The sequence below is a fragment of the Ochotona princeps genome, chromosome 12, assembly GCF_030435755.1.
Source record: "Ochotona princeps isolate mOchPri1 chromosome 12, mOchPri1.hap1, whole genome shotgun sequence".
In the NCBI taxonomy this organism is placed as follows: Eukaryota; Metazoa; Chordata; class Mammalia; order Lagomorpha; family Ochotonidae; genus Ochotona; species Ochotona princeps.
In genome coordinates, this window is record NC_080843.1 from 67,752,743 (window position 1) to 68,040,430 (window position 287,688).

Sequence of the window (287,688 nt, forward strand, 5' to 3'; positions counted from 1 at the left end):
CACATGTGTCAGCAGGTGCTAGGCCCCTGCCTAGCATGGTCTGCCTCGTCCTAGCCTTTGTGTGTGCTGGCAGTACTGCAGCCCAGCCCATCCTGCCCCCAGCCTCGGTTCTCAGGTATGCCAATGGGTGCTGCAGCCCGAGCCAGGCTGGTCTGCTCCCAAACCCAGCTCCCATGGGTGTTAGTTCTGTGGTCATGCCTACCTCTGCTTATCAACACCCCCAGCTCTGCAGCCCCACAAGAGTTATGGTTTTGCTTTGTTTTGTTTTGTGAAAGATTTATTTGAAAGGCAGATTTACAGAGAGATAAAGAATGACAGAGAAAGCTTCTGTCTGCTAGTTCACGCCCCCAAACTGGCTGCACAACTACAACTGGACTGGTCTCAAGCAAGGAGCAGCTTCTGGATTTCCCATGTGGTGCAGGAGCCTGAGGACCCGGGCCATCTTCTGCTGCTTTACCGTTAGCAGAGAGCTGGATGAGAAGTGGGACAGCAGGGACTTGACTTTGTGCCTATCCGGGTCACAGGTGCTGCAGGTGGAAGCTGAACCCACTACGTCAGCGCACCAGCCCCAGGTTTTTTTTTTAAGATTCATTTTTTATTTTTATTGCAAAGTCAGATACACAAAGAGGAGGAGAGACAGAGAGGAAGATCTTCAATCCGATTATCACTCCCCAAGTGAGCGCAATGGCTGGTGCTGCGCCAGTCCGAAGTCAAGAGCCAGGTCTCCCACACGGGTGCAGGGTCCCAAGGCTCAGGGTCATCCTCGACTGCTTTCCCAGGCCACAAGCAGGGAGCTGGATGGGAAGTGGAGCTGCTGGGATTAGAACTGGCGTCCATATGGGATCCTGGGGCACATTCAGGACGAGGACTTTAGCCGCTAGGACACCACGCTGGGACCCAAGTTCTTTTTAATTGGAGAAATATACATCACATTAACGTTATCTACAATGCCTTGCTCTGTGATAAGACTCCACGACTTCCAGCTCCTATTTAGCTTTCACTTGACGCATAAATGTTCCCGTCCTTGCTCCGTTCCCATGTGTGCACTTTACCATCTAGTCAATTAAGGTAAGTCATTCATGTTTCCTACCCAGAGTTTTATCCATGGGAAAACTGAAACCAACGGAGGTTAGACAGGAATGTGCTGCTGCTTTTTATTTCTATAGTAAGTCGTTTGGCTCTTGATGTTTCGATGATACTCACTTATGCCTACTTTGCTGAGTTAGGCTTCAAATACTCATTCCATAAGCTGAGATGTCTTGAGAAGTGAAACTTTCCACTTGTACATGTACTTAAAACTTTATTGCTGTGGGGCCCAGCGTGGTAGCCTAGTGACTGAAGTCTTCACCTTGTACATGCCAGGATCCCATATGGGCATCCCATGTAGGATGCCACTGCAGGCAGCAGCTGTTAACCTGCCACGTCACACCACCAGCCCCTGGATGACCCTTCTGAGAACTGAAATGGTAAAGCCTTTTGAACTGCTAGAGTGTAAAACAGAGGTATAAGCAGTTGGGTTCAGTTCTTCTGTAAATCTATAAGGCTTGTATTTTCTTTCTTTTTTTTTTTTTTTTTAAGATTTACTTATTTTTATTGGAAAGGCGGATATATAGAGAGGAGGAGAGACAGAGGGAAAGATCTTCCATCCAATGGTTCACTTCCCAAGTGACCGCAATGGCCGGTACTGCGCCAATCTGAAGCCAGGAGCTCTTCTGGGTCTCCCAAATGGGTGCAGGGTCCCAAGGCTTTGGGCCATCCTCGACTGCTTTCCCAGGCCACAAGAAGGGGGCTGGCTGGAAATCAGGGCTGCAGGGATTAGAACCGGCAACCATATGGGATCCAGGCATGTGCAAGGTGAGGACTTTAACCACTGCGCTATTGTGTGGGGATCCAGGCTTGTGTTTTCAAAGCGCTGTCATCTGTACCATAAACTGTAAATAAAGGTTATTTTCTAAGAATCCATTTTCTTGCATCAAATAACCATATCCCAACACAAATATCAGATGATCGTTAACCATGTTTAAATGCTGTTAAATCTACATTGTTACCTTGTGGTCATTTTCTAGGCAGAACCATCATAGTGGTACTGTGATAGAGTTCATGCTGGTTCCTGTATGGCTTTATGTCTGAACTTTTTTATATTTGAGAGACTGAGATGTGTCTTGATCCATGTGCTGGTCCAGCTGTCTTGCAACAGTTGGAGCTGGACCAACTGATGCTGGGCACCCAGAATGCCAACCTGGTCTCCTGTGTGATGTGGCTGCTCTCCAAGTGCTTTAGTGGGGAGCTGGGTGTGTGGAGTAGCTGGTTTGTGTCCCAAATGCAACACTCCCCATCCAGCTCCCTGCTTGTGGCCTGGGAAAGCAGTGGAGGACGGCCCAAAGCCTTGGGACCCTGCACCCACGTGGGAGACCTGGAGGAGGTTCCTGGCTCCTGGCTTTGGATTGGCTCAGCTCTGGCCACTGCCGCTGCTTGGGGAGTGAAACAGTAGATAGCTTTTTCTGTCTCTCCTCCTCTCTGTGAACTTGTTTTCCAATATAAATAAATCTTTTAAAAATTTTTAAAAACTATTTTTCAGATCAAAAGGAATTTGCTGTAACAATCTTTGCTGTTAAGCTATAATAGACAGTCATCTTGTGGGCAGGAAATGCTGCTTCCAAAAAATAGTATCCTAAAAGTTTATTTCTTGATTAATTGTTTTTTTTTAAAAGATTTATTTAGTTTTATTGGAAAGTCAGATACACAAAGAGGAGGAGAGACAGAGAAGAAGATCTTCCGTCCGATGATTCACTCCCCAAGTGACTCCCATGGCCGGTGCTGAGCCAATCTGAAGCCAGGAACCAGGAGCTTCTTCCGGGTCTCCCATGTGGGTGCAGGGTCCCAAAGCTTTGGGCCGTCGTCTACTGATTTCTTAGGCCACGGGCAGGGAGCTGGATGGGAAGTGGAGCTGCCAGGATTCGAACTGGCACCCTTGTAGGATCCTGGCACGTGCAAGGCGAGGACTTCAGCCGCTAGACCATGGCACCGGGCCCAGTTGGTTTCTTTTAGTTCGATTTTTTAAAATACTTTTTTTTGCAAGTTACATCTGAGCTTGAACTGTTTCATAGCCTTGAAACATTTAAAAGCAATCCATGTCCAAAGGAAGGCTATGGACTGGAAGCAGTACTTAAAATGGAAATTATGCTATACTGAAAGTCACAAGCCTGCCTCGTGAGCTACTTGAATGGCATCATTTTGGCAAGTTAACTATTCAAATATCATCTCACCTTTAGGTACACACCAAGGGTTTACACCTTCTCAGCAGAATATGTAAAACTTAGCAAGATCATGAAACTGTCTACGATCGGCAGGTAGGAGCGTGAAAGACTGCCTGCCTGGGGGGATGGAGCACCCATCTGTCAATTGGGCCGCCATAGCTGCCAAGGTGAAGGAATGGCTTTAATAAACCCCTGTGTGGGACAAGTGTGCCCAAGTGTTCCAGGTGTGCGACTTCTCATTGAAGTATGGGTAACACGGTGCTACGTGTTTTATTATACACTGAGCCGTGCACTAAAAGCTGAAGGCTGGGAAAGCCGACTTCTGAAGTCTTTTCTAATCCTATAAATTTTATTAAGCCTCAGTTTAACACGTTTGGTCAATGTTACTGTAAAACTGCAGACAAATGAAACTTTGACTCAAAACCTACATCTCCAGTGTAAAACAATGGTTTTCACGTAAATGTCATTAAGCTTTTGCTTCCAAAAAAATATTTATTTTGCTTTCTTTATGAGACCACTCCAGCGGGGAGCAGACGCCTCCGGGAAGCTGTCTGCCTGGCGGAAGTGGCCGCGGCGGACGTCTGCGCCTGCGCGAGCCCTGCGGGTGTGATTGCGCACGCGCGGCGGGTGAGTGGACGGCGGCCCCACCGAGCGTCCTGGCGGGGATTCCTTGAGCAGGGTTGGAGTCGGTGGTCCGGGCGGGTTTATTCCTAAGACCCTGCCTAGTGCAATGGCGGTGAAGGGGGAATTCGTGTTCGATGTTTGGTCGGCGGCTCGCGGACCTGAGGCGGCTCACGTGCCGGGGCGGGAGATTGAACCCCCGACCGGGGCAGCGCGCAAGTGGCCAGCTCCGAGCTGCCACAGCCCTGGGCCTCTGCACCCTAAATGTTTGACTCCAGACGTGCGGATGAATAGTGGCTGAGAAAAATGCCCTGCAGGATTAGTCGGCTGTGCCTGGGCCGTTCCGCGGATGGCTGAGGACTGCCGCTGGGGCAGGGGCTGCAAGTAGAAGCGACCAGGACTCGAACCCCGGATGCAGGCGGCGCGAGGCTCCTCACGGAGCAGTATGTGGGAGCCCAGAGTGTCTTGATGGGGGGGGTATCGTCTCCTGCGGGTGTGCAAATTGAAACTCAGTGAATTGGATCAGGCAAGAATCCTAGAGTCTTAGGTTAGGCTGTGCCCGTTGGATCACACCGTCTTGACCTCTGTTTCTTGAGAAGGCAGTGTGATGACCTGTAAAATGATGCGGGCTAGGGCTTTGGTGTATCTAGCCATGCACCCTGAGGAGCCTGTCCATGCCTTTGTCCATGCTGTTCCACATCTTAAGTCTTAAGAGGCAAGCGAGATGCCTCTTCCTCTTGGGCTCATTCTCTCCACTCTGACCCTTGGGGAACAGTTGGCCTCTGATGGGAGACGCAACACGTGACCTTGGGATGCTGCTGGGCCTGTCCAGTAGGGCTTCTCGGCTTCTGGCTTCTTGCAGAAGGCTGTTCTGTGCGTTGGAGGAAGTGCAGCAGCAGCCTGGGCCTCTCCCCCTTGGGTGCCTGTAGCATCTTAGCACAGAGTGGTAAGGGCACAAGTCAGAAGGGTCTCATGTCTAGCATAGGAGTACTTAAAAAAAATTTCCCCCAACTCTTGCATAAACCCACTTGGGAAAATTAGGAATGACTTAGGGTTTTTAAAAGTATATTTAATAGGACCCAGCCTGATGGCTAATCCTCCCCTTGCAAGCGCTGGGATCCCATGTGGGAGTTGGTTCATGTCCCAGCTGCTCCACTTTCCATCCAGCTCCCTGCTTATGGCCTGGGAAAGCAGCGGAGGACAGCCCAAAGCCTTGGGACCCTGCACCTGCATGGGAGACCCGGAAGAGGCTCCTGGCTCCTGGCTTCAGATCAAATCCGCTCTGGCTGCAGTGGCCATCTGGTGAGTGAACCAGCAGATTCGTAGTCGGTTTGGAGAGAATTCACACCTTAATAATACTGATTCTCCCGGTTTATAAACATGGTGTATCTGTCCTTTATTTAGATTTTCTTTCAGCAGGTCTTTGTAGCTTTCAGTATAGTGATCATTCAGAATCCTTGTTAAATATGTGATTAGGGGCCAGCGCTGTGACTCAGCAGGCTAATCCTTCACCTGCAAGTGCCAGCAGCCCACATGAGCTCTGCTGTGTGCCCCAGTTGCTCCATTTCCAATCCAGCTCCCTGCTTATGGATTGAGAAAGTAACAGAGGATAGCCTAGAGCCTTCAACCCCTGCACCCACATGGGAGACCGAGAAGATGCTCCTGGCTTCACATCACTCAGTGCAACCTTTGTGACTGGAGAGGAGAGTAGCAGGTGGAAGAGCTTTCTCTGTTTTTATTTATCTCTATAAATCTGCTTCTCCAGTAAAAATAAGCAAATCTTTAAATACATATGTGCACTCTAGTATATTTTTGTGTAATCGCCTTTATATTTCATTTCCATTTATTTGGTGCTAAATACAGAAATGTAAATTTTTAAAAATACTTTTAAGGGATTTATATAAGTTTTATTGGAAAAGCAAATTTACAGAGAGGAGAGACAGATCGTCTATCCAGTGGTTCACTCATCAAATGGCATAATGACCAGAGCTGTGACAGTTCAGAGCCAGGAGCTTCTGCGTGTCCTAAGAGGGTGCAGTGGCCCAGACACTTGGGCTGTTCTCTGCTGGATTGGAAGTGGAGCAGCCAGGACATGAACCTGTGACCATATGGGTGGTCAACACTTGCAGGTGGAGGATCAGCCTGTTGAGCCATGGCATTAGCCTAAAATGATTTGTATTGATTGTATTCCTTAGAACTTTGCTAACCTGTTAGTTCAAGTAGTTTTTGTGCTTCCCTAGGATTTGTTTTAAAAGTAAGCTTAAAGATTCGTTTTCTTTTTATTTGTTTGAAAAGTAGATTAAGGTCCCAGCATGGTTGTCTGCAGGCTAAATCCTCACCTTGAACTTCCTGCTATCCCATGTGGGCACCGGTTCTAATGCCGGTGGCCCCACTTCCCATCCAGCTCCCTGCTGGTGGCCTGGGACAGCAGTCAAGCACGGCCCAAAGCCTTGGGACTCTGCACCCACGTGGGAGACCCGGAAGAAGCTCCTGGCTCCCGGCTTCAGATTGGTGCAGCACCAGCCATGGGAGTCACTTGGGGAGTGAATCATCGGACGGAAGATCTTCCTCTCTGTCTCTCGTCCCCTCTGTATATCTGACTTTGCAATAAAAATAAATAAATATTAAAAAAGAAAAAAGTAGAGTGACGGGGAAGAAGAGAGATGGATCTTCCATCTGCTGGCTCATCCCCCCCAATGCCTGTAAGATCTGAGGCTGAGCCAGAACAACTAGGGACAAGCACTCCCCTGGCGGCTCCTGGCGGGAGGCAGTAGTAGCACAAACACTGGGTTCCTCATTCCCTCTGCCAGGCCATCACCAGGAGCTGGGTGGAACGGGTATTCCTGCAGGAGATGGGGCATCCAAAATCACAGTGTAACCCACAGCAGCACCCATCCCCCAAAGAAACTTACTCTCGGAACGCCATAGCTTTCCAGAGGAAAGAGATTCCAATAGATTCCAATATCCCCACATCCAAGTTCCCCTGTTACTGCCGACTTATGTCAGTATGACACATGTGTCCCAATTAATGAAGCCACATCGCTACATGGTCAGCCCAAGTGAGTGTTTTATTCACATCTCCCAGGTCCTTAGCAACACCATTTTCTATTCCAGGATCCAATCCGAGATCCTGTGTTACATTTAATGTTCGTGTCTCCCTGGGTTCTTGCTGTCCTTGTTTTTGATGACCTACCAGATTTGAGAGGGACTGGTCAGTTATTTTGTAGCATGGCTTTCAGTTGGAATCTGTCTAAGGTCTTTCTCATGATTAGACCAGGGTGGTGGGTTTTTGTGGAAGGAGACCAGGGTGGTGGGTTTTTGTGGAAGGAGACCCAGGGGAATGCATGCAGGACTGAACACAAGCAGCGTTGGCCTTGGTCACCTAGATGTCAACAGTATTTTTCTTTGTGAGGGCTGGCTCTGTGGCACCAGCATCCCCTTTGGGCACCAGTTTGTGTCCTGACTGCCCCACTTCCGATCCAGCCCGCCGCTAATGTGCCTGGGAAGGCAGCGGCAGATGGTCTAAGTGCTTGGGCCCCCGCATCCATGCAGGAGATCCAGAAGAAACTCTGAGCTTTGGACTGGCCCAGCCTGGCACTGCAGCCACTTGGGGAGTGAACAGCACATGAAAGCTCTCTCTGTATCTCTCCTTCGTCTGTAACTCTGCCTTTGAAATAAAAATAAATAAATCTTTTATATTTATTTTTAAAAGATTTATTTATTGTTTATTTATTTTTACTGGAAAGTCAGATATACAGAGAGGAGGAGAGACAGAGAGGAAGATCTTCCATCCAATGATTCACTCCCCAAGTGACTGCAACAGCTGATGCTGTGCCGATCCGAAGCCGGGAACCAGGAGCTCTTCCGGGTCTCCCACGTGGGTGCAGGGTCCCAAGGCTTTGGGCTGTCCAAGGCTTTGGACTGCTTTCCCAGGCCACAGGCAGGGAGGTGGATGGAAAGTGGAGCTGCCAGGATTAGAACCGGCACCCATATGGGATCCCAGTGGGCGTGCAAATGAGGACTTTAGCTGCTAGGCCAGCATGCCGGGCACAATAATTCTTTAAAAATTTTTTTTGTAAAAAGTCATGCTCATGAATATGGACATTTCTGTCTTCCTAGTCTTTTTTCTTGTGTTTGCTCTTGTCCAAAAGCACGGGGCCAGAGGTAAACCATTTTTTGCAGTTGTCCTTTTTCCGAGTGGGAATGTTTCCTTTATACCTGCCTTGTATGGCTTTTAACAAGAGTGTTGAGTGTTTTCAAATGCCTTTGTAGTAACCAGAACCAAACAATCATATGCTTTTCTGTTTATGCTTTTAAAACAGGAGTCAGCTAGCTTTCCTGTAAAGAACCAGATAGTGTTTTTGGCTTCTCCTGAAAGCACCATAAAGAGTACTTAGACGGTATACTTCATCTACAGAGACAAGCTGCAGGCCGATTTGGCCCAGGGACTACAGTTTTTTTGACTGTCGCATTAAATCACTTTTGTGTTCCTGAAATAAACCATACTTGGTCAAGACATGTTATCCTTTTTTTTTGCATAATATCAGATTCAACTTACTAATGTATTATAAAAAGCTTTTTTGCTTCTGTTTTCATATGGAATATTCTAACAATAGCTGACAAAAATTTACATTTCTGTTATTTTTTTTAAAAAGATTTATTTTATTTTTATTGCAAAATCAGATATACAGAAACGAGAGACAGAGAGGATGATCTTCCATCCGATGATTCACTCCCCAAGTAACCACAATGGCTGGTACTGTGCTGATCCGAAGCCAGGAGCCAGGAACTTCCTCCAGGTCTCCCACACGGGTGCAGGGTCCCAAGGCTTTGGGCCATCCTCAACTGTTTTCCCAGGCCACAAGCAGGGAGCTGGATGGGAAGTGGAGCTGCCGGGATTAGAACCGGTGCCCATGTAGGATCCTGGTATGTTCAAAGTGAGGACTTTAGCTGCTAAGCCACCTCGCCGGGCCCAATAATTCTGTTACTCTATGCTAGTTTTATAAAACAAGTTAGGAAGTTTTTTTTTTTTTTTTTTTTTTTTTTTTGCCTAAAAGAGTTTCCATGGAGTCACTGCGTAAATGTTTGATAGAATTCACCACTCCATCTTTCAGTACGATCCGTCTGTTTTTGATAGGTGGAGGCCGCCCTCTTCAGTTTTTCCTGTTTGTGTGTGCTTTCTCTAGATTGATTTTTTTTTAAAGAATATTTATTTGGATGGTAAAGCTACAAGGAATGACAGAGAATCCTGATGTCCCCAAAGAGAAGGGTGGAGCAGGTGGAAGCCAGGAGCCGGGAGCTCCAGCCGTACCTCCCATGTGAGCACGTGGGTCATCGTGTGTTCCTTCCAGGAGCATTAGCAGGGAGCTTAACGGGCAGTGCGGCTCATGTGGGATTCTGGCACCAGGCAGTAGCTTAACTCACTGCACCAGGATGCCAGAGAAATTTAGCCTATAGTACAGGCCTTGCATTTTGCTGTTTCCCATCCCACAGGAGAAAGGCTAGCCCATACAGAGCTTGTCTGTATGTTATTTGCGTAGGGACCAGGTGAGCAGGGAAGAGAGAGGGACCAGGAAGCACCCCCGGAGAGGAAGCCGGGAGGTGGGGTGCCTCTCGAAGGGGGAGGGAGAGAGAGAGACCTTATTTGTATTTTTTAAAGATTTATTTTATTTCTATCGGGAAGGCAGATTTACTGAGAAAAGCAGAGACAAAGGAAAAGTCTTTCATCTGCTGGTTCACTCCCCAAGTGGCCAGAACAGCTGGAGCTGAGCCAATCAGGAGCCAGGAGCCTCTTCTGGGTCTCCCATGTGGGTGCAGGGTCCCAAGGCTTTGGGCCGTCCTCGACTGCTTTCCCAGGCCATGGGCAGGGAGCTGGATGGGAAGTGGAGCTGCTGGGACATGAACTGGTGTCCGTATAGGATCGCAGAGGATGCAGGGCAAGGATTTAGCCACTGTCCTATCACACCAGGCCCTCTTATTTTTATTTCTTTTTTTTTTTTCTAATTTTATTTTTTTAAATAATGATTACATGGTTGATCAGAGTGGGAAGGATCGAGGTTTAGGGAAAATTGGGTTAACTCATTGCTTCCAAATTTGTTACTTCTTCTTGTTCCTGGGGGAAAGGGAGAGGCGAAGGGGGAAACCTCTCACGACTTCCCACACGTCCCAGTCTCCAGGGATGAGGAACCGCCACCTCATACCAACCCAGAGTCTCAGAGTGTGCTTATGCCGAGGGTTCTGTCCAGGTGGCTTGGATAGTTCTGAAATGCTGTGGGTTTCACCATTGTTTGTATTTCTTAAGTGAATATATGTGAGCAAGCGTTTAAACTCATAAGTCTTTGGAGATGGGAAGAAAGAAACCAACAAGCTGCTTGTAGTTAGTGAAAATACAGTTGGTACACGCAGGGTTTTTGTTGTTTTAAGGACTTCAAGTAGAATGACTGTCTTTGATTTTGGAAAAAGGAGCACAAAAGCAATGTCCAGCAGACATCTCTCACCGTAAGTGACGGCTCAGCGTATTTTGATTTTTTGGGTGATTTTTCTTTTTTTGTCTAATGTAAGACTTTAAAAAATTATTTTACTTGGGTGTATTAATTCTTTTAAATTTCAGTTTGGAAGGCAGAGACAGGCAGGGAGATGATTTTCCATGTGCTGGTTCACTGGCTCATTCCTCCCACAGGTGGAGAGCTGTCCAGCTCCATCTGGGTCTCCAAGGTGCGTGGTAGAGACCCCAGTGCTTGGCTCGTCACCTGCCACCTCCCAGATTCCACAATAGCAGGATGCTGTTACCAGGAGGGAACGTGAGGCGCCCACGCAGGCACTCCAGCATGGGACTTGGGGGTGCCAAGCAACGCCCTAATTCCTGCACGAAGTACCCATTCCTCTCAGTGCCTTTTGAGCTCTCTTGCTAAGCTTGGGGAATTTCTGAAGTTCAGAGTCCTGCCTGTAAGCCTCCCTTGCCTGTGCCCTAAACTCCTGCCCGTCACAGACACCCACCCAAGCCGCCCCCAGCGGGAAGAGCGTGCGTAATGCAGGAGTTGATCCTCCTCTGCTCTCCTTTGCCACCTTAATCTTTGGGTCACACTGCTGCTACTCAGCCCCCCGTGTAGATTGTTAGTGGCTGGAGGACTTCTGCTTGCAGTTCGAGTTTTCCAGAAATGGGGCCCCTACGCAGAGCTTTCCCGCCCGTCAAGAGGTGATGAGGTCCGCACAGAAACGACGAGTGTTTTGTGCAGGATTCACCAGCGCAGCCGAACCGTGTCTCCAGCGGGAACGGACCAGTGCCAGACCCGTTCACAGTGCTTCCCGGGCCTTCTGGTGCCCAGGAACAGCACGAATCATGACTTGGGTCACCTACGCTCCTGCTGCTCTCTGTCTTAACAGTCTTAGGAGGCCCAGGCAAGACGGCCGTCTACACGGTGTCAAGTCGCTTTCTTTGCTTTCGGGCTCACCCTTGGGGTAGTGGTGGACAGATGGGCTCGGGCTCTGAAGAAAGTTCTGGAATCAGTTTTGCTGGTTTTCAACACAACACTTGACTGTAAAGCAACACGGCATTTTAGGAAGCAAACAGGGCGCTGTTTTTTGTCCTTAGGTAACTTTTGGCTTAGAAGTGTGGTACTTGGGTGGAAAGGAATTGCCCCTTCTCCCCCTCAGTGTGGTGTGGCCTTTGCCCTAACTCCTGTGATTGTCCTTGTGGCTGATGAGGTGACCCCGTCTGCTGCATCATAGCCTCCGTAAGCAGCACCCTGAAGCTTGGCTGGGCTTCCCGGGCTGGCAGCTCTGCGTGCCGGTTGTCACACGTCTGTCCCAGGAAGGGGCTACATCCCCAGGAGGCTGGGCACAGAGCTCTCACAGCGCCTCCTTCGGCTGCCTCTAATTTGAGTCCTTGCCTTGCAGTAAACGTAATCACTTAGAATGATTGCTTTCAGGGAGTCCCATGAGTCTTTGTAGCAAGTTCTGGAACATGAGTGTGGTTTTGGGAAAGCCACATGTTGCCAGGTTATCAGAAGTGTGCGCAGACTTGGCCGGCTGGTGGACCATACCCAAAGGCTGCAGCCCGGCCGGTTCTGGTTCTGGGTGGTGCCTGGAAGGAATCATTGTGCCTGGCTGTCAGTTTCTTAAAAATATCTGCCTTTTCCCTCCTCATGTTTTTTTTTTTTTCTTTTTTGGTCTTCCCTTTTACTTTTCCTGTCTCTTATACCTTTCAGTTTTCTGTATATCCTTCCCATCCCCTAGCGACACCTGTGAGTGACGCTTAAACTGAATGGTGACCCCATAGCACATTGCCTGATCCCGAGAGGCCGCTGTGGGCTGTGTGGACCTAACCACGCAGAGGCCAGAAGGAAGCGGAGCATCGTTAGATAGCTACAGTGCAGTGCGTATGGCCCCGCGAGAGGAATCTTAGAAGTGTGGAAGTGTGACTGTAAAAACCAAACACGTTGAAAAGAAAATCCTGCGTTGGTATGACTGTGGTTCCATAGAAGCCCTCTGTTGGAGCTGATCCTGTGCTTGGGTCCTTGCTGCGACAGAACATGTCTTGTCATTTGGTGAGAAGCACCTCTCGTTTCAGACCTAGCTCCTGCAGCTGACGCCATGAGTGACTCCGAGGACGACGGGCCGCCGCAGCTTTCCTCGCATGCCTTGGCGGCTCTGCAGGAGTTTTATGCTGAGCAGAGGCTGCGAACTGAGCCAGGCGCAGATGAGAAGTATAACATTGGAATAATAGAAGAGAATTGGGTACGTAAATGCATGCCACGTTCCTCCAGAAATGTCGCTGTGGAACCCAGTGTGTGCTGAATTCAGTGTTTGCCTCTTCTCCCCAATTCCAAAGGCTCTGTCGCCTGTCCTTGGGAACGCGTGTTCTTCCCAGGGAGTATTCAGGATGCTGCCGAATGCAGCTTGCCTGGCGATCAGAGGTTTTCAGACAGGGGATGATATGTCAGTGTGTCCAACACCAATCTGTCTTGCATAGAGATACATCCCATTAGTTTATGTGGAGCTCAACACTTCTGGTAGAAAGAAAAAAAAAATGTGTCACTACAGCAAATCGGGTAAGGAACCTTATGATAATAAGCAGATTAGTGGGCTGCGCTTTGGGTGTAACTGTGGCGACCTCACTCGGGAGACCTGCGTCGTGTGTGACAGGATGCAACCGGAAAGGCAGATATTTGGAGAGATCTTCCATCTGCTGGTTCACGCCCCAAAGACTACTACAGCCATTGGAGCAGCCCAAAGCTGGGAGCCAGGAGCTTCTTCTGGGTCTCCCATGTGGGTGCAGGGGCCCAGGGGCCTGAGCCACCCTCTGCTTCTTTCCAAGCATATTAGCAGGGAGCTGGTTTGGCGACTGGGACTCCAATCAGCACCCATTGTGGGATGACACCACTGTAGGTGGTGCCTTTACCCACAAGCCACGGCAGTGGCTGCTGGGGTCTCCCTTCCTGCTTCGTGGTAATGTGCACCCTGGGAGGCGGCGGGTGCTGGCTCAGGTGTTTAAGTCCCTCTGCCACTCACACGGGAGGTCTGCATTGCGCTCCAAGCACCTGGCTCAGCTCTGGCTTTTATGGGCATTTGGGGAATGAAGCAACAGATGCAAGATTCTCCTCTCTCTCTGCGTGTCTCTCCTGCTCTCTTTCTGCCTTTGAAATAAATATATATTTATTTAAAAATTTAGAACGTTTTATAAAAGGTCAGCTTTGAGTGGGAAAGGCAAGCTGCAGCTAGGGAAGGGTGCAGTGTGTGTGTTACACAGAGGACTCGTATCCAGAATACATGAGCTGCTTCCGCACATCTTCATCATTTTAGAATGTATTGCAAATACATTTTTCATATGTATTGTTTATGTCTTCTTACTCTGTGTTTGTCTAAAGATTTATTTATTCAAAAGGCAGTGTTACAGAGAGCAATCCTCCACCCCCTAGTCCATTCCCCAAATGGCCAAAGCCAGGTGTCCATGCGGGTACAGGAGCCCAAGCACACGGCCATCCTTTACCCTGGCGCATTTAGGGAGCTGGATTAGAAATGGAGCAGCCAGGACTCAAACCAACACCCGTTTGGGTTGCAGGTACTGCAGAGGGAGGATTAGCTTGCTACACCACTGTGCCAACTCCAAGGATCATTTTTTTTTTTTTTTAAGAGAGAGAAACTCATAATGTTTGTTAAGTTTTAGGATTTAGGGGTCTGAAGAAGGTGCACAGACTAGCAGTTGAGGCAGAAAACACTGCTACTGTAGGAATCCCGGTGTAGCGGAGTCTGAGGTAGGGTTGCAGCCCATCGGCTTGTGTGCTCTGGGGTGGCATTAGTAGAAGTTGGTGCCTGTCTGATAGAAAGCGAGGCCATACAGTTCTGCCGGGTCATGAGGATCGTGTTTGCCACTGATTTTGCGAGGCTTTTGGAATTAGCTGTGCCCCAGGACCCAGCAGATGTAACATCTGTGTTACCTCAGGAAGCTCCTGAGCTGCTTTTTGCCCCTGTAAATTCATCTGTTCTGATCACAGTAAAATTGCACATGGGAACTTTTGTATCTGATTTCTTCCACTTTGTTTCCCAGGCTCATTCATGTTGTAGCATGTCATAAGTCCCACGTTCCTTTTCATGGCTGAATACTGTTTCTCTGGATATACCATATTTATCCCTTCATCAGTAGGTGTGTTTGGGGTTGTTTCCGCACTGCACAGAATGCCCCATTTGCCTGTGTCCAGGCCTGCTGCAACCCTCACATTCAGGGGAGCAAGAATTCTGTTAGCAAAGTGAGCCTGTGTTCTCACAGACGAAAACTATGTTACCTTCTCCGTTAAAAGCATTCTTAGTTTATAAATGTGATTGGGTAGAAGTGTGAAGAAGATCTTTGTAGTCAGTATGAAATAGAAGATCCAAGATGAAAAGCAAACAGCTTCTCCCTGAAGGACAACAGGTGGTTCAGGAAGCAGGCACAGCGACGGCCCTAACAGAACAGGTGCCTGTCCCGACATGTGGCTGCGTCCTCAGCGTGTCGCTGAACACGTTCCTCCGCTGTCGACTGCATTTCTGATTGTGTCCATGGAAGTTGAATCTAGAAGCTTATTTAGATTTAGGTGCTTTTTTTTTTTTTTTTTTTTTGCTGAGGGTCAACACAGTGAGCTGTGCGCTCCTCCGTAAGGAGAAATCCTGGCAGGTGGTCTCCTTGGGTGACAGCAGCTACCGTTGATATTCAGTACTTACATTCCGTGGATTCACCAGGGACTTGTATGAATGCGAAACGATTTCAAAGAATGTGGAATTACAAATATTTAAGGATTAAATGTATGCACACTGACTTGGTAGGCCTCCATAACCAGGTCTGTGCCAAGCCTCACGTGCTGCCGATGCGTTCCTCTGTTCCAGCAGCTGAGCCAGTTCTGGTACTGTCAGGAAACCGCTCTGCGACTGGCGCAGGAGGCGATGAGAGCTGCCGGAGACGGGGGCAGGTGAGGGCAGCTTTGCTTGTCTTTTCCCCTGAGCTGATGATTTCAATGTCCTTCCGAGCTGAGACGTGGTTTGCAGGAAGTCCGGACTGTGTGCTGCAAGCATTGTGCCTCACACATGAACACACGTGATGCCTCAAACCTGCTTCAACATGCGGTGTGGGGACATCCTCGGAAATCTAGTCATCGTAGCATCTCTTATCTCTATTCTGCTCTTCCTGTACCTACACACCTAATGCCCAGTGTGTCAGTGAGGCACAATAGATGAATACATTATAAAAACCAAGTAAAACATTGTAAGAACCACGATAAAATTATTTTTATTTCTATCGCGATTATGTATATAAGTCAAATATGAATTAAGATTTATAAGTTGTTTATTTCTGGAATTTCCTATCTGCTCCTTCTGGACAGTGGCTGACCGTAGGTGCCTGAACCCGCAGTGGGGTGGGAGCCACGGTCATTTCTTGCCTTCTCACCGTGGACAGGACGTGGGCGTTCATACTCCACGACTCCCTGGGCACCCATGCTTACCGCCCCTGCACCTTATTTTGCGTAGAAGATGATTTATGTTGTTCTGAGGATTTTTTAAATAGTTTTTTTCTCTTAATTTTTCCTTTTTTTTATGCAATTTTCTTCTACCCCATTCTTCCTTTCTTTTGTTTTTAAAGATTTATTTTTATCTGAAAGGTAGGTTTACTGAAAGAAAGGAGAGCCAGAGAGAAAGGTCTTCCATCCACTAGTTCACTCTGCAAATGGCCGCAACAGCCAGAGCTGGACCATTCCAAATCCAGGAGCTTCTTCCGGGTCTCCCGCATGGGTGCAGGGCCCAGGACCCGAGCCCTGCTCCACTGCTCCCCCAGGCTGTAGACAGGAAGCTGGATCCAAGTGGAGGCACCAGGAAACAAACTGGTGCCCATATAGGGTGCCGGCCCCAAAGGCAGAGGATTAGCTGGCTATGCCACCATGCCAGCCCGGCTTATTTATTTTAAGCAGGCTTACTTCACTTCCTTTTCCTGTGTAAGAACCTGTGTGGTAGTCTCAGCTAGAGTCCAGGTCCTCTGGGCAGACACTGTGGCATGTCTTATCCAGCTGGTCTGTGATTTCCAGCTAGGGAGACATGGAGAACACAGTCTCTTCCCAGAGGTCAGTTGGCTGTAGGTCTTGGAGATGGCATCAAAGGTAGCCATGACAGAGTTGCCCAGGGTGGCAGTGCACTCCCTGGCTGAGGTGTCGCATCCATCGGTGCCAGGCATGCAGCAGCTTCCTGGGAACAGGGAGCGAGATGGTGGGAGTGAGAAAGAGGCAGACCGGCACTGAGCCACAGTGTCCCCATGCAAGGCACGGTGTGGGTGTGCCAGCCCAACAGGTGCAATGGCGCCTTCGCTGGAGCGCGTGATAACCAGGCCAGCCTGAGATGGGGGAGGGAGACACTTGGTGCTGCCCGGGTGTCGTCAGGGCTGCATGAGGCTCCTGTCTTGGGGCCGTTGCTACACGTTCAAGACAGATGCTGCTGCCAGAGTAGCAGGCTCTTGCAGAAGGTCGCTCAGTGGGAAGGGGCCAGGCTGGCACCAGGTTGGGATTCCTGGTAGGCCCTCCAAGGCCACTGCCACCTGCTGCCCTGCCCTACCCTGCCCGACCTGCATATGGGACCACTGTCCTGCCACAGTTGCCACCTTCACAGCTTCTCAGTGCCCCTCACAGGCCTGGTGTGAAACCATCCGTGTCACCTGGTAGCATGCCCCTCGGTGACTGCCAAGGACCATGCGGTGCACCGTCGCCAGGCACCATCTGTCCTGTGCAGGGGGAGCCATGCCCTGCCAGCCCTAACTAGGGCATATGCCCTTCCCTGCGAGCTTTGTTTGATCTCACCAGGCTCCCTTGTGAGCTCCAAGTGTGTGGGGGGGTGGGGGACACAGACACACTTTTATTTACCTACAGAATGTGTCAGATTGTGACTGCTAAAAAAATGCAGCTCAGGGCCCGGTGGCATGGCCTAGCGGCTAAAGTCCTCGCCTTGAAAGCCCCGGGATCCCATATGGGCGCCGGTTCTAATCCCGGCAGCTCCACTTCCCATCCAGCTCCCTGCTTGTGGCCTGGGAAAGCAGTGGAGGACGGCCCAATGCATTGGGACACTGCACCCGCGTGGGAGACCTGGAAGAGGTTCCTGGTTCCCGACTTCAGATCTGTGCAGCACTGGCCGTTGCGCTCACTTGGGGAGTGAATCATCGGATGGAAGATCTTCCTCTCTGTCTCTCCTGCTCTCTGTATATCTGACTTTGTAATAAAATAAATAAATCTTTTTTAAAAAAATGCAGCTCACACTTAAAAGCTGAGTTTAATGCTAAAAGTCGGTCATTTTTTGAATGATGATACATGCACATACTGGAATTTAAAGCAAAGTTTTGTCTTTCTTGCCCATTTTCTCCCCAGGCAACCCTGATCCCTGCCTCTGGGAACCTTCCAGAAGGCAGCTGTGCACCCTGTGGGCACATGTTCCCACACCCCTTGCAGCATGTGTGACTCACTGTGCCTCTAGTGGAGCATGGAATCATTTGGCCCGACCCTGGCAGGCCAGCTGCAGGCAGGCCTCAAACCTCAGGCTGTCTACGGCAGGCTGATTTTCAAGCTGATAATTTTATGTGGTCTGTGAATGATGTTGCAAACTACCCAAATGGCTTTTGGCAGAAAAAAGGTTCCCCGCCCCTGCTTTAATAAAGTCTCAGGCATCATGGAGGTATTTGCTCTTCGTACAAACAGCCTATTCAAACACCAGTCCCATGGCCAACTCCGTAATTTAATATTTAGGTTACTTTTAGATTTTTCAACAGCTGGTTTTAAAAGCCAGCCATTCATAAACTGTGGGCTGGCTGTCATGAAATAGTTTCTTTTAAGAGTCAAGGTTGCTTGTCTAGCGAGAATTCGTTTCTTATTAAACTGCACTTCCTTAGTTTGTGACTTTGGGTTTTTCTTCCTTTCAAGGTCATGAAAGTTACAAAATGATTTCAAAATATTTAGCCAGGATTAAAAGCATTTGCAGTAGTTCTTAAAGGTCCAACATGAAAATAAAATGTGATGCTCGGCTTTGGGCTAGCATCTAACTTTGTCATATTGTATTCCTGGGCTTTTTTTTTTTAATTGTTTAAACATTCTTTTCTATTAAAAATATTTATTCTTTCATATAAAAATTATGAGTTGTGGATGTTTAAGTACCGAATTTCTTCAAAATGAGGCGATGTAAAGGTTTTCTCCCCTCGTCACAATCTGTTGCCTAGGATAGCCTGCGTGAGCGCTCCCAGCGTCTTCCAGAAGCTGCGCGAGCTGCAGGGAGAAGGCGCTTCAGCTTGCATCTTCGAGTATGACAAGAGGTTTGCCATTTACGGGGACCAGTTCGTCTTCTATGATTACAACAAGCCCTTGGATCTGCCGGACAGCATCACCGCACACAGCTTCGACATCGTGGTGGCCGACCCTCCCTACCTCTCTGAGGAGTGTCTCCAGAAAACGTCGGAAACCATCAGGTTCCTGACCCGGGCCAAGGTGCTGCTGTGCACGGGTAGGCGCCGGCTTTGTGCCAACACCCGTGGCCCTGGACGGTCTCCTCCTGGTGTTTCAGGAGCACGCGGCCGGCCGCACTAGCGACAGGAGTTCCCTGAACCCCACTCTCGCTATCTGTGAAATGGAGCAGAGGCCAGCACTGACGGGAACTAAGGGGCGCAGCGTGCACTGGGGGCGCGCCCGTGAGCCACCCCCACCAGTAGCTGCTGCCTGTTCTGCACCGTCAGGCGGGCAGCACTGCGAAGCCACCCAGCCTGGACAGCTGGTGAAGCCAGGGCCCAGGGGTCTACGTGTGGCCTCACGCTCCAGGCGGGCACTCCAGGGTCGCTCACTGTGGAGCAGAGCTTCAGCAAAAGTCACAGATTAAAAAAATGTTGGGTTGTACCTGTGGCCCCAGTGTCCGCACAAGGCTCTGAGAAGCTGACTATTTTCTATACATTTTATACTCGTTTTACATTCTTTTCTATTTGTTTTCTCTTTATTCTTTCATATAAATATTAAGAGAAGCATTTTCTCTCTGTTTTTCTTTTTTAAGATTTGTTTTTTATTGGAAAGGCAGATTTTACAGAGAGGGAGAGGCAAAGATCTTCCGTTCGCTGTCTTACTCCCCAAGTGGCTGCAAAAGCCGGAGCTGTGCTGATCAGGAGCCAGGAGCTTCTTCCAGGTCTCCCACACGGGTGCAGGGCCCCAAGGCTTTGAGCCGTCCTCAACTGCCTTCCCAGGCCACAAGCAGGGAGCTGGATGGGAAGTGGAGCTGCCGGGATTAGAACCGGTGCCCATATGGGATCCCGGGGCGCATTCAAGGTGAGGACTTTAGCCACTAGGCCACCGCACCAGACCTGTCAGAAGCATTTTCTAACTGGTGAGACTGCTATGCTTTCCTCAGGTGAACATGGTAAAAATTTTTTTTGTTTTGTTTTAGATTTATTCATTTTATTACAGCCGGATATACACAGAGGAGGAGAGACAGAGAGGAAGATCTTCCATCCGATGATTCACTCCCCAAGTGAGCCACAACGGCCGATGCTGCACCGATCCGAAGCTGGGAACCAGGAACCTCCTCCGGGTCTCCCACGCGGGTGCAGTGTCCCAATGCATTGGGCCGTCCTCTCCTGCTTTCCCAGGCCACAAGCAGGGAGCTGGATGGGAAGTGGAGCTGCCAGGATTAGAACCAGGGCCCATATGGGATCCTGGGGCTTTCAAGGCGAGGACTTTAGCCGCTAGGCCACGCCGCCGGGCCCGAACATGGTAAAATTTGAGGCTCAAACTTTTTTTTTTTTTTTATTGTTATTGGAAAGCCAGATATACAGAGAGGAGGAGAGACAGAGAGGAAGATCTTCCATCCGATGTTTCACTCCCCAAGTGAGCTGCAACGGGCCGGTACTGCGCCAATCCGATGCCGGGAACCTGGAGCCTCTTCCGGGTCTCCCACGCGGGTGCAGGGTCCCAAAGCCTTGGGCCGTCCTCTCCTGCTTTTCCCAGGCCACAAGCAGGGAGCTGGACGGGAAGTGGAGCTGCCGGGATTAGAACCGGCGCCAATATGGGATCCCGGGGCTTTCAAGGCGAGGACTTTAGAGGCTCAAACTTGATGCACCCTTGGCAGCTCTGCTGGGGCCAGGTGCCTGGGAGCCACTGCCCATTCCCAGCACCTCCTCACCCCTGGGCCAGCGCGGCGCCCTCCAGAGCACCCCCCTCTGGGCCCTGAAGCCTCAGGGCGTCTGTTCTTTGGTATTGAGGAATTGTTCCTCTGGTCACAGCTGCTGCTCTTGGTTCATACAGACATATCACCCCAAGTTTGTTAACTCAGCCATTGGGTGCTAACAGATGTTGTCACCTCAGTGTGTGTTTGGGGTGTGTTAAGGGGCAAATTTCAAAAGTGTAGAGAAACGAAGCACCACTTTTGACAGCGTGTAGTCAGGAGATTTGCTTGCAGAAAGGCCCCTGGGAAGCTTCAGCAGGGTTACTGGGGAGCTGCGGCCAGCCGCCTGCTCCCCAGGGGCTGAGCGGTCTCCACCCTCACGGGCGGAGCGGGCAGCAGGGACACAGCACTGCCCACAAGGCTGCCACAGTGGGCAGAAGTTAGTCTCCTGGGTCGGGCTATAGGGAAGGAACTGTTCACTGTGCCCCAGGTGCAGGGCAGAGGGCCCCCCGAGGTGCCAAGGATGAGCCGGCAAAGCCGAGGCAGTGGGAGCGTGTTCTTGACATTGGTCGTGACTCCAGCCTGGATCCCAGCAGTGACCGGCAGGCTGGCCTGTGCCTGTGTCTGAGGGCCCGGCCTTGAGGAGGTGGAGTACCTGCTCACTACAAGGAGGTGGAAAGTGAGGCACTTTGCCAAAGTACTGGAGAAGGAGAAAAGGGATTGGCTGCAGCCAGGGCTGGTTCCGGAAGTGCCGCGCGTCTGGTGGTCCCGGCCGGGGCTCCAGGCTGGCCTCGGGCCCACTGCGCTCACCCCTGCTGTCTGTCCTCCCCAGGGGCTGTCATGGAAGAGGAGGCCGCACGGCTCCTGGGCGTGAGGATGTGCAAGTTCATCCCGCAGCACACACGCAACTTGGCCAACGAGTTTCGCTGCTACGTGAATTACGACTCTGGGCTGGACTGACTCGGGGCCCCGAAGGCACAGACCTCACAATAAAGGACCCGGGCGACATTTTCACATCTCTCTGTCTTCTGAGTGTGTTTAATCAGAGCCCTGCCCTCTGCCCTTCTTCCAGCCAGCTGCCCTGTGAGGCTCCACTGAGCGAAGAGCTCATGCATGCACGGCAGGTGGGTGTCTTGTGCGAGGTGGTAGTTTCACCGATCCACATGCGCTCCCACGTCCTAGAGGCTGCATACAGAGGCGTGCGAGTGTGCATGGCTGGTGAACTTGCGTGGGTGTGCCAGTGCCAGCTCCCTGCTCTGTCAGCTCCAAGCTGCACCACTGGGCAGAACGTGGCTGAGGGCACACCAGCCCGCCCTGCAAACATACCAGCAATTCCTTGGGAATCTACAACCACTTTGCGGTCGTCTGTAAAAACTTCACATTCTGGGATCGGCACCGAGGCGTAATGGGGTTAAGCCATACTGGTTCGGATCCCTGCTGCTCCACTTCTGCTCCAGCTCCCCGCTGATGGCCTGGGAAAGCAGCAAAGCCTGGCTCACGTCCTTTCCATTCACATGGAAGACTTGGAAAAACCTCCTGGCTCCTGGCTTGGACCTGGCCATTGGTGTCATCTGGAACCAGCAGGTGTAGGCACTCTTTGTCCTCTCTCTGTAATTCTGACTTTGAAACAAATGAATCTTTAACACACACATGTTACTAGCCTTTCTCTGGAAAGGGCTGCCCTTCGCCCCCTCCTGGGATGCTTCAGCCACGGAATGTGAGGTGACATGTTGCCTCCCACCAGGACACGGCAACCTGTGGCGCTGCCATCAGGGCTGTGTGGTCCTCGATTTGGACACAGCCACAGCTGGTGTGCAGGGGACACAGGCCAAAGAGAGACAGAGACCTTGTGCGCAGCAGACGCCACCCGTCGTGATGTGTGCCAGGAACAGGGCTGTGACTCCAGCCAGCGCTGGGCACCCGGAGAGCTGTTCTTAACAGACACCGCAGGCCTTGGCTGCCATCCAGCCACCCATCTGTACTAACACACACATTTTTATCATTGTATCAGCACTCAGGTTAGATGTTCAGTAAAAACATATTCAAGTATTGATTAATTATTTGGAAGGCAAAATGACAGAGCCATGAGAAAGAGGGCTCTTCCGTCTGCTGGTTCACTCTCCAAAAGGCCATAGTAGGGGGGGAGTTGGGCCAGGTCAGAGCCAGGAGCCAGGCATGTCATTCAGAACTCCAATGACTGAAGCTGAGCTGATCTGAAGCCAGGAGCCAGGAACCTCCTCTGGGTTTGCCATGTGGGCGCAGGGTCCCAAGGCTTTGGACCGTGCTTGACTGTTTTCCCAGGCCACAGGCAGGGAGCTGGAAAGCAGCACCCGCATGGAATCTGGGCACATGCAAGGTGAGGCCTTTAGCCACTAGGCTACTGCACACTTTAGTTAGCATACAAGGGGGACTTCAAAAAGCTCCTGGAAAAATGGAATTAACAAGTTTGTTTTGATATAAATTTTTCTGAATATATGCATACATAGTTTTTCCATATTTTTCACAAATTTTTCCCTTCCCGATATTTATTCATTTAGAGATGGGGAGAGAGTGCTTCCATTCACTGGTTGACCCCAAATAGCCCTCAAGGCCAGGGCTGGGCCAAGCTGTAGCCACAAGCAGGGACCTGGATCGGAAGTTCGGCAGCTGGGGTCGAACCAGACACGGGCATTCAAGAGCATAAGGTGCTGTACTGAGCTAGCCTCTTCCACTAATTTTTTGAAGATTTTTTTTAAGCACCCAACTAAGCTTATTTTAAAATGCCATTTTCCATAAACTTTTCAAAGTGCCTTTGTGCTGTTTGCCTGAAAAACCACGCGAAACCCACCCAAGTGGAATCCAGAGAAGGTCGCAAGGCCAGGAAACCTCTCGCTCAGCTGCTCGAATGACTTAAAAGAACGTCCAGCTTTTACACTTGGTGGTGCGACACACAGCTCCACCTGGAGAACGGGCCGCGGGCTTGGAACCCGGACTCACGCACAGGGTACTGCTCCCAGCCCATTCTCCTCTGGCCCACTTTCCCCACGCGGCTGTCCTGAGCCCACCCTCCTTAACATGAAGCCAGTGCTGGCCCAGACTTCTGGGAACTGGCAACAAGGTCCCCTTCCACGCCTCTCCTGACCTCAACACCATTCCCTGCCCACAAAATGGCCCCAGGAGCTTCCGAAGGTGAAAAGAAACCCCCAAAAGTTCCCACCGGGCCCCGCTTAGGTCTGTTAGAAGGCCAGGTTTGGGATGCGTGGCATCTTAGCCATCCTGGGGTCTGGTGAGCCTCGTGGTTTCACCCTGTTCCCCGGTGGAGGACCTTGGGCTGGAGAAGATCAAGGCCAACCCTGCCCATCTTCGAGCCAGCCATGGGGCACCTGCTCAGCCCCAGCGCTGGCTAACGAGGGTGTATCCGAGGATTCCAACCAATAGTGCCCCTAAAGTACCTTCCAGGAGCAAGTGACTGTTTACAAAACGTTTATACATCAGGTAAACAAACAAACAAACGAAAACAAAACTATTTTAATGCAGTTTTTCTAAATCTCTAATATAGAAAATGTTCCGCCCCTATTCAAAACTGTTGCATAAAAAAGTATTTAGTCTCTACTTTTTCAAACAAGAAGCGAATATAAGTCTACTTCCCAGCGTTGAGCGCCTACCCATATCCACACAGCCTCCCAGCAGGCTGCCCCATGCCGCCCTGTGCAACTGGAGCCCCCGGGGAGCGGGGCCCCTCGGGGTTGCCTCTGCTGCCCTCAGGGACCGGCCGGTTGGTCGTTAGGGCCCAGCAGTAGTTTGGCGCCCTGTTTATCCATGCTGGAGTTGAGGCTGTCGGCGTCCTTCTCCTGTTCGGGGACGCAGGTGCAGCCCACGGGGATGGTGACATAGCTCTCGGTGTAGACGGCGCGCCCACCAGCGCAGGCTGCTGTGCGGCGCAGCACGACCGTGGGCACATACACAGGCGTGCTGCGGAAGCGGAAGTCCTCCTCCCCGAAGGGCCCCGTCAGGCAGCCCCGGCACAGGCAGTAGGCTTCGGGCAGGTACTTAGGGTACCTGGCCGGGTCGTAGGAGATCCTGCAGGGAGAGAGCGAGGGCAGGAGGGGGCAGGTCAGAGCAGGTACAGAGCAGAGGGTGAGCCACTGCGAGGGGCGAGCTCCTGGGCAGGTGCAAAGTGTGCCATCGCATGCTGACCGCAGGGAATGCCCTCAGATAAACCACAGAGGAGCGTGGGGTTTGAACCGTTAACGACAACAACTTAAAGGGACCTGGGTCTGTTCCTAAAATGACTCAAAATACAGACAAATGAAATTTTGGCAGCACCTGCGTGTCGGCCACCCCATGACCTCTCGCTCGTCCAGCAGGCTCTGGAGCCCCAGGGAGGGCCAGGCTGGCCCTGGGCACCTGACAGACATTAGCTGCCCGTCCCCGAGCGCAGAGGCAGCTGTGCAGACAGTGGTGTGCAAGGACTCCTCCAGCGGTTCCGCCTCCTCTGGGGAGGCGGCCCAGGTTGCGACAGGCGAGCTCAGGCCTGGTGGGCCTGGGATTCCAGGAACGTGAAGAACAGCTTCAACCCCTGTCGTGCCATCCTCCAGCGTGCACAGGGTCTGGGCAGATGCCAAGCACCTCTGGTCAGCCTGTGGTCATCCTGCCAGGGCAGCCCAAACTTGGCTGGGCTGGGGGCTGTCAGCACCCACACACTTCAGGGGTGGGGGGATTAACTGGAGCCCAAGGGGGTGTGCCCAAACACATCTTGGCGGAAGGAAGCAGCGACATTCTCATCTCGGTGACCTTCCCGCCCTGTGGTACTCCCACTGGCCTGCTGCTTGCTTTCTGGAGGCCCAAAGATCTCAGACTCACAGCCTTGACTTCTCAGTTGGTCCAGCCACGGGGCACCTTTGCAGACGTACAGGGTGTCGGCCGGAAAAGGCTCCATGGGGGTGTGGGCTCAGCCCCCTAACGGGGCTCACAGCACTCCAGCCACAGAGGCCTGATGTTGCCACTACGGCCCGCTCACAGGTGTTCAGGTCTCCCACACAACAGAAAGGGAGGCTGGGCCTGCAGGCAGAAGTTGCTGGAAGGAGGGCAGGGAAGGCAGAAGTCTGAATAAGGGGCTCCTGGGAGTGTAGAGTAGAAAGCCCAGTCCCCTCTCCAGGGGCCTTGAAAGAAGTATGGCCCCCCCAGGACCAGATGGGTTGTGAGGGCCTGGTGGGTGATGAAGGGACCTGGTTTTCTTATTCCCTTTGGATCCGAGGGCTTTAGATCGGGGTGGACTGTCGCAGCACAGCACATCCAGGAGTCCAAACACGCTTCTCTCTACAAGAACATTCCCCAGTGCCCACAGGGTGCCAGGTGTGTGTCAGAACAGCTAGCATGGCTCCTGCAGAAGAGGCCCAGGCAGAGCCAGGATAAACTGAGGCCTGGGTTCCCTGGCATATCCCTATTGCTGTAGTATTATCACCAGAAAAAACCCCACTGCCTCGCCTGTGTGCCCCTCACGGCCACCCCCTTGTGCCACCTCTGCTGCAGGCGGCCCCGTGGGACATGTTCCTTGCAAATCCACAGCTGCACTCTGCTCCCTGCGGCGGCGTAAGGTCTCTCAGTGGCTGGCACGAAGATCTCCAGTTTCTTCAGTCAGTTTAGCTTCTCCTCTCCCCACCTGAGGCGCCTCCACCACTACCTCCATGTCATGGTCTCTCCCAGCCTTCCCACAGAGCCAGGGACCCCAGGCCATGTCAACCTCTTGTCGTCAGCATTAGACCCTACCTGACCACCGGAACGGAGGTAGTGCACACAGTCTGTGGTCACCATCAGTGTTTATCCTGCAGGTGCAGCGCCAAGGCGCACCTGTCGGGGAGGTACAGCCACGGGCTGGTCTTGAGCCCCGGCTACGTCACAAGACTGTACCACTTGGGAATGCCTGCTAAAGGGTACACAGGACTTCCAAGTCCTGATTACATGACGGCTTTGTTTGAAATTACTTCAGAAAAAGAGAAGATAAAACAACAGAAGAGAAAAAGCTGCTAGAGCTCGCCAACCGCTGAGGTAACAGGGAAGTGGGGCGCCACCTGAGCAAGTGAAGGTAGGGGTGCTTCAGCACCAAGGTCAAGCTCAACTGAGCCCTTGGGAAACATGCCTGTGGGGGGCGGGTGCTGGGAGGCAACAAGCGCCATCTGGAACTGGTGGATGGCAGGTGGGGCTGCGAGGGAACCTGGCCCTGCCCTGCCAGAGCGCACAGGCTGTGGGTATGCCAGGCCAGTGCCATGTCACTCCGGGGGTGCCAGAAGAGAGGTCCCTAAACAAAGAGGCTGAGGGAGCCCCAGAGAGAGTGATGGTCCTGCGGGGGCATGGGGGCACCATCAGGCCTCTGTGGCTGGAGTGCTGTGGCGGACCCGTGTGGGCAGCGGTGTTTAAGCATGCGCATGTGTGTGTGAGGGTGTGGGAGCGCGGCTGAGCAGCGTATGACTCTGCATGAGCACGGCTCGGGAATGTGTGTGTGTGTGCCTCTGCAAGTGTGTACAGCATGTGTAGGTGTGTGAGTGCTGTGTGCTTGTGTGTGCATGTGCCTGTCCAGCTGTGTGGTGCCCAAGGCCGTTCCTGTCCCCATCTGTTCTCCTGCTGGGCTGGGTGTGCAGGTGACCCAGAGGACAAGTAGCCACATGGCACTCAGCCTGGTGCTTGGGTGCAGTGATGGGCAGAGGTCTGTTCCAGCCCTCTGTGGGTCCCCGACACGTTCAGGGGACATCATTGCTGTCCTGGAGTGATGAGAGCAGGAGTGGGGGACTGGGGGTGCTCCCACACCGTGGTGTTGGGGGAGTGGGCGGGGTCCGTCACATTGCAGAGGCACCTCCAAGGTGAGGAACATTGCCAGCAGGCCATTGCCAGACGGGCGCTGCGTTTGCTGGCAGAGGGACCTGAGCCAGAGACGTGGCTTTGGACATTACCCTGAGGAGCCCCGCAGCATCAGCAGGGCACCAGGGAACACCAGCTGGACCCCCCATCTCTCACCAAACATGGAGGTGGCAAGGAGGAGCAGCATCCATAGGACCTGGGCCCTCACAACTCCCACAGAGCCTGCAGCTCTGCCTGAGACACACCAGGGTCTCCGCCCCCCCCCATCCCTCGACCATGAGGCTCGGCCCCAGTGAGTGACAGCTGGCCCAGCTTGATCCCGGAACAAAGGCTGAGTCCTCCAGGGATGAGTTAGAGGTGAAACTGAGCTGGGAGTGGAGGCCGGTGACAGCAGAGGCAGAAAAAGGTGCTGCCCCCCGGGGCCCGGATGATGGAGTCGGAAACAATGCAGAGCGGTTCCGGACACCCAGAGCTCAGAAAACAATGAGTACATTCCCGGGCGGGCAGCCACCCCACGCGCTCCCCACCTGATGCCAAGCATGGCAGAAGATGTTTGAGGCACCGATCTGCCAGCTGGCTCGGGCCCCGCTTTGCCAAAGCTAAGGCAGTTTTCATTTCAGAGCAGCCTCTCTGCCGAGTGTGACTGTGTCACTCACAACCATCACAAGCTCCATTCCTGGCCGTCACCCCCAGGAACCACAGCACACAGGTGGAGACCAGATGGCCCCAAAGACAGCTCGTGCAGCCGGCACGCCTGTGCAAGAGAGCCCTGGGCCCCAGCATTTGGTCCATGGCGGTGGGCCACCAGGCAGTGGCTTTGGACAAACGGGTCTTTGTAGTGGGAAAGTGTTGGGTCGGACCCTCTGGCCGCTTCCTCCAGCATCCTGGAGGTGGGACTGAGAAAGGGGCCCTTCAAAAAAAAAACCAATGTTTTCTGCTTAGGATAGGACCCTTACAGTACATGGAGTCTCTAAGTCTTGGGAAATTCTCCCTCCAATTCATCTGTGAAGTCAGAGCAATTCTATCCAAAATTCCAGTAACATGTCTCTGGGAACTTGGCGAGGTGATGCTAAGATTCATTGAGAGAAGAGCCAGGAATGGTCCAGAGCACAGCATGAGGCGTGGATCACTGCACTGTTGGTGGGGGGAACCCTCCCGATGGCAGGGTCCCCCTGAAGGGAGCTGGGTCACACAGCCTCCTTCTACTGTCAACAGGGCTGCCCTGTAGGTCTCAGGCCCCCTGCACCAGGACCGTGTTGGTCCCAGCATGCAGGCTTGGGCAGCAGTAACCTCCCTGGGTGAGTAAGCCCTGTGCGGGGTGCCTGGCCCCTGGTGCCCTCAGCTGACAGCCGCATCTTCCCAAGGATACATCCCACTCGGCTCCCCAGCCTAATTCAGGCAGTCACTAGTCGTCGAGGAGCAATTAGCATTGCCGACTGGGTGGCTCTGGGAACGCTTTGTTCTACACTGGAGACACCAGAAAATGGGGATGCTGTTCCCGCCCCCAGATTCCAAATTCCTTGCTCTGGAGTAGGGCCAGGATGTTGGCTTTAAATGAAAAGCTTCTCAGACGTTGCTCACAGACAGCCCTGGCGGAGGCCACTTGGTTCCTGTGTTTAAGGGACTTTACTGCTTCTCCCTCTGCCACCAAGCCGGGCAGCTGGTGGGGGAGGGTGTGGAACACAAAGTAGGGCCGACGCCTGGGGCCTGGGCTGCAGCTGCAGACCCCTGCAGGATGACCCGGGGGGCAAGTGAGGCCACAGGAGGCCACAGCAGCACGTCCGGGAGGGGTGGGGGAGCTGTGGTGGCAGGGCCTGCCCTTCCCCAAGGACCTGAGGGACCTGAAAGGACCCAGGCTGCCTGTTGTCCAGGAGCTCTGCAAAGTGCTCTCTGACTCCTACAAGCCGACAGCAGTGTGCACTGCTCAGCGAAGGCACGGGGAACAGTCGGCCTGAGGCTGCAGCCAGGCCTGGGCCAGGCACAGGGTCCCGTGGCTCTACCAGGCCAAGGCGAGAGAAGGGCTTGGTCCTGCCTTCATAGACTTTGCTGTGAGCCTGCATTTGGCCCGCAGGCCAGGTCCGAAGCCCACGGGACAAGCTCTGGAGCATCTCAGACTTCTGACAAAGGAGCCGGCTCTGGGACACAGGGACATGGCTCAGCCTGCCCCACTCCCCTCTCCTGAGGGGCCAAGGCAGGGCGCTTGCCCACTGAGCTTAGATGTGTGTGTGTGTGTGTGTGTGTGTGTGTGTGTGTGTGTGTTGGGGCGGGGGGTGTTTGAGGATAGGAAGCAGCCAGCAAGCTGCCCCAGGAAGTCCTGTAGGAACAGAGCAGAGAGCCCAGAAGATTCGCTGGCGTGGGTATGGGTGGAGAGGGGAAGGGCGGGAGGAGGGAAGGGACATTTGCAGCAGAGGGCGGGAGCCAGCGCCCACATTGCTCGCAGGGTTTTATCCTTTTGTCATGGCAAATGCCACAGCTGGTAAGCCTGTCTTCAAAGGAAAAATCAGAGTCATGCCCAGTGGACAACTTAGCCCTGTCCTGGGGTCAGGGCCATCTTCGCGGGGAGCCCGGGGAGGAGGGCAGCTCAGGGTGGGCCGCCCGCAGGGGGCTGAGGGACCACCGTGGCTGGTGCTCCCTGGGCTGCCAGTCACAGTCCTGGGATCCCTCCCCACCTGACATCCCCAGGCGTGTTCCCTCCCTCCGACCCTGGGTAGGTCATGGACAGAGGCAGCATGAGGAATGTCACCTCCTGACCCCTCCAAATCCTGCGGGGCTGGCTGAGGGCGCCCCACAAGGCATTCAGGTGCGGGGGTGGACAGGGACCATCAAAGCCGCGGCAAGGGTGGACTTTAATCCCAGGACAATGCTGGCTGCAAAGCTTTTATTTTTACCCACAGGGGACAGCGATAGGTACAGCACAGCCCGCTGCATTTGGAGCAGCTCAGAGGAAGGGCTGGGAGGCTTCCAAAAGTTCACAGAACACAAAATGAGCAGATGCCCTTATGTGGGTGCAAAAAAAAAACAGTGCTAAAGTTCACACACACACACACACACACACACACACGCCAGAACAGTCATGGGAAAGTGTGTACGAAGAAGAAACTCTAGGCACAGATTTCCAAACAAAATTTTTTTTTTCACCAACATAAACCCGTTGTTGAACTCCACATTCCACGAACTCTTGCACTTGGCTGACCCACAGTGGCTGACTTATCAAAGCATGTTTGTGGGTGGTGGGGAGTGGGGTGGGCGGGGGCTGCCTTGGACGGGCACACTGCTCCCTCCCACCCGGGCTGGGCCCGCACACATCCCGAATTTTCTCAGCTCTCCCTTTTTCTCCCCCAGCATAGGAAATGTTAATGTTGCTCTGAAGTGTTATCGGAGTAACAAGGAACCCTGGAAGAGGGTCACGTGTTTTGAAAGCTTTGGAATGACCCACAGATGTGCAGAAGGGAGCTAGAGAAAAGCGAACTCTTTGAGCAAAACCATAAAAAAAGGGGCAGGGGGAGACCTGGCCTCAGATTGCCACTGCCCGGGCGGCCAGTCCGTGGTGGACGGGACGCTGGCACGGTGCTGCCCCCTGTCGGCCACGCCCGCCAGAGACGGTCAGGGCCAGGGCTCAGGCGAAGGGGCGCCCCGGTTCTCAGTGCCTTGACAGAAATTTCAAGGGTGCAAAAGAGGGATGACGCACCGGGGGAGAAGTTGAACCGGCGCAGGCTGAGCACAAGAGGGGTGCAGAGGTTTGTCCTGGGGTCAGAGCTAAACTGTCCACTGGGCACTGTCCTGTTTCCCAGCCAACGGCGCAGCAGAGCTGTTCCCCGCATTGACTTCCTACTGTGCATTACAAGTCACCTGCTGGGGAACTTGCGCATCCATGGATCTGGGGACTTGATGGTTGGAACCAAATTCCCAGGGGATACTGTTTTTTTCCATACATATATTTAATATTTCTTATTTGAAAGAATTACAGAGTGTGAGCCCCCACCTCCTGGTTCACTCCCCGCAAATGGCCCCAACAGCCAGGGCGGGACCAGGCCAAAGCCAGGAGCAGGGAGATAGAGCTCCAGGCACCTAGGCACCTAGGTCCTGGCCTCTCACGTGGGTAGAGCTCCAGGCACCTAGGCCATCGTCTCCTCTGCTTTCCCAGGGACGTTAGCAGGGAACTTGCTAAGAAGCGGAGCAGCCAAGTCCTGACAGGCAAAAGCTTAACGTGCCAGGCCGCAACATAGGCCCCCTCTCCTAACACTTTGTGTTCATTCTATTCACTCGCATGCACGGAGCCAGGCATCTGGCAGGGCTTTGGTGACTCTGCTGGAGGTCTCAGAGGAAGCTGTGTGCAGGCACCTGGTGAGCACTGCGCTGCCCGACAACCCGGGACTCCTCGGCCGCTGATGAATGAATGTTACTGCGGCTTCCATTGCTGTCATCGTGGCTGGCCCTTACCTCCGCGGGAAACGGGACGCTTGCTCACATCAACTTCATAGGTAGTGGAGAGGGAAACAAAGGTATCTTTTTTAGAACTGCCAACTTTCCTGGGAAAACACCTCTGGAACGCAGCCCTGATCAGCACACAGGATGGACTCAGAGGCCCTCGGGGGCCTGTCGGCTGCCCGCTCCCCTCACGGTCCTCTGTTCCTTGTCTAATCCACACCAGCCTGCTGACAGACACCTGGGGGACTCCCAACTTGTTGCTATTACAGATTTCAGTCAGGGCACCAGCGCCATATGGTACTTAGGTACTACAGTGGCCTAAGCCTCAGCCAGTGGTACTGGCATCCCATATGGGTACCAGTTTGTATCCCAACTGCTCCACTTGAATCCAGCTCCCTTCTAGTGTCACTGGGAAAGCAGCAAAAGATGGCCCAAGTACCTGGGCGTCTATACCCAGACGGAAGATTGGCATGAAGCTTCTGGCTCCTGGATTTGGCCTGGCCCAGTCCTGGCTGCTGGGACCATTTCGGGAGTGAACCAGCAGATGGAAGAGCTCTCTCTCTCTCCAACTCTTTCTGTAGATTTGCCTTTCAATAAATAAATAAATCAATACACATATAAATAAATCTTTAAAAACAAAGGAAAAAAAATTAAATTTGTGGGCCCAGTGCAGTAGCCTAGTAGCTAAATCCTCACCTTGCAACTGTTGGGATCCCATGTGGGCACTGGTTTATGTCCCGGCTGCTCCATTTCCCATCCAGCTCCCTGTTTGTGGTCTAGGAAAGCAGTCAAGGACAGCCCAATGCATTGGGACCCTGTACCCACATGGGAGACCCAGAGGAAGCTCCTGGCTCCTGGCTTTGGATTGGCCCAGCTCTGGCCATTGAGGTGTTTGTCTTTGGGAGTTCTGTCATGAATGAGCTATGAAACAGTGGATGGAAGATCTGTCTTTCCTTCTTTCTGGAAATCTGCCTTTCCCATTAAAAGAAATAAATAATATTGTTTAAAACCCACATTTGTCTCCAAACACAGCAGCTGTGTGCTCTTAAATCCCGGGTTGAATTTAATCTCACTCTCCTCCCACAGGCCCCCTCTGAATGTTCTAACTCGGGTCCTCCCTGGGAAAACACTCCATTCCCTTCCGCTCAGGTGCCCCCTGCTGGCACCCCTCTCAGGCCTGCTGGGGTGGCACCCCTGAATGCTGCCCACTGCCTGCGGCGGTCCCTACCCACCCCCCCTCCACTCCCTGTCTCATTTCCTCCCGGGTCCTGCTGACCCTGGAGCTATTCATGGTGAAGTTAGGTGTGGTCTCTTTAAGTTTCCTGGAGGAAGTCACTTTAAAAAAGTAACAAATAAAGCCTAAAACTAAGTTAACTCTGTATTATTCATACCCCAGAGAAGGGTTGCTTTTCCATTACTACCAAAACTCAAAAAATATAAACAGGAACTATTTAAAGGACTAGTAGGTGTTTGGGAGTTTTGTCATGAATGAGCCATGGGCACCTCAGCCTTAGCAAACCTCAATAGAACCTTCTTTAACACCTCAGTTTGCCTTTTTCAACACTGAGCAATCACAGCGCTTTCCTTTTTGGCGTTTTTGTTTTTCAAAGCTCAAAAGAAACAAACACTATACCACAAAGTACAGGGGAAGTATTTTTACACTCGGCAAGGCGAATGTAGCTTTTCTAATAGGGTCCTGGGCCAGGGCATGACTTCTGAGCTCCCGCCAGCCCTACCCCACCATCACTATCACAGGCGGGCTCCTCTGTGCTATCCAGCAGCCCCCCTAAGCCAGGCAGCCCACCCAGTGGGCGGTGAGCCAATCTCAGCCTGCAGGCAGGTGGAGCTAAGCCGAGACTGATTTCAGCGTGCAGAGCGAGCAGCTGGGTAGCTGTGGCTAGCTGCGTGGTCAAGAGCTGGGGGTAAGTACCACGTGCTCTGTTCATGGGTGGCGTCCGGCTGGCCCGCAGGTAGGTGGCCTTCCTTCACGGGTCAGTGTGTTGCCTTTGCAATGGTTAAGGTGTCAGCTTCTCACAGGAGAGCAATCGCCCCATGGGGACCCACCTTAGATTAGAGGCCAGCATGGACGTGCTAACCACGCCGCGGTAGGGGTGAGCTCAGCTGTTCAGAGGCACTGCAAGCAAAGGAAGAGGTCCTGGGGCCCGATACGTCTCCATCAGTAACTACTGGGGACAGGGACGTGACTCAGCTACAGCCGAAGCCCCCCACCAGTCCTGGGGTCACGGAGCTCTGAAACCCCTACCCAGATGTTCACAGTGTTTCTGCAGCCCCACGGTCCTGGAGGGCAAATAGACCTTTCTCACTGAGGCCCTTAGGGTGTCCACAGTGATCTTCCAGCACTGGTATCTAAATACCTGGATCTGTAAAGGAATGGCCCCAGAACTGTGGACAACAAGGGTTCCCCAGCTCCACCCAGAAATGCAAATCACCTACCTGGGAGAACTGGTTGTTGGCACATGGGAAGAAAATCTCACCTTAACTGAGAAGCTACTGCAGTTCCGTATGTACCCTTTGGACTGTCTCTCCGGCCACCCTGCCTGCCTTACTACTCCCTTGCAGGAAGGACACTCCCTCTGACCTGAAGATTCTCCCAGAAAAGGCACTTTGACATGCACTTAGGTCCGAGTGTGAGGGGGTACAAACATTTAGAGGGCTGGTTCTGCTCACGTCATTAGGAAAGCAGTGGAGGATGGCCCAATGCCAGGCTCGTACGTCTGGGGAGCGAACCAGCGGATGCAACATTTGTCCCTCATTCTGTGTGTCTTCTGAGGCTCTGCCTTTCTAATGCATTGATCACTGAAGAAGCAGCATTGCGTGTACACACACGAGACGGGGCAGCATGCCACCCCACACCTTCTCCCTGCTCTGTGTGGGCGATGGGTCCTCTTGGCCCCTTTAGAGCTGCTCTGTAGCTGAATCGTGCGGTTGCTTGCTGCCCAGTGGCGGCTGTCTGACTGGTTCCTATCCCTTACTGTTACAGCAATGGACAGACTTGCACATCTGCCACTCAGCACATGGGTAGAAGTATCTGTACGAAAAACACAAGAGCGGAACAGCTGCTTTAAAGGTGTGCAAGCTGAAAATGTTGATATTTGGGGCTGACATGAGGGCTCAGCTGGCTAATCCTCTGTATCCCGTATGGGTGCCAGTTCACGTCCTGGCGGTTCCACTCCCATCCAGTTCCCTGCTTATGGCCTGGGAAAGCAGCGGAGGATGGCCCAAAGCTTAGGGTCCTCACATCCACATGGGAGACAGGGAGGAAGCTTCTGGCTCCTGGCTTCGGGTGGGTTCAGCTCTGGCCATTTGGGGAATGAACCAATGAACGGAAGATTTTTCCATCTCTCTTTCTCTCTGCAAATCTGCCTTTCCAATAAGATAAGTAAACCTTAAAAAAAAAGTTGATACTTAAAAATGCCCAACTGCACCCTTTAAAGTTGTGCTAGTTCATACTTGTCTACCGCATGGGCAGGCCTTTTCCTTCAGGCTCTTCCCAAAGTAGCCTGGTGGGTACCAAAAAAGGAAAGCAAAACAAACAAACAAAAAACCAAAAGTTTCTGGGCAGAGTATTGCAGTCAGTTCACTTAGGCCTGACGCGACCACCAGTCGGGGTTGAGCGTGGCGTCCTTTGCTTCCACACCAGAGGGGTCCCTGGGGTGTGCTCATCTTCCTGACACCTCACTTCCTGCCTGTGCTGTGGGAGCTCCTTAGGAAACAAGCCCTTTGTGACACAGGTTGCAAATATCCTTTCTCAGTATGTCCCGTATTGTCCTGGTCAAGAACTGTAAGAGGAATGTATTTCTCGCAGTCCTGGAGTGTGGGAGGCGAGGCACAGGCGTGGTGACCCCTAGTGAGAGCCACCGTACACCTCTACCACAGGCCCGCCTGCTGCAGCCTCACGCTGCCCTTGGCCTTGGCTCAGCTCCTCTGCCAATTACGTAAACGCATTCCTCAACCTTGGCTTTTGTGTCCTTTCAGGTGTGTGACTGCCACACAGGCCTCCTCCTCTCCAAGATGATAAATATAATTGCTCGTGTTTTTCCTCATTCTTGCGGTTTTATTTTTTACTTTTTTTTAAACCTTTGAATCATCTGGAAGCCATTTCAGAGGAGTGAGGTCTAATCGGATCTTCCAGCTGGCAACCCAGCTGTCCCAGCAGGCCCTCCTGAAGGAGCCATCCCTCCCACAAACGCACAGAGCGCCACCTTGAATACCAAATGTCTATTTTTAAATCCATCTCCTCCACCTAAAGCGACCCTTTCTGGGACATCAGTATTCCTGGCTTGTGGTCTGTTTCCTACCTATCCTTGGAGAGTCCATTGCCCTTTGGATGGGGAACTGGTTCTAGAACACTCTGAGGATCCCAAATTCCACAGACGCTCCAGGTGCCTTCCATAAAAACACGTGGTGTTTACACAGACCCCACAAGCATCCTCCTGTCCAAATCACCTTTAGATGGCTTCAGAATATCCAATTCAGCGTACACACTTTGTATATCATTGCTAGGCTGAACGGGTTGAGGGAATAATGCGAAGAAAGCAGACACTTTGAAAAAAAAAAAAAACAAAACAGATGCGGGACTCAGGGATACAGAAGTGCCTGGCCACCAGGATGAGGGACCCGGGGATATACAGGGGCCCAGCTCTCGGGACATGGGACCTGAGGATACGGAGGAGCCTGGCTGCTGGGACGTGGGACCCAGGAATACAGAGGGGCCTGGCTTCTGGGATGTGGGACCCAGGAATACAGAGGGGCCAGGCTGCTGGCACCTCAGACCCTGAACTCACTTCCCCTAGCAGACCAAGCCTGATCCTACACATCTCCTCTGGAAGCGGCTGTGCGTTCTCCAGGCTCTTATTCTGATCTTCCCAGGTGGGAAGAGGTGGTGAGAGGGACAGCACAGAAAGGTGGCCTCCTGGCAGCAGAAGCAGCGTCAGCATTAGCAGCCCAGGACATCCCCCAACGACAGGCTGTCCTCCAGCCAGCGTGAGGGTCCCCCTCCCCGCCCAGCGCTGCCACTGCGGAGTACCATGAACAGTGGTGCAGATGGCCTCAGATCACCTGACCACCCAGCACTGTGCCTGGGAACACCCAGCACTGAAGCCCTGCACACGGACCACACCGGGTCCACCAACCTTGTGTGCTGGTCGCATCCATAACCTCTCTTTGTGTCCAACTCCAGCAGGGACTGGGAAAATACACGCGGCCTGAGGGCTCCCCTAGCTCCTTTCCTCATCCACGACCCCTGCCAAGTGCCCTTCCTCAATGAGTTCCTTCCGGATGGATCCCGCTCTCCCATCCTTCGCCCTCCCCGAGCCGCCTTCTGCCGGAAGTACGGTGATGTTGCCTGGCCCTCATTTCCACCCCCAGCCTTCGCCGAGGGGACGGATGGGGAACTGGGAGGGGACATACCTTCCTGAAATAAAGTGGCTTCCTGGATCAAACTGCATCCGACTAGCACCTGTGGGATGTGGGCTCTGCCCACACGGCCCACTCCGGCCCACCAGCCCCCACTCGGCTGTAGTGGCCACACAGCCACCCGTGGGAGCGGGTGGTGCCTGAGGGTGGGAGCCTGGCTCATCCTCCCGTGCCAGTCAGCAGCTGGCTCTCACCCACCCAGAGCCCTTCGCCCCTTCAGGACTCCTGGGGGCAGTCACAGCAGCCGTGGGTTCCCCTGCTCACACCTCGCCTCACTTCCCAACTCTCCCAGCCGTCTTTCCTGAGATGACCTCAGCCCTTTCTGCAGACAGCACGGCAGACGCCATCTGGTTCCCCACGCCGCGGGACCCAGTGTGTCACACCACGTTCCGCCTCAGTCCCCTCGTGAGCACACGGGGCTGTCTGCAGACCTGTAACCTCTCCACGTAGGTCCCGAGGCCTCCACAGCCACATTGCATAAACATCTCTGTCAAGGATCACGTGGCTCGTCCCCGCCACGCCCATGTCACCGCGTACCTGGTTCCACAGGTGCCCGAGCGCCACCTGCTACACCAGCAACAACGCGAGGGCCACTCGGGGTGGCCGACTCCCTCGGCCGGGGTGACTGGCGGCAGGTGGGCACAAGCTGCTTCCCGGGGCGGCCACCCGCCTCCCGGCCCCACCCGGGCCCGCCCCGTCGCCCGCGGCCTCGCTCTCGCTCCGCCCGCCCCATCGCCGCCCGCGCCGCGCCGCCCCACCTGTGCCCGCCGCCGCGCCCCGTGCCCGCGGCTCACCTGTAGGCCCAGGGCGCCACGCTGCGCAGGTTGGTGGGCGGCCGGAAGCGGCGGTCGGCGGGCCTGCCCCCTGCCGGGCAGCTCGCGTTGCGCGCCTGCTCGCGCGGCCCCAGCTGCAGCGTGTGGTGGAAGGCGCTGAGCACCCCGGCCGCCAGGCGCCCGTACAGCTGCTCCAGGAGCTCCTCGGGCCGGTCGGCGCAGCCCCGCGGCCGCGCCGGCCGCCTGCCGCTCCTCGGCGCGCCCGCCGTCCGGCTCGGCGGCAGCGGCAGCAGGAAGGCGGCCACGAGCATCCAGACCTGCGGGACAGGCCGCGCTCAGCGCCCCGCGCGCTCCACGCCCGCGCGCCCCGGGCGCCCCACGCCCGGCGGGGCCGTCTCGTCCCGTCGCAGCGCGCACCGTGAGGCCGGCCCGGAGGATGGGTGCCGCGCGCACCGGCCCCAGAGCGCCCTCCCCGCCCGCCCGCCGCCCGCGGGGACCCCGAGCCACGGCGGGGCGCCGACCCGCGCGCCCCCGGCCCCCGCCGCCGCCGCCACCCCGAGCAGGGGCCGGCGCGGTGGGCGGGTGCGGGGCGCGCGTGCACGTGTGCGTGTGTCTGCCGGGCTGCTGCGCGGCGGGCTGCGAGTGCTTGTGACGCCGCCGGCCGCCGCTCGCCCCCCAGCCCGGACGCGCCAGACCCGCTCCGCCTTGGCCATCCGGCGAGAGACCCACCGCGCCCCCCGCACACTCGCGTCCCCAAGCCCGGTTGTGCGCCCGTCCGCCCGTCCTCCCTCCCCACACCGGCCGCCACCTCGGCTCGCCGGGCCGAGGAGGGCGCGGGGCCGGGATGGCGGCCCGGGCAGCCGACGTCTCGTGGGAATCTCCAGCCTCGTCTCCTCCGGGGGTGTGGAACGTTCTATGCCTTAGAAAGCGGCCTCACCAGTGTCCCCAGCATCTCGGCGCCCGACGACGCGCTCCTCGGTGCCGAGAGATGTTGTCCCGCCGCGGCCGGTCCTGGGGCCGCCGGCGTCGCGAGCTTGGACTGAGCGCGGCCGAGCAGGAGGAGCGGCCCGCCTGGCTCTGCCCCGCGTGCTGCTGTGGTCCTGACTGGCGCAAGGAGGAGGTGGGAACGGGGCCTGGAAGACTCCAGAGCGGAGGAGGGCGGCCAGCCGAGTGGAGTTGTCATGAAAGCGACCCAGCTTGGAGTAAGCCACCTGGGAAATGAACGCACCTCAAACCTAGGATTCCCCATGGGCGGGGGGAGGGGGGCTTTTGATGATTCAAAGTCTGGCAGATTTTTTTTTTAATCTCTATTTTTAATAAGTTGAAGATACTTGTCTCCATTCTCCTAAAGACCCGAGAGAAGATCCTGTGCCTCTCTGTCAACCCCAGAAGTACTAAAGGCCTCCCAGCTGCCACTTCAGTGGCTTGTTAGGGTGGACACCCCGATCTGATATTATGATGTCCCTAGGTGAACAAATTGTATGTGCAAGCAGTCATGTACAACTGGCCCGGGACTCTGTGAATTAAAGGAACTTAGCACAAAACTTGCTCATTTGTTCAATCTGCAAATAAACGCTTCGTGCTTTCTACTTGGTGAGCTGGTGGCTTATTTGTTTCTTTTAAAGTTGTACTTTTGCATGCTCCTGGATCCCGTATGGGTGTTGGTTCTCATCCCAGCGGCTCCACTTCCCATCCAGCTTGTGGCCTGTGAAAGCAGTGGAGGACGGCCCAAGGCCTTGGGACCTTGCACCCACGTGGGAGAGCCGGAAGAGGCTCCTGGCTGCTGGCTTCGGATCGGCTCAACTCTGGCCCGTTGCGGTCTCTTGGGGAGTGAATCATCAGACGGAAGATCTTCCTCTGTCTCTCCTCCTTTCTGTATATCTGACTTTCCGTTTAATAAAATTAATCTTAAAAAAGAGAGAGATGTATCTGAAGGGTAAAAGGCCACAATCGCCTGCAGATCTGGCTCCCCCAGGCACATTAGCAGGGAGCTGGATCCTAAGCAGAGCCACGGCAGGACGGTGCACGGTACATGGCAGCCAAGCCTCAGCACCAGCGCTTGAGAACGACCCCGTTAAGGCGAAGTAAATGCAGAAGATAACACCAGTGGAAAAGTCTCCAAAAATGCAGTTCATAGCTCCCTAATGGATTCCAGTTTGGATGATTGACTAAATTGTAAGCCCTTGGTTAAACCACATTTGAGTTACATGCTGTGTAGCAAACTAGATTATGCCTTGAATCTTCTGTGATTGAAGGATTCAGTAATTACTGCTAAAATGCCTCTGGACTCTCCAACCGATTTGTAGCACTTGCTAAATAAACTTAGGGCTTATAAAATAGCTTCCCTGACTAGCAGGTACATTTTTCATTTTGGTAAGAGGGGATTAAAGATGTCAATGCTGAAATGTTGCTAATTTGTTTTTTATAAAGACTATTTTAAAAAGTTTATGGAGTTAAAAGAATTTCAAAGGTGGGTATTTAGCTAACGGTGAACAGTTCCTTGACTTGACTCACTCCAGCTCCAGCTTCCTGCTCATGTGGAAGGCAGTGAGTGGTGACAAGGCTCCCTGCTTGGGGAGTAAATGAGATGGGAGAGCGCCCTCTCTCTGCTGTTCATGTTAGTGAATAAAAACGCAAAGGAGGGCTCGGCAGCGTGGCCTAGTGGCTAAGGTCCTCGCATTGGTCGCATATGGCCACTGGTTCTAATCCCGGCAGCTCCACTTCCTCTCTAGCTCTCCTCCTCTCAGTATATCTGACTTTATAATAAAAATAAATCTTAAAAAACGCAAAGGAAAAATGTGTTGGTGCAAAATGATTTTGAAATCTGTGCACAGCTTCTTCATGCTCTGGGTATTCTGTCAACTTGTTAAAAATCCCTTTATGTGTGGGTTTAAAAAGTAATTTCTTGTTGGACAAGGTGTGGTGGTGTAGCAAGCTAATGTTTAGCCTGTAGTGCTGGCACCCATTATGAGGAATGTTTCTAGTCCTGGCTGCCCTATTTGCTATCTGGCCGCCTGCTAATGGCCAGGGAAAGCAGCAAAGGATGGTCCAAGGCCTGGCTCCCAGCTTCAGATCAATCCTGCTGTGGCCTTTGAAGTCGTTTGGGGCAGTGAACCAGGAGACAGAAGCTCTCTCTGTCTCTCTAACTCTGCCCTTCAAAATCATGAATGGCCCAAGTCCTTGGGCCCCTGCACCCATGTGGACGCCTGGAAGGAGTGTCTGGCTCCTAGCTTTGGATTGGCCCAATTCTGTTGAGGCCATCTGGGGAGTGAAACAGGATGGAAGGTCTCTCTAGACCTCTCTCTTTAACTCTTGAGTTTACTTGAAAGTAAAATAAATATATCTTTTTTTTTTTTTTAAAGAACTAGCCTCCCCATTCACGCTTGTTTTTATGCCAGACAAATCACTTTGGAAAAATATTTTCTTTGCACCAAAACATCTCTTCATTTTCCACGAACTTTTAAATTACCTTTATATTTGAAAACAAGTGGGAGTTCTTCAGAAGAGAACATTAAACACGTTTCATTATGGCATCCTTTTACGTGTAAGGTGACCGTGCCAGGCTGCCAAGTCTGTCTATGATTCAATAAAATATCTTTTACTGCCTGATACCATGGCAACCCATTTTTCCTTTATTTTCTTGGAAGTGGGCACGAAAAATACTTTCAACTATTTTCATTTTGTGACATGTCAAAAATTACTGTAAGTGCACATCTACTTGGTAGAACACAAAATTCACCTTTGTGAGTCTAAAGAGCTTGGAGAAATAGTCATAAAACGGTGGCAGTCTTTCAGCTCTCTATAATGAATTCCGTTCCAGTGTTAAGATATTTTCCAGGATAACAAGATAAACATGTCAATCATCAAGCCCAGATTAAAGACACGCAATTGACAAAAAGACAAACAAAATGCTCAAAACCAGGCTCGTCATGTTCCTTGGAAATGAACATACCTGCAGTGCTTGGCGCTGAAGATGTTTCTGTTGGTGTGGCTCCTCTTTCTCCAACAGGGTCGTCTCTTTGCCCATTCGGCTGTAAACGTCTTTGGCATGAACCAATCTGCTGGGGAAAATCTTCGAAATCATTTTTGGGCACAGTAACTCCCAAAGGCAAAGTGTACTGGGCTACTTCCACATTCATCTTCATGAATGACTGATAAAATATCTGTCCACACTTGTTTTGTGTAGAGGCCTGTGCCCGGATTTTCCCACTGCGCCTGTCATTTCTGTTCTTCTGGTCACTCCTATTAGTCATTGATGAGTTCAGCACCTGGATCCTCCATGAGTCTTCCTCATCATTCCTGGCACTTTCTCCTACACACAGATGACTTCACGGCCAGTTTCTAGAAGGTTAGCTGCAGCTTCCTTTCATCTTTTGTCAACAATCAAGTCCTAAGGTCCTATCTCAGGCACTGTCCGCAGTGACCAACCACACGCAAAGTCTAATGTCAAATATCCTGTTGTCCACGGATCTCTCTCTAACCACGGCTACAATCCTGACCTCATCCCCTCCAATCGTACTACCGCTCTTCACTAACCGTCTCCTCTTTCAGTCTTCTTTCCCTTCTCGTCTAGGTCAGATTTCACAAGCCGACACGACTGCTACTTGCCTGTGAACAATCTGCCTCTGGTCTTCTGGTCTCCTGTGACACTCGCCTGGGATAGTCTGAACACTGTTAGAAAATCAGCACTGTGCCGACACGGCTCAGTTCTAATTTATGACCACATTTCTCAGGTGAACACCCACAAGTCTCCTATTATGCTTTCCCAGTTATTCCCATTTCCCAAGATCACTAAGTCACGTCCCTTCTATCACAGCCCGACTGCACTTGGCCTTCCTTCTGCGGACAGATGAGAGCTGTTGCACTTTTTCCTACCACCACATGCACTAAAGTGTGTTCAAGCTCCTACTCCTACCTCTTTTCCTAATGTCTTTGATGGACCTGTCTTGGTCTTGGATCCTCTCTAGCTGCAGTTAAATTGCTCTGTTTCCATTTCTAGCACGACACTGAATTGTTTCTGTTCCTAAATTCTCTCAACCCACTCCAACCAGAAATTGTTGAATAATATCTTTTTCACCCCTTTCAACCTATTAGTGCTCTACATTTCATTTTTTTTAGTGTCTTACATTTTAAATGTCTCTTATTTTTCACTAGTCTGATGATCTTTGTCATTTAATTGGAATATTCTATGTATAATACTGTACTTACTAATATATTTACTAATTCAATTCCTATTTTGGGTTTTTTTTTTAAAGATTTATTTATTTTTATTACAAAGTCAGATATACAGAGAGAGGAGGAGAGACAAAGAGGAAGATCTTCCATCTGATGATTCACTCCCCAAGTGAGCGCAACGGCCGGTGCTGCGCCGATCCGAAACCGGGAACCTCAAACCTCTTCCGGGTCTCTGATGCGGGTACAGAGTACCAAAGCTTTGGGCTGTCCTCGACTGCTTTCTCAGGCCACAAGCAGGGAGCTGGATGGGAAGTGGAGCTGCCCGGATTAGAACCGGCGCCCATATGGGATCCCGGGGCTTTCAAGGCAAGGACTTTAGCCGCTAGGCCACACCGCTGCCGGGCCCTATTTTGGGTTTTCTTATTTATCATTATTAATGTAATGTATACTTGATCCTCCCAGAGCCTCAACCAGTCATATTTAAAAGGTTTGAAAACAATTTGTGAAATTCCTGGGCATGTATTGATATTTGTTCTTGTCATTACTCCACAACAAATATTTACACAGCACTTAAATTGTATTAGTAAATTGTATTACAAGTAACCTAGAGAGGATTTTAAAGGAGTATAGAGGTGTGTTACAACAGTGTATATGAAGCACTGGAGCATCCGCAGATCTTGCTGTTCTTGGGGTTGGAGTTCTGAAACTTATTCCCCCTGGATACAGAGCAATGGTACGTATTAATCTAATTAAGTCCCACCATCCTGCTGCCGCCCGTATGGTCTCCTTTGCCTGCTTTAATTTGGATTAATCAAGTATCATAGTTTATCTTCCATTCATTTTTCTGAAAGTTATTTTTATTTAAAAGGTAGATTTATAGAGAGAAGGAGAGGCAGAGAAAGGAATCTTCCATTTGCTGGTGTTCAGCTCACAGAGATGGCCACAAGGACTGGAGCTGGGCCAGACTGAAGCCAGGATCCAGGAGTCTCTTCAGGGTCTCCCACGTGGGTACAGGGCTCAAGGACTTGGGCCATCTTTCGCTGCTTTCCAAAGCATTAAAGTGCAGCAGCTTGGCGCCTGGTGCGATGGCGTAGTGGCTAAAGTCCTCGCCTTGCATGCGCCAGGATCCCATATGGGCTCTGGTTCTAATCCCGGTGGCCCTGCTTCCCATCCAGCTCCCTGCTTGTGGCCTGGGATAGCAGTAGAGGATGGCCCAACACCTTGGGACCCTGCACCCACTTGGGAGACCTGGAAAAGCTCCTGGCTCCTGGCTTCGGATTGGCTCAGCTCCAGCCGTTGCGCTCACTTGGGGAGTGAAACATCAGATGGAACATCTTCCTCTCTGTCTCTCCTCCTCTCTGTATATCTGCCTTTCCAATAAAAATAAATAAATATTAAAAAAAAAAAGTGCGGTAGCTGGGACTCAAACTGGCACGCATATGAGATGCCAGCATTGTGGTAAAGGCTTAACCTACAACACCTGTCACCCCACCCTCCTTTAGTTTTATTAGTATGTATGTGTGTGTGTGTATGTGTTTTAAGATTTATTTTGGGGCCAGGCATAATAGCCTAGTGGCTAAATCCTCGCCTTGCACAGAGGCGCTGGTTCATATCCTGGCTGTTCCACTTCCCATCCAGCTCCCTGCTTGTGGCCTGGGAAAGCAGTTGAGGACGGCCCAAAGCCTTAGGACCCTGTACCCACCTAGGGGACCTGGAAGAAGATCTGGGCTCCTGATCGGCCTAGCTCTGGCTGCTGCGGCCAGTTGGGGAGTGAGCCAGCAGACAGAAGATCGTTTCCGTATCTCCTTCTCTGTCGTTCTCTCTGTATATTTGTCTTTTTAATAAAAATAAGTACGTCTTTTAAAAATTGACTTACTTATATTTGGAAGGAAGATTTTATGGAGGGGGAGATAGAGAGAGAGAGAGAAATTTTTCCATCCGCTGGTTCACTCCCCAAATTACTGGAATTGCCAGAGATAACCTGATCCAAAGCTAGGCGCCAGGAGCTTTGTCCAGGAATCCCAAATGGGTGCAGGGGACCAAGGACTTGGGGTATCCTCTGCTTCCTTTCCTGGCCTTAAGCAGAGAGCAGCATAGGAAGTGGAGCAGCCAGGACATGAACCAGCACCCATATGGGATGTTGGTACTAGCAGGCTGAGGATTAGTCTGCCACCATGTGAACCTTCCTCCATTTGTTTTTTTCTTTTTTTTTTTTTAAAGATCTATTTATTAGTTTATTTGCTGATTTTTACACAGTTAATTAGGGTGAAAAGGGTCAAGGGCTACAGGAAGATAGGTGAGACCATTATTTCCACATTTTCTGTTTTTCCTTGCTGTGTCTGGGGGAAGAGGGGAGGCAAGAGGAGAAGCCACACCCAGCCTCTTAAACACCTCTGTATCCTGGGATGGAGCGCAGCCACCTGACACTACCCCAGGTCCCCGATGTGGGGCATGCTCCGAAGGTTCTGCTCAAGAGGCTTTGATAGTTCAATAATTCTGAATTATTGTCCATCTCGCCACTCTAAGCACGATGAACTTTCTCCAGGATCCATAGCTTGATACAGTCAACTTCAGAGTCTCCGTTTGCCCAGATATTCACTGCCAACACTTGGCTGGGGTAGTTGATTGATTTGTTCTGTCCTTCATGCTCTATTATAGCAGTACCAGGTGTCCTCTGCAGGCTCCAATGGACTGCCATATCCTCCATGTGCACCTGGATATGCTCTCTACTGCTCCATCTAAGCCACTGGGAAGGCCCAGCTCTGACACATGCACTCCACGGTCAGACCGTGGAATCTGCAATTTTCTCCATGGTTAGAATTCTGAGTCCAGCAGTTCAGTTGGAGGGGATTCCCAAAGAAACTTCATCTGAGGTGACCCCAGACCTGGTTCTTGTACACATAGTCCTTTGCCCCAGTCAGCTTATGCACATGTTGGAATTGCTGGGTCAGTTCTGTCTCCAGACCTGTCTTCTACACAAACCAATGGGTGTTGCAGCCCAGCCCAATCCTGCCCCACCACACATTTGGCCCTCATGCAAACCAGCAGAGCTGCAGCCTAGTTTGAGCGACCTGCAATAACCCCCACCAGGCCAGCCCTCTGCCCTGGATCCCGCACTTGCCACTATGTACAGCAGACTGGTCCAGCCTGTCCCACATCCCATTCAGCTCTCATACATGTCAATGGGCATTGAAGCCCAGTTCAACCCAACCAGCTCCACTATCCAGTCCACACACTTGCCGGCGGGTGCCATTCTCTGACTAGCCATGCCTGCCCAAGTCCTGGTTCTCATGCTCTCCAGTCAGTGGCAACCCAAGTGGGAGGTGCCCACTGTTTTCCTACTAGACCCACTCCCTCTCCGGCATCATGCATTCTCCAGGTGGTTCTGCAGTTTAACTTGATAGTATTTGCCCCCTGTGCCAGCATCTGCCAGCTGATGCTGTGGCAAAGTACAACCAATCAATACCCACTTATGCATGAACCAGTAGGAACAGTCAACCTAGCCTGGCTTTCCCCTGATCCAGCTCACATGAGGCCAACAGTTGTTGTAGCCCTGCCCAGCCTGGTCTGCTCCAATCCCAACTCATGCTCAGCAGTGGAAGTGGTGGTCCAGCAGGGGAGCCCCATGCATCCTCTCTGCCAGGCCGGCCCCTCTGGGTCTCACGTGTGCTGGTTGGGTGCTGCAACCCAGTCTGGCATGGCCTGCCTCACCTTGGCATTTGCCAGTGGGTTCTGTAGCCTGACTGGGTAAGGTCCACTTCCAATTCCAGCTCACACTGGTGGGGATTATAGTCTAGCCCAGTCCATCTGGCCCCTAGTCCTGGCCCTCATGTGAACTAGCTTGTGTTGTGGCCCAATACGGCCTGGCACACACTCTATTCTGGTGCTCCATTTGCCAGCAGGTGATATGAACTGGCCCAGTGTGGTTCGCCCCTGACCTGTGCCAAATGTATGCTGGTGAGTACCACTACCTAGCCTGGTCTGGGCTTCTCTTTATCCATGAATCTTGTGCTCACCTGCAGGGACTGTGTCCAGACAGAGAAGTTCCCCAAGCTCCTCCATCAGAACCTCTTCCAGTGCGAGGATCTCATGTCCATCAATGGGTCCATGGGCCAGCCCTACTTAGTTCACCTTCAGCAGGAACAATGGCCTTTCCTGACCCATTCCACCTTTTGCTGTTGGGTGCTACAGCTCAGCTAAGCCTGGTTCACACTCAGACACAGCTCATACATGGTTCAGCACGGACAGAGACCTAGCCCAGACTGTCCTACACCTACCCTGGTTCTAACGAGCACCAGTGGTTGCTGAAATGTAGTCCAGTCTGGCGCATCCCAGACCTTGTACACACTTCTGCCAAGGGACTCTGTAGCCACATCCAGAGCAGAGAGTAACCCCCATTCTGGCCCTTGCACTCACCAGTGGGAACTACCACCCAGTCAGGGGTCCCCTTTGCTCTCCAACTAGGCCTGTTCCCAGCCATAGATCTTGCACGTGCCAGTGGTTATTCTGACCCAGCTTGGCATAGTCCCTCACTTGTCTTGACCTTTGCCTTTGGATGTTGCGGCCTGGCCTGGTCCAGCCAGCACCCAGTCCCAACTCTCACTGGCAGTTGCTGGTACCTAGCTTTGCTCAGTCTGCTCCGACCCCTGGCTCATGTAAACCGGTTGATGGGACAGCCTAGCCTGGCATGATCTGCGCTACAGCCTGGTTTCTGCACTTTACAGTGAGTTAAATTTTGCTTGGCCTTGCCTAGTTCACCCCTTTCCAAAACCAATCCACACAACTGCCAACAGTGGGAGCTGCTTTTCCCAGCTTGCCCGATACCCAGGCCTGGACCACATGCTCACCAGTGGAAGCTATGACCTATTAGGGGAATTTCCCAAATTCCCCCACTCGGCCCACTTCCAGACCCAGACCTCATGTATGCCAGCGGGTGCTAGGCTCTTGCCCAGTATGGCCTGCCCCTCCATCTTGGCTTGGTGAATGCGACCCGACCCACCCTATACCCTGTTTTAGGATGCACATGCAGGTGCTGCAGCCTGGACCTGCCCAAACTAGTTTTGGTCCCTGTGTCTGAGAGTGTTGGTGGGTTCCATGGTCACACCTCGCTTAGCCTATCACCACCCCAACCGTTGAGCTAACCACTGGGACTTATATTTCTACAGGGTTTGGCCCACATATTCCCCCACAGACTCTAATCCTTGGACCTGGTTCTCTTGCGTACTGGTTATATCATGGCCCTGCCTAATGTGACCCATCCCCTGTTCTGACATTCAGTCAGGTACTGGGACCTAGCCCTGCTGGATGGTCCCCAGCCCTAGCTTTTGTGTGGAATAACGTGTGGTGGTCAGCAATGCTCCAAGCTAACAAGCCCAACTCAGGACTCCCAAGTGGGCTGGTGCATCAGTCCGACCCATACAGATCTTCTGGTCTCTCCCCTCCAAGCCACCAGGTCTCAGTCCCCTCATTTACCTGCACGTACAGTGGTCCTGTCGTTGGAAGTCCCTCAGGATTCATTCCTCACCTACATGTACAGTGGTCTTATCCATGGATGTCCCTAGCAGTAATTCCACACCCACAAGACCCCAGAGCTCACTGCTGGGCAGCCAGCGAGCAAAGCCCACTGCCAGTGGTGCTCTGGCAGCCCAGTAGCCCAGGATTTGCCCACTGCTTGGCAGTGGTGGCTGGGGCTAGGGGCCAAACATTAGGCCTGCCCTGGCCCAGGTATTCCCAGCACCTGCCATGCTGCAGAGAGTTCTGTTCACCTAAGCCCCAAGGTCAAACTCATCCAGGCCCCTCCCACCAAGATGGTGGTGGTGGGCGGAGCCAGGGAACCAAACTGCCCGAGATCTCTTCACAGTGTAAATGCTGTGGAGGGAGGATTCTCTTGGGCCTAGGATTTGCCCATTGCTTGGCAGTGGTGGCTGGGGCTAGGGCCCCAAGCATTGAGCCCAACCTGGCCCAGGTCCTCCCAGCAGCTGCTATGTTGCTGGGAGGTCTGCACACTCAAGCCCTGAGGTTAAACTTACCTGGGTGTTCTACCTCTGATGCAGCAGACGGTGCAAATACTTGGGACCCTATCTCTCATGTGAGATACCGTGATGGAATTCAATGTTCCTGGATCAGGCTGACCTAGCCCCAGCCTTTGCAGTCATTTAAGGAGTGAACCAGAGAATAGAAGCTTTTCCTCTCCATATGTGTGTATGTTCTACACACATATCACTCGCCCTCCTGCCATAAAATCTTTTGAGAACTTCTCTACTGTGTATAGAGTACTATGCAAACTCTAAAGCTTTGCATGATCTGGTCCCCTCAGCTCCTGTCACTTTCTTACATACAATACACTGCTCATAGTGTCGGTCTCAAACCCTCTTACTGTCACTGTTTTCAGTGTGTAAGTACTTATGATTCCTTGTCTAGAATGCTTTCCTCTTATCCTTCCAGCATTAACACAAATGATTCCCCTTTCAGAGTTTCTCCTCCATCATAATCACTTCCTATCGCATTATTTCATTTTCCTTTCCTAACTGTATCAGCATCTAAAGTCCTTTAATGCTTAAGTTCTTTGATGTGCTTCTTGTCCTGTCTTGTTCACTGCTGTATCCCAGAGAGGTTGAATAGTTTCCTGCAGACGTTTATTGCGTCTGTTGGATGTCTGGCCATTTGGAGGGAGTGTGGCTCTGTTGTACAATTCCTCCTCGGACATACGGCTGGGATGGTGTTAAACAACAGGGAAGGGTCCGTTGTCTGGCGTGAGCACGAGCCTCTGCGAGCCACTGAGCAGGGGACAGCACCATGTTGTGGTGGGAAGTGAGTGGGGGCAGAGCCACACGTTCACCATACGAACATCTTCATCTATGTGGCCTTGCTGCAGGTCACACTGTCTGTTGAAGAGTCACTGGGCATCAGGGCCCAATGCTGCGGTGCAGGATGCTGAGCAGCTGCCTGGGACGCTGAGTCAGAGCGCTGGCTTGAGCTCATCCAGCTGTGTGGACGCACCTGGGAAGCGGCAGCCCTGCCAGCCACGTGGGCAATCACCTTGCCCAGTCCTGAGTGCTGCAACCATTTCGGGGCGTTAACCAAAGGACACATGACCTCTCTCTCTCTCTCTCTGCTGACTTACCTTCCAAACAAACACACAAACATTTTTTGTCGTTAAAAAGAAAACTAGCCTGGATGTCAAGTGTGAGTGCACGCTCCGGAGGACCTGCCTGCAGTTTCCACTTCCACCTGCAGAGGAACAGGCCCAGGAGAGCGTCCAGGACGCGGTGCCGGACGGGCGTGAGAACTGTCATGAACAAGTCTGGCTTTAGTAACTGACTTCCACAATTAAAATTTAAAAATTTTTGAGAAGATGGACAGATTTCTTGGGATTACAGTGTGCCCTCAAGACAGTGATATTTGGCCTCCATGAATACTGGTGGAAAGAATGTGAAACTCTATTTCCTAGCAAGTTAATGAAAAGGGAATTAGGTCTGAAGTGGCACTTTCCTTCCTCAGTCATTCCTGTTGTAACTTTTTATTTCCATCTGGACCATATTTGTGAAGAGCCCCTTAAAATTAGTTCATCTTTAATTATACCACACAGTCACAATGATATGTAAGTTGCATTTTAAATAAATTTAATAAATGTACCAATCAAGAAAAATAAAAGATGAGCGCTCCCTCCCTTCTGATGGCCCCATTACTGCAACTTTTCTGGCCATCTTAGACGTTGGCCAGCCGTGCTGTTAAAGGACACTGCTGGCGGTCCTGCCCCGCACTCAGCCCCAAAGCGCCAACGGGGTCTACGCGGCTCCCTGGCCACACCGACGGCCAGCGTGGAGAGGAATCACAGAGAAGTTCACTCAGGGCAGGACTTGGAGTGTTTTTTCATTAGACTTTTGATTTCTTCCAAAATACACTATTTTATCAGTGTTATCTTCGTAAGGCAAAACTCCAAAGACCTAGAGTTTGTAAACCCCGAGGAACTCACCTTGAACAAAAATTCACCAGGAATAGGTCTAAACAAAGGCTGCAAGCCATGAAATCCATGTGGTGAATTCATCAACAGCACTGTGTTTCAATGAACCAATAGGAAATCTCAACACACACGACAGTAATAAGGGTGCCTTTCAGTGAATACATACACGAACTTGCCGATGTGTGTGTGTTGGGGGGGTTCTTCCTACGGATCAGTTTGCAAAAGGGTAAGGAAGTCACTGGCATGAAGTGGTAAGGTCACTACTTGTATTCCATAGGAAGAAAAATCGTATCAAAATTCATACTCCCAGAACAGAATACACTTGATCAGAGTTCTGCCCGTGTACAAAATTAAAGTTTGGATATTTAACCCAAAGTCCAACCTGAATATCGTCTTTTAGGGTGACTTCTTCGTTGAGAAACATACTAAAGTGTATATTATTCCGGAAGTAAATCATCTCCTAGCTCTTCGTCTGCAAAATCATCCTCATCGACTCTCTTTTTGGCTGCAGTCTTTGGTCTCTCTACTTGCGGGCCGAGCGGATCCACGTAGGAAGCATCTAGGTTTCAAAACAGACAGTTAGAGGAACACGGAAGAATAAAACACATGCGAAGCCAATCAGTCTCATAGTGGACAGAAATGCTGTCCCCGAGTCATTTAAGATCTGCCTTTTGGCATCGCATTGTTCGGTCATTCCCAGTGACGCCTTCCGCCATTTCACCGGGATTCTGTAGCCCTGCTATGCCTATGGGAACTGGGCGGGGGAGAACCAGCACTTGCCTATTTCTTTGTTACTGCTACTTTCATAAGGCTCATTTGTCCCAGGTAAAGCTCTGAGTTTGGCACTGAGTCGTTCACTTTTACTACTGGCACTACAGTTCTGGCCACTATCTGGAAATACAAAAATAAAAATGCATTTGTTTAACACGTTGAGCAAACAGTAACACTACATGACGCATTGCACAGCATACTCATTCGCCAAGAAGCAGGCAGGCTGCTTCCTTTGGAAGCCAATTCCTTATGGATATAATCTTCGTTTGTTAACATTTTAAAGAAATCCCTTGTGGAAAATATAAAGCATTATTTACAAGCAATCTTAAAATGAAGTCTTTCAGATACATGCTTAGTTCCAGCTCCCAATTTTATAGAATCTGGGAGACCTCCCCAACTGGTATAACCTAACATCTAAAGAAGGAACAATCCAGAAGTCACAAGAGCAGAGCAAGGAAGCATCATCAACCTCTTACCGAGGATGGTGAGCGCCCCAAAAACTACATCAGAGGAGAAACAGCAGACGAGGCTGGGCACAGGACCTACACCATACCCTCACCTTCTCCAAGCATCTGGAGAATGCTCACAGAGCAGGGGTTAGATTTTCCCCTAGAAAGCTAGACTGTGGTTCAATATAGACATGGGAATACCTGAGAGGGATCATGGCTCCCAAACATGTCAGGGTTGCCTTTGGACAGAGCCTGCGTCACTGAGGAGCTTCGGCAGGGCTGACGCGGCCAGCATTACAGATGAAAGAAGAGACTTCAAAAATGCTATGGAGCTTTCTAGCGCTGGCCTCGGACCCTGCAGCCGCCGCGATGCTGATGCCCAAGGACCGGATTGCCATCTGTGAACTCCTACTCGAGGAAGCAGTGATGGTGGTCAACAAGGACATCCACACGCCCAAGCAAACGGGGCTGGCAGACAAGAACGTGCCCAACCTGCACGTCATGAAGGCCTCAAGTCCTGAGGCTACGGGAAGGAGCAATTGGCCTGGAGACACCGCTACTGGTGCCTCACCAACGAGGGCATCCAGTGTTTCTGCAATTACCTGCACCTGCCGCCCGAGAGCGTGCCCACCAGCCTGCGCTGTAGCTGGCAGAGACCCGCGGGCCTCCGCCGTGAGGCCTGGAGGGGAGTGAACTGCAGGGTTCTCACAAGGAGAAGCTGGCAGACAGAGTGCTGTGTCCCCTGGTGCTGACAAGAAAGCCGAGGCTGGGGCTGGGTCAGCAACCGAATTCCAGTTTAGAGGTGGATTTGGCTGTGGACATGGGAAGTCACCTAAGTAAAGCTGGAGGAGGAGATTATTTTGTGTTAAATAAACGTATAGCCACAAACAAACAAACAAATGCTATGGAAGGACAAACGCAATGAAAAGAAAACATGCCTGGTGTAAAAACATTTCTGAAATTCATGCGTCATAATATACATTTTCCTTGAGCTTGTGAAGACTGGTCCTTTCTTAGAAAAACATTTGTTTTTATTCATTTGAAGGACAGAGTTCAGATACAGGAGGAAAAACACGGAGAAAGTCGCCTTCCATCTGCTGATTGGCTCCCCACAAATGGCTGTGATAGCTGGGGCCAGCCGGGCTCAAGCCAGGAGCCAGGAGCTTCTTCCGGGTCTCTCCCAAGGGGGCAAGGTTCAAGCACTCTGTGGCCTGCTGCTGTCTTCCCAGGCTCATTAGCAGGGAGCTGTATCAGAAGCGGAGCAGATGGGACTTCAGCTGATGCCCATATAGAATGACGGAGGCGGAACATCTCCAATGATGCTGGCCAAAGCTAATGCTCCCGCCCACTTCCTCGTGTTCCCCCCTCCCCCCACAGGAACCACTCTCATAGTCAGACCTGTTACTTACTCCTTTTAAAATTCACATAATAGCACTTAAGAAGTTACATAACTTTAATTCTCAATGACAGCTCAGTGAGCTACACTGACTTTTTTTTATTATGTTTTTGACAATCTTTACACTGACCTTTTTTGAGTATACACTACTTGACTTTCATTTTTCTGATAACTTATCTTGGAAAAAATAAAAAAACCAAGATGGTGTTTAAAAATCCCCACACTTTGGTGCCACTGTTGTGGCACAGGATTAATCCTCCACCTGTGATGCCAGTGTCCCATATGGGCACCGGTTATTCCTGGCTGCTGCAGCTCCCTGCTAAGAGTCTGGGAAGAGCAACAGAAGGTGGCCCAAGTATTTGGAGTTCCAAATCAAAGTTATGATTTTGGCCAGCTTGCCTGCTGTAACCTCCGGAGGAGTGGACCAGTGGATGGAAGATCTTTTTCTATCCCCAACTCTCTTTCAAACAAACACACAAACTCTTTAAAAAACCAAATTCTCATCTTTCAAAATCCATCAGCTTATTTAAAAAACATGAAGTTATTGGAAATTCAGCCCCTTAATTGAAAGTACTGAATGTGGTGACACGTGTCGGTATGTTTTTAATTATTTTTCTTTCCTCTGATTTTCTGTTGGAATAAAGCCAAACTTTCCCAATCTAGAACTCTATAAGGATTTTGTTTAAAACTGCCCAAGAGAGCTGAGATCAAGAAAGCTTGAAAACCATGGTTCTAGGCAATACTTCATCCCTTTTACCCCATTCTCCATACATTCGTTGATACAAATACAAACCCCGATGTGTCCCTCAGGTAACCCCAAACCTTCCAAAAGGCTAGCGCATGATTCCCACCCAGCCTGATGGATTCAAATCCGGAGGGAAAAACTGACGTCTAACAAATGAAAACTAATTTCCTTTGAAAAATTTTCAACTGTACAATTGAAAAGCTGATATAGCTTTTGTTTTTAGAAACTGGTATTTTAAATTTTGCAGATGAGGAAAGCAATGACCAGAAAAATTAATTTCTAATTCATACAGGTAAGGGTCACAGAGAATACAGTTTTTAAGACAGTTTCATCATAAAGGCCAGTGGGAGCACACTGTAAACAGTCACTGTACCATTTCAATCCCTTTCATGGAGTAAAGAAGGAACACATGAACAGGTGTACAGGCTCAGCAAGCATTCACACGCCTGGGTGGATTTTATGCTTACATAATAGACTGATAGCATTTTGGCAGTTACACTCATTTCAGTGTTGTAACAAACAACTACTACATCCTACAGGGAAGTTACATAACGCATAGGCTAAGAAAGTAACAGTGACAGTAATTTATCTGAATTATCAAGCAAATAACACTGAAAATTTCAAATGCTACTTTTATTTTGAAAGAAAACTGCTTAGAATCACAGAATTTATAGTTATCCGTATCCCCTTTCCTCAGGCTCCCCCTCTGGCAATCTTGCTCGCCCTCTCGGGTTCTTCTAGCACATTCTGAACGCTCCCACTCCTGACCTCACTCTTCCCCTACCTATCTGACCTCCAAGGCTTCAACCCAGGAAAACCCACCTCTCTTACTCAGGCTCCTCCATTTGCTGACAGCACAACAAACATACGAATGAACGAACGAACAAGTGGGCGTTCCCCTCATGCAGCTGCCTGCCTTGTGGAAGCGTGCTGGGCTGCCTCCCACTAGGGAGCAGCTCCTCAGGCTCTCTCCTGATTAGGGAAACCCTGAACTGCAAGCCTCTCTCACTCTGGGAACCCGGGAGGATGGAAGCGCCTGGTCTCTGATCAGAGTCAGCTCTGGGTAGGAGCCGAGACCCCAAACTCCTTTACTTCCTCCAAGTTCTTTCTGTTTCTGTGGCAAATGGAGTGATGGTCACAGGGTGACTGTCGAACACCAGTCCCACGTGGGGCACCTCCCAGCCAGGCTGTCCAACAGGGCTGGACTCTGTCTGCCATCCTGCCTTTCACGCCTCTCCTGTTCAGAGGTGGTAGTCGTCTTGTGTTTGCTCTCCCTGCTCAGGGATATCCAGCTGCAGTGGTCACAGCCTTTTATTTTTCTCGGAGTCACGCTAGCTTGTGAAGGAAACCTCTTACAGGCTCTCGGCCACTGTTGATTGCACACAGCACACCAATGGGATGAACGGCAGCCTCCTGCTCGCTGCGGGTACTGGCTGAGCGTAACCCCCTACAGGTTCCTCTCCACACTCTCACTCGGGCTTTGTCCTGGACCAGCATCCCTGGTACCAGCTGGAAGAGCTCCAGCAAGCAGTAGCCTCCAGAATGCAGTGGGTGGTGGGGACGACCCCTTGTCCAGCCAAGCCCTCTAGCGAAAGGCCTGGGAAGACTGCAAAGTCACCCCTTTCTGAGGTTGTGCAAATCCCACCACCCTGGGCTCTGGACTTTACAGCCAGGCTGGAGAGTCCAAACCTCCCACAGAGCTGTCACTTGGCTGCCTCCCAAAAGATCTCAAGAACCCTACAACACAGACACCCAGCCATACACACTAAGTTTCTTCTGTAACATGGTTTGGACTTAACACCAATTACACAATGGTTCAACTTGGCCAGGAAATGGAACATCTCATTTACAAATTCTTCGTGATCTAGGTAACTTCTGTCACTGCAAAGGCAAAGAAATAGAGATTTTCTAAGTCCAGGCCTTCTTTTTCCTCCATTCTTGCCCTCTGTCAACCTTGCTTGCTCTCTCGGGTTCTTCTAGCACGTTCTGAATCCTTCAACTTCTTACCTCACTCTTCCCCTAACCAATCTGACTTTCAAGGTTTTAACCCAGGAAAATCCACCTCTCTTCCTGAGCCTCCTCTAAACAAAACAAAACAAGACAAAACAAAAGCACTACTTCCTGTCTGAAGTGTACAATGGATGAAACTTCCTAAAGTGACCATCCAATAAGCCACAGCAGCAGTCCAACAAACAAGTCTTTAAAAATGACATCTGTACTGAGAACCACAAAATACTGCCTCAAGAAATTAAAGATAGCAGATGATGCTGGAATCTGATCATTTCTTTAATGTTCCTACCACAAGGCGTGGACATGGCAGAGGTCTTGATGAGTGTTAGGAATCATCCCAGAAGTGCCTACCACTCCAGCCCCCACCCGCAGCACCGGGCTGCCAGGGCGCCCAGAGCAGAGCCCCTCTCTGCCCCCGTGTTAGGGCTGGTGTCGGAGCTGGACACCCCACGCTCTGCACTCTCCTGCAGGCCTCCCTCTGACCCACTCCCTGTCAGAGTCACGGCCCACTGACTCTGGTTTCTATGATGCTCTGCACTGTTTATGCAAGGTTTCCAATATTATTTTTGGTGACAAATACAACGGCCATTACTTGCCTTTCTTTTTAAAAGATTTGTTTCTTTTATCAGAAAATCAGATTTACAGAGAGGAGGACAGACAGAAAGATCTTCCGTTTGCTGTCTTACTCCCCAAGTGGCTGCAGCACCCAGAGCTGAGCCGATTTGAAACCAGGAGCCAGGAGCTTCTTCCGGGTCTCCCACGTGGGTGCAGGGTCCCAAGGTTTTGGGTCATTCTCTACTGTTTTCCCAGGCCACAAGCAGGGAGCTAGCTGGGAAGCAGAGCATCTGGATACTAACTGGTGCCCAAATGAGATCCTGGCACAGGCAAGGAGAGGATTTAGCTACTAGGCTATTGCGATGGGCCCAACCCTTAGTTTTTCAAGGTCCAATTGATATGTAGCCAACATTTCTTCAACTTTCCCCTCTACTTCAAGCTGGGAAGTCTATCCACTGTCCCTTCTTAGTTCCTAATTTTTTGAAGGTACTTTCTTTTTTTTTTTTTGAAGATTTATTTATTTTTATTGCAAATTCAGATATACAGAGAGGAGGAGAGACAGAGAGGAAGATTTTCCGTCCGATGATTCACTCCCCAAGTGAGTGCAACGGCCGTGGAGCTGCTGAGATTAGAACCAGCGCCCATATGGGATCCCGGGGCGTTCAAGGCGAGGACTTTAGCCACTAGGCCACGCCGCCGGGCCCTCTTTTTTTTTTTTTTTTTAAAGATTTATTTATTTTTATTACGAAGTCAGATATACAGAGAGGAGGAGAGACAGAGAGGAAGATCTTCTGTCCAATGATTCACTCCCCAAGTGAGCACAACGGCTGGTGCTGTGCCGATCTGAAGCCAGGAGCCAGGAACCTCCTCCAAGTCTCCCACACGGGTGCAGGATCCCAAAGCTTTGGGCTGTCCTCGACTGCTTCCCCAGGCCACAAGCAGGGAGCTGGATGGGAAGTGGAGCTGCCGGGATTAGAACCTGTGCCCACATGGGATCCCGGTGCGCTCAAGGCGAGGACTTTAGCCGCTAGGTCGCAGCGCTGGGCCCGAAGGTACTAACTTTCTAAACGACACTTAAATGACTTTGAGCAATCTCTGATTTCATTCTACAGCAGACACTTTCAAAAGTTATTTTCAGTCTCCTTTCTTTTCTATCCGCAAGATGATATTCTAACCTAATACCTATCCATCTGCAGTTAAAACAGGAAGATTTTCTTTTTTTTTTTTTTTTTAATTTATTCATTTTATTACAGCCAGATATACACAGAGGAGGAGAGACAGAGAGGAAGATCTTCCGTCCGATGATTCACTCCCCAAGTGAGCCGCAACGGGCCGATGCGCGCCGATCCGATGCCGGGAACCTGGAACCTCTTCCGGGTCTCCCACGCGGGTGCAGTGTCCCAAAGCATTGGGCCGTCCTCGACTGCTTTCCCAGGCCACAAGCAGGGAGCTGGATGGGAAGTGGGGCTGCCGGGATTAGAACCGGCGCCCATATGGGATCCCGGGGCTTTCAAGGCGAGGACTTTAGCCGCTAGACCACGCCGCCTGGCCCCAAAACAGGAAGATTTTCATTCCATAAGTATGAGGAAACTTCTGTTTATAAGGGAACTTCAAGGAGTTCCTGGACATGGAATTAAGTTCACTTTAGAGAAAAAAAATGAAACTCAATTTTTATGGAGGGTGGGGACTTCTTAAAAAGATAATGGACATGTGCATTATGAAAGCTGCACAGATTTAAATAACTTTTTGCACTAAAATAAAATGAACTCAAAACCACTTCCCACAACTTCTATGAAATATCTGTACATATTAAGAGACCCTGGAGCACAAAGGATCTTCAGCAAGAATCTACTGTTCGACTAACTCCTAGTCTATGCTGGAACTTGGCCACGCCCCAGAACAACTGGGAAACAGATGCGAAATAAGCAGTTCTCATGTGGAGTGCGCCTGGAAGGGGCTCAGCAGAGACAGAAGCAAAGCTGGTTGGCAGGTTGATTATACTTTGTCCCCCAAATGCTTGCCTCGACATCTGGCAGAGGAGGAGGATAGAAGGCCGAAGGATACTCGCGTTGAGTCAGTACTTACTATGGCTGGGAACGTAAGTGCCTACGTAAGGTATTTATATGTAAAGGGAAAGGAGAAAAGAACCAATAAAATGTGTAATGCACCTATGCGGATGCGCTCAGATGCATATAAACAACACACCAAGGCTGGCACATTTTTAACAGATCTATAAAATACATATTTTAGACACATGAGTATACATGTATGTGAATGTAAACAGGCATATGTGCAATGTTAGACTAAATTTTTTGTGCTTTTCATAATTTCCATCTGATGGTAACCACAAAAGAAGAATGTCATGGGCCCGGCGCAGCAGCCTAGCAGCTAAAGTCCTCGTCTAGAACATGCTGGGATCCCATATGGGTGCCGGTTCTAATCCCGGTGCTCCACTTCCCATCCAGCTCCCTGCTTGTGGCCTGGGAAAGCAGTGGAGGACGGCCCAGAGCCTTGGGACCCTGCACCCGCATGGGAGATCTGGAAGTTCCTGGCTCCTGGCTTCAGATCGGCACAGCACTAGCCATTGCAGTAACTTGGGGAGTTAATCATTGGATGGATGATCTTCCTCTCTATCTCTCCTCCTCTCTGTATGTCTGCCTTTCCAATAAAAATAAATAAACCTTTTTTTTAAAAAAAAGAATGTCATAAATATTATGAAAAATAATAGCATTACTGGAATATTCAGCTTTTCAAATTGACAATGAGGATACTTCCAAAAGTCTGGGAAGAATGGAATTAAAGCTAAATCTGGGTCCAGTTTTATAGCCTAGTAGCTAAATCCTCACTTTGCACACATTGGAATCGCATACAGGCACTGGTTTGTGTTCCAGCTGCATCACTTCCCTTCCAGTTCCCTGCTTGTGGCCTGGGAGGGCAGTGGAGGACGGCCCAAAGCCTTGGGACCCTGCACCCATTTGGGAGACCCGGAAGAAGCTCCTGGCTCCTGGCTTCGGATCAGGTCAGCACCCGTCACTGTGGCCTTTGGGGAGTGAACCAGAGGACGGATCTTTCTCTTTGTACAGCCTTCTTTCTGTGAATCTCCCTTTACAATAAAAAAACATCCTTTTTTAAAAAAAGCTAAAATTTACTTTAGTGTAAAAAGTTGAAATTTGTGTCTCTTTCATAGCAGTTTTCCATTAATTTAAAAAAACCCACTTATTTTTATATTTTGAAATGCAAAAAAGGAATATACATTTTTACATATTGGAAATGCACGTTTACAGAGAGGGGGAGAGATAAAGAAGGAAAGATCTTCCATCTTCTGGTTCACTTCCCAAACGGCCACAATGGCTGCAGCTGAGCTGACAGGAAGCCAGGAGCCAGGAGCCCCCTCTGTGACTCCCCTGTGGGTGCAGAGTACCATATCATTGGGCCATTCTCCACTGCTTTCCCAGGCCACAAGCAGGGAGTATCCAGGACATAAAGCAGCACCCATACGGAATGCCGGCATTTGCAGGTGGAGGAGCTAGCCAGCTGAGCCAGTGCTCTGGCCCTGCCATGGATGTTTTGTACACATTCCCTGCACTGGAGGTCACATATGTGGCAGCAGCAGGACCACCTTCTACTCCCTTGTCTCCACATTCTCGTCCACCCTAACTAAGCACTTTCCCAAGTCGGGAATTGCGTTCACAGTTTTCCAGGTAGCAACTCATCTCCTCTCAGCAGCAAGTCTACCAGGGAGGCTGTTTTCACTCTGTGATGAGGAAACTGGGCTGCAGCCAGGACACTCACTATTACACCAGACTTGGTGAGCTGGGGAAAGGCTCCACGAACGTGGAATGAACAGTGAGGCTAAGGAACTGATGACTAAACTCAAGGCACGGCTTTGGTGTGAAGCGTGTTGCTGGATGTGGAGCGCAGGGGCTGTCGACAGCTCAGAGAGTGTCAAGTTCTCTGGCAATAGAATCTTCTCGTCCCTGCCACGTGGGTATGATGGCTGAAACCTGTGCTCTGACCAAAAGGACACTCTGGCTCCCGTGTGGCATCAGGCAGAGTGTGTATGGAGAATTCGGCTTAGAGCAGCAATTAGCAACCTGCAGTCTGTGGGCCAAATCTGGTCCATCTATATACATCTGCTGAGTTGAGAGTGGTTTGAGTATTTTTAAATGACTGGGGAAAAATATTTTGTGACATATGAAAATTATGACTTTTGAATTTCAGTGGCCACAGAGGCAGCTCTAGGGAACAGCACCACACCCGGTCACTGTGCTCTGTCTATGGCCGCTGTGTGACATCCGGGAGCAGGGGCCCATCAGCACCACCTGCTTGCTACCTGGCTTGCTACAGCAAAGTCCCCTGGCCACCTGCTTGGGAATGCCTGTGGGAAGACAGGGACATGCTACAGGTGACATCAGCAGGTTATCCAGCACACAGGAAGCTTCTGGAACTGTGACTGTAAGATGACATTATGTCACAGTGCCACTAACATTCTTCTAGCATTTATTACTAAGAAGCTTCCTTTCTGGAATATGCAAGCTGCATGTGGTTAGACGGTAGGGTGTCCAGCAGAACCCACTCCAGATTTTTGGGGTGAAGAGATGTGCCAAACTGGGGTCACAGCGTGCAGGAAGGACATTCTGAGAAAGGACAGTCCCTAGCCCACCAGGCCGTTCTGGAGTCAGTGCAAGGGACACATGCAAACAGCTCTCAGCATCTGCTGTCTTGGTCCCTGGGGTGCACTGGGCACAACTGTTCACCCTCTGCCAGGGACACCAACAAGGCCAGGAAAACAACAGGAAGACCACTGGGCCCAAGAATTTGTTTCCCTGGGCTGCAATCTAAACATAAAACCTTCACTAAGAAAAAGAAACAGCAGCGTGGCCTAACAGCTAAAGTCCTCGCCTTGAACGCTCCGGGATCCCATATGGGCCCCGGTTCTAATCCCAGCAGCTCCACTTCCCATCCAGCTCCCTGCTTGTGGCCTGGGAAAGCAGTCGAGGACGGCCTGAAGCCTTGGGACCCTGCACCCGCGTGGGAGATCTGGAAGAGGTTTCCTGGTTATTGGCTTCGGATCGGCACAGCACCGGCCGTTGTGGCTCACTTGGGGAGTGAATCATCAGACGGAGGATCTTCCTCTCTGTCTCTCCTCCTCTCTGTATATCTGACTTTGTAATGAAGGTAGATAAATCTTTAAAAAAAAAAAAAAAGAAAAAGAAACATAGTTATCACATACTCTTATATAAGAACATTTCTCAAAAAGTCAACTGTGAAGTGCATTTCTGTTCACTGAGTCACATTAGCCTGATTTATAAGATATTGTCAGCAGAGAACTATTAGACCTTCATAGGAACAGTTACACTGAGGATGTAATAAAAGTCAAACTAAAAATTGCAACACGACACTAAAAATCACAGAGTAAACAAACACAATTTTAAATGAATCATAAAATGGCATTGTCATGGTCAAATACAAAATGCTGTACATGGAGGCCGTTTTGCAGCTGCAGGACAGACACACACAAGAAGCAGCTGTGTGGTGAGGATTTCCCAGCCCTAACCTGAATCGTCAATGTTTTGGCACTGCACTGCTTAAATTTTAACCTCAAATTTGCAATGCATTAAAAGAACAACGCAATTTTCATTTCAAGTGGTTAAAACATGTTCATTTTATTTTAAACTAATTCTGTAAAAGCAAAGTACTGAAACTTCTGGAATAAATGTTAGAAATTCTAAGTCTAGTACTATTTCCAATACAATTTGTATCAAACAATGACAGTAGAACAGCTGCCATTTACTGCGCACCCGGATGTGCCAGGCGATGGGTGGGTGGTTCCATGGCTGTGCAAAGCAGGCTCTCTCCACCTTAGTGAGGCTGCCCTGTGACTTTCCCGGGGACAGCAACAGGGCGTGGGCCACAGGCTGGATGACTTAGGACTGTTACATGCTGGAAATCTGGCCTTGGTGGTAGCAGCCCCGGCGGTGGCTTCTCTCTGTCCACTCTATTCTCCTGAGTTCTGCGGTAGCTGCTCTGATGCGGAGCTATGGTTCTTGCAGTATGGTCTGTTCTCTCACTGAGAACTTGCTGGACCTGGGCACAAGCTGACTCATGTGTCCTGGGACAGACATGGAAGTCTTGTGTAGATATTCTAGGTGATTCTATCATTACAGTCTGAGGACCACTTAGCCACCAAACTAAGGCTGCAGCGAGTCTAGGCTGATCCCAAACCAAAAGGCAACAAGAGTTTTCAACACTCATCGAGCATTTGAAAAGCAATAATAACTCTGATATATTAGTTAATGTTGCTTACAGTGCTCCCTTGAGGCAATATAAAAATCTAGTAACAGACACTGCAATCATTTTAATAGGTTAAACTAGCTTTCAGCAAGACTCATATGGAGGGACTCTCACTGTCCCTTTCTTCAGTCTAAACTGTAATTTCAATGCAACTGGAGGGCCAAATATTTCCATATCAGAATGTAAAGTGCATCTCAAGGTTTCACAGGTTAGAGGTAGAAGGTGGGTGAACCAGCTCTCTTTAACAGAAGCTGTGTACTGGAAATCCCTAAATGAGGACTGAGAGTGGATCAAGGATGATGCCCCAGAGGGCTGCATGGCAGGTGACTGCTGTGAGAAAGGGACAGAGGTCTCCACAACCTGATTTATGGCAAGGGCCAGCTTTAGCGTGGCCTGATCACAGAACTGGAGGGAGGAAGCCAAACGCACAAGTCCCAAACACGTGTCTGGGCCGATGCCGGCAAAGCCAGCCATGGGGCACGCAGGCTGGGGCGTGGGCGAAGGGAAGACTCCTGGGCCGATGCCGGCAAAGCCAGCCATGGGGCACGCAGGCTGGGGCGTGGGCGAAGGGAAGACTCCTGGGCCGATGCCGGCAAAGCCAGCCATGGGGCACGCAGGCTGGGGCGTGGGCGAAGGGAAGACTCCTGGGCCGGTGTCGGCAAAGCCAGCCATGGGGCACGCAGGCTGGGGCGTGGGCGAAGGGAAGACTCCTGGGCCGATGCCGGCAAAGCCAGCCATGGGGCACGCAGGCTGGGGTGCGGGCGAAGGGAAGACTCCTGGGCCGATGCCAGCAAAGCCAGCCATGGGGCACATAGGCCAGGGTGCGTGGGCGAAGGGAAGACTCCTGAGCTGACACATGAACTCAAGGAGTCAGGAAATAACAAAAGTGCAAAAGGCAGGGTGACAGGAGGAAGCAAGAAGTACCCTGGGAAGGACTGCTTAGTGCTTTAAATTTGTGCCAAGAGAACCAACCATCATCATCACTGACTGAAAAAGGGCTCAGTAGCAGAGTTCCTAACATGCCATTCCCCTCCATGGGCAGAAAGCTTACCTATGCACAGAGAGGTATTATTTGTGTCGGGCTGAAGTGAACCCAAGGAGAAAGGGGGAGGAGAGCAGCAGGGGAAGCCAGGGCAGAGGCCAGACCCTGGAGGAAGCACCTGCTGTGTCCTGGGGCACCGACTGGAGCAGCACTATGGGGAAGGTCACCCGGAAAGCCAAGAGGCAGCAACAGGGGAACTTTTTGCCATAAAACTTGACTTGATTTGAAGCCACTTCTGCTCTTTATTCAAGCTGCATGTGAATATTTTTATGTGTCACCAAGGAGAAACAATATGTGTCATCAAAGTGCTCACCATGAGTGTTAATGCTATATAGCACCATGTCATCTTATTGCACTCTAGAAATTTTCACTTTCACAAACTCCCAGGCCCCAGAAGTTTGACATGACGGACTGGGGATCAGTATAGCTGTCTATTGCTTACTTAGAATGAACTGCTAAGCCACATCTCTAAAACCAGTACTCAGCAAAATCCAAACCCAGATAGTCAAAGGGATACATTAAAAGCAGGAGTGAGGGGAGGGGGTGAGGACAGTCCAAGTAAGGAGATGGCTTGGGGCTAGAAGCAGGCTGGGAGACAGCCACCTCCATCAGGACCACGAGACAGAGTTTCCTGACGTAGCAGATAGTCTCTGGCATCATTAATTTCTCAAGCTCTGGGTCACTGCCCCAATGGCTTAATGGCAACTGGGCAGGACAGTGACTTTTGCTGAGGAAGCTGCACCGAGTCTTGGGGAATCTGGTGGTCTGGCTACAATTAGATGCCACTGATACCTCTACCTGCCTGAGCACGGCGCAGAGAGCTAAGGCTCCCGAAGAAGGCTTGTCCTAACTGCACTTTCTACCCCTGCGAAAGCCAGAACACACACGCTCTCCCTGCCATGACAGCATGCAACAGCTCTGGAAGCTGTGCAGCTTTCCAGACGGCTTCCAATTGTCTTGAGCGCAAAGACCGCGGTACTGAGCCTGACGTCCGGCATACAGCTAGCATGCAGGAAGTGACATGAATGGACAAAAACCCTACTTCAACTAAGGACTTCATTTCCTTTGTTCCGACTCCTAGATCACAAACATGCACAACAGAACTATGTGGGTTCATCCCAGGGGTCTTCAAAAAGTCCCCGAGATAGATGTCATCACAGAAAAACTCCACATGGATTTCAAAAAACTTTTGCACTAGAATAACATCCTTTATTTCCATTTTCCATGACTTTTTTGAGGCCCCACTCTATGTGCAGGATAGGGCAGGGTATGGACAGGGGAGAAGCTGGGTACACGTGTCGCTCAGTATCCCAGGACACGATGTCCTGTGATGTCCGAGCCCTGTATAAATTGCATAGTATCTGCACGGAGCTTACACAGGTCCTCCTGTGTACTTCATCATCTCTGGAGTGCTTTCAATATGTGATACAAGGTAAATATTATGCAAATAGTTATTGCACTATTTAGGTAGTAAACAAGAAAAAAGTCTGAATGTGTTCCATCGAGACATACATTTGTTTGAAATATTTTTGACCTGTGGTGAGTTGAATTTTTAGATGCAGAATTGCTGGAGATGGAGGACCGACCAAATGTTCACAAATCCCAAGCTAGCATTTGTTTTTTTCTGACTTAATTTCTTTAAAACCATCAAATTTCTGCTAAGTTTAGCTTTATGTTATCCACCTGAATTAGAGAAAAGGTAGATTCTCATTGATAGCAAAAAAAAGATGGAAATTTTTTTTAAAGCTTCTTACTAACAAAGTCATAATAAACCACAGACAGCATCAAAGAACTTCAGAGAAGCAAGAAGCGTTACAAATAACCAGCAGCCTCTGGCGTTTATGGAACAAGTCCGGAAATACACAGATGCTGTTGTAACTCGCTCTGGGACTGCGTCTACACTACGTGATCCATTCAGGTACTGTGTCTACACTACATGACCCACTCGGGGACTGTGTCTACACTATATAACCTACTTGGAGACTGTCTCTAAACCACCGTGACCCACTCGGGGACTGCGTCTACACTATGTGACCCTCTTGGGGACTGTGTCTATACTACCAGTCACTACAGAATGGGGCTGCTGGTGTTTAGACCATCCCACTTCTCACGGTACTCCTTTTAAACGAAAACTTGAAAAAAAAAAAAGCAGCAACACAGAAAAACCTCATTAGAATGTCCATCCATGATAATCTGTCCAGCCTGAGCCAGGTAAGCAGTCAACTGACAGAAACTAACACGATTATTTAAGAACTAAAAGCTGTTAATCAGTACTTGTGCACACATCAGATTGATCAAATTAATTGGAGAAAGTGAGGTTTTACTGTGTAGAAAACAAACAAGCACACAGATAAAGGACAGTTTGGAATTATTCTAAGACGGTTCTAGAAGCCTGTGCACTACAAAGTTGTCAAGCCTAGTCTTCTGAGAGCAATAAGACACTTACCACTGCCAGCACTCCCCTCTCTTCTGCCACGGGAGCTCCCGCTGCCATCTCTGCCCGACTTTATGCGCTAAAGCAACAAGAAAACACGTTTAGAAGAAGCGATTTTCCTTCAAAGCTAAATTCAACCAATGGTTGATTAACAACAACAAAAAAAGACTTATTCACTTATTTATTTTAATCCAGAAGGCAGAATTTAGAGAGAGAAAAGGAAAGATACAGAAGGTCTTCCATCTGTTGATTTACTCCCCAAATGGCCACAATGGCCAGAGCTGAGCTGATGCCAAGCTAGAAGCCAAGAGCTTCTTCAGGGTCACTCAGGTGGGCATGGGGGTCCAAGGACTTCAGCCACCCTCTGCTGCTTTCCCAGGCCATGGGCAGGGAGCTGGATTGAAAGTGGAGTAGCCAGGACATGAACTGTGCCCATTTGCGATGCTGGCATCACAGGGTGTAGGATTGGCACACTGGCCCCTAAAGGTTGATATGTAAAATTAGCATTATTTATAATCTTCAGGATTAATTCATCATACATAGAATCAAATCCTCCGGGAAACAAGCTGAGCTGTCCCCCAAGATTCCTACAGAATGCAAAACAGGCATTTTAATTCCTGTGCAATTATAACCAAGCAGTATTTTCACGGCTGAAACAGTAGTTTCAGGGAGTCTGGCAGAGGAGAGGAAGGAAATTACCAAAGAGCCATTTCCTGTATGAGTCCTAATCTAGCATGGTTGCAAATGAACTACTCCATGGTGAAAGAAGATATAACGGCTTTGCAAGCCCTGGAGGCTGGCACACCTGTGTGGCCCTGTTCAGAATTCCCAAGTCTGCAAAAGCAGACCCTGGGAGGCGGCCGTTCCTGCTTCCCAGCTTGGGCCCGGTCCAGGCTCATCAGCTCCACCTGCTATGGCATTTGGGAGAGAGCCGGTGGAGGGAAGATCTCTGTTTCAAATACGTGCATACATAAATGAGACTGGTCGGTGCTAACCATTGGTCTAATACCTTTTGAAGTTATTCTCAGTGGAAACCCTTAAAATCCTTTAACTATAACAGGTAGTTTTATACTTTTAAGTTACAGATGAATATAAAAAGGTCCATTAGTAAAATAGACAACAATTTATTATGTATTTTGATAAATCATACCTTAGGTAATGACTAGAAATGAAAAGTGACCTGGCTGCTCCACTGCCCCTCTAAGTCTCTGCTTGTGGATTAGCAGAGCAGTGGAGGATGGTCCAAGACCTTGGGCCCCTGAAACACATGAGCGGCTAGAAAAAGTTCCTTCCTCCTGCCTTCAGATCAGCTCAGCTCTGGCCATTGCGGCCATTTGGGGAGTGAACCAGCAGATGAAAGATCTCTCTCTCTCTGTAAAAATCTCTAAAAAAGAAAAAAAAAAGTGGCTCAAGGAAGTTCCCAGAGAGTGGGAAGCCACTGTTCATGATTTAAGAGGGTCAATACTGGAAGTCTACCAAATCAGAGAAGCTAATGCTTCTAAGTTATGTTAGTCTGTATGATCCGTACCCATGTTTGTAATAGTTTTGTGTTCCCTATTCAGGATAACTAACTTTAAAACTATTGATGTCTAAATTGGTGAAGTCTGAAGAAACTGATTCCACAAGCATCCAGTTTTACACATACATAACAAAGACTTGACATATGTATTTCTTTTTTATTCTTTTAAATTAAACACATAAAGTGATTATAGCAATTATCATAGTTTTTATTGCCATTGATAATATACATTTCATAGCTGTTCACATCCCATCTTACTTAATCAATATTTGGCACATGTATTAAATCTGATGTCATGGAATTATAAAACGGTGTTTAGGTTTCATCTAATACACCCTCCATTGGCATGAACTCCTTTCAGAATTCGGTTTTCAGCATAGTAACATGAATTTCAAGAACCGATTTTCTTTCTATGAAAGGCAGATGCTCAAAAATCATTTCACATTTTTCAATCTTCTAGGCTCAAATTTAAAGGATGTACTCTTCCAAAATAAGAACACTACTATCTTAATTCTTCATAAAACACAGAAGTGCACTTAAAGTGCTTCTAGATATGCTAATATCATCCTCAGAGCCATATTCTACTAAGCGAATAGCTTAAAGAAAAAACACCACTATTGTGGACAGATTCTTCTCTTGGGTTCAGGACTGTTGGCCACTTCACATCATCGAAAATTACAATTATCTGTTAGTAGCTATGTACTACAGATTGTATGCATTCTCAAGTACTTCTTCCCAAAGGGAACATACTTTTGTCAGAATATTATCCCCAAATTAGAATTTTGTTACATATTCTTCCTACCACAGCAGAACAGAAAAATATTTCCACTCCTTTTTTCTGACTGGCACTGTGGATGCCATACATGGGAACCAAAGAAGCCTGACATTTGGAAAATTAACAGAGAGCAGTTTGGGTCCTATATGGATACCTGTTCTCTCATTTCTTTCATTTTTTCCAACCTCTTGAGTTTTGTGGCATATTCTTGAACTTCTTTCAATCCAATATCTGTGCAGAGCCGAACCAAAAAACGTAGACCTACACAGCGAAAAGCAGAGTTAGGAAAGCATGTGCCAGTCTGGGACCCGGGGAAGGACACCCACGCCGTGCTGCGTTCTTGGAAATCACTGACTTCGCAGCTTCCAGACCTGAGAGGAAGGACTTCCTAGGAAGGGACTTTAGACTCTTCCTCTGCCCTGTCCCTGTGCTGCCAGATCCTAGCCAGAACAAGGACACTGCTGGGATATGCACATTTCTTCACGCTCGGATGGAAGTTTCCTGAATACATACATAGTGTAAGGGAGACTGGTCTAAACACTGCAGTCTACACATAAAATAACTCAATAAATGTTTCTTTGACAGCCAGAAAATAATTAGTTTAGCAAGTCCTAAACATTTGCAAAGCACAAGGAATATTAAAACAGAATGAATTTTATTGTCATTGGGCTTAGAGCTGATGTCAAATATATATATAAAATAATTATAATATGGGGTAAAAGTGAACATCTTTAAGTGCCCATCCAGGTGAGGAACCAAAAAGTCCCAGTACCTGGCCCTTCCCACACACGCTTCCGAGGAATTCCCACAATTTTACCCTTGTTTTTTTTTTCTAACTTTTTTTCCAAAAAAATTTTTTCATCCTTTAATATATACCATCAAATGATAATTTAGTTTGCTTGCTCCTGGAACTTACAAAAGTGATATTATACTGTGTGCAGAATTTTCTTTTTTTGAATTCAAGACTGTATCTAAAATTATCATAATTTCCTTTGTGCCAAGAAGTGTTTTAGGAGTTCCATGAGACTTAATTCATTTAATTTTTTCCTTATGTATTTGTTCGAGTGTCCATCTGCTAGGTCACGTGCCCAAACACCTGCCCTGGCCAGGTCAGGGGGAAGCTGAGAGTGTGAGCTCAAGCCAGGCTTCACTAGGTGGCCGGACCCACTACTGGAGCCCAACCCACTGCTTCCAGGGTCTGCACCAGCAGGAAGCTGGAGTGAGGAGCCAACACCCCGATGTGGGGTGCAGCTTAACAACTAGGCCAAACAATGTCCTAAAGTTAATGTGATTCTTTTTTTTTTTTTTTTAAGATTTTTAAATTTTTATTGGAAAGGCAGATATACAGAGAGGAGGAAAGACAGAGAGGAAGATCTTCCATCCGATGTTTCACTCCCCAGGTGAGCCGCAATGGCTGGAGCTGAGCTGGTCTGAAGCCAGGAGCCTCTTCCTGGTCTCCCACACGGGTGCAGGATCCCAAAGCTTTGGGCCGTCCTCTCCTGCTTTCCCAGGCCACAAGCAGGGAGGTGGATGGGAAGTGGAGCCACCAGGATTGGAACCAGCGCCCACATGGGATCCCGGGGCGTTCAAGGCGAGGACTTTAGCCACTAGGCCACGCCGCTGGGCCCGCATTAATGTGATTCTTAGAGCATGCAGTGGATGTTAGCAAACATACTACTTGTCTTTTACATCTGTAAGAATGGCTTCTGCTGGGCCCGGAGCAGTAGCTTAGTGGATAAAATCCTTACCTTGCATGTGCCAGGATCCCATATGGGAGCTGGTTCTAGTCCCAGCGGCCCACTTCCCACCCAGCTCCCTGCCTATGGCCTGGGAAAGCAGTCAGGGATGGGACAAAGCCTTGGGACCCTGCACCTTTGTGGCAGACCCGGAAGAAGCTCCTGGCTCCTGGCTTCAGATTGGCTCAGCTCTGCTCATTGCGGCCACTTGGGGAGTGAACCATCAGATGGAAGTTCTTCCTCTCTGTCTCTTCTCTCTGTATATCTGATTTTCCAATTGAAAAAAAAAAATCTTTAAAACATGGCTTCTGTGATTTACAGTTAAATTACTTTAAAATTTGTCATTGTATCATTTTAAAATAATTTATTTCAGCCCATACAATAGCAATTAAGGTCACTGCAGGTAACCATTAAAACAGGTAGTTGGCATGGCAATTTACATTGTCACTTCAGACACCTTATTCCCTAACAAAGAACTCGAATTTGCCAGCTGTGGCTCCTGATCCCAGCCTTCTGCCAGAGCAGATCCTGATACGCAGGGCTGAGTTCCTGCCATCACATGACCTGGGAGGCACTCCCAGCCTCTCCCGCTAGCCCAGCTCAGATCGAGCCGCCAATCCAGCTGTCTCTCCCTCTTTTAAGTAAAGAAATAAATACTAAAAAAAAAAAAAAACCCTAAGAAAATCTTCCCCAAAATGATATTACCTCCCCAAAACCATCTCTACTTTTTGTATATTCTTTTCAATATATCCACTATTCCGTTACTCCTGTTTCTCACAAGTCATCATTTTGACATTATCAAATATATTTTAAACAAATCTCTCCACATTACCCACTCCAAACAGCCTCATTCCAAATTCCTGCTGACCAATTTGGAAGTCTAGCTGGCCCTTCCAAGACTTGCAGGCTTACCTCCCACTCCTGGTTACCTCCAGTTCCGGGCACTTCATGGGGTTCTACGTCAGAAACCTTTTGCTTCTTGTTGACTTCTCTATTACCCGCCTATCCCGGAGTTAAAATCTAATCTACTAAACAGAAAATTCTCCCAAACTTGCAAAATTTAATTATTTCTTTGTCCTTGTGGTTTACAGTTCTTAAATAGTGCACAAAAATGCATATTCAATTTGTTACATTTTTCAGAACAAGCTACAGTTCGAAGTAAATTATGCACTGTTGTGTCTCCTTGCCCAGGCTGAAGCTGTGTCAGGGTCTGTTCCCACCCAGGTCTCCCAATCGATGGCAGGGACTTAAACAGCTGAGCCACCGCCTGCCGCCTTGCCAGGCACCTTAGCCAGAAGCCTTGAACCCAGGCAGCCCTGTGGGATGTGGGCATCTCAGTGAAGAGGTTGGGATCCTGTGCCACAATCCCTGCCCCCACAGCACCTCTGCTGTCTGACGTATTCTGTATTTGCATATCACCGTCTCGTTCCCCTAGACAGCAGAGCACAACACCGAGTATTTCAGTGTGTCTTGCTTTCTGCCACATCCACAGTGCCAGACGAGTGGCTACTACCCAGCAGTAATAATCTCCATAATAATCTGGATATTGATAGAAAATTTACAACTATTACAGAACTAAAAAAGAAATAGTACTGAAATAACTGAACTTGTCATAAGTCGCCTATGTACACAACTGTAACTTTTTTTTTTTTTTTAAGATTTATTCCATTTTTATTACAAAGTCAGATATACTGAGAGGAGGAGAGACAGAGAAGAAGTGGAGCTGCCGGGAAAACTAACAAACTAGTGTTTCCTACAAAGCTAATTTTATAATTGATGACATACTGACATAATGTTTTAAAATTAGAGTAACAAAAATAATTTCGTTTCAGTACAGTATTTTTCAGCCTCAAAAATTGCACAGTAAAATGAAGTTAAAGATGCCTTCTATTTTACATTACAGTTTGTGAACTCTGAAGAACTAATAAACTCAAATTTATTTTTAAAATTATGTAAAAGTCTGAAGCACATGTTTGTTTTGAAGAGAACCTGGTGGAATATTTAAATCCATCAAAATCAAAGTTGTAGAAAAACGCATACTTAGTCAAATTTTCTGATCCTATAAAAATACTTAAACATATGTATCACAAATTATAGGTCAGCATTTATATGTACACAATTAAAGTAGCAAATGCAATTCTATATTAGAACCTAAAATGTGATAATTTATAAAGTTACAAAAAGTATTGTCACTTACACTCAACATTTTCTGGGAATTTTCTGTGAATATCTTTGTAAGTATCTAATGCTTTTTGATAGTTACCTGTAAGTAAAAAATAGAAAAATATAATATATTAATAAATTATAGAACTAATAGGATCCAACAAAATACTAATTTAAATACAAAATGGTGATACTCTTTAGTGGTGTGCATATCTGCCACAAGCATACTCACATCATTCTTTTTTTTATTTTCATTTTATAACATTGTTTCATAGGCTCTGAGGTCCTCCCAACCCCTTCCTGTACCCTCCCCGCCTCCCCCATGGTGGATTCCTCCACCTTACTGCAGTATTACAGTTCAAATCCAGTCATGCTTCTTTCATTGCAAGCATAGAGTCCAGCATCTTACTGTCCAGGCAAATTCAAGTTTCTCGGGGAGACCATCTCTAAAGGTAGAGCTGGCAGAATATCATCCCGATCAATTAAAAGCCATAACATAATATCAACAACAATTTACAACATTATGGAGTAAATTAACAAGGTATTGAGTAACCAATATGTTGAAAAATGCAAGTTCTTAACCACATCCTGTGACTACTTCATCGACATTTCAATTTTAGTTTATATACAACCAGCTTCTATCCACCTTAAAATGGCTATAGGATACTATTCAGCTGTCACGTGTCTATTTTCATTTTTGTATTTAGCAGTTTATTGTACTCAAGCATAATTTTTACTGAACTTGGCAGATTTTAGGATAGTCCAAACTGGCTTGTAACTTTAACAAGGCATATGTCAACAGTTGAGGCACAGAACAGTTTTAGGAGGGGTGTGCAGAGAAATCTTCAATACCCCAGTGAGGAGTAACTTATTTTTGTGTCCTACTTAGTAAGGTAGTGAGGCCCCGCTGACTGTTTCCTGTCTGGTTCTAAGCTTTCCTTGTTGTTCTCTATCTATTCTAATTTTGTTGTTGTTGTTTTTTTGTTTCGTTTTTGGGGAGAGGCTCCGGGGCGACCCTGATGGTCACTGCAGGAGAGGGTGGGGATCCAAAGTTGGAACTAAGTAAGGACCAGAGAAAGCTCCTCTCCCTAGTCCCGAAGGAAGTTTACTGTTCTTCTGTTTCTGCAGACGGCTGAGGGCTCCTGGCTGTTGTTCCGATGACCTTGGATCCTACGAGGAAGAATTTGGGCTTCTTCCATCCCATGTGGGAGATTCAAATGGGAGTGCATGACTTCAGAGTTCTTGGCCTCCGAAGGCACTCCAATTCCCCGACTCACATCATTCTAACACACCCAGAAGGAAAACGTATAACACAAATTTGAAAAAGATCTAAAGCAGAAGCAAATGGATAAAATTTACTTCCACATTTAAATTAAATATTTCAATGGCAAAAAACTAAAATTCATTCTATTTTCTAAAACAAAGATTATCCCAAGTGAACACTTAGTGAATTAAAAATAATATAAGTTAAAAAACCATAAGTGATATATTAATAATTTCAATGTCATCTGTGTTTTTTGGAAAAAAGTGAAAATCAAATTAAAAATTTTTTTTCTAAAGCTATTAAAAAGTTTATATAAGAAATTGTTCTAGAATAAAATAAACATGTACAGCAAAGAATTAGAAAAATGGGGTTGGGATAATGATTGTTGCTTGTCTTAGAAAGCAAGTTATAAATCTTTTTAGGCCTCACTGTGCAAGAATACTTCAAAAAGTTTATAAAAAAATAAATTTATTTTGGTGTAAAAGTTCTGAAGATCATGGAGTTTTCTCATGAAACATATTTTCCGCGAGCTTCTGGAAGCTCCTCTCTGTGAGGGAGCGGGGGAGGGGGGTATTCTTATTCCTCGGAGAGCTGTTGTGAGCCCTGCATCAGAGAGATGAAGAGCGCACAGCACTGTTTGTGTGACCCCAGTGGGCAAATGTCTCACATTCCAGAGAGCGCCTGTGGACGCAGGCATCATGTGCCTGACATGGAAATGGACACAGGCACCTGAGGATTCATGCAGACAGAAATAAAATGTCTATACTAGAATCATGTTGTTCAGCCAAAACAAAGGGCAGTGAGTGTAAATGATTTGAGAAGGAACCTGAATGTGTATTAAAATATTTACAGAAAAAATGAAAACCAGCCTTTTATAACAGAATGGATACAGCTGGAAATCATTAATGTTCAGTGAAATAAATCAGTGCTCAAAAGACAAATACGTTTTTTTCCAATATGTGGTAGTTAATATGGAATATAAAGAAAAGTATAACAATGACACTGATGTCTTGTGATTTGATTATTGTTTATAGCCCTTGTCAATACTCCTATGGAACTGTGGTCTTTCTACTTCTTTTTAATAAAGTTTTATTTTTATTGGAAAGTCAGATTTACAGAGAGGATGAGAGACAGAAAGAAAGATCTTCCAACCGCTGGTTTACTCGTTAAGTGGCTGCAACAAGCAGAGCTGAACCAGGAGCCAGGACCTCCTTCTGGGTCTCCCACACGGGTGCAGGGTCCCAAGGCTTTGGGCCGTCCTCCACTGCTTTCCCAGGCCACAGGCAGGGAGCTGGATGGGAAGTGGAGCAGCTGGGACACAAGCCGGCACCCGTATGGGACTGCGGTGCACACAAGGTGAGGACTTTAGTCACTAGCTTACCCTGCAGGGCCTGGTCTTTCTACTTTTTACTTGTTGAACATGGTTAAATGGTGCATTAAGTCTGTAATTATACAGTAAACTGAAATTGTGCTGCTGTAAAAATTAAAGGGGAATAAAAGAATAGAAGGTGGACTGAGGGAAGGAGGGGAGTAGAGGCCCCAGACTAGAGGAGACCACAAAGTCAGCACTTCACAATTAGTGTTTCCCCTGGATTTTCTTTAAAAAATGTTTATTTATATTGGAAAGGCAGGAGAACAGAAAAGAGAGACAGAGAAACATCTTCCAAGCCAGGAGTCTCCTCTGGGTCTCCCACGCGGGTGCAGGGTCTCAAGGCTCTGTGCCATCCTCTCCTGCTTTCCCAGGCCACAAGCAGGGACCTGGGTGGGAAGTAGTACAGCTGGGAGACTAACTGGTGCCAATACAGGATCCCGATGTATGCAAGGCAAAAATTAGCAAGTAGGCCATTGCACAGGGCCCTTCCCGGGTCATTTTTATGTTGTACAGTATGTGTAATCTCATCAGCAGGAATTCAGAGGTGCTGAACTACCAAAGCCTCTTGAGCAGGACTCTCAGAGCATGCCCCACGATGGGGATCCTGGGGTGGTGTCGGGTGACTGTCCTCCACCCCAGGGTGCAAAGGCGGTTGGGAGGCTGGGTGTAGCTTCTCTCCTTGTCCCCCTCCTTCCCCCAGATACAGGAAGGAAAAAAACAGAATGTGGAAATAATGGCTTCACCCATCTTCCTGTAGCCCTTGACCCATATCACCCTAATTAACTATGTAAAAAATCATCTAAATAAATAAACAAATCTTTTTTTTTAAGATTTATTCATTTTATTACAAAGTCAGATATACAGAGAGGAGGAGAGACAGAGAGGAAGATCCTCCGTCCGATGATTCACTCCCCAAGTGAGCCGCAACGGCCGGTGCGCACTGATTCGAAGCCGGGAACCTGGAACCTCTTCCAGGTCTCCCACGTGGGTGCAGGGTCCCAAAGCTTTGGGCCGTCCTCCACTGCTTTCCCAGGCCACAAGCAGGGAGCTGGATGGGAAGTGGAGCTGCCGGGATTAGAACCTGTGCCCATATGGTATCCCGGGGCGTTAAAGGCGAGGACTTTTTTTTTAGCCGCTAGGCCACGCCACCGGGCCCAATAAATAAATCTTTAAAAAATATATACATATATAATATTAGTTTTTAAGCACATCATTGTTCAATTCGCAGTCTACAACTATTAGCAACTCTATCCTTCAAGACAAGTTTCATCACGGAACTTGTACGGATTGTAATAAAAGTAACAGAAAACCAACATAGCTGGTGATCTCTGGTGTAAAGCATGTGTAATCCCAGCTGCCCCAGCTCTGAGCTATCTCGCTGAACACACGTGACACTGAGGAAGTGGAAATACAAATTAATACATCAGAATGCCTGCTTATTTCCATGCCTAATTTGTGAAAATGATTACATGTCGATTCTGTGAAACAGTGCATCTTTTCAAAGAGAGCTACTGAGATACAGAATTAATATCCACTTTGTAAGTCTAACTTTTCTGGGTATGTGGCAATAATCACTATGATATTTTTCAAATATGTATAGTTAGTAAATCTTACCGTGTTACTAAGCAAGTATGACAACATTTTTAAGCATAATTGTATGTGTGACACTACATTTTTATGCATGATTACCTAAAAGAAAAAAAACATACTGTAAAATGAATAAAATGAAAGCACTTACCACTTCTTCTAAAACAACTAGCTACCATCAGCTGCCATTTTACTTGTGTAGGCCTAAAAAAGAAAGAAATTAGGTGAAATCAGAGCCACAATAAAAGTATCTGTGATGGTTTTATAAAGCATCAAGTAAGTATCACACCCTTTTTGACTATGTTAGATCACTTTTTAAGATTTATTTTATTTATTTATTTTTTTATTGCAAAGTCAGATAAACAGAGAGGAGGAGAGACAGAGAGGAAGATCTTCCATCTGATGTTTTCACTCCCCAAGTGAGCACAACGGCCGGTGCTGTGCCGATTCTAAGCCAGGAGCCAGGAACATCCTCCAGGTCTCCCACACGGGTGCAGGGTCCCAAAGCTTTGGGCCGTCCTCTCCTGCTTTCCCAGGCCACAAGCAGGGAGCTGGATGGGAAGTGGAGCTGCCGGGATTAGAACCGGCGCCCATATGGGATCCCAGGGCGTTCAAAGCGAGGACTTTAGCCGCTAGGCCACTGCGCCGGGCCCTAGGTAATTTTTTGATTACTGGAAATAGTAGATGCAAAACTCTCTCAATACTCCCTGTCATATTACGACATTTGTATTTAGGAGTCTTGGGTTCGGGCATTTGGCCCGTGAGGGTGCTCTCACCCCACAGCAGAGAGGCTGGGTTGGATTACAAGCTCTAGCTCCAAACACCTGCTTCCTGCAGATGTGCCTTGGGGAGGAGGCAGTGAGGGCTCATGCGGCTGAGTGCCCGCAAGGTACACTGTAGTCCTCAACTGTATTCCTGCCTCATGGCTCTGCTGCGGCCAGCCCAGGCACCAGGAACATTCGGGGAGTGGAACAGAGGACGGGAATTCTCCTTGCTTGCTCTCTGCTTCAAATAATTATTTTCCAAAATTTAACATTACTATGAAGTTCATCTAGTTTATACCTTAGATATCCTTTTTTTGTGAAACGGTGCCTAATATCAATTGCCTAATAAAATTCCACACAAGGATTATTCAATAATTCAGCCTTGCTCTGTGATTCCAATGATTCTAAGTTGTACGTCATCTTAAAATTCAGTGTAGCTAAACTCAAAGTAGAACATGATGGTCTCCAATTTACCTTGTATCGTTATGTACAAAACATTCTGATATGGACTTGGAGATATTTAAAGTCATCTATTTTTACTATTAGGACTCTAAAAACTGAAGTTATTCTAACACTGATATCATTTCTCACAAAAGAAGTAACAGTTGTTTGCTGAGATATATATAAGAAAAGTATGTAAGAGGGACTATCTTCAAGCAGATTCCATGCAAAGGGAAAAATATATCACAATAAAGATAAATCCAAATAAAATTCAAGGAAAGACTACTAATTAGTGAACACTAATATCTTTTCTTTAATGAGACATTAACTAAACAAAATCTGAATAATTACTTACTGTATAAGAGAAGCTCTTTCAAAGTACTGAATGGCTTTTTCACAAAACTGTGTGTCAATGTAATAGGCTCCAAGCCACTCTATGACTTCAATATTAGAAGGAAAATACCTATATGACTGGAAAAAAATACAAAATCTGGTAACTTTAGTGCTAACATAATTTACTTGAGTACTGAATAAGTTATTTTATCAATGCGAAAAGTGCCTTAATAAAAAAGTAGGATTGCCTTTTGAGATACCACCACCACCCCATAGAGGTGCCAGTTTGAGTCCTGGATGTTCCACTTCCAATCCCGCTCCCTGCCATTGTGCCAGGGAAAATAGCAGAAAAGGGCCCAAGTGCTTGGGTCTCTGTAGCCACAGGAGACACTCAGGCAGCTCCTGGCTCCCTGCTGCTGCCTTCTCCAGCTCGCTCTTTCTTGTGGTCATGTGGGGCAGTGAACCAGTGGATTAAAAAAATCTCTCTCCGTCTTCCTCTAATTATGACTTTCAAATAAATAAACCAACCTTCACAATAAAAGATACAAATTACAAACATCAACAATGAAAAAGATAACTCTTATACAAAAGTATTAGCTAAGGGCCTGGCAGCGTGGCCTAGCGGCTAAAGTCCTCGCCTTGAAAGTGCCAGGATCCCATATGGGCGCTGGTTCTAATCCCTGCAGCTCCACTTCTCATCCAGCTCCCTGCTTGTGGCCTGGGAAAGCAGGAGAGGACGGCCCAAAGCTTTGGGACCCTGCACCCACATGGGAGACCTGGAAAGAAGTTCCTGGTACTCGGCTTCAGATCGGCACAGCACCGGCCAATGTGCTCACTTGGGGAGTGAATCATTGGACGGAAGATCTTCCTCTCTGTCTCTCCCCCTCTCTGTATATCTGACCTTATAATAAGAATAAAATAAATCTTTAAAAAAAACAAAAGTATTAGCTATCAAAAATACTTCAAAAAATTTGAAACTATATTTAGAAACCACACATTATTTCACATATTCAAAATTATCTTATAAATATCTCCTGGATGTACTGATACTGTAATGAGTCACATCTAGTATCTAAGAGAATCCAAAGGAATGCAACCATGCCTTAAAAAAAAAATGGAATAGTTTTGATTTTTGATTAAAATAAACATTAGGCTTCATTGCAGTTCCAAGAAGTTAAAACACAAAAAAGGTAACACACCTACCTCACAGTGACACTGAATAACATATCCACCTCACAGTAACAATGAAATGACATACTTACCTCACAGTGACACTGAAATGACACACCTACCTCATAGTGACACTGAAACGACACATTTACCTCACAGTGACACTGAAACGACACAACTGCCTCACAGTGACACTGAATAACATATCCACCTCACAGTAACAATGAAATGACATACTTACCTCACAGTGACACTGAAATGACACACTTACCTCACAGTGACACTGAAATGACACACTTACCTCACAGTGACACTGAAACGACACATTTACCTCACAGTGACACTGAAATGACACATTTACCTCACAGTGACACTGAAATGACACATTTACCTCACAGTGACACTGAAATGACACACTTACCTCACAGTGACACTGAAATGACACATTTACCTCACAGTGACACTGAAATGACACATTTACCTCACAGTGACACTGAATAACACACTTACTTCACAGTGACACTGAAACGACACACTTACCTCATAGTGACACTGAAATGACACACTTACCTCACAGTGATACTGAATAACACACTTACCTCACAGTGATACTGAATAACACACTTACCTCACAGTGATACTGAATAACACACTTACCTCACAGTGACACTGAAACGACACACTTACCTCACAGTGACACTGAATAACACACCTACCTCATAGTGACACTGAAATGACACACCTACCTCATAGTAATATTGAAATGCCTGGGATTTGTCTCCTTCGCTATCATATAATTCTCCTAGTTTAGACAGAGCTCTAGAATCAGTTGGAACCACGCTGATCAGCTGCATCAGCCATTCGATAGCTTGGTTGGGATCTTCCATTAATTCATATCTTGGGAAATGTCAGTTAAGGATAACATATTTCTCCTAAATTCATCACTAAATAAGCGAACTTAAAAATAGTATCGTAATACAACGATTTCTTAGACTACAGAAATGTGCTCCTTCCCACTGCTAACTCTAGACTTCTTCAGTGGTAAAGACAGAACTTTGAACAGTAACAAGTATATATATATCACTCCTTTTACTCTTTAACATCTTGCTTTTCATTTTCTTCATTACTATTCACTAAGATTATCAAATTCCTAGAATTGTTCAAAATTTGTCCTTTGAACAACAGTGTGCTCAATGAATTTTTCTTACTAGGTCCATCTCACTAAGAATAGTTTGAATTCATTTTTTCCTGTGGGTTTTCCTACTCCCATGTTAAACCAGAGGACAGAGACTTCCTTTTTTATAGCTTTATTTAATATATGGTAACTCTTCTGCATTTACTCAAATAACACATACCAACACTTACTGGTAATAATAATATAATACCAACACTTACTGGCCACTTACTATTTTTTTCATGTCTCAATAAAACAAAAATACTTCAGTTCAAAGTTTTATTGAAAAAGAAAAGTCTCCTCTTCTTAACGAGAAGTGTGATAATACCAGAAAAAAAAAAAAAAGGAAATTCATTTAAATAGTCTCAGGCATGTTAATTGCCTACCAGGATCTGTACTGGTCACAAACAGTGATGATCCTGGGGGTGGGGGTAACTGTGACACCAGCTGCTCTAACACTGACGAGGGCATCCTTCACAGTGTACTTCTTGAAAATCATATTTGGATGAAACTTGGAATGAACACAACAGTAACTTAAAACCCTACCTAGGAGTTTAACCCTTTCCAATGTTAGGTTAAAGGCTTTTTAAAAAATAGGATAGAAATTAAAGTGCTTTTCAGATAGTGTGAAAGGCATGAGAAACATTATTTTAACTTCTGCTTTTCTGAGTGTGGGAGGAATACATCCTCAAGAAATGCAAGAGTCATTGAAGAAATTGGCATTGGAGCAATGTTTATAGTTCTGCATTTCCCCAGAGCACTGGTATACACAGCACACATTTAACCAGTGTCTGCCAAATGAATGGAATGAATAAGTGAATTCATTAAGTTACAGCATAATTTTGGAGAGTTAAAGTTCTTTAGTGAATTACATGTCAGCTAAAAAAAATTACCCAAACTGAGCAAGACCAACCAGCAATGAGCAGTATTTTCCTTTTAATTAGAAAGTCAATGTTTCGGTAATACACTACAAACCTCAGAATTAATAGAGTCCTAAAGCATCTAATTTACCTTCAGTGAATGGCTTACGTATATTAAAAATGTCATGTTTAATTACTTCAAGTATTATTTCTAAAAATTAGCTTTTATTTAAAATTCTTATAATGGGAATGATCTTGTAAAAATAAGATGGCATGATTTTTTTTTTTTAAATCACATCACTCTATTGTCCTCATCACCCACTTCTAACACAAAGGTACATCAAAAATTCCAGGAAAGAGTGTTGTGGTACAGTAGATTAGTCACCACTCAGGGCATCCTCACTCCCTGTCGGAGTGCTGGTTCAAGTCTGGAGCCCTCCACTTTTGATGTGGCTTCCTGCTAATGTGTGTGGGAGGAGCGCGGAGCATGGCCCAAGCACTGGGTGTTCTGTCATCGACGTGGGCGCCCCAGATGGCGCCCCTTGCTTTCCGGCTTTAGCCTTATGCAGCCCTGGAAGCGGGGCGTATCTTGGACATAAACAGATGGAAGATCTCTCGTTCTTGTTCTTTGTTTTTCACTCCTCCCTCTGGAACTCCACTTCTCAAATAGATAATTCTTTCTAAAAGTTCATGAAAAAACGCATTATCTTTTACTTCCATCTTTCTGTGGATTTTTTACGGTATTCTTACGTTTGTCAATTATTTCTCTGGCTAAACTTATTTACTAATGGATACTCAATCCCAACTGAATGAATAATTATTCTAAAGTTTTCCAAATGAGATACACATTTGCAATCTGGTAGAGAACCTGGGCACTGTTTCGCAGGATAGCATGGAGTTTCAGAAAACAATCCAAAGCCTCATTTAGCCGGTTCAGCTTCTTATAGGAAAGGCCTTAAAAAAGAAGAAAAAAAAAGCAAACATTATTATAACCAGTATGACGTTACTCAAAACCACAGGTTCCACATCTGCAATTCAATCAGGGATTGTAACACAGAAAACTGCGTATGTACTAAATATGTGGACTTATTTGCCTGTTGTTACTCCCTAAAAACACCAAAACCACTGTGAACACAGCATTTACACTGCATTGGGTATTATAAGTCCTCTAGAGACGATGCACAGTATATGAGATGTGTGTGAATTTCATGTAAATGCTCATAGCTTGCCAGTTTTTATGATGGACTGGCACATTAGCAGATTTTGGTATCTGCCATGTTCTGGAACCAATCCTCCGCAGATACTGAGGGCCAGTATGGAAACACTCAGCCAGAAGAGAGTGAAGATGAACTGAGGATTTTTAAAAAAGAGCAATGAGGGTAACAGGAATTCTCATGGATAAAACAGGATATATAGTTGCAGTGATTTTTAAATTTCATCTGGAGGTAGAATCAGACAAACCGAGCAGAACACATAGCTTAGAAATGGACTCACTGTAGAATTTAGCTAACAGGCATTCAAGACCGGGGGGAGGACAGCATTGGGTGTGGCGGCTAAGTCACTGCCTGGGATGCCCGCACCGCACACCTGAATGTCTGCTTCACATCCTGGCTTCGCTGCTTGATGTCAACACATGCCTGGGGGCAGTAGGTGAGGGCTCATGTATTCGGGTCCCTGTCACGCACAGGAAAGGCCCCAATACAGTTCCTAGCTCCTGGATTTGAGCCTGTCCCACACCTAGGTGTTATGAGCATTTGCAGAGAGAACTGGTAGAGTCTCTCTTCCTTTCAAATACAACGAAAAGTAAACAGATAAAAATAAAGGAAAAGACACTGTTATAAATAAACGGTATCAGGACAAACAACCTTATGAAGGTACTTCAAAAAGTTTCGGAAAAAAATGAAAGATAAGTTTATTTGGGTGCAAAAAATTTTGAAATCTGTACATAACTTTTTCATAATACAAATTTTCATGAACTCTTAAAAGGCTCCCTCATACACATGGATTCAAAAATTTTTTAGTGCACACATAAGACTCAGGATGGGGGTGTGTGAAAACGACAGGAGAGATGAGAGGGTTCTGGGTCACTGCTCCCATGGGTGAGTGTGAGAACTGGGAATGAGGGCAGACCGGGCTGGGCAGTGCTACAAATCCCATTGGCTCACATGCGAGCTGGTTTAGGGTGAGAGCCAGACTGGGCCAAATGATTGTATCCACTGGGGCATGCATGATCCAGAGTAAGTGCAGGCTGGCTGGGCTTTGCTACAGCATCAGCCAGCAGATGCTGGGAATGGGGGCAAGTTGCATCAGGCTAGACTGACCTGGAAAAGTGTCATCCAGGGTTGGGAGTGGGCCTAGTAGGGAAATTGTGGGCACTCCTTTGATGGGTAGCATTTCCCACTGGTGAGCTTGAGAATCAGGGCTGGGGGCAGGCCTGATGGGAGTTATTGGAGCTCACTCCAACTAGGATGCAGTTCCTGCTGGTGTGTGAGGGTCAAGTGTGTGGTGGGTAGGGTTGGGCTAGCCTGCAGCATCCATTGGTTTGCATATGAGATGGGGCTGGAGACATAACTGACCAGGTAATGCAACCACCAGTGTGTGTACAGGCTGAAGTGGGTGGTGGACTGAGTCAGACCCTGCGCTGGCTGGCACACACAGCAGTCAGGTTGAGGTCACCTCTGGTGAAGTTTCTTGGGGACCCCCACAATTGGATCACTGGACATAAAACTCCAGGAAAATTGCAGGATCTGGGATCTGATCATGAAGGACATGTGTCAGAACTGGGCTGCCTCAGTTGCTAAAGACGGTGCAATGGATGGCATGCCCAGATGCTCGTGGGAGACATGACAACCAGTACATTGAGGCCTGCAGAGGACATCTGGTGCCATGGAGGGCAGAACAAATTGGACAGGTCTTCTGTCAAGTGTTGACAGTGAGTATCTGGCTGAACTGAGATTCCAAGGTGGACTGTGTCAACCAATGGACGTTAGATTTCCTCAACCACGGAGCAACAAAATCAACAGTATCTCAGAACTATTGAGATCACTTTAGCAGTAGCCTCAGAACATGCTCCACATTGGGGACCCTGGGATGACATCGGGTGGCCGTCCCCCATTCCTGGGTGATGTGGTTGGGCTGACGGGAACGGCCTCTCCCTTTCTTTTTCTTTTTTTCTGCAGATACAGGAAGTAACAAGTAAATTGGAGGCACTGCTTCATCCACTTTCCCCCATCCCACGACCCTCTCCACCCTAACCGGTGGTCCACACGGCTATGCATCCCTCTCAACTATGTAAACAGCATCAAAACTAAAATGAATTCATTCTAAAAAATTTTACTGCTGAAATAATTTTCAATTTTGTTTTCTATGACTCTTGAAGTAGAAATACAGATTCTTATTTCATAAAAACACACTGGATTTACTGAAAAACATAGTAAAAAATAAAGCTTTAAGGATGTGAAAATATGGGAAAATGATTTTGTAATTGTGGTGTAAGGAAAGCGCTTCCTAAATCAATAAAAACAAAACCACATTAAAAATCCACAAAATTTCGAAAGTCAAATTCAACTATATTAATAGAAAAACTCCTTCATCAAAGAAACCACAAACGTAGTTAGAACTTGAGCAGTGGAGTAGAGAAATATTTAAAACTTAAAAAGTGAATAAATCAGAACACATCTAGGCACGTAAGCTGCAACGGGAAGGCCTTTGCTCCTCTCTTCCAAGATAACAGACAGTCTCACCCTGGCCACCTCCTAAATGACTTGAAAAGTGACTTCTCAGGACGGGCCTGCCTGACCCCTGCTAAAACTGCTGGTTCCTTCGTTTGCCCCATTCTCCCAGGCTGGCAGCGGATTTTCTTTCCTCCTTCCGGCAGGAGATTGAAGAGTCTTCAGAAAGATCTAGTTGACTGATGGGCAGGTATCCAGCTAGATGCCAGACCAAATTCACGGCCTTACAGCAAAGTGCTGTTAACGCCACTCACACCCCCAGAGATGCCAGTCTGCCTTGTCAGCTCCTGAATAGCAGCACAGAGCCCAAGATCATTAGACCCTGAGAAAAAGCCATAAATGAAAAACAGACAACAACAACAAAAGAAAAACCCGGGCCTGGCAGTGTGGCCTAGTGGCTAAAGTCCTCGCCTTGAATGCCCCGGGATCCCATACGGGCGCCGGTTCTAATCCCGGCAGCTCCACTTCCCAGCCAGCTCCCTGCTTGTGGCCTGGGAAAGCAGTGGAGGACGGCCCAATGCATTGGGACCCTGCACCCGCGTGGGAGACCTGGAAGAGGTTCCGGGTTCCCGGCTTCGGATCGGCGCGCATCGGCCCGTCGTGGCTCACTTGGGGAGTGAATCATCGGATGGAAGATCTTCCTCTCTGTCTCTCCTCCTCTGTGTATATCTGGCTGTAATAAAATGAATAAATCTTTAAAAAAAAAAAAAAACCAGTAAAACAAGTGAACTTCCTAAAGTACAAAACACCTATGCAAGGAAAAAAATGCCCCCACATCCCCCAAAAAAGACTTCAGTAGGGCCTGGTGTGACGGCTAAATCTAAGCCTTGCACCTGCCGGGATCCCATATGGGCGCCGGCAAATATCCCGGTGGCCACGCTTCCCATCCAGCTCCCTGCTTGTGGCCTGGGAAAGCAGTGGAGGACGGGACCCTGTGTCCATGTGGGAGACCTGAAGGAAGCTCCTGCTTTGATCAGCTCAGCTCCTGCCACTGTGGCCACTTGGGGAATGAACCAGCAGACAGAAGGTTTTCTTCCTACATATCTGGCTTTCCAAGAAAAAAAATAAATAAAACAAATCTTTTTTTTTTTTTTTTTAAAAAAGGACTTCAATAAACCCTCAAGGAAATCAGCATGTTCCTAGCCCACAAACTCTTGCCAGGGAACAAGGACACAGGCTATGTGGAAAGCCTTCATGGTTTCTATTATTTTATTAAAAGCAACATCTACAGGTCACCGTTTAGCCTAGCAGACGAGATGCTGGTTAGGACGCCACATCCCACAGCTTCCTGCTGATGTGGACTTACTTCTGTAGGGCAGCAGTGACAACTCAGGAGCTGGATTCCTGCCACCCGAGTGGGAGACCAGGACTTCCTTCCAGCTCCCGGCTTCATCCCCATTCCATGTGGGCAGACGGGCCAGTGAGGCAGGAACTGGCACTGGGGACCCAGCCCAGGTACTCACATGCGAGCTGTATCTAACTGACAAATACCTGTCCATTCTCCCTAGTTTTGTTGTTGTAGAACTCTTCATTTATTGAAAACTGTTCATAATCAAAAGGGAACAAACAGAATTCTTAATTTATTGAAAACTGTCCATAATTAAAAGGCAACAAATGAAGTCTGGCAAAAGTCTGGCCAAAATGAAAGAATAATGAAATCTAACATCAGCAAGAATTTATAAAATCTGTTACTTTAACGTAGTATATTGCAAACAAAAAAATTGGAAGAGTGTTTTAGAAGGGGTACTATGACAACAGTCACCCAAGGTTTGTAAGTGCATAGATTTTGAATCATTAGCTCCATTTAAAATAATAATCTGAGAGTCTTTTCAACTTTTTGTTAAAAGGAAGTCAACGCCTCCTCTTAATGAGCAGGTGGTTTCACTTACCGATATTGTAAAGCGCTTCGGTACAAGAGGAGTCATTTCTTAGAGCCTCTTTATAGAACTCAGCTGCCTTTTCATAATCACCATTTGCAAAAACAGTATTCCCTTTGTTGGTGAGAGCAGATGGATTGTATCTATCAGAGTTTACAGCCAAATCTGCATAGCTGCTAGCTTGTGCAAATTCATTTTCCTAAATTGAAAAAAAAAAGACAAATAAACCGTTTGCATGTCAGTGAGCATCTTCGCTGTCTGAGAACAGCTGAGCAGTCTTTCTAAGGTTGCAGATATGGTAACACACATTCTACATACCTTCCTCTTGATAGGTTCTTTCTACAAAAGATGTTTAACCATCAAGCTCAGAAGTTTCTCGTGATTGACTTCCAAGCCTCAGGGTTGGAATAACAGGGTTAGAATATGTAGGTGGTTCCATGTTCAACGCCCCAAGTCCATGTGCTCATTTGCTGTCACACGCCCCTTCCCACCTGGAGCACTGAAATAGCTGAAGACATCGCTGCCCTCGGTGCTCTGCTCACAGTGCGTCCCTGCTGAGGGCTTTGTGCTTTCAACAGCCCATGGTCTCCTTTCTCTCCCCACTGCCAGATGCTGATCAGTACCTCACAACTGTCAAATGGAGAGTAAAAACAGACTTGCAAAACCGAGCTCCTCCTGACCCCACACATATCCATCTTGGCTCCAAATCGATCAGGAGCCAGAGGCACCTACACGCTAACCACTAAAGACCCACTGGGGACTTCCCAACCACACGTGTCCACAGCAGCCCAACACTGGGGAGGGGGCCCTGTCCAGGCAGGCAGCAGTGAGGAACACTGCCGTTTTCAATTCTGCCTGGAGACTGACAGGGAGTGGCCATATCCCCCCATTCAGCTTCCTGTCCAGGGTCAGCTGTGGAACTTTTTCCCATGGAACTGTTTCACTGGTTTGAGTGTAACACCCGGATAAATCTTGCCTGAGTTGAATATTGGCTTCTTGTCAACATGTATCAGCAAATGAGCCAAAGAAATCTGGGCAGATAGCAAACTGACATTTATGGGGCAGGCACTTGGCAGTAACGCTTAAGATGCTTCTTGGGGCAACTGCATCCCATAGTGGAAGCGCCTGGAAATCAATTCCACCTTAAAAAAAAATGATTCATTTTATTTTTATTGGGAAGTCAGATATACAGAGAGGGGCAGAGACAGAGAGGACGATCTTCCGTCCGATGATTCACTCCCCAAGTGAGCGCAACGGCTGGAGATTCACCAATCTGAAGCCAGGAGCCAGGAGCCAGGAGCCAGGAGCCTCTAGCGGGTCTCCCATGTGGGTGCAGGGTCCCAAGCCTTTGGGCCATCCTCAACTGCTGTTCGAGGCCACAAGCAGGGAGCTGAATAGAAAGCAGGGCTGCGGGGATTAGAACCGGCGCCCATATGGGATCCCGGAGTGTTCAAGGTGAGGACTTAAGCCGTTAGGTTACCGTGCCAGGCCCAATTCCAACTTCTTGCCAAGTGCACCTTGGGAAGTAGCAGATGATGAGTGAAGTACTTGTATTCATGTGGGTGACCAGTTGGAGTTCAGTGCTCCTGGCTTTAGGAGCCCGGCTTAGAGCTGTTGTGGTCACTGAAGAGGGATTCATTGGATGGAAGATCTCCCCATGTCTGTTTGTCTTTCTATCTCTGCCTTTCAAACAGAATTAAAAATAAACAAAACAGGTACCTATAGTAACTTGGAAAATGGAAAGTACATAATGAGTAACTGCATGTGGCTAAGAAGATTCCCAGGCAAAATACTAAAAGTGTCAATTAACTTATTTTAAGGAAGACACACACAAATGCAGAGATGAGCTAAGGAAAGTACTATTAAGTTTGCAAGTATAATTTGGAGAGAAATATAAAAGAAGCATGACTTGCTAGGTTGGAAAATAAAAATGTCATGTTATGTCTGCTGGTTATTTCTGATGGCAAAACAGTTGCAGGGCAGGAGTTAATACAAGAATACAGCTCTAGGGCCTGGCGGCGTGGCCTAGCGGTTAAAGTCCTCACCCTGAATACACCGGGATCCCATATGGGCGCCGGTTCTAATCCCAGCAGCTCCACTTCCCGCTTGTGGTCTGGGAAAGCAGGAGAGGACGGCCCAAAGCCTTGGGATCCTGCACCCATGAGGGAGATCTGGAAGAGGTTCCAGGTTCCTGGCTTCGGATCGGCACAGCACTGGCCGTTGTGGTCACTTGGGGAGTGAATCATCGGACGGAGGATCTTCCTCTCTGTCTCTCCTCCTCTCTGTATATCTGACTTTGTAATAAAAATAAATAAATCTTAAAAAAAAAAAGAATACAGCTCTAACGCTTTGCAAAAATCTCAGCAGAATTTAGTATAGTATCCAGCAAACCCTCTTCTTAGGGCTAAAAAAAAAAAAAAAGGCTTCTCAGACTACTCATAGCATCTCTGCATGCCTGATGGAAAAGGGTCTGTATTCAAAAGATTTGAGAATGTGGCTTCTGGGCCATGAAGGAAACCCCTGTGCAATTTACAGAGAATTGTCCACGGAGCTGTCCTGATAATAGCACTGCTAGCATGCATTAAAGGGACATGGACAGTTGAAAATGAAAACAGGCCTCTGGGTTCCAAATTTCTCTGGGCAGAAAGCAGGTTGAGAAAATTAACCATTTGCACACACAGGCTGTCTCAGAGGGCAGAGCCATGGGCCACAAAGGGCAACGGAGCACTCCCGGGCAGCAGGGCTGGCTCTTAATTTAATACTGTGTGTGTTGTTCCTCCGGATGAAGAGACACTGCCTACATGCTGAGCCAGGCTTCAGAATCATTAAGGAGCAATGATCGTGTTTACTACATTTGGGCTGTTTTTGTCATACTGGGGAGTTATGAGCGTGTAGGGGAGCACATGCCATGTCCTTGTTCACATACCTCTGGATCAAATAAAACAGGAACTGTGTACAAGGCCCCATTTCTGTCCAGACCTGAATATGGATCCTTTGAGCCTAATGCTATAATTAGATGAGGCTCTGAGAATTTTGGGAAAGGGAAGTATATCTGGTTTAGGGGAAAGACATGAGTAATTAGGATCCCAGTGTAGGCAATAATATAATGGTTTCCAAATGAATCAAACCTCCAATACTGGTGCCCTAGGGTGGCTCATGCCATGTTCGCTGGTTTGTTTAGAGATTTATTTATTTGAAAGGCTGAATCATCAAGAGAGGGTGAGAAAAAAAATGAAAGATTTTCCATCAACTGGTATACTGCCCAAATGGCCTCAATGACTGGGGCTGAAGTGGGGGAAGCCAGGGGAAGCCAGGAGCCTAAACTCCATCCAGGTCACCCACATAAGCGGCAGCGGCCACACCACTTGGGTGTCCTCTGCAGCAGAGCGCTGGGTCAGAAGCGCAGCAGCTAGAGCTCGAGCTGGTGATCTAACAAGGGATGCTGGCATTACGGAGGCAGCTCAGCTCACTGCACCGCAACACCAGTGTCAACACATTCTTTCTTACCACCATTTCCCTTCATGTTTGCCATTCCCCTTAGTGCCAGACACAATCAATTATTGGTCAAATGTCCAAATGGCTCTGCTCAATTCAGCAAACAATTATCTTCGTTGCTTCTTTAAATGTCTTTTTGATCTCTTACATTTATTACATTTGGTGAAGATACAGTCATTAATTTCACAAAATTCACTAATGATTTTTTAAATGTAGGATGTTCTGGTTGTAACAGACACTACGCTTTGTTCCTGAGTTGTGTCCTCTGGCCACAAGCCTCTATTGGCAGCCTTGACAGGTGCCTCCCCTAGGCCGAAGAGACAGAGGCACTTTGTTCCATTCCTGGGTGCGCCTTCTTGGGGAGGAGATGGTACTCCAGACAAGCTGATGCAGGGAATAAAGGTCCAGGCCCCTCACTCTACCTAGGGACCTACCGAGCGCTCAGGCCTTGTGGTGACTGCACAGCAATTGTTCAATCCTGCTTGCTTCCCTCCATCAGCCACTCACCCCTTCCCAGCCCACGTACTGATGTGAAGAGCTCTCACCAACAGCCACGCATCTCCACCTCAGAGCCTGCCTCGGTTCTCTTGTCGAGCTCCTCCAGCTTTGGAACTACACACTTTCTCTTTGCCCTTCCTTGACTTTAATGCCATTATGCTATCTTGTTTCTTTTCCTGTCAGCTTGATCTGATCTTTCCCCCTGCTGCTTGGGTAAATTCACATCCCAAAGCCAGTTCTTAGTTGTGTGCTCTGTGGTCACCTGGGTGAGAGCACTTGTGATCAAAGCTAACTTCTACAGTGATGACCATCAAACTCCATTTCCTACCCTGGTTTCCTCTTGCCATATATGCTATTTTGAATGTTACCATTATTCTGAAATAGTCCTTTTAAATACAGTTAAACTCAGCATTATTGCCTCTAATGAGTACCCTCCTCTGGACATGCAACTAGCAAACACTCTTACAGTGGGTGTACAACACTAGTCATTCCTCAACAAATGGCTCTGATATCTCTTCATGTTAACTCACTGAATGACATTAAGGGACTTCAAAACATTTACGGAAGATGTATATTAGAAAAAGTTACATATGGATTTCAAAGCTGCTTTGTGCCAAAACAAGCTTATTTTTAAATTGTTTTCCCATGAACCTCCTCACATAGTGCCAGACACAGCAGCTGAGCTCAGCAGTGAGTCTCAAAGCCACAGTCCACGAGCTGCAGGAGGGGCCGCATCGACAGCAGGAGCTTAAACACAGACTCTTCCGTACGCTCCCCCTCCCAGGGCCTTTCTGCCTCTGTTCTTGCTTATCCCATCAGTTCCTCTCGCTTATCTATATGCTTGCCTTCAGGAGCCAACTTCTCCACGAAATCTTTCCTGAAAGCCCTAAGTTGGTTATGTCTCTTCTGAATTTCTGAGGCAGTTATTATCCCCATTAATTTACTGGTCTCTGTTTTGAACCTCCTTCCTAGTCTACCCACCTGCCTCCTTTGTTCCAAATAAAGAAAGCTCCTCAACTTCTGATATTTCCAATGATTGGCATCCAGTAGGCACTCAATGAATGCTTGTTACAGATGATATTCTGTAAGCTTACATAAATCATGTAACCTAAAATACCACTTTATTACTAACATGAAGAAGGTGAACTACACCTCCAGCTCACACCCCTGTGTCCCATGATTCTACGGTGTGATGCACTCCACTTTGCTCCTCCCTCTCCTGTCTGCAAACCCAACTGCTGGCTCGGCGCTTGTACGATCACCGTGCAACATCTATGTTGATGTTTACGATTACATTGTTTACGATTACATTTGCTCCCACGGAAGAAATTCAGCAACAGAAAAATACCACGTAATCAACAATGCGCTGTAAAACACAAAACTTACCAGGTAATATAAGAATGAGAGGTTGGTTGCAGCTGCACTTTTCACTCGACTGTCCTTCTTTTCAAACATTTTTAAGGTATCTACAGCCTAGAAATGGAATACCTGAAAGTTACTATTCAAACATGGCAGCACTTGGTTAAGGCGATGGTTGAGGAAAGAGCAGCACGAGCAGAGAAAGGGATGGAAAGAGCTGGCTGAAACTGGTCAAGCAACAGCAACACAGAAGCCCTGAAACAAAAAACATAATGACTGACATTAAGAAGACACAGATGGATTTACCAGGGGTTTAGATAGGGTCAACAGAGCACTGGGGACTGGAAGGTCAGGGTCAAGGCACAGCCTGGTGGGTCCTGTGAAGCGAGTCATGGATCAGTGATCAGCTCCCAGGCAGGTGGCAACGAGCGCTGCAGAGGCCTTACCGAAGAGACTATACATCATTCTATACAGGACAACTAGACAATTTGTAGGAAACACTAAAAATATATTTTTGAAGGCAACTAGAATTTGAAGGCTAAGATCCCAGAAAATGTTCAGACTAAATAAAGCATGGCAAAAGATAAGGTTAACAAAAATGTTCTGAGAAAAGAACATGAGAGACATATGGGAACACAATGAGAAGGTCTAACACAGATGGGGACTGGAGTTCCAGAAGGGGAGGAATTTTCCAAACCAGTAACAGAAAATAATTCTGGAAATATTTAACAATCTGAAGTAGTTCAAGATAATTATGTTTTCAAGTCATGAGAAACGGAATTACATCTTTAGCCACCTGATGTGTCAGATTGTCCTATCGAAACAGGATATGCAGGACGGTCAAGATACTTCGCAGGAAAAGCAAGTGAGTACCCAACCAAGAAGCAGAGTATCTGAAGGGAAAGAAAAAGGTAGAGGAAGGCAACGGGTTCTCTTCGTACCTTCTTTTACGGTAAATCTACCAGACAGAAACCCTCCCCTCCTGGAGCTTGCTGCTCCTGCAGGATGCTATGGCCAAGCCAAAACACTGCTTCCTCTTTTCTGATGGTCATTCACTACAACTACTAATTACACCAAGCTGTGATGTCTGCAATGGTCAACAACCAATGAGGGATCTGAACTGAAGGATAGTAAGCACACCGATTCCTTTTTTTTTTAAAGGGTAAAATCTTAAAAAATACTGGATTCTATACATTTTAGTTAATATATGAATATGCTGTTATTTCCTTCAAAGATCTTCACGATTTCAAAGGAAAAATGGAATTTTCTTGGCTAGAATTTTGTAATTTCACAAAGTCAACACTAGAAAAGAAAAACTCAATCATACATATCTTCACTTTTGAGATTTATTTCTCCTTCACTTCTTGGGAAGGATCTTACAAAAATGCCAAGTTCCTTAAACTTGCCTCAAAACTCCCTGTTGCCAATATTGCTCATCCTGTGGAAGCTTACTGGGTTCTTTACATAACTTCCACAGATATTACTGTGAAAGCCACTCCTGTTCTGAGTCTCAGAGTTATATAAGCTGCAGTTGATTTTGAATAACAATTGAGATGTTTTAATCTTGACTTTTAGATTCTGTCATAATAAATGTATGCCTTACTTTCAAATACAAGGTACCTGAATAGGTATAATAATGCTTCTATCAAATTCTCTGACACAAAGTGCTGAGGGGAAGTAAGCTGCTCTCCAATATTTATGACAGTTATGTAACAGAATACAAAAAGAAAACTAACAAGTAGTAATGGTGCCTTTTTAAAGGGGTATTTTAGGGATTTATATATTTCCTTTAGAAGCAGTCATTTATGCTGTACTCAAAGAAATGTATTAAAATTTACAAGCCTGTCATTTACTACTTTGTAGCTGACTAATAATGCTTGAAGGCTGCATTTAACATATAATCCACTTTCTTCCCAAATGGTTCCCATAAATTCGAACAATACATGAGACGCAGTGAAGTCTAAAGCTATTACTTAAAAGAAGAAAGGAATTTAGAACTTAAAACACTCCTTTAAGGATATCTGACAAAGTTAAAGCATGAACTATTCTAGAAGGGCTATATGATTGTTTTAACAAAAGGAACACTCCAGGGTATTTTTTTTTTTTGTCTCAGTGACTGCATAACCAATATTACTGTTGTTAAAGGTAAACCACTACAAATTATTTATTTATAAATGAAAGATAACAGCATACTCAATGTCAAAATCAAATTTAGCTATAAAAATCAAGACAAATACTAAAAAAAAACCCTGTTTATGTGTTTTTATTAGTCCCCCAAAATGACCAGGAAATTGTTGTAAATTTATTTTGGTTTTCCCTGCCAGCTCTCAGCCTCAGCTCCCTGGTTAGGCTGTCCCACACTCACACTGGCCCCTGCGACAACATTCCATTTACCTTTGGCTTTTCAGTGGAGTTATTTTCTCTATTCAAAAAGTGGCTATAAATATCATTTCTGCCACAAGTAAATGTACTTTGTGATTCTGGCATCTTATCTTTAAAACATATATATTTAAAGTTAACTCTATCCTTAGAGGAGTGGGAAGCTTTCTTCTGCTAAGGGCCATTTGGATATTGATAATATCATTCCCAGAATTTCAGCTTTATAATTGGCCTGCTACAGATTTACTGAATTTTGAATTCTGCTTGCCTTGGTAGGGTCAGACCAAATCATTTCACAGGTTTTGCATGGCCCACAGGACGGGCATTTCCAGATTTGAACTGCGGATTGTGAATAAAGTAGCTGTCAGTAGATGGTGGTTACGAGGCACGCTGACTCCATTTTTTTTTTTTTTAACATAACGGTGCTACTTTTAAACTCCAGAGTATTTCATACCCACCTCATCATACTTACAATATACAAAGATACATAAGGTGAAAGCAGCGATGTAGAAAAGGAAAGCAAAATGGCATTTAAAAAAATACTGCTAAATTAACATAAAATGTGAAAACGCAAACAGAACACAAAGAGAACAGCTAACAGAGCACATAGAATTTGTGTCAAGTGTGTTTTAGTAAGAAGAAAGTAAGCTGCTTCTTTTATAATGGACGCAGGTTTTAAAGCATGAAAGTGGCAGTGCGTTGTTAGTCCTTCCTGCAAAGGTCATTTAAAAATAAAATGCCAAGAGAAAACTAACAAGAATGATTTTCCCCACGGCATCAGTAATAGTGGATTTCACACACACACAAATTTTTTTTGTCCATAGATTGGTAAGATAACGAAGACCAATCTGTCTCATTTTACTTTCACTGAAAAAGTATTAGAATGGTGTTAGAAAACTATAAGTGGCATCTTTAATGACCAAGGATGTGAGTATATGCAAAGAGCTTTTCCAGTTTTTTAGTGCTTTGTAAATAATAGATATTAAACATAGTAAGCTGACATGCATTACAGAGCCACCCACGCTACTGTGGCACATTAATCCTGTGTTTACTACAGGAACACCGGGGTCCCTTTATTCTACTTTTACAGTCTCCTCATGCCCCTGGAAAGTGATTAGTCTACAAGCAGGTCCTCAATGAAGAAACAAACAGAAACCACCTTAGGAAGAACGCTGCGACGTGTGGGAGCATGCTCTGGCCTTATTCTGTGCGGATAAACCACAGAGCTGTTTTCCCAGCCACAGAAATCTGCAGACACCAACTAATCATTGGTTTATGAACTATGAAGCCAAATTTCACTGTTTATGCTTTCTTAAAACTGCCTGGGTCTTCTGGTCTGGGTCAGCTCTGCCTTAATGGTCCTAGCTCCACCAAGGTTGGTGCCAGTGCAAGGTTTTACCAGCCTGGCCCACAATGCCACCCTTTCATTCCCAATGCAGCATCAATAAATAAACCAAACATACCATGAGAGAGCTGCTCGGCTGAGGATGTAGGATGGAAGTAGATCTGGAAGTTATCTGGCTTCCAGACCTGCTTGGCTTCTACCCACCATCCCTGATTCGAAAAACCTTAGTGTCCAAACCGTTAGGTGAACGTTAATCTCTAGAGTAGAATATTATCTGGCATTTTAGCAACCAGGATTTACAAGGAAAAAAGTTGCAATGAAAATAGTTTTGAGAAGCTAGCACGATGGGTTAAGTCACCACTTCCCATATCATCATCCCATATTGCAGAACTGGCACAATCTCTACGGCTCCACTTCCAACCCAGCTCCTTGTAAATGCAACTGGGAGAACAGGAGAACATGGCCCAAGCGCTTGAGCGCCTGCACCTACTGGGAGATCCTGATGGAGTTCCAGGTTCTTGGTTTCACACGGCCCAGCTCCAGCTGTTACAGCCAGCTGGAGAATCAACCAGCAAATGAAAGATCTCTCTCACTCTGCAGCTCTCTCTTTCTATAATTCTACCCTTCACATAAATCTTTAAAAAAAAATCTTTGAAAATATTTCTATTTATTTAATTTACTTCAAAGACACAGTAAGAGATCTTCTATCTGTTGGTTCAGTTACCCAGTGCCCAAGGAACATTGGGTTGAAGCAAGGAGCTGAGAATTTGACTGGGGTATCCCACATGGGCGAGAGATGCCCAACCATCTGAGCCACCATCTTCCAGGTGCTGAATCAACATTTGGAAGTGGGAGGGGAGCAAGGACGTGAAACCTGACACTCCTATATGCAATGTGTGTGTCCCAAGTGGTATCTATTTTAAAAATTTATTTATTTATATAAGAAAAAAAGATTTACAGAGAGAAGGAGAAAGAAAAAGATCTTTCATCTGCTGGTTCATTCCCTAAGTGGCTATAACAGCCAGAGCTGAGTCAGGAGCCAAGAGCTTCCTCTGGGTCTCCCACGCAGGTGCAGAGTCCCAAGGCTTTGGGCCGTCCTCGACTGCTTTCCCAGGCCACAAGCAGGGAGCTGGATGGGAAGTGGAGCTGCTGGGATCAGAACCAGCGCACCATATGCGATCCTGGTGCATGCAAGGTGAGGATTAGCCACTGAGCCAATGCGCTGGGCTCCCAACTGGTACCTTAGCTAGTGTTTGACAGAAAACAAACCTCAAGGAAGATATTTACATTTTAAGAAGCTACACAAATAGGTGAAGTTTTTAAAAAAGCTTAAAGCTGTATTAATGAAAACTATGTAAAGATATAAAATATTACTCCAAATTCAAAATAATCATAGCTAACATTCTAGAAAGGAGTTTTCCTGTTCTTACTGCTTTGATCAGTCAGCATATAAAACGCCATCTAGACTTTTCTTTTTGAAACGTACCTGGGTAAAGTCCTTTTGTCTCAAGTATGTAATAGCTTTGTTTATTTCCAAGTCATTGGCTAGCTCTACATACTGAGAAGCTTTCACCACTTCTACGCACCTGCAACAGAAAACATAAAAAAAGACGGTTACAAGCGGCCATTTCTGTATATAGATAATGTTGATTTCCTTAAATGTGACTTTTCAAACATTTTAAATTGCCTCCAGATTTCCTCCAATACAGGCTTTAAAAAGAAAAAAGATGTACTAATTTGAAAAGAGGAATTACAGAGAGAGAGAGAGAAAGAAAAAATGGATTCTATTTGTTGGCTCATCCTCTAAATGGCTGCAATGGTCGGAGTTGGGCTAATCTGAAGCCAGGAGTTTCTTCCAGGCCTTCCTCATGAGTGCAGGGGCTCAATTATGCTCCACTGCTTTCCCAGGCCACTAGTAGGGAGCTGGATCGAAAGCTGAGCAGCCGCGACACAAATCCACAAACTGGCACCCATACGGGATGACAGTGCTGGCCCTTAACTCAGGCTTTAATTTTCTGAATTCTTCAGGTCAAAACATATTTTTTTCTTTTTTTTTTTTACATTTTAAAATTATCGTTTATTAAACTGTTTCATAGGCCCTGGGATTTTCCCTACTCCCTCCCCAAATCCCTCCCACACTCCCCACACACACTGAGTTCTCCCATATCATTACAACAGCCTCATGAAGTTATAACTCCATTACTACAGGCACGGACAATGGCAGAGTATCCAGCGTCCTATTGTCAAGACACATCCAACATTTTCTCTGGGAGTCCATCCTCAAGCCAGAAGTAGACATACATACTGTACCATATCCCCATCTGGAAATGTCAGTCTCTACTACACAGTCACTATAAATTCCCCCAAGTGAAAAAGCCACAACAAAATCAACAATACGAAGGAATTTACAAAATCAACAATCGGAAGAAGAGCAGAAATGTACAATGCCATGAAGTTAAACAACATGCCACTGGATATGACACTCTCCATTACACAGTTACTATGCATCCCCTTAAATGAAAGCCACAAAACAAAATCAATAACAGGAAGAAAAAATATTAACAATGCCATGAAGTTAAATAACATGTTACTGAATGACTAATGTGTCGCTGAAGAAATTAAAAAGAAAGTCAAGAACTTTCTTGAAGAAAATGATGCTACTGTATGATCCATGAGTCAATGAATAATTTCCTGAGAAAGTGTTTTGAAGAGGTGAAATTAAAAACAACAAAAAATCAAGATACACGATATAATCTTTTTTGGTGAGATATGTCTCCTGTAGGAAACAAATAGATGGATTTTGTGGTTTTTAGCCAGTTTACTGATTGATGACATTTGACTGATGAGTTTAAGCCATTTATATCCAGGGTTAATATAAACAGGCGGTAATTTGGTCCTGTCATTTTAACAATGGGTTGTTCACTGATTTAGTCTTCTGTTGTTATTTTACTGGATGTTCTTCTCATTTACCTTTGGCTTCGGTGGGTGCTATTCCTATTCTCTGTCAAAAGAACAAACATCTTTATGTGTCCTTTGTAACGCAGGTTTGAAAGAGGCAAATTATTTTAACTTTTCCTTACTGTGGAAGAATTTCATTTCTATTTCAAAGAAAAAAGAAAGCTTTGCTGGGTACGGTATTATGGGCTAACAATCTTTTTTTTTTCCTTTTAGAATCTGGAATATGTCACTCCATTCTCTTCTTACCTGTAGAGTTTCCTCTGAGGTCATCTTTGGATCAGATTGGGATTCCTTTATACGTCAATTGATTTTTTTCATATGCACATTTAACAATCTTTTCCTTATGTTCAGTTGAAGAGAGCTTGATGATCATGTGTCGTGGTGAAGATGGCTTTTGATCAAGCCTGTTGGGAGTTCTGTGCCCCTCCTGGATGTTGTTTCCCAATTCTTTCTCCAGACTAGGGAAAGTTTCTTTTATTATTTCACTGAACACATTTTAAAACCCAGCTTCTCTTTCTGCACCTTCTGGGACATCCATAGCTCTTACACTTGGCCCTTTCATAGTGTCTCTTAATCCTTGAATACTTTTTTTAGCTTGACCCAAGCTCTGCTTCCAGCTTTTTGTTTGTTTCCCCCTGGTGACAGGAAATATCTTCTAATTTTGAGATTCTTTTTTTTTTTTTTTTTAGGATTTTATTATTATTATTGGAAAGCCGGATATACAGAGAGGAGGAGAGACAGAGAGGAAGATCTTCCATCCGATGTTTTCACTCCCCAAGTGAGCCGTAACGGGCCGGTGCGCGCCGATCCGATGCCAGGAGCCAGGAATCTCTTCCGGGTCTCCCACACAGGTGCAGGGTCCCAAGGCCGTCCTCCACTGCTTTCCCAGGCCACAAGCAGGGAGCTGGATGGGAAGTGGAGCTGCCGGGATTAGAACCGGCGCCCACATGGGATCCCGGGGCTTTCAAGGCGAGGACTTTAGCTGCTAAGCCACGCCGCTGGGCCCTAATTTTGAGATTCTTCCTTCTGCTTCCTTCATTCTAGTTTGGAGACTCTCCACTATACTTTTAGTTTGCTCCACTGTATTCTTCACTTCTGATATATCAGCTTTCATTTGATTCATTTCCAGTGTGACAAATTCCTTGAATTCCTTGAATGCCTGGCTTTACATGCTTTTCATTGTTGATAAGAAGCTTTATAACAAGTGTTTTGAACTCTGTATCCCCCATTGTCTCCATGTTTTCCTCAGTGAACTCTGAGGTTGACAAAGGCTTTTGCTTCTTTGCAAGGGAGTCTTCAGCAATATTCATTGTACCTCTGTCTTCTTTTGCTCTTGGTCACTGCACTTCTGGTTATCAGAGTCTTCTCCTTGGGGCAGGTTTCTAAGCTGTGTCACCCACAGGTCTACAGCTGGATTTTACTTATTGTGGTTGGCATACGGCTCTTTGCAGTCACTTGTGCCACTCCCTTCAGCGAGTTCCAGGTCTGAGTTCTTATATTAGATTTCCACCATGGTCTCCATAGCCCCAGCTTCTGGTTCAGTACTCTACCTGGGATACTGTGCTGAGGCTGCACTGTTGCCTGTACAGCCTTTCTCCTGCTTCTGGTTCAAGCAGTCCCAGGATGAGGTAGACATCATGTTTCTTGAATAGCTAGGTTGTTGGTGGTGCTGATCTTGCCAGAACCTCTTGGCCATTAGGTCTGAGGGCCACATGGACCAATTTTGACCCAAACAGTGCCATAGTCGGTATCATTTTCCCTGTGGGACCAGTGCAACACCCTGAGCTCAGTGAGTTTGCTCCTAGCTCAGCACACGTGCAGCTCACTGTTGTCCCCTACAATCTTAAATTCTTGGCCACACTGTATAAAATGGTGCCTGATGTACCACTACTGGAGTTCTTGATCTGCTGGCCATTAGGTCTGAGGGCTACCCAGACCGGTCTTGGATGGAATCAGTAGTATGCCACATTGTTGCAGTTCACTGAGTCAGAAATTAGTTCACTCCCAGCTTAGTACATGAGCAGTCCTTTTCATAGCCTTTGCCTGCCTATACAAGATGGCACCTAATTTGGCTCTGGGGTATAGACGGAGTTTGAGCTGTGAAATCTACCCTGTTCCCATACTGCCTGTTTGAGATCTGCCACTCTGTCACTGCTCCTGGTCAAATCAAACAGACCAGCAGGACAGGCAGTTCTTTGTGTGGGTTCACCCAGTGAAAGTCCCTTCCCACCTGGTTGCTAGTGGAGTTTGAATGGCTGCTTGCTGAATGCCACTGGGGTATCAGTCACTGCAACACCACACTGTTGTCCACTGCTTTCCTGTGTCTGTCAGTCTCCAGGTGCTCCTCTGCTGTTGTTCTGTCCTTTCCTATTTCCGGGACTGTGCCCTCTCTGCTTCATCCTGATTAATGTTTCTCCGTCTGTTTAAACATGTCTTTACCCTATTCCACCATCTTTATTCTCCTCCAAAACAAAATTTTTATTCCATCTTTGCATGGGCTTATTATTATTTACAACATTGAAAATAAATAACCCACTAAAACAGTGAGATTATCAGACTGAATATAAAACACTAGGATATATGGCTTAAAACAGACATGCCCCAAGGACACAGATTAAAAAAAAGCAAAATGAAAAAAAGATATACCCCTAATCGAAAGAAAACAGACAATGCAGATTTGAAGGCCAGAGACATTACTAGACGTAATAGTGCCCATACGGGATCCCAGCCATTTCAAAGTAAGAATTTAGCTACTAGGTTATCGTGCCAGGTCCAAAAATAAAATAAATAAAATACATCTTTCCTCCAAAATAAGATTTGTGTTGAATAAATTTGAGCTAAAATATTTTTGCCACATTTAAGGTATGAATTTGATAAAAGACCTGAACTATATGTTCACAGAAAAGTCAACTACAGAAAAGGAAGCGAAGTTAAAACCCTGTCATTAGTAAAAACACGTGAAGCTTTTGGCTTTATACTGAGCTTAATATGTCAATGCACTTTTTTTCTTTATTTTCATGATACAGGTTCTTAGGCTCAGATGTTTCCCTTCTACTCCCCCTCATCCCTCCCCACCCCCACTGTTTTCCCCTATATTGTAACAATATTATAATTAATCAATTTTTGAAAGCTGGAAGCTGCCATATTGCAGATTTCAAACAGGCTGAAATACTCAACAATCCCCAAAACACAGGAAATGATTTTTAAGACCCCATTACTACCATTAAAAAATGGTAAATGAAAACCAGCTTCAAAAGGCTAGATGCAAATGAACACAAAGAGTTCTTTCAAGGTCAAAACTGCTTCCTTCTGAATGAATAATTTTAAAAATCAACACGCTGAAATGCCTAAAGGGCTAAATGAAACGGAAGATATACTCTTTTTTTTCTTATTGGAGATATAATTTTAAAAAAATTAACAGAAATAAGACAGTTAAGTTTAAATCATTTTTAAAAATTCAAGTAATAAAATTCTCCCAACACTGAACAGATGTTATTTATATGTTAAAACAGTCTGTTCCTGGGGCTGGCACAGTGGCCAGGCTAATCCTCCGTCTGCAACGCCAACACTCATATGGGCGCCAGTTTGTGTCCTGGCTGCTCCACTTCCGTCCAGCTCTCTGTATATAGCCAGGGAAAGCAGCACAGCATGACCCTAGTTCTTTGGCCCCTGCACCCATGTGGGAGGACAGGAAGAAACTTCTGACTCCCAGCTTCCAATCAGCTCAGCTCCAGTTATTGCAATCATTTGGGAAGTGAAGGTGGAAGACCTCACTCTCTCTCTTCTTCTCTGTAAACCTCTACCTTGAAAAAAAAAAAAAAAACCACAAAAACACACACACAAAAAGCAACAAATATGGTCCAGCGCTGTGGCCTAGTGGCTAAAGTCCTCCCCTTGACTGTGCCAGGATCCCATATGGGCACCAGTTCTAATCCCAGTGGCCCTGCTTCCCATCCAGCTCCCTGCTTGTGGTCCGGGAACACAGTTGAGGACGGCCCAAATCCTTGGGACCCTGCAATCACTTGGGAGACCTAGAAGACGCTCCTGACTTCTGGCTTCGGATTGGCACAGCTCTGACCATTGTGGTCACTTGGGGAGTGAATCATCAGAAGCAAGATCTTCCTCTCTGTCTCTCCTTCTCTCTGAATATCTGACTTTGCAATAAAAAATAAATCTTTTGTTTTTAAGAAAGCAATAAATAAATAAGCCTTTAAAATGGCTGCGCCTTAATCTTCAATGAAGTAGACTTGGAGTAAAGGTAATGCTTTTTTCTACATATAAAATACATTTTCATCTTCACGAGAAACTCTAACACTGCTCCCAAAGAGTACTGTCCTGGGGTCAGTGCTGTGGCGTAGTGGCCTAAGCTTCTGCTTTTAGCACTAGCATCCCCAAGGGGTGCTGGTTCCGTCCCAGCTTCTCCACTTTTGATCTAGCTCCCTGCTTATGGCATGAGAGCAGCAGGGACGGTCCAAGGCCTTGGGTCATTGCACCCACATGGGAGACCCAGAGGAGGACCGGCTCCTGGCTTTGCATCAGCTCAGCTTTTGCCATTGCAGTCATCTGGGGAGTGAACCAGTAGATGGAAGCTGTCTTTCTATCTGTCCTTCTCTACAACTCTGTCTTTGAAACAAATATAAATCCTTTTTTAAAACAGTACTTGTCCTGGGACCTGTGCACTGACTCAGCTGGCTAATCCTGCATCTCCAAGCACTGGCATCCCATGTGGGTGCTGGTTTGTGTGCCAGCTGCTCCACTTATGTTCCAGCTTTCTGGAACAGCAATGGAGGACGGCCCAAAGCCTTGGGACCCTGCACCTATGAGGAGACCCAGAACAAGCTCCTGGCTCCTCTTTGAGGATCGGCTTAGCTCTGGCCTTGTGGCCACTTTGGGGAGTGAACCAGCAATGGAAGATCTTTCTGTCTCTCCTTCTCTCTGTAAATCTTTCTAATAAAAAGGAGTTTTTAAAAAAAGTACTGACATAACTTAAAAAATATGTCTGTAGATATCTCCATATAAACATATTTATATGCATGGTTGTATATATTTATATGTACTTTGTTTCTACACTATGTACTTTGTTTCTACATAAAACAGACATACATGGTGTAGGCATTTGGCCTAGTGGATAAGCCACATGTACCTCACTCTGGCTCCCAATTTCAGTTTCCTGTTAATGCTGACCCTCCAGGGGGCACCAACGATGGCTTAAGTAGCTGAGTTCCTGAAACCCCAGTGGGAGAACTAGATTTATTTATTTTTAAATTTTATTATATATATATTTAAAGATTTTTAAATTTTTATTGCAAAATCAAATATGCAGAGAGGAGGAAAGACAGAGAGGAAGATCTTCCGTCCCATGATTCACTCCCCAAGCAGCAGCAACAGCCGGAGTTGAGCCAACCCAAAGCCTGGAGCTGAGAGCCTCTTCTGGGTCTCCCGCACAGGTGCAGGGTCCCAAGGCTTTGGGCCGTCCTCAACTGCTTTCCCAGGCCACAAGCAGGGAGCTGGATGGGAAGCAGGGCAACTGGAATTAGAACCAGTGCCCATATGGGATCTTGGCGCTTTCAAGGCGAGGACTTCAGCTGCTAGGTATGGCCCAATACCTACATTTATTTCTTGGCTTTTAATTCCAAACCCAGGCTAGCCCTGGATGTTACAAGAATTTTGGGATCTCTCATTCTTGTTTGTCTCTATTTATCTGTGTCTCAAAATAATAAGCAATAAGTATATTATTAAAATTAGGCATAAATATTAACATGTATTCATATACATGCATGCAAATATAAGAAAGTTTTATGGGTATACAAATGCTTTTCATCAAAATTACAGGAATTAAATTTGTAGTAGATTTTCACGTTACCTGAGACCTGGCAAATCTTTAAAAATAAGCGACAGGGCCCGGCGGCGTGGCCTAGCGGCTAAAGTACTTGCATTGAAAGCCCCGGGATCCCATATGGGCGCTGGTTCTAATCCCGGCAGCTCCACTTCCCATCCAGCTCCCTGCTTGTAGCCTGGGAAAGCAGTTGAGGACGGCCCAATGCATTGGGACACTGCACCTGCGTGGGAGACCTGGAAGAGGTTCCAGGTTCCTGGCTTCGGATAGGCGCAGCACCGGCCCGTTGCACCTCACTTGGGGAGTGAATCATCAGATGGAAGATCTTCCTCTCTGTCTCTCCTCCTCTGTGTATATCTGGCTGTAATAAAATGAATAAATCTTTAAAAAAAAATAAATGACAAGTTCTATCTGAGAAAATGATAAGCACCTAACTAGTTAATAATAAGGAAATATACTATTGGAAAGATTATATTTTAGATCACAAACAGTATTTTGAAAATCCTTGTGAATTTTAACAAATCATTCTAAGAGACAGATCACCATTTTGGTGAATCAATGAAATTTCTATTCGGTAGTATTAAAAAATGTTGAGCCAAGGTAAATACTGCTTGAGGGCACACCTGGAACTCCAGCAGCAATGGATCGGTGAAATCTTTTACTTGGAGTCCTTCTTTCATTGCACTAGCATCCACATGAAAAAATTTTCACAGCTTATCTTTCTATTTCATGTATCTGTCATATCTCTTAAGCAAGTCTAAACTCTAACGTGGAGTAATCATTTTGCAAAAACATATTACAGGACATTATGGCTTTAAGCAAGTGTCTTCAGATTTAAAAAATCTAATGTCTTGGAGAATAAAGATGGCGGAACAGGGCGAGGACACGTTTAAACAGATGGAGAAACATTAACCAGGATGAAGCAGAGAGGGCACAGTCCCGGAAATAGGAAAGGACAGAACAACAGCAGAGGAGCACCTGGAGACTGACAGACACAGGAAAGCAGTGGACAACAGTGTGGTGTTGCAGTGACTGATACCCCAGTGGCATTCAGCAAGCAGCAATCTCAACTCCACTAGCAACCAGGTGGGAAGGGACTTTCACTGGGTGAACCCACACAAAGAACTGCCTGTCCTGCTGGTCTGTTTGATTTGACCAGGAGCAGTGACAGAGTGGCAGATCTCAAACAGGCAGTATGGGAACAGGGTCGATTTCACAGCTCAAACTCCGTCTATACCCCAGAGCCAAATTAGGTGCCATCTTGTATAGGCAGGCAAAGGCTATGAAAAGGACTGCTCATGTACTAAGCTGGGAGTGAACTAATTTCTGACTCAGTGAACTGCAACAATGTGGCATACTACTGATTCCATCCAAGACAGGTCTGGGTAGCCCTCAGACCTAATGGCCAGCAGATCAAGAACTCCAGTAGTGGTACATCAGGCACCATTTTATACAGTGTGGCCAAGAATTTAAGATTGTAGGGGACAACAGTGAGCTGCACGTGTGCTGAGCTAGGCGCAAACTCACTGAGCTCAGGGTGTTGCACTGGTCCCACAGGGAAAATGATACTGACTATGGCACTGTTTGGGTCAAAATAGGTCCATGTGGCCCTCAGACCTAATGGCCAAGAGGTTCTGGCAAGATCAGCACCACCAACAATCTACCTATATAGAACATCTGGTGTATCTGTAATCCTGGTACTTGCTTTCCCTAATCTGGAGAAAGAATTGGGAAACAACATCCAGGAGGGAATAGAACTCCCTACAAGCTTGATCAAAAGCAATCTTCACCATGACATATGATAATCGAGCTCTCTTCAATTGAACATAAGGTAAAGATCCTTAAATGTGCATGTGAAAAAATTTGACATATAAAGGAATGCCAATTAAACTCATAGGAGACCTCTCACAGGAAACTACAGGAGGAAGAGAATGGAGTGATATATTCCAGATTCTCCAGCAAAGCTTTCTTTTTCTTAGAAAATGAAATAAAATTCTTCCACAGTAAAGAAAAGTTAAAAGAATTTGCCTCTTTCAAACCTGCCCTACAAAGGATACCTAAAGATGTTCTCTTGACAGAGAAAAGGAATAGTGCCCACTAAAACCAAAGGCAAACGTGAAGAACATCCCAGTAAAAAAAACAAAAGAAGACTAAATCAATGAACAACCCATTACTAAATGACAGGACTAAATTACCACCCATTCATATTATCCCTGAATGTAAATGGATAAAGCTCAATCAAATGTCATAGATTAGTAGACTGTACTAAAAACCAAAACCCATCTATTTGTTGCCTACAGGAGACATATTTTGCTAACAAAAATCAGCAGAAACTATATCTCATGGATTTTGATGTTTTGTTTTTAATTTCATCTCTTCAAAACACTGTCTTCTGGGCCCGGCGGCGTGGCCTAGCGGCTAAAGTCCTCGCCTTGAAAGCCCCGGGATACCATATGGGTGCCAGTTCTAATCCTGGCAGCTCCACTTCCCATCCAGCTCCCTACTTGTGGCCTGGGAAAGCAGTGGAGGACGGCCCAAAGCTTTGGGACCCTGCACCCGCGTGGGAGACCCAGAAGAGGTTCCTGGTTCCCGGCTTCGGATCGGCATAGTACCGGCCTTGCACTCACTTGGGGAGTGAGTCATCGGACGGAAGATCTTCCTCTCTGTCTCTCCTCTCTATATATTTGACTTTGTAATAAAAAATAAAGAAATCTTTAAAAAACATACATACACACACACAAAACCCACTGTCTTCTGATTAAATTCTTCAATGACTCATAGATCATGCTGTAGCATCATTTTCTCCAAGAAGGTTCTTGATTTTGTTTTTCATTTCTTTAGCGACACATTAGTCATTCAGTAACATGTTATTTAACTTGATGATGTTGCTAATGTATTTCTTCTTCCCGTTGCTGATTTTGTTTTGTGGCTTTTCATTTAAGGAAATGTATAGTAACTGTGTAATGGAGATTATCATATCCAGATGTGAGGATACAATGCATTATACATCTCTACTTGCAGACTAAAGATGGACTCCCAATGAAACTGCTAACTACATCTTGACAATAGGATGCTGGACTCTCTGCCATTGTCCATGCCTGCAATGATGGACATATGACCGTGTATGAAGAACTGTACTATAGTAATGATCTAGGGGAACTCGGTGGGGGTAGATTTGGGGAGGCGATAAGAAAAATCCAGAGGCCTATGGAACTGTATCATAAAATGATAATAATAATAATAATAATAATAATAATAATAAAAGATTCACTCCCCAAGTGAGCCGCAACGGCCGGTGCGCGCCGATCCGAAACCGGGAACCTGGAACCTCTTCCAGGTCTCCCACGTGGGTACAGGGTCCCAAAGCATTGGGCCGTCCTCGACTGCTTTCCCAGGCCACAAGCAGGGAGCTGGATGGGAAGTGGAGCTGCTGGGATTAGAACCAGCGCCCATATGGGATCCCGGCACGTTCCAGGCGAGTACTTTAGCTGCTAGGCCACTGCGCCGGGCCCACAAAAAATATTTTAAGTGACCTATTTACAAACCTGGTAGTCACCAGGTAGAAAATGAGTTGGTCTAGAGAAAATGCTGTACCTGAAGTGGGCAAAAGTACTGGAATTGCTTCCCTGAAAAGAAGGCTCATTCGAGAACTGTCACATCACTGTTAACAGTAGCTGGCGAGACCTTGACTGCAAACATTACCAGAAATCAGCATGCATCTTTCATTCTTCTCCCCAGAGCCCGATTTACAATGACAGTCAAAGGAATAAAACTCCACAACACCGAATATCAAGGTAGGAAGTTAAAGAAAAAGCCAGAAGCAAAACAATTTCTGGAGGAACATAGGGGACCCAGGAGGGCAGGCTTATCAAGCAAGCAGCAGCAGTGACACAGTGGGAATGCCACAGCAGGGGCTCTCGAGGTCTGCTGAGGCCACAGGCTCCGAGGCAGCAGGTGTAAGGGCCCGTGGAAAGTGACCGGCATGGGGGTGACTGCGGTCCTGCTCTGTCACATGAGCAGCGGGGCCCACAGAGACTGCCCCTTACCCTTAGCAATGACAAAGGAACAAGCTGGACAAAATCAACTGCGCTGGCAAATGTAAAAAAAATTAAATAAAACAATTGCATAGGAGGGTTGGATGGAAATGTTAAGGATGTCTTTCAGAAGGAAAAACAAACTCAAAGATGGAAAATCAAGGAACACAAATGACAAAGAAGTACAAAATTCAAGTAATAGAAATTCATAACTGGACAAAGGAGAAAATGATCAGACATGATATAATACTTCTCCAAGTTGAAAGGAAACACACAGGATTGCAAACTGAGAGGCCTAGAAGGGATACAACTAAAAACACAAGCTTAAACACATCATCACGAAATTTCAGAATAACAAAGAGAGACAATATACGAAACTCTTCATAAACAAATGAAGGTGTCCCGTATAAATTAGGCTAACATTACATTAGACTTCCAGTCAGCAACAATGCTGGCTACATAAGCTTTTAAAATTCTCAAAGCGAATACATGACAACCTAACATTTTATGCATTATCTATCAACCAAGAATGTGGACAGAATTAGACATTTTTAGATCTGCATGTAACAAACATGAAGGTATGAATTCAAGAGTGGGAGGGGGAAAAAATAAAGTTATTTTTTCTTCAGTAACAAAGAGGATCCAAATCAAGAGAGAAAGGAATGTAATCCGTAAGCTGACATTTAACACGAGGCCCAGACACTTACAGAAGCTAGTGCAGAGAGATCCCGGGAGGGAGAATTCTCAAGAAAACATCAGATTCTAACCCGTGGAGTTGACCGCAGGGACATGATAATAAAATGGGTAAGAATTTGTAAGAGAGCAAGAATAAAGGAAGCATGCTACTTCTACTTTTATTTTTGTTTATCTATTTGAAAGGCAGAGTGACACAGAGTGGCAGGGAGACAGGGAAACGGATCTTCCATCTTCCAGTTCTCTCTCCAAACGGGGGCAGCATGCAGTGCTGGGTTAGCTGACCCCAGGAGCCTGGCACTCCATCTGGGTCTTCCCCGCGCATGTAGTGGCTCAAGGACCTGCTGCCTCTCGGTGTACACATTAGCAGGAAGCCAGATCAGAAGTAGAAAAGCTGGGACCCACACCAGGCCCTCAGATGTGCAAGCAGCACCTTGAACGGTTGTGCCAAATCCTTGCCCAGGACATTTCTCTTACGGCTCACAGTGTTTCATAAACTAAGTTTTTTTGGGCAGGTGTGGGACCATTTGTTATGTAGAAGAATAATTACTTCCATCTTCATTTTAATCTTCTTTTCTACCTTAGGTTTGCATGTAGTACTAAATTTTCCATCTTGAGTTGTAGTCAAACCTCAGAAGGCTGTTTTCTTCTGACATAATGATATACAGGCTGAGTATTCATATCCCTTACCTGAGACTTGAAGTATTTCAGATTTGGACATTTTTTAGAATTTGTAACATTTGCATAGACTCTACTGGTTGTGCTTCCCTAACCTGAAATTCAAAAATCTTCCACAACCCAAAATTTTACATCATTCATAAAAGCCTTCAGATTTTGAATTTCATATTAAAGATGTTTAGTTTATGTTCCATAGAAAGAGTGAAGAGTGTCAAAGCTGGGAAGTTCTAGGTCATTTGCTCAAAGACAAAGTGGTTAAATTTATTCCACACTTATACTCTATGTGGAAATTCTTGGAAAACATCCTACGTAGTTGATCACTGAATTTCCTCTATTGTCCATTTGTTTAGTTTTTAAGCATCTTTGAGGGTTAAAAAGCTTTTCCTTGTATTGAATCCAAACATGCCCTCACAAAACTCTTGGTCTGCTGAGTGCAGAGTTGAGTCTGTGATCTCTTCTGTGCGTTACCTTCACAGAGCTTTTAAACCCAAGGTGCACGCACACAGAGACCAGTTATGGGAGAGTTACAGTCCCAACTTCTAAATTCCATTTCATACGTCACAGAAGTAACCTGAAGGCAGGTACCCTGCAGGGAGCAGAGCTGCCACCGCAATGCTGGCTTCCCTTGCTAGAGGGCGGGCTTGACTCCAGCAGCCCGGATTGGATCCAGCTGCCCGCTGCAAGGCTGGGTACAGCAGCAGAGAACAGCTCAAGTCCAGTCTGTGCCTCCGCCTTTCAAACAAAATGAAAATAAATAAAATGAAACAAAAAAAGCTATCTTATGAGAACTTTCACAAGTCTACACTGATCTTCACATGTATCTGCTTGACAAATACAAACCAATATTATCATTTATTCATTTCCTAACAGCATTAATTTTAAATAAAAATACAAATTATTGAAATAAAATACTCATACAGTTTTAGAATTTCTCTCTCTTACCAGTCATAACCTACAGCAAAAGATGTTTCAATTACAGGAGCAATGAGCTTTGCAGCCGTCATGATGTATTTTTCTGCCATGGCTTTCCTATATCAAACAAACAAACAGATGAGTAAGTTACTTAGAAATATATTAAAGCAGTTTAGATTTCTTTGATAAAATTTGAGTAAATATTCACAATCAAAGCTAACATTTCACAGAGGCTTATGAAGCAATGAACAGCAACACTAGAAAACTTTGTTAAGCCACATTCAAAACCACAGTGACAAAATACGACGCCCAAGACATAACCGCCCTCTGGATCCACAGGGGTCACTCTGTAGTGCCTTGAACCAGAGATATGTGAGAGACACAAGCTAGCAAAGCTTATACATGAAGGTAACTTACACAAAGATAATTGTGTGGCAAACGGTAAAACTGAATAACTTCACATTGCTTTTGTACATACATGTGCAGGTAACACTGCTATTTAAACTTCCCATGTATAGCATTACTGGAAAATGTCAAACTCTTTTACAAAGCAGGTACACTAACTTACAATACTGGATGAGGTTTGTGTACTCTTTTTTTCTTGTATTTATAACAGTTTTTAAAATGGACTCAATTGTTCATAATATTTTATAACTTCTCCATACTTGATATGGAAGTGGTATCTTTTCAAGTCACTGTATTATTCTGTAATAATGATTCTTTTACTCAAACTTTTCTTCTAAATTCACACACATTTGTGAAAAATACTAAGAGATCCCATGTACCCTTTCCCAGGTTTCCCAATACTACTTTCCCTAACTATAGCCCAGTATCACCCAGGGGACGGCCAGGGAAACAATCACACTACAGAATAGCGGCATTCCCTAGGCTGACCTTCTACGATGACCGCTTCCTCAGTTCTTCATCCACACTTCTATATTTGCCTCATTTTAAGAATGCTATGTATATGGAGTTTTGGAATACGTGATCTTCAAGGATGGTAATTTTTACAACACATACTTCCCCTTCAGACCCACCCAAATTATTGTACCAATAGTTCATTCCTTTATGTTGCTTAGAGACAAGCTGTGGTCTCTCTTTTCTTTTTAAAGATTTATTCATTTTATTACAGCCAGATATACACAGAGGAGGAGAGACAAAGAGGAAGATCTTCCGTCCAATGATTCACTCCCCAAGTGAGCCGTAACGGGCCGGTGCTGCGCCGATCCGAAGCCGGGAACCTGGAACCTCTTCCAGGTCTCCCACACGGGTGCAGTGTCCCAAATCCTTGGGCCGTCCTCGGCTGCTTTCCCAGGCCACAAGCAGGGAGCTGGCTGGGAAGTGGAGCTGCTGGGATTAGAACCGGTGCCCATATGGGATCCCGGGGCTTTCAAGGTGAGGACTTTAGCCACTAGGCCACGCCGCCGGGCCCAAGCTGTGGTCTCTTAAATGTGACATTACAGTATACATGGCAAGAGAAAAAAGTGGGTAAATTGTCCATCATCACAATTAAAACTTGGTCCTTCAAAGGACACTATCAAGAGAGTGAAAAAGCAGGCCACAAATAATTTGCAAATTATTTCTCTAAGAAGGAAGTTACTTCTGAACTTCTAACATAATTCTTCTAACTGGAGAGAAAGACCACTGATTCGGTGAAGATATACCAAGGATCTGAGTAGACATTTCTTGAGAGCAGATATGCAGAACCCTGATAAGCACATGAACAGATGTTCAACTTCAGCTGCTAGTGCAGCTCAGGCTGCACTGAGATCCCACTACTGTGGTTAAACTAATGAAGGCAGACAAAACAAGTGTTGGCAAGAATGGGCAGAAATTCAAACCCTTAACTGGGAGTTTAAAAAAAAGAAATCATACAGTAACTTGAGCTGAGAGCCTGAAGTTTTCTCAAAAGCTTACGAATAGACTTAACATAAAACCCAGTATTTTCACTGGTAGTTAGAGCCTCCATATGAATCAGAACATATATCCACAGAAACAATCTCTACATGAATATTCACAGCAACAAGGTGAGTAACATCCAGCAAGTGCAAACAATCCAGATGTCACACACAGGTGTTGTCCGTTTATACACTGGATTATTACTCAGCCATGAAAAGTAGGCACTGATACATGGCACCACTCAGACGAACCTTAAAGATACGCCAAGTCAAAGTAGCCATAGAAGATCCTATGTTCTACAATCTCCTGTGTATAAGCAGCACAAATTAGGTACGCCCTTAGAGGCAGGAAGTATAACTGTTGCTGTTAAGGGTTCAGGGGTTGTTAGGTACTAGGAAGTGTTTGCCACTGCTGTAGAAACCTGCCCCCTACCCACTCCCAAATCTTACTGTGCTGGCCAGCTGCACTGCAAGCCAGTCCTGACACTATGGTAGTCGAAGAAAGCAGCTATTTATTGCAAAAAGCAGAACAAAGAGACAGTCATTCCAAGGTTCCTCAAAGGGTTCAGGTCAATGTGTTAAAAATATTTGTTTTATATTGTTTACATTGTTGAGAGAGATGCATGTCCATGTGGACCTCCTGTTATGGTGGGAAGGGCTGAGGCATGGAGGAAGGTGGGTGGGATGGTGTTTACGGGGGCATCAGGAGAAGTGGGCCCGCTCATTGCCGTCAAATCACATCAGCACCCAGGGATGGGGCACGGTCACTGGATGATGCCCTAGAGACCCCAATGTGGGGAAGAGTGTTCTAAGTTTGTGACTTGGGTGGTTTTGATATTTTGTCAGCTTAACTGCACCAGGGTTGAGAAAACTCTTTCCAAGGTGCATTGGTTGACCAAGTCCACCTCGTGTATCCACAGACATTAAGAACTTTCCTTTTCTAGATCCTTTAGCTGCAGAAAGCAAGCATTTTGGGGGGATTTTAAAAATGCACATATTGATCATGTCTGCCAGCTTCTCAGTTAAGACCTACAATGTAAGAGGGCACCTCAATGCCATGCTGATCCGCAGGCCTCAGATTCCTTGCATAGCTCCATCCTTTCTATGTTTGTTTTGTATGCAATTTTGTTTTTTTAGTGGGATGAATAACAAAAAGTTTAGCCAATTCACCTTGCAAGAAATGCACATGTTTTAATTTTAATAAACTACTTTGGGAATCTAATTTACTTCTCAAAGATTACAGGCCCTTGCCATGGCCTGGCTGTGACTTGTCCCCCTAGGGTTCGTGCATTAGATCCCGTCTCCAGTGTGCAATGCTGAAGAGCTGGTGGACCGGCACAAGGTCTGGCCTGGGAGGATGGGGCACTGAGCTCAGAAGCAATGCATGGAGTTGTCACAGAGGGACTGTTACAAGAGCGTGAGCCCGATTCCTGCGTACACTCTGGATTCCCCCTCTCCCTTGTGCTCCTGTTACGTCACAGCAAGCGGGTGTGGTCTTTGCCACAGACGGCATCATGCTTTTTGAACTTTCAACCTCTAAAATGCTAAGCATTTTTTTTTTGGCATTCATTACCCAGGATTATAGCAACAGAAAATTAACAGCCATACACACAATGGAAAACTATTTAGATTTCAAAAAGAAAGGAAATGTTAACAAATGCTACAGTAACAGACGAAGTTTGAGGACATGGTGATATATGCAACAAGACAGTCACAAAGAGAAAAACACTGCATAAGCAGACTGACGGGACAGAACTAGAGTAACCAAAATCAGACAGGAAGCAGACGCTGGCAGGGGTGGGAGGTACTGCCTAGCGGGTATACTGCTTGCATTCACAAGATGAAGACCATGCTGTAGACAGAGCGACGTATGTGTATGTAACATACTACATTGCCTTACGTGCATTTTACCACAACTTTAAAAACATGGTGAAGGGCTTCCCATTATGTGATATAGTCCTGATATGTGTATTGCCTGTTCAGTAACTATAAAAACTTTCAAATCATACTTTGGAGTTTATCACTTGTATCACCAAATGTTTCAGGCTATCCGTGCCAGTGACTGTTTTGAAGAATAACTATATGACAGCAGGAACATATATGTTAATAAGGGAGCCCCTAAAAAACTTTCAGACTCGGGGTGATCACTAGAGGATCCAATGATTTCAGACCTGATCTCCAGCTCCTAAGGGGAGAAGGGCTGGAGGCGGACTTTCGTCACCAATGGCCAGTGACATAAGCAGTCATGTTACACATACAACCTACATAAGAACCTTAGTGACAGGATGTGGTGAGCTTCCAGACCGGTTAAGACACAAGTACTAGGTGGGCGGCTCATCCAGGGTGGGAATGGAAATTCCATACATCTTACCCTGTCCATTCCTTCCATTAGACTGTTCCAGAATTGTATCCTTTATAATGAAAAATAGTAAAATGTTTCTGTGTGCTCTCTGGAAAGAGTGGAGGAAAGCCCAGTTTATAGCAGGTTAATTAGAAGTGCAGGGGCAGTTTTGTGAGGCTGCTTAAATCCACAAGCAGTACTTAACCTATGGAGTCTGTCAACTGGGCAGTTAGTATCACAACTGAATTAAGTTGCTGGGAACTCATTAGGAAGAATGGGATAATTGGCTCTTGATGTGACAAAGCTCCAACATTTGGTGTTGTAAATAAGTAGAAATTAAACTGTTGACATATGTCTTGTTATAGAGTAATAGAGTTAGACTACCCGAAAACAGCCAGGTTCAGCAAAATCATGCTTCAACGCTATAAACTGCTAAGTACTAAAATTAAAATAGACATGAGACAGCTGAATAGTAATCTATAGCCATTTTAAGGTGTATAGAACCCGGTCGTATATAAACTAATAATTTAAATGACAATGTAGAAGTCACAGGATGTGATTCAGGAGTTGCATTCTTTTTTTTTCTCTTTTAATATATTGGTTACTCAATACCATGTCAATTAATTCCATAATGTTATAAATTATTACTGATGTTATGTCGGGGCTTTTAATTGATCGGGATGACACTGCCAGCTCTACCTTCAGACCAGAGATGGTCTCCCCAAGAAACCGTTGAACTTATCTGGACAATAAGATGCTGGACTTTATGCTTGGTAGATGCTTGCAATGAAAGAATCTCAACTGGACTTGAACTGTGGTGATGCAACAAGGTGGAGGAATCCACCACGGGGGGAGGGTCTGGGGAGGAGCAGAGGAATCCCAGTGCCTATAAAACTGTGACACATAATGCAATGCAATCAATAATAAAAATTAATTAATTTTAAAAAATAAGTAGAAATTATTTGTAGTACCTTCATAGAGACAAGGGGAATTTAAATAAACAGAATTTTGTTTCTCATAATGATATTTAATTAGGAAGTGGAACAAAAATAAATATAATTTTAAAAAATAAAGAATACAAAATTTCAAATTATATTAAACATAGAAGACATGAGAGCTATATGAAAAGTCAGAATAACTGGGATCAGCATGAAGACAGGTTATTCTGAAGGAGAAAAGACAATCTATTAAGTATAGAAACAGTGAAATGAAAGCGCCATTTAAGAAAAACAATGAATATAGGGCCCGGCGGCATGGCCTAGCAGCTAAAGTCCTCGCTTTGAACGCCCCGGGATCCCATATGGGCGCTGGTTCTAATCCCGGCAGCTCCACTTCCCATCCAGCTCCCTGCTTGTGGCCTGGGAAAGCAGTTGAGGACGGCCCAATGCATTGGGACCCTGCACCTGTATGGGAGACCTGTGTGGGAGACCTGGAAGAGGTTCCAGGTCCCCGGCTTCAGATCAGCTCAGCACTGGCCGTTGCAGCTCAGTTGGGGAGTGAATCATTGGATGGAAGATCTTCCTCTCTGTCTCTCCTCCTCTCTGTATTTCTGACTTTGTAATAAAATAAATAAATCTTTAAAAAAAAAACAATGACTATCACAAGCTTTGTAAGAATAATCAGAATAATAGAGTTCTTTTATAAGAATTAAACTTAAGCTAAATGTTAAGTGCCCCAAACAGTACCTTTCACGTTCCATCTGCCTGAGATGATCATTTTTTATAGCTTCAATCACTAAATTGGTATGAGCATCATCCTTAAGAAACAAAATTCAAAAAATTAATTCAGAAGTAACAAGAACTAGGATTTCTAACTAATTCCCCCACTAATAATTACCGAAAACTGAAAAGCAAATTACTCTTCTAAAACTATTTAACCTTAGGTACAGAATTTCCCCCACTTTGTTTCCAATTACCAGTCCCACTGAAGTAATACATATATTTAAAAATTTTTAAATTTATTTATTTTCAAATTATTTTTAATATTGTTAACATAGTTGAGAGGGCTGCATTGCCTATGTGGGCCTCTCATTAGGGTGGGAAGGGTGGAGGCATGGAGGAAGGTGGGTGGGACAAATGTTTCAATATTCTTTTTCTTCTATCTTGGGGCATCAGGAGAGGGGGTTCCGCTCCTTGCTGTCCAACTACATCAGCACCCAGGGGTGAGGGACAGTCATCTGATGACACCTTAGAGACCTTGATGTGGGCAAGAGTGTTTCAAGGGTGTTTCTTGAGCCACCCCACATGTCCCCTGTGTTCATCTGGGCATGCTGTGTACTGCACAGGCACCAGCAGCTGAGGAGGCTGAGTCCCGACACACACACTCCAAGGGCAGACCATGTATGCTGTGAGTTTTCTCTTTGCTTGTGGTTTGAATCTAGAGATCTAGTGGGGCAGACTTCCAAGAAACCTCACCTGGGGTGACTTCAGACTTGACCCTTGTGGGCCCCAGCTGTGCAGGGTCAGGTTTGGTCTGTCACCTGCACCAGTCAACGCACATACGGGTGTATGCAGCTGCCCAGCTGGTTCTGCCCCCAGCCCACCTCATGTGAACTGATGAGTGCGCGGCTAGCCCAGACCAGTCACAGAGCCTGTCCTCATGCATACCAATGGATGCTGTGGCCCAAACAAGGGTGACCCCCTATAACTCCATCAAGCCTGCCTCCAGCCCTGGTTTCTACATGTGCCGGCATGTGCTGTGGCCTGCTGTAATGTTCACTGGCTTTTTAGGATTTATTGCGTGAGCTCACCATATGATTACAGTCAAAATAGACATAAATACAGGTGCTTATTTTACTTCAGTAACTATAATAACTGCTATGCCTCCTGATGTAAAAGCATTTAGCTGACTTGCAAGGCTGCCTGGGGGTAATATTCAATGGTCCCCCACCATACCATGGGCATTAGGCTTTATTTTCTTATTTATTCTAGGGGGCTTAATGGGAATTGTTTCAGCTAATTCTTACCTTGATATTACACTGCACAATACCTATCATGTAGTAGCACATTCTGATTACGTATTGTGGATAAAGTCTGTATTTGCTGTTATGGGTAGATGTATACATTGATTCCCTCTGTTCCTGGGCTACATACTTGATGTTGTCTGAGCTAAAACTCATCTTGTTACGATGTTTGTTGGTCTTAATCTAATCTTTTCCCCCAATACCTCACAGGGCTGTTTGGTATGCCTCAATGATACTATCTAGATGCCTACACTATGTGAAACACAGTCTCATCAACAGATCATGTATCTTGTTTACAGCCATAACAATTATAATTTTTATAATCTGAGAGACCTTTGCCTCTAATGTGAGGTTTCAACCACAGAGCTAACTGCAGCGAACACCCCTACCTTATCACACAGCCCAAGAGCCAGCCTACATTAAAGCCTAGAACAAGAAAGGAAGTAATCAAACCTCTGTAATTGGTTTAACCCAACCACACAACCTCTATGTCTTTCTTTTTGAGACACAGCACAAGCTATTACATATCTTTGTCCTTGTATGTTTCCATGGCATACTCATTCCAGACTGGCTTCCGAGGTGCCTTGTCCCCTATGACAGGAGAACTTACATACTTTCATAAGCACCCACTAATAGTTGCTTTCCCAATCGGCACTCTGGTCTTATATATTATCACACTCATACTTACCACTAAACACACACACAAGCATTAGAGGCCATGTGAATGATCCTCCCTGCTGTCATTCTAATTCTTACTGCTCTTTCACCTTGGCAAATCCTACATACAATGGCCCCAGCCACTCCATTTCTGATCCAGTTTCTTATTAATGAGCCAGGGAAGGCAATGGAAGACAGTGTAGGTGATGGGCCCCTGGCACCTGTGGAGAAGTTCCCGACTCCTGCCTTCACCCTGGCCCAGTCCTGGCTACTGCTGCCATTTGGTGAGTGAACCAGTGGATGGGAGAACTCTTTCATTCTGTCCCTCTATCCCTTTCTCTCTGACACTCTGCCTTTCAATAAATTAAAAAAAAAAAAGTTTTTAAAAACCCTGTTTTCAGTTACTATTTTTTCTAATGTCAAAATAATGTATCGTATTGATATTTACTCAGAACTTGGTATGTGTCAGATACCACTTCACCTATGCCATTCTGGGGCTGGTGTTGCAGCACAGTGGATTAAACAACAGCTGTGGCACGGACATCCCATCTGGGCACTGGCAGGAGACTCAGCTGTTCCACTTGTAAACCAGCTCCCTGCTATTGTGCCTGGGATAGCAGCAGAGGGTGGCTCAAGAACTTGGTTCCTTGCACCCATGTGGGAGACCAAGAAGCTTCCGGCTCCTGTTTTTAGCCCCGTCCAGAACTGGCCGTTGTGGCCATTTGGGGAATATACCAACAGATGGAAGATCAACGGTTTTGGACTCTCTATCTCCCTATGTAACTTTGCCTTTCAAATAAATAAAAGTAAATATTTAAAACATATACAATGTAAAGGCCAATGTGACTGCTCAATTGGCTAATCTTTTACCTGCAAGCATCAACATCCCACACGGCCATTGGTTTGTGTCCCAGCCACTCCACTTCCCATCCAGCTCCCTGCTTATGGCCTGGGAAAGCAGCAGAGGTTGGTCCAAAGCCATGGGACCCTGCACCCACATGAGGGAGACCCAGGAGAGGGTCCTGGCTTTGGATCACCCCAGTTCTGGCTGTTATTGCCATTTTTAGAATGAATCAGAAGGAAGATCTTTGTCTTTCCTTCTCTCTGTAGGTGTGCCTTTACAATAATAAATAAGCAAATCTGAAAAGATATAGATATACATTATACCATTTCATAACTACAGCCAATTTCAAATGGTTTGACTTAAAGTAGTAGCATACCAACAATTTAAGTATAAAAATTGAGAAATTATTTTTAAAAGCTTTAAGAAGATAAACAATCTCATTTCCCAGAAACAATTTTTTTCTATTTTTGGTCTATATTCTTTCAGTCTATGTTCATATATAAGTGTGTATAGGTATTTTTCACTTTATATGCTGTTTTTCACATCTTTGGAAATAATTTTTTTGTGGCTATATTGTGTTCCATTCTAGAAATAAAGATAAAGAGCTACGTATGTTTTTTAAATATTTACTTAAATTTTTATTTGAAAGTCATATTTACAGAGAGAAGGAGAAACAGAAAGATCCTCCATCCACTGGTCCACTCCCCAAATGGCCACAATATCCAGAGCCGAGCCAACTTAATGCCAGGAGCCAGAAGCCTCCTCTGGGTCTCTAATGTGGGTGCAGGTCCCAAAGTTTTGGGCCGTCCTACACTGCCTTCCCAAGCAACAAGCAGGACCTGGGTGGGAAGTGGGGTAGCTGGGACAGGAACCAGCGCCCATATGGGATCCTGGCAGATACAGTGTGAAGATTTAGCCATTAGACTATCACGCTGGGCCCTTGAGTTACATATATTTTTAATATATTTAGTATACATAGTTTACTGCCCACTGCTGAACAATGAGTTCAAGCTCAGCTATAGGAAACTGTCTAGGTTACCTTGTACCTAGGCAAATGCTCCACGACTGGGAGATAAGCAGTCAGTAGCTGCTGGGCATTCTGATAAACGCCCAATCTGTGTTAACTATACCAGTGTAGCAGCACACTCTGTGCATGGCAGGGGGTGGGGGACACTGGGCACACTGGACACACTGATACAGCCCCCAGGCATGCTGTGTGGTGGTGGGTGGGGCTACAGATTGTCTGGGGAAAGGGATGCGGGAACATATTGGAGTGGGAGTCATGGAGGGCATGCTTGACAGGTGAGGACTTTTGGGGTGCCCAAGGACTAGGCCACCACACTTGCAGACAGGCAGGGGAGCTGGGACTAGGTGGTTTAGACAGCGAAACTGGAGGGCATGTCTGGGTCAGGCCAAGGCACCTGCCCAAGTGGGAGACCTGGGTGGGGCTAACTGTCCCCACTGACACATGCTAAAACTGGGGCAGGGAGGCAGGCTTGTCTAGGCTAGGCTACAGTACTTGCCCAGAAGTGTCAAGACACGGGGTGGGCCATGCACACTTCAAACAGGAGAGAACCAGATCTGGGGGTAGATTCTGCAGGGAATTTGTAAGCTCACCAGTGTGGGACTGAAGCACCCACCAGTTTACAGAGAGCTGGGGATGCTGCAGGGCCCAGGTTAGACTGCAGAACTCAGACACTCTCTTGAGCTGGGGCTACGAGGAGGCCGGGCTGGCCTGAGTGTACACCATGCCAAGCAGGGCTGCAGTGTCTGCTGGCACATTTGAGATCTGGGGCTGGGAGCAAGCCTGTTGGGGGAATGGGTGTAGTCTAGGTCTGGGGCAGGCTGGGCTAGGCTAGGCTGCAACACTTGCTAGTGAAAGCTGAGACTGAAATAAGGCCAGCATTCACTGGCATGTATAAGATTTGGGGCTAGAAAGAGGTGTGGTAAGGGAAACTTGGGGACTCCTCTGTTAGGCTGTAGCTCATACCGGTGAGTGTGAACGCCAGGGCTGGGGGCAGACAGTGTTGGGCAAGGCTGCAGCACCCATCAACAGGTATATGGGCTGGGTTTGGAGGGTGGGCCAGACTGGACTAGGCCCCAGCACTCACTGGTGCTCACAGGAACCAGAATGGGTATGGGATGGCCTGAACTATGCCACAGCACTTACTGGTACATATGACAGCTGGGTGTAGGGGTGAGCTAGGCTGGGCTAGGCTGCAGTGTCCTCTGATGAGTGCCAGCACTGGAGGTGCGCCACGGCAGGCTTGATTGCAGCACTTACTGGCACGTGTAAGATCTGGGGCTGAGAGCAGGCCTGACAGGGAAGCTGGAGAACTTCCCTACTATGCTGCAGCTTCTGCTGATGAGTGCAAGAGCCAGGACTGGGGGGTAGGCCAGGACAGTCCAGGCTACAAGCACCTGTTGGCATACATTGTCGGACAGGTCTGTGGGCGGGCTGGGCTGGGCCAGTCCACAGCATATGTTGATATGTATGAGAGTCAGGATAAGGTACAGAATAGGCCAGGTTGGGGCACAACACCTCCAATTCTTATTAGGGCCAGGACTGGGAGTGAGCCAGGCTGGGCTGAGCTATACCATGAGACTAGGCTGCAGCATCCACTGGCATGCACAAGACACAGGCCAGGTAGAGTAATTCTGGGGTCTCCAATACCATGCTGCTGCTTCCACTGGTGAGCGTGAGAGCTGGGACTGGGGGTGGGTCAGTCAAGGCACGGCAGTCATACACTCTGGGCGGCAAGCATGTGGGCTGAGTCTGGGGGTGGGTCAAGTTGGGCGAGGCTGCCATACCTGCTGGTGTGTATGAGAGCCAGAATCGCTGGGCTAGACCATCTGTTGGCAAGTGCCAGGACTGGGTGTGACTTACGACAGGCTGCACTGCAGTAAGTGTAAGATCTGGGTCTGGGAGCGGGCCTGGCCTGGCAGGGAACTGTAGGCACTCATCTGTTAGGCTGCAGCACATGCCAGCAGATGCCAAAACTAGGGCTGGGGTGGGTCTGGTACAAGTTACTGGGGCTTGCCCTGACAAGGCCGTGGCACCTGCTGGTATGCATGAGGACCAGGACTGTGGTGGGCTGGGCTGGGCTGGACTGGGCTGGACTGCAGCACCCATCAGTTAGTATGAGAATGGGGGCTGGGGCAGAACTCACTAGGTCTGTCCACTGATTGGTGGACTAAACCCGACACTGTATAGCTAATGCACACACGGGTCAAGTCTCAGGTCACCCCAGGTGAGGTTTCTCCGGGGACTCCCCAACAAGATCACTGGACTCAAACCCTGGCCACAGGGAAAATCACAATAAATGTGGTACGAGCTTGCAGTGTATGTATCGGGACTGGGTCTCCTCACTTGCTGATGCCTGTGCAGTGGATGACGCGCCCAGATCAACACAGGGAACAAGACAGCCGGTTCAGCTAGACGAGTAGACACCGAGTGCCTAGTCAGAGGCTGAAAAACAGAACAGGATGTACAACTCTCCTGACCAAGCTTTGCTGTCAAGTATGTGGGTGTGTGGATGCATCAAGTGGACTTAGTCTGCCGACGATCCTTGGAAAAATTTTCTCAACCCTGGTACAACAAAGCGTGGTGGGATAATATTTCAGAACTATCAAAAGTACTCAAGTAACACCCTTGGAACATTCTTGTTCACATTCAGGTCTCTAAAGCATCATCAAATGCCTGTCCCCCATTCCTTGGTGTTGATGCGTTTTGACAACTAGGAGTGTTCTCTCCCCGTCTCCCCAGGGGACACAGGAGAAAGAAAATGGTAGAGAAAACAAAACAAAACTGCTGAAACATCTGTCCCACCCAGCTTCGCCATACTTCAACCCTCCCCACCCTAATCAAAGGTCCACACGCACACCCATTCCTCTCAACTATATATTTTACTAAAAATAAGATAAAAAGTGAAAAAAGCCCAGAAAACAAACAAAAGCCCATAATGAGTTTAAAAGTCATTGGCCACTGTTCTTGTAGTACGATTCTCAAAGAATACTATTTCTAGCTGTGTGGATTTGCCTTTAAATTTTGGTTATGGCTTTTGCTTTTTAAAGTAATCAAATAACCTGATCTTTTCTACTATGTGGTGTTTTTCTTACGTATTCCTATAAAACATGGAGGCCCTTCTCCAACTTGCAGATTGAAAAAAAAAACACTCATTTTCCACTGGAAAAGAATATAAATAAACAGGTCAAAAAAGGATATTGGGGTTCAGTTACAGCCTCACTCTTGGGAGCTTGTGGCAGATAAGTTTCCCCGTTGGGATTCCTGCCTTCCTCTCAGTGCCTGGTTAGGGCCCCAGCTCCTCTGCTTCTGATGCAGCTTCCTGGGAAGCTCCCAGTGATCTCTCTGGTGCCTGGATCCTTGCTGGCCTCATGAGTTACCTGGACCCAGCTCCCTGCTTCAGCGTGGCCCAGCACTGGCCACCGTGGGCACCTGCGGAGTGAACTAGGGGACACGGGATCTCTATCTTTCTGCCTTCCAAATAAAAGTAAAAATAATTTCATGACAAAGAGATTACTCTTACTAGCATCCAATCTGATGTATCTTAAGGTTCTTCTAACTAAAATTGTGCAGTCTGTCTTAATCATACTTTGTAGCCTCATTTCTAATAACAACCGTGATTTAAATAGCCAGCCTGATTTAAATAGCCAATGAGTACATCAATAATGAAACATACAGCTCTGGAAGAAACCTAAGAAGTCACCTCTTCCAACGTTCTCCTCTCTGAAAGCAGGAGAGCAGAGCTAACAGGCAGACAGGTCCACGCTGTATTGTCATACTCACGCTTGGTGAGATGTATTTGTCATCTTCATCGATTTCTAATGGCACAGCAATCAATTTTTGGAATGACTTCTTCATTTTTTCTTGGTCTCCAATAGCAAAATAACTAAGAATTAGGTTGAAGCCAGCCTTCAGGTTTGGTGACATACTCATTATGTGCTCAAACGAATTAATGGCGTCTGAATACTGGCCCGTTTTGATAAACGTAACTCCAATGTTCTGCATTATTTTAATCCTAAATAAGAATAAACAAGGGTTAGCCCTGAAAGTCTGAACTCTTCAACATAATATACAAACTATTTCACTTTCCTCTTCCCCATTTTACCTCTGTTTTAAGTATATTATACAATAACTGGTGTGTCCATGCCCGTTAACTGCTTCTCCAGGCTTGCTGGGCAACCACTGATTTCCATTCAGTCACTGTGTTTTCTCTAGACACTGCACAGAAGTGGACTCCCGCCACAGGTGATACTTTATGTCTGGTTTCGTCCATTTAGTATAATCTTTTTGAGATTCTCCTAACAATTTTTCATTCATTTTTCACTGCCAAATAGTACTCCAAAGTAGGGGGCTAGATCATTTACTTATTTCTCCAATGCCTATTTGATGGGAATTTGGGTTATTCTCATTTGTTGGCTGTTACGAATAATGTTATGATGAATGTCTGTGTGATGAATGAATGTATCACAATGTATATTAATTGCCTTTGTGACAATATATATTTCCTTTTTTTTGGCATATTTTTGTAGGAGTAGAGTTGCCAGCCATGTGACAAATTTATGTTTAGGAAACTATTTTCCATAGTAGCTACACCATTTTAGCTCTCCAAAATATAAGATTTGTGATTTTGCTATACCCCTGTTAAAACAGGTTATGACAGTATCGTTTTGATTTTAGTGATGTGATTTCACCTATTTCTAATCACTACTTGCTCTAATCCCTTTGTTGGAACTAACTTTGCTTACTCTAACTGTGTGATCCTATCACCAGCACGGTTATTTCCCTGACACATTCGTGTTCCCTCTGAAGACAATGCTAGTCCTTCTGTTTCCCATTTCTGTAACTGATCTGAAGTACTTCCTCATAATGTCTTCTGAATTCATAATTATTCTCAAAATTGAATTTCTATAACATCTAATTCCTCAGTTATTGATTATCAAACACTTACTTGTTAGTATCATTCTAGTATGTTCAAGTTCCTGACCTTACCTGGACTAGAAGCACCCCAATCGTACTGTACTCTATGAGCTGGATAAGATTTGCTCATGAGAATGAAATCATACCAAGTTTACAAAACAAATGACAATGAAAGGAGGTGTTTACAAATAAATTAATTTTCACAATTGAACTGGAAATTATGACCAGTAAATATCCTGCAAATGTTCTATGGTCCATTAGATAATTTGTTGTTTCTGCTCCTAACAGTTGTGCGAATAGAAAATATTTCAGCTGCATTTTCTTCTAGGATTCAAAAATAACCCCCACTTTCTACCATTTTATTATAAAGCTTTAGTAAGAACATAAGGGGATCTTAATTTCCAACCGTGCATCCTAAAGTCTGATATATTCTAAGACAACTATTGTGGTTGATCTTGTATTGGCACTGAGTAACACCACATCATTGATAGCCCGTAGGGTTGACTCCTGCATTAAACAATCAGTTCAGTTTATTTCACTTGATCACAAACTATGCCTTTAAACTTTGACTTGTCATTACACAAATCTGTTCAGTCACAAAGAGAAAGATCAAAACATTACACACGCAGCATAAATTCTGTTAATATTTCTCATATGTAAACACTTCAAGATGTTTAACTCACTGACAATAAATCACAGGTTCTCTTGTTTCTAAACACAACACTTAAATCCCATAGTTATCATGGTGTAAACTTACCGCATTTCTTTATGAACACTTGGAATCTGATCTAATGCCATTCGATAGAACTTAATTGCCTTGGAATAATTTCTTTGTTTTAAATAAATATTTCCCATATTCACCTTCAATTTTCCTAATTAAAAAAAAGAATATATGATATTTTTCATTTTCCATGCTATTTTAATTACCTTATTTCATATTCTCTGAAGCTTTTCAAGTCACAAAACTTTAGATACTACCCAAAATTCTAACTTTATAAATGGTTATAATGTTTACATAGTTTTATGATACGTGTATATACATGTTTATATTTATAATTTATAACATATTATATAAATACTATATCGTATGTTTATTTTATAAATAAAACAATATATTTATATAAATATATAATTACATTATAAATATATAAATATAATATATATATAAATAAAATGCTTATAATCTTTCCCTGTTTCTGAACACTAATCTTCCCTCTAGCCCACTCCCCAGATGCCAGAGCCATGAATACGACCCAGGGACCCTTGCCCCGCAGCCCTCTCCTGCAATGTCCTAGAGTGTGTATCATCAGGGACCCACACTCTGAAGCCATCTCTTACACTCTACAAGGTGTATATTAGCAGGCAGCTGGAATTGGGAATGGGACAGGACTCAGACCCAGGCACTCCAAAGAGAGGTGAAAACACCTCATGGCCCAAGGCCACTCCATCCCATTGGGGTGGCACAGATTTATCACCGCTGTCCCTCAAAGTCCACGCGAACAATCAAAGCCAGGAAATCCAATATGGGGCACAACTGTCCTGACTACTAACAACCAACAACTGTCAAGCATGCAATTTAAAAAAAAAGTTGAAATCCACACATACAAGAGGTCTTCAGAAAGTCCATGGAAGACGAATAGTTTGAAAAAACCATTACAATGGGCATGGGAAATGGGCAGACACTTCACAAAGGAACAATCCCAAATGGCAAATAAACATATGAAAAAATGCTCAAGTTCCCTGGCAATAAGGGAAATCCAAATTAAAACATCAATGAGGTACCACCTAACGCCAGTAAGACTGGCCCACATGAATAAAAGCACCAACAACACTTGTTGGCGAGGTTGCGGGGAAAAGGGAACCCTACTCCACTGCTGGTGGGGCTGCAGGTTAGTACAGCCTCTATGGAAATCAGTATGGAGAACATTCAAACAACTCAAAATCAACATACCGTATGATCCAGCAATAGCACTCCTAGGAATATATCCAAAACACTTGTTTTATGAGAAACCAACATGCACTCCTATGTTCATAGCAGCACAATCAGTAATTGCTAAAACATGGAAGCAGCCAAAATGCCCATCAGCTGAGGATTGGATAAGAAAGCTATGGTTCATCTACTCCATGGAATACTACTCAGCTATTAAAAAAAACAAAATGCAGTTCTTTGTGGCCAAATGGGCCAAACTGGAAACCATAATGCTAAGGGAAATGAGCCAATCCCAAAAGGTTAGATAACACATGTTTGCCTTAATTTAAGATGATATGATGTTATGTATAATATGTTATGTATATGTTGTGTATAAATTAAAACTGAAATGTCAATGAGGTGGTTACAGAATGTGGTTAAGAACTCGCATTTATTTTTAACATTGGTTACTCAATACCATGTCAATTAATTCCATAATGATGTAAATTTTTGCTGATGGTATGTTGGAGCTTTTAATTGATCGGGATGATACTCTGCTGGCTCTGTCTTCAAACCAGAGAGGGTCTACCTAAGAAGCCATTGAACTTGACTGGACAATAAGATGCTGGACTCTATGTTTGGTATACGCTTGCAATGAGGGAATCTCAACTGAACTTGAACTGTGGTTATGCAACAAGGTGGAGGAACCCACCATAGTGGGAGGGTTTGGGGAGGGGTGGGGAGAATCCCAGTACCTATGAAACTGTGTCACATAATACAGTGTAATTAATGAATAAATTAAAAAAAAAAGAAAAAACCATTACAAATTTCCAAAAAAATTTTTTGTTCCAAAATAAACTTACCTTTGGATTTCATTTTTTTTTTCTGTGAACTTTCTAAAGTACTCTCAAGGCTTCTTGGACATAAATTTAAGTAAGGCAAAGAATATTCCATAGTTTGCCATAGCCCATTCTATTTGTAATCACCACATACACTCTTTGTTTACTGTCAGATAATTTGCCTCCTACCAATTATTCCCCTTCATTTGTATTCATACAGATTTTAATTTAAGTAGTATCATTAAGCAGGACACTACTGTCACAAACATGATTTTGCTTAGAGGATAGGGATACATCATGAAGTTAGAAGATATAACATATCTTCTAAGATATATTTAAGATATATAAGATATATTAACACTACAAAAGAAATAAATCTGTTAGAAAAATGGATTATACCCACCTGCATTGCTAAACATCTTATTCTTCACTATAACCTGATACGTGTTGAGTGCCTCAGCATACATTTCATTCACTGAATATTGATTGGCCAAGTTGAAAAGAACCTGAGGGAGAAATATTGCAAAATATATACTATCTATTTTAGGCCCCCACCCGCTATAAAGTTTCTAGAGATTCAGTCCCTATAGTAAGCTTAGCTACACATATCAACACACACAATCAGTTAGGAAATTAAGTATATAAAAGAAATGCCTTTCATTCCAAATCAATCAGAACATTAAGACAGGAACAGCTGCCCTCTAAATTTCACCTTAATTTTCTTTTATATTTAAGCAGTATTAACCACCCATTAATCTCAGAGAGAATGCCAAAGAATAAATGTGCATCATTAACCAGGCTGCTGAATGAAATGAGCAATACACTGCACCAACTGTTCTTTACAAATGCAAATTAAATATGTCAAAATACCTTAAGCCTCAAAGTATGTCACAGAAGAATTGGCAAAAGAGCACTGTATAAAATTTTAAGGTAAGTTATAGTAAATTATGTTAAATGATGTAAACAAAGTGATCACCACAGGTTATCTCCTGATCAAAAAACCTCTTGAAATTTAAAAACAATAGCTGTAAGTAGTAAAAAAAAAATTCACATTTTAAACTTTTACATACCCTTTCCAAACTTTGGTTAGTACACAAAAACAACCTACTGGAAATACATCCTTTTAGGCACCAGTATAAGCATCAAGGAGACAACTTTCCAAAATTAAAGAAATGTTGCTAGAAATTAGAAGCATTAGCGTTTTCCCTATAAACCTCATAAAATATTATACTCCCAATTTGATGCCCTTGAAAAAGCTTACATCAGAATCCTTTCAAAATATTCCTAAATACAGCATATAAATATTACCAATCCTCAAAAACATTAGATAGTAAATTTTCAAGTATGTAACAAGTTCTTTAAAAAATAAATTGAATAATGAAACAAAAGATTTTTACACATATCAAGGAGTATCTCATGAACTAGGGATTATTACTAATATGATCCTAAGCACTTGAGGACCAGTAAGATTTGAAAACATAATAGGAAAGAAAAAAATAACAAACTTTGAATCTACAATCCTAGCAAAAATATACTCCACAGGTATTTCAATACTTACTGAGTAAGTTAAATCCAAATTGATGTTTTCTGGAGTTGTCACCTGTTCTCGTTGTCTTACTAGAACTCTCTCTTTTCTTCCTGCATCTTTCGCCTTTTCCAAGGCCTGAAATCAGACACACACACACACATTACACATTCCTGTGCACATCCACCAGCTTTTCCGCATCTGGGAAATGTCTACATGAAGCATGGCTAAAAAGTTTCCACTCTTGGATTCTTGGGATATGCCTTTGTACTCCTACCAAAACCATTCCATAGAAACAAAAGAACTTTGAGGATTTAACTAAAGTGAGGATTTAACTAAAGTGAGGCTCAACAACACAGAAATGCCTGTGTGGGTTTCTGGAAAAGAGGAAGAAAGTATCAGGAATGTGATGTAGTGTGTGTGCCCCACTCCCATGTCTCTCACCTCCCCCTCTCTGGGATGTGATGTTGTGTGTGTGTGCCCCCGTGTCTCTCACCTCCCACCACCCTCTCTGGGATGTGATGTAGCGTGTGTGTGCCCCCGTGTCTCTCACCTCCCACCACCCTCTCTGGGATGTGATGTAGCATGTGTGTGCCCCCGTGTCTCTCACCTCCCACCACCCTCTCTGGGATGTGATGTAGCGTGTGTGTGCCCCCGTGTCTCTCACCTCCCACCACCCTCTCTGGGATGTGATGTAGCATGTGTGTGCCCCCGTGTCTCTCACCTCCCACCACCCTCTCTGGGATATGATGTAGCGTGTGCATGCCCCACCCCCACGTCTCTCACCTCCCACCACCCTCTCTGGGATGTGATGTAGTGTGTGTGTCCCCGTGTCTCTCACCTCCCACCACCCTCACTGGGATGTGATGTAGTGTGTGTGTCCTCGAGTCTCTCACCTCCCACCACCCTCTCTGGGATGTGATGTAGCGTGTGTGTGCCCCTGTGTCTCTCACCTCCCACCACCCTCTCTGGGATGTGATGAAGTGTGTACGTGCCCCGCCCCCATGTCTCTCACCTCCCGCCACCCTCTTTGGCTCTGGCCATTTGTACCTACCACCTTTCTCCCCCCAACTCCTGAACCTCTGGGCATTTTTATTCCATCTAGCAAGACAGGAATTCAGAGGAATTTTGTTTGGCTTCTGGTATGTTCAAAATATAAGACTCGTGAAACGGTAACTGCTGCCCAGTATGACAACAGATGCTTAGTTTGGCTCATATTCTAGTCAGAATGCCAAGAACCTTTCCCTGATTTCGACTGAGAGACTAACCACACACAAATTCAACATTAGACTTTTTTTTAGAACTAGGTTAAAAAAAATCAGTTCTGTGAGCAATAAAGGTAGTTTCTAATATTGAACGTATCTCCCGAATGGCTCATTAAAAAGAAATCATGAGTTCTTCAAGCAATAAAAGTAGCTTTTTATACTGAGTATGTCTCTCCAATGGTATTCATTAACCTGATAACTAAGTTAAAGAAATTTTGTTTATATAGTATGACAGTTTAATATGAATAAATTAAATTAACGGATTTAATTTCAAAGGCAGAACTGGATTCTCAAAAAAGCAACTATGATTTCACAGTCTACAAAGTACTATTTCAGGGTACTGAGGCTTCCATACTGCAGTCAGAACTGTGGGTGGTTCATGGGCAGCACACTCAAGTCTAACCCAACAGCTGACCTGACTGCAGAATTAAATCAACCACTCTGTTGGGAACACTTTGCCCTACTGAAAAGACCAATGCCAAAAGTTAGAACATCAGCCACACTTTTTGACACCAGAGCCTGTGTGACAGAGACACAATTTTCAGTTCTCAAAACAACTGCTTCAGCCCAACCCTCTGGCCCACACATGGTTAAATGAAAAAGAATCAATCCATGTGTGTGTCAGACGCGATTGCAGACGAATGCAAAAGCAAACCCAGAGAGCCAAATACACTTCATTGTAACGCATTGTTCCATTTGATGACCTTACCAGTTTTAAGTCTCCACAACTGTTGGCAATACAGCTTTCCTCCACCAACTCATTGACTTTCTTCTCTAACTGTCTAATCTTTTCTTCTGGACTAACAACGAAAAAAATAAATGTAGTTTAAAATCATGTAGCTACCAATGATCTATACTAAAATTTAACTTACTTTTAGCACTGTCCATTATATGTTTTCAAAATTAAGGATGGGTAGCGTTCACACTTTTCCACTTCCAACCCAGCTTCCTGTTAATGTACTGGGAAGCCAACAGAAAATGCCCTAATTACTTGGGCCCCTGTACCATGTGGATGGAGTTCCTGACTCCTGGCTTCTGCCTCGCCCAGCCCTGCCAAGGCCATCTGGGGAAGGAACCAGCAGGTGAAAGATACCTCTCCTCCTTCTCTTTCTGTAAATCAGCCTTTCAAACAAATACATCTTTAGAGAGAATGAAAAAACAAGAAAGAATTGCCAAAAAAACAAAAATTAAATGAAATTAAGGATAGGCCACATATAAGACAAAGTTTTATATTCGTATAGTTTTATAGTTAAAATGAAATGACATATAGAATTTTTTTTCTAATTGCCTGAAGTACTCAATGTCTTTAAAATTTTGTTTGTAGTTGATTATGAAATCTAAAATATCAATTAAAATTTTGAAGTTCGAAAGATCTGAACTTTGTTATGAAGACACGAAGAAATAATTCCCTTATTCCTATAAAAAAACGTCAAGAAACCGAAGTCCTAGGCAGACACTGGTGGACAGCTACACATGCAGGGCCGGCCCCTGCCTTTCTTCCTGGCTGCAGAATCTGAGCCCCTAAGAGTCTCACTCCCTCTTCCTGTGCGCGGCTCAACCATGGAGACAGGGCTGGCCAATGGAAGCACAGGACAAACAGGCTCTTAGGCAAAGTCAAGAGAATTATAGAGGAGCTGAATGAGGAGGAAAATTCCTGAGTAGTTAAATTAACCATCCCTACAACTACCTTTCCTCCACGTTTCTTGTTGTGCAAGATAATAAATGTTCTTAATGGATTTTTGTCTTTATGTCTACAGTTATTAGCAGCTAAAAGGATTCTAATATTTAAAGAACATATTTTTCTTAAAATGTGCATTTGTTTTTTATTTGAAGAGCAGATTTTACAAAGAGAAGGAGGAGAGAGGTAGAAAGATCTTCATTTGGTCCACTCTTCAATGGCTGCAGCAGCTGGAGCTGAGCTGATCCAAAGCTGGGAGCCAGGAGCCTCCTCCAGGTCTCCCACATGGATGCAGGACCTCAGGGACCTGGGCCATCTTCTGCTGCTTTTCCAGGCTACCGGCAGGGAGCTGGGTGGGAAGTGAACAGCTAGCTAGAAGCCCGTGCCCAGAGGGGATGCCAGCTCTGGAAGCACAGTGCCAGGCCCAACAATATACTTTTACTAGCAAACATGCAGCTATTTTCTAGGGTATAAAATAAACTTTCTTCAGATGTTCCTTGTTAAATTACTCACATCATTCATACATGAGCTCAGATTTTGAATTTAGTAATTGCAATTTATCAGCCAGTGTTATTGCTCAGCAGATAAAACCAACATCTGCAATGTCAGAATTCTGTATGGCCACTCCACTTGCAGTCTAGCTCTCCACTAATGCACCTGTGAAGGCAGCAGAAACTGGCGTGCGTATGGGGGTCCCTGCCACACACGGCAGACCTGTGGAAAGTGGCTGGTTTTGGTTTAACCCAGCCTTGGCCATTGCAGAATATGGGAGCAAACCAACAAATGGAAGATCTCTCTTTCTGTAACTCTGACTTCCAAATAAATAAATAAAAATTACACTTTTCAATCAATAATGGTATGACAGACCACAGACTAACTTCCCATGAATTCTATTTTTTTTTAAAAAAAGCCCTCTTAAGGTAAACAACTAAAAAAAAAGATTTATTTTCATTTGAAAGGGAGAGTTACAGAAAGAGAAGGAGACAAAGAGACCTTCCACCCTCTCCTCACTTCCCAAACGGCCGCAAGGGCAAGGGCTAGGTTGGTCTTAAGCCAACAACTTTTCCAGGTCTTCCACACAGGTGCAGGGACACAACCACTTTGGCCATCCTCCACTGCTGTCCCAGGCCACATTCAGGGAGCTGGATCAGAAGTGGAGCAGCTGGAACATGAACTGGAGCTCATATGGGATGCCAGCATTCAGGCATAAGCTCAGATGGTTAGTCATGATACTAGCCCCCAAAGTCAGCAATTGGCTTTTATTTTTAGATTTTTAAAGATTTATTTCACTTCTGGGCCTGGTGCAATAGCCTAATGGTCAAATTCTCACTTTGCAACTGTCGGCATCCCATATGGGTACTGGTTTGTTTCCCAGCTGTTCCACTTTCCATCAGTTCCGCACTTGCAGTCTGGGAAAGCAGTAGAGGATGGCCCAAAACCTTGGGACCCTGCACCTGACTGGGAAACCCAGAAGAAGCTCCTAACTCCTGGTTTCAGATCAGCTAAGCTCCAGCCGCTGCGCCCATTTAGGAGTGAATTAGCAGATGGAAGATCTTTCTCTCTGTCAGGAGTTTCATCCAGCTTTCCACCTGGATGCATGGGCCCAAAGATTTGGTCATCTTCTATAGACTGCCTGGTACATGAGGAGGGAGATGGGTAAGAAATGGAGCAGCCAGGACTCAAACCTGTCCATATGGATGAAGGCACTGCAGGGGATCACTTAGTCCATTATACCACAACGCTAGCCCCTAAAATAACCAATTCTTACAAGATCTTCAACTAACCTCATTTTGCCTTCAAGAAAATCAGTATCGGCAATTAAAAAAAAAAAAAAACTAAAATCATATCTTTATGCCAAACATAATAAAACCACACAGCACACACAGAGCTAGTGTTTTTAACTTGATTGCTTTGCTAGTTCCAAGAATTAGGAATGATGTTTTCATTACTCTATGATGACATAAACATTTCAAACAGTAAAGAACTGTATATTTGCAAAACAATACTTTTAAAATATGCCACAACAATAAAACAGCAGAAGAACTTACGTACCTGTCTTCATTTTTGGCTTCCAAAGGAGGAGCAGGACCCCTGGACTGACCAAGAGGGTCAAACGCAGAGCCTGAGACACATTTAAAAGTCCATAGTCAACTTCAAATTCAGACAAATGGAAGAAAATAGGAAAATACAAAGCTTTTTAAAAAAAAATTTTAATTTTTACTGGAAAATTATATATACAGAGATGAGGAGAGACAGAGAGGATTATGTCCACTGATTCACTCCTCAAATGGCTCAATGGCTGAAGCTGCACTGATCCAAAGCCAGGAGCCCGGAGCTTCTTCCAGGTCTCCCACACAGGTTCAGGGTCCCAAGGCTTTGGGCCGTCTTCAACTGCTTTCCCAAGTCACAAGCAGGGAAGTGGGTGGGAAGTGGAGCTGCCAGGATTAGATCCGGCGCCCATATAGGATCCCGGTGTGTACAAGGTGAGGACTTTAGCTGCTAGGCTATGGTGCCAGGCCCAATGCAAAGTCTTCTACAAGCCATTTCATTTGCCTACTTAGTAAATATGTTATATTACCTATTGGTAGATGAAGACAGAATTCATCGCTACACAAACACTTGGAAATTTGTCAGGATTTCCAGCATACATAATACTAAGTAACTAAAAGGTTTATAAAAATTTTAGTTTTTCCTCACAGTATTTTATGCCTACAATGAGCTCCAAGTTCTCAGTTTGCTCCCCAAATGCCCAAGAAAGAGCTCAACAGTCAGTGGGATCTCCCAGGTGGACGGCAGGAATTTAATCTCTGCTGCCTCGCAGGGTCTGCCCCAGCAGGAAGCTGGAACTGGAAGCAGAGCAGACTGAGTCCAGGGACTCCAATATGGGATTCAGGTGCTCCACTGGGAGGCCCATCGCCGGCCCCTAGACCATCATATACTTAAACAGTATTTTTGCCTTTCAAGGTTTTAATCAATCTCTAAGTTCTATAAAATACAATGCACATATTTAAACTGTACAGTTCCATATGTTTTTGACAAATTACACACTAGAGTAGCAACGACCCCATTCAAGAGTCAGGATGTTCTCAACACACCTTTTCTCTCTTTGTAGTACCTAAAAGAATGACACATCTTATACCTACTGTCATATCAGGTCTTGTTTGAAACAGAATTGATTTTTACATAGAAAAACAGTAAAAATGAAAATATCTAAAAAGTAAAAAGTAGTGTAACAAACCTCTCAAAGCTGCTTTGGTAAACCCAGCGGCTCTCACTGCTGTCATGGGTCTGGTAACTCCATCCTTCCAAGAACAACAATCATTACAAATGACTCTTAACAAAAGACGTAGCTCCCACATACACTTCTAAATGACATGCAGTTAAATGCAATACTGATTTTTAAAAATCATTTCTGTCTCTTCTTGGATCAATCCTGCTATACTTTCTTTTTATAAAATTTCAATTTTTTTTTTTAATCTAACTGAACTTACAAATCAGCTTGTTAGCTAGCTACTTTCCCATTTCCGGCTGTCCTCTACGTTTCTAAGATGAAACACAGAAACTGTTATCAATGCTAGTATAGAAAAAACAGGTCCCAGACTCGCTCATACACACACCGTTAGTCCTTTGTTCATTCCCCAGTAGGATTTCACTTGACAAAAGGGATCCTGCTCCAAAGGTTTAGTATAGTCCAACCTCAACCCCATAATTTAAAGAATCAGGGTCACTACATAAGCAAGATCTTCAGCATTTAAAAATAATACAGGAAAAAACTTGGGTTAATTATCTCAAGTCACAAGCAAGGCACAAGATGAACCACCACTGAGAGGGGTACCTGAATAGCTGCTGTGATTGGTCTGCCCAGGGAGGACGTCAGGGAGGTCTTGGACTGGTAAACAGAAAACTCAGTTACAGGGATTCCTGAAAACACTGCCTTTTAATTTTATAAACTAAATTGAAGAAGTTTTTCCTGTAACATTTTTTCTTCATCCAACAAGTACACTAAAGCATATTTTTTTTCCCATTACTGTTGAGTAAGGGCCAGAAACTAGCAGTCACCAGCTTTGTCATTAAGGCTTTACTGGAACAGCCATACTCCACTTCCTTGCACACTGTCGGTGGCTGTTTCTGCGATACAAATGCAGACCTGGATGTTCGCAACACAGATCACATGACCTGCAAAGTGCAAAGCAGCTGGCTCCTCACAGTACAAGTCTGACGGCTCTTATCCTGAACCATCACCAATGTATGTTTCAGGAGGTGCACAGGCTTCCTTCCCTCTTTTCCTGGAACACTGGAACGCCAGGAAGCAAGTGCCCTGGACCTCTCTGCTCTGAAGCTGCTTTTCTGACCTCTAAGAAAATACTGTTGTTAAGAACCAGGAATCCGGGCTGGCCACCTGCTGTGACTCAGCAGCTGCGTTTCGGATCCAGCTCTCTGCTAACGGTCTGGGAGAGCAGTGGGGGAGGATCCAAATGTTTGGGCCTTGCTGCCCCATGTGAGTTCAAGACCAAGCTCCAGGGCTCAGCCTGGCGGAGCCCTCTGGGGAGGGAACCAGCAGATGAAGATCTCTCTCTGTGTCTCTCCTAACTCTGACTTTTAAATACATAAATAAACTTTGAAGAATAAAATATTTTAAGACTTACTATCACACTTCATTCCTCTATTATTTCATATAAGTTGAAATAACCTAATTGTAAGTGATTTGGGCAATATTTGGGCAAAAAAAGTTTATTGCTTTTTATTACAAATACATAGAAACAAATTACTTGTATATGTCTATGTCTATGTATTTACAAACAGAGCTCTAGTCACATACACAACTATAACCAAGTTGGTTTTTCTTCAAAGTTGTTTTTAGAATCTAAATATTCAATGCCAAAAAAAAACCCACAATGGTGGAAAACAATATTGAGCATGAAATTATCTATCTATGTAAAATTCCAAATTCAGTACTTGAAATTTATCATTTGCTAAAATACATTAACCACCAAGATCTGCCAGTGATGTGTAACAAAAAGATAGGTTATTTTAAAAACTTTCACGTAGTATCTTTCCTCTAAAGGTCTCTAAAACAAGTATAAGCAAGACCCAGATTTATGACTCGGAAACACTTGAACTTCATTTTACCAGTTAGCAAGTTTTTTATAATTGCAAACACTGTTACATTGACATAACATCTCACTTCACATGAAACAGCAAATGGCATACATGTGAGCTGGTCACATTATGGAGAAACAAAAGGAGTTCAATCTGCAAACACGAATTAGCAAGCGGAAAAATCAACAGCGTTTTCTTACATATTTACAAAACCAAAGTTACCAGAATGTTCACACTTTTAATCAAATTAGACTTTTATGCTGTTCATAACTACTTAAAATGAGAATTAGCTCTGCATCATGAACTGAAAGATAGCCAAGACTGTTGGGAACTAAGCCTAAGGTGTGCTTATGTTTAAGAAAAAGCATCTTAATACTTTTGGCTTACAAAGACCTACCCCATATCCAGTAGCTATAGGTCTAGTAACTGCAGTGCTTGGTATTTTAGCAGTTATCTTGGGGAGGAAAAAGAACATAGTTAACAGAATTCAGATTAAGGTATATAATAGAAAACTGGAAAAGAAATGGAAAATATACTTATCATTAAGGAAATATTTACACAATATTTAGAATGATTTGTTTCAAATTCTGCGGAATATTAGGGAGTCCGGGCATTTTAACTATTGAGAAGGAGACTCATCCTAGAATTCATTTTGAAGAAAAAAGGGATTTTAGTAGGTCCTGATGCCAATAAGAGATCTGCTTCCATGTGTGAGTGTATCATTCATTAAATATTTATTCGCTATTTATGGCTGTCAGCAACAAGCCCAACAGCAACAGGATTAGGAGTCTGGGAGTCTAGGTTTGAATCTCACCTCTCCCTTGACTGGCTGTGTTTATCAACCTCTTTGAAGTAAAATTTCTTCATCTTTTAAGTCAGACAGAGTAAATACATCATAGAAATGTGGCAGCAATCAAACAGCACCACATGGTGAAAATGTCCTACCCACATTCATTCCTAAGTATTTTTAAAACTGAAATATTTCATTAATGTCATTTATGAAGGAATTATATTTCTGGCCACAATGGACTAGCATGAAAACAAACAAACACAAAATCTTTCTTCTTAGAACAACTGAAAAGGCTGAAGGCAAGACATTTGTGAAAGATTTGTTTGAAAGCGGTAGGGAATCACCAAGGAAGTGAAGAGCCACCAAGTCTCAAATAAGGAAGAGTAGGGAAGTGCAGGAGGTGAGTGGCCTTGGGGTCTGCTTTTCTCCTCCCCGCACCTGTTAATCCCGCAGCGACTCAGAGCAGGGGGCTCGCCAAGGAGGCAGCCCCACAATTCCTGCTTTAACTTCGGATCTCAAAAAGCTACATCCTGAGACTTCAGCACTGCTAACAGTTGAAGTTCAATTTAGAATCCTCACAAACCCAAGCAGGTTAAGATGATCAAAGATTCCTAGTGCTGCTAGGGCTGGGAAGTGAATTCTCCCCAGCCACAGAGGAGATCCTTTCAACATTGTACCAACAAAGAGAAGGTTCCACAGTGCTCAAAATGCTCTCAACACGCCCCTCCTGGCAGGAGAGGCAGTGGCACACAAAACTGCTGAGCACTAAAAATGCGGCTAATGCAGTAAGGATCTGAATTTTTAGTTTTAGTTTTTAAATAATTTAGGTGTGAACAGTTACATATAGTTAGTGACTATCAAAGTGCACAGTACAGACACACAGCAATAATTAACTCCAAATTTTTTCACTTACAATGTCTGGCATTCAGTCAAAATCAGCCAGGCACATGGGAGGCGAGATCGCCAAGCCAAAGCCAAGAGAAAGGAACAGTGGCAGGAAACCCAGACCAGGATAGATAGATTGAAACATCAGACACAGACTCCTACGTAACTATGTAAAATTACGCCTAATATGTCCATTGAACCAAAAAACAAGATTGACCACTTCAGCAACAAACTAGAAATCATAAAAAAGTTCTAGAATTTAAAACGAAGTAAAATTCTGCACAGTTCAAAATGAAGTAAAACTACTAGTTTATGCAAGGCTTTAATGAGTTAAAGATAAGTATTTTAATCTTTAGGGAATCAATAAAAGAATGACTAATAAATATAAACTACCAAGACAACAAGAAAGGTAAATGGATTAATAAAAACAAAAAGCAAACAAGGAGAGAAAATTAAATAAAAGCAAAAAAAATGAAAAGCAAATAAGATAATTCTAAACCAAATTAGTATTTTAATTAAGTGTAAACAGAATCAATCCTTCACTAAAGGAATAAGATCATTAGACTTTATTTTAAAAAAACTCATCTGCACCTTACAATTAAGAGACAGATATTAAATATACACCAAAAAGTAGGAAGTGAAAAAAAGGAAAAAGACATACAATACATATATTGGACTAAAAAGAACTTGAGAAACTATACCCATACATTAAGTTATCAGGCAAAATAAACACATTACTAGAAATAGACTCCACATTAACAAAATAAAAAGTTCAATTAACCATAAAAATACAATTTAAAATATCTTTGTTCAGAATAAGAAATGTATTTAACATAACAAATAGACAAATCTATAATCATGGTACAAGATTTGATCACACTTTCTTACTAGTGATAAAAGCAGTATACAAGAAAACCAGCAAAAATATAGAACATTGGATTCAAACAACATACATGATTAAGCTAACATACAACATTATATTGATCAATTGCAGATCAAAGATTCTTTTAAAAGGTACTTGGGCTAGGAGTACATTTCAGAAATTGAAATCATACAGATTATTTCTTGTTACCATCTAAAAATAAAGCTAGAACTCAATAACATAAAGTTAACTAAAAAATTCTTTGTATGTATGGAAATAAACTACTCTTGGTTCAACAAAGAAATCATTATAAGAATTTGAAAATATTTTGAACCGAATAATAACTTATTAAAGGGAAAAATAGAGAAAAAAACACCACAGATTAATTTTATGGGAAAACATGCCTGAATTATAGGTATTACCACAAAAAGTTGTTAGGTGAACTTCAGTCACTTCTTTTTGCCTTATTATAAGTCTTTAAACGTATCTTAGAGCCTAAAGTTCATGCCTGAGGTGTGGGTGCTCGGCTTAGCGAAATGCACATGAATTCAGATGCCTGCATACACGTCAGATACCTGGGTTTGATGATCACTTCCGGCACCTAATATCAGCTTCCTGCTAATACAGATCATGGGAAGCAGGGGCGATGGCTCCATTAACTGGCTTCCTGACATCTACAACTCTCACCATCAGCGTAGGCCCAGATGTTGCAGATGGGGAGTTCTTACTTTCTCTCTCTCAGGACAAACAAGCAAAAAACTACCTAAGGGCCACAGTTGTGGCACAGTGGGTTAACCTGCTTTTGCGATGGCCACATCCCACAAAATCACTGGTTCAAGTCCTAGCTGTTCCAGTTCTGATCCAGCCTGCTGCTAATGCTCCTGGGAAGGCAGCAGAGCATGGCCCATGTGTTGGGTCCCCTGTACTCATGTGGGAGACCCAGGTGGAGTTATGGGTTCTTGGCTTCAGCCTGGCCAGGCTCTGACCATTGTGATATTTGGGGAATGAACCAGCTGACTGAAGATCTTTCTCTACTTTCTTCCATATCACTCTGTTTTTCAAATAAATATTTTTTTTAAATAGGCAGGTTTTATGTTGGTTTTTATTTTTCATTTTTTTTTTATTTGAAAGGTAGAAAGATGCAGAGAAACAGACAAACAGATCTTTGATTCCCTAGTTCATTTCCCAAATCCCCACAAACAGCCAGGTCTGGGTGAGCCCAAAGCCAGTAGAGTAGCCCAGAACTCCACGTGAGCCACAGGAACCCAAATATCTGAGCCATCAAAAGCTACCTCCCAGAGCATGCATGACCAGTAAGCTGGACAGGGAGCTGAGCAGCTCAAACTAGAACCAGGCACTCCAACACCAGAGGTGTGAGGCCCAAGTGGCTACTTACCTAATGGGTCACACACCTATCCCAGGAAAACAGTTTTTCAACAATGATTGTTTTAGGTAAACATATTGTAATAACTAATGTAAAGAAACTCTTTGATTCAAAATACTTTAAATTCACTAACTATATATAACTAGGTATAATTACTACATGCCAATTAAATTAATTACCACATATCCAATTACATATTGGATACAGTGAAATAACTACAAAATACTGCTGGAAGAGAAATTAAAGATAACACAAATAAATGGAAAAACATCTTGTATCCATGGATTGAAAGACTTAACACTAGTACAAAGTCCATACTGCCCAAAACGATCCACAGATTCAATGTGATCTGCAACCAAATCTCAATGTCAGTTTTTGTAAGAAAAATTCATCCTGAAATTTTTATGAAATGACAAGGGATTGTGAATAGCTAGAACAGATTTTGAAAAAGATCACCAAAGTCGGAGGACCCTTGCTCCCTGATTTCAAAATGGATTACAAAATTACAGTAACGAACAGTGCAGTACTGGTATAAAGACGACATACAGAGCAGGGGAGTAGAAAAAGGACTCCAGAAACAAACACTTGAATATGTGGTCAAACACGAGCTGCTGCAGGGTGCCAGGACCATTCACCGGGAAGGGATGGCTTTTTAAACAAATGATGCTGGGGAAACTGACTATCCACAAGCAACATAAAGTTCTGGAGAGAGGAGAGGGGAAAGGAGTGAGGGGCGAGGGGAGAGGGGCGAGGGGAGAGGGGCGAGGCATCTGGCTCAGCATTTTAGAGATCACTGAGACTGACACATGCACATCAGAGCGCTTGAGTCCAACTCCTGGCTCTGGCTTCCGGTTTCCTGCTAACACAGAATCTGGGAGACGGCAGTGACGGCAGGAGTCAGTGACTCTCTGCTACCATGTGGGAGGACTGGACTGCGTTTCTGGCACTTGGCCTCCATCCCCCTGGCTATGACGGCATTTACAAAATGAGTAGCAGCTGGAAATTATTTCTCTTTATCCAGCTTCCTGTCTTTCAAATAAAATGCATAACATAACACAATGGGGGTACACCTGGCACAGCAATTAAGATTAAGTCACTGCCTGGGATGCCCACATACCCTGTTGTGCCACCTGGCTTGAGCTCCAGCTTCTCCACTGTGAACCAGATTCTTGCTAAAACACGTCCTGGGAGGCAGCAGAGGATGGCTAAACTACTTGGGTGCCTGTCACCCACAATGGAGACTTAAACAGAATTCCAAGCTTTGGCTTTAGTCTGGGCCAACTCTGGATGTTGCAGGCATTTGTAGAGTGAACTAGTGGATGGAAGATCTATCGCCCACCTGTCTCTCTGCCTTTCAAATAATGAAAAAAAAAAAAAAGTTGAACAACTGTGGGGCTCAGGGGTAAATAGGTCACTAAGTCAACAAGATGGCGACTAACAATCAAAGTCAATGGGTCACGTAGCAAGCAAGATGGTGGCCAAGGACAGAGACCTGGGCGTGAACCAGGACAGGGGTCAAGTTGTTTCAAAGAAAGACTGATTGCCAGGGCCATTTTGCTCACCTGCCCCTGGCCTATAGGAGGTGGCTTCCAAGGTCGTCCAAGTGACAACTGGCTCCTAGGTCTCCTAGGTCTCCCCTCCTGGAGCTCCTGGAATTCCTGGCCTGAGGCAATCTGTTACCCTTTATAAGAATTTATACTTCCCAAATAAATTGAAATTGGTTAGACAGAACCCCTGTCCTTCTGTTTGTTTCTCGCACGCTGGAAGGCTGTATGGTGGGCAGCAGGCTCACCCCCTCTGACAATGGGGTCCTAGAGCAATCTGTGGGGAAGACCCCACAGAACAACAATGTTAGACCACACAGAAAAAAATCAGTTCACAACGGATTAAACCCCTAAATATATAACCCAAACCTAGGGAACTCCTAGAAGAAAACTATTCAGCACTGATCTTGGCAGTGACTTCTTAGGCTATGACACCCAAAGTACAAGCCACAAAAGTGAAAGTAGGTAAGAAGGGCTACAGATAATGGAAACAATTTTGTGCCTCACAGAACACAATCAACAGCATAGAAACGCCGAATGTGGGGAAAAAAAAAGTCTTGATAAGAAGTTAACATTCGGAGTATAAAAATAATTCCAATAATGCAAAAAACAAGCAAACAAAAAAAATAAACCAGGGAAGTATCCACCAATGATGGGAAAAAGAAAACGTTGCATATATAGACAATGGACTACAACCCAGCCTCGAGGAAGTAAGGAACATCTGACACACAGTGACAAAGATGAACATTGAGAATATTAGACTAAGTGGAATAAACCAGTCACAGAAAGACAAAACATCTATGCTTCTACTTAGGTGAGTACTTGGGGTGGTTAAATTCATAGAAGCATAAAGCGGAACAGTGCTTAGCGGGTGCGTGGGACAGGAGGAGATCGGAGCTGCTTCACAGACACAGGGCTCAGACCCAGAGGGTGGAAACGCTCCGGAGATACTTTTTACATCATGAATGTACTTAACATGGATACATGTAAAACGTAATGTACAGGGAAAAACTGTGACAGAGGCATAAACTGCATGATGTGTGTTTTCCCATAAATTTTAGAGAAATTCCACTTACTGGAGGTCTTCTGCCATGACTCGTTCTCACGGCTTGCTGAAAAGCTGTGTCATTCTCCAAGTCCTAACACAGAAAGACAAATTTCACGTTGAGAATTAAGTGAGAATTGGAGGTCTGGGAGAACAGTTGAACCCCCTTTCAGTATTGAAGATCTTCTGTAATTCATCTGACTTCAAATGCTGACATCAGGGAAGGATTGAGACGCCTGTCCCCCACCTGACCCTGTCATACTGCATAAGTTATCAAGGCCTCTTCCTCCCCCCCAGGAGCAGTACTCATTACCAGTTATCATAAGGGCATTTTACTGACTCTGTCCCAAGGGTGAACTACAACCCCGGCTAGCAGACCAACAGAACAGCCTTTTCTTCTGTGTCTTCCTAGCGGCCGAACCATTAAGAATAGAAACCCCCATTTCCCTCTGCCCATCTTTTCCTCTATGTTGGAATCATTATCTTCCTTTCTTTTGTTCCCTCTCTGCCCAAGTAAAGTGCTGTTTTATCTCCCTGGAGAGGCCACTACGAGGTTCAGAGAAGAGCTTGTGTAGGCAAATGGAGCCCTGCACTGAATCCTGCACTGCGTTTGGAACCGACATATCAAAGGAGATTAAAAAGTCATTTTGCTTTGTTCACTCTTGCATTTTATTCCTTCTATTTAAAGAAAGGAACACCAATCAAAGGCAAAGATATAAGTGATACTGGGTTTCCTGAACAAAATCTCATTTAAAAAAAAAAAGATCAGTTATTTTGAAAGTCAGAGTTACACAGTGAGCGAGAGGGGGAGACAGAACATCGGCTGGCTCATTCCCCAGCTGGCAGCAATGGCTGGGAGAGCTGTCGGTTTGTTCAGCCCTCCATGGTACAAGGCATCCTCTGCAGGCCTCAATGCACTGCTTGACAAGTCCAAAATGGGCATCTGGGCATGCTGTCCACTGCACAAGCCTCAGCAACCAAGGAGACCCAGTTCTGACAGTTCACTCCACAGTCAGACCACAGATCTTATAACTTTTCCCATAGATAGAGTTTTGAGTCCAGTGTCCAGACCCTGTCTGACGGTGTACCACGTATCTTTAAAAAAAAAGGCAATTATGCTGGCACACTGGCATAATTAACACAAATTTGTCTTTAACCAGGCCTAGAACGCCCGCCAGCTCTTAACTACTTTTCGTCTAGCAGGGCTGTACTTGTGTAGGTACAATCAACCTAGTCAGTTGCCTACAGCTGGAGTCCACCTGCCAATCTTCTAACAGCCTTTATTATTTCCTACTTCTCTTTCACACACACACACACACACACTTTAACACTTTACACATTTTAATGCCACTCCCATCTTTGCATATATATTTCAGTCTACTTCCCTCAAAAAATGTACTGGCTGCACACGGGCGGGGGTCTCAGTAGCCAACCAGGCTGGGGGAGTACCTGGGACCTAGGTGCCTAGGCCGGGGTCAGGGGTAGTTGCCTGTGTCCCCTCTAAGTTCCACATGCTAGTTATCTGAGTTTCTAAGGGACCCCTGCCTTTATCAGGTTTGTTCTGGAATCCACTGATGACCTCTGACATTGCCAAGTGTGTGATCAGCTTCAGGTGCCTGGGGATCTCTGCCCTCAGGGACCAGAGCCCATGAGTGTGTGCCTGGACGTTGGGGCACACAGCTGCATGTGGGGCTGCCACCTTCACAGACTCTTGTACAAAGGAGAGGAATACACACAGGTGCATACAAAAGGTAAGCCTGCCGACTCCAGGGAGCCAAGCGAAGACCTCCAACACCTCTCCAACGGGAAAAATAGGGTCCCACAAACCCTCAAAACAATGAGGGCCATAAATGTTGGCTACACACATTCCTCTGTAGACCTGGATCCTGTCCCACCAGCCTGCCTCAAAGGCCAACCTAACATGCCACAGCAGCTCAGCTCTGAAAGACTGGGCTAGCTCCTGCTCATGGTCTGTCTGAGTGCATGGCCTATGGCCATCGGGGGGTGGGGTAGGTCTGGAGGAAGCTTCCGGCCCCTGATACCAGCCTGGTCCATTCCAGCCCGTCACGTTCATCTGGTGAGTGAACAGTGGATTAATGATCTCTCTCCCTTTCTTTGTAACCCTGACTTTTGAAAAATTTTATGCACATAAACATATATATACATACACACACACACACACTAGCTGAGTATGTAAAAAAACAAACACATAAAAATAGTCAACATCAATTACATTTTCAAAGCCCACAGATAATGAAAATAAAATGTTCATCAGGATGCTATACAATAGACTTTATTAAATACCTGCACTCTTCCTTAGTTTTCACTACAGGTTATTTTTATAATCCTTCACATCAACTACGTCAAATTAATGATTATGCCATTCTCACCCATAGAAACCAGGAATTTTCATATGAAGTGAAAGCCATAGGCATAAGTACTTGTATTCCACGTCGACAAACTGCTGAGATAACAATCTTTTACGATTCTTTTAAGATCGACTATTAATGAAATGTCATTAATTAAATCAATACTTTCAACTAAATGTTTATACTAAAAGAACAGCCAAGAAATTGTCCAATTAAAAATACCAAACTCACAGAGCACTTCTGATGTTTTCTTTGTGAAGTTGGGCTAACTGCTTGTTCTAAGAATATGTGAAGCAACTGTTTCCAGTAACTGCAGTGGCGGTAACAGAATTTATGCCATTTTATTTCTTTCTGTGTCCAGGTCTCCACCCTGCAAATTTTCTATAATGATCAGTATTGTTCAGATTTTCTATCTCATATGAAAAAGTAAGCAAATTCTATTTAAAAGATCAATTATTTTTAATTGGAAAGGCAGATTTACAAATAGAAGGAGAGACAGTAACATCTTCCATCCACTGGTTCACTCTCAAAATGACTGCAATGGCTGGAGCTGAGCTGATTCAAAGCCAGAGCCAGGAGCTTCTTCCAGGTCTACCACGTCGGTGCAGGGTCCCAAGGCTTTGGGCCGTCCTCCACTGCCTTTCCAGGCCATGAGGGAGCTGGATGGGAAGTGGAGCAGTGGAAATATGAACCAGCGCCCATATGAGATGCTGGTGCTTGTAGGTGGAGGATTAGCCAATTTAGCCCCAACAGTTTCTATTTTGTTGCTTATTTTATTTCTAGGTTTCCAGTTAGTAGACTATCATTTTACTCCACAGTTAAAAGCAGCATTTAAGAATTACTAAATATAGGGTGGGCACACTAGTTTCTTGTTCCTGGCATAAGTCTGATACAGTCCCAACTGCTTTGGCATGTTGGAAATGAACCAGTGGATAGGAGATCTCTCCCTCTCTCTCTGCCTTTCACGTTACTACAATAAATTTAAAGATTACTAAATGCTATATAAAATGCTAGAATTCACAAATTCCTACATATGATAGCTTTAAATTTCTATATAATTAGAACTTACTCATTTGGGGTCCACATTTGGTGGCTCAACACACTACTCCTTAGCCCACAAGCACCAGCATCCCATTTAGGATCCCTGCTTGTGAGCTGGGAAAGCAGCAGAGGACAGCCCAAAGCCCTGCACCCATGTGGGAGACCTGAAAGAGACCCAGAAGAAGTCCGTGGCTCCTGGCTTTGGACCAGTTCAGCTCTGGTCACAGCAACCACTTAGGGAATGAACCAGCGGATGAAGACTCTCTCTCTCTCTCTCCCTTCTCTCTGTAAATCTCCCTTTCCAATAAAAAAAAAAAAATTAAAAGAACTTACTCTTTTTACAATTTAGAAACTGTAATTCCCATTAAAAAGTATAAACATAGTTGCAAATATCTGAATGTCTTGGTAATTATTTAATATTTTAATTATGATTCCATCAAATATTATGCTGGATACTCATGAAAGAGACGAGGCAGGTTACAAAATAGTACATATAGATTATTCTATTTTACCCAAAAATATATAGAAACATACATATATTCATAGGGAAATGTCTGGCAATAATAAAAATGTTTAGCAAATGAATACTGAGTCAAAGGTTACTTATGAATGGTGGTGTCTGATTCTAATTTTTCTTGAAACTTATTTTTTTAAAATATTTATATAAGTTGATTTAAAAAGAAGCAAAAACTACTTTACATGCAGAGCAAGTACCCAAAATTTTAGTTTCAAGTTATCTTAAGTCTGAATGTGCACACTTATATAACTAATGCTGAAGAATATAAAGTATATGTAGATTCAATTCTGATGTCTGAAACTTTTAAGCATTTTTGATTTTTAAATTAGGGATGCTCGAACCAATGAAACCTATGCAAATATTCCAAAATCCAAAAAGGTGCAAAATCGGAAACACTTCTTGCGTTACACACTTCAAGCAAGACCTTGAGTCTCAGTCTGAATCAGCTCTATCTTAACTTTGCCTCCATAAAATGTCTCACAGCTTTCCGTCTCCTGTAATTATTACCATAGTGGAATTCAGTAGTCTTCAGTAATAACATTTTTGGATTTTTTACATCAACTTTTAACAACTACAACAGAATCCTCAAATCCAGTCATCCTAAACCAGCTAGTTAACCAAGGCAATGTGAAACCCAGTTGTGTTCGTGTGTGTGCACGTGTGTACTAGTTTTTACCTCAGTATCATAGGTGGGATTGTAGTCGTTGTAACCAGAATAGAGGTCATCTTCATCTGTGTCTGCGGCCAAGTGCACATTTTGCATCATTTGTACCTGAGAAAAAGCAGTCGTGTAAATACATTCTTGGAATAAGAAGTAAGTGTAAATTCTAATACAATATTTAATAACCAGGTCAAATCTAACTAACATATTCTTATGCCTTAAACTTTTCCCTTACATTAAATTCCTAAAACCAAGTGTCAGGTACTGCAGACACAGCTGACTGCTCTGCTACGGCACACAGGGGCAGGCTCCGCAGAGGACCACGGCCCATTGCTCTGACCTTCTCGGACCTTAGCACTGCTGCAGAACAAACGTCAGGCCAGCGCAAGGCAAGGCACACATGACTACGGTCATTCACAAGAATGGCTAAAATGACAAAGTCCAGCAGCACGCACTGCCAGCAAAGATGGTGAGCAACTAGAATACACCTGGCTGGTGAAAATGGTACAACTTCGGAAAGGAGTGGGGTGGCTTTACAAAATTCACATGTACCTTTTCTGACCTAGCAAGTCCATTGTAAAGTATTTATCCAGAGAAATGAAAGCATATGTCTTATAAAAGATTGGTACAGGGATGTACATAGAAGCTTTCCTCATAATAGCTAAATATCAAAACATACAAAACACCTAACAAAAGAATAGGTAGGCATAATGTAGCATATCTATTCAATGATATACTATTCACAAATAAGAGAACGGAATGATGACATAAAACAAGGAAGTTTCTTGATTACATAGAATGAAAGTGGTCTTACATAAAACAGTACACAAGAAGAGAATCAAGATGGTGGAACAGGGCAAGAACACATTAAAACAGACGGAGAATCATTAGCCAGGGTGAAGCAGAGAGGGCACGTTCCAGGAACTAGGAGAGGACAGGCCGACGGCAGAGGGGCACCTGGGGTCTGGCAGACATGGGAAAGCAGCCAAGAAACGGTGAGGTGCTGCAGTGTGTGAGTGGCAAACTGAGCTCCACAGGCAGCTAGCGCTCCAGCAGCAGCCAGGTAGGAAGGGAAGCTGACTGGGAGCTTAGGTGGTGAAACCTGGCAAAGAACTTCCCATCCTGCTGGTTTGTTTGACATGCCTAGGAGCAGAGACAGAGCAGTATAACCCAAAGAGGTGGTGCAGGAACAGGGTGGATCCCCACCAGAGCTGCACTGGATGCCACTTTGGGTATGAAGGCAAAGGCTCCAGGACAGGAATGTACACACATTAAGCTGGGAGTGAACTCACTTCTGACTCAAGTCCATTGCACTGATGTGGCATCCTACAGGTTCCACCCAAAAGAGGTCTGGGTAGCTCCCAGACCTAAGGGTCAGCAGGTCAAGAACTCCAAAAGTGGCACATCAGTTGCCATTTTGTACAATGTGGCAAAGACTTTGAGCCTGGAAGAACAACAGTGAGCTGCACCTGTGCTGAGCTGGGAGTGATCTCACTGAGCTCAGTGCATTGAACTAGCCCAACACAGAATAGGTCCATGTGGCCCTCAGACCTAACATCTAGCACGTTTTGGCAAGATCAGCACCACCAACCGCTCAAACTGGAAATGGAAGAAAGGTTGTACAATGGTGCAGCCTTAGCATGGTATCATAGGAGGTAGAGAGTGGTGAGCCAGGAGTTGGGGCTACGGAGACCATGGTGAAAGTCTAACATAAGAATCAAGACCTCGGGCCCGGCGGCGTGGCCTAGCGGCTGAGGTCCTCGCCTTGAAAGCCCCGGGATCCCATATGGGCGACGGTTCTAATCCCGGCAGCTCCACTTCCCAGCCAGCTCCCTGCTTGTGGCCTGGGAAAGCAGTGGAGGACGGCCCAATGCATTGGGACCCTGCACCCGCGTGGGAGACCTGGAAGAAGTTCCTGGTTCCCGTCATCAGATCGGCGCGCACCGGCCCGTTGTGGCTCACTTGGGGAGTGAATCATCGGATGGAAGATCTTCCTCTCTGTCTCTCCTCCTCTGTGTATATCTGGCTGTAATAAAATGAATAAATCTTTAAAAAAAAAAAAAAGAATCAAGACCTCAAACTAGCTGGAGGGAGTGGCACAAGTGACTACAAAGAGCCATGTAACAACCACAAGTAAAAACAAGTATAGACCTATGGGTGAAACAGCTTAGAAACCTGCCCCAAGGAGAAGACTCTGCTAACCAGAAGTACAATGACCAAGAGCAAAAGAAGAGACAGAGGCACAATGAATATTACTGAAGACTCCCCTGCAAAGGAGCAAAAGCCTTTACCAACCTCAGAGTTCACTGAGGAAGACACTGAGAAAATGGGGGATACAGAATTCAAAATACTTATTATAAACCTTACCAACAACGAGAAGCAAATACAGGAATTCAAGGAGTTTCAGGAGTACGCCACACAGGAAAGAGCAACACTGACACAAAGTCAAGCAGAATTACTGGGAAGGAAGGATGCAATCGAGTAAATTAAAAATTCAGTGTAAAGGGCTCGGCAGCGTGGCCTAGTGCCTAAGGTCCTCGCCTTGATCCCATATGGCCGCTGGTTCTAATCCCGGCAGCTCCACTTCCTCTCTGTCTCTCCTCCTCTCAGTGTATCTGACTTTGTAATAAAAATAAAATAAATCTTATAAAAAAAAAATTCAGTGTAAAGTCTCCATAATAGAATGAAGGAAGCAGAAGCAAGAATTTCATAATTGGAAGATATTTCTTGCCATAATGGTGAAACAATCAAAAAGCTGGCAGAACTGAGTCAAACTAAGAAAAGCATTCAAGAATTCAAAGATATGATTAAAGGGCAAATATAAGAGTTATGGGAGTTCCAGAAATTGTAGAAAGAAGCTGGGTTTAAAATGTATTTAATGGGACCCGGTGTGATAGTGTAGTGGTTAAAGTCCTCGCCTTGCACGCACCAGGATCCCATATGGTCACCGGTTCTAATCCCGGCGGTCCTGCTTCCCATCCAGCTCCCTGTTTGCGGCCTGGGAAAGCAGCTGAGTACGGCCCAAAACCCTGGGACCCTGCACCCACGTGGGAGACCTGGTGGAAGAGCTTCTGGCTCCTGGCTTCAGATTGGCTCAGCTCCAGCCATTACGCCTGCTCAGGGAGTGAACCATTGGACAGAAGATCTTCCTCTCTGTCTCTCCTCTCTGTATATCCACCTTTCCAATAAAAATAAATAAATCTTTTAAAAAATGTATTTAATGGGACCCAGCGGCGTGGCCTAGTGGCTAAAGTCCTAGCCTTGAACGCCCCGGGGTCCCATATGGGAGCCGGTTCTAATCCCGGCAGCTCCACTTCCCATCCAGCTCCCTGCTTGTGGTCTGGGAAAGCAGTTGAGGACGGCCCAATGCACTGGGACCCTGCACCCACGTGGGAGACCTGGTGGAAGAGCTTCTGGCTCCTGGCTTCAGATTGGCTCAGCTCCAGCCATTACGCCTGCTCAGGGAGTGAACCATTGGACAGAAGATCTTCCTCTCTGTCTCTCCTCTCTGTATATCCACCTTTCCAATAAAAATAAATAAATCTTTTAAAAAATGTATTTAATGGGACCCAGCGGCGTGGCCTAGTGGCTAAAGTCCTCGCCTTGAATGCCCCGGGATCCCATATGGGCGACGGTTCTAATCCCGGCAGCTCCACTTCCCAGCCAGATCCCTGCTTGTGGCCTGGGAAAGCAGTCGAGGACGGCCCAATGCATTGGGACCCTGCACCCGCATGGGAGACCTGGAAGAGGTTCCAGGTTCCCGGCTTCGGATCGGCGCGCATCGGTCCATTGCGGCTCACTTGGGGAGTGAATCATCAGATGGAAGATCTTCCTCTCTGTCTCTCCTCCTCTGTGTATATCTGGCTGTAATAAAATGAATAAATCTTTAAAAAAAAATGTATTTAATGAAATAATACGGAAAAACTTCCCTAATCTGGAGAAAGAACTGGGAAACAGAATACAGGAGGGGCACAGAACTCCCAACAGAGTTGACAGAAAGCGATCTTCACCACAACACATGATAATCAAGCTCTCTTCAGCTGTACATAAACAAAAGATCCTTAAATGCGCACATGAAAAAAATCAATTGGCCTATATAAGAACTCCAATCTGATTCACTGCTGACCTCTCAGAGGAAACTACAGGCTACAAGAGAATGAAGTGACATATTCCAGATTCTAAAAGGAAAACAATGTTAACCCATAATACTGTACCATGCAAAGCTTTCCTTTGTGAAAGTGAAATAAAATTCTTCCACAGTAAAGAAAAGCTGAAATACGCCTCTCCAAACCTGCCCTACAAATGATGCTTAAAGATGTTCTCTTGACAAAGGAGTAACATCCACCAAACCCAAAGGTAAATGTGAAGAACATTCCAGTAAAATAACAGATTAAATCAAACAATGAACCCCCCCAACTAAAATACAGGACCAAATTACCACCCATTCATATTAACCCTGAATATAAATGGCTTAAACTCATCAATCAAATGTCATAGATTAGTATAGTGGATCAAAAAACAAAACCCATCTATTTCTTGCCTACAGGAGACATATCTCACCAATAAATATCAGCAGAAACTATCTCATGAATTTTGATGTTTTGTTTCTTTTTAATTTCATCTCTTCAAAACTTTCTCATTAAATTCTTCACTGACTCACTGATCATACAGTAGCATCATTTTCTTCAAGAAGGTTCTTGATTTTCTTTTGCCATTTCTTCAGCGACACATTAGTCATTCAGCAGCACGTTCTTTAACTTCATGGCATTGTTAGTATCTATTTTCTTCCTATTATTGATTTTGTTTTGTGGCTTTTCACTTAAGGGGACGTACAGTAACTGTGTAATGGAGACTGTTAAATCCAGATGTGAGGATACAATGCAGTATGCATCTCTACTTCCAGACAAAGATCGATTCCCAATGAAACTGTTTACTGTATCTTGGCAATAGGATGCTGGACTCCCTGCCATTGTCCATGACCACAATGATGGGCATATGACTGCTTATGAAGAATTATACTATTGTAATAATGGGGGGGGGGATTTTGGTTAGGGAGAATAAGGGAAATTCCAGAATCTATACAACTTTATCATAAAATAATAATAATTTAAAAATGGAGGAAAAAAAATTAAACAAAGCTTGGCACTTGAAAGACAAAACAGTATACTATCCCTTTCTTTTTTATATGAAGTTCTAGACAAAACACTGGTTGCTCCCTGAGATGGACGGAGCGATTAAATCTAAGAGGGTATGACAGAACTGTACGGGATCGTGATAAGTGTTTTATGCCTTGACAAGGTTAGGGTCACACAGCAGAGACATACTTGAAATTTTTGTTTTTCTTATAAATTTTACTTCAAAAGGAAAAACTATAGGCATTTAATAAAATCCAGTGTCATGCATGGTGAAGAACTTAAGCTTAGTATCTGTAAGTCAGTATGAAACTGACAGCCACACTGACAGATGGAGAGGTGGGCAACTGGACGGATATCATCAACCAAGAACAGAGCATGGAAGCTGGACGGCAACAGCTCAGTTGGCCAATCCTCCACCTCCCAGCACTTGGATCCCATATGGGCACTGCTTTGTGTCCTGGCTGCTTCGCTTCTCTTCCCGCTCCCTGTTTAGGACCTCGAAAAGCTGCAGATGCCGACCCAAAGCCTTTGATACCTGCGCCTACGTGGAAGACCTGGAAGAAGCTCCTGGTTCCTGGCTTTGATGGGCCCAGCTCCAGCTGTAGCGGCCATTAGGGGAGTGAACCAGTGGATGAAAGATTTCTAATTCTGACTTTCAGGTCAAAAGTAAATAAATCTTTCTTCAAAAAAGATTTTTACTTTCTGTTTTTAAGGGGAAAAGAGTGGTTTGCTTTTTTTTTTTAAGATAAACATTTATATTTTTTATATGAAAGGCAGATTTAAGAGAAGACGGAGAAAGATCTTCCATTGGCTGGATCACCCCCCAAATGGCCAAAATGGTCATCTCTGAGCTGATTTGCCAGATCAGAAGCTTCTTCCCATGTGGGTGCAGGAACCCAAGAACTTGGGCCATCCTCCACTGCCCTCCCAGGCCACAAGCAGCAAACCAGATCAGAAGAGGAGCAGTCAGGACCTGAATCCCTGCCCATTTGGGAATGCTGGTACTATACACCAGGTCTAGTCTGTTCAGCCACCATGTCAGCACCCCTGTTTCCACGTTCTTGATAAGGGTCTTTTTTTTTTTTAAAGATTTATTCAGTTTATTACAAAGTCAGATATACAGAGAAGAAGAGGAGAGACAGAGAAGAAGATCCTCCGTCTGATGATTCACTCCCCAAGTGAGCCGCAAAGGGCCGGTGCGCCGATCCAAAACCGGGAACCAGGAACCTCTTCCGGGTCTCCCATGCGGGTGCAGGGTCCCAATGCATTGGGCCGTCCTCAACTGCTTTCCCAGGCCACAAGCAGGGAGCTGGCTGGGAAGTGGAGCTGCCGGGATTAGAACTGGCACCCATATGGGATCCCGGGGTGTTCAAGGCGAGGACTTTAGCCACTAGGCCACGCCGCTGGACCCGATAAGGGTCTTTGAAGAACCAAATTTGTAGTCTAATGATATACCACTTACCTATCTTTTTTTTTTTTTTTTTTTTGGTTGACTACACTTTTGGTGTCACAGCTGAGAAACAGCTAATTCAAGGTCAGGAAGACTTAGAAGACTTACCCTCAGGTTTAATTCTATAAGAGTTTTATGGTTTGGGGTTGCTACATTTAGATCTTTGGTCAATTTTGAATTAGCAAATTCACTGCTGAGGGTAAAAACAAATGTCAACCAGAAAAGAAATACTATTTACAAAACACTGTCAAAAGGTGTTTACATGGTTGGTAAAATGACATTTAAACTTAAAAGCTTTAGTTTAGTGAAAATTAAATCAATGATTCTCAAATTTGATTCAGATCGCTGCTTCCTTAGAAACTCAGATTTGCTGTTTCTAAGTAAGTTTAAGTTAAGAACATTGAACCTCCTTCCTCCCTTAGAACATGGATTTGCAGCAAGTCCCCCAGTGCTGCTGATGCTGCTGGCCGGGAAAACCCACAGAGAGCAGCTGCGGGAGTGCAACCTGGCTTCCAAGTAAGGAAAAAATAAGCAACTGTACACCTGGAACCCTTTCTGCTGGGGTACACAGGTTGGAAAAAATTTAGAAATAAAAGAGATCCTAGTCGACATTTGTTCCTTTTATTATTTTTCCTAAGGCTTATTTATTTGAATGACAGAGTTTCAGAGCAAGGGAAGAAAAGGCAGAGACGGAGATGGTGAAGATTTCCCATCTGCTGGTTCACTCCTCAAAAGGCCTCCATGGTCAGAGCTGGATGGGTCTGAAGACAGGAGCCAGGAGCTTCTTCTGGGTCTCTCTCATGCGTTCCTGGCACATCAGAGTGAGCTGGATTGGGACTGGAGCAGCCAGGACTTTAACAATTGCCCATATGGGACATCAGCGTTGCAAGGTGTCAGCTTAGCCCACAGTGTGGGCCAAACACACTAACTTTAAAGATGTGGAAAGCAAAGTCAGAAGGGGAAAAGCAGCCCCCATGGTTAACACCTAGGAGGTTGGGGGAGCAGAACAAATGTCACAATCCAGTTTCCAGATTCCCTCAGGTATTTCAAAAATAACCCATACACATTCACTGGCCTCAGGTTGAACTCATCAGGGGAAAATACCACCTCAAAACGATTTAAATGCCAGTAGAACATTTTATGAAAGTTTAATTTTGACAACATGCACACCTGTCTTCTCTATGTCCTAAACAATATACTGTAGCAGGTGTTATAAGAACTCTATAGATAATAAAACGGGACTATGCCAGTAGGTTGCAGGACTTGCGCTATCTGCACCAAGTCTTGCAACAACTACCAGCAGCCTTACACTGAGGGGCAAGCACCTCACGTCTTGGGAAGGGTCTCATCTTAGTGTATGCTTCTCACACCTGCACTAGGCAATTTCAAAAGTTCAACTTAACACGAAAAGTAAAGGCATCCCGTGGGAGCCCGGGAAGGCAACGGAGGATGGAGACCCGAGTTGGGGGTTGCCGGCTCCAGGTCCGGGTGGGCGGACCCCACTCTGGGGAAGGGTCTCCCTGCAAGCCGTGGCCATGCTTTGGGGTCGGCCACTCCCGGGCACCAAGGGCAGCGCCAGCCGCAAGCAGCCCGGGGAGCGAGCGGCGAAGGCCCCTTGGAGACCCGCCGCCGCCGGGGCGCAGCCCCGAGACGGGCCGGCGGCGGGCGCGGCGCGAGGGGCCCCGAAGCGCTCTCGGCCCAGGCCTTTCTCCTACCTCGCGCTGAGGGGAGCCTGCCGGTCGAGCCCCGGGAGGAGCGAAGCTGCCAGGAGCCGCCGTAGGCCAGAGCGCGCCGCCCGTTGCCAAGGACGGCATCCAAGGAAGCCGCTCCCAGACTGCCCCGCGCGGGGCCGGAAACGCGGGAGGGGGCGGGGCGGCTGTGACGGAGGGTGGAGCGCGCCCCCGGGACCTCCGAGCACCTCAGAACCCGGTGTTCGAGTCTCCTCTGAGCCTTGGAGCCCCTTCGGCCCTACAGCACCAGTCTCCGTCGAGGCCCTCTTGGGGAGCCCGTGTTCGAGCCGCCTCTGAGCCTTGGATCCACTTTCGGCCCTACAGCACCAGTCTCCCTCGAGGCCCGCCTGGGGAGACTCGGGCCCTGGAAGCCCGTCTGGGGAGCCCTGGCGCCCTCCTCCAGCCCCTCTGCATCCCCGGGGCGCACCTTTTCTGTTTGCATTCTTAGCTCTCTCTCCGCTGGGGCTGGGGGGGGACCTTAAAGGGCAGGAGTTGAACCCTTGTGGGTACTTAGGTCACCACAGAGCTTTTAAACACGCTGCGACATGAATGAGGAATTAAATTCCTGATTGTTTAATTTCTTCCTAAAGTTTGTCTCAGGTTGACCTTGGTCTCATCAAGTGTTTGCTGCCAACATTCATGAAGCCGTGTTAGGCTGGCTCCTAAGTAAGGCACAATCTCAAGGAGCTGGCTGTGAATGAAAAGAAACAAAGAAGGCAGCAGTATATGGTTAAGTTGCCCAAGGAGAGGCTTTTTCCCCCGTGTTTCTTCAAATATAGCTTTCTTTTTAAAAGCCATTTATTTTCATTTTGTTTGAAAGGCAGAGAGAGAAAACTTGTCAGCGATGATTCTGACTTACCCAGAATGCTTGGCTTTCCTGTTGTCGGTTCTTGTGGCTCTGGTTCCTCCACTGGGCTTTCATAAGGGCAGGCATGGAAAAGGTGGAATGTACTCGTGGTTGGAGGGGCAGAGGGGGAGAGGTGTTTAATAGCAGATCTGAAAGGAGCAGGGCCTAGTGGTTCAGGTGAAGCTATTTCAGATGAGCTGTGCTAGATTCGAAGTCACTCACCTGAGTGGAGAGCTCACTGTGAGCCAAATGGCCAACTGGAAGACTTTGGAAGCAGTCAGAAAAAGGTATTCCAGATAGCCCGAGAGTCCTACTTGAGGAAGACTTGTTAGTGAGGATGAGAGCTCATGAGCTACTAATCTGAAATTGATATGGAGAAGTCATGGATAAACAATCAACTCTGCTCCTGACACAGGGCTCCCTGAGCTGCAAGGGAATAACTCACTCTTCCCTGAGTGAGCTCCAGGGGAAGCTGTGCCCTCAGCTGATGCCAGCTTTGCTGTTTCATTGTTTTTTTGCAAATGCAAGCAGCTGAGAATAATACTGGGAAACAAGGTGGAAGATACGAGAAATCTGTTCATCAAGAACCTGGAGATCCCAAATGGCTTGTCTAGTGGTGGACAGGAAAAGGGGCTGGCTTTTAACCAGATACCTGCTTCTAACAGGATTCTGCTGTGTCCTAAAAGTGACGCACAGCAGCCCTGTCAAAAGGCATGGCATTTCCTTAATGCATGGCCAGCCTGGGATGGCGCATCTTTCCCAGTGGCTGGCAGCCAAGAACAGCCAAGCCACAGCGTGTGGCATTTGCTCAGTAGAAGATGGTGGAGGTTGGGTGTGTGCAATTTGGTTCTGTTTGTTGCTTTTAATGCTTATTTATTCAATTAAATTTATTTGAATAGCAAAGCATGAGTAAGAGAGTGATCTTCCATCCCATTTCATTATGTAAACACCTGCAGCAGCCAGGCCTGAGACAAGTGGAAGCCAGGAGCCTAGCGCTCTAGCGGGCTCCCACAAGGGTGGCAGGGACCCAAGGACTTGGACCACCATCTGCCGCTTCCCAGGCATGCTAGTAGGAAGCTGGATAGGAAACAGAGCAGGACAAGATTCCAGAACCTCTGAAATGGGGTGAGGACATCTAAAGCTGCATCTTAACACACTGTCACTGTGCCACATGCCCGGCCCCAGGCTGGAACCATCGTGCTGCTTTGCCAGGTGTTCTAGTGGAGTGCTGGATCACAAGTGGAACACCAGGACTTCAACTGGCATCATATGGGAGGGGGCGTTGCAGGTGGCGGTTTCACCAGCTACGCCACAACACCAACCCTGCAATCATATTCTCTTGCCTGTCCTGCTACCATAGCTCCCTAGATTTCCTCACTGCTTCCTCCCTACTCTTCCATCTTCCTCTCATTCCAACTGCTTTCCACTTGTAGCCAGGGAGCATCTGATCACGATCACATTATTTCCCACTGAAGACCTTTTTGGGCCTGGTCTCCGCAGTCTGCCTTGAGGTCTAGACAAAGTCTATACTCCACGATGTGGGTTGGAAGCCCCTTCGCAGTATTTACTGATCTTTGTGGTACCACACACGATGCTGTGTGGCTGCCAAGAAAAATCATTTCTTTTTAAGGATTTTTATTCTTCTTTATTGGAAAGGCAGATTTATGGAGAGAAGAAGAGATAGGGAGAGAAAGATCTTTCATCTGTTGGTTTATTCCCCAAATGGCCACAATGGCTAGAGCTGCCTTACGCTTTTTCTGCCCCACTCGCGAGTCAGAATCACAGATGGGAGCTGAGGCAGCTTCATTTTGGTCAATGTGCTCTTTTGTAGCTGCTAAGGAGCTGCAGGAAGGGCTAGCTGCCCCCTTGAAGCTTCTCCCACTGGGCTAGCAGCGCTCCTAAAGTGGACAAGATGTTCAGATCAGAAGCTGAACTCAAAGTGACAACTGCCTGCGACCCTTCCCTACATGCCTGTCCCACCCCATCCCTAGCCGTTCTGCACATACTTCAAGTTTCTGGAAGATCCCATACCCCTGTCACCTCTACACACGCGCAATTCTGTCCTAGAGCAGTCTTCTCTACAGCCACCTTGGCCTGGCCATCCTTTCCCCCATTTCCCAGGACTGCATCACAGACCGAGTGGCTTAAGCAACAGAAACTCACTTTCTCTTGCTCTTGGTGCTTCGAAGTCTAGATCAGGGTGTTGGCAGGTTTGCTTTCTTGTTCCCCTTGGCTTGCGGATGGCTTCCCCGCCGCCTCTTCACATGATTGCTTCTCTGAGTGGCTTCTCTCTCGGTGGCCTCATCCCTTACCCTGGCTTGTGTTAAGAGCTGTGTGTTCCCACAGCATGTCGATCCTGCACTGTCATAGCACACACCATTTTGTGGTTACTGCTTGTCCCCTAGCATTCACCCAAGTAGGCCATGAACTGCTGCTTACTGTTGAAATCCCAACACCTCGCTTGGCAAAAGCTTCTGTTTATCTACTGTATGAATTATCGGGCTTTGTGAAAATCTTTTGTTCATTCTTAGAACAGTACCATGAAATGTAGTGATTTCCTGATCGATGGTTAAAATGGACACAATATTTTTGAAAGCAGTTTTTAAAATTTGGTTGATGTACTAAGCAAAAATACCATAGAGAGAAGAGAGCACCCATCCACTGTTTTACTTCCCAAATGCTCACAGCAGCAGAGGCTGAGCGAGGTCTCCTACATGGAGGACAGGGGCCCCACTGGAGACTTTATCTGCTGGCCCCTGGGGGATGTTACCACAAAGCTGACACTGGGATTCAAGCCGAGACACTGATATCAAAGCCAAGGTCCCAAGCCATGATTTAACTCGTTTCAGCTGCTACACCAAATACATTCCTAGACTTGTGGGAGAAGCTAAATGTTGAAAGCAAAGTAGTCTGAAAATACAAGAAGTACTTTTTTAAATCTTTCAAGTGAGAGATAAGTGCTTTCTTGGGAGTAATGAAATGACCAATAAAATACAACATTTTAAATATTTATTAGGAAGATAATCCTCACTCCAGCGTGAAAACATAACCCTTGAAGTTCTAAAGCCTTTGGTTTTTCATTTCATGGGTTGAGTTATGCCCGTATCTTACTGGATGTTTTGCCAGGGGTTCTCTGTGACCAGGCCTGACTCTGCAGATTGTAAATAAAGTGTGCTGTCCTCTCTCCCTTGGGAGTCACCAAGATTCATGTTCCTTAGTAGGAAGAACAGTATTTTTCCAACTGGTAACAGTCAGGCAGAGACAGATCGTCCTCACTGCCTTTGAAAAGGACCTTAAGATCTGAAATCATGGAGAGTGAATAGACAGTGAACTCACACTTTAACCAAAAGTGTCACACTTTGAGCTGAGATTTGCAAGATTTCTTATTTGCAAGTTACAAATTAACTTTAGCTTACCAGTAATTTCAATCTGTTCTAAAATGAATGGACATTGAACTGAATTACCCTAATGAAATGTTCCTGTGTTCATTCAAACCATGAAGTACGACCACTAAATAGCTGATATTAATATGTTACTCAAGCAGCCATCAAGTGCCATCCTGTACCCACTGACACGTAGCCCAGTGGCAGCTTATGAAGCAAGGCAGATCTATCAAAACAACTCTTTGATAAAGTCCAATCATTAATTTTTACAGCATATCATTTGCCAGAGAGGAACTTGCCAAGATAAATAATTACTAACAGCAATTCTACCTTTTAAAGGATGGAAAAATCATGCCCTTGCCAGAGTAGCCCAATTCTCAAAAGTGTACATGAAAATATAACTCATGGCATTGGCTATGTGACAATTCTCTGCTGGTCACCCAGTCAGTTGCTTTTGCCTTCTGCCTCTTCTCTTAGTCTTGGTTTGGTTTACTCTTTCCACTTGCACTCAATTCTAAAATGCACCGGGGGTTGATATTGTCTTGGATTGGGTTAAGTCTCCACTTGGGACACCAGAATTGCATATCAGAGGACAACTACTCTATGTTAGCATTTTACAAAAAATATTGTATTTATTTGAAAGGCAGAGTAGCAAAGAGAAAGAGCAAGACACACAAAGAAGATCTTCTACCTGCTGGGTCGCTTCCCAAATGGCCACAATGGTCAGAGCCGGGCCAGGCCCAGACCAGCAGGCCCTCCTGGATCTCTCTCATGGGTGGCAGGACCATGTCAGCCATCGCTCACTGCTTTGCCATGCATGTGAGGAGGGAGCTGGATCAGAAGCTGAGCATCTGGGACTTGAATTGGCACTTCAATATGAGATGCTGGCCTCACTAGTGGCACCTTAACCTGCTGTGCTACAGCACCGGCCCCCGTTTTTCATTTATTGCCTGCTATCTTATAGGTGTTCACAAGAGAATGGACTTTTTTTTTATTATATTAAGAGAATTTCCTTTGTACTAATGTATGTTTTTTTTTCCTGAAAGACATGTTTTATTATATTCTTCTCCATCTGTTTACTAATGTATGTTTTAGTTCAAGTTCCAAAGTAGAGTCCTCCCTCCACAAATCTTTCCCCTTTAAGAACCAGTTGAGTGTTGTGGATATAAGATAATCCATCTGTGTTTCTATGAAAGGCTCCTAAGACAGTAGGGAGGCGAGGAGAGAGAAAAAAGATGGAAATGGGAAAATATGCTGCTACGTGCCAGGTCAGATTGATATGGAGCTGGTGAAAGCTGGCTGAGGGGACCCTTGGGTGCTGCCTGTGAGGTCCTGCTCTGCTGGCAGCCGGGAAAGGCCCCTGGGGGGTGTCTCCTGCAGCCAACACACTCTGCTCTTTCACGTACCTCACACACTGCCCTGTTGTTGCAGGCGAAGCTACGGGCTGCGCCAGAGCCCATTTCTGAAAGGGCCGTCTGTGCAGGACCTGTGCCGAGTACATTTCCATCCGTTGGCTTTTCACAAGAGCTTGCTTATGGAAAGCCTGGATTCCTTAGTCCATGTTTTCCCTACTCACCCAAGCCAGGAATTGAATGGGTTTCATAATCACAGATGTGAATTTGGCATTTCAACCTGAAACTAGAATCAGCGAAGGCTACAGTGTGGTTTGGAAAGAAACCAGCAAGTCTTTTCCAACTCAAAGGAAACTCCCCCTTGTGCAACTTCCAGAGTCACCAAAAAAAAAAACAAGAATGTTCCAGCTACCAAAGGAATGTTGTAGAAGGAGATTTGACGATGGGCATGGGATGAGGTGCATGATGCTTTCAGCATTATTGATCTTTGCTGACCTGTGTCTGCTCTGTACCTACAGTGTCTAACAGGAGCGTATTCACTCATTTATTCATTCATGGATTTGTAGGAGTTGCGCAAATGGATCAACTAAAAACAAGGCAGTCCTGGCAGACGAAAGAGCCTGTACAAGCTGCCCTACCTACCAGGGCAGCCAATAGCCAGAGGTGGCAGTATAAATTGCTTTTACATTACTTCCAATTAAAGATCCAGTTTCTCACTCACCCTAGCCACATTCTGAGTGTCCACAGGCCACAGCGCTGCGTTGTAGAATGTTCCCATCTTTCTGGAAAGTTCTCCTGGACAGTGCTGCAGGGGTAGAGAGAATGATAGAACCGCCTCAAGGCAACATTCACAAACAGCCCCAAAGCATGGTTCAAACACGAGTGGCTTCATCATATTATTTTTTTATTATAAAGATTAATTCATTTAACTTGGAAGTCAGAGTTAGAGAGAGGGAGAGACAGAGAGATGTTCCACCCACTGGTTCACTTCCCAGATGGCTGTAATAGCCAGAGCTGAATTGCTCTTAAGTTGGAAGACAGGAGCTGCCTCCAGGTCTCCTACATGGGTGTAAGAGCCCAAGGATTTGGGCCATCCTCTACTTCTTTTCCAGGCCACCAGCAGAGAGTAGGTTCGGAAGTGGAGCAGCTGGGACTTGAACTGGAATCTACATGCAAAGCTGGTGCCACAGGCGGCGATTAGCCTACTAGGCCACCACACTAGTCTCAGTCTGGTCATATTTTAAAAGACATGTCAAGTGATTTTCTCTAAATGTCTAGTATATTACAATAAAGAATGAATTGGGAAATGTATTAATGTTATGCTCCAATAAACTTTTCAACATGCTTATGAGGATTAGATATCACTTCACTGAAACTTTGTCCCTCCTCATTTATTCCGATGGAATGAGTGTGTTAAACATGAGGGAAAGTGGCAGCGATTTGGGAAGATGGCGGGTGTCTTCGCCTGTTTTTTGCTGTTGAGGAATTCCTAACCGGGGTAATTTATCAACAGTAGACGCCCGTGTGGCTCATGGTTCCAGCAGCTGGGGAGTCCAGGATCCGGTGCCTGTCTCAGGTGAGGACTTCCTGACTGTGCCCACTCACGACAGACAGAAGGCATGAGAGAGAACAGACACACACTTTATCAGGGTCTCACCAATCCACGCAGGAAGGCAGCTCTCCTGACCTCATCATCTCTATGGGTTCCCACTTCTCAGCACTATGGCACTGGGGATTCGCTTTCTACCACCTGAGTCTGGCGTCATGATGGGGTGGGTGAAGCCACTACCTGCAGTGCTTGTTTGAATCCTGGCTGCTCCACTTCCAATCCAACTCCATGTGCATGTGCCTGGGAGAGCAGTAGACGGTGCCTGGGCCCTTGCGTTTTTCATGGCAGTCCTGACCAGAATTCTAGGCTCCTGGCCCTGATCTCATCCCATTGCAACCATCTGAGGCGTAAACCAGTGGATGGTTTTTCTTCTGTGGTTTTGCTTTTTCTTTCTCTATCACTCTACCTTGCCAAAAAAGATAACACATGAATTTAAAAAAAGTTTTGACTGGAAAGTTAAAAAGAAAAAGAGAGAGAGAGATCCCCCCATATGCCGGGTCACGTGTGGAAGATGGCTTACCCAGCCCTAAATGGCCGACATGGCCAGAGCTAAGCTGGTCTAAAGCAAAGAGCTTCGTCAGGGTTATCTATGTGGGTGGAGGGGCCCAAGGTCTTGGACCATCTTTTGTTGCTCTCCCAAGATATTAACAGGGAGCTGGATTAGAAATGGAGCAGCTGGGATTAGGAGTGGTACCCATATGGGATGCCTGCACCACAGGCTGAAGATCAGCTTGCCTGCCCTCACCTGACCCCGCCCCGCCATGAACTTTGAGGAGCACATGGGTATCATAGCCGCAGACTTCTTTTGACATGGTTTATTTATTTCGACAACCAGTTTTCTCGCTTTTTAAAATGAGGGTTTATGTATAAAATTATTGTATTGGTGAGGAAGCAAAGAGAATCTATTTCGGGCCTGGCGGCGTGGCCTAGCGGCTAAAAGTCCTAGCCTTGATCCCATATGGACGCTGGTTCTAATCCCGGCAGCTCCACTTCCCAGCCAGCTCCCTGCTTGTGGCCTGGGAAAGCAGTTGAGGACGGCCCAATGCCTTGGGACCCTGCACCTGCGTGTGGGAGACCCGGAAGAGGTTCCAGGTTCCCGACTTCGGATGGGCGCAGCATCGGCCCGTTGCGGCTCACTTGGGGAGTGAATCATTGGATGGAAGATCTTCCTCTCTGTCTCTCCTCCTCTCTGAATATCCAGCTTTCCAATAATAATAAATCTTTAAAAAAAAAAGAGAGAATCTATTTCATTGCAAATGTGTCTTTATCCAGTAACAGTTTTGCAAAGGATACCTAAGCAGTTCCTCTGACACCCTGATAAAACCAAGTCAGGGATCACACAAAGTGGGGGGTCTGTGATGTCTAATGACCCTATTTCTTTTTTTTTTTTTAACAGAGATAGGAAGAGGCATCTTATTTTATTATTTTTTTAAAGATTTATTTATTTTATTTTTATCACAAAGTCAGACATACAGAGAGGAGGAGAGACAGAGAGGAAGATCTTCTGTCGGATGATTCACTCCCCGAGTGACCGCTATGGCCCGCGCTGTGCCGATCCAGAGCCAGAAGCCAGGAATTTCTTCCAGGTCTCCCACATGGGTGCAGGGTCCCAAGGCTTTGGGCCATCCTCGACTGCTTTCCCAGGCCATAAGCAGGGAGCTGGATGGGAAGTGGGGCCGCCAGGATTAGAACCAGCGCTCATATGGGATCCCGGTGTGTTTAGGGCGAGGACTCTAGCCACTAGGCCACTGCACCAGGCCCGACCCTAGTTCTAAGAGCAAGATGACAACACTTGTTGCCTTAGCTTCTCAGCTTCTCATTTGGGTGACTCATCCAATGGAAGATCCTCGTCACCCGTTCTCTTGTTTACCCTCCCACCATTCCCGAAGTCCCGCACCTGGACCAGATCAAATCCACGGGAGGCTTCTTCTGTAAGTGAGTTCAAGATCATCTGGAAAGAAGTCACAATGAATGCAAGTCCCCATGATAGGATCTACCATGTATCTGGACGTAGTTGCGTTTCACTGCATCAGCATCCTTAGGTAATAGCGTACACACATCACAGCCTGTATCACATGTGGTAGCAGTAGAGGGTGTGACCTGTGCAAGAACAGATTCACAGGTATATGTGAATAACACTGGTCCAGAATGTGTTGCTATACACATTCTACATTATAATACAGGTGTTATAATACACAGATGTATAATGTGTCATTATACACATTATACACTATAACACAGGTGTTATTCACATTGTAACACTGTCAGACTTGGTACTTAAAACAAAAATAAAAACAGGTTTCCAGAAGATGGCAGTAAAGTCTCTTCTAAAATAAAAAGATCAAACCAGGATGACTATTTTCCGCAGATGGGAATACCAGGCTTTGATGAAAAGGTGCCTTTTTCTGATTCAAAACGAAAGCATGGGTGGGCCATCAAGACCCCCTGCTTGGAGGCTTCTCAAACCCCGGCACAGGAACAAGCAGAGACAGCAAATTTGGAAGCGATGAGTTCACCCAATTTTCCCTAAACCTCGATCCTTCCCACCCTGATCAACCATGTAATCATTATTTAAAAATAAAATTAAAAAAAATGAAAGCATGAAATAAGTTATCTCTGGCTCCAGGGCCTACAGCAAATCAAACCTGAATACTAGTGAAGGCAAACTGATGCCATTTAATGGCTAAAGAAAAGGAAGAAGAGCTATGAACGGTGTTTGCTGAAAGTCTGACTTCCAAACTACTGGCTCCGTATCAAACTACTGAGACCCAGATCAGGCTTCCGGTTTTAGCTTGGCTCAGGCCTGGCTGTTGCAGCCATTTGGAAAGTGAACCAGAAGACAAATTCTCTTTCTGTGTAACTTTGGTTTTCAAATAAAATAAAGAATAATTTAAAAAAAGAGAACGGTTTCAATGGAGTCTGCTCTACACATTGGAAATCTTTGAGGGAGAGCCGCTGTGTAGGAAGGGCTTGTGCAAATAGTCGTCCAACCCTTCCTGTGCAACTGCCATGGTTACAGCAGTGGATTGTCAGTTAGCATTTAGTCATTCATTGACAGGGTGAGAGGGAACTACTGTTTTGTCTATTTCACTGCTGAAAAAAAACAAAACAAAACTGGGATTTTAGGAACTAACAAGGTTAAGACACCCTAGAGTAAAAGGAGAGTTTGAGATTCACATCTTGGGGTTCTGCCTCTGGAGCTCACATTTTTGCCCCTGGACTCTTTTGTCTTGGATGCTAACTGGTGTATTGTCACCCGTGTGGGCAGATGTGAATTTGGGGGTTACCGTAGACACACTAAAACAGTTACTGGATATGAAAATGAATCTCATAGCCAAAGGGCACTTGACTTTCTTTTAATGATGTATTTATTTGAGAGGCAAAATGACAGAGGGAGAGAGAATGAGGAAAAGAAGAGAGAGACAGGATTTTTATCTGCTAGTTCTCCCCAAATGGACTCAGTGAAGCCAGGAGCCTGGGATTCCATCCAGGTCTGCCATGTGGGCAGAAGGGGACCAAATACTCAGACCATCTTCTGCTGCTTTCCCAGGTGCATTAACAGGGAGCTGGATCAGAGGTGGAACAGCTGGGACTCAAGCAAGTGCTCATTTAAGAGACAGCATCATAGGTTGTGTCTTAGTCCCCTATGCCACTTTTTCAAAGCGATCAACAATGTTTTACAATGCGTTGGTCCTTACTACTCTGGGGGCAAAGGATGGTAGTAGGGATTCAAAGGAGATGGGTAGAGAGAGTCGGGGGAGAGCTGTGACCACCCTGTACTCTATCTCACCCACAAGGGCACAGTGAGACCAAGAGTCCAGTCAGTCAGATTAGAGGCCTGGGAGATAATAAACCCATGTTTGACCCTGCCTGCAAGTCTTAAAGCAGGAAAACCACAGGGCAAGACTCAGGAGTGGGTGGTGTGCACAGTTGGTAAAGCCAGCATCTGTTTCCTAGGAGCACAGCTGCAGACATGGCAGGAGACACAGCTTTGGCACCTTTAGATTCGGGAGCCAGAGGACTGCCCGGGATGATGGGGCTTCTCAGTGAGAGGCTGTGCAGAGTGGGCCTATCAGCCTGGGACCAGCGTCCGGCTGCACAGGGACACTGCACCCTCCCAGTTGCGTTAACAGGATTACAGCCCACATGGCTCAGAGGCCCCTGCAGAGAGGCTGCTGTAAACCCTAAACATCAGCAAGCAGACCTGGAGAGGAAGGCTGCCTGCTTTCCTCCTTCCTCACCTTCCCCCCCCACAGTCCCCCTCATCCTCCTTCCCCACCCTATCCTAGCTCGTCTTCCTCTCCCCATCCTCCCACCACCATCTCTCATCCCTAATTCTAATTAATTTATTGGAAAAAATAATTTTAAAAAAGTGACAAAGAACCAGCTCCTGAAGCTGTCAGAATTCTCCCCTGGACCAAAGGACCGGGTGCTGTAGGTCAAGCCTGTGTCTATAGCACTAGCATCCCATGTGGATGCTAGCTTCGAATCCTGGCTGCTACACTGCTTTTTAAAAAATTTACGAAGAGTTTAATGATGTTTTCATGATAATTACATGGCTGATTGGGTGGAAAGGATCGAGGGTTAGGGATAAGTGGGTGAAATATTTATTTCCAGATTTGCTTTTTCTTTTTCTTGTTTCTGGGGGAAGGGGAGAGATAAAGGGGGAAGTCACACCTGGCTACCCAAATGTTTCAGTACCCAGGGATGGGGAACTGCCACCTAGCGTCCACCCAGGGTCCTGAGGGTTCTGCCCAAGTGGTTTGGATAACTCCGAAATGCTGTTGATTTTGCCAACCCAAGGATGATGCAGCCCTGCTAATGTCTATTGGCTGCTATGGTCAACTTCAAGGTTACTGTCTTGATATTTGCTGTCTTCATTTGGCTGGGGGAGTTGTCCAATTGCTTTGTTCTCCTTCTTCTGCTGAATTCCAGATGTATGTCAGGGTTTGTGTCCACTGCTCCACCTTTTTCATTGTGGAGGGCATACTCTTTTTTTGTTGTTATTCTGCTAACTTTTGCAACTAATGTTATCATTTTATGATACAGTTCCATAGGTCCTGGGATTTCCCTATCCCCTCGTCACATCCCTGTCTACGAGTTCCCCTGTGCTATTACTATAGTATCATTACTCAAAAAGAGTCATATGTCCATCATTGTGAGAATGTAAAATGGCAAAGTCCCCCATCATATTGTCAAGATATAGTTAACAGTTTCATTGGGAGTCCATCTTTGTCTGGAAGTAGAGATGCATACTGCATTGTATCCTCACATCTGGATATAACAGTCTCCATTGTACAGTTACTATACATTCCCTTAAATGAAAAGTCACAAAACAAAATCAACAACAGGAAGGAAAAAAGAAATTAACAATGTCATGAAGTTAAATAACATGCTACTGAATGACTAATGTGTTGCTGAAGAAATTAAAAAGAAAGCCAAGAACTTTCTTGAAGAAATTGATGCTACTGTATGATCAGTGAGGAATTTAATGAGAAAGAAAGTGTTTTGAAGAGATGAAATTAAAAACAAAAACATCAAATCCTCTGATTTTTGTTGGTGAGATATGTCTCCTGTAGGAAAAAAATAGATGGGTTTTGTTTTTTAATCCAGTCTTCTAATCTATGACGTTTGATTGATGAGTTACACATTTACATTCAGGGTTAATATGAATGGGTGGTAATTTGGTCCTGTCATTTCAGCAATGGGTTGTTCATTGATTTAGTCTTCTGTTGTTCTTTCACTGGGATGTTCTTCTCATTTGCCTTTGGTTTGGGGCGCTATTCCTCTTCTCTGTCAAGAGAACATCTTTAAGTATCCTTTGTAGGGCAGGTTTGGAAAAGTCATATTCTTTTAACTTTTCTTTGCTGTGGAAGAGTTTTATTTCATTTTCAAAGACAAAGGAAACTCTGCTGGGTATGGTATTATGGGCTGCCAATATTTTGCTTTTAGAATCTGGAATATGTCTCTCCATTATGTTATGGCCTGAAGAGTTTCCTGTGTGAGGTCTACTGAGTTTAACTGGCATTCTTTTACATGTTAATTGATTCTTTTCACGTGAATATTTTAGGATCTTTTGCTTATGTTTGATTGAAGAGAACTTGATTATCATGTGTTGTGGTGAAGATCGCTTTTGTCAAGGCTGTTGGGAGTTTTGTGCCCCTCTTGGATGTTGTTTCCCAATTCTTTCTCCATACTAGGGAAATTTTCTCTTATTATTTAATTAAATACTTTTGTAAACCCAGCTTCTCTTTCTGTACCTTCTGGGACTCCTATAACTCTTATATTTGACCTTTTAATAGTGTATTTCAATTATTGAATACTTTTTTTTTTTGCCTGATCCAGCTCTGCTTCCAGCTTTTTGTTTGTTTCTTCCTGGTGACAGGAAATATCTTCCAATTCTGAGATTTTTTATTCTCCCTCCTTCATTCTATTATGGAGACTCTCCACCGTACTTTTTTTTTTAAGACTTGTTTATTATTTTTATTACAAAGTCAGATATGCAGAGAGGATGAGAGACAGAGAGGAAGATCTTCCATCCGATGATTCACTCCCCAAGTGACCACAACGGCTGGTGCTGTGCCGATCCGAAGCCGGGAACCTGGAACCTCTTCTGGGTCTCCCATGTGGGTACAGGATCCCAAAGCTTTGGGTCGTCCTTGACTGCTTTCCCAGGCCACAAGCAGGGAGCTGGATGGGAAGTGGAGCTGCCGGGATTAGAACCGGCGCCCGTATGGGATCCTGGTGCGTTCAAGGCGAGGACTTTAACCACTAGGCCATGACACCGGGCCCTCCACTGTACTTTTAATTTGCTCCACTATATTTTTCATTTCTGATACATAAGCTTTCATTTCATTCATTTCCAGTGTGACAAATTCCTTAAATTACTTGAACTTCTGTATTACATGCTTCTCATTGTTGATAAGAAGCTTTATAACAAGTGTTTTGAATTTTGTATCCCCCATTTTCTCAGTATCTTCCTCAGTGAACTCTGAAGTTGGCAAAGACTTTTGCTCCTTTGTAGGGGAATGTTCCGTAATATTCATTGTGCCTCTGTCTCTTCTTTTGCTCTTGTTATTGTACTTCTGGTTATCAAAGTCTTCTCCTTGGGGCAGGTTTCTAAGCTGTGTCATCCACAGGACTGCAGTTGGATTTTACTTATTGTGGTTGGTACACTGCTCTTTGTTTGTAGTCACTTGTGCCACTCCCTTCAGCAAGTTCCAGGTCTGGGTTTCTTTTTCTTTTTTAATTGGAAAGGCAGATATACAGAGAGGAGGAGAGACAGAGAGAAAGAACCTCCATCTGATGATTCACTTCCCAAGTGACTGCAATGGCTGGTGCTGTGCCGATCCGAAGTCAGGATCCAGGAACTTCTTCCAGGTCTCTCAAGCAGGTGCAGGGTCTCAAGGCTTTGGGCCATCCTTGACTGCTTTCTCCAGGCCACAACCAAGGAACTGGATGGGAAGCAGGGCCGCCGGGATTAGAACCGGCGACCATATGGATCCTGGTGTGTGCAAGGTGAGAACTTTAACCACTACACTATCGCGCCAGGCCTTCTTATGTTAGATTTCTACCATGGCCTGTGTAGCCCCAGCTTCTGGCTCACCAGTCTGCACCTCTCTGATACTGTGCTGAGACTACACTGCTGTCTGTGCAATCTCTCTTCTTTCTCTGGTTGGAGCAGTTGCCAGGATTAGGGATACACCAAATGTCCTATATAGCTAGGTTGTTGGTGGTGCTGATCTTGCCGGAACCTGCTGGATGTTAGGTTTGAGGGCCACATGGACCTAACTTTTAGCTGTATGATGCCTAACACGGCATTATTTTCCCTGTGGGACAAGTATAATGCGCTAAGCTTGGTGAGTTCGCTCCCAGATCAGTGCATGCACAGCTCACGATTGTCCCTGCAGTCTCAAAGTTTTTGCTTCACTGTACAAAATGGAACCTGAGGTGCCAGTCATAGAGTTCTTAATCTGCTGGCCATCAGGTCTGGGGGCTACTTGGACCTATCTTGGATGGAACCTGTTGGATGCCCTATTGTTGCAATGTACTAAGTCAGAAATGCGTTCACTCCCAGCTCAGCACATGTGCGATCTTGTCCTTAGCCTTTGCTTGCCTACACCAAATGATACCTTATTCGGCTCTAGGTGGCGAAATCGGCTGTGAAATCCACCCTGTTCCTGCAGTGCCTGTTTGGGATCTGCTGCTCTGTCTCTGCTCCTGGTCAAATCAAACAAACCAGCATGATGGGCAGTTATTGGGCTGACCTCCTGAGCTCCTGGTGAACACCCCTTCCCACCTTGTTGCTGGTGGAGTTCTGGCTGCCAATGGAGGTCAGATGGCTGCTCGCTGAATGCTGCTGGAGCATTGGTCACTGCAACACCACACTATTGTGTTTGCTGCTTTCCTGTGTCTTTCTCCACGTGCCCCCCCTCCCCCATCATCCTTCCGTCCTCTGCTGTTTCCTGGAATGTGCCCTCACTGCTTCACCCTGGCTAATGTTTCTCCATTTGTTTAAATGTGTCCTTATCCTATTCTGCAATTTTGATTCCCCTAGGAAGGGCATATTTTTGCAGGCTAATCTAAGGATCCCAGCCAGGCTCCCCCCAGATTACCCACCCCTGCAACTCACGATCCTGACCCACTTCACAGGTGGGTCCAAGGACACGAGCCAGGCGACCCAAGCCTCTCCAGATCCCCTACCTCCAGGGCTCACAAACCCAGCACCCACCTTACAGGGGCTTGGGTCAGGTGACCTCAGCCCCTCTGGACCCCAGGCCTCTGGGGCTCATGATTCTGGCACCAGTCGACCCCAGGCTGGCATGACTCGCCTCACCTCAGCATCCACTATTGTATTGTGTAGATGGGCTCAGTGCAATCTGTCCCCCTAATCTGCCTCCTGCTAACAGCCTGGGAAAGCAGCAGAATCTGGCCCGTTCTTGGGCCCCTGCCCCCCATGCAAGAGACCCAGAAGAAACTCCGACAGCCTGGCTTTGGACCGACCCTGCTCTAACCATTATGCATTGTGGCCATTTGGGAAGTTGACCAGTAGGTGGAAGATTTCTCTCTCTTTTTTATTTTTCCTCCCTCTCTTTGTGTCTCCTTATCTCTATGTAATTCTGGCTTTCAAATAAAAAGAAATAAATCTTTAAAAAAAAGAAAAAGACTGTATTTGTATTTGTTGCTTCAAGTCCCTTATGTTTTATCCCACAAATCTGACCAGAAAAGCCGGACCTGCCTGAGCTTTATCTTAAGGCACATCTTCACTTATTTTTAAAAGGAGACAAAAATAAAGTTGGATTTATAGAAATGTAAAAATATCACGCATCAACTAAGAACTTTCAAAATTTTTAAGAAAATTGAGTTTGTTTTTTTTTTTTTTAAAGATTTTATTATTACTGAAAAGCCGGATATACAGAGAGGAGGAGAGACAGAGAGGAAGATCTTCCATCCGATGTTTCACTCCCCAAGTGAGCTGCAACGGGCCGGTACGCGCCAAACCGATGCCGGGACCAGGAACCTCTTCCAGGTCTCCCACGCGGGTGCAGGGTCCCAAAGCATTGGGCCGTCCTCTCCTGCTTTCCCAGGCCACAAGCAGGGAGCTGGATGGGAAGTGGAGCTGCCGGGATTAGAACCGGCGCCCATATGGGATCCCGGGGCTTTCAAGGCGAGGACTTTAGCCGCTAGACCACGCCGCCGGGCCCAAGAAAATTGAGTTTTGATTACATGCTGTTATTTTTGTTCAATCTACTATGTGCTGTATAGAACTCTACATTACGCCAGGCGGCTGATTTCTGTAACAGGGATGTAAACTTACTTCCTTAAGTAATATTTATGTAAGGGATAGATTTCTAAAACTTGAAATGCTTTTATAACAGAATTTTCCAGATCTAAATTTATTTATATATATCTTTAAAGATGTATTTCTTTTCATTGGAAAGGCAAATTTACGGAGAGAAGATGAGCTAGAAAAGGAAAGATCTTCCTTCTCCTGGCTTCACAAATGGTTGCAATAGGCAGAACTGACCCTATTCAAAGCCGGGAGCCAGGAACCTCTTCCAGGTTTCCCAAGTACAAGTGCCAAGGACTTGGGCCGTACTCCGCTTCTTCCTAGTGCATAAGCAGAGAACTGGATGGAAGTGGAGCAGTTGGATGGGAACTGAGACCTGTATGGATGCGGCACTATAAGGTAGGGGATTACCCTGTTGAGCCACAACACCAGTCCCCAGATCTAAATTATACCCAATGGAAACAATGAATTGTTCTTATCTTTTCATGATGCTATGCTGCATTAAAATGGTATATTTAGCTAAGCAGCCACTCTCTTTGCCCCTGTCATTTTAAGGTGACATTTCTGAAAGCATGCTACTCAGAAACAGTTTTCATGCTGAGGTAGAACCTGCAGTTGAAGTTCCTGTCCACCATTTTGAATTTTATTTCATGTCCGTCTGCTTGGAATGTAACCTTCTTTGTCCGTGTTCTGCACGCCTCTTCTCTGTGCCGTATTCTCCGCTGCCATTCTTCATCGTGCAGCTGCATTCTACCAGGTGGACAGTGGCAAACCAGTCTAGCACCTTCTGAGGAAGTTGAAATCCATGCTCTCTACTACCCAGAGATCAATATCAAATTGAATATCAAACTGAAAATATAAGCAGGGCAATAATACACTGCTGTGGTTCTTCCTTTGCTTTTTAAAATAAGCAATGGGTGATGGGCTGCTGTGGCGCAGTGGGCCAGGTCACTACCTGGGGTTTGGCATCCAGATGAATGCTGGCTCGAGTTCGGGGTGCTCAGCTTTCAATCCAGCTCCCTGCTAGTGTGCCTGGGAAAGAAGGCAAGGTAGTCCAAGGGCTTGGGCCTCTGCTGTACAGAGAGAAATGGAGAGTGAACGAACAGATGAGTTCTCTCTCTCTCTCTCTCTCTCTCTCTCTGAAGAGATGAATAGAAGCAAGCCTTCAGTGGCATTATTGGGGCAAGCCTTTGGCCTAGTGGTTAAGATATTGACATCCCATGGGTCAGGTGGGGTGGCCTAGCGGCTTAACTCCTCGCCTTGAATGCGCCGGGATCCCATATGGGTGCTGCTTCCTGTCCCGGCGGCCCCTCTTCCCATCCAGCTCCCTGCTTGTGGCCTGGGAAAGCAGCCGAGGATGGCCCAAAGCATTGGGACCCTGCACTCCCATGGGAGACCCGGAAGAGGTTCCTGGTTCCTGGTTTCAGATCGTCACAGCACCGGCCGTTGTGGCCACTTGGGGAGTGAATCATCGAATGGAAGATCTTCCTCTCTGTCTCTCCTCCTCTCTGTATATCTGACTTTGTATAAAAACAAATAAATCTTTAAAAAAAAAGATATTGACATCCTGGGGCTGGCACTGTGGCACAGTCAAGCTGCCATCTGTGGAGCCAGCATCCCATGTAAGTGCCAATTTGAGTCCAGGCTGTTCCACTTCCGATTCAGCTTCCTGCTAAAGCACCTAGGAAAGTAGCAGAGGTTGGCCCAAGTATTGGGCCCCAGATGAAACACCTCTTTTAGGGCTGCTTCGGGTTTGACCATTGTAGCCATCTGGAGAGTGAACCAGAAGACGGGAGATGCCTCTGTGCTACGTGTCTGTCTCTTCTCTCCCTGTAATTGTACTTCAAATAAATAGATAAAGTTTTTAAAGATTTATTTATTTTGTGCCCGGTGCAATAGTGTAGTGGTTAAAGTCCTTGCCTTGCATGCGCCAGGATCCCATATGGGTGCCAGTTCTAATCCTGGCAGTCCTGCTTCCCATCCAGCTCCCTGCTTGTGGCCTGGGAAAGCAGGAGAGGACAGCCTAAGCCTTGGGACCCTGCACCCATGTGGGAGACCCGGAGGGAAGTTCCTGGTTCTTGGTTTGGGTTCGGCTCACCTTCACCGTTGCGGCCACTTGGGAAGTGAATCATCAGATGGACGATCTTCCTCTCTGTTTCTCTTCCTCTCTGTACATCTGCCTTTCCAGTTAAAAAAAAAAAAAAGATACATGTTTAGGGGCCGGTATTGTGGTGCAGAGGGTGAAGCTGCTGCCTGCAATGTCATCTTCCTACGTGAGCAGCAGTTCAAGTCCTGGCTGCTCTGCTTCCCATCCTTCCCATCCAGCTCCTGCGATGCGCTTAGGAAGCAGAGGACAACTGTCCTGGTGCTTGGGACCCTGCCACCCACTTGGGAGATCGAGATGAAATGTGGAGCTCCTGGCTTCTGTCTGGACCAACCCCAGCCTTGTGGCTACTTGGGGAGTGAATCAGAAGATGGAAGATCTACCTCCCTCTCTCTCTACCTGTCCTTTTTGTCACTATGTTCAGTTAAATAAATCTTTTTTTTTTTTTCAAGGAGTTTTATTCTGGATTGCAGTTTTCTGGAATCATGGTGGTCCATTCAAGGTTTACATTTATTTTTAATTTAATTTTTTTATTTGAAAGACAATTACAGAGAGAGATGGAGGGGAACGCGCGCGCACACACACACACACACACACACACACACACATCCCCTCCATTCATTACTTCACTCCCTAAATGGCTGCTAGAGATGGAGCTGAACCTATCTAAAGATTGGCCCTCTACTACTGTCTTCCCAGGCCATAACAAGGGAGCTGGATTGGAAATGATCTGCCAGGACTAAAGTCAGCATCCGTATGGTATGCCAGTACCACCATAGAGGCTTAGCTTGCTATGCTACAGGGCCGGTCCTTATATATATATATTTAAGACAAGGTTTATTTATGAGGGCTGGCATTGTGGCATAGTGGATTAAGCACCTACATCCCACATGGGTAATGATTTGAGCACTGGCTATTCTGTTTCTGATCCAGCTCTCTGCGTATGGACTGGGAAGGCAGTGAATGATGACACCTGCTTGGGCCCCTGTATCTAAATGGGAGGCTTGGAGTAATCCCCTGGCTCCTGGCTTTGGCCTGGACCAGCTCTGGCAGTTGTGGCCATTTAAGCAGTGCATCAGTAGATAGAAGATCACTCCGTGCTTCACAATCTCTGTATTGCTTTGCCTTTCAAATAGATGAATACATATTCTAAAAATTCTATCTTGACTTGGCAGGCAGAGTAACAGAGAGGGAGAGAGGGCGGAAGAGAGCTGAGAGCAACGTGCTCTTCGCTTGTTCACGCCTCACATAGCTGCAGTCACTCCAGGCTGAAGCCAGGAATCGAGAACTCCTTCTGGGCTTTCCACACGGGTGACAGGAACTGAAGTACTTGAACCGTCATCAGCTGCTTCCCAGGCACGTAGGCAACACAGGCGGAGTGCAGCAGCCAGGACTCCAACAAGTATCCCCATCAGCAGCTTAGCCTGTTCTGCCACAGTGCTGCTCCAAGACCTGACTTTTTTCTGTGTTAAGATTTTATGTGAGGGCCCGGCGGCGTGGCCTAGTGGCTTAACTCCTCGCCTTGAACGTGCCAGGATCCCATATGGGCGCCGGTTCTAATCCCGGCAGCTCCACTTCCCATCCAGCTCCCTGCTTGTGGCCTGGGAAAGCAGTCGAGGACGGCCCAATGCTTTGGGACCCTTTGGGACCCTGCACCCTGCTTTGGGAGACCCCGAGGGGATTCCGGGTTCCTGGCTTCAGATCGGCGCGCACCGGCCATTGCAGCTCACTTGGGGAGTGAATCATCGGACGGAGGATCTTCCTCTCTGTCTCTCCTCCTCTCTGTATACTGGACTTCGTAATAAAAATAATAAATCTTAAAAAAAAAAAGATTTTATGTGAAAGGTAGAGTGACAGGGAGAGAGAGAAAGAGAGAGAGTTATCTTTCATTTGCTGCCTCACTCCTCACTCCAGCCTTGTCTGTGTCCAAAGCCAGGAGCCAGGAGCTCCATCTTGGTCGCTACATGAGGTCTATGGGCCCAAGCAGTTGCATCATCTTCCACTGCATCCAGATATGTTAGCAGGAGGCTGGATCAGAAGTAGGGCATCCAGGGCTCAAACCAGCACTTCAGTATGGGATGCTGGCACTGCAAGTGGTGGCCGAACTCACTGTACCGCAACACCAGCCTCAAGGCTTGCTTTTTGGTTTTTGTATAGGCAACTTTTCATTTCTACACTGGGATTGGCGTGTGTCCCAGTGTGTGACATCAACATCCCATGTGGGCACCCGTTTGAATCCCAGCTACTCCGTTTCTGATCCAGCTTCCTACTGATGGCCTAGGGAAGCAGCAGAAGATGGCCCAAGTGGATGGATCCCTGCCACCTGTGTGGGAGACCCGAAGGAATCTCCTGAGCCTGGGTTTGTCCTTGCCTTGACCTTCAGCTGTTGAAACCATTTGAGGGATGAACCAGAGGTTGGAAGATCTCTGTTTCTCCTTCTCTCGTGGTTACTCTGGCCTTCAAATGAATAAATACATCTTTTCAAAATCCCAAACAATTTATGAAGGAAGGCTCACAGTTTCAGAGCTGCTCAGTCCCACAGGTTCAGCACCTGCTGAAGGAATTGTTGCCTGCTGAGGCCCGAGCAGTGCACAGCGTCCCACGACAGGAGTGGGAGTGTGACCAGGTCACAGGGAGCCAATGTGGTCACTTCCTAAATGCTCCACCTTCAGGCACCATACCTGGACCGGGTCTCCATCCTCTGCCTACCTTTAACAAAGATTTGGGGAGACTCAACCTTTACATGGGGGGCCTTTGCAGGACATTCAACAAAGGAACTGATATCCATATCATAGGAATCTCTCTTGGGGTGATTTTCAAGTGCCCTTTAGGGTAGAAGGAATTTTTCCCCCTACTCAAGCAGCCTACCTCTGAGGATTCTGCCTCGTGTCTTTTGTATCATGAGACCATCCCGGTCACTGATGGAACTGTGGATCTTCCCAGCCCTGTAAGAGCTCTCGGATATGTCTGGGCTTCTGCTTCCTGGGGATTCTCATTGCTTCTTACAAGATGCTGGAAGCTAGGACCCCAGAGTAACAGCAGTAGAAGGAGGTAGAACCTTTAAGAGGTGGGGGTTAGAAGGAGGACTAGATCATGGGACACCTACCCTTGCTGGACTAAGGTCCAGTTTGATAGAGGGGGTTAGGTCTTACAGGTCTGAATTAGTTACTGCAGGAATGAGTGAGGACACCACCCCTTGTTTGCAGCCTCTCTCTGGTGCTGCTCAGTGCCTAGGTATCCTGCTAGGTGACACGTCCCACCAGGTCAGGACCAAGCACAGAGCCCTTCCGGACGCACTTGCCCCCTTGTGAACTTCCTGACCTCAGTATGAGCAACATACACTTCTTTCTAACCTACCCAGCCTCTGGGTATCTTTCAAAGCAACGAGTAGGACACATGTGCAGTTCAATAGTAAGCTGAGCTCTTGTAGGACCTCCTCAGCACAGCCTTGCCTGGAGCCCTCTCTCTGCACTTGGCCAAGAAGCTGGGCTCTGCGGGAACTTTCCCATTTGTGACTGCTGCTTGTAGCTCGTCTGTGTCTCCTTCCTCACCGGTCACCATCTGAGATTGTTCGCAATAGAGGTTACTGCTTTACATTGTTTCATAGGGGGAGGGGAGGGAGAGGCCTTCTAGTTGTTTAGGAAAAGAGTTCAAGTATTTTAAGCCAAGAAAGGACTATGGTTTTTGTTTTGTTTTGCCATGAGTGTAAAAGGATAAGCATTTTTTTAAGCACAAGAATTAAAAAAATTATTTTTTATTGGAAAGTCAGATTTACAGAAAGAGAGACAAAGACCTTCTGTCCACTGGTTCACTCTCCAAGTGGCCACAATGTCTAGAGCTGAGCTGATCTGAAGCCAGGAGCCAGGAGCTTCTTTTGGGTCTTCTGCGCTGGTGCAGGGTCCCAAGGCTTTGGACTATCTTCAACTGCTTTCGCAGCCACAAGCAGGGAGCTGGAAGGGAAGTGAAACAGCCAAGATATGACGGGTGCCCATAGGGGCTCCTGGCGCATGCAAGATGAGGACTTAAGTCATTGGGCTACCGCATCGGGGCCAACATTTTTTTTAAAGGAAAAGATTTTTTAAAAAAGATTTATTTATTTATTATTTGAAAGGTAGAATTATATAGGGAGAGGGGAGACAGGGAGATATTGCATCTGCTGGTTTACTTGCCAAATGGCCACAATGGCTGGAGCTGAGCTGATCAGATCTGCAGCCACGAGCCAGGTCTCCCCCTTGGGTGCAGGGACCCAAGAACTTGAACCATATTCTGCTGTCTTCCTATCCATTAGCAGAGAGCTGGGTGGGAAGTGAAGCTTCCAGGATGAACTGGTGCCCACTTGGGACACTGGCACCTGGGGGCAGGGCAACCGATCATGACCCAAGTAATTGGGTTTCTGCTAGTCACGTGAGATACAGAGTTCTAGACTCCTGGCTTCTGCCTGGTCCAGTCTTGGCTACCGTGAGCATTGGGGAGTAACCCGGAGGAAGAGCAATTTCTCCGTCTCTTTCTAACACTGCCTTTTCAATACATTAAGCATAAATAAATCTTCAAAAACTTCTATCTTTATATCCATTTGATTATTATCCATTGGTCTATCTTTATATCCATTTGATTATTTCTGCACAATAGATCTCTGGAAGTAGAGTTGTTAAGTCAAACAATATGTACATGTTAAATGTTGATGTGTGTGTCAAATACAAATTTATGTTAGTTTAAAGATGTTAACTAGATTGATTTTCCATTCTAGAATTGAGTAATATTGCATTGCATAAAATGGAGCAAGAGATGTTATGGGGTGTGAGAGAGATCACGCCAGACAAGTCTAGGATGTATTAAGGAGTTTTTAATTAACCAAGTTTGGTGGTGGCAGGGCCCACCAGAAATTAGAAAATGACAAGTCATGTGGCAATCCAGTCTGAATCAAAACCTTGAGAGGCATAAATAGTCATTGTGAAATCTGCCTGTTAAACTGAAGAGTGGTACTCCAGCTTGCCCAGCAATGTAAGTTATCCTAAGAGACGTGAAGCAAACAACCTGGACACACAGACTCAGCTGCAGACTTTACATTTCTCTGGCTTTTCTGTTCACATTGCATTGCACTGGACCTCAACTCTCCCAGAACTCCTGATAGTACACACATTAGAAATACAAAGCATCTTTTTTTAAATTTTTTTAAAACATATTTTTTATTGCATTTCATTTTTAAAAAATAATTACATTGCATTATGTGATACATTTTTTATACACTGGGATTCCCCTCGCCCCTCCCCACACCCTCCCCCCACGGCGGATTGCTCCACCTTGTTGAATTTCCATAGTTCAAATTCAGTTGACATTCTTTCATTGGAGGTATTTACCAAGCATAAAGTCGAGCATCTTATTGTCCTGGTAAGTTCAATGGTTTCTTGGTGAGACCATCTCTGGTCTGAAGGTAGAGCCGGCAGAGTATCATCCCAATCAATTAAAAGCCCCAACATAATATTTCCAACCATTTACAACATTGTGGCATTAATTGACATGGTATTGATTAACCAATATGTTAATAGGAAAATGCAGGTTCTCAACCACAACCTGTGATTTCTTCATAGACATTTCAATTTTGGTTTATATTCAATAGTGTTCTATACACCTTAAAATGGCTTAGATTGCTATTCAGCTGTCTCATGCCTATTTTAATTTTAGTATTTAGCAGTTTATAGCATTGAAGCATGTTTTCGCTAAACCTGGCTGTTTTTCAGGTGGTCTAACTCTATAATTCTAACAGGACATATGTCAACAGTTTAGGTGAGCATGTTTAGGAGGGGTGTGCAGAGAACTCTTCCATACCCCAGGGAGGAGGAACTAATCGAAATACAAAGCATCTTAGCACTGCTATCTTCACGGTCACACCCAAGTGGTGAACAGAGGGTGAGGAATACAGACACACAGGGGCCATGCTCAGGGGATACCTGTCCTCAGAGTCGGTCCACGGGAAGCCAGAGAGCAAGCAGGGACTTGGAATGCAAAAGCACGGAAGCACGGAACAGGAGAGCAAGCCCCTCCCTCCCTATCGGGATCTTCATGGGAGCTTTGCAAGGGTAAGTAGTTATACAACATTGTAAATACTGCCCCTCTCAGGTTACCGGTAATAATAGGTCATTTGACTCTCGGGTGGACAGAAAGGATTATGTTGGTGGGGGAGGCATGGCTTCCAAGCTCATGACCCTATACTAGCTGCCTAAGATGAGCTGAGCGTGGTGCTTGTTTTTTTTTTTTTTTAAAGATTTATTTATTTTATTACAAAGTCAGATATAGAGAGGAGCCGGTGCACGCCAATCCGAAGCCAGAAAGCTGGAACCTGGAACCTGGAACCTCTTCCAGGTCTCCCACACGGGTGCAGTGTCCCAATGCATTGGGCCGTCCTCAACTGCTTTCCCAGGCCACAAGCAGGGAGCTGGATGGGAAGTGGAGCTGCCGGGATTAGAACCAGCACCCATATGGGATCCCAGGGCGTTCAAGGCGAGGACTTTAGCCACTAGGCTACGCCGCAGGGCCCGGTGCTTGGTTTTAAATACAGGGTTATCATCAGGTTACTTCAGGTACTTGTTGAGGACTTAAGGGCATAAGGGGAGAGAACTTCATTGTCAAGATGATTCAAAGGAAACTGAAGGGGGTTGGTCAGGGAATTTTGGCCACCTCTCTCTTGATCTTATTTTATTAATTTTTATTTTTAAAAAATTGTATAAATTTTATTTTTTGACACTTTTTACATATTTGATTAGGGTGCAAAGGGTCAAGGGCTAGAGGAAAGTGGGTGAGATCATTGTTTAACATTCTCTTTTTTTTTCTTCCTGTATCTGGGGGGGAGGGGAGAGAGACGGGGAGAAGCCACACCCAGCCTCCCAACCATCCCAGGGTCCCCAGTGTGGGGCTTGCTCCGAGGGCACTGCGCAAGTGGTTTTGATAATTCAATAGTTCTGTATTATTGCTGATCTTGCCACTCTAATCACGATGAAATCTCTCCAGACTCCACTGGCTGACATAGTCCACCTTAGAGTTTCTGTTTGCCCAGGTATTCACTGCCAACTTTTTGCTGGGGTAGTTGATTGATTTGTTCTGTCCTCCCTCTTCTGTTATGGTACCAGGTGTCCTCTGCAGGTTCCAGTTTACTGCCATATCCTCCATGTGCATCTGGATGTGCTGTCCACCGCTCCTTCTAAGCCACTGAGGAGGCCCAGCTCTGACACATGCATTCCATGGTCAGACCATGGAACCTGCAATTTTCTCCATGGTTGGAGTTCTGAGCCCAGCGGTTCAGTTGGGGGGATTCCCAGATAGGACGCAGGTGCTGCACATAGAAGTTTAGCCTGTGATGTGCCATGGGTGCCTGACACTTTGTGCTCTTATTGGTTTCCCGGTGATTGACCGTCTTGGCATTGATGGGAGTGTCTGCATAGAAATGAGATTATAATGCAGAGTGAGAGCTTCGGCTGGATGCCTAGCAAGCATATTGCACCTGTCCAATTGTTGCCAGGGAGCCTCAGGAGGAAGTGTTGACTGAGAAGCCAACTGTTGTCCAAGAAAAACAATGTTGTGGGGGTGAGGGGTGAAGAGGGGGAAGGGAAGAGGGGAGGAGGGGAGAGGGAAGGAGGGAAGTAGAAACTGTAGCAGCCGGCCAGTACTACACCAGGAGACAGATGCCTTCCAGTCAGGTCTGCTCCAAGGGAGCAAGTGAGCAGGGAACACAGAGCCTACAGCAGGAGGCAGATGCCTTCTCCAAGTCCACTGCCAGGGCAACAACGTAAGACACCATTTAGCTGCCTGCTTCCCACAATGCAGTGCCCGGGCTCTGCTCGGATTCCAGCATCCTGCCGACCTGCAGCTTGGACAGACACTATGGCTCAAGTCATTGGGTCCCTGCTACCCAGAGGGGAGACCTGGGGTCAATTTTTTGGCTCCAGCAAGGCCTATGTCCTGGATGGCACTGTTTTGGGCATTTGGGAGTTAACTAGTAATTGAGAGTTCTCTGTCTCTAACTGCCCCCCTAACCCAATAATACTGTTGTAGGGTTTTTGATCCTGAATACGGCAGCAACCTCAATTCTTGTCTTGCAGGAAAGAAGAATTTTCATGCTGACACAGTTTAGTTTTAAAGCAAGATTTATTAGAAAAGTTGAGAAAGGAGACTCCCGTGTGGGGAGCCATGCACTTGGGTCGGATGGCATGGGTGTGTGATGAGCACTGCTCCTTGGCTAGCAAGGCTACGAGGAGTTTCTAGCAGCGAGGCAAGGCCCGGTGGAATGTCTCTGGTCACCTCATTGCTGCCTCAGCCCATTGTATGGACACTCAATCACTTCTCTGATGTTTCATAGAATTCTCCTGAGGGTGTTGTTGTTGTTTTTCTGCTAATGGGAAGTGATTCCTGTAACTAGTATGACACCTCAAATTGATCAATCATATTATGATAAAAACATCTTTAGCGACGTAAGGCTATGACACACAGCTAAAAGTATACAATAGTACAATTGAGTCCACAATGTATCCAAACATCCTGTTATGTGCCCACTTTTGTCCTGGAATTTGCCCTAGTATAAGTAATGTTTTCCTTAAGAAATGGCTTGATAATATCTTGCAACTGATGGCAATAATGGAGGTACAAAGAGTTTGTTTACCATGCGCCTCGAACTGTTACAACACATGATATGACGTATTCTAGTTTCTCACCACAGAAAGCAAAAGTATATGTGGCATCTTCTAAAGGGAAACAAGTGTGAACCCCCCTCAAAATGGCTTAAAATCTCTATCTGATATTGGCACTTATGTTTAGGGAAAGAAAACAGTTTATAAAAACTTTTGTCTTATATTGGCACTTATATTTAGGGAAAGAAAACAGTTTATATAGATAAAAGGAAGTTTTTTGTAAAGGCCCTCTGTAGATTGGCTGTCTGCCTTGATCCCTTTCACTGCCCTTTAACAAAAGAACAAAAAACAATTGAATCAGCACTAGGTGAAGGTGACGGTAATTAATGCATGACTTGATTATAAGATTTAGCAAAGAATCTATGTTATATGCTTTTATAAGATCCTTTTATGATCTTTTAATTCTGTACTCTTAATATTCTAAGCAATATTAGTTTGCTTGTGTTTAGTAAAAATTGATTTTAAGTATAAGTAAATCATTTGTCACTATGTAACCACATGCACTGCCATCTGTGGAGTTCTGGCTTTAGCCAGGTGACTGCAGGTTTCAGTGAGTAATGATTGTCGAAAATGTTTTCCTTAGGCTTGTTTTTTGTATTCTCTTAATCATGATGGAAAAATGAAACAACTGGATATTGTGCAAAAGCTTGTGATGATTTGTGTATAAATAAAGAAGGCAGCTTTTCTGAGTTGTCCATTATGAGCATCAAGCCATAGTGGTCCATGTCTTATCTTTTCCTCTTACAATCTCGCCGATCCACACATCCTTTGCAAGCTCTCAGTCAGCTGGAGCTGGTCTCCGGCACTCCCGTCCTAGTGATGGGAGGGGCTCTGAGATAGAAGGGACCCTTACCCCCTGCCATAGTGGCCGGAGGAAAAGCAAGAGACCCGTATCAATGGTGGGGAAAGCATCTTTTATAGGTTCCCCTCAAAGATGTTTCTCCATTAAAAAAAAAAAAATTCTTGGTTTCCATGGTACCTGGCCTTGGGACAAAAGGCCAGAAAGGTGTCACTGGCCAACTTCCTTGGTCCCTTTCTAATGATAAAGAGGCCAGTCTGAAGCCCTCCCTCTTGGCGATGGCCGGAGACAGGGGGGAATTGATGTATTAATCTCACCCTTATCTCTTGGGGAAGTGTGTTCCCCAAGTGTTAAGATATGCACCTGTCTCGGGAGAGACGTGCACTGGTGAATCCAAGACATGGTGGGGAAAATACCCCTTTATATGATGACTTGGGGACCCAGAGTGCCCTAACTGCCTACTACCCAAACTTCTCTGTCAATATTACTAAATGGAATGAAGAGATAAACTTATGTGGCTTGAAATCTTTTGAGGGCTGTGCATTGTTTTTCACATTTTAATGACCTTTTTTTTTGTTGGGGGGAAGTCCTCGTGTGGGGGCTTTAAAAAATTGTACCACAATAAACTTCTTTGTTTATATCTCAGGGAGCTGGAGAGCAACAGACAGCATTCCAATCTATTGGTTGCTTCCCAAATACGTGAAAAGGCAGGGGCTTGGCCGGGGGTGGGAGGTGGTACTTATTCTAGGTCTCCACGTGGATAACAGGAACCCAGTTACTTGAGCGATCATTGATACATCTCAGGATATGCATTAGTCAGCTATAGCGCATTAACCCAAGTAGCTGCCATACAACTAGAGATTCTTTTTTTAAAGATTCATTTTGTTTTTATTTGAAGCCATATTTAGAGAGAAGGGCACACACACACACACACACACACACATCCTTTCTATCCGTGGGTTCACTCCCCAAACGGCTGCAACGTTTCAGCTGCTCTGAAGCCAAGAGTCAGCTCACTCCGGATCTCCCACCTGGCTGGAGGGCCCCGAGGCCTTGGACCGTCCCCTTCTGCTTTCCCAGGCCACCACAGGGACCTGAACCAGAAGTGGAGCAGCAGGCACAAGAATCACGCCTCTATGCGTCGCTGGCGCCACAGGGCTGAGGATTAGCCGAGGGCACCTCATGCCGGCCTCTTCCACTGACATACATAAATGATAAAAGGTTACACCAAAATAGATAAGATACGCTTCGTTTCCATGCACTTGCATAAAGGGCTTTTACCAATGTAAGGGCCCTGTAATCCTGTTGCAGGGTGCGAGCGAGATCACACCAGACATGTCTAAGGCTTATTAAGGAGTCTTTAAATTAACCAAGCCTGGTGATAATAGAGCACAGCAGCAAATCACAAGTCCATATGGCAATCCAACCAATCATAATCCTAAAACAAACAAATGGTCATCATCCTTAAGTCCATCCATTAAGCTGAAAACCTATGTCCCAGCTTCCCCAACAATATATGTTATCCTAAGAGACATGCAACAAATAACCTGGACACACTCACAAAGAACCTGGACACACTTACAAAGCTGCAGACATTCACCTTTCCCTGGCTTCTCTGCCCACATTCTACTACTGCTTGGCCTCACCTCTCCTGGAACTCCTGATAGCACACAGACCAGGAACAACATTGTAATAACCATTGTCCCATCTAAGCAGCACACAGGGACCATGCTCAGGGAATTACCTGTCCTGGGTCAGCCAAGAGTCAGGGTGCCAGAGTAACAGAAGCACCTGACCAGAAAGAGAGTGAGAGCCCCTGCTTCATGGGCCTTTTTAAAGGGGCTTGTGAGGGGAGTGGTTACACACAACACAATGCTGTCCCCTCTCAGTTGATAGGTGAGTCACAGGTGGGCAGGAGTGAATACCTAAGTGTTGTGGGCTAAGGAATTGATTAGTGCTGGTTAGGATGGACAGGAACAGGAACAGGGCTGGTAGCTAAAAATACCTAGACTAATTGGACTTCCAGTATCCTGGCTCATTTAGGATGTGGGGGAGTGGTTGAGGATGCAACTACTATTCCATTGCTGTTAGGATCCACCTTCAGGACAGAGGTTGGGGGACCCAGCCAAATTTCATTTGTCCACTTGTCAATGGGTGCTGGCTATCACAGGCTGCACCCCATAACAATCCCACCACTTCTGGGTGGGGGGGGGAGCGCGTGACTCTTCTGTTACTTCTGATTTCTCTTAAGAAGGGTTGATATATTTAAAGTTTACTAACAATTTGTGGCATTTCCTTTAAAGTCTAACCCCCTTCCTCTAAAGCCTTCTCTTTCCCGGTTTCTGACAGGGACACACGCAACAGGAAGAGCCGTGTTCATCATACTTTTTGCTAGGCCCGGACACCGGCAGCCTGGCACGTTTCCCTCCAGCGCGCGCCCACGCGCCGTCCTCTGGGTCTGGCTGGCCGCGCCCCGCTTCATTTCCTCTGTCTGGTCAGCCTCGGGAAGGAGGAAGTACGGCGCACGTGCTTACGGCACGTGTGCTTCTCTGCCTCCCCTCCTCCCCCCAAGTCCCAGGCCTCAGTTCTCCCGGGAATCAGGGCGGCACCCCTGATGTGAGCCCAGCGCGCCGTTCACGCCTGCGCTACGGGGTGCGCAGGGGCGCCTGCACCTTCCATAATGGCAGTTCTCGGGGTAGCTTTTCTGGCGTGCTTTTGCGTCTGTCCGCAAGAGCTCTGCCACGCAGCCCGCTGCCGCGGAGTGTCCCCGGGCGCGTTCGCTCAGCCCAGCGTGCGCCCAGCCCAGCGTGCGCCCAGCCCAGCGTGCGCCCAGCCCAGCGTGCGCCCCGCCTCTCCAGCAGCCCGGGCCCACCCCCAGCGCCCGCGGAGCCAATGGGCCAGGAGCACGCCCTCCACCCTGTCCCCGGCGAACCTAGTCCCGCCAGCCCGGCCGGCCCCGGCGCAGCTGCGCGTCTGACACTCGGGTCCGCGCTTAGTTTTCGCGCTCGCGGTACCGTGTCCGGGCCCAGCCAGACGCCGCGCCATGGCGTCCACAGCGGGCAGCGAGGTGCTGATCGTTGGCAGGTAAAGAGCTCCCAGCCGCCGCGCCGCTGCCCGCGGAGCCTCGGGGAGTCGCTGAGGACTCCCCGCGAGTGGGTGGGCGCCCATCTTGTTCCTGAGCGCGGTGGGAGCAGAGTCTCTCGGCCTCCTCGCTTGCTCCCCTGGGCTTCCTGCTGCCCAGGCAGAGCTGGCGTGGCCCGGGTCAGCGTCAGGCGGATCAGCGGTGGGTTTTGCAGGTGGAAGCTCCTTGCAAAGTTGCGTCTTGTTTTGCTTGGTGCAAGTTGCAGTGGCACTGCTTTCGTGGAACCTGTTGAGTGTTATTGGGGCTGCCTGCGAGGCTGTTTGAACATTACGTAGGAGCGAGGCGGATTGTGACATCCTGCCTTCAGGAACTGTGCCCTAATTCCCAGTTTATGAATAAGAAAACGGAGCTTAAGCAATTTCCCCAGCTTGCGGGGACTAGGAGCGAGCAGGGAAGCAGGTGCACGCCCTGGGGCAAGATGGGCTGCACGTCGCGGGCCTGTTGGGCATGTGGTTCCCAGGAAGTCCCGCAGGTGCTTGTGACCACACCGGGGAAAGCTGGAGCCGGCGAATACGGCCAGGAGGTCAGGATTTGCTGTCTGCTACTTCCCGACTGGCTTCGGTTGCGCCCATCCCCACTCTTAGAACTTTCACTATTTTCATTTTCAAAACGAACGGTTTTGCGGAGCTTTCCATTGATTACCTATGGTAGCAATCTATTGAGCGGTTACTACTTGCTGTTGATATTTAAAAGCACCATATTCTGGCTGGTATTGTGGTCTAGCCGTTTATAAGCCCAGCTGATACCGGTTCGAGTCCTGGCTGCTCCACTTCCCATCCGAAGCCCTGTTAATGTACCTGGAAAAGTAGTAGGGGACAGCCCAGACCCTTGGGACCCTTGACCTGCGTGGGAGACCCGGATGAGGCCCCAGGCTTACATCTGGCCATTGCAATCTTCTGGGAAGCGAACCAAAGGAGTGGAAGACCCAACTCTCTCTCGCCGTCTCTTTGTGTAATGCTGGCTTACAACTAAATAAAATCTTTTTAAAAATATGAGGTGTTGGCTTGACTGGCTCCCCATTCTCCACCTCCCCCCATCATTTGCAGCCCTGTTTGAGGGTCATTTCCAACTTCAGGGTTTTTCTTTTAGAGCCCATTGTTGCAGGGCTTTGGGAGGCTTGTCAGCTTGGTCAGCAGTGGGATTAACTGCCCATTGTCCTTTTCAGGCCCAAGGGAGCTCGTGGCCAAGTAGTGAGGGAATAAAAAGAGTGTACTTTGCTCCCGTTGCAGTAATCAGGCTTGTCTTGGATTCGAGTTATGAAGGTCAAGGGCTAGAGTTTGTTTTCCATTGTGCCTTGCAGTAGCACTCTGCCTGTGCAGGATAAATGGGAAGTCAATGTCTGTTTGGATTGCACAGTTCTCTGGCCGTGGGTGGGTCAGCCTGCAGAGGAGGGGCTGCGATTGGCAGTTTATCTCTGATTCCTTGGGCACAGGTTGATAAGGAATTAGCGAATGGTGGGCACACTGTAGGGACCCCAGGAACGACACCGTGCCTAGGCTTGTGACTGTGCTGTGTGCTCGGTGCCTCCACGGAAACCTAGTTGCACCTCTAGGGTCATGCAGGTGTCAGCTCCTGATGCCAGAGGGCTGTCGTTGAACAAGGGGTGCTTGGGGCGTGAATTAAACCCTAAATTAGTCTAAGTGTTGGTCTCCTCACTTAGACCCTAGTGAGTGTTTCTCTGTCAGTGTCAGTTTGTACATTCCCTCTTGAAAATACTTGCTGCAGATTGTCAGTGAACTTTGTCCCAGCCTCACTCCTCAAGGCATTTGGCACTGTCGCCTGGGACGCATACCTTAGGAGAGGTGGGTTGGAATGGAAAGGAGCGTTAGGGGAGAGGAAACCTTGGCTGTAGGCCAGTGAGAGCCAGAGAAGGGAAGACAAGCTTGTGTTTGAGTGGTGTTCTCAAGCCATAGTATCTGTGTGTGTGTGTATGGGTCCGCCCAGGTTTAGGCCTCAGCTTGTTTAACAAGTACAGCTGTCTGGGAGGAGGGCCATTGGTGCAGGTTCCTGCTGCCCGTTCGCCCATCAAGATGCTTGCTCAAGACGCTGGCTCCTGCTTGAGGTCCTCCCCTCTGCCGCAACTCCTACACAGAACTGTTTCTGGAACAGAAATTCTACCTTAGGGACTGTTTTGTCACCCGTTGTCTACCTTGTCTTGTCCAAGTGTATGTAACAGAGATGGCATGCATATGTATTTAAATAAGTATACAGAAGGGGGCTTGGTAAGATTTTGTCTTATATCAAACAGGATATCCCATAAACCAGAGTATCCTTTTTGTGAGTGCAAAATTTTCACTTTGGAGTGACTATATACATTTTATAGAAGAAACTCCTTGAGGCATGAATTTGCTTTATAGTGCTACATTAGAAGTTTTCCTGATAGTTTTCCATTAAAACACACACACACAAATGCTGTGGTTGTGTCTGAGCTCAAATTTGAATGTGATTTTCCTAGGAAATATTTAGTAGTTCTTCCTGGCAAGTTTTCCATAGATGACTTAGATCAAGAGTATAGGAAATTTTGCCCAGCAAATAAGTAGCCTTAGCCTGGGAAGATACTTTTCAACACATCCAGGGCTCCATGTGTAGCCCAGTGGTTCAGCCCTCCCGCTTCCCTATCATGGAGCACTACATTTGGTGCCGGTGTCTGCCTGCCTTCCTCCTACCCACGTGGGAGACCTGGTTTGAGTTCCCATTTTCCAGGCCCAGCCCTGACCACTAAGGCCATTTAGGGAGTGAACTAGCAGAATGAGAGTCCCTCTCAAACAAATCAGTTGAACAGCAATGCATCTAGAGTGGATTAATCAAAAGCTTAGTGGCATTCATTAAAGCACAACTCTAGTGCGTACCTTTTGCTGATATTCAGGAATGGAATAAATGAGCATCTGCCTTACATTTTGTAATGATCGAAGCTGATGAATTCAGAGGCTTGAGGCCTGCCAGGGTAGTCAGGATGTTGAGAACTTTGAAGTGCCCACATCGGTGGCTCTTGTTATGTTGTATGGATCATGAAATTTGCCTGCTAATGTGCCTGAGGAAAACAGTGGAGGGTGGCCAAGTGTTTGGGCACCTGCACCCACCCTGAAACTGCTGGCTCCATCTCTGGCCTTCGTGGCCATCTAGGAAGTGAACTGGCAGCTTAAAGATCTCTGATTCTTCTCTTCTTTGTAACTCTGCCTTACAAACAAGCAAATAAATAAAAAAAAATGGGGGGGAGGCGGGCTGGTGTGCTAACCTAGTGGAAAAAGTTCTCACGTTGCATGTGCCAGGATCCCATATGGGTGCCAGTTGGTGTCCCAGCTGCTCCACTTCCCATCCAGCTCCCTGCTTGTGGCCTGGGGAAGCAGTCGAGGACCAAAGCCTTGGGACCCTCCACTCAAGTGGGAGACCTGGAAGAAGCTCCTGGCTTTGGATCAGTTCAGCTCTGGCCATTGTGGCCACTTGGGTATTGAACCAGCGGATGGAAGATCTTCCTTTCTGTAAACCTGCTTTCCCATAAAAATAAATAAATCTTTAAGAAAAAAATATTTTTAAAGAAGAAGACTTTTTTTTTTCTTAAGGGGAAGAAATTGCCAGCCATGTGGGAGACCTGGGTTGAGTTCCTGGTTCTCAGAGGATGACCCAGCCCTGTAGTAACAGCATTTGAACAGTGAACCAGCGGATGGGAGCTTTCTCAGACTTTGCTGCCTCTCAAAATGTAAAAACAGAAACAAAAAAATAGGTGTAATTACATTTGCTTGCGTACTTAAAATACACTACTTCAACAGGTAATTAATATGTAATTTTAGGCATACAGTGGCATATATATGTATATATATGCATATATATTGCATTGAATCTTCCAAGCCCATGTGTATTTGCCCTTGCAGCAAGTCTCAGCTTGAGCAATCCTCTTTTTGTTTACTCTGTAACCCCTTTATCCAGTGGCTGCCATATGGGACAAGGCTGGTTTAAGCAACGATGCAACTCTGTCAACCAAGAAAACAGATCTTCAGAGAGCCTCCTTCTCTGTCTCTCTCTCTTTGTTGCTCACCTTGCCATACAGGCCCCTTGTGCGAGGTTTGTTTAATGAGTGGGACCCGTTTCACACTCCTGTGTAGCAGATCTTGACCTTTGACTTTTATAGATCAATCCAGGCTCCCCACCCTTCTGGCTTTGATAACTTACAAGCCCCTCCCATTCCCCTCACCTGGCATCTTCAGCTCCTGACCCTCTCCCTTTCCACTGTGTGGCAGGGACTGGATGTGTGGTGACTCAGGACTCAGAAACACCTGTTGTAGCGTCAGGTGCCCGGTTAGATGTGGCTGAAAGCTTTCATAGGTATGGATGACATGGGTCATTTTGTGGGGTTGGGGTATTTCCTTAGCATTATTGTTTGAAAGAGAGGGAGAGATGGAGAGAAAATAGAAATGCATTTATAGATTCAACATATATGCTGTGAAATGTAGAAATCGTAAGAATATGGGTGTTTTAAACATCACAGAGTGCACCCACTCTTGTAACTTCCACAATGCAGTTATTTCTCATCCCAGAGTTAGGTGGCATTAGTGCATTTTTATGGTTAGAAAAATGGAACGTCCACCGGGAGAACAATATTTTGAAGTCCATAGCTGGCCATTTGGGAGCACACATAATGTTCCTTGGCCTTTGAACTCAAAAAGTTAAAAGTTTGCAGGTGGCTTTCTACAACCCTGAGAGAGAGGGAGAGGGAGGAAGAGAGAGAGAGAGAGAGAGACCTGGAGCTGTATCTGATACTGCTGAACTTAGCTCTAGAGTGTATTTGCTATCAGCTTCATTTAGCAGCCACTAGACTCTACCTGGTTGATCAGCATGAGTCCAGAGTTCTGAGAAATAAAAAATTCATATGGATATCCTGTGTACACAGCATGTTGCATAATTGTGAAAGATTTCGCTGTTGTTAGCTGTGGCATAAAAGTGAATCCCTTTTACAGAGTTTGAGTAGAAGCCGTCAGTTCACCTGCTGTAGGGCCTGACCCCCTGACATGCATGGGGGGTGAGCGCTGAAGCGTCCTCTGTAGCATGCTGGTGGTTCAGCAAATGCTGGGGTCGGAGGGAGGCCTGCCAAGCCCATCCCTTCCCTGACTGGAGCCCAGGCTGCTGGCTGCTGTGGCCTCTGCTTGAGGCGGAAGTTGTAGCTGTGGATTAGAGGCAGACAGAAGCTGACTCATCACACTCCGTCCTGTCCCCACTCCTCTGGCCTCCCATTCTAAAGCAGCTCGTTCTGTTGCTGTGGTAGGCCACCACCACCACCACATGGGGCGGTGCAGCAGCTTCCAAGGCAAGAAGCTGGCTCGCCACTGGTTTCCTGTGTGTACCCAGAGGACCTGCCACTCCTGGGTCAAAGATAAGGGACCTCGCTAGACCCAATGACTCCAGTGAACAAACAAAAACCAAATTCATGCTGCCTGATGGGCACTGCTGCCCCTGACCCATGCACTTGGACAAACTTCACCGTGTTTTTCATTAATGTACTTTGATACCCATTATGAGCAATCCAGCAGTTCACAGCAAACATGTCAGCTTCCAGGCTTGAGAGATTAAGGGTAGTAGCAAGATCGCTTGCATTTGTCTCTTGCCCCATCTTGTTAAAATAGGGCCAGAGGGGAAAAAGCTGCCTTCAGAAGATAGTCTACTGGGGGACCAAGGTTGCCCTTTGAGACCCAAACTCCAGGAATACAAACAGACGGACCATCAAAACTGAGATTAGAAGAATGTAGAAAACTATGTTTTGGGGGCCAGTTTTTTGGCCTGGTAGGTAAAGCTGCCACCTGCGTCACTGGGATCCCATACGGGAAATGCAGACGTTGGCTGGGCCCCTGTGGCCATTGCAGGAGACCTGGAAGAAGCTCTTTGCAACCTGTTCCTGGCTATTGCAACCATGTAGGGAGTGAACTGCTAGACAGAAGCTCTCTCTCTTTCCTTCTGTTTCTATAACTCTGACTTTCAAATTAGTAAGTAAATCTTAAAAAAGGAAGTTTTTGTGATGTTGTGGTGTAGAACATTAAGCCACCACTTGCAGTGCCAGCTTCCCAAATTAGAATGTTTTCAAGTCCTGGCTTCTCCACTTTTTTTTTTTTTTTTTAAGATTTATTTATTTTATTGGAAAGGCAGATGTACAGAGAGGAGGAGAGACAGAGAGGAAGATCTTCCATCCGATGGTTCACTCCCCAAGTGAGCCGCAACAGCCAGAGCTGCGCCCATCCGATGCCGGGGACCAGGAACTTCCTTCCGGGTCTCCCACACGGGTGCAGGGTCCCAAGGCTTTGGGCCATCCTCGACTGCTTTCCCAGGCCACAAGCAGGGAGCTGGATGGGAAATGGAGCTGCCGGGATTAGAACCAGCACCCATATGGGATCCCGGGGTGTTCAAGGCGAGAACTTTAACCATTTCGCTATCATGCCGGGCCCGACTTCTCCACTTCTAATCCAGCTCCCTGCTAACACCCCTGGAAAGCAACAGAAGATAGCCCAGCTCCTTGGGCCACTGTCCCCTGTGTCGGAGATAGATGGAGCTCCTGGCTTCTGGCTTCAGCCTGGCCCAGCTGTAGCCATTGTGACCATCTGAGGAGAGGACCAGTGGTTGGAGGATCCACTAAATTACAACAGAACTGTCATAATATTCAAAGTTTGGCAAAATACACATGAATATTTTTAGTTTGCAAAAGTATATATTTAGTAATAATATTTTACAACTAATGTTTGGGGGAACTGTTTCTTTAGGATGATTGAGTCCATATGCAGGTGACTTGAAAGAGTGTTCTGAATTTTATCACCTTCCGTGAATGAAACACAGAGGACTTGCTTTTATCCAAATGACATTACTTCTGGAAATGAACATATTTTGTGGGTAATACATTGAGTTTTCACGTATTGCTAAAGATAAATAAAATAACTTACTAGCAAAAAAATCCTTTCAAATAAATCTTAAAAAAAAAAAAGCAGATTTTCTAATGCAATAAAAGGTATCCATCCAGTTGCCATCTGGTGGAATGGGCAAATGTTATCCAAACTCAAAATCCACGTTTTGCAGGATAAGTTAATGTTTATTAAATTAAAAAAAAAAAAATGTGTAGGGTCAGTGCTGTGGTATAACAGACAAAGCTGCTGTCTACAGTGCCAGCATCCCAAATGGGCACTGATTTGAGTCTTTGCCAGTCCACTCCTTTCCAGCTCCCTACTTGTGGCCTGGGAAAGCAGTGGAGGACGGCCCAAAGCCTTGGGCCCTGCACCTGCGTGGGAGACCTGGAGGAGGCTCCTGGCTTCGGATCAGCTCAGCTCTGGCCATTGTGACCATCTTGGGGATAAACTGTCCGATGGAGGATCTCTACCTGCTTTTCTCCCTCCCTTTCTCTGTAACTCTGTTTTTCAAATAAAACAAGTTAATCTTAAAAAGAAAAAATGTGTAATTCCGGTTAATTACGCTAAAAATTTGCTACCTTAACCGTTTGTAAGTTTACAGTTCAATAGTGTTAAGGACATTCACATCATTGTGCAACCAATTTCCAGAACTTTTTCATCTTGCAAAATTGAAACTCTGTACCCATTGAATAACAGCTCCTTGTTTCCTTCCCCCACTGGCGCCCAGCATCCTACTTTCTATGAACTTGACTTTTCCAGGTATCTTACATAAGTGGAATCACATAGTATTTGTCCTTTTGTGACTTGCTTATTTTGTTTGGCATGATGTCCTCAGAGTTGAGTCAGGTGACAGCTGTGTTTCTCTGTAAAGGCTGTGTTAGCATTCTTGCCGACCGTTTAACAGGCTGAATGGACCAGCGGTTCTTTGTTGTCACTGCCTCTACAGCAGCCAGTGTGGTCTCTGTCCCCTCTTTTCCCTCTCGTGAACCAAATCTCATTAGTGCTTCGTGTGTGTGTGTGTGGCAGGAGTTAATTTTTTTTAACAGATTTACTTATTTGTATTGGAAATGCAGATTTACAGCAAGAAGAAAAAACACAGAGAAAGATCTTCCATCTACTGATTCACTCCCAAGTGGCCGCAATGGCCAGAGCTGTTTCAAAGCCAGAAGCCAGGAGCCTGGATCTTCTTCTACGTCTCCCACACGGGTGCAGGGTCCCAAGGCTTTGTGCCGTCCTCGACTGCTTTCCCAGGCCACAGGCAGAGAGCTGGAAAGGAAGTGGAGCTGCTGGGACACGAGGCGGCACTCGTATGGGATCCTGGGCATGCAAGGCGAAGACTTTATCCGCTAGACTACTGTGCCAGGCCCATGGACTTGATTTTCAAAGCATGTTCTCATACGTTTATATATTTTTAGATGTGACACACCCATTTCAGAGACTCAGGGACTTTTGTATGTGTTTATGATTTGGGGGTATTCCCTGTGCAGTGTGTCTATCCCTGCAGTCAGATTGGCAGCATTCTTAGCCCCCAGGGTGACAGTTACTCCCCGTCCCTCTCTCTAACCCCCAATCTTGGGCAGCCCCAAGTTTGCTTCCTGTCTCACGGAGTTACTTTTTCTGTACCTTTCCAGCAATTTGTGGCCTTTGTCCATGGCTTTCCCGTAACTTGATGTTTTCAACATTCACCCATGTAGCAATGATCAGATTGTCTTCCGTCCTATGGCTGAGTAGCTGGAGTGTGGATATGCCACATTTTATTTATCCATCGTATCAGTTGATGGGCATTTGGGTTATTTCCTGTTAGCTATTATGAAGAAAGCTGTTAGACACCTTTCATGTACAAGGTATGTGTGGACATAAATTTTCATTTTTGTTGGGTTCATACCTAGGAATATAATTGTGGTTACATATATTCATTAAAAAAACACTTTATTTTATAGATGAAATTTACATTTATGGGAAAACTGATGATAGCACAGAGACCACCACAAACAACACTGCCTGGGCTTGTTTCCCCTCTTATTAACATCTTACCTCTCAAAATGATATTGCTAACTAATGATAATATTAGAAGTTGCTAATGAGTCAGCGCATTATTGTATAGTCGCAGTTGTACTTGATTCAAACTCATAGTTTCTAGCTTGTGTTTTGTTTTCTGTCTCAGAATCTCAGCTGGATTCCTCTTGAAGGTGATGGTTGCTCAGACTTTCCTTGTTTTCAGTGACATTAACAGTTGAAAAAAATTGTTTATCCCCAGCTGTAGGCAACTGCCTAGGTTGTATTGTACCTCGGCAAGTGTTACTCTCCTGGGAGAAAAGCAGCCAATAGCTGGCAGGCATTCTGGACCTGGTTAATGTCACATTTGTGTTAACTATACCAGTATATCAACATAGTTACCTATTCTAATTTTTTTTAAAAGATATGTGGGGGGATTGTGACTGCTGCGGGTGCCAGCCACTGCCATCGTGCCCGCCATGGGTGCATGGGTTCATGGGGGTCCAGGGCTGCAGGCTTCCAGGGGGCCTAGGGAAGGAATAGTGCAGGATTTGTCTCTGTTGATCTTTTTTTAAAATTGATTACATTTCGTTTTGTGACAGTTTCATAGGCTCTGGGATTCCCCTAATCCCTCCCCGTGCCCTCCCCCGTTTCTGTTGGTCTTGACCTGATTGTCTGGCCGAGGTAGTATTTGTTAGGTTTTTCAGCTGCAGAGCGACTCCAGGTCCCTTCTTTGGAAGGAAGTCACTTTGAGTAAGGACTGATGCTTCAACTCCTTGGGGGAAGAGCTGCCACATAAAGATGTCTGAAAGTCTGCTCCGATCTACTAATTCAAGCATTTATTTGTATCGGCATGGGCTCATGGATGTATATATGCTATACTCGATGGGATGTTCTCTTATTGCTGTGTTTGCTTTGTGGTGTAAGTCAGCTTTGGCCAGGTCTAGTGGACTTTAGCCAGCCTGCTTTTAATAGGGCCACAGGGATACAGGGTTATTGGGTTGATTTATCTTTGAGCATCCCATTATTTTCTGGTGCTCCCAGCGCCTCTAAGCGCCTCTTCTATCTCATGGCTTAATCTGACTTGGCCATTTCCCCAAGTAGTCTACGTCCTTTGGTAAGAAGTCAGGATGCGGACTCCAAGTGTGTTCTGAACATTTTTTTTTATTTTTAAGATTTATTAATTTGTTTTTGAAAGGCAGATCTACCTACGCACACACACACACACACACACACACACACACACACACACATCTTCCATCCACTTGTTCACTCCCCTTGTGGTCACAACAACCAGAATTGAACCAATTTGATGCCAAGAGTCTCTTCCAAGTCTCCCATGTGGATGCAGGGTCCCAAGTCTTTGGGCCGTTCTCTGCTGCTTTTCCAGGCCATAATAAGCAGGGAGCTGGATGGGAAATGGAGCAGCCAGGGCATGAACCGGTGCCCTTATGGGATCCTGGTGCTTGAAGGGGAGGGATTAACCAATTGAGCCATCATGCTGGGCCCTGCACATTCGTTTTTAACTGTTGGAACAACCCTGTGTTAACTGGGATTCTTCTTTTGTTTCCATTTCCCAGTAAGCCTGAAGTAGCAGATGCAGTTTAGTTGCTAAGAGCGAAGGCTCAAGAGGCAGGCTCCTGGGCGTCATCAGTCCCCACACAGCTCTACAGGACAGGTGTCACTGTGTCCCCATGCTTGAGATGAAGTCACAGCAGCACTTAGCTTGTCGAGTTGCTCTGAGGGTTAACTGTTTAGTGGTGCCTGGCCCCACATCTGTGCTCACTTGGGACAGTGAAGGCTGTTAGGATTTGGGGACGGGGAGATGCAGCTGTCCTGGATGTCTCTGGTTTCAGAATCCCTGTGGATGTACCAACATCTGAGGGTGCTCAACTGTACAGGATAGCGCAGCATTTTCACAGAGCCTGTGGAGTTCTCCTCTGTATAAATTCCCCTCTGGATGCCTTAGGGTGCTGCCTACCATGTAAGTGCTGCTATGTAAATGGTGTCTGTATCATCCTCTAGGACTATTGGTAAGGACAAAAGTCCGTGTGTGTTTAGTTGGTTGAACCAGGAGACACAGAACCCGTGGATATGGAGGGCCACTGAACTTGTGGTATGTGACTTGCCTAAGACAATGGTCCAATGTCTTTTGCCGCCAGGACACCTGTTACACCCTGATTTCTGTCCCAATGTCCTGGTGTGATCAACACCTGCTATGTGTGTGGGCTGCCTGTGGCAGGCATGCAGGCACACCAAGGGGGAACCAGATAACTGTTGAAATCAATGGCATTAGCAAAAGGTGTACTTTGAAAATATTTCTTAACTGTCTGAAGATGAGAATGCTGAATAATTTTATGTGTAAAATAATTTATTTTGGGGTGTTACATAATGAAAGAGTTCTGGGGTACAAATGAAAACGCTGTTATTGGTTAAGTTCATGTGACTCCTTTCTTTCTTTTCTTGCCCTCAGTGGGCTCATCGGGCGAAGCTGGGCCATGCTGTTTGCCAGCGGAGGCTTCAAGGTCAAGCTGTATGACATTGAGCAGCAGCAGATAACCAACGCCCTGGAAAGCATCAGGTACGCAGGCAGCACCCTCCTGCGAGGAGCTGATGGAGCCCTGGGTGTCTGGGTGGTCCCTGAGGCTGGCTGTGCGTGTCTGCGGTTTTACTGTTTAATTTGGGGACTATTGCAGTGTCTGAGCCGGTAAAGGTGCCAGCAGGGCGTGCCTTAGAAGTGGAGAAAGGGAAAGTGCTAGAAGGGCACAGAGAAACCCAACGTGCAGCGTGGGCTTCCAGCCTCGTCGTGTGTGGGCCTCTCTCCTCTGCTGCACCCGGAAGGGCTGTGGTTTCCTGCCATTTCCCTGGGAAAGGTTGAGTCTGCGTCTGACAGGTGCTGAGCAGAGCCGCCTGGCCGTCCACTAACCTTCTGCGAGCAGAGTTTCTTCGTCTTGTCTGGGCCGGTGGATCTGATGATCCCAGGAGTACACGTGTCTGGACTATCATCAGAGGTTCAGCATTCACGCAGAAATGGAGGTGCCTCACTGGGTGCTGCTGTCACAGAGATGGCAGAATGGAGGAGCTGACTGAACGTTGAGCATGGACCGAGTGGCTAGAACAAGACGCAAAGGAGAGGCAGAAAATGTGGCAGGCCATCCAGAGAAGGGCAGAGCTCAGGCACGGTGCCCGAGGCAAGGGCACCTGCCGTGTGGGCCATGCCTCCAAGGCGACTCCTGCCTGATCCGGTTCCCAGTGGGACTTGCTTCTTTCCTCGGAGGATGCCCACAGGCATGGTGCTTGAATTTGCTTTTCTGTTACAAAAAGTTGACGACTGTATTTCCTGCTTTTTGAAAACATTGACCCCACAGGATCTATCAGGCTACAGATGTGAAGAAATTGTAGGAGGATCCTTGAGAAAGTTCATGACAGATGCGGGTGTCGCAGTGTGGTGGGGTTCAGCCAGCCATGCCTGCAGCCTGTATTACATGTAGTACCTGCTGTGAGTTCTGGCTGCGCCATGCTTTTTTTCTTTTCCCATTAAAGTTTATTTCTAGTTGAACGGCAGGTGTACAGAGAGAAGTAGTAGCCGGGGAAGGCAGAGCATGTAAGTCTTTGTGCCCCTGAACCTACCTGGGAGACCTGGAAGAAGCGCCAGGCTCCTGGCTTCAGACTGTCTTAGCTCTAGGTGTTGCGGCAGAGTGAGCCAGCAGATGGAAGATCTCTCTCTCTCTCTTCCTGTGTGTAATTCCGCCTTTCCAATAAAAATAAATACATCTCTCTTTTTTTAAAAAAATTATTTATTTATTTTTATTGAAAAGTCAGATATATAGAGAGGAGGAGAGACATAGAGGAAGATCTTCCGTCCATTGGTTCACTCCCCAAGTGGCTGCAACAGCTGGAGCTGAGCCGATCTGAAGCCAGGAGCCAGAAGCTTCTTCCAGGTCTCCCACGCAGGTACAGGGTCCCAAAGTTTTGGGCCGTCCTCGACTGCTTTCCCAGACCACAAGCAGGGAGCTGGATGGGAAGTGGAGCTGCCGGGATTAGAATCAGTCCCCATATGGGATCCTGGCAAGGATTTTGGCTGCTAGCCTACTGCACCAGGCCCTTTTGAGCACTTTTAAAATCCATTCATGGAAGGGATATGTATATGTGAAAAATGGCTGTTTCTTTCCTTTTCAAATCTAGTTAAAATTTTTCGTATTAGAATATTACTTTAATTAAGAGCAAGTGTGCTAATGTCACTGAGGGACTATCAGGAGACACACCTTTCTGTTGAGAAGTAGACCCCACCTACCTATGGGGCATATGGCCCAAGATCTCCAGTGGATGTGTGAAACTATAGACAGCCCCCAATTCTGTGTTTGATGATGCTCCAGAGACAATGGAACTGAAAGACGTTTGTTTTTGGTGCAATGAAACACTGAAACCTGGGGCTGACGTGGTGTATCAGGCCAAGCCACCATCTGTGATGCCTGCATCCCATATGGGTGTTGGGTAGAGTCCAGGCTGCTCCACTTCTGATCTGGCTGCCTGCTAATGTGCCTTGGAAAGCAGGGGAAAATGGCCCATGCCCTTGGGTCCTGAAGAAGCTCCTGTCTCCCGGTCCAGGCCAGCCCTGCCATTGCTGCTATCTGGGTAGTGAGCCAGTGGAAGTAAGATCTGCCTGCTCCTGCTCACGCTCTCCGTAATTGTAACTTTCAAGTAAATATTAGATTAAAAAAAATCTTGCATACTGTTTTTTTCTGTGTAGGTTGGGCTCAATGACAGATGACCACCAATCATTAATAAACCATTATAACAATGTCCTGTAATAAAATGGGAATGGGAAGAGAGTCAAGGTGAGTGGAACTGAAATTATAGCCGTGTGAGTGGAGGATGGTCCCTGACCGGGTCTGGGGGCCTGACAGAGCGGCACAGGAACTGGTGCCCCACAGGTGTCTCTCCTGGCAACCTGTGGGCCCTGGCAGCCAGAGCCGTGACCTTGCCCCTCAGGCTGCCTCCCTGTCCAGTGTCCACTGTGGATGCAGAAATGAGCAGCACGTCTCTTTGTCCCCTCAGCCGAACTGGACAAGAACTTTGAGTCACAGGAGCCTTTCTAGAGTCGCAAAAGCTACAAAGGTGTTATTTATGTGAGTGAGAGGCGTGGGGTCCCCCATCCCCAGGTGCACGCCCCAGATGCCTGGGACTGGGACGCGTGGGTGGCAGGGACCCACTTGCTGGAGTGCTCACTGCTGCCACCAGGAGCCGGCATAGGGCACTGCGGCTCAGCACTGGGCTGTGGCTGTGGGTGTCCGAGCCGCTGGCCCCGTCCCATACCCTTTATTTTCTGCCGTCTGTCCCACCGTTCGGATTGCTTCACATCCCCTACTCTGATTCTACTTGATGTTTTAGGGCAGCAATTAGCACGTGGTTGAAATTTTCACTGCTTCTTGTGGACAATTCCATGTGTGTTAGACCTGCTAAACATAAATCTTCTTAAATGGGAACAGTGGTCCAACTTGCTTGGGAATTTGTGAAAATGGAACTTAAACGGGACACAGTTGGTATCCTGTTTTAAAGATGAAGACATGACAGAAGACATTACTATTCAGCAGTTGTACCATGTCAAGGAGTCAGGGAATTAAAAGCAAACAAAACAAAACGGAAAACCTGTCTTCTAGGATCAGCGTTGTGTTTGGCACAAGAAACTTGACATTCGTGTATTAGCATTTGCGCTGGAGAGGCGGCTTGGCCTTGGGACATGGGAGTAACAGCTGTGCCGTCCTATTGTCTTGTTCTCCTTTCTGTACCTCGTGCTTAGCCCATGTTAAGTCTCAAGTGGGAATTCTGGAGGACGAGGGGCTGGCGTGGTGGCATAACAGGCTAGTGCTCTGTGTGCAGTGCTGGCATCCTGTAAGGGTACCAGTTCAAATCCTGGCTTCCCATCCAGCTCCCTGCTTATGGACAGGAAGGCAGTGGAGGATAGCCCAAATCCTTGGGACCCTGAACCCGCATGGGAGACCCAGAAGAAGCCCCTGGCTTCGGATTAACTCAACTCTGGCTGTTGTAGCCATTTGGGGAGTGAACCAGATGAAAGATCTCTTTTCTCTGTCTATCACTTTTTTTCGGTAACTTTGACGTTGAAGTAAAAATAAATCAGTCTTTTTAAAATACAGAATTCTGGAGGATGACAGCAGTGTTTTAGGAACAAAAGTGGAAATCAAATAAGCATGGCTGCGATGTGGCCCTTCTGTCTTCTTATAGTTGGAGCTAGTCTCGTGTGCACCATAGCACACGGGCCTTCCCAGCCCCCAGGGACCTTCCTGCTGCGCCTCCCAGGCCCCAGGGACAGCACAGGTCACCCTGTCCACCAGCGTGCTGAGCTGGGAAGGCCACCACGTGGTCCCCCTACTCTCCCAGCCGTGGGTCTCTGCAGCCATCCCTGCTCCACCAGGTACAGTCCTGGCCCTTGGAGATGACTCAGCTTTCTGCCCAGGCTGGGAGTTAATGAACCACCTGAGATGATCTCCGGAATGAGGTGGCTGCCCTGTGTGCCTGTCTCTTAAGTAACTAAACCTGTTGGCCCTGAACTCAGGGTTTCAGGTGCTCTGGACACTGGCTTTTCACTTACTGCCCGGCCCTCGGCCCTGGCACAGACCTAGGTTCTATTTGGATCCCTGTCGCTCTGGGTTGGCCTGCTCTCCTGGCTAAAGACAGTTTCCCACCTACCTTTGGCCTGGAGGATTATGATGGGTCACACATAGCCTGGATCACCCCATCTGTCTACACTCCCCTTTGCCATGTGACCTGCTGCCTTCACCCGTGACTCGGCGTGGATAGGGCCTGTGCTGGCTGATGGGATGTTAGCAAGCAAGATGCAGCCTGAGATGTCCCCGCAGCCCTCTCTAGGCTGGCCCGGTCATACCAGCAACAGCTGCACAGCCCACCTACCCTTGACACCACTGGCTCCTGTGCAGGCAACCACAGTTGCCCCAGTCACCTGCTACAGATGGAGGCCATGTGCTTGAGCCCGGCTGGGTTCAGCTGAAAGTACCACCTCCCAGAACGGTGGCAGTGAGTGGTAAGGTGTATCGCCTGATTTTTCCATTACTGGGTCCTTACATAGAAAAGGAGTAATAGAGTGTTAAATGCCTGGTCCAAGACCAGGTAGGGCCCCTCTGGCTGGGTGACAGCTCAGTGGAGGAACAGGAAGGGGAAGTCCTTGTGTGCTGAAGGGGCTGTGTGGAGGGAGGTGCTGCTTTCTGGAGACAGCTCGCTCGCTGGGTGACCAGTGCGAGCCCCTCTGCCATACCCCTGTGGACCCCCTGGCAGCCGCAGCTCTTGCTGGTCCTGCGGCCTCAGCGTCACCACAGCCAGGCCTGAGCTCTAGCCAGGAAAGCCCCAGAGGACAGACCACATCTGGGCCTCGGCAGGTACCAGCTGAGGCACTCAGGTTTGGTTCCCTTGGGGCTGGGATCCGCTGCTGATGCTGGAGTCTGGGTGCACTTGGCTTGTCTTTTCACAGTCATTTTCCTCCTGGATGGATTCCACGCCATTTGGAGGTGATGGTAGCTTGGAACCTTGATCCCTGTTTATTTGAAAGGCAGAGGGACAGGGAGAGATAGGATAAGAGAGAGAGGGATCACCCATCTGCTGGGCCACTCTCCAAATGGCCTCAACAGCCTTGGCCATTTGGAGCCTGGAACTCCATCTTAGTCTCCCACCTGGGTAGCAGAAGCCCCCGACAGGTGCATCAGCAGAAAGCTGCACGTTAAGTTCAGTATCCAGGGCTCTGACGTAGGATGCTGGCATCAAAAGCAGCAGTTCAACCCCTGCACCGCACCATTAGCCCCCATCCCCATCTTAAAGGGGCAGAGTACACATCAAGTGTTATTGAAGTCCAGCCATGCACGTGGGCTTACGCTTGTCTGTAAGTGCCTGCAGTCTATAATGAGTAGCTGTGACCAAGACCAGGTGACTCCCAAAAAGGTAAAGAAAAAAAAAAAAAGATTGGTGATATTTGAGTGCTAACTGGTATACCAGGATTCAGGAGAAGTTGAGCAGTTGGCAGTCACCCTGATAACACCCTGAGAAAAGCAAACATTCAACAGAGACTTAGAGGTCAAATTCCAGGGATGTGTGTCAGGTGGAAGAGAAAGCAATCAACCGTGTTTGTGACCGTGGGAAACAAGATGACAATGAGAGAAGTGTGGAGCACACACGCATGGGCAGGTTTTCTCCAGCGGTTTGGGGGATAGCGAGGAAGTAGACGGAACCACACCTGCCTGTTGCCAAGCAGGAGCCTGCTGTGTGGTACAAGGGGCGCAACTTGATGGCAGCTCCGTGGACCGGCGAGGCCAGGCACCACGTGAGGTCAGAGTGCCCGAGGGTCAGTCTGGTTGTTCACCCTGGCTTATCGGTGTGTTCACAGGTCCCCGAGTCACTTGGCTGTCATCAGGACAGTTCAAACCATTACATCATTCCCCTTATTTGTTTATTTTGCTTCTCAAACACAGGTAAGCTTTGCTTTTTCTGGTTTCTGAGAGTTATTTCAGGGAACTTTGTAAAAGTTCATGGGAAAACAGAATTCAAAGCCAAGTTGGTTTTGTTCATTTGGGTACAAAGCGTTTTGAAATCTACACAGAGGTTTTTCATAAATTTTTCCCCCCAAAAACTTACTCTATGTGTAGATTTCAACATTTTCCTTGGGTACCAAAATAAATGCCATCTTTACTTTTAATTTTTTTGGGGGGGGTGGCAGAGCCACAGAGCACTCTCACTCACTAGTTCACTCCCTAGATGCCCACAGTGGTCCAGAGCCAGAACCACAGGGAGGAAGGACTGGGACTGCCACGTGGGAGGCAGAATGTCAGAGGCTTGAGTCATCACGCTGCCTCGGAGGGTCTGCCTTGGCAGGAAGCTGGAATTAGGGGCTGGAGGTGGGAACTGAATCAGGCTGCCCAGCTGCTGGGGGTGGGCTGGCTCGGGGGTCAGGCCGAATGCCTGCGCCTGCGCTCCCCGTGCCGTCCCATTCCCCTTGGGCTTTAGGAAACAGCCTTCATGTGTGCTCATTGCTTGACTGCAAACCTGGGGAGGAGACGCCCCTGGGAGCTACTGCGGATTCCTCAGGGAACAGGTGGGAGGTGTAGGCGCCCCTGGGAGCTACGCGGGTTCCTCAGGGAACAGGTGGGAGGTGTAGGCGCCCCTGGGAGCTACGCGGGTTCCTCAGGGAACAGGTGGGAGGTGTAGGCGCCTGCTGGGACTGCCCCTGGAAGTCAGGGTGGACTGACATGGAGAGTTCTGGATGTTATGGGGGCCTTGGCCTTCATCCCTTGCATTTGTGTAAGGGGACAGTGTAGTAAGTTTGTGGGAGGTGTGGTGAAGAGACAAGTTTATTTCCGTAAAGGTGATTTGTTTTTGAAATCCATACATATGAGGGGTCCTGAAAAAGCTCAAGGATTGGGAATGGGTGCATGGACTGTGTGTGTAGCGTGCCTTGTAGCGTGGATATGTGTGCTGCACACGGGGACAGTTATGTGCTATGGATATGTTGAGGTGGTTATGTGTGTGTGGTAAGTGTGTGGTGTATGTGTGGCATTTGTATGTTGAAGTGTGGTAGATGGATTGTGTACATAAATGGCGTTCACATGCTACATGAAGGGCATGTGTGTAGTGTTGTATGTATGTTGCATATGTGGTATGTATAGTGAATATGTGTATGTGCATATGGTATGCATGGTGAATGTGTAGGTATATGTGATATGTGTATGGAATGCATACATGTGCTTAGTGTGATATGTTGTATGATATATAGTATGTAGTATGGTATGCTTTGTGGCATGCATACATGTAATATGTACTATGTGGCACATGTGTATGTTGTGTGTATGCGTGTATGATGAGGTGTGTGCAATGTTGTATGTATGGTGAGTGTACGTGTGTATAATGTGGAGTGCTGTGTGGTACATGTATATGTTTGTGTGTGTGGTGCAGTGTGCCGTGTGGCACATGTGTATATTGTGTGTGATGAGGTATGTGATGTGGTATGCTGTGTGGCACATGTGTATGTTGTGTGTGATGAGGTATTTGATGTGGTGTGCTGTGTGGTACATGTATGTGTTGTGTGACGAGGTATGTGATGTGTGCTGTGTGGCACGTGTATATGATGAGGTGTGTGCAATGTTGCATGTGTGGTGAGTGTATGTACGTGTGTATAATGTGCTGTGCTGTGTGGTACATGTGTATTTGTGATGCAGTGTGCTGTGTGGCATGTGTGTATTTTGTGTATGATGAGGTATGTGATGTGTGCTGTGTGGTACATGTATGTGTTGTGTGATGAGGTATGTGATGTGGTGTGCTGTGTGGTACATGTATGTTGTGTATGATGAGGTATGTGTGATGCGGTATGCTGTGTGGCTGTGTGTATGTTGTGTGGGATGAGGTGTGCATGATGTCGTATGCTGTGTGGTACATGTATGTTGTGTGATGAGGTATGCGTGATGTGGTGTGCTGTGTGGTACATGTATGTTGTGTGATGAGGTATGCGTGATGTGGTATGCTGTGTGGTACATGTATGTTGTGTGTGATGAGGTATGTGTGATGCGGTATGCTGTGTGGCTGTGTGTATGTTGTGTGGGATGAGGTGTGCATGATGTGGTATGCTGTGTGGTACATGTATGTTATGTGTGATGAGGTATGTGATGAGGTGTGCTGTGTGGTACATGTATGTTGTGTGATGAGGTATGTGATGAGGTGTGCTGTGTGGTACATGTATGTTGTGTGTGATGAGGTATGTGATGTGGTGTGCTGTGTGGCACATGTATGTTGTATGTGTACAGTGTGTAAGTGCATGTTGTGTACTGTGCTGGTATGTGTGCCTGTGTGTCTGTAGTGTTGTCACCTTCTGCTCCAAGTACTCTATCTCAAGCCCTGGTTCTCACAGCCCATCATCCCTGCCCTTCCCGTGTGGAGCTGGTGGGCTCTGGTTTCTGTGGCTGTGGGAGGCGGTCCTGGGCTGGAGCCCTCGGCACCATCTCTGTCCTCTCCCACTGCTGCCACAGCCTCTCTGGGTCTCCCACTGCTGCCACAGCCTCTCTGGGTCTCCCACTGCTGCCACAGCCTCTCTGGGTCTCCCAGGCTGCCTCTGCTTTCTCGCTGGCATTTTCCTTTCCACGCCTGATCCTGTCCACTCCACCATGTGTCATCTTCACCACACCTCTTCAGTGTATTTTCTGCCTTTTATTTGTTTATTTTTAAACAAACTTACCTTTTATTTGTGCATTTATTTATTTTGAAAGGCAGAGTTACAGAGAGGAGAGACAGCGATCTTCTATCCACTGGTTTGCTCCCTATAAGGCCAAAATGGCTGGAGCTGACCTGATTTGAAGCCAGGAGCCAGGAGCTTCCTCTCAGTCTCCCATGTAGTTACCCAAAGCCTTGGTTCAACTTCCACTGCTTTTCCAGGCCAGGGAGGTGAATTGGAACTGGAGCAGCTAAGGCACGAAGTGACATCCACATGGAATGCTCGTGCCGGAGTCAGAGTGACTATTGTGTCCAGGCCCCTGCCCCAGCTGCAGTAATTTGAACTCCCACCCAGAGTAGAGGGTTCCGATTTCACCACTAACTCTTTAAAAATTTTTTAAAAATTATTATTATCATTTTATGATACAGTTCCATAGGCCCTGGGATTTCCCTATCCCCTCCGCAAGTTCCCTACCCCCCGTCACTGAGTTCCCCTATATTATCACTATAGTATAGTTCTTTATACACAGTCATATGTCCATCATTGCGGGCATGGACAATGGCAGAGAGTCCAGCTTCCTTTTGTCAAGATATAGTTAACAGTTTCACTGCGACTACATCTTTGATCTGAAAGTAGAGATGCACACTACATTGTAGCCTCACATCTGGATATGATAGTCTCCATTTCACAGTCACTATACATCCCCTTAAATGAAAACCCACAAAACAAAATCAACAACAGGAAGAAAAGAAGAAATTAACAATGCCATGAAGTTAAATAACATGTTACTGAATGACTAATGTGTCACTGAAGAAATTAAAAAGAAAGCCAAGAACTTTCTTGAAGAAAATGATGCTACTATATGATCTATGAGTCAGTGAAGAATTTAATGAGAAAGTGTCATGAAAGGATGAAACTAAATAAAAAAAATCAAAATCCATGTGAGATATAGTTTCTGCTGATCTTTGTTGGTGAGATATGTCTCCTGTAGACAACAAATAGATGGGTTTTGTGTTTTTGATCCAGTCTACTAATCTATGATGTTTGATTGATGAGTTACACATTTACATTCAGGGTTAATATGAATGGGTGGGTGGTATTTTGGTCCTGTCAATTTAGCAATGGGTTGTTGTTCTTTCACTGGGATGTTCTTCTCATTTGCCTTTGGTTTGGGGCGCTATTCCTTTCCTCTGTCAAGAGAACATCTTTAAGTATCCTTTGTAGGGCAGGTTTGGAAAAGTCATATTCTTTTAACTTTTCTTTGCTGTGGAAGAGTTTTGTTTCATTTTCAAAGACAAAGGAAAGTTTTGCTGGGTATGGCATTATCCTGGGCCAACAATATTTTGCTTTTATAATCTGGAATATGTCTCTCCATTCTCTTCTGGCTTATAGAGTTTCCGGTGTGAGGTCTCCTGTGAATTTAATTGGCATTCCTTTATATGTCAATTGATTTTTTTCACGTGCACATTTAAGGATCTTTTCCTTATGTTCGATTGAAGAGAGCTTGATGATCATGTGTTGTGGTGAAGATTGGTTTTGATCAAGTTGGGAGTTCTGTGCCCCTCCTGGATGTTGTTTCCCAATTCTTTCTCCATATTAGGGAAGTTTTCCCTTATTATTTAATTAAATACTTTTGTAAACCCAGCTTCTCTTTCTGTACCTTCTGGGACTCCCATAACTCTTATGTTAGGCCTCTTAATGGTGTCTTTCAGTTCTTGAATGCCGTTTTTAGCCTGATCCAGCTCTGCTTCCAGCTCTTTGATTGTTTCCCTCTGGTGACAAGAAATATCTTCTAATTCTGAAATTCTTTCTTCTGCCTCCTTCATTCTATTTTGGAGACTCTCCACTGTACTTTTAATTTGCTCCACTGTATTCTTCATTTCTGATATATCAGCTTTCATTTGATTTATTTCCTGTGTGACATGTTCCTTAAGTTCCTTTAATGCCTGCTTTACGTGCTTCTCATTGTTGGTAAGAAGCTTTATAACAAGTGTTTTGAATTCTGTATCCCCCATTTTCTCGATGTCTTCCTCAGTGAACTCTGAAGTTGGCAAAGGGTTTTGCTCCTTTGCAGGGGAGTCTTCAGTAATATTCACTGTGCCTCTGTCTCTTCTTTTGCTCTTGGTTATTGTACTTCTAGTTACCAGATTCTTTTCCTTGGGGCAGGTTTCTAAGCTCTGTCACCCACAGGTCTACAGTTGTATTTTACTTATTGCAGTTGGTACATGGCTCTTTGTTTGCAGTTACTTGTGCCACTTTCCCTCCAGCGAGTTCTTATGTCTGGGTTCTTATGTTAGATTTCCACCATGGTCTCTGTAGCCCCAGTTCCTGGATCACCACTCTCCAACTCCTGTGATACGGTGCTGAGGCTGCCCTGTTGTCTGTACCACCTTTCTCCCACTTCCTATTAGAGCAGTTCCCAGGATTAGGGAGACACCAGGTATCCTGTATAACTAGATTGTTGGTGGTGCTGATCTTGCCTGAACTTGCTGGATGTTACATCTGAGGGCCGCCTGGATCTATTTTGACTTGAATGATGCCAAAGTAGGTATTATTTTCCTGTGGGACCACTGCAATGCACTGAGCTCAGTGAGTTTGCTCCCAGCTCAGCACATGTGCAGCTCACTGTTGTCCCCGCAGTCTCAAAGCCTTTGCTACACCATACAAAATGGTGTCTGATGTACCACTACTAGAGTTCTTGATCTGCTGGCCATCAGGTCTGGGGGCTACTTGGACCTATCTTGGGTGGAACCTATAGGATGCCACGTTGTTGCAGGTCACTGAGGCAGAAATTATTTCACTCGCAGCTCAGTGCATGCGTAGAACTGTCCATAGCTGGTGGAGTTCAAATCGCCACTCGCTGAACGCTGCTGGAGTATCAGTCACTGCAACATCACACCATTGTGTCCGCTGCTTTCCTGTGTCTGTCAGTCTCCAGGTGCCCCTCTGCTGTTGTTCTGTCCTCTCCTATCTCCTGGAATGTGCCCTCTCTGCTTCACACTGGCTAATGTTTCTCCGTCTGTTTAAATGTGTTCTTACCCGGTTTTGCCATCTTGATTCTCTCTCCATTAACTCTTGAAGTGAGTAAATCCTCCTTTGGAATAAAATTTCACAAACAAATCTAAAAGGTAAAATAAATATCTACTCATATCCTATTTTACAGAAAGAATTGTGAACATTTCTCCAATTTTCCTTAATTTGGAGAAATGCAAATACTGAGTTGTGTTGTTAGGCTGACCCCTAGAGGTAGAGCCGGCACACTGCAGCGATTTACCAGGTAAAGCGCAGCAATATTTCCGAACGTGTGTGGCTTTTGAGGTTCCTACAGGTAGTTAAAAGTTCTCTGGGTATTTTTGCATCTCTTCTACAAAGCTCAAGGCAGAAGATCTTTCAAAATGCTCAGTCTTCTACTCTGGAAAGGATCTAGCCACTGGGCACAGTGGTTGGGTTTGATAGGAGGTATGTAGATTTGAATTTCATGAGGAGGGGTCTGTCTGGATCCCTGTGGAAATCCCTCCTAGTCCTGGGGAGACCACAGCAGGGTCCTGGGGTCTGCGTTCTTCCAGCAGGCAGGTGTGCACCACAGCTCTGCCTTCAGGCCCCAGTTTGTCTAGCCCGGGGGCAAGGGTCCTGAGACCCACCTGCTTCTTAGCTTTTTTGTCCAAGTCTCGTGTGCAGGGGGCCAGCGTTTGTAGCTCTCCCTGCCAAGTTCTGTTTCCAGGGCCTTCTTTTTGTTTACTTAAGAATGACAAGAAGTAAATGATGCCAGGACTGGTGGTAGTTAGTTCCAGATGACATAAAAAAAAAAGACATATGTGTTCTGCCTGCATTTTTAAAAAAAATTAAAATAAGCTGTGACAAGAAAAATAATCTTAGGAAAAAAATTACATGCAGGGGCCCCTGCTGTGGCTACAGGTTAAACCTCTGCTTTCAGTACTGGCATCCCCATATTGGTGCTGGTTCAAGTTCCAGCTGCTCTACTGCTAATGGCCTGGGAAATCAGCAGATGATGGCCCAAGGTTTTGGGCCCCTGCATCCTTGTGGGAGACCGGGAAGAAGCTTCTGGCTCCTGGCTTTGGACTGGCCCAATCCTGGCTATTGAGGCCATTTGGGGAGTGAGCCAGAGATGGAAAATCTCTGTGAAGCAAATGAAAGTGAGATGTTGTCTCCTCTAGTTGTGCTGATGGGTGGCGTGGTCACTGGCCAGGCGCAGTGGCTGCTGTGGATCTAACGGACAGAAACCCCATGGCTCACAGCTGAGTGATCATACGTGCGGGAATCTTCAGCCCTCGGCCCCTGTGGTGCTCCGAACCCAAGGGGCGTGGGCCCTGCCTGGTGGGCAAGGGGAGAGGTTCTAGGCTTCTTTCTCCTACCCCAGCTGTGAGGATCCACTGTGGGACCCCCTGCAACAGTGTCCCTGCTGTCACATGATTACCAGTGGGTGGTCACACGACAGGGCTCAGGCCCGTATGGCAGCCCCGCTGCACCTGTGCCGGCCTGTCTGCCTTTGATGGCGCTGCCCAGTGGGTCTTCACCTCCTACCATGCAGTGGCCATTTGGCTCAAGGTGCCTGGTCAGCCCACAGAGCTTGTGATGGGTTAGTGATTGTCTCAGGCTTGTGGGAGTCATGTGCTGTGATTTGGAGGTGTCCCTCCAATGTTCCTGTCCCCACATTCCTATGTTGGGCCCTGGGAAGTGATGCTGAGGGCATGAGGGCCATTAGGGGTCTTGCCAGTGACTCCATCGCTCCTGCCCATGGCTGCCTGCCTGCCACGCAGTGTGGCAAGCAGGGGCCCAGCCGCTGATGGACCTGCACTGCCTGAAGGATGCCTTGTCCACAGCAGCACCTGCCCGTGGTTCTGCGTTACAGGAAGCCCGTGTCTAGGGCAGGGATCCTGGGGTACCCGGAGGGGACAGTGAGAGAGTGAACGCGTGAGGACACGCACGCCAGTGCGGCAGGCTGAGCTTGCTGTGCCACGGTGCTCGCGGCAGTGGGTGCTGCTCACCTGTGTCTCCCAGCTTTGACTGTGGCAGTTGGGACCATCTTTGGGCGTTGGTTCCTTTGGCATCAAAATAAGTCGGCAAGACTGAAAAATAGAAGAAATATTCTTTCTGGGTTGACGTGTTTTGTGAGTCTTTCTAGTTGTTTTGAAAGCCAAATGGACTTATGTGGTTTAATTTTTTACACGTGGTAACATTGGACATCAAAAGAGTTGGCGTTAACATCCATAGTCCTAAAAATCAGTCATGTTTGTCTTCTCCACACATGAGGTGTTTCCAAAAAGCTCCTGGGAAGATGGTATTAAAAGAGAGGCTAGGGCTAGTGTGGTGGCGTGGTGTGTTAAGCCACCACCTGGCACATGGATGCCAATTCATGCTGCATTCTCAATCCAGCTCCGTATTAGTGGTGTGGGAGAAGCAGAAGACAGCCCAAGTGCTTGAGCCTCTAGCACTCGCATGGGGGACCCGGGTCAGTCTCCTGAGTCCTGGCTTTGCCTTCGCCCAGCTCTGGCCACAGCAGTTATCTGGGGAGTGAGCCAGCAGATGGAAGATCTCTCCCTCTCTCTCATCTCTCCCTCTCTGTAATTCTTTGAAATAAATAAACCTGGTTTTAAAGATTTATTTATTTATTTGATGGATTACAGAGAGAGGGTAAAGTAGAGCCCATCCCTTATGCCATGCCTGGGCTCTGGCCCCGATTCCGGCTGCCTGCTGCTGTGTGCCCTGGGAGGCAGTGGCGAGGCTGGAGACCTGGGCTGCTTCCAGCTGTGGCTGATGTGGGCGTTAGAACGAGCACAGGCCGCTCTCTGCCTCTCAGAGTCCAAAACATCAGGGAAAATGTGATGAATGTAATGAATCATGAGTTTCCCATGTGTCTCTGTAAGCTTTGCAGGGAACTGGCTTTGTTTTCAGGATCCTTGCTGATCCTGTGGGTCTCCACCGCAAGCAATCTGTTCTGCATAAACGTGAGAAAACGTGCGCCCCCTGGTGGTGGTGTTGGGCTGCCTGGGAGCCCGTGTAGCCTTTACATCCGGGGGCGGCCCCTCTGTGTTTGTCCTCAAGATTTCTCCCAAACCAGGGAGTCGTTAGGGTTGTATTTAAAGGAGAGAGAGAGAGAGAAAATATACATACATACAAATAGATATATATATTAGAGAGAGAGAGAGAGTGCACAAGCGAGCTGCCATAAGTCGATTCCTTCCCCAAATGCTGGCAATGCCAGGGAGCAGGTTGGCGCTAGGAGCAGGGGTGCTGGGAGCTCCACCCAGGTCTCCCGCGGCGGGAGCAGGGGCCCTGTGACTTGATGCACCAGTGTGGTCCACAAGGTTTGCATTAGTAGGAAGCCGGAGGCAGGAGCTGGCTCTTGGAATCAGACCCGGGCACTTCCGTGTGAGAATCAGACATCTTAACCCGCAGGTTACACACCTACTCCGGGTTGTTTTGTTTTTTTTTTAAGCTATATTCTGCCAGTTTTCTTCCAAATTAATTTATATGAGGCAGCTGTCAAGATAGTGAGCCCTGCTCCTGTTGCTGTCCTTCCAAAGTTGCCCACCAAACCTCGAGGCTTGGGAGAGGTTCTTTCTGGCCCCCTCTCCCTAAGGTGCCCTGTGCCCTCGGTGGCAGGCAGCTTTCTCGCTGTGCCATGCCCGCCTGATTCCATTGCTGGCCTTCAGCTGATGGACACGGGCAGCTGAAAGACACAGGAAGTGGTGTAAATGTTATCTGACTTCCAGCAGAAAGCTCACAGCGTTTGTTGAAAACAAAGAAATGTATGTGGCCATGTATGTGGCCTGCCTGATTGACCTGGCATTGCCGGATTTTAAGCAGCACTGGGTGCAGCATTTGCATGGCTCAGTGCAAATAGAAGTGTGGGGCTCCTTATGTGGATGGTGGGGATGGCGCAGCCTTGAAGCCCACGCAGACTGGCATGGCTTTGAGAGGATCTGCCACTGTTCCAGTGCCCCAGCGCAGGGCTCATGTCATCCCAGGGTTAACATCTTCTTTGTTAGCGCAAAATCCATGTAACAACCTCCCACTCCTTTTTAAGATGTATGTGGTTTTATGTAAAAGGGCAGGGCTACAGAGAGAGACACGGAGTGTGAGATCTGCCATTCAGTGACTTACTCCTCAGATAGCCACAGTGGCCAGGGCTGGGCCAGGCTGCTGCTTCTGGGTCTCCCATGTGACTGAGGGGCCCCGAGGACTTGGGCCGTCCCCTGCTGTTTTCCTTGTTACACCACGATGCAGGCGTGGGGGGCTGTTCATGGGCTCTGAGTTGCCTCCCTCTCTCGAACAGGGCATACCAGCATCTCTTCAAGGCTTGGCCTTCTGTTCTTTGGATGCTTGTCCTGATGCGGGGCTGCTGGCCGGCTTTGTGTCCACATTCCCTTTTGAGTTGTTTTTCAAGCTCCCTGCTGTTTCGCGTGGTGGCTGCATCACGCCACCCGCTCAGCAAGGCTGCACAAAGCATTCCAGTTCCCCACCTCTAAGCCAACGTTGGTTTGTGTTCTGTGCTCCTACAGGGGTCGGGGGGTGGTGGTGGTGGTGAGGATGGCCATTGTGATTTGGGGTTGCTTCTTTCCCGTTAGCGCCGTTGAGCCTGGTCTGCGTGTACACGTTTGTTGGAGGCCTCGCAGTGACGGGTTGTCTGCCTTTTTGCAGGAAGGAGATGAAGGCGCTTGAGCAGGCGGGGTCTCTGAAGGGCTCGCTGAGCGCCCAGCAGCAGCTGTCGCTCATCAGCGGCTGCTCCAACCTCGCGGAAGCGATAGAGGGTGCTGTGCACATTCAGGTGAGCGGGTCTGGAGCGGCTGGGCGAGGCTTGCCGGTGCGCCCTGCGGAGGCGCAGGCTCCTGGAGCGCGCAAGGCTCCCCGGCGCGCATTCTCGTTAAGCTACTGTGACGCGGTCACTTGGGGGATGTTGAGGGTTTTTAGCAAAGCTAGCTTCTCTGGACTAAGAACACTTTATCATTCTATTAAAGTTATCATCTTGTCTTGCTTGAGAAAAGAGTTGGCCAAATCGTCCAAAAGCAAATAAGGCTTTCCCTTTCATTTAGCTATTTTTCAACAAAAACTTAACAGGAGGCAGAGTCCTCTCCAGCATGGTTTGTGTGGCTGGAAGGGTTTGGGGAGATGAAGCAACAGCCGCTGCAGGTCCGGCCTGGGACAGCCTGGCGCCATGTCCCCGGCTCTGTGGGTCCCTCAAACACTGTGTGGAGAATGGAACTGAAAGATAAGCCTATTTTGAGTGCAAACTGTCTTTGGAGAAGTTCGTTGCAAAATACATCTGAGAAACAATGCTTGGATTCCAGTTATTATTGTTTGCTCTTTTAATCCTCCTTCTCCACAAACTTTCTGAAGTCTCTTGGACTCCCCCTCTCGCCCCTTCCCCGGCCCCCAGCTCATCTCCCGCAGCAGCTCATCCCCACCCAGTGCGTGCCTGAGTCCGAGGGCCCAGCAGTGACAGCTGAGGGGTTCGGTGAGCCTCCCCTGTGAATGAGGGAGGCACTGTCTCATCTCCCACGCGTGTGCTGTGTGTCCCGAGAGCGGCACGCCGTGACAGGATTCCAGGTGAGGCTTGGGGAGTCCGTGGACGAGCCTGCTGATGGCCAAGAGTCAGGGCTGGTGCACAGGCTCCAGGTGGCGGGCTGGGGTGTGAGGGCGCGCGCTCAGCGTGGGCCACTGGCTTTGGGCTCTGACATTTGCCTGGTTCTGTGTGGAAACGGAACCCAGGGCAGGGCCTGCTTGTCCATAGCTCATCCATGTCTAGCAGCTGACCCTGTCCCTCTCCTGTCGAGTTCTTCCACCTGCCTTCCCCGGGGAGGGAAGGGCAGTTGGGTTTTGTGGCTCCTGGCAGTGCAAGCCTTGTCCCCTGGGTTTCCGCAGCCAAGGGCGGGGAGGGTGGGCGCCTATCGTGCGCCCCAGGAAGACCCCTGGGCCGGGGGTGTTGCCAGGACTTGCCTCCACACCCTTCTCTCTGGTGAGCTTCACGACAGGCGCCTTTTTTTCCAATGAGGTTTAAAAAATCAATTTCAGGGCCAGCTTCACACAGTTGTCCCTCATGGGGACAGATAGTGGGATCCGCCCACGTTCAAGTCCATTGTCTAAGAACGGGTAGCGGTCTTATGAACCGGTCATCTCCAGCCTCAATTTCTAATTCTCAACGTCTGGCTACTTTTCCCCCACAGTAATATTTTACTTGTGCTTCCAAAGCATAACTACATGCTGTGTTGCCTTTGGTTGAGAGAGAGAGAGAGAGAGAGAGAGAGAGAACTTCTGTTCACTAGTCATTCCCCAGATGCCTGTGACAGTCAGGATGGGCAGGAACCGATTGTTGGCGCCATCACTGGCTCCTCCCTGGGTCTGGCAGGGAGCTGGGCTCAGGGTGCAGAGCCAGGGCGTGGAACCCAGGCATTCTGCTGTCAGATGTGGCTTCTTGCTACCTGAACTGTTAGGCCAATGCCTGATCTGTGATTCCCCCCAGCTCTGCCCCAACATACACACTGGCCTGTTTAAGTGATGTTTATAAAGCTTATTTGTAAGTTTTTTCTTTTTTAGCAATAGACGTTGTAAAATTCTAAGAATAATTCTATGTTAAAGTTTATTGTTTCTGCATTTCAGTTTGAAAAATTCTAGCAGATTATTTCTATACGCACCAAAAATAGCATGATGGAGTTAGCTCAGACCAAATATTGTTTTTCTTCAAGCAGTATATTGTTTTTTGCTGCTGCTTTTTTGGTTAAGATTTACTTTTGCTTACCTGAAAGGCAGAGTTATACAGAGCGAAGAAGAGAGAGAGAGAGCGAGAGAGCAAGCAGGGTCTTCCATTGGCTACTCCCCAGATGGCTACAATGGCAAGGCCTGGGCCAGTTCAAGCTAAGGGCCAGGAGCGTCTTCCCTGTGTCCCACTTGTGTGCAGGAGTCCAAGCATTTGGGCCATCTTCCACTGCTTCCCCAGGCGTATTAGCAGGGGGCTGGGTCAGAAGGGGAGCAGCTAGGACTTGAACCAGCACCCACATGGGATGTAGACATCACAGATGGTGGCTTAACATGCTACACCACCTCAGCAGCCCTAATACATTGTTTTTCAGTAAGTGGAGAACTCTCAGGTATGCGGAAATAACGATGACTTGAAGGTTCACATAGAGCAAGTCTGTTTAAGGAATAATTTTAGGGAAGGATATGCTAATTTATGTGTGCAGAGTGCTTAGCGCCCTGCTTGGCACACAGAAACCACTCAGTAAATGGTAATTATTTTGTAACAAGGCCACCTGTATGCAGTTTTGGGAGCAAGCAAATGACATGCCTGTGGCGTCATTCTGTGTGCGCTGTGCACGGCACGTATTGCGCTGGGGTCTGTGTTCCTTTGTGGATGAAAGGAATGCATTTTAAGGCGTTTGGGTGCTGAAAAGTACCGATGGCGCAGGGTGTGCAGAGCGAGCAGTAGGGTGGAGGAGAGGTTGATACACTTCCTGTAGGGCCTTCTGTTCTTCAGACGGGTCTGGTCTGTGGGCAATACTGAGAGTGATAGGCAGAGATGCAGGTGACTAGGAGGTTTGGGAAAGGTTTGATGAGGGTGAGAGCTGAGCTTACTTTGGTCTTGGACAAGTGGCTTTGGAGGGGTCAGGAGGGTGGCAGGTGGGGACCGTATATCAGGCAGAGATGAACAGAGGGTCGATGCTTTGGCATAGCAGGTTAGGCAACTGCCTGCACCTCTGGCATCCCATATTGGCATCAGTTCTAGTTCTAACTGCTCCAGTTCTGATCCAACTTCTTGCTGATGTAATTGGGAAAGGGCACTCACATGGGAGACCAAAAAGAAGCTTCTGGATGCTGGCTTCAGACCAGTCTACTCCAGCCATTGCAGCCATCTGGGGAACGAACCAGTGGATGGAGGACTCCCCTCCACCCTCTCAAACTCTGCCTTTCAAGTAAATGGATTTTTTTTTTTAAGTAAGAAAGAGCTGAGCAGAGGAGGAGGTAGAAGGGGTCTGGGAGGGAAGGCAGAGGCCCTTCCCGAGGGCTGCTTTGCTGTTTGGGATGTTACAGGCTTTGCGTGGGACACATGAAAGCATTGCTCCGGTGCTTCCTGGGAGAAGCCAGGCTCGGGTTTCAGTCCCTGTGCAGGCTGGAATCCTGGAAGGAGAAGCTCAGAAGAGGAACAGGTCAGAACAAGCGCCCGTGGCTCGTTGTGGCGGGCTGGCTGGGGCCAGGCTGAGCCCACGCGGCTCCCCACTTGGCCTGGGCCTGTTGGGTCGTTTTGGTCTTGTGAGTCTCGCATGCTGGGGTCTCAGCTTGAAGCTGACCTAACAAGGAAACCCAACCCCCTAAACAGCATGCACCTGCTATAATGTGAGATGCTTGACAAAAATAGCGTGATGTTTCTTAACAGCTACCACTGTTGAAAGTACACCTGAAAGAACGAAACCCATGTATTCTGGAGAAAATTTGGGAGAATCTGGCTTAGGTCCATTAATCCACAAATATTCAGTATTTTTGTGTGCTTGTATTCCTGTTTTCTTCCTATTTCCCCTAACCTACTGGTGAGTATAGTGTACGTAGAACATTGCTTTTTTTTTTTTCTCTCTCTCTCTCTCTCTAATGGCTTTAGGGCATTTCTTACCCTGTGTTTTGCTCAAGATTGCATAGAGGTGTAATTTCTTGGCATAAGTAGTAGTGATTATTAACATTCAGTGTCATATCCGGAAGCACCTTCTAAGAATGTTCTTAGCTGCCCTTCCAAAAGCCTGGAGCCTCTGTTGCTTCCCCACACACCTGATTTTTTTCCCTTAAATTTCCCTAGACTGTTAGCAGGGAGCTGGATCGGAAGTGGAGCAGGCACTCAAACCGGTGCTCATATGGGCTGATGGTGCCCTAGGCTGAGGGTTAGCCTGCTGTGCCACTGTGCCACCTGATGGGCTCCCCACGCCTACACTTCTTTTTAAATGATTTATTTTATTTGAGAAGCAGAGCATGGGGGTGGGGGCGGCACGCAGACTCCTTCCCCAGATGGTCCCAGTGGGTAAGGCTGGGCCAGGGTGCAGCCAGCAGCCAGGGATCCATGTGGGTCTCCCACGTGGGTGGCAGAGTTTGGGCACATTAGCAGGATGCTAAGTTGGGAGCAGTGTAGTCAGGCTGCAGACTGGTGTTCCCACATGGGATGCCGGCATGCAAGCCCTGCTTTAACTCCCTGGATCCTCCCAAATGCCCATAGCACTTCTTCCACGTTTCATTTGCGCTCTGGGAGCAATTTTCTTATCCCCCCCCCAAAAAAAAGAAGGAAAGAGAGAAAGGAAAGAGAGAAAGGAAAGAAAGGAAGGAAGGAAAGAAGGACGGACAGAAACAAAGATGTTCGTTGTTTAGAGACTTTCTGAAGGTAGGAGGCCGAGCTGTGGCTCCATGCACACGCGGGCGTGCACAGAAACACACGCAAGTACACACAGGCACACTCTCACTGCTTGCCACAGCTGTCCAACTAGGATAAGGCCCTGCAGGCTTTGCTGTGTCTGGAGGGTCCTGGCTGCAGAGGGGTGGGTGTGAGGCTCCCTAGGCCTGCTGTGGCTCTCCAAGCCCAATCCAGAGAGCCTGGGCCTGACCTGCAGGGGCAGGCGAGACCGAAACCCGAATTTCTACAACCTAGTGTGATTTTGAAATCCAATCTTGCCTGGCAAGAATATCAACTCTGTTAGAGAAATAAGTTTATTCTGAAAAGGCTGTGTGATCATAAACTCTTAAAAAAATGCGCATTACGGACCTGGCGCAATTGCCTAGTGGCTGAAGTCCTCTCTTTGCACACCTAGGATCCCATATGCAGGCAGCTTCATGTCCTGGCAGCCCTGCTTGCCATCCAGCTCCCTGTTTGTGGCCTGGGAAAGCAGTCGAGGATGGTCGGTTCAAAGCCTTGAGAACCTGTACTCGTATGGGAGACCTGGAAGAGGCTCCTGGCTTCGGATCAGCACATCTCTGACCATTGAGGCCACTTGGGGAGTGAATCAGCTGATGGAAGATCTTTCTCTCTGTATCTCCTTCTCTCTGTGTATCTGACGTTCAATTAATAACAACAACAACAACAAAAGAATGAGGGGATCCGATGCTGTAGCTTGGCACCTAAAGTCCTCGCCTTGATGTGCCGGGATCCCATATAGGTACTGGGTCTAATCCCAGCAGCTCCACTTCCCGTTCAGCTCCCTGCTTGTGGCCTGGGAAAGCAGGAGAGGACAGCCCAAAGGCTTGGGACCCTGCACCCGTGTGGGAGACCTGGAAGAGCTCCTCGCTCCTGGCTTCGGATTGGCTCAGCTCCAGCTGTTGTGCTCACTTGGGGAATGAACCGTTGGACGGAAGATCTTCCTCTCTGTCTCTCCTCCAAATAAATACAAAAATCTTAAAAAAAAAATGAGCATTAGGGCTGGCTCTCCATGTTTCTGAGGCCTTCACTACCAAATCGCTGGGATTTAGGACCCAGGAGCTGGTTGAGCCACAGGGAAAGTTTATTGAGTTATAAAGTCTGCATGGAGTTTGTTTACTCAGAAATCAGGACAGTAGCCAAAATCTGGGAGGAAAATCTATATTGTCCCCCTAGATAGTCAGAATGTACCTCTACGCATTGTGTTTAGAGTCTAGAAAATGCAGGCGTTTTGAGAAGGGCCTTCGGGCCCCGGCATGTTCCTGATCAGCCGTGTTCTTAGAGTGTGTGTTTCCTTAATGGACGGAAGCTTTGGGGCCGTTTGGTCTTGGCCATGGAGGCTCAGGATAATCCTTTGTTGGCCAGGACTGGGGAAAGGGTGAGAGGGGCCAGGCGTGCGTGGAGTAGCACCGAGAAAACACGCACGTATGTGTTGGAACTGGAATGCCCTGCTACTGCGTCCATCTTCCTTGCTTCCTGCCTTCCTTCCCTCTCTTCCCTTTGTCCTGACAAAAAAGGAGAGAGAGAGAGAGAGGAATATGAATTTGTCTTCACTGATTCACCCCTGAAATGCCGGACTAGACTAGGCTGAGCCAGGAGCCAGGAATGCCTGTGTCTCCCACATGGGCAGCATCGCCATCCGCCTCCCAGGACGCATCATCAGCAGGTAGCTGAATCAGAGCAGAGGCACAGGGACTTGAACCCGTGCAGTCATTCCTGCTGGATGTGGATGCAGCCTCAGTGGTGTCCCTTAGTGGTGGCCCTGGTGTTACTGAACCATTCCCCTGCTGCAAACCTGGCGATCTGTGCCTGGACCTCAGGGTGTGCTCGCTCAGCATTCCCGTCTCTTCTCCCATGGCAGCCGAGTCTCCTGTCCCTCTGGGGTCAGATCCTTCTCAGCCAGGCACTGTAGGCATCCTCCTTTGGGTCTGGAGCTGCCCAGTGCACTGTAAGATGTTACAGCATCCCTGACCTCTGCCCACCAGGAGCACCCCTACTCCATTTGTGCTCACCTGAAGTATCTCTTGACCTTGTCCAGTGGCCCCTGCCTGGCACACGTCTCTAAGGGCTTTGGCACAGGATCCATGGCCTAGGACGGGATCTTCCCCTCCCCTGAGGGAGGACCTTCCTTCTGCCCTTCCCGCTTTGCACCGGGTCTTCACCCGGGCCCTGGGAAAGCAGGTTTCTGGCTGTCCCGTTCAGACTCTGTGTGGGAGTTGGAGCTCTTGTATCACATGCTGGATGCCGTGCCGCCCCTGAGGCAGAGGCTGGCTGCTTTTCTGACTATGCCCAGGGTACCTGGGAACCCCTGCAGGAGAAGTGGTGCTGATGGGAGTGAATGCTCTGTGATGTCTGCCTCCAGGCAGCCTTCAGCAACCCCGGAAGCATCAGCACTGCCCTCTTGGCTGCCTGTGTCTGCAGCAGGCGGCCCGCCCAGCCTCTCCTGGGAGTGTCTCGCCTTGGATTTCAGCCTGTGGTCATTGACCCACTTACCAGCAGTTGTGCATTGTGTGGTGTGGTTTTAGTTACCCAGCGGTCAACCATGACCCCCCAAATACTAATGTTTGTGCTGATTCTTTTTTAAAAGGAAATGTATTTGAAAGGAGAATTTATTGCAAAACAAGAGAGAAAGGTCCTTATCTGTCATCCATCCGATGCCTGCAACAGCCAGGGTTGGGCCAGACCAAAGCCAGGAGCTGGGAGTTCAGGTGAGGCGGAAGGGACATGAGCGGAAGGGACTCAAGTCTGTGCACCGTCATCTGCTGCCTCCCAGGGCACTCATTAGCATGACGCTGGAATGGGAAGCGGAGCTGGGATGCACACGCAGGCGCTGTGGTGTGTGACGCGGGGGCTCCACATGCCAGCCTTGGTGTTGACTCTTTCAAGACAGATGGCACAATATTTCCACAACTTTACAACTCAATTCAGGCCTCCGTCTAGGTGGCCTGCTGGGTCTAATGATGGGAGCCATCTTTACAGCCTTCGGAATCCACATGAGCAGGATGTTGGAGCCAGGTTGCCAGGCAGGCATCACATCCAGGCACTCTGGACTCGATGCATTGTTCTTAACTGGGTCTCTAAACCACCAGTAGGCCAAATGACTATCTCCCCCATGGACAGCCAACTTGGTTTCTGAGCTAAATGTGGAAATGAATGAGGGGAAACACTGTCCTCCGAACTTAGTTGGAAGCGCAATGTCCTGTTGCGAAGGTGGCCTGGTAATCCTGCCACACCAGCAAGATCGCTGCCTGCACGCTCATTAGCTGCGCTAACCGGAAGTCCAAGTGCTCCTTTTGCTTTAGAAGTGGTAGGCTGTTAAATGAACACCCCGGGTCAAAACAAGTGGGTGTCTGAGATAAGCCTCTGTTTTATACAATCGGCCAAATGGGATAAATGCAAGCTGGCAGGATAATTTTTTGATTTTAATCAGGTTAAAAGCATAGTAAGTTCATCTGACAGTTGCCATGGCTTGCACATGCAGGGCTTGGAAAACAGGTGCTTCCGCAGCTGTCTGCTGGCATCCGGCAGTTAGGCAGTTAGTGGTTGCTAGCTCCTGAGACTGCTGGATCCTGGGTGTACAGGGAGCCTGCCGAGATAAGGAGTCTACCTGGGAATGTAATATTCATGAAAATCCAGGATCCTCTGGGGGCAGAGCTTGAGCTGGTGCCAGTCTGAGGGTCTTAGTGTTGGGGGTGAGCACCGTGGAACATGTTCTCTGATTGTTTTCTCACTGCTGGCCAAGTGTGCCTGTTCCCTCTGATCACCTTGGTCATTTGCAAGTTTGTATTCAGAGGCTCATGGCTTGGATCATTGAGGAAGGAGCCAGAGGTTTCCTTGAAGTGCTCATTGTCACTGTTTGGGACCTGGGTCCACACGGTGATGATCCCTGCTACCCAAGGGAAGCTGCTGGAAAGTTGCAGGTGCCAGTTGGCTCAGGGCATCACAGGTAGTCCACCTGGGACTCTCTGACAGCTGTTCTTGTTGTTGTGGCCAAGGGAGCAGCCATTGTTTGTCCCCTCCAATGGACCATGCCTGGGGGAGGCGGGAGATGTTGTCTGCCCTCTCAGGGTCCAAACCATCCCTGCCTGGGTGCTATGTAGGGTGAGGTTGGAGGGGACCTGTTCTATTGTACAAGCCATCCCCAAGGAGATCTGACTGCTGCTTGTTCCTATGTTACCAGGGTAGGGTGTGGGATTTATATTTGCTCGTAACTTTGAGTGAACTGTCTACCTTGCTACCTGTTTGGGAGCCTTGTCAGAGCGCCCAAGACCCTAAGCCATTCTTCTGTATTGGTCAGTGAGCCACCGTCTTTACCCACCCCGTGATGTTGTGATAACTGCTGACGATTTGCCAAGTCCTGTGCCAAGCACTTTACATGGAATGATGCAATTCAGTCCTCATGAAGAAAGAAATACTGTGACTTTTCTGTACCCTGTCCATTCTCCTGCCCCACCTCCAATAGTTATCACCTCTATATCATAAGGATGTATGAAAAAGGATTTATTTATTTAAAGGCAGAGTGAGAGAGCGAGAGCGAGAGCGAGAGAGAAAGAGTGAACCTTTTGTCCAAATGGCCACAATGGCTGGGACTGGCCTCTTGGGAGGTCTTCTGTCCATCAGGCCCCAAGACCACCGAGGGGTGAGGCGACAGTGCTCTTCTGCAGCAGAAACATTGGAGACAAACCGGTAGTGAAGGATGTCCATTTATTTGAGAGAAGTCATAAGCTTATATAGGAAAAGGGGGCAGGCATAAGGGTGGTCCCAACAGTACTTCCACCCAACAACAACGTTGTGACTGGCTAACAGATATGTCTATCTCTCTGGACCCACCAATGAAGTTAAAGGTCAGGAAGCACAGGAAATTGTATCTCAGGGCAGACTTGTTGCCTGCTGAAAAGCAGGATGAATGCAACATTTGGCTTCCTAGAGTTGTTTATAATGAAGTCCTAGCAGAGTAGGGAAGAGAGACTGGGGAGGTGCAGCCCATTGCTCTTGTTGCATGCCCAGTGAACAGGCCATGTTGGGGTCTGTTAGCAAGGGCACAGTGTGCCCGGTGCCTGTGGCCTCCCAGGTGGCCTGGCAGGCGAGGATCCAGGGGTGATCTCCCACACTGGGCCAGCCTGAAGCCTGGAACCAGAAGCTGTCGGGGTTTCCCAGGCGGGTGGAAGAGTGCAAGGCCTTGTGTCATTGTCCATTGCCTTCCCAGGTGCTTTAGCAGGGAGCTGGGTCGGAAGTGGAGCAGCTGGGACTTGAACCAGCATCCGTGTTTGGATGCTGGTATTGAAAGGGGTGGCTTCATGTGTTGCTCTGTAATGCCAGCCTGTTCCATGAACTTGTGTAGTTGAAAGTGAAGGAAATGATGATGGATGTTTCGTTACTCCCTAAGACCCCCTCCTGTTGTCGGCTGTCAGATGGCGCCATTTGGAGCAGCTATAATCTGGGTGCTACTCCAGCGATCATGACTGCATCCCCATGCAGATAATTCTACCTGGTGTCTAGAGAAGGTGATCTTCTTCCTTAGAGATGAAGTGGAAGTGAGGCCTTTTGTTAGCATGGTGGGGTGGGGGGATCCACAACCAAATTCCCCTGTTACTGAAACCCAATGATCTTGATGGGTTGTGGGTACTTTCCGAGAAGATGTTAGCATTGACAAGCGTTGGCTGTTTTATTGTGCAATGCGAAAAGAAGAAATGAAGCACAAATTGGGTGCCGCTGCCTCTGACTATTATCCCCGTTTTCATTTGAGTTTGATAGAATTTAATGTGAAGTTTCATTGCATTGCTCCCCCAGCTCCATTGTAATTAAAGGCAGCTCTGTGTTGTGTCTGCTCTTTTATATAGCAGACACCAGGAGATTTGCTGGCAGATGGCTCCAGGACAGGGAGCTTGATATCGAGACCTGCTTTTTGGGCTGGATTTTGGGCCCGCCTTTGAGGCTCCCACCTGCTCCCACAGGCTGGGACCCCTGAGGTAAGCAGGGGTTCCTGGACTTCTCTAACTCAGGTAGCAGGACCAGAGGCCTTAGACGGGCACTGGGAGCTAAACTGGCCATGTGCAGCTTCCGCAGAAATTCTGTCACCGATGTTGAAAAGTCTGGACGTTGATGTGTAAACTTGCCATTTAGTGCTTCCTCAAAGTTGGATGGTGGCCGTGAGCATCTGTAGGACTTGAGCCAGGTGCACCTGCTCCTGCTGTTGGCTCACTACCCAGGCTGAGTGTCTGCCATGATAGGGTTCTGCACTGTTGTTCAAGTGAGGAGAAAGGGAAACAATTCTTGTGTTCATTTCACCATCAAAGGTGTTAAGGCAACAGTGAGCTTGAATACTGTCACTTCTACCCCGTCTTTTTTTTTTTTTATTACAAAGTCAGATATACAGAGAGGAGGAGAGACGGACAGGAAGATCTTCCGTCCGATGATTCACTCCCCAAGTGAGCCGCAACGGGCCGGTGCTGCGCTGATCCAAAGCCGGGAACCTGGAACCTCTTCCGGGTCTCCCACACGGGTGCAGTGTCCCAGTGCGTTGGGCCATCCTCGACTGCTTTCCCAGGTCGCAAGCAGGGAGCTGGATGGGAAGTGGAGCTGCTGGGATTAGAACCGGCGCCCATATGGGATCCCGGGGCTTTCAAGGTGAGGACTTTAGCCGCTAGGCCACGCCGCCGGGCCCCACTTCTACCCCGTCTTACCAGCCCCTCTCCGAGCAGTGTGGGTGCATACCCAGCTTGGCTTACCTGGCTGCCACCAGCACTGTGATCTTGGTCCCTGGAGTCCTAATGTCCTCTCCGACAAGAAGAGACCCCGAAGTGAGTCCAGAGGAATTCCACCCCCCCAGACACCAGGAGCAGGTGGTCCCCACTTTCCCTGCCTGACCCTAACCTAGGATTTCCTGGGTGCCTCCCCCACCCCAGGACCCATGCGTTGTACTGACTGCTGGAGGATGCAGGAAGTGTTCCAGGCTAGCCGCCATGAAGGATTGTCGGCTGTCGCCTCTGCATGGGCCCCACCTGGCAGGACCCACTCTGTCTGTAGCCCCATTGAGTCACCTTTTTTTCTAGAAGGGTAGGCAGAGGCTGGGGGGTGGGTTCTTGGCAGCCACCTCAAAGCCCCTACTCACAGAGGAAGAGCGAGGTCTTTATGTTTATAGGAAATCAAGGAAACAAATTGTTTTTATCTGTCCAATAGAGATAATAGATTGAGCATCCCTAAAGATGAATTCTGAAATCCAGAATGTTCCCAAATCGGAAGCTTCTCTGAGCTCAGACGATGCTGAAAGAGAATTCCATATCTGACCTCATGTGTGAAGTTCATTTCAGCTTGACTGCATAAAGGTTTGTGTGAAACATGGGTTTCATGTTTAGACCTCAAAACACACCTGGTCCCCAGCCTTGCAGGGAAGGGTAGACCATGTAATAAACCCATCACCTGAGTCCACTATGAGGCGGGAGAATGGACTCCATGTGCTTAGGAGGGCCAGGTGCCTGTGTTGGCTGTCGGCTCTCATAGCATTACCGTTAATGCGGACAGGGGCACCTGCAAGCCTGCATATTTTTTCTTTTCTTTTCCTTTCTTTTCTTTTCTTTTCTTTTCTTTTCTTTTCTTTTCTTTTCTTTTCTTTTCTTTTCTTTTCTTTCTCTCTCTCTTTCTCTCTCTTATTCTCTCCTTCCTTCCTTCCTTTTTTCTTTCCTTCTTTCCTCTTTCTTTCTAAGGCACGTTTGCAGAGAGATAGGGTAAGAGAAAAAAAGAAGAAAGAGAGAGAATCTTCCATCCTCTGGTTCACTCAGCAGTCGGGCCTCCAGGAGCTTCATGTGGGTCTCCTGTGTAGTTGTCGGGGCCCAGGCACGTGGGCTATCCTCTGCTGCTTCCTAGGAACTTTGATAGGGACCTGGTTGAATGTGGAGCAGGCGGGTCATGAACCATGCCCCATGTGGGGTGCTGGTGTTGTCAACAATGTTTTTGCCTGCGATGCCACAGCGCCTGCTCCCCAAACCTGGCTTCAGATTACAACCATTACTGTCAGTTCCGAAGTTCATTTGTCCGTTCCATGTATGTGGTTTTTGTTTCATTTTGTATGACGTTAACATCAAAGTGAATGAGTTATTGAATGTTAGTATTTTCTTGGCCATTTTTGCATTGGCCACATGATATTCATCCAATTGACACAATAATTTCTGTTTGTGGTACCTTTGGTTTAATGTTATTTTGCCCTGATAATACCGTTTTGTGGCCTGAGTGTTGCCTGTGTATTGAAGGTAATTTAAAAATATATATGTATATATATATATTTATTTATTTGAAAGGCAGAATGACAGAGAGAGGGGAAGAAAGAGAGGGAGGGAGGGAGAGAAAGGGAGTGAGGAGAGGGAGAGGGAGAGGGAGAGATAGAGAGAGATATATCCACTGCTGGCTCACTCCCCAGATAGCCGTCAGGCAGGGTCTGGGTCAGGCCGGTCAGGAGTTGGGAGATGCACCTGTCTCCGTGAGTGGCAGGGGCCCAGTTACTGGAGCCATCGCCCCAGGCTTGCAAGCAGGAAGCTGGATCAGAAGAGGAGTATTTAGGACTTGAACTTGCTCTTGAGTGTGGGGCACCCATGTCTAAAGCAGCAACCTATCCCACTGCTACACAGCAGCAACCCTTAAAATAATTTTCTTTCAGATATTGTTTCCATAGTGACACTTGAATCAGAAAATATGAACTCTTCTTTTTCTTCTTCTTCTTTTTTTGGAAAAGACCCAGTACCTTGTTTGCTTTCCAAAAGGGTGTGTCTGTGTAATGATTTTTATTATTTTTGTGTCCCAAGACTCTGGAAGAAGGGAAGTTTGGGTTTAAATATAGCTATTCAGGAATGCTCTCCTCCTTCGCTTGTGTTCTTGTTGCTGGAGAGAACAATGGGTTGGTTTTCTGTGGAGTCCCTGCAGACAGAGGTCCACCTGTGGGTTGTCCCACACCCTTGACACCCCTGCCGGGGGCTCTGAACCCCTGGCACCTGCAGGCTGTCCCACACCCCTGACACCCCTGCCGGGGGCTCTGAACCCCTGGCACCTGCGGGCTGTCCCACACCCCTGACACCCTGCCGGGGGCTCTGAACCCCTGGCACCTGCTGGCTGCCCCACACCCCTGACACCCCTGCCGGGGGCTCTGAACCCCTGGCACCTGCGGGCTGTCCCACACCCCTGACACCCTGCCGGGGGCTCTGAGATCCTGGCTGAAGGCTCAGTCCTCCCTGAGGTGCCTGCTGCCACCTGTACTCCTTAGATGGCACATATCTGTGCAGTTAAGCAGAGCAGTTTAGAACCTGTGCTTGAACTTGACGCAGGGCCATGCCTCAGTTTTGGGGGGCAGAGAGAATGTTCCTCATGCCCTTCCCAAAGCTTTTCCTCCCTTTCTTTGAGGCTTCTTTGATTCTGTGCACAATGAGTGGCTTTGAGTATTTTCATTCTTGGGGTATGCTGGGGGGAGCGCGCAGTTGGCGTTACGCCCACATCCCAGGCTACTGTGCCACCGTGACCTCCTCAGGACCCAGCAGGTGCAGGAGCTGAATTCAGTCCTAACCTGTGGTTCCTCTCGTCACATCTTTTCCACCTCCTATTTGTTACATTCCTTTTGGGTAAGAGCATCAAACAGACAGATATGTAGAGATGACCTTCTTGTAAGGAGGATTTTATTTGGGATTAAATGAAGGAGAGCATTCCAGTCTGGGAGACACCTGCACAGTGGAGTGGCCCCTGCTGTATCCAGAGCACACAGGCATGGCTGGGGGATTTATTTACACAGAGAAACCTACACAACTTACTTTGAATAGAAATTCGTTGGCACTTCTGGTGCTTGTGGGAGCTGGCAAGCTCTGATGATGGCAGTTACTGTGGCAGGCTGGTTATAAAGACGTACTTGGCAATTCCTACATCGGGTGTTCAGTAAAGACCATCTTAAAAGCAGGGTAGGCTGTCTCATTGCATTGGTTGAGATACAAGGGGACTTTTAAAAAGTTCACAGAAAAATGGAACTTGTAAGAGAAGTTAATTGGATGCAAAAATGTTTTGAGGACACATGCATGGTTTTTTCATAGTATACTTTAAAAACAGATTTATTTATTTATTTGAAAGGCAGAGTTACAGAGAGAAGATAGCGAGGGAGAGAAAGAGAGGGAGGGAGGGAGGGAGGGAGAGATCTTCTGTCCCCAAAGAGCTTGGCAGGCTGTGGCCAGGAACTGGGAGCTCCATGTTCACCTCCTGCATGGGTGGCCAGGGGCCGACTACTTGGACAACCCTATGCTGCTTTCACAGGTGCCTTAGCGGAGAATTGGACCCGAAAGAGAACAGCTGGTTGCAGCTCATATGGGATGTTGGCACTGCCATGGTGTCAGCCTCTGGTAGTACACACTTTTATGAGCTTTGTGTAGATCTTGCATGTATGTGGATTTTAATTTTTTTTAAGTTAGGAGGTACACAAAGCTTCCACCTGCTGATCCGCTTTGCAGATGCCTGTGGCTGCTGGGATCTGGGCAGGGCTGAAGGCAGTAGCTGGAGCTGGCAGCTGGGAACTCAGGCATGGTCTCCCAGCCGCTTTGCTCTACTTGAACAACCCCTGCTGTCTGTTAGGAGTCAGGAGCCAGAGCTGGAGATTGAGCCAATGTGGTGCTCCAACGTGGGCACCTTGATGGCATCTGTAAGAAAAATTATTTATTTGCAAAAGTTACAGAGAGAGAGAGGGAGAGATGGAGAAAAGGATTTTTTTTTTCATCCATTGATCCACTCCTTACATGATTTGAAGGCCAAGCTGGAGCCAGGAGCCCCTTTCAGGTTCCCTGTGTGTGTGCTGGGGTTCAACAAGTTGGGTTGTATTCCGTTGCTTTCCTCAGCCCATTAGCAGGAAGCCAGATCAGAAGTGAAGCAGCCAGGATTTGAATTAGGACCCGTATGGGATGCTGGCGTCAAATGCGGTAGTCCTGCCCACTACATCACAGTGCTGGCCCATGTGATGGCATCTTAACTACTAGGCTGAACACCTGCCTTGGTTTCATTTTGTTGTTGTTGTTGTTGAGATCATTCTTGGAGCAGGTGTCCATTAACAAGATTTCCCCCTTTCCTTCCCATGGCCCCTTGGCCCCTCACCCTGCTTCCGTGCAGTGTGTCCCAAATGGCTACAGAGTGAATTTTCACAGTGAAGTGGCCTCTGCTTGGTAGGTAGGGCCCAGCTGGCCTGAGCTGGTGGGGGCCTCTTCCCCCGTCACATAACTCTCCCTGCAGGGCAGGCATTGATGGCAGGATGAGCAAACAATTTAACCTAGACCTTGATATATTTGTGGGGACTTTGGGGCTGTTTCTCTTAGGAAAGCCATGGGAACAGATAATGGAGCCTTGCTTTGCTTCCCTGTGAGGACAGGAAATCGTACAGCTATCCAGCAGCAGCCCAGGGATGCAGGGCTACATGAACAGACGTGTTGAGAAGATTCAGAGGCAAGACAAGCCCAGTCACTATGTGAATTGAACCCTGGGCCTCCCCACCTCTGAGCTCTCTGTGATGTCACTGCTTCAGTAGTTAAGATGAATTGAATTTGGTTTTTGATTACTTATGGCTCAAAACATCCTGACTGGTGAATATGATAAATTATATGCTGATCCAGACTTGAACTTCTGAAAGACTTGCCAGTAGCTTTCAAAGCCTTACTGTACGTTTGGATCTGGGAAGCATGGCTTCATTTGTCTTCTGCAGATTCTTACAAGGAGGGTAAAGATAAATGCATAAGTAGAAAGGACTGTGAACTTGAAGAATACAAGGAATTAAAAGGAAAGCATGTAAATTTGAACCCATCTAAAAATTATTTATTTGGACTGGCACAATGGCTCAATGGCTAAATCTTCACTTTGCAAGCTCTGGGATCCCATATAGGCACTGGTTCTGATCCCACTTGCTGCGTATCTTATCCAGCCCCTGAGAATGAGCAAAAACCCTGGGACACTGCACCTTCCTGGGGGACCCAGAGGAAGTTCTAGCTCCTGGTTTTGGATCAGCTGCGCTGTAGCTGTTGCAGTCATTTGGGGAGTGAAGCAACGAATTGAAAATCTCGCTCTCTCTCTCTCTAAAAATCTGATCTGCCTTTCCAATAAAAATAAAAATAAATCTTAAGAAAGTATTTGTTTATTTGAAGGCAGAGTGACAGAAAGAGAGGGAAAGAGGTCTTCATCTCCCGGGTCAATGGGTACAGCAGCCAGGACTAGTCAGGCTGAAGCTGGGAACCAGGGACTCCATCCTGGTATCTCACATGGGTGTCAAGGGTCCACGTATTTGGACCATCCTCCACTGCCTTCCCAGGTGCATTGGCAGGAAGTTGGATTGGAAGTAGAGTGTGTGCCACTTGAACTGGCAGTCAGATATGGGAGCCGCTTAGCCCATTGCACCCCAACACAAGTCCCCATCTCACTTTTTACTTCCAACATCTTCAGATGTGGTTCATCTCCTGGAGGAAATAAGTTTTTCCAGAAAGTTAATTAAGAAGCAAAGAGACAGAGCTCCCAGCGATTCACTCTCCGATGTCTGTAAAAGCCAGGGCTAGAATGAGTCCAAAGCTGGGAACCAAGAACTCAGTCCAGTTCCCTTGGGTGGCAGGGAACCAGTCACTTGAGTCATCATCTGTTGCCTCCCTCGGTCTGCTTCAGCAGAAAGCTAGAGTCAGGAACCAAACTGGGCACTGAATGCAGGAGACGGGCATCTCGACTGCCATCGAGCCCACCTTGGCACTCAGTTTTTAAGAGGCCTACAACTTGTACTTGAGGCATGAGATTCACAGGGAGCTTCAGGAAGTAGGTTATTGTCCTGTTTCCTGCAGGCATTTATCACTTGTGCAGAACCCTGTTAGTGTGGATGGAGTCACAAGAGTGGAGTTGATTTCTGTTTCTCACCTCACGTTTTTGTTTTCTAAAGGCTTAGGACTCAGTTTGCTGCCTCAGAGCAGTCGAAGCTGGAAGGCAGGCCGCTGAAGGAGGCGGTGGGAGTGTCTCCAGGACAAAGCCTTTGGTGCGGGGTCATCCTTGTCCTGCTGATAGCCCTGAATGACTCTTGCCAGTACTCACTGGTCTGTGGCAGAGACTGTTGCACAGCCAAAGTACAACTTCAATGGCAAAGACAAGCTTCAAGGGGGTATCTGAATCTGAGAAGAGTGGTCATCGGTTGCAAAACTGGAAAAATCTAAGCATTTAAAATAAATTCATTTCTTTGTACTTGAAAGGCAGATATACTGAAAGAAGGAGAGACAGAGAGAGGGTTTTCCCATCCACTGGTTCACTGGCTGTAATAGCTCAAGCTGAGCTGATGAGAAACTGAGGCAGGAGCTTCTTCTAGGTCTCCCACAGAGGGGACCAAGGGCTTGGGCCATCCTCTGCTGTTTTCCCAGGTACACCAGCAGGGAGCTGGAAGCAGAGCAGCCAGGACTCTCACCAGCGCCTACATGGGATGTCAGTGTCGCAGGTAGAGTATTAACTTGCCGTGTCATGGCACCAGTCCCCAAGTTAAAGCATTTTTAACTCCTTTATACAAATTCAAATAATTGCAGATTTCATTCTAGAAAGGTTTAGCTTAAAAGGGAAGAATCTTATTCAGATTCAGGTGCTGGTGATTTCCAGGTATTTTTTTTTAAAGATTTATTTATTTATTTATTTTTTATTGCAAAGTCAGATATGTGCAGAGAGGAGGAGAGACAGAGAGGAAGATCTTCCGTCCGATGATTCACTCCCCAAGTGACTGCAATGGCTGTACCTGAACCGATCCGAAGCCAGGAGCCTGGAGTCTCTTCTAAGTCTCCCACACGCAGGTGCAGGGTCCCAAGGCTTTGGGCCATCCTCGACTGCTTTCCCAGGCACAAGCAGGGAGCTGGATGGGAAGTGGAGCTGCCAGGATTAGAACCAGCGTCCATATGGGATCCCGGCACGTGCAAGGCGAGGACTTTATCCACTAGGCCACCATGCTGTGCCAGGTATTTTTAGTACAAGTCTTATGACATTTTTCAGTGAAATCTTTTAGTTTTGCAGAAAGAATAATATTCATCCAGTAAAAACCATGTGTGTTCATCTAATTTAAAGAGAAAATCATTTCACAAATGTTGCTCCCTATTGTAGTTTTTTTGGCCCCAGGGGTCACTTGGGGAGTTTGTCATTTGTACTTTCTCTGTGCGTGCTTTGCTGTGTTACTATACATTAAACGAAGCTGTGACAAAACACGCCTTCTGTGTCTGTGAGTTCTTTACCCGTGGATTCGACCAGCTGAGTGTGGACTGAAGCCGTTAGGAACATGTTGTTCCAGGTGACTCTGGAGGGCTGCCTGGGACAGTCTGACCCCAGGCCAACCCCAGGATGCTCCTGATAGCCTAATGCTTTGGCTCATTGCTCAGTCGCTCTGGGTTTGTTTCCCAGTGTGCAGGGGTCGGTAAGGTGCAGCGCCTTTTGCAGAGCACACAGCAGGTTGGCAGGGAGTGGGAGCAGCCACGGGGCTCTGTGCCTCTCCCCTTAGTTTTTCAACAAGTCCCAAGCCCTTCCCTGCTGTGTATCTTTGTTTATCTGTCCCTTGTGCCTCTTGGCTTTCTGAATAGCTGTGATATTTAAAAGTCCGATGTCCTAAGTTGTAGATATTGTCCAGCACTAAAATGTTTGTAAGTGACTGTCAAATAAAGTATTTTGTTCCTCTTCATTAACTATAGATTTTTTTAAAAATAAGAGCAGGGGCCCAGTGCAGCAGCCTAGTGGCTGAAGTCCTTGTTTTGCACACGCTAGGATCCTATACTTTCACCGATTTGTATCCTGGCTGCTCCACTTCCTTCTGGCTCCCTGCTTGTGGCCTGGGAAAGCAGTCGAGCATGGCCCAAGGCCTTGGGACCCTGCACCCTGGTGGGAGAACCATAGGAGGCTTCTTGCTCCTGGTTTTGGGTCTGCTCAGGTACAACCTTTGGTGCTGCTTGGGGAGTAAACCAGCAGATGGACGATCTTTCTCTCTGTCTCTTCCTTACTGTAAAAATCTGGCTTTGCAATAAAAAATAAATAAATCTTTTTTTTAAAAAGAAAAGTGAGAGCAAATTTGATACGAAATCAACACTTTAGAGTCTTTTTGACCAACTAAGGATCCTTATTCTTTTATTCTATATTGTATTTCAAGAATGAGAGACTTGCACCTGTTGGTTCAGTCCTGAACACCCATAATGGCCAGAGGCCGAGAGCTAAGAGGTGGGGAGTTCATCTTGGACATCGTGGGCAGAACCGGGCCTTCACCTGCCATCTGAGACTTGGGGAGAGGGGTAACATTCGCAGGAATGCAGGAGCAGAGAACTCTGCAGCTGCTGCCCCCCTCAGTCAACTCCACCCTGCTACAGGCCACTCCTCTGGGGCACTGGGGCACCTGAAGGCTCAGTGGGCGGGAGGGCGTAATCAGGAAACCCTGGGGCGCCTTCCCCAACAGTGAGGATTCCTGCCCAGGGGCTCTCCAGCCAGACAGCCTCAGCAGGACCTGGCGTCCTGGCTCAGCGGCCACTTGCATTGCTGGAGTCCCATGTCGGAGAACCAGTTCACATCCCAGCTACTCCACTTCTGATCCAGCGTCCTGCTGCTGTGCCTGGGAAGCCTTGGACCCTGGGCACTCCTGTGGAAGGCTTTGATGGAGTTCCTGGCTCATGGCTTCAGCCTGTTGCAGGTGTTTGGGGAGTAAATCAGTGACTGGAGTCTCTCTGCAGTCTCTCCCGCTCTCTGTCCCTCTGCCTTTTCAGTACATAAGTGCATCTTTAAAGTAAATCAGACAGCAAATGATAGATTAGAACATTTACAGCAGAAAAGAAACCCACAAAAGATATCTGGAATATCAAAATTTCATGGAAGAAGTTTTGAAATATGTGTATGGGAAATAAGTGTTTTCCATGGATTTTTTGAAGACTCCCTGTATGATGGATTTTTAAAGATTTTGACGTAAAAAAAAGCAGAAGAATTGAATTAGAAGATGAATATATTTTACTGCAAAAAAAGTAGCCTTGAGTTGCTCTCATACTTTTTTATTTTTTAATACTGAATTTCCAGAAGCGATTTGAAGTAGCCACATCCGAAGAGCTGCTACAGATCAAAAGAGATACAAGCAGCCAGTCCCAAGATGACCGGGAGTTAGAAATAGCTGATGAGCACACACAGTGTTTCCAAGGGCCCAAACACGTGAATACCCGTGAGCCTTTGTGATCCGTCAAATTGAAATAAAACAAGAACAGCTGGGGCAGGTGTCTGGCCGTGTGGTTAAGAGGTCCACGTCCTACATTGGAATGCTTGGGCTTACTGCTCCCGTCTGTTCCCGACTCCAGCTTCCTAGGAGTGGCCACTTTGGGAAGCAGCAGCTGATGGTCCTGTCACCCTGTGGGAGACCTGGATGGAATTCCTCGCTCCCAGCTTTCAGTCCTGAAGGTTGGAAGCATTTGGGAGTAAACCAGTACTGGGAGCTCTCTCTCTCTGTCTCTGTCTCTGCTTCTGCCTCTAAATTAATAGATAACTTTTCAACAATTAAAAAGATGGGTAAAGCTTCCCTTGGGAGTGCGCACACGTGAGTCTTGGTGTTAGATCTGGGGATCTGGGCCTGATTCCTGCTGCCCAAGTTTCCTAGGGCTGTCAGAGCAGAATTACCACAGGCTTAAAACCACACGAGTGCATTTTGACTCTGTGTGTCCGCAGGGCCCTGCTCCCTCTGCGGGTGCCAAGAACAATCCTGCGTGTTCTATCCTGGGGTGCACTGTAACCCTCACTCCTGGGCATCGTGCACCTCACAACCACATTGGTCACTCTCTGCCTGTGGCCTTAGCATGGCCTGTGTCCCTGCATGCCCCTGGTGTCCTGGTGTTCAGAGCTCCCTCTCTTTCCTTGTAAGACATGCTGGTCCCTGGCCTTAGGGTCCACTCTAATCTGTAACCTCAAATGTAACTTGATCCTATTTCACTTGGTCATGTCTGCCCCCAAAAAGGTCCTATTTCTAATAAGGTTATATTTGCACAAAGCAGGGTAAAGACTTAAGCATATTTGGGGTAGGGGTGTGTCCCATTTCAAGCTGCAACATGCCATTTGTGTGTGTGTGTGTGTGTGTGTGTGTGTGTGTATTAAACTTAAAAGGTAAAGAGACAAAGATATCCCACCTGCTGGTACACAGCCCAGGCTTGGCCATACAGAAGCTAGGAGCTCAGAACCCCATTCAGGCTTTGCATGTGTGTGGCAGGGCCCACGTCCATCAGCTGTTTGTTGCCTCTCGGGGTGCAGGTTAGCAGGAAGCTTTAATTGGGAGTGGAACTGGGCCATGCATGCAGCGACTCCCCTATGAGGTGCAGGCATCCGAGGCTGTCTTACCTTCTGTGCTGAAAACCTTCCCCTACTTTTCTCCCTCCTAAGATGTATTTATGTATCCAAAAGCCAGAGAGAGAGAGAGAGAATCTTGTATCTGTTGATTGGCTTCTCAAACTGCTGCAGTGGCCAGGGCTGAACCAGGCTGAAGCCAGGAGTCAGAAGCTTCAGCTGGGTCTCCCATGTGGGTGGCAGGGTCCCAAGTTCTTGGGTCACCCTTTGCTTCCTTTTCCAGGCACATGAGAGCTCAGTTGAAACTGGAGCAGTCAGGACTTGAACTGGTGCCCATGCGGGATGCCAGCATCTCAGGTGGTGGCTTTTTTGCTACGCCACCATAATAACCCCCGCTTCTAGTTTTAATATGTTTTTTCTAGCAACCAGCAAGTAATAGCAGCACTGTTTTGTGGGTATAAACTTTTATTTGTTATGTGTCAGCTGCATGATGTACATATGCATCTATACAGAAACATACCTGGTTTTGCTCTTTTTGAAATCTGCCCTTATTGATCACATTGACTGCTTTGTGTTCATGTTAGTTATTCATCTTTAGGCCGTCTCCTCTTAGTAGGCCACAGTTGTACAGTCTCCATGTTTGGACACCTTGTTTGCCTCAGCGTCTTGCTGTCCAGCACAGTGGTTCCACCTGCTGCTCTCTGGCACCTCCTGGTGGACACGGGGAGGCCTCCTCTGCCTGTGTACTTGGAGCTAACCTACCTGGTGCATTTTCAGCTCTACTGAGTGTTGTCCCAGGACATAATGTCAAATGCACATTTTATACACATTTTCCAGCTGGAAATGGAGAGTTTGATTTCTCTGTGTCCGTAAGTGATCAGCAGACAACCTAGTCTGGGCCAGTTTTTTTTTGGGTGTAAAATGGTAAGTCATGCTTTCAATGTGCGCTTCTGAAGTTTATACTAAAATTAAGCAACGGGGAGCTACCTGACCTTGCTCAAGAATAGGCTAGGAGCGGGTTCTCAATTTAGCTGCAGTGACAAGGTGACATCACGGTCACCTTTGAGAATCCTCTACCTTTGTTGGAAAGTAAGTGGGATTTTTAAAAAGTTTTTTTTATTTATTTATTTGAAAGGTAGAGTTACACACACACACACACACACACACACACACAGGGCGAGTGTGAGAGAGAGGTGTCTTCTACCCCCTGATTCACTCCCCAGTGGCCACAATGGCCAGGTCTGGGCTGCTGTGAAGCCAGAGCCGGGAGCGTCATCTGGGTCTCCCACATTGTGCAGGGGCCCGAGCCCTTGGGTTGTGCCTTCCTGCTTTTCTTGGGTGCATTAGCAGGATGCTGAATCAGAAGTGGAGCCAGCGCATCTCCAACTCGGGCTGTATGGGATGCGGGCGATGCTGCCGGCAGGTGCCGCCTCCGGAAACGGGGTTGAGTCAGTTTGACAGCTGACTCAGCAAGGAGTTGGTGACTTTTCTCTACGCTGAAGAAAGCTAAGAGGAGCAGCTCACAAGACATGTGTCATGTAGTCCTTTATTTGCTGTCCTTCTGAGTCACCTACTGGAGCAGGAAGGGTCTTGTGTTTTCTTGCTGGGGAAGACCCAGCTGGATGGATCTTGTTTAGGTTTCCTTGGCTCCAGCCCTCGGTGCTGCAGTGGCGGGAGTGTAGCTGACCACCAGCCCACATGCGCAGTGAGCTTTGTGGGAAAACACTGGACGGGGCGGGGGGTGGGAACCTGTGTCAATGTTGATGACCTGTTGCAGGTGTAGCTTGCGGGCGGTTTACCTGAGTTTTTTAACAGTGAACAAATGCTACACTGGTAGGGATAAGAGCGTGCTGTTTTGTCAAAAGCCTCTTGCTTAGCTTTTAGGGTGCCGTGCAGGTCATGGCTATGCTGGCTGCATCAGCTGGACGTGTGTTCGTCCAGATGCAGCCTTGGGAGCCAGGCAGATGGCTTCAAGTCCCATTGGTGTTTCTCCCTCACTCGAGGGGCTGTGTGAAAAGCAGATCCATCGTTTCTAAAACGTGGGAAGTTTAAGGAGATCATTACGCAGAGAATTTACCAAAAGGTTATGTAGGGGTGCTGTTGGAGTTGCTTGGAATATCAGTAATGGTAATGACTTGGTTTGGGGGTGTCTTCTGCCAGTTTTACTTGCAATGTTTCACACTGAAGCACACTTTCAGACCCCTTTGCTATGTTTCTGTTTCGGAAGGCGTGGGAAGATGGGTTTTCAGCACGTATCAGAGGAGCTCCAACTCATGCCTATTGCTTTAGGGAGGAATAAACTCAGGAGCTTCCTCCCCCGTAATTGACCAGAGTGAAATGAGCTGCCAAGCCCAGGCTCCCACCCACACTCCTTGGATCCAGGGAATAGCCGCGGGCCTAAGCCAAGGCAAGTGTGCCAAACTTATGATCTCCCCTTGAAAATATGGCCCAGAGTGAAACAACGCCTTGGGTGTGATGGTACGTGTGGGCTGCTGAGTGAATGCACGCTGTGATCCACTCCCCAGAGGATGGTGGCCTCCAAGGAGACACACTGTGCGTCAGGGAAAATGTCATTCTCTTCCCAAGAGGCCTGGCAGGGTCCCAGAACTTTCCATAGGGCAGTGCTCAAACCTGTCACGGTTTATGTTGTTACTGTGGTGTCAGGCAACAGGTGTGGTCATTGCTTTTATTGTGCCAGGGCAGAAAGTGTGTCCTAAATATCCACCTACTCATGAGGCAGTCATCAGTAGCCGGCATCTCTAGAGAGTTCCACAGATCCACTGCCCCTGCCAGGCTACCCGTGCCAGAGACCTGGGAGTCATGCTGAGCTCCGGACCAGCGCCTCCAACAAGACGCACTCAGAATCCGGCTCGGCCTCTCTCTCTCTCTCTCTCTCTCTCTCACCGTTGCTTTAGGTTATTTCTGCAGGGCTTTCTGAACAGTCCTTGTTTGTTTTAAACCCTTCCACCACTTCTTCCTGCCCACGGGATGCAGGTGGGGTCCTGGGCGTGGTATCTGTTGGAGCCCTGGCTGTGGCGTCGCTTGCCTGCCTCCCACCAGATCGAGCCACTGGGAAACGGCTTCCTGTGGCCACACCCTTGGGTGCTGCCTTCTTCCCAGAGGAAAAGTCTTGTTCGTCCCAGGCAACTTCACTTTTTTTTGTGAAGCCTTCTTTTTTTCCATTTAAGATGGAAATCTGGCTGCTAAATAGCTCTCTGTTCTTGGAAACCAAGAACAGCCTTCCATTCTTTGGAGACTTGGAAAAAGTTCATTCTTGTGTTTATATACTTTTACAACAACAAAATCAATTTATTCTGCGTGTAATGGTCCATGTCTTGCTAAGTACACGTTTTTTTCTTTTAAACTCTTAATTGACACTCTTAATTGAATGCAGTCATTGTGCCTATTTTGGGGTACAGTGTGATGTCTCCGCACGTAGGAACAACGTGCAAAGATCAGATCAGGGTAATTAGTGCTTCCGTCCCCTCGAGCATCACACAGTCTCCCCCAGCTTCTCTGAATTCGTGAGATCCTCTTCAGCAGCTCCTTCCTCTTCCTCTCTGCGTACGTTGTGGGGTCCGGGGGTCCCCAAGCTGCACTTAGCGTGAGAGGTGAGTCCAAACCAGAGACATAGGTAAGGTGCGTGTAAGAGAGCAGGGCCGGTTTAAAGAGGCAGGACCCATTTCGAAATGAATGTGGAGGCCTGGTGTTGTAGCATAGCACATTAAGCTGTTGCCTCTGTGTGTAACATTCTGCTTTGTAAATCAATGCATCTTAAAATAAGAAGAAGTGAATGCAGAAAGTCCCCCGGAGCAACATCTGGCCTGGCCTGCCCATTACCGGGCAGACCGGGGCACAGTTTGGGTGATCGCTGGCGAGCTTTGTGGCGTCTCCATTTTGAGCTGAGCATACATGTGGTCATCAGGGTGTCTTGTGCGTGATGGGAGAATGAGATTTGGGAGTCTCGTGGGGAACAGCGTGTTGAGGCCACACCCCTGCTGGGTGGGTGGTGTTCCAGCAGGGCATAGAGAGAGCCGGAAGTCTGTCAGCTCCCTGGCCGGCTGAGCTCTTCTGCCAGAGCAGTCTGGTTCTCTCGGTCTGTGGGCAGAGCCAGCTGGTTGCTGTGGTCTGTCTGAATGTGCCTCTCTCTCTCTCTCGCTCTCGTTTTATGATTTTGTTTTATGACACAGTTTAAAAGACATTGGGATTTCCCATCCCCCTCCCCAAGGTCCCTCCTGCTCGAATGATTTCCCCTCTAATTTTACAATGGGTGCCTCATGAACATTCATAAGTCCATCATACTGCCATTGCAGTGTCTTGGGACAGTGTGGCATGAAGCATGTCGCAGAGCCCAGCATCCTACTGTCAGGTCGTCTTCAGCCATTTCACTGGAAGTCCGTCCTTGTTCTGTATGCACAGGGACATTCTGCTCTCTGTCCACCACTGAACAGATCAGCTCCCGCTACACATCCGTTATGCATCCCCTTAAATACAGAGCCAGTGTGCACAGTCCACAATGGGGAGTTAACGAACATCTGTGCCTGCTCCTGAGCTGCCTGAGGGTAGCCCAGGTCTGCTCGTGGCCCCAGGGCTCTTGTTGGTTGTGTAAGGAGTGGTTGGTATCCTGAGATCTTTTTACTGAAGATGAATAAACTTTACTTTATACTATATAAAATAAATCTACATTGGAAGGAAGCTCTACGCGATGGATTAAATAAATAAGCATGTAAATGCCAAAATGGACTAGGTAGGTGACGGCAAAGAATCTGTGACAGAGGAAGAGGAAGGGCTTGATATGGAAGCCACAAGCGTAAAAGCGCATGCTGGGTTTGCGAAAGGAAACTTCCCTAGGCAGGAGAGACTGCAGCCCAGGTCAGACGATAAGCTTCTGCGATGGGCCCTGCTCCTGCTCCGGCTTCCTGCCATTGCCGACCCCGAGAGGTCATGGTGTGGTTCAGGTCACTGGGTCTCTGCCGTCCACATGCAGGAACTAGACTGACTTCTCGACCTCCGTTTTCAGCTTGGTCTGGCCTCAGCTGCTTTGGGCGTTTGGGGCATGGGCCAGCAGATGGAAGAGCTTTGTTTATCTTTGTGTTTGTGTTTCTCTGATAAGTAGGTAATATATTTTTGGAAAAGAAGCTAAGCAAAGGAGCAGGAATGAACATTTGCAATGTCTAAGCTATAATAATAAAAAAGGAAGATGCCAATGGAAAAATGGTCAAAGAATAGCAAGTCACAAAGAGAAAAACCAGATGGTCAGTACATCTATGAAAAGATGGTAAGCTACTGAAGAACGAAGTAACAGCTGGCTTGGTGGTGAGGACGGCGGCTGCTGGAGGTGGCCCGTCTAGGCAGTGGCGATGCCACGCTTGCCTGTGGCACAGTGTCCCTGGTGCAGCCCGTCCAGGCAATGGCGATGCCACACCCGCCTGTGGCACAGTGTCCCTGGTGCAGCCCATCCAGGCAATGGTGATGCCACGCCGGCCTGTGGCACAGTGTCCCTGGTGCAGCCCATCCAGGCAATGGCGATGCCACGCCTGCCTGTGGCACAGTGTCCCTGGTGCAGCCCATCCAGGCAATGGCGATGCCACGCCCGCCTGTGGCACAGTGTCCCTGGTGCAGCCCGTCTAGCTGTGTGCTCACTGCATGCATGTTCCTGTGTGTGCAGGTGTCAGTACTCAACAGCAGGGTGAATTACTGAGCTCCTAGGACGGGGCCGTGCCAACCTGGAGCTGCTTTTGAGATATTAAAGTGTGAGGGGCAAGTGTTTGGATTCAATATATTTTTTTTAAAGATTTACTTATTTCTATTGGAAAGGCAGATACACAGAAGAAGAGACAGAGAAAGCTCTTCCATCCTCTGGTTCAGTCCCTGAGTGGCCACAATGGCCAGAGCTGCACCGATCCAAAGCCAGGAACCAGGAGCTTCTTCCGGGTCTGCCACGCAGGTGCAGGGTCCCAAGGTTTTGGGCTGTCCTCCGTTACCAGAAGCAGTATGGATTACTGCAGGCCATAAACAGGGATGCCCAAAGCTGGGACACAACTGGAACCCATATGGGATCCCGGTGTTTGCAAGGTGAGGATTTAGCCATTGAGCCATCGCACCAGGCCCAGTGCTGTGGGTTTTGGCAGATGTGTGGAGTCGTGTATCTACCACAGTTATTCCTTACTGAGCAGTCCCATGATCCCCACAGGATGTCACTTCATCGTCCACGCTACCTGCCCAGCCCTGTGACAGCTGACCCATTTGCTGTCCCTGTAGTTTTCCAGAAGGTGAAATATGATATGTCATCTTTTGGTCCTTGTTTCTTCCCATTAGCTAAGTGAATGTTAGCTTCATGCACGTTGCATCAATCAGAAGGCTGACTCTTCTTACTGCTGCAGAGTCATCCATGGTACACACACGGTAGCAGGATTTGTTGATCCACTGATCAGGTCAGTGAATTGTCACTTGGCTAAGTTCCATCTTTTGAACGATTTTAATAAAGTGGTTATGAATACTCCACCCAGGTTCTTGCTTGAACATAAACTGTCTGTCGTAGTGGGTTAATTCCTAAGAATGAGATTATGCATGTGTGTTTAACCTTAGAAGAATGGACGGAAGTGTTTGCAAGGTGGCAGTAGTCTTGTGGTCCCCCTAATGATGCAACAGAGCTCTTGTTGGTCTGCGTCATTGCCAGACTTGTTACCGCAGGTTGCTTCTGCGTTCCGATTTCATTTGGGAATCTGTCAGTGTGGCTTTAGTTTGTCTGCCCATAATCACAAATAACAGATCTTTTCAAACACTTTTTGCCATCCATGTGCCCTTCTGCTGTGAGGTGTCTATTAGATCTTATTAAAAACCTAGGTTTTTAATTTTTTGTTGAATTTTGTAAGGGCTTTCTGAATGCAGACCTTTTATCACCAGTATGATTTGGAAACATCTCCTAAGTTTTGGGGATTTGTGTCTTGGTTTTTAGCAGTTATAGCACAGAAGTTTTTCGTTTCTGTGGAGTTAAGATAGTGAATTTCTTGCTTGCTTGCTTTTTGATACTCGAATCATACCTAAAATTTCTTGCATAACTTCATGCCACGTAGATTTCCTGTTTTGTTCTAGAACATCTGTAGTGTAGAAGTTCACATTTGTGACTCTGATCCACTGGGCTAAGCTGAGGCAGGAGGCAGGAGTTCCATTCAGGTATGCCATACAGGTGGCTGGGCTGGGTCACCATCCGCTGCCTTCCCAGGCACTTTAGCAGGAAGCTGGATTGGAAACAGAACAGGTGGGACTCAAACCAGTATTCTGATTGGGATGCTGACAGTGCAAGCTGTGGCTTAACCCACTTTGCCTCTTTAGTTTGCATGGCCATGTCAATGTTCTCTCTGTTTTCTCAGTCTGCTTTGATATGAGCCAATTCTATATTTTTTCCCCAGAAACACATCTTGATGTTCTCTATCATTTGGAGTTTCAATTTCATTGGCTTTCTGCACTAATTTTTTATTTACTTTAGACATAGGGAAGGTGGGAGAGAAGAGAGAATTGCTTTGGCATTCACTTATTTATTCCCCAATTGTCCAGAAAGACCCAGGGCTGGGGTAGGCCAGAGTCAGGGTCTAGGAACCCAATCCAGGTCTTCCATGGTGGCGACAGGGTCAGAGTCAGACACTGGAGCTGCGGGTTGAATCCAAGTGCTCCAGTATGGGTAAAGGCATCCTACTTAACGCTTCCACTGCTAGCAGCTGCCTCCATGTCTTCTGCTTTCCTTGCGTGGTCATCTGTTCTTCTTCCTTAAGGTAGAGTCTTGGATTAAAGACCCGAGACCTTCATCCATGTCAACATGTAAGGATGCATACTACCCTCTCAGCGCTGCTTTAGGGAATCCATTTTTACACTTTCATTTGTACCAAATTCAAAATATCCATATTCCCCACGAGACTCCCACTTTGACTGTGGATTATTTACAAGTGTTTTATATAATTTCCAAGCATTGGGGGATTTCCCAGGTATCCTTTCTGTTATGGATTTATACTTTAATTTGCTTACAGCTAGACAGCATCCTTTATGTGATTTCTGCTCTTGCACATTTAGGGTTTGTCTCATAACTGGCATGTGTCTTGGTGAACATGCCAGGTGCCTTTGGAAGAGTGTGTCTTGTGCTGGGTAGGGTAGGCTGAGCATGAAGGAAGGTAGGTCGCTTAATGTCACCCGGGTTGTCTTTAACCTGCTTTTTTGTGCTTTGTGTGAGAGTTATTGAGGTGTCCAGCAAAAGCTGTGGATTTATCTATTTCTTCTTTCAGTTCTCATGGATTTAAAAAAATAGCAAGTAATATCGAATTTTAAAAATAGTTAAAAATCTATTATATATATATATATATTTTCAGAGCAGTCTTGGCTTAACAGCAAAATAAGGGGAAAATGCAAGTTTCCCTAGTCCCCTCCCTGACTTGCCCTGTTATCAGCCCCCCGCCCCCCAAAGCAGTATATTGTCACAGCTGTTGACCCACCATGGTTCCCCAGCAACTGTAGTTTATGTTGGGGTTCTCTTGGCTGTACGTTCCGAATGACTGTGTAGTGACACGTGTCATTACCGCATCGCGCAGGGTGTCCACCCGCACTTCACGTGTCCCGTGGCCGATTTGTTAGGGGTGTGATCGTTAGCCTTCTCAAGTCACTTCTCTGTCCTGATGGAATGTCTCTCTTCGTGTCTGATCGCATTCCTTGCTTTCGGTCTGCCTTTTCAGGTGTTAACATGATAACTGCTGCCGGTGTCCTTAGTGTTAGCAAGCGATACGTTTTCCCATCTGTTTATCTGAAAGGCAGAGGACCAGAGAGAGAGAGAGAGACCGGGAGAGCAAGAGAGAGAGTTTTCTTCTGTTGGCTCACCCCTGACCAGCTACAGCAGCCTGGAAGGGCCAGACTGAAGGCAGGAGTGAGAAGTTGCATCCCAGCCTCCCTCCTCGGCAGGGTTGAGTTGTCATCTGCTGCTTTCCCAGGCACATGAGCAGGGAGCTGCTTGAGAAGCACAACAGTACATCCAAACAGTGCTTCAAGATGGGATGCCAAGTGTTGCAGGCGGCAGCTTAACCTACTGTGCCACAACACTGGTCCCATAACTTGTTGATATTTAAAATAGATTTTTTTTTCTTGTTAGGTTAGAGTTGAGTCTTGATTTTTAAAACTCAGTCACTGTCTGCCAAGTTGATACATTAGAACATTTAGAAGTCATGTGATTATTAATACATATGTCTTAAAATATGACCTGCTTAGCTTGGCTCTTATTTCTTTTTCTGGTATCTTTTTATCCTTTTGTCTATAGAATTCCCTTGAAATTTTTCTTACAGGTTAATTGCATCTGCTGAGAATGAAATTTTTAAGTTGTTTCTCTTAAGAAACTTTTAAGTTTTATTTCTATTTTTCTTGCTTTTCTAATATTGATTATGTGAGTGAGGGGGTTGCAGAGCCTCCAGTTAGGGTGGGCAGGGCTGGGCTTGGGGGCAGGTAGCTGGTGCGGTAATTCCTCCCGTGCTGGGGAGGGTGTGGGGGGTATCTGTAACATATTCACGCTAGTTCATTGATAGTTACAATCAGATTGTTGCAGTATTGAATTCTGTGAGTATGACCCTCAGCTTGTCTCTTGGGTTGTGTGTTCTTTTACTGCTTTCTTGCGTTCCTCAGGCATTTTTACTTTGCACTATTGACACTGGGGTGCACGGTTTTCTGTCTGCAAGTTGGCATACTTTTCCTCCTGGGAGACTTTCATCGTGGGGATTGGAGTTCGTCTAGTGAGGAGTTGAGTACTGGTTGAGGTTTGTAATTGTTATGGCTACCCTTGACGCACTGAAAAAGCTTCCCATTCCCCTGGTACTGTTCTGTTTCAGGTGCAGATTGCTTGGCGGGAGAGTTGTTGGTGTGTTTTTTTCCCCCTTAAATATCTGCTCCACCTTCAGCTTTCGCCCCTCCTCCGTGGCGGATCTCCTTCCCCCGGCGCCCTCTGTTCAGCGCTCTCCCACAGGATTCTCGGGTTACTTGCTACTGAATCCTTGTCAGCCTGGGAGAGTTCTGACTTAGCCTCAGCCCTGGGCAGGCTCTCAGTCCCCGGGGCAGGGTCGGCACCCCCCGGCATCTATTCCCGCTCCTTGCCCAGGCACAAGGATTCTTATTTCAGCCCCCTTTGCCACACAATGGGTTTTCAGAATGCGAGTTTTTGCGCTCTTGTCTCCGGTCGCTTGCCTCACCTCTTGAATGAGTCAGATGTTGAGTTGACCCACATGATCACAGAACCCCAGTCATGCCTGATTATTGCCCTTGAATTTTTCCTCTGCACACTTGAGCTCTGAGAAATTCGTTTCTGTGTTCGCAGCCCCTCAATGGGGTAGGAAATCAGTAGGCATGTGCTGGCAGGTTTGCCGTGGAGTTGTCGGTGTGTTCTCAGCACGTCAAGCTGGTGTTAACATGGAACGTTTCAGCCGCTGGTTACATCGAGCTTAAAAACAATGATGGCTGCAAACACTTCAAATGAGCTTCCTTCGCCACAAAGGCAGGACTCCTTCCTTTTTAGTGTTTAGTAATCAGTAGAAGGGAACTTCTAAAGTTCATGGAAAGTGGTGTTAAAAGATACGTTCGTTCTGCTGCAAAAAAAAAATTTGCCAAAATCCCATTCATATATTTGAATCATGTACCTTTTCTGTGAACTTTTTGAAGACCTTGCATAATTTAGCTGGCATGCCATGGCGGGATGAAGGAATTTTCCTGACTTTCTGATGGATTAAGGAGCAGGCAGGTGCGTGGGCAGTATTAAGGGCTGGCTTCCTGGAGATCCTTCTCCGACAGCAGTCTCCCAGGTGGTGTGGTGGGACCCACAGCTCCGCAGGATGCTACTTGGAAGCTGCACACAGTAGCAGTCGTGTAAATGACTGCCGACACTACTTCCTTTTTTAAAACCAGAAATGGTTTTTAGTAGATTAAAAAAAAAATCCTCTGATGGACTGGTTTGGGTGACATAGCTAGCTGGGTAAAGCGGGTCATGTCCTTGCCGATTGGTTCTCTTCCTTGCATCTTCCTGAAAGAAGAGGAGTGGCTTTTTTTTTTTTTTTAAAGATTTATTTATTTTCACTACAAAGTCAGATATACAGAGAGGAGGAGAGACAGAGAGGAAGATCCACTCCCCAAGTGAGTGGTGATGCCGGGAACCAGGAGCCTCTTCCGGGTCTCCTACGCGGGTGCAGGGTCCCAAAGCTTTGGGCCGTCCTCGACTGCTTTCCCAGGCCACAAGCAGGGAGCTGGATGGGAAGCTGGGCTGCCGGGAATAGAACCGGTGCCCATATGGGATCCCGGTGTGTTCAAGGTGAGGACTCTAGCCGCTAGAGAAATGTTTTTGCTGAGAAGTGTGAATCTTCTGTGGAGAGTGGAACCAGCCAGACTAGCGAATCAACTAATGACCCATGGGCTGCCGCGCCAGTTGCTGACACCTAAAGTCTCGATTCTTACAACAGGATTTATTCCTTTCCAATGTAGCAGCATTACTCATGAGGTCCTGAAGCTCCCCTTACCCCCACCTTCACTCAAGAAATATTGCAACTTTGTTAATCCAGGCTCTCTGACTAGTTCAGTGCCTGCCCGGAGGGCGTATGGGCCCATGTGCTGTCCTGCCCAGATGAATGATGTGTTTTTAACTTGGGGCTACTTAGTGCTAAAGAAACTTAGTGAGAAGGGAACTCTTTCTGAGACTGAAGGTTTGGAAGTTGCATAGAATGTTTTTAGCCACATTTTTTTTATCATCTAGTCTAAGACTCGGTATCTTTTTTTTTTTTTCTCCTTGGTGCCCCTGGGTAAAGGGGGCCAGGAAGCCCCTCACTCAGTGGCATGGAGGCCCCTGTATGCTGGGCCGTCTTCCCAGGGATATTTGAATGGTAGTTCCCTGCCCTCCCCCATGCCCTCCTTATCTGCAGTTCAGTTAACCATGAACTAGAAATATTCTAAATATGAAATAGAAATTTCTGGAAACAGGCATAAACAGCTCACAAGCTATAACTTACATGCCTTCCCAAGTCATTTGTTGAAATCACACTGTCCTGCTCCTTTCCACCTAGGACGGGAACCATCCCGTTGTCCAGTGTGTCCACACAGCGCGCACCCCTCCCCACCCCATGAGTTTCAGTTGCTGGGTTGATTGTCATGGTTTCACAGTGCTTGTATTGAAGTAACCTCATGGTATTTGACTCCATAACGGCCCCAGGACACAAGCCTAGTGGTGCTGGTAATTCAGATAGGCCCAAGAGAAGCTGTAAGGGCCTTCCTTTCAGTAGAAAGGTGCAGGTTCTGAGTGGAAACAAATGCAAACCGTATGATGAGGTTGTGAAGGTCAACTCTGTTACTGTTGTTTCTCTCTGCCTGTGGCCAGTTTAGGAATTAAACATCATCACAGGTGTGCACCTATAGGAAAAAAAACATGGTGTATACAGGGTTCAGGACTGTCCCCAGTTTCAGGCATCCCATGGACATCTTGAGATGTAACCCCATGGATAAGAGGGGACACTTATTTATTGCAAGATAGGAGATAGTGTATCCTTGGGACACAAGACTGGTAGATTTATTCTGAAGTCAATGATAAAAACTAGTGTTCTCTCAGCTCAAAGTTCCTCATCCGAGAGCTCCAGAGTCCCTCTGGGTTCCCAGCTCGTGTTCCCCCCTACCGTGGAAGCTTAGGAGACCAGTGTGCCTGTGTCAGCCTCTGACCTCAGAAGCTCGTTCCGGGTTTGGACTCTACGAAGCTTGGCCGGGATAGTTTACAAGTAGGGTACAATCCCAGCCAATTCATTAATTCTTGACACTGCCCTAAACCATTGCTCTGGTTTTTTTTTTTTTTAAATAATGTAAAATAACTTGAAAACAGGAGAAAATCACTTTTACCCTGTCATTTTAGAATTATCTTGTTTTGAAAATGTTTTTGATGATGTTTATATAGTTGATTAGAGTGGGAAGGGTTGAGGATTAGGGAAAAGTGGGTGAGACCATTGTTTCTAAATTTTCTTTTTCTTCTTCCTGTCTCGGGGGTAAAGGGGAAGATTAAGGGAGAAGCCGCAAGCAGTCTCCCAACCACCTCATTACCTCGGGATGGGAACAGCCGCCTGATGTCACCCCAGAGTCCCCGATGTGGGGCATGCTCCAAGGGCTCTGCTCAAGTGGTTTTGATACTTTTGAAATGCTATCAGTCTCACCAACCCAAGGATGAGGAAATGCTTCCATGGTCCAGTGGCTGACATAATCCACCTTAGAGTCTTTATTTGCACAGATATTTGCTGTCAAATTTGTTGCGTTCTTTCTCTGTGATGGTACCAGGTGTCCTCTGCAGGCCCCAATGGCCTGCCATGTCCTCCAGGTGCATCTGGATGTGCTGTCCACTGCTCCATCTTAGCCACTGAGAAGGCCCACTTCTGACACACGCACTCCACAGTCAGACTACAGATCCTGCAATTCTCCCATGGTTGGAGTTCTGAGTCCAGTGGTTCAGCTGGGGAGATCCCCAAGGAAACCTCATCTGAGGTGATCCTAGACCTAACTCTTGTATGTACTTGCCAATACAGGGTCCAGCTCAGTCTGTCACCCCTATCAGCCCACATACACACTGGTATTTACAATTACTGGGTCAGTTCTATCTCTAGCCCTGTCTCCTACAGAAGCCAATAGATGCTGCAGCCCAACCCTGCCCACCACACACTTGACCCTCATGTACATCAGTGGGAGCTATAGTCTAGTTGGAGTGACACCCAAAATTTCTACTAGGCCCGCCCCCAGCTTGCCAGTATGTGCAGCAGACTGGCCCAGTCTGCCCTGCTTCCCATTCGGCCCTCATATATATCAGAGGGCTTTGAAGTCTAGCTCAACTCAACCAACCCCACTATCTAGCCTACACTCGTCTCATGCCCTTTTCACAACCCCAATTCTTATTCTCACCAGGGGGAGTTGCAGCCCATCAGAGAGGTGCCCACAGTTTTCTTACAGAGCCCACTCCCAGGCCCAACACTTACACTCTTCAGGTAGTTCTGCAGTCTAGCTTCACAGGGCTTGCCCCCAGTCCCAGTATTTGCCAGCTGATATTGTGGCAAAGCACAACCAGTCTGCTTTTACTCTGACCTAAGCATGCACCAGTGGCTACAATTGGTTAGCCCAGCTTGGCCCTCCCTCTAACCCAGGTCTCATGCAGGCCAGCAGGTGTTGTAGCCATGCCTGACTGGTTTGTTCCCAGTTCCAGTTCTCACACTCACCAGTGGGAGCAGTGGCCCAGCAGGAGTCCTTGAAACCCCCTCCCCCACCGCACCAGGTTCTCCTCCCTGCACCTCCCCCACTAGGTCTCACATGTTCTGGTGGGTGCTGTAGCCCAGACTGGCATTCCTCATCTCACCTTGGCATTTGCCGGTGGGTGCTGTGGCCTGGCCTGACCCAGTCTGCACCCAGTTCCAGCTTATGCTGGTGAGTACATGTGACCTTGTTAATGGAAGCCCCTAAAAACTCACTGTTCTCCTGTAACATACTCCCTTAGTGGTCCTCTCTGCCACACATCTCCTTACCCCCTTCCCTAATCAATCTATAGTCCCTGAGCCTAGGAGCACAGGAGTTCCCCAGCCCAGTCTTCCGGTGGTCGTGGTGTGCTGGTTTGGAGCTCTGCCTGCCCACTAGGATCCCAAGCTGCTGGCACTTGTGCTGGCCTGGGACCTTACCCCTTTGCACACCCAAGTTTCAGGTTCATTTAAAGTTCCCCAAACCCAGTCCACCACACACAGCAGGCCAGCATGCAATCTGGGGCTCTCCCCTCCTCTCCTCCAACACTGCCTGGGACCAAACACATGGGGACATACCCAGGCTCGCTCTGCCTGCCTGGTCCCCACATGTGCCCACTCGTGCCGTTCCCCAGGCCTCCTACCAATCCAGCTAGCGCAAAGGCACCTGGGTAGCATGCCCCTGTAAAGTGCAAGATGATATTCTTGACAACATTTTTGTATACTTCCTTCTTTTAATGTACACTTTCATATAATTTTAATGACTGTAGTTTTTAAAGTTGTGTATTGCTTTTGCGAATCAACGTGCTGGGGCAGGTGTTGGATGTGGCTATTAAGACCCCTGTGTCCCGTCTCATATCAGCGTGCTGGCTTGAGTCCCTGCTGCACTCCTAATTCTGACTTTCGGGATGAGAACCAGGACAGGAAATCTCCATATGTATGTCTAGGTTTCTATCTTTCTCTACCTCTTCAATGAAAGAAATAAAAATTTGAAAATTCATTCTTGATAGTTTACCAGGTCTCAACTTTGTGTTTATTCCATTTTGAACATTTTGTTTAAAAGTATATTTCGTAGTTTCAGCTTTTTACCTTGAGAGAAAGCTGAGACGCAGGTAAACTGTACAACACGTGCAGGCTGGCGTTGTTTCTCATGTTGTGGCGTTTGGACCCAGTTCTGAAGGAGTTGTTTTGGAAGAGGTCAGTATCAAAGACAGTGATTAGTATGGAGATGGGAGTGGACACATACTCAGCATTGCAGGCCTGGCCTGTGCGCGCTCGGGGTGGCCACCAGAGACAGGCCTGCTGCTCTTCAAAGCAAGCAGCCCTCATTCTCTCACCTGAAACCTCCCTGGGCCCTGGAGGCCACATTCCTAGAGATTTTAAGTGCTGATTTTTGCTCTGAAAAATCTCTCTTGATTGTGCGTAGTTGGTTTTAGGACCATTTAGTGTAGGATTCTGTTTAGGACTTGTAACGTGTCTGGGTGTTGAAGTGAGTTCCCTGGTTAAGGCACAGGCGAGCGTGTTGCCTGTGATGCTGAAAACGGATGCAGTTCTGCTGTTTCCTGTGTTTCCTGCACCTGTGCTGTTTGTCCTGGTGGATTTCATCTTCTTTCTGCTGGTTGTACAGTGTCTCCATCTTGGGAGGGATGACCATGCCGTCTGTGAATCTGGTGGATTCTCAAAGGGGGGGGCAGTGTGACCCTGGTGAGCCGCGCTGGAGCCGAGACATCAGTCCCGCTCACAGACAAGCGCTCAGTCACTCCGTTCCAGCCTGAAGCTGGCTTTCCTCTGCTCGTGCTTCCTGTTGTTGCCAAGTCTTCCCCCCTGGAACTACCCGATAGGACTTCCTTGTTTGCAGAATACCCTAAGCACTGGAGTCTTGTCATTACCATACTGCAAATTATATCCAGATCTTTTGCAGTAGCAAATGTAAATTTTCCAGTGACCAGGATGCCTACGAAAATGCCTGGATGCGTTTTTGAAAAATCCTCAGCAAAATCTCATTGGCAGTGTAGAAATATGTGCTGGCAAGTAGATGTTACCAAGTAAGGGATGAAATTCAGTAGCGAGAGCAGCCCCTTTCCCTGGAATGACCCAGTAAGCTGACTGTGGCTGTGCCCGCTTCCTGAAAGCATTGGCGAGTTGAATTCATCACACAAGTAATTTTTACTAATGATGAGAACACGGAAGCTTATGCATGATTTAGTTAAACAGAGAATGAAAGGCATTTACAGGATGACCTGTAATGCCATCCTTCCCTTTTCTTCCTTAGAAAAAGAGAGGAAAGGCACAGTGTTGAAACATACTGTCACTTCTTAGCTGCCAAGTTTGTTTGAGAGGCAGAGACACACACACGGATATCCACCTATTGGTTCACTCCCTAAATCTTCGCAACAGCTTGAGTTGGATCAGGCCAAGCCAAGAGCCAGGAACTCTCTCCAGGGTGGCAGGGTGTGCACCAGCAGGGAGCTAGAATTGGAAATGAAGCCAGAATTGTTGCCCAGGCACTCTGGTACGGGCTGCCTGTATCCCTCGCAGTGTCTTACCACCCCCTTTGGTAAGAGTTCACCTCCCTTAGCCATGGCTTCACTTTCTGTGATTTTAGTTACCTGCTGGCAAACTGTGACCCCAAAAGAGTGACTGGAAAGTTCCAGAAACAGTTCAAAAGTTTTAAATAACTTAAGAATGCTTTCAATTTTAAACACATATTTGTGGGGAAAGGTGTGATAATGTGATACATTTATACAATGTGTATTGATTGAAGGTAATTAGCATTTCCATCTTATAAATGTTATCACACTGTATTTTCTTTTTCTTCTTTTTCTTTTTTTTCTTGATTACATTGCATTATGTGACACAGTTTTATAGGCACTAGGATTCCCCCCCCCCCCCCATGGTGGATTCCTCCACCTTGTTGTATTACCACAGTTCAAGTCTAGTTGAGATTCTTTCATTGCAAGCATCTACCAAGCATAAAGTCCAGCATCTTATTGTCCAGATAAGTTCAACGGTTTCTTGGGGAGACCATCTCTGGTCTGAAGATAGAGCCGGCAGAGTATCATCCCAATCAATTAAAAGCCCTGACATTACATCAGTAACCATTTATAATGTTATGGAATTAGTTGACATGCTATTGAGTAACCAATATATTAAAAGAGAAAAAAAAAAAAGAATGCAAGTTCTGAACCACATCCTGTGACTTCTACATTGACATTTCTTCTTTTTTTTTTTAAAGATTTTTTATTGTTATTGGAAAGCCGGATATACAGAGAGGAGGAGAGACAGAGAGGAAGATCTTCCATCCGATGTTTCACTCCCCAAGTGAGCTGCAACGGGCCGGTGCACGCCAATCCGAAGCCGGGACCAGGAACCTCTTCCGGGTTTCCCACGTGGGTGCAGGGTCCCAAAGCTTTGGGCCGTCCTTGACTGCTTTCCCAGGCCACAAGCAGGGAGCTGGATGGGAAGTGGAGTTGCCGGGATTAGAAGCGGCGCCCATATGGGATCCCGGGGCTTTCAAGGCGAGGACTTTAGCTGCTAGGCCACGCCGCCGGGCCCTACATTGACATTTCAATTATTAGTTTATATACAACTGGGTTCTATACACCTTAAAATGGCTATAGATTACTATTCAGCTGTCTGATGTCTATTTTAATTTTAGTATTTAGCAGTACATAGCATTGAAGCATGATTTTGCTGAACCTGGTTGTGTTTCGTGTAGTCTAACTCTATAACTCTAACAAGACATATGTCAACAGTTTAGGTGAACAGTTTTAGGAGGGGTGTGCAGAGAAATCTTCCATACCCCAGTGAGGAGCAACTAATCTTTGTGTCCCACCCAGTGAGTTATAAGTGCATCCCCGCTGACCGTTTCCTGTCTGTTTCTAAGCTTTCCTTGTTGTTCTCTATCTATTCTAGTTTTGGTTGTTTGTTTGCTTGTTTGTTTGTTTTGAGGGGTTTCTGGAGTGATCCTGATGGTCATTGCGGGATAGGGTGGGGACCCAAATTCAGAACCAGGCAAGGACCAGAGAAAGCTCCTCTCGCTAGTCCCTAAGGAAGTTTACTGTTCTTCTGTTTCTGTGGACTGCTCAGTGCTCTTGGTTGTCGTTCTGATGACCTTGGATCCTGCAAGGCAGGACTTGGACTTCTTCCATCCCATGTGGGAGATCCAAATGGGGGTGGATGACCTCAGAGTTCTTGGCCTCTGAAGGCACTCCATTTCCCCATGGTCTCCTTGGCAGTTGGGATGTAGTCCTTGGTGCTCGTACTGAAAGTCCTTAGTGAGGAACTGGGAGTCTTCAGGGTTGGGATACAAGCCTCCTGTTGTCCACCTACTCCACTCTGGGGTCCCCCATGCTCTATGCGTATGACCTCCTGTTAAGAGGTTGTTAGGATTGCTCCTGATTCCCCCCACATGCCTTTGTAGTTTTGCTATTGTCTAATGCTGATTCGAGTCTATTGTCTATGAGTTACCAGTTATGATCCTGATAGGTTATACTTCCCGTCTTCCTCACACCTTCTAGGGTGAAATAAGATTTCTCTGCTGTCCCTCCCCATTTCCGAGTAGCATAGGGCCTTACAAGTATATTAGGTTTTACAATTCTTTGATGTAGATCATAAGCAGTCTGACTCACATCGATTGTTGGTTCATTGGTTACTTTACAATATCTTATTGCATGAGATACAGGCTGTTTGGGGTTGTAATAATATTACTGTTTTTCAGATTGACCTTATTTCATAACAGCCACATCAATAACAACAGCAACAACAACAACAAATTATAGCACTCTGAAAAAATAACGCGCCACTGAGTAACCAACACATGCGTGACAAAAAGGAAACACAGAAGTCTCTTGGGAAAAATGATGCCATCTTCTGCTTCATGAGCACGTGATGAATTCTACTAGAGAAAAGAGGTTATTTGGAAGCAACCAAACTGAGATAAAAACATCAAAACACATGGGATACAGCCAAAAAAGCAAGCAGACAATCAGAAAAACAGTATAGAATGGACTGTTGGAGTTACACTTTCCATGTTGGCTTCCTTATATGAGAGAGAATATATGGTATTTGTTCTTTTGTGATTGACTCTTTTCACTGAGCATAATGGTTTCTAGTTGGACACTGTATTTTTAGAGTTGTCCTTTTTGTTATTGTCAATTTCTCACTATGACTAATATAGAAATGAAACTTTATTGTAACTATCTAGGCCCAGGAAAACAGACAAGCAGTGTGTGTAGGGCTGGGCATGCAACGTAGTTTCCGGTGTCTGAGACTGAATCCCCCTAACTAAGAGGGACAGCTATGCCATTGGAGGCTGTGATATTCAGAAGGCTTTGCTCCTCCCTGAGGTTTGTTCTGTTTGTCCAAATCTGGGCAAGCCTGTGGTGGTGTCTGTGCATGAAAATATTACCAACATGTCATGTCTCCTGCCTGCCGGATGGGAGCAGGACTGACCCCGGCAGAAGCCGGTGCTCAGCAGGGCGCTGTCATAGTCACAGTGACAACTGAACCCAGCCTTGGGCTGGGACGCAATGCAGGACTTCACCCACTCTGTCTCGGCTGGACTGTGGGTGTGCTTGTGGGTTCCCCGCTGAGGCTCAAGGGAGCCAGTGCAGTCAGTTCTCCTATGTCATTGTTTCAGGGGCTCTGTCCCCTTCTTCCCAGTCCCGTACTGCACAGAGCACAGCCTGGTCCCCTAGGAGTTGCCTCCTCCAATCTCCTACACACACACACACACACACACACACACACTTGCACATGTACACACGCACACACACAGCCCCCTTCTCAGGCCAAGGGGATTCAAGTGAATGGCAAGGAAGTGAAATCAGGTGTGACATGGATAGATGGATGGAGGCTTAGAGTTTTGGCCCCCCTGCATCCCACACAATTGGGTTATTTTATTTTTTTTTTTTAATAGCAGCAACAACAAAACTTCAAGCCAAGTGCCATTAAAAAGCCTTACATAATTGTAGCAGGTTTGGGTTTCCTCTGGTTTGCGTTTTCTTGCCTCTTTGATAATCAGACGATCTGAAGAAAAGCATAGGATTTCAGGGGAGAATCCGCATGACAGACTCACAATCGGCCCATTCAAGGAGGTCTCTTTCAGGAGCTTAAACAGGATCTGCACCATTCTGAGTCTCTGGCTTTGCTACAAGGCTCCATTTAAACTTAACCCAACTTGCAGACTTAACTGATCCAGGAAGAACTGAATGTAGGCAGCCAGCTACGGTAGCTCTTTCCCCGCTGATAAGCGACTTGAGCACAATGGGCTTTAACAGTTCTTAAATGACTCCATTTTCCTTCTGTCTTTGAGATGTGCTGCTTATGTGGCCTTTTGTTCTTAATAAAATTTCACATGACTTGATTATTTTTTTTTGAAAGTATAAAGCAAGCGCAATGTTGAATCCCTAATTCCAGAGCGAAACTTTTAAAGTCATATGTTGTGTTCCCACAATTGAATTTAAGATAGTCTATATCCTTGATGATTAGATTATTGTCAGACTGGAAAATATGAGACTTTGGAAAGTTCTTGAAGAATGAAGAAAAAGTGCACTTCACTTCTCTTGGTGCAAGAAATTTTAAAAATACACAATTTTTTTTAATACTTTGCATTCCCCATGGACTTTTTGAAGACTTGTGGTATATTTTTAATTTAGAGGGAAATAAGCTCTGGTAGTACTTCAGCACTGAGCGCCAGTATTTGAACACTTCTGGTCATTTTCACTGCCTTACGTGACATTGCCAGTTCAGCTAACAGTTCAGTAAAACTGGCCAGGTCATCAACAACTGTGAAATGACCAAAGTGCTAATGAGGGAAGGTCCAAAAAGTGAAATTAAAACATGAGATTTTTTTTTGGTGCAAAACAAACATAGAAATAATAGAAATTCATGCATAGTGTTTTCAGAATGAATACACATTTCTGTGACCTTTCTCAGGACCTACTATACTACTGTTTCCTGTCAGGGCGTCCTTGGTTGTCCCAGAGTAGCTGGGGGAGGAGAGGGATCCCTGATATTAAATTGGAGTGGAGAATCCTCTGGGATATATCCGTTCATCACCCCACTGAGCGCAGGAAGTACCCACACTTTGCTTGCCTCTGAAGAGGCGTCCCCAAACTTTAGTTGGAACCGGAATCACTGGGATGCATGTTAAACATGCAACTGCTTGGGCCTTATCCCGGAGACCAATTCGCTCCCTGGGGATGAGAGTACGCATTTTTAACAAGCACCTCATTGAGGACCCTCGGGTGATTATCCAACTGTGGTAGGCGTCACTATTCTAACCTCCAGAGGAACCATCTGGGAGCCACACTGCCTCTCTTGCGGCACCTGTTGCCCCAGGGTGAGCAGGGACCCCCTTCAGCAGGAGGGACTACTGGGCTGATCTTCAGGGGTTGCAAGTGCAAGAGGTATGGGCAATGCCAGCTCCCTCTGCCCACTGCCCACCCTCCTACTCCCAGGAGCCTGCCTGGACTGGACTGGCTGGGGTTTGAGGATGCCTCTCACATCCGCCCCAGCTGTGTAATTAGAATTTCAGAGGGTTGTTATCTGTAGCAATTAATCCAACCGATTTCCCTCCCTGCCTCCCCCAGCCCCATTAAATGTAATTTTAGCCTTTCAGAAGCACAGGCCTTTTCCAAAAAGGATTTCCAATTAGAAGCGGATTCTTGAGAAATCTTTTGGGAACGACACATCTAAAGTGTGTGTTCATTTTGTAAGGATGGGAATTTTTCCTTGAAGATTGGTTGCCTGATGGTCAGGCCGCCAGGGAAAATAAGTGCTGGTGATGGGTGTGGGTGTCCAGAGCCTTTGCCTCGGGGGGCTGTTATGTGTTCAGTTTGCGGCATCCACCCCCGGATGGTTGGCGGACTTGATAATTATGAGAACTTAAGTTTTTTTTTTTTTTTTTTTTTTTTTTTTTTAATAATGATGAGAATGTTCGGACCTACGTCAGGCTGGGAAGAATGGCAGACTCCCATACAGTCATCACTCACCGCCAGTGTTATCAACTCGTATCGTCTCCTCAGCAGTTTTTTTCTTGTTCTTGGGTGTTGCGGGTGGTTTTTTTTAATGCCATGAAAGTGCTGGGATGGGTTGGATGTGACAGGATGTGCTTGGTGCCCGAGTGCAGGGTCCATGGGTGGTAACACACTGTGTCCTTCTCAGGAATGCGTTCCGGAAAACCTGGACCTGAAAAAGAAGATTTTTGCTCAGTTGGATCGCATGGTGGATGACCGAGTAGTTCTGAGTAGCTCCAGCTCTTGCCTCCTGCCTTCCAAGCTGTTCACCGGCCTGGCGCATGTGAAGCAATGCATCGTGGCCCACCCCGTGAGTGTGTCCTTCCGCTTGTAGTTGGTGCGCAATGGTTTTTGGAAGCGGTGCCCCCCCCCCACCTTGCACCAAAAGTTTCTTCAAAAAGTTTATGGAAATGTGTATTATGAGAAAAAAATGCTTGGATAGCAAACATTTTTATATCCAAACTTACATCTTCATCTTATGTTCTATGAACCTTTAAGAGAAGTTCATTTGAGAAATAGAAAAACAGAGTGGGAGAGAGAGGACAGGAGAGGGAGAGAGAGCGAGCGAGCCAGTGCGATCCTAATCCACTGGTTCATTCCCCAGATGCCTACAACAGCTGGGCTGGGGCTGAAGCTGGGAGCTGGCAGTGCGGTCTGGGCCTCCTGCCTGGTGGCAGCTTGTGGAGCTGTCATTTTCTGTCTGCCACGGTGCAGAGTCAGGAGCCAAGTGTCCAGCCCAGGCACACGGGTGTGGAACATGAGTTAGAGCTGGCAGGCCAAGTACCCACCCCTCATGGCTGTCTTCTTAGAGTGCGGTCGTTTTTAGTATACATGCAGTTATGTATCACCAGCATTTTACAAAAAAAGAGGTTGATCCAAAACTGTTGGACCGAATACATGAGGGCATGGAAAAAGCCAGGGTTTGAGCCCTTCATGGCCTGGTCCTTGACCAGGAAGCTGTGGGGGCTGACTGCTTAATAGTTCTGACGTAACTCTCCAAGGTAAAGGGCTTTGTTAAGCTTGCACAGCCCAGTGGGATGTCAGGGAGCTGCTGTGATGTGTATTGATAAGAAAAACTACAAAAACTGAACAAAAACAAGACTGAACAAAGTTGTGTTCGGTTCCGTCAATGCAGTCCACATGCTGCCAGTCTTGTCAAATGCCTGCTCTGCCTTCCACTCCTTGGATTCTGATCCAGGAAGTTGGATTTGCCTTCTTCCTTCCTCTTCCATCCCTCCATTCCAGTTAACTTGGCCCTGTTATTCACTGGGAGCATTTTATTGGAAAGGCAGATTTTACAAACATAGAAGGAGAGGCAGAGAGATTTTCTACCTACTGGTTAACTCCCCAAATTGGCCACATTGGCCAGGGCTGAGCTGATCTAAAACCAGGAGCCAGGAGCTTCTTCCTGGTCTCCCGTGAGGGTGCAGGGTCCCTCAGACATCCTCCAGTGCTTTCCCAGGCCGTAAACAGAGAGCTGGATCAGAAGTAGAGCAGCCAGGATACGAACCAGCATCCATATGGGATGCTGACAGTTGTAGCAGAGGCTTAGCGTGACAAGCCACCGTGCTTCCCCAGGGAGCATTTTATCTTCACACTGGACAACGAGTTCCCCACTGACCTGCAGCCACTCGGCAAATGTTCTTGAGGTTGATGTACTGATGTGAGCAAAGAGTAGCAAGAGCAGACATGTATGTCCTGACATGAGCTCAGCCTGACCTCGGGGAACCAGGACAGCCTGTTAGGGCAGGAAAGGAAACAGCTTAGTCTGTGCCAAACGTGGTAGTGTATAATGGTGGCCTCACCCCTGGCATCATCAGGTCATCAGAGGTCAAGGCTGGGGAGAAGCAATGCAGAGGAGCCTGGGTAGGATCTGGTGGGCCTGATGAAGGGAAGGGTGTTTGGGACTGGGGAGGGGCCAAGTTAAGACTTGAGACCGAGGCGTGGGGAATTGTGATCAGACCTGTGTGGCTGGAAAAACAGCCGTACTCTGACTTGAGGAGCAGTAGGAGGATGCCAGGAGGTGGGAGTATCCAGAAATGTGTGGGACCAGGAAAGTTTCAGAGCTTAGAAATATTTGTATGGAGTTCCCTGCTTTGAGAGACCCTAATCGGAAGACCTGGGCCCTGAGCTTCTGCATAGCCTGTGGCTTTCAGAGCATCATGCTGGTCTTCAGCTGTTTTTTTTTTTTTTTAAGATTTATTTATTTTATTACAAACTCAGATATACAGAGAGGAGGAGAGACAGAGAGGAAGATCTTCCGTCCGATGATTCACTCCCCAAGTGAGTGCAACGGCCAGTGCTGTGCCAATCCGATGCCGGGAACCAGGAAACTCTTCCGGGTCTCCCACGCGAGTGCAGGGTCCCAAGGCATTGGGCCGTCCTCGACTGCCTTCCCAGGCCAGTAGCAGGGAACTGGATGGGAAGTGGAGCTGCTGGGATTAGAACCAGCGCCCTTATGGGGTCCTGGGGCGTTCAAGGCGAGGACTTTAGCTGCTAGGCCACGCCGCCGGGCCCCTTCAGCTGGTTTTTGATTTTGGAACACTTGAGTCATTGGATTTCCCAGTTAGGGGTACCCACCTGTGGCCATAGAAGACCCAGAGAATCACTCTAAGAATGGACACCAGCTCAGACAGTGAGCCGAGCCCAGGGTGCTGGAAGACCTGCTTTGGGAAGGAAGTGAGGGCCTTTCTTAGGGGGAAGGTGGGGAAGAGACGGACATGGGGGTCACACACACGAGGCAGGGGGTTTTGTAAGGAACGAGTGACCAGGGTCAGGAATGGCTCTTTCTGAGCAAGAGCAGTTGAAGGGCATGGAGAGAAAAGGCGGAGCATGGATCCCTAGCACGTATTGCATGTTATGAAGCACACACAGCTGTCTGTTCCTGGATGTGGCCGCCTATGGATATACAGGGAGAGAGTGAAGGATGCTTATACAGTGCACGGAGACCCAGACCATGGACTGTTGAAGAGGCCCAGCCAAAGATACAACTCAGGTGCCAAGAGGGGCCTAATTGAAAGCACCCAAATATCAAGTCCATGAGACTTGCTCTCTGATCTCATGACGTACATGAGGGTATTTCAGAAAGTTGATTGGGGGACAAGGGAGAAGGGCAGTACTATGGTACAGTGGCTAAAGTTTCTGCCTGAAGTGCTAGCTTCCCATATGGGTGCCAGTTCGAATTTTTGCTGGTCTAACTTCTGATCCGGCTCCCTGCTAATGTGCCTGGGAAAGCAGTGGAGGATGGCCCAAGTGCTTGGACCCCTGCACCCCATGGGGGACTTGGAGGCAGCTCCTGGCTTCAGACTGGCCCAGCCGCAGCCATTAGCTAGTTTTGATACAGAACACTTGCCCAATCTTTCCATGGCCTGTGTGCCATGCTCTCGTGGGTGTCCACAGGAGGGACTGTTAGAAGCTGTGAGCCATGTACCAGATTGTAATGCCTGATTATAGTGTTGACACTTGGCCACTTCCGGTTTCTAATCAGTGTTTTTACTTTTAACATAACTAAAAAAAAAGAAAATTAACTGAATCAGATTGTTTAAAAGTTACCATCCACATTCCTTCACAACTTTGGCCATGTGCGATTCTGAACCACCCAATGGGTGAGACGACACTTGGTCACTTTCCCCTTGGTCACACCCAGCCCAGTGCTCTGTTGGGTAGTAACCTTTCTCTCCTCCTAGCCCAAGGTAACCGCCTTTCAAGTTTCATCCCACCAGCCTCTGGGGGTGCCAGAGAGGAAAACACCTCCCAGAAATTGGCCAGGTGGTTACTAGGTAATCGGGAACCCTTCAGTGGTTCCGAGGAGGGGCATGGGCAGTCGACCAAGGCGCAGCCCTCGGCGCTGGGCCTCTGCATGGGGCAAGGGATGAGGGAGAGGTCCCAGCATGGTGGCTGGTCACTGTCCCCACCCTGCACAGGCTCCCCGACACATCATCCAGATGTTCTCTTGGGCCCTCGGGCAGGGCTGGAGGCTGGATTTTTGGGTGTTCCGGGACAGGCACATCTGCTCAGCCCCAGGGTAGTCCGGATCAGGCCTAGTGCAGGCAGGCTAGCACAGAGCCTGGAGGGTAACTGAACACTCTGCCATGCTGAAGGCCCCGTGGCCAGGCATGTTGGTTGAGAACTGTCTGGAAGTTACCTTGGATCCCAGGCTGTTGTCACTTGGTGTATGTCGGGCTAAGCTCAGAGCAGCAGCAGGTTCCAGGTGGGCCTCAGACCTGAGTTTGGAACAGGATGGTTCTTTGCCTGCTGGATGAGCCAGGCTGGGTGGGCTCCCTGCAGCCCTGAACCACCAGGCCAGGACCTACCTATTTCCGTTGGGCAGGCCCCGGATGTACCCCAAAGCACCTTTTTTTTTTTTGGGACTCCACCTCCTGACTGACCCAGAAGCCATCTGGCCTTGTGTTGGCAGAAGATTAAATATTTGGCAGGCTTGTTGTCTGCAGAGCACATATGGGGCTGTGTGGCCATTGTACAGCCATGTAACTAGGGTTGTGGGTGATACATAGGAGTCACTATAGAATACTAAGCTCATGAGACATTATATATAATTATTGGTAGTATAACTGTGTATTATTGTAATGTTATATCTGTAAATGTCCCTTGAACTCATTCCTATATAGAGTGATAAAACGCACATAGCATCAAATGTAACACTTCAGCCATTTTTAGGAGCCCAGTTTAGTTCCCTGTCCACCTGCAAAATGTTTGCCTCTTCGTAAGCCTGAGACTGTGAACCCAATAGGTCCCAGCCAGGGCAACTACCCTTCTTTCTGTTTCCTGTCCCTAAGGATGGGACAGGCTCCTGTCTCAGAAATGACAGCTCCTGCTGGGATAAGTCATGGGGGCCGAGACCCAGGACAGGGTGGCTGTTGCAATGGCTGCTTTGAGAGATGTGGCTGGAATTTGCATGACTATACTCCCTGAAGACGGGATGGGAAGATGGGAGACGAGGCAGAGTCAGGGCCCAAGGATGTGTCTGCTGGTTCTAGCTTGGGTTGGGCATGCCACACATGCTCATTGCGACCTGGAGCCAGGAGGGGTTTCTGGGAACAAGGGTGCAGGTTAAAATGACCTCAGTGGGGTTTCACCTCGTGGTGCGTCCACAGGAGGGGGTCTGGTGCCTGGGTGAGACCTGTGTGGGACTTGAGAGTATCACCCGATTGTCCTCATGTCTTGGTGCTGGTACAGACAGATGCCAGTGACCGCTGTCGCCCGGGGACAGAGGGGGCAGAGAGGCTGTAGAGCCCAGCCCAGGGCACCAGTGGGCTGCGTGTACAAATGCTCTGGCATCATTTGTCTTGGCCCGAGTTTGCTTCCTGTGTTGAAAAGACCATGAGCTCAGCTTACACTGTTTACAGGCATGTGTCCCGTTTATATCATTCCATCTGCTTTAAAGAAGTTGCTTATTTGAAAGGTGGAGTGTCTCTCTCTCTCTCTCTCTCTCTCTCTCTCTCTCACACACATACACACACCTCCTCTTGTTCACTTCCCAAATGCTTGCAAATACTGGGAAGTGCAGGGAGGCAGTGTTGAGGTCGGGAACTGGGAACTTAGTAGGTTTTCATGCGAGCGGCAGGAACCCAAGGACCTGAGCCATCACTCCTGCTTTCCAGGGTCTGTGTTAACCCTGGGGATCAAAGCCAGGCATTCTGATATACAGCATGCAGGCAGCTTATCCCGCATCCCAACCACTAAGCTAAATGCTTGCTCCCATCCTGATTTTTAAAAAAGATTTATTTTGCTTATTTGAAAGGCTAAGTGACAGAGAGAGAGAAGAAAGAAAAAAGCGAGCTAAAGAATGAGAGATGAAGAATGAGAATGTACTTCCATCTATTGATTCATTCTCTGAATAGCCACAGCAGCCTGAGCTGGACCAGGCAGAAGCCAGGAGCCCAGAACTCCATCTGGGTTCCCATGTGGGTGGCAGGATCCCAAGCACTTGGGCTGTCTTTCACTGCTTTAGTAGGAAGCTAGATTGGAAGTGGAGCAGCCAGAATGCAAGCCAGCACTCTGCATAGGAACAGGCATCGCAAGCATGGCTTGATCCTGCATGCCCCAGGGATGGCCAGGCCAGCCTGATTTGTAGGAAGACTAGAGATGGAAGACTTTTATAAAAATCCAGCCAGAGGCTGGGGACGTGGCTGCAGCACTGACTTGGAATGGATTTGCTTGGACACTGAGGGCATCTTCTTGTTTCTGAAAAGGCTGGAGCTGGTGACAGTCAGGCTGGACAGAGAGCCCCTGCAGGCTGAGTTAAGCAAATGTGGAAGAAAATGCAGTGATGTTCTTCACTGTTGGCTGCAGTCACGTGGCTCTGCAGCGAGTTTGGGGTCCAAGCAGCGTTTCCCTCAGGTGTTTGATTATTCTGTGGGGGGACATTATTGCCCAATGCAGTTTCTCAGAGGGAAGCCAGGATATCAGAAGAGTTAAAGCCTGGGCAGCCAGTGCTGCCCCAGGGCCCGTCCCTGTGTGAGGGTGCCCTCCCCCATGGACGGATACCCTCGCTTGGTGGACACACCTCCCCTGGGCAGGTGCTCTCCCTCTGGGTGTGTGGTCTCACAGCCCGAGGCTGGCTGTGGGGTGAGACTACATGGTGCTGTGTTGCCTCTGGTGTCGAGAGCTAGATTTGGGGAGCAGATGTGAGAGGCGCAGCATGAAGGGATTTCAGGAAGTACCGAGTTCTGGGCAGGTGTGTGTGTGTGCTTTGAGTAATGACACAGGCAGCTGTCAGAGCCTGTAGGATTCTGAGGTGACCCTGGGGACAGAGACAATTGGCAGCAGAGGAACCTGTGGGAGGCTGGGGATCTGGATGAACCGTCACAGCTATATAGGGTGCTAAGTAGCACCTCTAAATTCCCAGATTACACAATCCAGTGCTCAAGCTCCCAAATCCATTTCTTTTTTAGTGGCTTTATTTGTGATCCTTGCGTAAGAGCCAAAGAAGTTTTCTTCCCCAAACAGGCATCCATGTGCCCCATTCCCCGCCCCCCCCCCCCCCCGCTGCCCCGGGGCCATTTGAGGCAGGTGAGTGAAGCCGCCTATCCATCCAGGGCCATCTCCTTGACTCTCTTCTCTGCTTTCTCCCAGGTGAACCCACCGTACTATGTCCCGCTGGTCGAGCTGGTCCCGCACCCAGAGACATCTCCCGCGACGATGGATAGAACCCACGCGCTGATGACGAAGATCGGACAGTCCCCCGTGAGGGTCCTGAAGGAGGTCGATGGCTTTGTGCTCAATCGCCTGCAGTACGCCATCATCGCCGAGGCCTGGCGCCTGGTGGAGGTACCAGTGCTGCGTTCCTTCGCCAACCCTAATGCCAGGCAGGGCAGTGGAAGCAGCACCCCAGGGAGCCCCAGGGGCTGGGAAGGTCTCGCGCTGCTCCTGAGTCCCAGGCCAAGCTTCGGAAGCAAATGGGCTCAATCAGTCTGCTGCTTCTCTCCTCCGTGTGCTGGTCCCCCGTGGCAGGCTCCTCTCCCGGCCACCTCAGCAGCACTGCACAGTCACCCGAAGGCACTCTGCCTTTTCCTAAATGCTCAGGTGTTACCGATAGTGTTTGTTTCCAAGTAGAAGAAAAATTGGATTTTGCATACATTTGTGTGGCCTGAAGGGATCCAGTTGTAATTCAGGAGTTTGAGGAAGAAATGAAGAGTCAGCATTGAATTTTTCTTGGCAGTAGGCTTGATTTTTTTATTCTCACTGTTGCTCCTTTCACAGGACGGGATGCCACCTGTTTACATAGCATTTGCATAGTCATGGATGATTATAAGTCATCTGAAGGTGACTTAAGGATATAGAAGGATTGCGTGTGTCCTATGCAAATACCGTGCTGTTTCCTAGAGGAACCAGAGCGTCTATCCATGGATGTTGGGATCCATGGGGGGGTCTGGAGCCAGTTCCCCAGGCCTGTGAAGGGATGACTGTGTATATATATATATATGACTAGCTTGATCCCTTAGTGGCAGGATTCTACACACAGCAGTTCAGAAAGCCGCTCAGTCTGTTTTTGTGTGTGAAGGACATGGTGCCCGGCAGGAGAGAGGTCATGGCAGCTCCAGGAGGTGGAGTGGAAAGGCTCAAGTCTGGGGCTTAAGCCATCAGGTACCCATTCTGTTTTCTGCCTGGTACCAACCCTGTGCTGCAGACATGGGGGACACTGGGAGATGGGGAGGTCTTCTGCAGGTGTCTGCACCTGGCAGGGCTGGCAGCTTCCTGCTGTGGCTTGGAGGAACCAGGAAGCTGGCTGGGCCCCGCCTTCCTTGGGCATGGTATTTCAGCTCCCACAGCCCTGGCCAGGCATGCGTGACCCTCCTGCTCCGTGTGCTGCTGGCATGTGTCACATCCCTGGGCGTTCATCCTCCGACCCAACCGCCCTCACACTGGCCACACGACAGCGTCTGTGGACTCGCTGGTTCAATCCGCCTATTGTCTCTGAACCTGCGAGATGTGTCGCTGGGGTTTGCCGTGTCTGCTGGTAGCTTTCCCTTCTTAGTCATCATAGGATGCCTGTATGAGGCGGTGCTGGGGTATCTTAAACAGACACTGAATTACCAGTTTTTCCTTGGAGCTCTATTTACAATACCTCTCTGTCATAGGAGAATAATTTAACAGATCAGAAGAAAAATTCAGTGAAACATTGTAAATATTTATTTGTTTGACAGTGCCAGAGACAGAAAGAAAGACAGAGAGAAGCAGAGAGAAAGAGAGAGAAAGAGATTGTTTATCCTCTGATTCGCTCCCCGAGTGGCCGCAGTGACTGAGGTGGACCATGCTGAAGGCAGGAACCTAGAATTCCATCTGTGTCTTCCACATGTGTGGCTGGGCCCAAGCACAAGCTATTCTTCTACTACTTTCCTTAGAAACTAGTAGGGAACTGAAATGAGATCAGAACAGCCAGGAATCCGATGGATGCCCGGATACGGAGTGCTGGTATTACCAGAAGTTTAACTTGCTGCACCACAACATGGACCCATAATTGTAGTTATTTTTTTTAAAAGCATTTTTTTTTTCACATTTTGTTGGTGAGGTGCTTTGGTGCTCCGAGTTCCTCTTGCTTTCACTAAACTGAAAGATGAGAGCCAACTCCAGGAAGAGTGTAGAGACGCTGACATAAGGGAATTAGGTGGGAGCATTCATACAGAACTGCATCTGCAGAAATTGGTTCTCTCCCCACTTTCTCTAGAGGTAGGAAGGTTAGAAAGGAGGATTGGAAGCAGTATCTCACCCACTTTTCCCATTCCTTGACCCTTCCTGTCTAAGTGGGGGTCCACAGGGAGCCTGCATCTTTCTGAACAATGTAAACATCATCCAAAATAAAATGAATCTATTAAAAAAAGGAAAAATATGGTGGAGCCTGGTGCAGTTGGGAAGTTCCAAGTGGGATTCTGGCATCTCCCTGGACTCTAGGAGCAGTGAAGGAGTCCAGCTGCCCACCTTCTGCCAGACGCCCTGGCTTCTCCCCGGGTCCAGGACACACTGCGTGCAGCTATTAGCTGGAAGCAGTGTTCTTGCTTCTGGTGCTCAGGGGTTGCTAACCTCTTGAGAAAGCCGATCTTGTGTTGGCTGGTATGGGAACTGATGGGTCTGCAGTTCCCGTAAGGAACCAAGTGCTCAAATCTAATAGGCTACAGGTGGTGGCAGAATGAGACGAGACCTACAGAAATCTCAAGGGTGTAACTGACGCCCAGTGAGTTGCCTTTGGTGAAAATCTCGATCTTCTTGTGAGATGTGTTTACATTTGAAAGGCAGAATTACAGAAACAAGAGGAGAGATGGAGGAGAGGGTTTCTGGTTTACACCCCAAAGGACCGCAGTGGCTGGAGCTGGGCTGCGCTGAAGCCAGGAGCCAGGAGCTTCCTCTGGGTCTCCCACATGGGTGCAGGGGCCTTGCAAGGACTTGGGCCATCTTTCACTACGTTCCCAGGCACACTAGCAGGGAGCTAGATTGGAAGCAGAGCAGCTGGGACGTGAACCAGTGCCCATATGGAATGCTGGCAATGCAGGTGAAGACTTAATTTACCATGCCAGGCTTCCAGTTTGATAGATCATATATTTCCGGAAAGATAAAGTTGCTCTACACATGATGAGGAGAAAGGCGCAGTTAGAAGCTGAAGGGACATCCTTTTTTTTTTTTTTTAAGATTTATTTATGTTTATTGGAAAGGCAGACATACAGAGAGGAGGAGAGACAGAGAGGAAGATCTTCTGTCCATTGATTCACTCCTCAAGCGGCCGCAATGGCCAGAGCTGTGACTATCTGAAGTCAGGAGCCAGGATCCTCTTCCTGATCTCCCACGAGGGTGCAGGGTCCAAAGCTTTGGGCCGTCCTCGACTGCTTTCCCAGGCCACTAGCAGGGAGCTGGATGGGAAGCAGGGCCGCCGGGATTAGGACCGGTGCCCATATGGGATCCTGGTGTGTGCAAGCTGAGGACTTCAGCCGCTAGGCTACTGCACCGGGCCCTGAAGCAGCAGTTTTTTGAGGCTGGGCATTAATAACAGTAGGACAGCCCTGAGCTCCCAGGGCGGGGCATGCTGTCAGAGGGGGCATGGGCGAAGTCTCTGTCCTGGAACCTCCTCTTGCCATCACAGCTGGGCCACCCAGAAGCTTCAGCAGGTACAGGAGGGCCAGGGCTTCTGAGCCTCCAGGAGGGCCCAGCATCCTTGAGCTTCCAGGGCTGACAGACAGAGCCATGTCCAGTCCCAGGGCTGCTGGAGAGAAGTATTTCCCACACATAGTGTATTAGCTACAGAGCACCTGCCACTTGGCAGTGCCCAGTGTGCCTGGCACAGTGCCAGCAGGTGGGTTGGTTTAGGGTGCCTGACTTCACTGTGTGCATTGCTTGGAAGAGAGCCCTGTGCCTCTCAGGTCATTTCCTGCTCAGATCCTGCCAGTCAGCAAAGGCACGCACCCTCGCAGAACCCCACCCTTGCCCGCTGCAGGCTGCAGACATGCCCACGCCATGGTGCAGTGAGGGTTCATGACGCCCCTCTGACTCATAGCTTCAGAGCCAGCAGAGCTCGAGTTGGTACCTTAGGGTGCTTCAACACTTGAATGTAGAACCGGGATGCTCCAAGCTTAACCACAAACCTTTAAACATCCCTATCGAAGGAGATGAACTAGGGGAATTTTACACTAAAATGTTTTGTACATTTTTAAGTTCAAAAAATCCAAAGGCCTTGTGACAGTTGTGTTTCTTTTGGGAGCGGAGGAGTGGAACAAAAAGACCTGGGCTAAACTCTGCTTGCAGCCAGAGCACCAGCCTGACTCTCGAGCCTTGACGGTCAAGAACAAAGTGGGTCTTGCCATGGGGGAGTTGCCCTCTCCCCCGAGCTGGCTGTGAGTGCTCCTGCTGTGTTAGTGTCTGCGATCATGGAGCTTGCCACTCTCCTTGAGCTGGGCACCCTCAGTGGTGTGGGCTGGGGCACTTTGATGGCAGGAGAGGACCAGGTGAGCGATAGCAGGGTGCTGATCCCCTAGCCTGTTAGTCCACGTGCCTCTGTCTGGGTGGTGGGTGAGCTGTGGGGAGGCAGGCGTGACCATCCCTGTCGCGTGTACATGAATAGCTCTGTGCAAACCAGACCCAAGCATAGATTTCCAGGGCTTCAGCTCCAAGTTGTGAAGTGAGCTGGGTTAGGAGGGATAGTGTTTGTAACAACGGCTTATGTTTCTTCCCAGTGTGGATGGGGCAGTACAGGCTGTTCCGCTACTCACGTTGATTGCTTGTCACTTGTTGAAGTGTCCTTGCCTACATGGAGAATCCCATTTGATCTTGGTGTGTCACTGTGTATTTTTATTTTATTATTTTATCTGAAAGATTTATTTATTGGAAAGGCAGATTTACACAGAGAAGGAAAGACAAAGATCTTCCATCCACTGGTTCACTCCCCAAGTGGCTACCATAGCCGAGCTAATCCTATCCGAAGCCAGGAGCCAGGAGTCTCTTCCAGGTCTCCCACATGGGTGCAGGTTCCCAAGGCTTTGGGTCATTCTTGACTGCTTTCCCAGGCCCAAGCAGGGAGCTGGATGGGAAGTGGAGCAGCTGGGACACGAATCGATGCCTATATGGGATCATGGTGCATGTAAGGTGAGGATTTAGCCACTGAACCATTGCACCGGGTCCATAACTGTGTATTTTTTATTTTTAAAGATGTATTATTTTTATTGGAATGTCAGATTTACAGAGAGAAGAGACAGAGAGAAAGATCTTCCACCCACTGGTTCACTCCCCAAGTGGGCACAATGGCTGGAACTGAGCTGATCCAAAGCCAGGAACCAGGAGCTCTTCTGGGTCTCCCACGTAGGTGCAGGGTCCCTAGACTTTGGGTCGTCCTCGATTGCTTTCCCAGGCCCCAAGCAGGGAGCTGGATGGGAATTGAAGCAGCTGGGCCAGGAACCAGTGCCCATATGGAGTCCCTGGCATGCAAAGCAAGGACTTTAGCCACTAGGCTACTGCGCCAGGTCGGTCACTGTGTGTTTTTAAAAACTATTTATTCAAGAGGCAGAGTGAGAAAGAGAGAGAGAGAAAGAGAGAGAGAGAGAGAGAAAGAGAGAGAGAGAGAGAGAAAGAGAGAGAGAGAGAGAGAGAGAGAGAGAGAGAGAGATCTTCCATCAGTCTGTTCATCCCATAAATGGCTTCAGCAACTCACACTGGACAGGGCTAAGACCAGGAGCTAGGAACTTCATCTCAGGCCCAGGAACCAATGACCTGAGCCCCCACTGTATTAACTGGAGCCTGCAGTCAGAGGCCGGAGTTAGAAACTAAGCCCAGGCAATCCAGGCCGAGACGTGGACATCCTATCCAAATCATTAGACCACGTACCTACATTCGGTTTCTCCTAATTAATTGATAGATAGTAATTGTATATGTTAGGCACAGTGTGATTATGCGCATACACATATTGTGAAGCAATCATATCAAGGTGATTGACACATCCATGACCTCATGTGGTTAGAGAATAGTGAGACCGTTTTAAATCTGAGCGGTTTTGAATTAGACAATACAGCATTACTAACCATGGCTGCCATTCTGTGCAGTAGAGCTTGAAAACCTGTGCCTTTTGCCAAACTGAAGCTTGTAGCTCAGGTGACAGCTTCCTATTTGTTCTCCAGGCCCTGCTGACCTGTGCGTGTGTGTACTGTGAATAGTGGTCCCACCGTTAAGTGGGTTTGCTGGTTCATGAAGTGATCTATTGCTCATGTTTTGGGTTTTTGTGTTTTGTTCTCCATGTTTGTCCCAATTTACATTCCCACGTGCTATGTTAGTCTTAGACATCGCAGGATTTGATTTGCTTATTTATGTTTTTATAAGGTTTTTTTTTTTTTTTTTTTAAACTCTGGTTTCATAGGAGAATTTGTCTGAGGGTATCTTTCTTAATTGTGTGTGTGTTTTTTTATCTGGATAGCAAGGTAATACTGGCTGCATAATATTGTTGTGAAGTTTTTCTTCCTGTTTTCTGGAGGAAATTGTGTTGATTTTTCTTAATTCTTTGAAATGTTTCATGGAGTTCTTCAGTTGAACGAGCTGGGCCTGCAGAGCTGTGGAGTCAGTTTCTTTAGCGGTTGTGGATCTATTTGGATTGTCCTTGTGACTTTGGAAAGATTTGTGCACTCCTTCTCGGCTCTTGAGTTACACGTATGCAGCTGTCACGACTGCATTCTGGCTGTCCTTTGGTGGCTGTGGGGTCTGTGGTGACATCTTGGGCCTCTGGGGCCGCGGGGTCTGTGGTGACATCTTGGGCCTCTGGGGCCGCGGGGTCTGTGGTGACATCTCGGGCCTCTGGGGCCGCGGGGTCTGTGGTGACATCTCGGGCCTCTGGGGCCGCAGGGTCTGTGGTGACATCTCAGGCCTCTGGGGCCGCGGGGTCTGTGGTGACATCTCTGGGGTTCCACTCCTGATGCTCATGACTTGGGTCCACTCTCATCTTTCCTGGCTTGGTAGCTGTTCATCCATTCTCTTTTTGAGAAACAACTTTGTGTTGCTCTGCTGTTGGTTTTGCTCTGCTGTTTCCCTGTTTTCACCTCAAGTCACTAACTCTGGAGGGCATCACAGAGAAATTCTAAGAAATACAATGGTGGGAGCTACAGAGGGGATCCCCAAGGAGGGGGACTCGTGGGGTGGGAGCTACAGAAGGTCCCCAAGGAGGAGGACTCGTGGGGTGGGAGCTACAGAGGGGGTCCCCAAGGAGGGGGAGTTGTGGGGGTGGGAGCTACAGAGGGGGTCCCCAAGGAGGGGGACTCGTGGGGTGGGAGCTACAGAGGAGGTCCCCAAGAAGGGGGACTTGTGGGGTGGGAGCTACACTGCTGACATTGTTTCTAGGGCAGAAGAAGGTGCCTGGAAGAAGCACTTCCTGCCTTATTGATGGACCTGTTGCTTGTTGGCCGTTTCTCCCACGTAGCCCTGTGGGTGCCTCAGGCAGTGAAATGGGCATGCAGGTGTCCATGGGGCCAAGGGCTGGGTTCTGGCTCACAGATGTTTGTCCCATTTTGTTCCTCTTTGAGGTTGGCTTCAGATTGAGGACAGAGAGGCCCTTGGCCAGATGGACTCATCTGGCCACAGTCTGGCAACATTTACTTCCTGTGCCAGAGAGGGGGTCCCTAGGAATGGGAGTGTCATTTCAAGCTGTTGTTCTTGAGGCGTTAGCCCAGTGAAGAGGCATGTGGTGATGAGCTGGCTGAGTTGGTTGCCTATGTATGTCTCCCCACCAGGGCAGTTGGGTGGAGGTGCCAGGGTGAATCATGAAGCCACGGGTTCCCAGCCTGCCAGTGTGTTCCGGGGTGAGCTTGGGAAACTGCTTAGCCTGGGTTTTGTGTATCCCTCAGGGTCCTGTACTGGTCACACTGGATCTCTGTTCCCGGGGTCCTGTGAGGGCCAAGGGGACACATCCCTTCTGCCCTGCTCAGGTTCACTGAAACAAACTTCTGATCGATTCAAAGGAGGAAACTCAAGCACACATGGGCAGTTGGGCACCCCGTGGCCCCCTGACACTCCCATGCTCGGGGTCCCTGTTTCAGGGAGGAGCGGTGTGGGCCATTTCTGAGGGGTTGCAAGTGAACAGTAAGGGGTGTAGATGGGTCCTGTCACTAAACATAACTTTGAGAATGGCTCCTTTTGGAAGTTGAGTTCCTTTTGGAACAGCTTGTGATGGTGTCTGTCCTGGTGTGTACTGCTGTCTCCCTCCCACCGTGTGAGCTGAGTTATTGTGATTTTAGGAAGGGCACCGAGGACAGGCGGCTTCCCTTTGGTGGGTCCAGCCTTTTGGGAGTCAAGGCTCTTCCAGCATCTGTGAATCTCCCAGGGCCTTCAGTTTAGAATAACCGCACACAGGGTGTTGCATTTTGGAGTATGCTTCTGCAGGCCCTGTGGCTTCAAGCTGTAGAAATCCAGCCTCCTGCTTTGCTGTGTGGTGTGAGGACAAGACTTTCAAGGATTCCAGAACTTTTGCACTGAGCGCAATGCCACAGCTGTCATCAAGGATGACGCCAGTGGGCCAGGCCAGGCCATAAAGCTGGTGTGAAGCTGTCTCATGGTCAGCCCGTTCAGGGGGTTCTTGGAGAATGTTGTGTTCGGCAGGATCCCTCGGGGGGCAGGGAGACTTGTCAGACCCTCGCAGCAACCCTGGAGTGGCTAGAATCTCAGAGCTTACAGAGTACTTCCTGTTTCACATCACTTTTGGAGAGTTCCAGATGGGTTAGACCGGGAGCGAATGCTGTTACTTGCGCTTCCGCAAACCAAGAAACAGCCGGCACAGCCAGGTGGGTGGTCCAGGGAACGCTCTGCTCCAGTGCCCATGTTCAGGAAGCAGGGGCCAGAGCGGGCTGCATCTTGCCCACATCAGATGAGGGCACAATGGGACTCTAGACCAATATTTGTCATGTGGCCGTGAGTTAGGGCATGGGGCAGATCCTGGTGTGAAAGTAATGATGACCAAGACAACAGTATCAGGACGCTCCTCCTGTCTGCACAGGCGTGGGTCTCCCTGGCAGACCTGCTGCAGGTGGAGCCCCCCAGGTCCTGTCACGGGGCCTTAAACCAGAATCTGTGCTTCGGTAAGCCCTGGAGGTCCTTCTGTGTGTCCCCATAGGAGGAACCCTGGCTGCCATGATTCCCAAAGCTCTGGCCTCGGGTTTTTGTTCTATTGAGCGTCACATGTCCTAAGGCAGACTTCTGTTTGGGTTCATTTGAACACCTCAAAGCCTCATATATGTTGCATTTCAGGGATACATCTTCATTTGATAGACAACATTTTTTTTTCTTCCTTCACTGAACACTATGTACGCATGCAGCTTTCCGCGAGTAGGCTCTTCTCGTTTCAATGCGCTGTGGTGTTTTTCGCCTGCCCTGTCGGTGTCTCTTCGGGCTCTGTTCTTCCTGCCCCTGTGGCTGCCTGCCTTGCTTCTCCCACTTTCCATAGGTATGCCAGCTTTGGTTGAAAGCCCTCACCTGGTCACTACACAGCTGTGATTCACAGTTCTGGCTGAAGAGAGTGAGGGCCTCTGGTTATCCCCAAGCAGGAGTGCGGTGTGTTGAACTCACTCTTCCTTATAGCACAGATGGAACTCACACACAGACATGGTGGCTGGCAGTGCCACAGGACTGAGAGGCGCTTCCAAGCGGAAGACACTCCTGGCCCGACCCTGGTTCCTGGTGCATCTGTTGGATTGCAGGGATGCACATGATAAATCGGGCTTTCAGGAGTCACGGACCTGGGTGGGCAGCAAGAGCTCCCTGGCAGAGGAGCAGAGCAGAAGGGCACTGCCAGGCAGGGCGTGTCCTGCCTGCAGCTCAGAGAGGCCAGGTCATGCACCGGAGGCATGGGCCTGAAGACCAGTTATCTCTCTGCTAGGAGTTGTGATGTTCCCATTGTAAAGTAAGTCACAATGTGCCTTTACCAGTCAGGAGGTAGCACAGCGGGAGCTGTTGAGGGGTTGCAGGCCTCCCAGTTTTAATTGTGCTGCTGCAAATGCCTCTTCCGTTTGTCTCGCATGGCTGGGTTCACTCAGGAGTAGGTATCCTTGGTTTGCGTGTGTCCCCTTAGGAGCCGCTGTCAGTATGCATTCTGTTCCCCGCGTTCACGGGAGCCCCCCTCCTGCCAGGAAGTGTCCTTCTTACATGCCTCGCCTTCCGAGCAGGAAGCTGCCCGTGTGGGCTGGCCTTTCCTGGCAGCCCCCAGGAAGCCCCATCTTTCCTGTGATGGCATCCACTGTGCAGCAGGGGTCGTGGAACCCATGGAGTAAGGCCCACCCACCGCCAGCTACTTAGACTTTACATGCTGGCAGACACAGGAGGGGCAGAAGGTGCTGGGGCAGGCGCAAGCTCCAACCTGCTCCCCTGGCTGTGGGTTCAGGGAGAGCGGCGGCAGCCTTATGCGGGTCAGCAAGAGCAGGTGTGCTCCACACAGCTGCGTGCAGGCCTCCACAGGTGGGGCTGAGCCGGAAGCATTATCGTAGAGAGAAGAATCCTGGCAATGCCGTGCAATGCTCGGGGCTGCGGCTCACCTGGGCTGTGCCGAGTTGGGAGATGTCGAGGCTTGAGTCAACTATTACAGCAGCGACCCGGGCAATGTCTGTCTGTGTGCCTCGTGGCAAGAGTCACGTCGGGGTCCCGGTCCTGCACAGCACACCCTCAGCTGGAAGGTTTTATGGATTTTTAACATGAAAACTTCACACACCTAGGGTTCCCTCCCCGCCAAAATAATGTATAAAATGTCAGGATGAGTTTCTTCTTGTGGGGCTATCTCTCCAAACTGCCTCTCTTCCCACTGCTGGAAGCCTCACTCCCTGCCCATGCAGGTGACAATCGTCCCACTGGAGCCTCCGAGAACTAGTGCCAGGACTCCCCTTGTCCCCAACACCAGGACCCTCAGCTGCTCAAACCCTTTTCGTGGAAAGGTGTATCCTCTGCAGAGAATGTGGGCGCATCCTCCTCAGACTTCACCTCACCTCCAGATGGCTTACCAGGCCTAACACAACGTCAAGGTCAAGTTCTTGGTTGCTATGCAGTGTTGGCTGAGGAACGCTGGTAACAAAAAGTGTCCATGTATGTCTGGTACAGACACAACTTTGTGAACATTTTTGGGTTGGAGATTGGTTGAACCTGCAGGCCTATGGCAATGGAGAAATGACTTGGTAGAGTCATTTGGCTATTCCTTATACACGCCTACCTGTGATAAGGCTTACTTTATAAACTAGGCACAGGACGAGACAACATTAACAGCAAAGGAGATCTTTTCTAACCATGTACTGTAATAGTTATTTAAAAGTCCGAGCATCGTTTGTTTCTGGTGTTTTTCACCTAATATTTTGGACCTCAGTTGACAGGTGATCCCAACCACGGGAGGCAAGCGTTATGGCTGAGGAATGTCCTCGGTACCCATTTGCCCAAGGCTGGTGCCGCCCGGATGAGATCCCCACGCTCCCAGCTGAAGTGTGCCTGGGGCTGCTGAACCTGTGTCTTTCCTTTCTCCCTCAAAATCCACCCAGAACAAGATTTTCTAGAGTGTTTGTGCACCGTTCCTGCGTGCCTTATTCCAGCTCCTGAAAATATAACCCAGGACCGACTGCAACATGCTCGCCTGTCTAACTCTGCTGCACACGTCCCAGGCCCAGCCTCCAATGTCCATCTGTCCTCCGTACTTCCCTCTTCCCCGAGTCAGCACGGTCAGTGCGTTTGTGCCAGTGTGCGTGGCCAGAGGGCATTAGGGAGTTTTCTTGACTGGAACTCTCCAAGTCCTTCTCCCTGGGAAGTAGGCTGCAGCCCAGCCTGGCTCCATCATCATTATCATTTTTGTTACATCATCCTGGCACAATCCATGTGCCACTTCTTTTTTTTTCTTCCTAAGGATTTATTTATTTGTATTTGAATGGCAGCTATACATCAGAGAGAGAAGTAGAGAAATGGAGAGGGAGAGAGAGAGAGAGAGAGAGAGAGAGAGAGAGAGAGAGAGAGCTTCCATCCAGTGATTCCCTTCCCGGATAACCACCAATGGTGGCAAGGGTTGGGCTAAGCTGAACACAGGAGCCAGGAGGAGCTTCAACATCTGGTCTCCTACGTGGGCAGCAGGACCCACACACTTGGGCCATACTTGGGCCACACTTGGGCCATTAACCTGGAAGTAGAATAGCCAGGACACGAACCGGTGCCCATCTGCAATGATTTGGCTGGCTGTGGCGTAGCATATCCCCTGTGCCACCTTTGTGTAGAGTGGGCACTTACGCTGTTTGGTCCACATTTCTGTAAGAAGCTTTATCTTCAGAGGACCTGTCCATCATGAGTATTGCTGCTCTTGGGTATTGTCAGTGAGAGCAAGCTTGCTCACATCCCTTCAAGAGGACGGACCCTTTTGGAGGCTGTGTTTGGCTTTAAGGTCAAGATCTGCCCTTTCTCTTAGAATCTGTACATACTGTTGTTTGTATCTGGGAAAAACACTGCCATGTGCATTGTAAACTGTGAAAAATTATACAAAAAACTACTACTGTTGGGGCCTAGAAAGCTCTGGAACATTCCTCATTAGTGCAGCCTCTCTTTCTTATTCCCTCCTATTTTTTGGTTTGTTTCTATTTTAAGCTTTTATTTTAAAGAAGAATCAAAAAGGGGAAAAATACTTACTATGTGTTCCCTTCCTTGAGTTCAAACTACTTTCTCTTTTTTTTTTTTTGTTCATGTCCAGTCTTGGCTAGGAACATTTTGCTTGTATTTTCATTCATTCTCAGTGACATCATGGTAAGTCATATAACTGATTTTTTTTTACTCTATTTTTTCCACTGTTGGGAGTTGTTTTGAGGTAGTTCCAGGTTTTCTGATGCCTCCGTGAGTCCCTTTGTACCCACAGCCTGCTTCTGCAGACTTACCAGGGACCCTGTGTCCTAGGCACGGCCACCTGCTGCTTGGGAGGGGTGGGGCTGTTGCCTGGCAGGGGCTTCTCATCTTTTCTCCCCTGACTGGAGGCTGCAGACAGCACGGTGGTTTTATGGGTCTGAGTCAGGAACGGTCCTGTTGCATCAGGTAAGTGCTGTGCTCAGCCAACTCTCCCACGACTGGCAGAACCCGCCCGAGTCACTCTGCAGGAATGTCTGCGCACTGGTAGACCTTGGCAGGAGGCCTGGTGCTCACACACCTGACCGCAGGCCTGTGAGTAACGGTGGGCCGGGCAGCCCTCAGCCAGCCTTTAGTTTCTCCTTATTAAGCGCTCCTCGGTGCCCCACTTCGTCTCTGGACGGTGCTGTGGGTGCTCTTGGTTGGCTCAGACCCTTAGGCTCTTGCTAAGGAGCCAGTTTCTTATAAAAGATGCCCAGCATGCACAGGTCATGTGCATTGTATGTATCGAATGAATAATTCATACACAGAGTGGTCTTTAAAATGATGGTTTAGTGTGTGATGAGGAGCTTGGACCAAGAGGCTCTACAAGGCTCAGCCTGGTTCTGGTCAGCTGCTCCTGAGAACCCCTGGAACCAGCGTGAGGGGTTCTCCTTCCCCCAGGTCTGGAATGCTGCTCTTCTGGCCCCATGTGCGATGACTCTGAGGTTGGAGGTCTCCGAGAGGAGCGGTGCAGTAGCCTGGCTCATGCTTGAGTTGCATCTTGATGTTTCGAAGTCCTCGCATGTCTCTGGAGAGGGGGAAGTAGTAGCTGCAGACAGGTGTACCCGTGGCCGGTACTGCTTCTCCTGGGCCTTGAAGCCAGAGATGGAGGGAGCGAGCCCAGCGCCTCCCTCGCGCCCCCCTAAGAGGACGGAGGACGACCATGTCTCCTCACTGTCGCAGTTCCCTCTCACTCGGACCCGAGCTCAGGCTCTTTCTACTCCCTGTCCTTTCTCATCTTGGAGACAATAGGCTTATGGCCAGGCACTCCTTAAAGAGAGCTGGAAGGACTGGCATAAAATAGCTGCATCTGCATGCCTGGGTGGCAAGTCAGCTCCTGGTGGTGGCTTAAGTTACAGGAGTATTTGCACAAGAGGAGCTTGAAAACTTGGGAGCAGATATGGGGAATGTAAAGCAAAAGAAAATCGAAGAGCCGATGCTAGGAATTGGTAAACAAACTATTGAACAAGGAAAGATGGCATGAAAAAGAATGCTGGCAACAAATGAGGACATGCAAAGGAAATAGAAAGAATGAATCAGAAGGGCCCGGTGTGGGAGCCTAGCAGTGAAAATCCTTGCCTTGAACGCCCCGGGATCCCATATGGGCGACGGTTCTAATCCCGGCAGCTCCACTTCCCATCCAGCTCCCTGCTTGTGGCCTGGGAAAGCAGTTGAGGACGGCCCAAAGCCTTGGGACTCTGCACTCGTGTGGGAGACCAGGAGGAGCTTCCTGGCTCCTGGCTTCAGATCGGCTCAGCCCCAGCTGTTGCAGTCACTTGGGGAGAGAATCATTGAACTGAAAATCTTTCTCTCTGTTTCTCCTCCTCTCTGTATATCAGACTCTCCAATCAACAAATAAATCTTTATTAATAAATAAAAAAGAATGAATAAGACAGTTAAATATAGGGAGGGGCAATGTGATGTAGTGGGTTAAGCTTCTGCCTGGAATACCCTCATTCCATTTCTGGGTTCCTAGGGTTAAGTCTCACCTCTGCATTGGACCCAGATTCCTATTGTTGTACCTGGAAGGCATCAGATGATGGGCCCAGTGCTTGGAGAGCCAAGTGAGTTCCTGGCTCCTGGTTTCACCCTGGCCTCTCCCTAACTGTTGTAGGTATCTGGAGAGTGAAGCAGAGGATGGAAAACCCCCTTCCCTACCAGCTCTGCCTTTCAAATATATGAGCCACGCATCAAAAACTAAATGTGAGAACAGACACAGGGTAGATATGGGTGTGGAGGCATTGCGGATCACCTTGCCTTGAGTGGAGGAGCTCATTGTGTATTGCCTTGGCGGGCTGTGTGGTCTACTGAGAGGCCTTGCAAGACAGCCCGGGTTTCCCCGAGAAGGGAAACAAGCTGCCTGGGCCGGCAGTCCGAGCACCCGGCCACACGAGGCTGGCACCTGCCCTTCCAAGGGCCTGTCCTGCAGAGCTCAGGCTCGTTGGCCCCTCGGTCACAGAAGTCAAGTCCTTGAAAGAGATCTTCGGATATCCACGTGTGGATCTGCGTATGCAGTTGGTTCTCCATAACTGTGGGCTCTGCTTCCATGAGTTCAGCTGCAGATCTGAAAGATTTCCCTCTGGGAAATTGTATCTACACAAGCACATACAGCCTCTGTGGTGGCCGTTACTCTACGCAGCACACAGGGCCTGGTGTAGAACCTGTGTTTGAGCTGACCGTGATCTTGGTGTTCATTGCTTTACAGGAATTTTTAGGACTCTTCAAGCCACACTGAGTATGGGTGACTTGACGATTGTCCTGCACAATGGAGAGCAAGCTGATAGCTTTAACCACGGAAGCACCAGGCTAGGGGAGGGTGCCAGTCTCGGCTCAGGCTCACCATCGCCCCGAGGAGTCCCTTGCTGGCCCCTGTTCCAACAGGGCACTTGTTCCTGCTCACTCTCCCTGCACAGTTGCTCACTGTAATTGTCATGCTGGTGTGAGGTCACAGAGGCGATGGGCTGGGGGTGGAATTCAGCTCCAGCAGCAGAGTTGAGCAACCTGAGCTTGACCGTTCACTAGACACGAGAGCTGTTGGCCAGGCCCCACGAGAGCAGGGCAGAGTGCAGTACCTCCCGGCCAGGGCACTGCGGCCGTCTTCTTCCCCTAGCCTTAGTTTCCTGGTGAAAAGTCAAGCTTTGAGAGCCACACTTGAGGAGTTCCAAACAGGCAGGAAAAAGACGTGTCAGAGCAACTCCCTTGTCTGGTGCGCCCACTGCTGAAGACGGGCAGCCTGGGTAGCAAGCAGCAGAGACCCGACACATCTGAGGTTGGAGGGAGTGTGGCCCCTTGTGAGCGACACAGCCTGGAGATGCCCTCTGGGCTTGAGCTGGGGTGCAGGGTGCAGTCGGCACAGGCAGAGGGATTACTCATGGTGGTTCACCCTCTGGATATATATATTTTTAAAGTGTATATTGTCATTGCCCCCCTCTTTTTCTTTTAGTTTTTCCGTATTTGTTTTTATTTCATTTGAAAAGCAGAGCATCAGAGAGAGAGAGATGTTCCATGTACTGGTTCATTCCCCAAATGCCCTTAGTATTTGGTGCTGGGCCAGGCCAAAGCCAGGAGCCAGGAACTCCATCTGGGTCTCCCATGTGGGTGGCAGGGACCCAAAGGCCTGAGCTGCCCCCCGCTGCTGGCTGTGGTGCATGTTAGCAGTGAGCTGGCATTGGGAACAGGGAGCTGGCATTGGGAACAGGGAACTGGGACTCAACCAGGCACTCCCCTATGGGTTGTGGTGTCCCAAGCACCTCCTTAATTCCAGCTCCAGTGTTTAGCCCCTGGTTTAGATAATTTGACATCCTAAAAAAATCAGCTCTAAAAATATTAAACCCAGTTTAGTAAGGACAGAGCCAAGCCAAACTGCACTACGAGCAAGGATGGCTTCCAGGTTTACGTGCTTCGTAGTGTGACCACTACAGTGCAAACTTGGCGCTCCTGGAATGTTGATCTGGAAACTCAGGCTGAGGGAGAGTCAGCAGGGCCTGCCTGGCTGCCTCAGGCAGCATTCCAGAGCCCAGGGGGCGGAGGAAGGAGCAGCCAAGGCCATCAGGCAGCCTGGAGAGAACTGCAGCCACTCTCCCTGTGCCCTCAGAGCCAGTGTGGAGGATGAGGAGGCTGGCCAGGAAGGCCTGTGGCTCCCGGAGGGCTCTTGCAGGGGTCTGAACACTCTCCGGGGACCGTCTACAGATGATGTCCTCCACTGTGACATGCCTTCCTCTCTCAAGCTTCACTGTGAGAACAGAAAGGAGGCACTGGAAGTTGAGCAAACGGAATCAATTCATTTGCCCTGCTTAGTGGTCCAGAGAAGCAGGTGGTAGGAGGATTTAGAACTAACAGGAAACCCAAGATGGCGCTGCCACACCCACTTGGTGCCCCACACCCAGTGCTGGAGAGGACAAGGCCAGATGTGTGGGGAGCTCTTCCAGCCACTGTGAGTGGATCTGGGGTGGACACTTTTCAGGGCAGCAGGAGAGGGAAGACTGTTTGCCCTAAGCCCAGTGTTTCTCCTCCCACCACACCTGGAGGAGGCTCCTGGCTACCCAGTGTGCGGGAGCCACACCCCAGAAACAACTGTTCAGCAGTCGAGGAGGGAACTTTTATCCAGCAACAAGAATAGCCCAATCAGGGCTGACACTGCGGCACAGCACGCTAAACCTCTGAGGCACTGGTGCTCCATTGGATGCCGGTTTGAGTCCCAGCGATTCCACTTCCAATCCAGCTCCCTGCTAGCACATCTGGGAATGCAGCAGGTCCCTGCCATCCGTGTGGGGGATCCTGAAGAAATTCCTGGCTCCTGGCTTCAGATTGGCCTGGCTCCAGGGAGAGTGAACCAGTGGATGGAAGCTCTTTCTCTCTGTTTGTTGTAACTCCGTGTGGTGTGGAGGCACAGAGGCGCCATGTGAGTACGTGTGCTTTGCGACTCCATGGAAGGGAGGCCAGGGACAGGCAGGTAGCCAGCTGCTGAGGAATGCAGATGGACCATCTTTGAAGTAAGGAAGTGGTGATGACAGAGGCCCGGATGTTTGCCTGCAGGCAAGAGGGAGGAGGGTGCCGTGACCAAGAGGGGTGTGCTAGTTCCAGGGTTGGCTTTGTAATCACTCGTGGGAGTGGGTTGGGGAGGGGAGACTCATGACTATCTTGTGTATTTATGTCACACACACACACACACACACACACACACACACACACACACAGAACTATAGTATAAAGTGACTCCTCAAAGCTGAGCCGCCCGGACAGGTTGGTCAGACTTGCCCCTTGCCAGCGGCAAAGCTCTGTCTTTATCTTGGTTCTTGACTCCTCCCTCTGCCCCTCCTCCCCACTGCAGATGGACTGGGTGATCCAGTGCCCGTCAGACCCGAGACTGCCTGCGTGGCTCCCTTGGCAGGTGGAGTGCTGTAGGGGTTACAAATCCTACTTCTGTCTCAACTTTGGGAGCAAGTTCTGTGGCTGTCTTTCTTAGATGTTGGAACTGGGGAGGCCCCAGTGAGCTGGGACAGCCTTCTGGAGCTCCCTGGAAGGCAGAGGGCATCTCTGGGCCACAGGGCCATGCTAACTCCTCCGAACCCTCCACTAGGCTGAGGGTGTTCCTCCACAGTATGACACCAAGTGGCCTTTTCAGGGAAGGCAAAAAAATGTGCTAATAGCCTGGGGTGTAGAAGCCCCATCTGGTAGGTGCTGATCTCAGCCGTTTAGGTCTGTGGTTCCCACAGCTGCCTACCAGAAAGGAGGCATCTGTGCCCCAACAAGGCCTGCCTCGGGCCTCATAGTGCCAACTGCAGGAGCACTGGCTCAAAGAAGCTGAGCTGTGGTGACAGAATGCCCAGCAGGCTGCCTGTCTGACTGTCTGATGGCTTCCCTCTTGTCTCTCCTCCTAACGGACGGAATCCCAAGATGATAATGTCCCCAGGTGCAGCGAACACACAGTGAGCCACTGCATCTATCCAATGTTTACACACACCCTTCCCGTATGAGACAGTGCCTGTTCAGGACCTGGCCAGGAAGCACAGAGCACTTAACCTCTAACGTGAGCACACAGCCACCGACCTGCCTCTTTGCAGTTCCTGTTTGTGGAGGAGCTGGGGGGCCCTACCTGGGCTTAAATTGATGCGTGGTTCTAGGCTGTGCTTCATGAAGAATGTCATCCATCACAAACTCATGAAAAGCCAAACAAAGCCAGACTTGCAGGCTAGGAGAGCCCAG

General features: G+C 47.3%; 4 protein-coding genes and 1 pseudogene across 8 annotated transcripts in view; 3 read left to right on the plus strand and 2 right to left on the minus strand.

Annotated features, from left to right (window-relative positions):
* Positions 1–12,433: 12,433 nt before the first annotated feature.
* EEF1AKMT1 (EEF1A lysine methyltransferase 1) lies at positions 12,434–21,521 on the plus strand. 2 transcript variants are annotated; one of them, XM_058670615.1, is made up of 4 exons: positions 12,434–12,614; positions 15,237–15,319; positions 18,592–18,872; positions 21,346–21,521. In XM_058670615.1, the coding sequence occupies exons 1-4, from the start codon at positions 12,471–12,473 to the stop codon at positions 21,471–21,473; spliced, it is 636 nt and encodes a 211-aa protein (XP_058526598.1). In that variant the 5' UTR covers positions 12,434–12,470; the 3' UTR covers positions 21,474–21,521. The 2 variants fall into 2 exon arrangements, with proteins under 2 accessions (XP_058526598.1, XP_058526599.1); XM_058670616.1 differs by having other exon boundaries at positions 15,240–15,319.
* Positions 21,522–24,236: 2,715 nt separating this feature from the next.
* Positions 24,237–38,969, minus strand: IL17D (interleukin 17D). The gene is made up of 3 exons (XM_058670618.1): positions 38,922–38,969; positions 38,006–38,301; positions 24,237–24,572 (listed from the first exon to the last, which is right to left on the minus strand). Exons 1-3 carry the CDS (start codon positions 38,934–38,936, stop codon positions 24,254–24,256), a joined length of 630 nt encoding a protein of 209 aa, XP_058526601.1. The 5' UTR covers positions 38,937–38,969; the 3' UTR covers positions 24,237–24,253.
* Positions 38,970–51,439: 12,470 nt separating this feature from the next.
* IFT88 (intraflagellar transport 88) lies at positions 51,440–158,259 on the minus strand. Of its 3 annotated transcripts, XM_004577592.4 has the most exons (26): positions 158,129–158,259; positions 149,844–149,939; positions 145,272–145,334; positions 139,128–139,184; positions 137,466–137,519; positions 136,869–136,932; positions 135,683–135,752; positions 132,662–132,752; positions 130,721–130,825; positions 129,566–129,668; positions 127,172–127,286; positions 125,281–125,512; positions 117,696–117,766; positions 111,802–111,888; positions 98,147–98,246; positions 92,964–93,050; positions 87,597–87,783; positions 82,822–82,930; positions 80,689–80,839; positions 78,795–78,910; positions 77,386–77,438; positions 73,046–73,111; positions 69,267–69,373; positions 66,831–66,897; positions 51,903–52,013; positions 51,440–51,681 (listed from the first exon to the last, which is right to left on the minus strand). In XM_004577592.4, exons 1-26 carry the CDS (start codon positions 158,225–158,227, stop codon positions 51,560–51,562), a joined length of 2,583 nt encoding a protein of 860 aa, XP_004577649.2. In that variant the 5' UTR covers positions 158,228–158,259; the 3' UTR covers positions 51,440–51,559. The 3 variants fall into 3 exon arrangements, with proteins under 3 accessions (XP_004577649.2, XP_004577648.2, XP_036349271.2); XM_004577591.4 differs by lacking the exon at positions 139,128–139,184; XM_036493378.2 differs by lacking the exon at positions 51,903–52,013.
* Positions 52,712–53,381, plus strand: LOC131481598 (small ribosomal subunit protein eS10-like; annotated as a pseudogene).
* Positions 158,260–189,648: 31,389 nt separating the features above from the next.
* CRYL1 (crystallin lambda 1) overlaps positions 189,649–287,688 on the plus strand; it is a 105,532-nt gene continuing 7,492 nt past the window's right edge. The window contains exons 1-5 of one of the 2 annotated variants that reach the window (XM_058670988.1): positions 189,649–189,789; positions 201,194–201,301; positions 217,604–217,730; positions 262,055–262,216; positions 269,002–269,196. In XM_058670988.1, the coding sequence (XP_058526971.1) occupies positions 189,749–189,789; positions 201,194–201,301; positions 217,604–217,730; positions 262,055–262,216; positions 269,002–269,196 (633 nt within the window). In that variant the 5' untranslated portion in view covers positions 189,649–189,748. The remainder of the gene's footprint in view (positions 189,790–201,193; positions 201,302–217,603; positions 217,731–262,054; positions 262,217–269,001; positions 269,197–287,688) is intronic. The other variant, XM_058670989.1, reaches the window with a different exon arrangement.

Excerpts from the sequence above, each read along its gene's own strand:
- EEF1AKMT1 (XM_058670615.1), top strand. The coding sequence starts at position 12,471 with ATGAGTGACTCCGAGGACGACGGGCCGCCGCAGCTTTCCTCGCATGCC. Across the intron at positions 15,320-18,591 it reads GCTGCCGGAGACGGGGGCAG|GATAGCCTGCGTGAGCGCTC; the intron begins GTGAGGGCAGCT and ends TCTGTTGCCTAG. Across the intron at positions 18,873-21,345 it reads CAAGGTGCTGCTGTGCACGG|GGGCTGTCATGGAAGAGGAG; the intron begins GTAGGCGCCGGC and ends TGTCCTCCCCAG.
- IL17D (XM_058670618.1), bottom strand. Across the intron at positions 24,573-38,005 it reads GTGGCGCCCTGGGCCTACAG|GATCTCCTACGACCCGGCCA; the intron begins GTGAGCCGCGGG and ends CTCTCCCTGCAG.
- IFT88 (XM_004577592.4), bottom strand. The coding sequence starts at position 158,227 with ATGCCGTCCTTGGCAACGGGCGGCGCGCTCTGGCCTACGGCGGCTCCT. Across the intron at positions 66,898-69,266 it reads TGAAAGAAATGAGAGAACAG|CGCATAAAGTCGGGCAGAGA; the intron begins GTATCCATATAG and ends TTGTTGCTTTAG. Across the intron at positions 51,682-51,902 it reads TAGCAGTAACAAAGAAATAG|ATGCTTCCTACGTGGATCCG; the intron begins GCAAGTGCTGGT and ends TTTGAAACCTAG.